The sequence below is a fragment of the Canis aureus genome, chromosome 13 (assembly GCF_053574225.1).
Source record: "Canis aureus isolate CA01 chromosome 13, VMU_Caureus_v.1.0, whole genome shotgun sequence".
Classification (NCBI taxonomy): Eukaryota; Metazoa; Chordata; class Mammalia; order Carnivora; family Canidae; genus Canis; species Canis aureus.
Genome location: NC_135623.1, coordinates 19,815,870 through 20,071,333, shown reverse-complemented (window position 1 = coordinate 20,071,333; position 255,464 = coordinate 19,815,870). Strand labels below are relative to the sequence as shown.

General features: G+C 47.4%; 5 protein-coding genes and 1 long non-coding RNA gene across 22 annotated transcripts; 3 read left to right on the top strand and 3 right to left on the bottom strand.

Annotated features, from left to right (window-relative positions):
- Positions 1–17,420: 17,420 nt before the first annotated feature.
- Positions 17,421–32,359, bottom strand: TAL1 (TAL bHLH transcription factor 1, erythroid differentiation factor). 8 transcript variants are annotated; one of them, XM_077845050.1, is made up of 6 exons: positions 32,145–32,359; positions 29,663–29,818; positions 28,323–29,111; positions 25,964–26,398; positions 24,711–24,805; positions 17,421–20,901 (listed from the first exon to the last, which is right to left on the bottom strand). In XM_077845050.1, exons 4-6 carry the CDS (start codon positions 26,395–26,397, stop codon positions 20,447–20,449), a joined length of 984 nt encoding a protein of 327 aa, XP_077701176.1. In that variant the 5' UTR covers position 26,398; positions 28,323–29,111; positions 29,663–29,818; positions 32,145–32,359; the 3' UTR covers positions 17,421–20,446. The 8 variants fall into 8 exon arrangements, with proteins under 8 accessions (XP_077701176.1, XP_077701179.1, XP_077701181.1 ...); XM_077845053.1 differs by having other exon boundaries at positions 28,323–29,081; XM_077845055.1 differs by having other exon boundaries at positions 28,323–29,028.
- A 15,171-nt stretch (positions 32,360–47,530) lies between these two features.
- Positions 47,531–107,192, bottom strand: STIL (STIL centriolar assembly protein). Of its 6 annotated transcripts, none has more exons than XM_077845046.1 (17): positions 106,891–107,192; positions 104,471–104,557; positions 100,840–100,947; positions 97,890–98,002; positions 97,406–97,593; positions 95,787–96,034; positions 92,514–92,597; positions 91,299–91,385; positions 88,375–88,525; positions 85,969–86,078; positions 80,773–80,875; positions 78,398–79,333; positions 75,909–76,074; positions 71,904–72,135; positions 60,218–60,431; positions 58,128–58,378; positions 47,531–49,038 (listed from the first exon to the last, which is right to left on the bottom strand). In XM_077845046.1, exons 2-17 carry the CDS (start codon positions 104,512–104,514, stop codon positions 48,252–48,254), a joined length of 3,822 nt encoding a protein of 1,273 aa, XP_077701172.1. In that variant the 5' UTR covers positions 104,515–104,557; positions 106,891–107,192; the 3' UTR covers positions 47,531–48,251. The 6 variants fall into 6 exon arrangements, with proteins under 6 accessions (XP_077701172.1, XP_077701169.1, XP_077701171.1 ...); XM_077845043.1 differs by having other exon boundaries at positions 80,761–80,875; positions 106,891–107,191; XM_077845045.1 differs by having other exon boundaries at positions 60,218–60,428; positions 80,761–80,875; positions 106,891–107,191.
- Positions 107,193–118,767: 11,575 nt separating this feature from the next.
- Positions 118,768–150,555, top strand: CMPK1 (cytidine/uridine monophosphate kinase 1). 2 transcript variants are annotated; one of them, XM_077845041.1, is made up of 6 exons: positions 118,768–119,016; positions 142,597–142,743; positions 146,512–146,664; positions 147,930–148,006; positions 148,252–148,348; positions 149,467–150,555. In XM_077845041.1, the coding sequence occupies exons 1-6, from the start codon at positions 118,846–118,848 to the stop codon at positions 149,506–149,508; spliced, it is 687 nt and encodes a 228-aa protein (XP_077701167.1). In that variant the 5' UTR covers positions 118,768–118,845; the 3' UTR covers positions 149,509–150,555. The 2 variants fall into 2 exon arrangements, with proteins under 2 accessions (XP_077701167.1, XP_077701168.1); XM_077845042.1 differs by lacking the exon at positions 118,768–119,016 and adding an exon at positions 141,089–141,173.
- Positions 150,556–173,340: 22,785 nt separating this feature from the next.
- On the bottom strand, positions 173,341–201,048 carry LOC144282004 (uncharacterized). 4 transcript variants are annotated; one of them, XR_013350385.1, is made up of 4 exons: positions 179,694–181,289; positions 179,351–179,437; positions 173,829–174,331; positions 173,341–173,664 (listed from the first exon to the last, which is right to left on the bottom strand). It is a non-coding gene; the product is annotated as an uncharacterized LOC144282004 (long non-coding RNA). The 4 variants fall into 4 exon arrangements; XR_013350383.1 differs by lacking the exon at positions 179,694–181,289 and adding an exon at positions 200,836–201,018 and having other exon boundaries at positions 173,341–174,331; XR_013350382.1 differs by having other exon boundaries at positions 173,341–174,331; positions 179,694–181,311.
- FOXE3 (forkhead box E3) lies at positions 181,400–182,359 on the top strand (the record flags this gene model as incomplete). The annotated part of the gene is made up of 1 exon (XM_077846588.1): positions 181,400–182,359. A coding segment is annotated over one exon (960 nt), but the record flags the coding sequence as incomplete, so codon positions are not given.
- A 288-nt stretch (positions 201,049–201,336) lies between the features above and the next one.
- Positions 201,337–204,387, top strand: FOXD2 (forkhead box D2). Its single transcript, XM_077845039.1, has one exon. It carries the CDS (start codon positions 201,719–201,721, stop codon positions 203,309–203,311), a length of 1,593 nt encoding a protein of 530 aa, XP_077701165.1. The 5' UTR covers positions 201,337–201,718; the 3' UTR covers positions 203,312–204,387.
- The last annotated feature ends 51,077 nt before the right edge of the window (positions 204,388–255,464 follow it).

Sequence of the window (255,464 nt, the reverse complement as noted above, 5' to 3'; positions counted from 1 at the left end):
GGCCAAGAGTCACACTGGGTGTCCCCCCCTCACCCCTCCCCAGGAGTACAGGAAGCCAGAGATGCGGAGAGTCTGACTCCACAGACACCAAGAAAGAAGGACCCAACATACTGGGTGAAGTCTCAGAGATGGAGGGTCCCCAAAAGCCAGGGCGTAAGCTGGAAGCTCCTCCACAGCCTCCTGGCCCAGAAGCCACCAAACTGCTGTTCACAGGACCTTGTGGGCCACCCCTTCTGTCACTGGATGGTTCTGTCAGTGGCAGCAGTCAGGTGTTCTGCCTCAGCCCTACTTCCTGGGCATGCACGATCTAGGGCAGGGCACCCCGCTATCATCCAAAGATGGGGATGATCCGGTGATCTAGGGGAGCTTGGCTTAGACTTGAGTGACACATACACATATGTCCTGTTCTCCCTCCCTAGCCCCAACCTGGTGTCCTCAGAATCTTCTGGCACAGTTTGGCTACAGTAGGCACCATTTGTGTTAATAAACAGCCAGTGAATCACTAATTGGAATGCAAGGAATGGGGTTGGATTTAATAAATGTCGGGATGCCTCCTTGGAGAGTTTTGAGCAGGGCAGCCACGTGGCAGGTCCGGATTTGAGAAAACACCTCTGCCCTCAGAATGGAGAGAGGGGAGGGGAGGAGCTGCAGAAAGGAAGGTCGGCAGAGGGGGGGGTCCCCCACAGCAGCCCCACACCCAGCGGCTTGGAGGCACTGGGCTGTGGCGATGCACCTGAGCCCCAGTTAGGAGGTGGGGTGCGGGGTGCACAAGATGTGGCTTCTGGACGCAGTGATGGGCCGGGAGTGGCTGCGGGGACAGGGAGGTGCTGAGGGTGATGCCCAGTGCCTCAGAAGGGACCGAAGCAGGTCTCAGAAGAGGTGGGGGGATGAAGAGCTACAGGCTCAGCCGTGTCGCGCTTTCGGACCCTCCAGAAGGAAACAGTGGAAAGGCGGCAGGATTCTGGGCCCGGAGTAAAGAGCTAGAGAGACGTGTGGTACAGCACTGGTAACTGAGGCCCAGGACTGTGTGGTCTCCCCAGGCTGTGTGTGGTGTGTGCGTGCTGTGTGCGTGCTGTGTGCGTAGTGTGCATGGCGTGAATGTGTGTGTGATGTGTATATGTATGTGTGTGCATGAGTGTGGTGTGTGATGCACGATGTGTGGTACACGTGTGGGTGGTACGTGTGGTGTATGTGTGGGGTGGGGGGGTGAGGGGAGGGCAAGAGGAGAGCAAGAGGAAGGATAGAATCCAGGGACCAGCACACAGTCCCAATCATAAGGGTCTTTAAAAAGGAAGAAGAACAACTTAGAGCAGGAGAAGGAACCTCAGAGGAGCGAGATGTCCCAGATACCCAGGAAGGAGACACCTAGAGCTGGGCAGGGGGGTCTCTGTTGTGACACACCCCCAGGGAATGCCCCCCAGAAGTAGCCCAGCCTCTCCCATCAGTCCCCAGGTACCATGTCCTGCCTCCCTCTCAAGAACCCAGGGAAGAACACTGACTCCTGCCGGCATGTTTTGGGGTGGGTGCTGGGGCAGGGGGATGAGCAGGAAGGACATCAGGTGACCGACAGGAGGAAAACACACCTCCCAGGTCAAAGTCCTAAGCTTTAGAGCAAAACAAGTTGTTCCGGAAAAAGGGAGTGTGGGTGGACACTTGGCTTTGAGGCTGCTCTCTGCTCTCCGGGCTTCCTCATCCAGCTGAGGGGTGTCACCTCCCCAGCTGCAGGGACATGGTCCTGGGTCCCCTTGGTAACGAGTTAGGCTCCCTGCTGGTCTCGTGTGGGCCCAAGATCCAGACTCAGGCCTCAGGAGCTCTGCAGGGCTGGACCCCGTGGCCTCATCTCTGAGCCGCTGCTCCATCAACACTCAGCTCCTCCCTCCTGGTGCCACTCTCCACCCTGAATCACCAAGACCCCCTGGGACAGGTCCCCGTTGTGTGGTCACCTTCCGAAAAGCCCAAGTGGACCTAGACCTCCCCAGGGGCCTTCCCCCAGCGCCACCCGGCCTGCCATTGCAGCAGTTGCCAGCAGGTGGCAGAGTGCAGCCCCAGCCCCAGCCAGGTGGGGAAGGCAGGAGGGGGCCAGCTTGGCCCTGAAGGTTCTGCAACTTCCCCTCCCTCCGGCCCCCCACTTCCGCCCCTTCCAGGGGTGGGTAGGAGGAAGAGGAGGTGGACACTGACATGTCAACAGGCCGCCACGCTGGGCCCCGTGCCCAGGCATGCTCAGGGCTGTGCTGCGGAGAAGTCACAGCCAGCCAAATTGTTATGGCAGGCATCCTGGAGGAGGCGGCTGGAAGAGAAAAGTTAGCTGAACTGGTGGACCAAGCAGGAAGACTGGGTGGCCCAGTCGGTTGAGTGTCTGCCTTCAGCTTAGGTCATGATCCCAGGGTCCTGGGATCGAGCCCCACATTGGGCTCCTCGCTTGGCAAGGAGTCTGCTTCTCCTCCCTCTCCCTCTGCCTGCTGCTCCCCCTGCTTGGTCTCTCTCTCTCTCTCTCTCTCTCTCTCTGTCAAATAAACAAATAAAATCTTTTTTTAAAAAAGAAAGAAAGACAGCTCCAAGAAGACATCCAGACAGAGAGAGGACAAGCAGGGAGACACATCGGAGAAGGGTGTTTAGGGCACAGAAACGAACAAGGAGTGGTGGAAGGGGAGGTGGGCGGGGTGATGGGGTGACTGGGTGACGGGCACCGAGGGGGGCACTTGACGGGATGAGCACTGGGTGTTATGCTATATGTTGGCAAATTGAACTCCAATAAAAAAATATACAAAAAAAAAGCTTCTTTCTCATTTTCATAGTATTTCATCTCATTAATGTCTTTGGTGCAAGCCTGAGAGCTCCAGGATACCTTGTTTTATTTAGTCAAGCAGCTCCGGCTTAAACCCTTTATGGGCTTCCCAGCAACTCTTAGATAACATGCAAACTTAGCGTGGGCTTGCAGATCCTACCAGCTGCCCTAAGCCCCTGTCCCGCCTCCTCTGGCCCCAGTGGCTCTTCTTTCTTCCTAAGAGCAGCCAAGCCCTTTCCCACATCAGGACCACTACGCTTCCCCTCCTATTGGCCTGGTGGGCTCTCACCCATCCTCCAAGTCATATCCTAAATGTCACTTTTCTCCAGGGAGCTTTCCTGGACTCCCCTTCTCTCCCATCTGAAGTCACTCTTCTGGGCTCCCCGCTCATGATCACAGGTGCCCCTACATACTGACCTGTGTGCTTACTCATTTAAGGCCTGTCTCCCAGAGAGAAGGCATTGTGTCCATGTTACCCCCGGGACACTAGTACTGAGCGCAGAACCTGAGCACACACCTCAAAATACTTTATGAACATAAATCTCAGTATCTCCAGTTCCTACCCCGGGCCTAGCAGAAGCTGCAGCTCCGGGAATGGTGAGTGAATAAAGCAAGTATTTTAGCTCCAGTCGGGTCCCTGTCTTTCTCTACCTTCTAGCCGTGAGGGCAGAGCCGGGGTCTGGTTCACCTCTGTCACCATTGCTCAGACAAGTTGGAGCTATCCAGCCTGGAATGAGAGTGTGCTCCTCGACCCTAGAGGTGTGCAAACAGGCCAAGAGCCAGATCACCCAACGGGAGCATCTACAAAAGGGCATCTGGCCTTCCAGTTCTGGAAGCCTGTGATTCCATGACTCTGCCAACACATGATGGTGGATATTTACTGGACATTTACATTTTAATCTGGTTCTGAGGATGTGGGCTGGTGGGGACTGTGAAAAGCGCCTCTTTTCTCAGACTCAGGACTGCATTTACCCAGCTCCCCTTCACTTAGTACTCCCTGCACAAGGGCCCCCGGGCAGAACTCAGGGGCTCAGGAACTTGCTCCGTTAACCTCTAACTAAAATTGGCCATTTTCTTTCATTAAAGAGTGAAGGCAAAGGGAGGGGGGGCACCTGGCTGGCTCAGTTGGTAGGACTCTTGATCACAAGATTGTAAGTTTGAGTTCCATGTTGGGTGTAAGGATTACTCAAAAATGAAAAAATCTTAAAAAAAAAAAAAAATGAAGGGCAGCCCAGGTGGCTCAGTGGTTTAGCACTTGCCTTCAGCCCAAGGTATGATCCTGGAGACCTGGGATCGAGTCCCACGTTGGGCTCCCAGCATGGAGCTTGTGTCTCTGCCTCTCTCTCTCTCTCTCTCTCTCTCTCTCTGTGCCTCTCATGAATAAACAAATAAAACCTTAAAAAAAAAATGAAGACAGCAAACCACAGTCCCTCTGTGTTATTTCCATAGCACCATATACCATTGGTGCAGACATCTGGGTACATCCCTATGCTCATCACTCTGGAAGGATAGCACTCATTGGGACTGTACTTCCACTAGATCTTATTATTTAATACATTAGAAAAATATACACAATTGCAAACACATAATTTTAAGATTACTATAATTACATTTCAATATAATTGGTTTCCTTCTATTTTACACATTTAAAACCACTGCTCTGGGCAGCGCCGGTGGCGCAGCAGTTTAGTGCCACCTGCAGCTCAGGGTGTGATCCTGGAGACCCGGGATCAAGTCCCATGTCGGGCTCCCTGCGTGGAGCCTGCTTCTCCCTCTGCCTGTGTCTCTGCCTCTTTGTATGTGTCTCTCTCTCATGAATAAATAAATAAAATCTTTAAAAAAAAAAAAAAACAAAACACTGCTCTGAGAATGGTGTCTAAGGGTTGCACCAGACCACCCCTGGGTTCCATGACACAAAGCAGCTTAAGAAGCCCTGACTCACCAGGAGCCTAGGGCGGGTCTCAAAGCAATGCCACACGATCTCAGGGTCAGATCTGGAGAAGGACTGGCACTCTGGACAGGGGCTTCCTGGGGCGCAGAGCTGTGGGCTACCATCAGATTGCATGGGTGCTCACCCCTGTACAGGGCCCCATGCCTGGGAGCTGGATGGGCCAAAGAGCACCAGCCCTGAGGCAGCCAAACCAAGGAATGTACTGGCTGTGGCTCCTGGGTCCTAGGAGACCCCACTGGGCCGGTGAGATTTATGACCAGGACCCCCCAGTTGGGGAAGATCAATCACCTCCTCCTGTTGCCTACTCACTCAGCCAAGAAACCAAAGGGCTGGCCCTGTGCCGAGAGCCCCGCCTGCCGGCAGAGGTCCCAAGGCCCAGTCCTCGCCCCACCCGGTGGTTCAGCACAGACCTGCTCCCCTGCCTACAGCACTGCTGCTCTAGGGCAGCAGCAATGGAACCAGGCTCCCCTGGCCTACACACTCATCCTGTATGGTGTGATCCTATTCCTCATTTTCCAGCTCAGGAAGCTGTGACTCACACAGGGACAGTCACTCCTTTTTTTTTTTTTTATTGAAGTTTGATTTACCAACATATAGTATAACACCCAGTGCTCATCCCATCAAGTGCCCTCCTCAGTGCCTATGGGGTAACTGGGTGACGGGCACTGGGGACAGCCACTCCTAATTGAAGTTCACACCGTAAGTTAAGAGGGGAGGGCTACACCCTAGGCATCCCTGCGCAGCCCTGGGCTCGGTCCCTTGGTTGAGCAACGATGCATTGGTCATTTTCCCACATAGCACCTGGCTTGCTTTCATTCAACATATTTAGTGTCTACCAGGGGCCTGGAAATACCATAGTGAACACGATAGGGCTTGCATCACACAATTACCTAGTTAATTATCTAATTACGTTTGACCCTTGAACAACATGGGTCCACTTGTACCTGGACTTTTTTCAGAAAATGCAGTACATCACTGTAAATGTATCTTATTCATGATTCATTATTTTCTTAATATTTTCTTTTCTCTAGCTTATGTTATTATATGACTACAGTATATGATACATGTACAAAAGAAGTGTATCAACTGTTCATGTTATCAGTAAGGCTTCTGGTCAACATTAGGCTATTAGTAGTTAAGTTTTGAGGGATGGTTTATATGGATTTTTGGCTGTGCCGGGGGTGGGGGCTCAGTGTCCCTAGCCCCTGTGTTGTTCAAGGGCCAGCTGTAACCTAGTTGTACCGAGTATGTTAAAGGAGATAGAAGAGTGCCAAGAGCTTATAAATGGGGATGCCCTCCACTGTCAGAAACCAAGAAAAGATAGCATTAAATCTAAATGTCACCCATTCATTTATTCTTCATTCAACAAATATTTATTGAATGCCTCCTATAGGCCAGGCACTCTTTGAGATGCCAGGGATCCAGCAATGAACAAAACAAAGTCAAGAACTGACTCCTCATGGAGCTTACATGCATTCTGGAAAGGAATGTAATCCAGGAAACAAATAAGTAGATAAAGAGGTCATACAGCCACATGGGAAAGAGAACCCAGGATCGGGAGGGTGGGGTGCTGGCAGCGAAGGGTGTGCTATTTCACAGAGACTCATCAGGGAAGACGCCTCTCGGAGGCGACATCTGAGCCGAGAGCTGAGGTGAGGAAGGAGGATGTTCCGCTGTCACAGAGCCGAGAATCTCAGGCACAGAGAGCAAACAGCAGGTGCAAACGTCCTGAAGCAGGAGCATGAGGGAATTGTCAGCATGGCTAATAAAGAAGCAGCTGCAGGAGGGGAGGTTTGAAAGCCTGCCTGAGAGCACCTCATCTGGAGCCTTGTAAGGACTCCAGACTTTAGGGACTTCAGTTCTGAATCAGGCTGAGCCAAGAAGCAAGGAGAGGGCTCTGAGCACAGAAGACATGATGCGGCCTCTGTGTTGAGGAAAGACCATGGGAAGCAGGAAGAGCGGGAGTGAGGAGACCCGGTCAGAAGGGCAGGGCTCCAGGCGGCTTGGCTCCAGGTAGCAGCCGTGGAATCAGGGATGCATGATTTGAATCCAGATATGTTCTAAGGGGAAAGCCAACATGATTTGGAATATGGGGGGAAAAGAGAAGCCAAGGGCGGTTTCAAAGCTTGGAGTCTGCTCAGCTACAATAGAGTCGGGGAAGGCTTGGCAGGGGCCGAATTGGTTTTGTCTGGAGAGGAGTATGTGAGTCAGGAGCTGGAGGTGTCAGGTCTAGGCTGGGAGCTGTCGGGGAGTGCTGGGGGGCTCCCCGGGACACAGGGACAGAGGATCTGAAGTGCCAGGCTGTCCAGGGGGGGAGAGCAGATGTGAAAGCCTGCAGAAGGAGGAGCTGTTGGGGGAGCAGCCGGGCAGGAGAGCAGAGGGTGGTCGGGAAAGGGGTCTTGTTGGCTTTGTGGGACCTGTTAAGAGGTTTGTTCTTTCCCTCACATGCCATTATGGTGTTTTGGGCAAGGACATGGCACGGGCAGGCTTGCACTTCGGTGAGGTGTCTCCAACCACAGCTGGAAGGGTGGTTAGACAGGCGGTGAGGGTGAGCCGGGGTGCATGTGGGAGGCGAGGGATCCAGGAGGCGGGGATAACGGTTAGAAGGGCCGTGGAGAGAAGTGGGAGGATGGGAGGACAGCTGAAGGAGCACAACTGGCTCGGTGCTAGAAGAGAGTGAAGAGGGAGAAGGCATGTAACAAACTCTCAGTGGGTGTTCTGTGAGTGCCCAGCCCTGCCCCAGGGGAACCCAAGGGTTAGGGATGAGACCAGCGGAGAGCACTGAGCCAAATGCTGGGTCCTAGTGCAGGCGGGCTGGGTTCCCGGCACCCAGGGGACCTCTCAGGATGCAGTTGATGTGCGGGAGACATCCGAGCTGGAAGTAGTGGCTTAGTTTATGGGTGGTGGCTGAGGCCTTGGAGGGACTGATGGGACTGGGTGAACAGTAAGGCTAGGAGCCAGCCCTAAGAAATGCCTATGCAGATGCACAGGGAGTGGATCTCCATCCCAAAAGGAAAATAAAGAAGGAACACATATCCCCTTCATATCACATATAATCAAAGTACCAGCATCAGGCATGCCCCCATATTTCAGGGCCTTTGGAGTCATGTAACTGATTTTATTTCACCCTGACTACAACTGTTTTCTTCTTTTGATACAAATTTTGCCATTAGTCCATTAAATATTTGGAGAGACTGAGATTTTCAGCCTGAAAAGGAGCATTCTCAGGAGTCTCTATCTCCAAATATCTGCAGGGCTGTCCTAGACCAGAGAAAAATTGTGCTCTGTGCCCTCTAAGCATGGAGCTGAGTATGTGGTCACAGAGGGGATCCCTGGCTGGCTCAGTGGTTTAGCGCCTGCCTTTGGCCCAGGGTGTGATCCTGGAGTCCTGGGATCAAGTCCTACGTCGGGCTCCCCGCATGGAGCCTGCTTCTCCCTCTGTCTCTGCCTCTGCCTCTCTCTCTCTCTCTCTCTCTCTCTCTCTCTGTCTCTTATGAATAAAATCTTTAAAGAAAAGAGTCACAGAGAGCCTGCATTTGGTTCACGGTGAGAAAGTCTTTCTTAAAGAATATCTAGGGATCCCTGGGTGGTTCAGCAGTTTGGCGCCTGCCTTTGGCCCAGGGCACCATCCTGGCGTCGGACTCCCAGCACGGAGCCTGCTTCTCCCTCGGCCTGTGTCTCTGCCTCTCTCTTTCTCTCTCTCTATGTCTATCATGAATAAATAAATAAATAAATCTTTAAAAAAAAAAAAGAATATCTAGTGATAGCAAAGAAGAGCCTGAATGGTGGTGAGGTCCCCATCACTAGAGGTATGCAAGTTGGAGCTGTGAGCTTGCAGAGAGCAGAGCACAGGAGGGGGCAGGGAGGGATGAATGGACTCAGTGCTGAAGTCTCCGGGGCCCAGGAGGAATGAGCTGAGGGTCAAGACCCTCACCCACCACTAGTTGAGTGAGCTGAGCAAGAGTCCCTCCCAGAGCCTCTGGTTCCCAGCAGTGCTGCACAGGATTGGTTGGAGGGTAATAAATGCATCTGAACACCTGGTAGCAGTAGGTACTTGAGGAATGCTAGGAGCACCCAGATCTAAACACGGCATCCAGTGTTTGAGCTGTACTGTGCTGTCCCAAACCAGTCCTTTTTCAGAACAGAAACCTCTGTAGGCGTGAGAGGCATGATGGGCACATTCCATTGGCTCCACGTTCACCACGTCTAACTCAGTGTGAAGAAGCCACACCCAAACCATCTGAACATTTCACATTTGGAGCTTTTGTCTGAAAGCCAGACTTTGACCTTCAAAATGAAAATGACTTTAAAAGTCTGGAGTTGCATGCAAAAGTTAAAACAAAAGCAATCATAATTTCATGGTTGGGAAAAAATAGATTTTATTTGAAAGAGAGAGATAGAGCACAAGCAGGGGGAGTGGTAGGCAGAGGGAGAGGGAGAAGCAGACTCCCTGCTGAGCAGGGACCCCCCCCCCCATGTGGGGCTCAATCCCAAGACCCCAGGATATTAACCTGAGCCAAAGGCAGACACTTAACAGACTGAGCCACCCAGGTGCCCCCAAAATAGATTTTTTTTTTAAGATTTTATGTTTAAGTAATCTCTACACTTGACATGGGCTTGAACTCACAATCCCAAATTCAATAGTCGCATGCTCTTCTGACTGAGCCAGTCAAGCGCCCCCCAAAATAGATTTTTTTTAAAGGAAGGAAATACAACAAAATGTTCATTGGTGACCTGGTCTGAGTGTGTGATTTTTGTTTTGTTTTATTTTATTTGCTTCTCTTTCTGCTCTTTCCAGAGTTTCTATAACAAAACAACAATAACAACAACAAAAAAAGTCTGTTGGAAGAGAAAAAAAAACTTGTAGTTTGAAAACAAACAAAATAAATCTGCATTAAAAGACAAAATTAAGTCACTTTTCCAAATTTTGACTAGTGCTCTCTATAGCCCAAAGTTAACCCAGAGTCTCTCTCTGCCAAAGAATCTTCTCTGGCGGGGCAGGGGCACGAGGCCTTTTCGGCAGAGCCCAGTCCGCCTATTTTCTGGCTAAAGGGAGGCTGTCCCCAATGGCTCTCCTAGAGAGGCCCCCAGGTGCCAGGACACAGAGGAAGCATCTGGGACTTTCCCTCCAGCTCAGGCCAGGAAGACCCATAACATCAACCCTACCACTTCCTGGAGGAATGCTTACTACGCCTGGGTGCCAGGGACTCAGCTTATCTAATCCTTACCATTTTTTTAAATAATAAATTTATCTTTTATTGGTGTTCAATTTGCCAACATATAGAGTAACACCCAGTGCTCATCCCATCAAGTGACCTCCTCAGTGCCCGCCACCCAGTCACCCCCCCCCCCCCCCCCCCGCCCACCTCCCGCCCACCTCCCCTTCCATCACCCCTAGTTCATTTCCCAGAGTTAGGAGTCTTCCATGTTCTGCCTCCCTTTCTGATATTTCCTACCCATTTCTTCTCCCTTCCCCTCTATTCCCTTTCACTATTATTTATATTCCCCACATGAATGAGAACATATAATGTTTGTCCTTCTCCGATTGACTTATTTCACTCAGCATAATAATCCTTACCATTGAGGTGAGTGCTAGATCCCCATTTTACCGTCAAGAAGACAGAGTTTCAGAGAAATTAAACTCAGAAAGTAAGTAGATCCAGAATTTGAATCCCCATTTACTTGATGCTCTCAAGTATTACATTATGCTTCCTCTTCACATTAAAAATAAATCAGTTATGGGTGCCTGGGTGGCTCAGTTACGTGGCTGCCTTCAGCTCCGATCATGATCTCCTGGTAAAGGTGAACACACCGGGGTACACCTGTCCTGGGCATGTGGGGGCCGGGAGGGGGCATCTCAGCCGTGTGGAGCTCAGAGGTGGGAAGGAGAGATGATGCATGCGGGACATTCGAGGAGCTCAACAGGCCCTCGAGGGGGGATGGAGGGCAGGGAACGGCACAGCATTTTTGGCTCCAGCCCAGAACTGGCATGAATTTTTAGGACACTCTCTGGACCACGCCTGTTACCTGCCCTTCCCTCCCCAAATCTGCCCACAGCCCCAGAGCACTGGAAGCCATCAAAGTGAGTGACAGCAAGCTAAGCACGGCCACTTGGGTCTGAGGAGGCCCCAGTCTCTCTCTGAGGACCCTCCAACAAGGACAAGTGCAGGACAAAAGCGGAGCCTCCCCCTCCCCGCCCGCCACTGCCTTCATTAGCATCATACAGAGAGCCTGCCAGCGGCTCCCGGCAACCGCACAGGCCAGCCAGGCTTTGGCTGGGCCCCAACCAAGCAGGCCCCTGAAGGGCCCTGTGGGCCACCCTGCCCCCCCAGAATAACCACGCCAGGCAACCACCCCGGTCCTGCCCGCCCCACCGCCCTGCCCCGCAGACCCTGCAGAGGCGGCCAGAAAGCCAAATGGAGGCGGGGAAGCAGACAAGCCCTGCGTGAAGACTCCTGGGGTCTTAGAGGCCTCGACCTGTGCCTGTTATTAGACTTGGGGTCAAATCCTAGCATCATAGACCAGGGCAGTCACAGCCTGTTGGTCCCTGGTTCAGACAGCTGCTCTAGAATGTGCCACTGCCAGACAACAGAGTGGCCGCTTCCCAGGACTTTAAGTCTCGAGCCTGCAGACAGGTAGCAGGCAGCAGAGCTCTGGGGTCCCAGGCGGTCCAGGGCGAGATTGCCTGGGGGCTTGGGGCTGGGAGTGCCTGTGTCTGTCTGGATCCCACCTATTCAGGGGTAATGGAGAGGGGCGTGAGAGTGATGGGGAAGCCTGATAGCACATTGAACATGCAGCTCCCGTGAGACTGCTGGCAAGAGGGGCGGAGCAGGAGGGAAGGAACCAGGGCCAGCCTGTGTGGGAACGGCCAGGGGGCAGAAGGCCCGGCCTCCTGAGATCCTGCAGAGCCTGGGACCCAGGAGCACTACAGGTCCCAGGCTGCTGTCGGTGAGCTGGGAAGGGCTGAGGACCCTGGGCTCCCAGGTCTCAGCTGGCTGAGCTGTCACCAGGCATGGGGTGGGAAAGAGTTTTCCACCCTGGTCCCATAGGTCCGCAGGGTCTCAGAAAGGCAGGCAGAGGTCTTTTGAGGGGCCTAGTTATGATGAGGGAGTGGGGGTTGCTGGGGGGGCGGGGAACGGACATTATCTTCAAACCACCATCTGCATCAGTGAGACTGAGTCAGGAGAGATCCTGTCTCCCCCATATCAGGGAACTCACAGAATAACATATGACCAAACCTCCCCTCCCACAATGTATGAGGGAGCCCCCCAATTTCCCCTTAGAATAGTCCCATCCTAAAGGCCCAGGACTAGGGGGTCAATACCCCCTAGTATTGACCTGTAGGGGGTGCCCGTCTGCAGGTGCAGGGATCCCAGCAGTATTCAGGGGGTCGCCTGCAGTGGGGTGAGTGAACTGGCTCCCCCAACAGCCAGAGTCAGAGTCCCAGCTGGGCTCTGTCTCAGCCACTTGACCCTGGCAAGTCATTTAACCGCATCTATAAGGTGGGAGCGACTGTGCTCCTGCATCGGGGCTGTCGGGAGGAGTGAGCGAGACAGCAGAGTCCGAAGCCCAGCCCTTTGGTATAAGCTGTGGACACTGACCCTCTCCCTCTGGCTCTAACTCTCTCTCTCTCAAATGAATAAAAATAAACAAACTGTGGACACTGAGCACAGGTGAGGCCAACCTTCAGTGATCACTTCCTCTTCCCGAGCTTCTCAGGTCTGGGGCTCTCTCTCTATGAAAATCTGCTTTTCCCTGAGAGTTTTGGCATTTTAACAGGTCTTAATTTAAGTTAATTCAAATTAAATAAACTTACAAATGCAGTCACTCTGTTGCACTGGGCACATTTCAAGTACTTGCCAGCTACATGTGCTCAGCAGCTCCGCCTTGGTCAGGGCAGATGTCGAACGTGTCCACCGTCACAGGAAGCTCTCCTGGACAGTGCTGGCCTAACGGCATGAGGCCGCTCTGGGCTCGGAGTTAGGAAATCTAGATCCTAGTTCCAGCTTAGCTCTAGTTTATGCTGTTTATTTTATTTAAAAAAAAAAAAGATTTGGGCAGCCTGGATGGCTCAGCGGTTTAGCACCACCTTCAGCCCAGGGCATGATCCTGGAGACTCAGGATCGAGTCCCACATCGGGCTCCCTGCATGGAGCCTGCTTCTCCCTCGGCCTGTGTCTCTGCCTCTCCCTCCGTGTCTCTCATGAATAAATAAATAAAATCTTTAAAAATAAATAAATAAAAATTAAAAAAAGATTTTATTTATTTATTCATGAGAGACACGGAGGGAGAGGCAGAGACACAGGCCGAGGGAGAAGCAGGCTCCATGCAGGGAGCCCGATCCCAGGACCCCGGGATCACAACCTGAGCTGATGGCAGATGCTCAACCCAAGGCCCCCTGGAGGCCTTAGTTCATGCTGTTTAAACAAGTCCCTGTTGCCTCTCAGAGCCCCAGGTCCTCCATCTGGGCCTATCCACCCTCCGTGGGAGGCAGAGCACAGTCCGTGCTGGATGGGGACCATCTGATGGATTCTATGACCCCAGGGCCTTGGATCAGGCCCGGGTGGAAACAGGTGAGTGGGTGATGCCCTGCTGATGTAGAGGCTGAGGGACCCACCTGCCCCCTCCCAAGCTCCAGCAGCTCCAGAAAATACTCTGGGGTCCAACGTTTGTCAGGCAAGCCTCCCTGTGTCTCAGCGTCTCAGCGTCTCAGCCCCTCATCTGCAGGTCAGCAGAGCCTGAGCCGGGGCCGGCCTTACTGGGGGGTATGTGGGGGGGTGCAGCATGTGTATCTCCCCAGGCTTACTCAGGCCTGGGGAGCCCGAAGACGCCCCGGACCAGGCACTCATCCCTCTCGACCAGGCAGGGCCCTGGGCGGAGGCAGCCTGGAGGAGGGCGGTCCGAGGGGAGGGAGGCGTAGCGGAGTCAGAAGTGCGCTATCAGCACCGTCCTCCCCACTTCCTCTCTTGAACGGATCACATCCTGTTATTGTGCGGACAGAGAAGGCCAGGAGCTGGGGAGGGAGGCAGGGTTCAGACCAGTGAGCAGGAGGGAAAGGAGGAGCCCGAGGGAATGTCAGGGGCGTCAGGTAGCTCGAGGCTGGGTGGGAGGAGCACTCCCCGAAGGGAGGATCAGCATCCCTGGAGCACCTCGCATCTGCCACTGAGCCAAGATGCCAAGATGCCTGGGCTCCGGCCAGGCTGTGCCTCCCTGCTCCCTGCAAAGGCACCGACTCACAGGAAGTGGCACCTTCTTCCAGAAGCCTTCCGCAGCCTCCTCCTCGGGCTCTCTTCAATTCAGTTTACTCTGGGTCTCCAGGGCCAGAGTGGAGTCTCCCAGGGCCCCGAGGCCTCTCTCTCCCAACACTTCCCTTTGGGTGGTGGTGCTCTGCATCTGCTCCCCTTTACCCAGCTGCACCGGCCCTGGCCCCCGGCCCCCAGCTGTCGCTGGCTCCCCAGCGGTGGCCAGCATGCCCCAGGACCCCAGGAGTCCCTGCTGCCGTGCAGATTACTATGCCCACTGCCCCCCGCCCCCGCCCTCTCTCCCTTCTGCCATTCCCAGGCTAGCACTACCCCAACCCCATTTCCAGCAATAATAGTGGCTCTTTCTATAAAACACAAGCACCTTACGTTAGATTATTTTGAAATCCCGTGACAGCTCTGGAAGGTGGGAGTTAGCATCTTCACTTCAGAGATTACAAAACCGAATGAAGCTCAGAAAGGGTAAGTGATTTACCCAAAGTCACACAGCAGTACAATCAGTGACAGTTTTGGAACTTAAGCCCAGGTAAGTCTGACCCCCAAGGCCAGGCTCTTCCTGCGGCCCGGCTGCCTTTGTTGCTCTTTCCCACCCACATCCGGGCCTCTCCCTCCCTGAACTGACACCACATCAACTGTCCTTCCTGCCTGTCCTCAAGCCGAGCCTGTTGCTCCAGGCAAGCCCTCCAGCGTCCGCACTGATCACTCTGGTCCCAGGGAAAAGGCTGGACGAGCCGAGCTGTCATCTTCCCCGCAGCGCAGCGCAGGCCTGTCTGCTCAAGGACACCAGCTACGTATTAGCTATTTCTTCTTCCCCTCTTGAAGGGCGGTGAGCACTGGCTCTGGACTCGGACCTGAATTCAAATTCTGAGTAACCTCGGTGAAACCCCCCATGGCCTCTCTAGGCTTCATTTCCTTCTACAGACAACAGAGAGGACGCCCTCGGTGACCCTGACTTACTCCGTCCCTACTCTGACTCCTGAGGGCCGGGCGTCCACTGCAGGACGCGGTGCCCCGCACCCATGCGCGTCCTCAGGTCGCTGGTCAGAGGTGCTTGCCCGGCTCACAGGCTTGTTGTGCAAGTAGAGAAGGGGGAGAGGACAGCACAGGAGGCAAGGCTGCCATGACGGCGTGGGCGGACAGCCTCCTGATCCTCATCAGCGCCACCTCACCCCACCCAGGGCCAGTACGATAACGGGGCTGCAGGGGCCCAGCCCAAGAAAGCTCACACCCTACCTCCCCACCAACAGAAGCAGCCAAAGGGGCAGAGCTGTCCATCCCTAACGAGGCCAGGACTGTGGTTTTAGGCTGTGGGGGGTCAGGGGAGGTGGGGATGACCCAGCCCCCTGCCACCCTCCCCATGCCCCCTCCCCATGCCCCCCTCCACCCTCTCCATGCCCCCCCTCTTCCCTGCTGGCCTCAACGCCGAGCTTGAGAGTTCCGTACATTATATTGAGAGGGTCCCGTGCTAGATCTGCCTTGGGGGCTGGAGGCCAAGAGACATCAGGCCTGGTCTGGCCCTGGAGGGGCTTGTGTTTGAGCGGGGAAATGGACGGGTGGACAAACATTAGCCAGCACTGAGGGAAGGGGGCCCCATGGCGTCAGGGCAGTCTTCCGGATGCTGGGGACAAGTAGCCAGATCGAAGGAAGATGGACGCAGATGACAGATGGATAGATACAAAAAGTGCAAAACTGGATGGTTACACACACACACACAGGCAGTGGGACAGAAAGGAGGGTATAACAGGAGCAGAGGGCAAAAAGGGCAGAAGGGCAAGAACACAGCCCCTCCCCCGAGGTGGGCACAGCACGTCCTGGGAGGCAGGAAGCCTCCTCCTGCCCGCCTGCCCCTGTCGTCACTATCATGGGGTGGATGGCCCTGGGAAGGCGCCTTTCCTCTTTCGGCCTCAGTCTGTCCACCTGGAGATGGGGACATTAGCCCACACGACCCCCAAGGGCCTGGCCCCCCTGGGCTGCCTCACAGCCTCTGCCTGTTGGCCACAGGGTCAGGTCGTCCCGACCTCTCCACAGGTGGACTGCCTTGCCTGCTCCTGGGAAGCGTCCTTCTGGAAATGGGTGCCCCTCCCTTCCTGTTCTTCTCCTCCCCTGATGCCGATGTGGTCTGAGCCATCAGTGACCGCTGCGTTGGGCTTGGCTAACCACTTCCTCAACCCGGAAACCCCTCTTACTGTAGCCTCTGAAATGTTACTGTCCTGTGCACAATCTCTCTCCCTCCCCACCCTCTCCACCCTCTCCACCCTCCCGGGGGACTAGGTCTCAGCACCCTATCTGCCCAAGGGCCTCCTTGTCCTGGGCCGGGGAGAAGCACACTCGGGAGGCTTCCAAAAGCCCGGGAGCATCCCTATAGGCCAGAGCAGGATTCCCAAGCTCTGCCAAGCTCTGGGCAGCCTAGCTATGGCTGGAAGCTTCCTAGGACAGAGGCAGCCAAGATCAAAGCCTGGCAAGATGAGCAAGGCTGACCCCAGAGGAACCAGGGTTATCCATGGGCCCCCCTTGAGTTCCCTTCTGGGCACATCTTTTTTCCCTAATACTAATCACCCTCTAATGTGCTGTATCCTTACTATACCAATGCCATAATCAACATATCTTCTATGCTCATGTGTGTCCATGTGTTTATGGTCTCCCTGCTAGAATTCAAGCAACACAAGAACAGGGATGTTGGTTTTCTCCACTGTTGGATCTCTAGTACCTAGAATAATACCTGGCCCATTGTAGGGACTCAAAAATGTTGTTGAATGGATGAAAGGACTGGCACTCTATTGGAAATGCTGACCTACTGAGGTCCCTGGAGTTCCAACAGTGCATATGCAGAGCACCAACCACCCCACAACCCCCCGCCCGCTGCCGCCACCCCAGAACCCAGAGCCCTTGGCTGTACTGGCATTCCCATTCCTAAGCCTCCATTCACTGACCACTACCCCCAAAGCCTCAGCCTGTCCCAGAGCCCTGTGTGAGACCTGCACCACCCCCAACCCTGAAGAGCCACACACCTAAGTGTGCAGCCTCCCTTTGAGTCACTGGGACACCTGGGATCCTCCTCTGCTGGGAGTAACTTGATCTGTCCTGAACCTATGATAAAAGCAACCACCCCGGCCGGCCGTGGGAGCTGAACCCGACACAGAGGGGACCGTCTGTGGGATGGCCCTGAGCCCAAACTGTGGGTGCAAAATGCTCAGAAGAGTCCCCTTCTGTGAGGCCGGGCAGAGGGAAAAGAATGGAACCCTGAGCGGGGGGGGGGGGGGGGGGGGGGGGGAGCCTCAAGGTATGGGGCAGGATCCCATCCTGAGAGGACAGCTGAGTCCTGGAGACCCCTCCATTTCAGGAGAGACAGACTCTTGCCAGGCCCTTCCTTTCACAATCCCAACTCCCAGGCGTGGCCATGCAAGATGCAAGGACAGAGTCCAGACCCCTCTGTAAAACTTTTATTTAGAAATCTTCCCAATATATCCTTATATATATATACACACACATCATCACCACAAGCGTTGTGTCGCTAAAGAGTCACGCCCACAGTGTTGGCCTCCGGGCTGTACAAAGGTCGAGGTACCTGGAGCGCTTACTCCTCTTCTGCAGAAAAATGCAGAGACCAATGCAACGCATCACATACAGTACAACAATGAAGGAAAGTGCTGGGCCCGCCCATAGGAACGATGCGCTATGTACACGGGCATGGGCGAGCCTTCGGCGGGGGGCCACGTACCATCGAAATCACAAGTACGACCAGACCACCCCCAAAGGCCGAGATAGTTGTCGGCTGACTACAGATGCTGGGCCCTTTGTTCTGTTCTCAGAAAAGGATAAAGGTTGTACCATCTTGTCGTTTGCCACCACCGATAAAAGCATATGAATTTTCCCGAAAAGATGGGAATCCCTCCAGTCCTCACAATCATCTCTGTTCTCCTCGCTTTTTTCCCCCTTTACATCCTTTCCTCTAGCACAGATATTATTCTCGGAATGTTGCCATTTCTTCATAGGTGATGAGGCGGAGGAAGAAGAAGGGTGTGCTGGGAGGGGTGGGGAGGTGGGTGCAAATGAAAATTCAAATTTTGGATCTTCTGTAGGTCTTATAAAGACATGAGGCTTTGCCCATCCCGACCCGGGCCCATTTGGGAAAGCTGTAATGTCTTACACATTTTGCCCATATCTTTTTCCATTCTCATTCCTGTGCCTTCCCTTGGAAGGAGACATAAATGAGGTCAATCTGGAGAAATGAGGACAATCAGGAAAACTCAAGCAAAAGAGGTTTGGAACCTAAATTACCCAAATGCTGCGCAGTCAGGCAGACTGGCCCACTGCCCAGGCCCTGGACTCAGGATGGGAAGCCCCACTGCAGGAATGATCCTGAGGGCAAAAGAGTTCTTTCTGATCTCAAAATGCTTCTGCTTTCATGATTCCACTTGGTCTATACCACTGCCCTAGGAGACAGGCCAAGCCAGGGTATTTCTGAAAAACTGACATTGAGAAGGTAACTTATCCACGTGATTCTGCATGTCTGAGAAAAGAGGAAGCCAGAAGCTTGAGTTCCCGGTAGAATGTGTGATCCATCTCCCAGCACCTCTCCATCCATCCATACTGTGGCCACTTTTCACTCCCAAGTCAAATTAATCCACCAGGAAGCAAACGCAGCCTTAGGACCCGGGACAGGTGCTCCATCTTTAGACAGATGGGATTCCTCACAGGAGCTTCCAAGTATTGCAAAGAAACCAGCCCTAATTTCATCAAGATATGATGTTGGGGGTCTGAAATGGACAGGGAGTCTGAGTGCTCCAAAGATTACCATGTTGCTCCCCTATTCATAAACTGGACCCCACAACTTAAGAGGGTGGGGAGGGAGCTGGCCTCATGCCCTCTCTGCATAGGGACTGTTTTCCCTCTAGCCTCAAAGACGAAGCCTCGTGAGAGGTGGCTGCGGTGACTTGAGGGTACGGGTATACAGGACTTGTGTGGAGTCTGTCTCATGGGCTTGGAACACACGTCACAGGCAGGCTTGGCCTTAAGGAAACCATGTCCCACCATCTGGATTGACACAGAGATCAACAAGGGGCAGTGGTCCACTCTACAAAAAAATTCTTCACTTTACAAAAGGACTTGCGGTAGTATTTCTTTAAAAGATGAAGGATAAGGGTTTGATTTACAAAAATTTCATGTACAACTTTTGGAGGGGGGCACTCCTATTGCAGTAAGCCAGCCTCCCATACACACCCTAGATGGCTGAAAGCTGTATAATTGAGGGGTGTCGAAGATTCTAAGTGAATGTGCATTTGTCTAGGTCTCAGCCAGGGCCTGGTCTCTGACGGGTTTTCCCACACCCTAGAAGTGGGGCTGGAGTCTGGGTCATATCAAGATCTAAAGATCCCACCAGTAACCGAAGTCAAGCAAAAACCCCAAATGCCAGGATTTCGTAGGACAGGGTTTGCACAAGGCTGGGATCAGACCAGACCCTCACCAAACAGACCCCGTGGAGCAGGAGAGGAGGACACGCAGACGGGGCTGCACATCCACTCCCGGCGCCAGCACACACCCAGCTGCACACTGGCATTTGCTCACCGCGTGAACAGTGATGGGGAGCTGAGAATACAGGCAGGAAGGTCTGAGACACCGTCAGGATTTGAACCCACAGCCCCAAACAGCTCTTGCTCAATTTCACTCTCATCATTTTCCCTCTCTCTGCCTTCACATGATGATGCCTGACAGGGCAGGCTCCCGGCTACACTCAGTCCCCACAAGGATTGGGAAGGCAAGTCTCAGTGGGGAGAAAGCAGAGCTTTGATCCCCGGGGCGAGTAGTAAGGGCTACTGGGTTTCTGACCCTCTGGCCCAGCTAGTCGAGAGCAGGCTGTCCACTGGCCATCTTCTTCCACCAAGCCCTGTAGAAGGCACCTCGAGGCTTGTGACTCTGCAGCAGCTGGCAAGCTAGGTGACCCAACATGGGCCTGGGCGAAGATGGGGCTCACCTAGAACTGGGCGGCTACTGGGTACCTACGTATTTGGACAGAGTGGCCACACTAGCCACACCAGCCAGCTTGGGAGGGGCTGAAGGCAAGGCAGAGGCTGCTGGATGCCCCAAGTGAGAGCTGACAACCCCAGGTCTCAGCAAAGACAGGGCCCCCAAGCTCCAAGCTGAAAGCCCTGCCAGTCGAGCTCCTTACTTACTTCAGAAGTCTTAGGGTTTGGGGGGAAGGGGAAGACCGTGCCGTCTTCATAAAAAGTACCTACCACTTTGCTCCATTTTTCTGTTTTCCCACTGAGGCAGGAAACAGGAAAGCCACCCCAGGGCCAGTTAGGGCTTCGCAAAGTTCAGACATCAAGGAAAGCTCATCAAGTCCACCGCTGGGCTTCAGAGCTGCCCCATCCTCACCCGACCTGCCCCGAAGCCCACAGTCCCAGCGGCCTGAGGGTGCCCTCCTGGCTGGTCCTGAGTGGCTCCGGCCCCATCACCGAGGACCCGCTCCATCAGCGGCTGGCAGCATGGCAGGGTGCAGGCTGCGCGCCGTGTGCTTGGGCGCCGGCTCTTCTGTGTAGCTGTCCGGGCTGGCCGCCCCGTCCAGCGAGCTGCCACAGCTGGAGTTGGGGGACAGCACGTCCTGCAGGAGGTCGTCGGGCGGCGCACCGCCCCCTCCCCCACCGCCCCCTCCGCCAGCCCCCACCACGGGGTCCTTGCCAGGCTTGGCCCGCTGGGTACCCTCCTCCTCCTGGTCATTGAGCAGCTTGGCCAGGAAGTTGATGTACTTCATGGCCAAGCGGAGGATCTCATTCTTGCTGAGCTTCTTGTCCGGGGGATGCGTGGGGATCAGCTTGCGGAGCTCGGCAAAGGCCCCGTTCACGTTCTGCTGCCGCCACCTTTCTCGGCTGTTGGTGAAAATGCGCCGCACTACTTTGGTGTGGGGACCTGGAAGTAGGAGGACGGGAGTTCAGAAAAATGAGATGGAGGTCCCCCAAGGCACCTTCTCCCATGGGGAAGAAGAGAAACCACCCATAGGGAGGCTTGGGAAACCTAGAAGGCCTTCTTGCCTTTTACTTAGACAACTCCTACTCAGCCTTTGAATCCCCGTTCCTCTGAGGATTCCCCTCGACCCTACCGGACCAACCTCACCAACTACCAGGCCCTCCAACCCCTGGATCTCCAATCACCTTTTTTCAAAAAAAAGATTTATCTATTTAAGAGAGAGACAGAGTGTGTGCGGGACGGGGGAAGAGAGTGTGCGCAGAGGGCGAAGGAGAGAGTGTCTTTCTTACAGACTCCGTGCTGAGCGTGGAGCCCAACGCTGGGCTCCGTCTCACCACCGTGAGATCACGACCGGAGCTGAAACCAACAGTCGGACGCTTAACCGACTGAGCCACCCAGGGGCCCCTCCATCACTTTTGATCATTACTGTATGTGTCTAATGCTCGTCTCCCTCGTGGGGCTGCGAGACATTTGAAGACCGGGACCATAGGTCATTCGTTCATTCATTCACTTGTGCCAAAAGCCATACAGCACTAGTGAGAAAGACAAACTCTGGAGCCAGACTTTCTGGATTGAATTCCTGAGTATAACTCACTAGATAGTGACTTCTGGCACGTTACTTAAACTCTCTGTGCTTCAGCTTCGTCATGTAAATTGGAGATAATACTAGTAACTAAAATACAAGACTGTCACATGGATCTAACGACTAACCCAGGTAAAGTCCTTAAGCCAATACCTGCCTGAGATTAAACATCCAATACACGTCAGCTATTATCACGCATCCATCAGTTTTTTACTAATCACCAGGCACTGTGCCAGGCACTAAAGACAGGGCCCCTGCCCTCACGGAGCATACATTTTAATGGTGATGACGGGTGAACAAGTAGCAAACAAATAAAAATGAACAGGAGGCTGAATGTAATAACAGATGGGGGAGAAGCCACCACATTTAGCTCAGGTGGCTGGGGATGGCACACTGGAGAAGGTGAAAGCTATAAGGTAAGACCTTAAGGCTGGTGAACAGCCAGCCAGGAAGGGAAGAGGGAACAGTATGTGCAAAGGCCCTGAGCTGGAAAATGGCTGAAGCCAACATACTAATTAGCATGGGTGTGATCAGAGTAGGTTGGCTCCAGACCCCACAGGTCTCTGCAGTAAGGGTGGGGACTGTTTTCTAAGGGTGATGGAAAACACAGAAGAGGCTGATCATGCTGGCAGGTGGGGGGAACGGAATACAGAGCAGCGGCGAGAGAGAAAAGGACCTACCCTGTGGCTCTCTCCCCAGGAGAGAAGCGGAGACAGGGGCCATGCAGAGGCACAGCCGGAGGCTCTAAGCAGGTGTCTGAGGGCTGCCTCGGGCTCTCCATGTCTACGTGCAATCTCCGGACTTGGCCAATATTTAGACTATATTCATATGCTAAGACTTGTGGGGTGGGGCAGCGGCAGACACCAGCATGCACAAACTGAGCACTATGGTGTTCAAAGCCCCGCACAATGTCCAAGCCTGACCTGGGATTCCCAAAGCCAGAGAAAACAGAAGAGGGCCCTGCTAGTGCTCCCAAGTTCCTGGGCTGAGGTGGCTGCTCCCCTCCCCACACCTCAGTGGGGGCTGGGCTCCCGAAAGCCACCAGGAAGCTCTGTGTCCTGAAGGAACTCCCAGTCCTGGGATATTTGTTTTCCCTCTTCGATAACCCCAACCCCAAGAACCAGACCTCAGAAAGGAGAAACTAGGACAGCGGAGAAGAGGTGAGGAGGGCTCAAGGCTGCACCTCGGACCCCCCGCTAAGGACACTGAGGCCAGGATGGCTCATCTGTGCCAGAGCTTCTTGCTTGATCCTCTTTCTCTCTCTTACTTGCACCTGTACACGTATACACGCATGCACACACATATACACACACACCTGAGATCCCTGAGAGGATCACTCACCCCTGGCCCCCCGTGCCTCTGAAAGCTGGCTCTCCAAGCCCCCATAGGGCCCAGCCCAGCTGACTCTTTGCCAAAGACCAGACCCAGGCTGGGAAAAACACAGCACACCTGCTGGCGGTCCTATCCTGGGCTGCTGCAGAGGAAATAACTCCATGTTCTCCGGCCTCCACGCCAGACAGAGGGGCATCCCTCAGCTGTGACATAAGGAGGACTGTCCCTGCCCAGGAGGACGCTGAGGGAGCTCCTGGGTGGGGAGGGGGCCTTACAACTGCTGTCCTAGTTACAGTTAGCAGAACCTATCCCCAGCCGAGCCCTAAAAACACTTTATCCCATTGGACTCTCAGCAACCTGTGAGGTTCCCCCCTTTACAAATGAGGAAAATAAGAACCAGAAAAGTTCAGCAGCAGGAATCCACACCAAGTTCCACTTCTTCAGACTCTTTGGTGAAATCTCTGGTTTCAAACCTCCATGGACATACGTACTCTGCATACCACACAACACATACCCTCCTCTTCACCTCTGTTTTTGTCTGTTCCTCTCTGGCACCTTCCCAGAGAACCATCCGCCTCTCTGCACCTTCCTCTTCCCTAGCCTGTCCATCCCTCTGCGGCCCTGTCTCTCTGCACCTACTCAGCATCCAGACATTTATGAGTAATGGCTTCCCTATACTTCTGCACTCCCCCCCAAACCCTCACCCCCCTGGCCCCTTCTCCTGCTTCCTCTCCTTTGTGCCTGATTCTCATTGCTTCTGCCCTCTGTGCAAAAGGCCTCTGCCCTGGAGAACTTCGGAGCAGGATCAGCCCCAAAGTTCCAGCAGTACTGACACCTCATCACCCTTCCCTCTTGGACCGACAGCTCATGCCCCAGGCTGCTCAGGGCTTATGAGGTCTGTTCCTTGTCCAGACTCCAAGCCCCCTCCCCTCCAGAACACTACAGAGGACTCCTCTCCAGAAGCTCCAGCTCAGTACACGTCCCTCCTACTGACCCCTTGATTAAATCCCAGTCTGGCCTCAAGGCCTTAGGTGGCCTTCCTACAGGAGCCCCAGGCCCCACACTGGCAGCTCCAGGGTTGGGCTCCTGGTCCCCGGCTCTGAAGAGCCTGCTCTCCTGCCCCCTGGTGTTGGGTCCCATCTCCTACATCAGGTCAACCCTGGGAAGAGGGACAGGATACTCCTAATTTCCCATCCATCCAACTCCTTCCCCAAGTTTAGCGCCCAAGACTACTCAGGTAGTTCACAGGAGTATTGGCGAGGGCCTTCTGGGGGACGCAGGGGAGGACGGCAGGGTAGGATCTATGATGTCAGGAAGGAAATGCCAGGTCTCAGCCCTGGGTATGGAACAGGGGCCAAGAGGGTCCCACAAAAAAGGGACCTGGGACACGGACCTTGACGGTGCAATTCCAGGCAGGGAGCAGACTCCAAAAAAGGCCTTGGGAGGAGGTACAAGAAATCCCTGAGGCTCGGTGCTCAGAGGCAGGGAGCACCATGTGTGCTGCCCTCCCCTGGGATTCTTGCACAGTGTACGAATGGGGACTAGAGCGCGGACGGACGCCAGCTGACCCTAGAGGTTTGCGCTAAATGCCACCCTGTGTCCTCACTGCCATGTTCCCTCTTCCCAGGACGGTGAGGATGGCCCCCAGCCCCACCCATGACTTGGCCTGGTCCCGGGGCAGTTGCAGGGCAAGGACTCCAGCAGACTCGGATTCCCAGGTAGCCCCACCCCCAACTATGTGAGCCGCCAAGGGAGTAGTCCCTGAAGATCCGGCCCCTGCTGGGGCTCTCGGACCAGCAGGAGGGGTGAGCACAAAGGAAGAGGCGGGGAGACTCACCGTCTGTAATCTCCATCTCATAAGGGGAGGGCCTCCTCTTCACTCGGTTGCTGGTGGCGAACATAGGGAAGGCATCTGGCTCCCCAAAGAACCCACTGTGGAAGGGAGTAAGCAGAGCACAAGCTCACACGCAGGTGGAGGGCGGCGGGCTCCTCAGCGATCCCGCGTGCTCTGGGCGTCCGCCCCACCCCGGGGAAACACAAGGGCCACCCTGCTCCCTTCACACCTGAGTCCGGGATAGAAGGAGCATCCCACACAGACAGCCACACACAGTCACAGAGTGCTCCCACTCTCTCCCCTTGGGGAGGCAAGCGAGGGGAGAAGGGGCCCCATGCCCACACACCGCTCCCCACCCTTCACAATCAGAAGTGAACACACAGAGCAAACCCAAAAACGAACACACATGCTCCCCAGGCAGACGTACTCCCCTTCCCAGACACAAGCACACAATCCACAGGCACCTCCCCTCCTGCACAGGTACTCACACAGGCAGCTGTGGCCTTCACACCTAACGACCTGCAGCCCTAGCACTTCACAGGACACACTGCCCCCCCCAGAGATCACCACACCTGCATCCCGCCCCATGGGGCCCGTGGACAGACAACAGAGAGTAAACCTGGCCTCACCACTGCTCACATGCCCCTCACTGCCCTCCCTGGGCTCTCCATAGCTTCTTCCTCCTCGGGGTCTCCCACTAGCTGCCCCCGTTGTCAACCCTTGCCTCACCTTCCGGTCTCCACCCTAAATCTACCCCTATCTCCCCACCATCTCAGTGGCCCCAGCAGGGAAATGGACACCTAAACTGGGAGGGGAGCGCAGGCCCCAGCCCGGAGACCACAGCCCCGGCCAGGGGCAGAGGGGCCCCAGAGGGGAGGAGGGATCCCCGCCCCACCGCCCCACCCGGGCCAGCAGTTCGGGGAGGGCGCCGTCTGCAACCACCCTCAGATCCCTTGCTCTCACCTGTCCGCTGAGGGCTGCGGCTTCCAGAAGGATTTCAGAGCAGCGAGCGCATTCAGACACATTCTCACCTGGGACTCCCACTCAGGCGACTCCCTTGGGTCCACACCCCACCCCAGCACACACACGCCCCAACACGCAGCCCGGCCCGCGCTCCCCAGGGCGGACCCTCCGGGTTCGCACACTGGCTCGCGCGCCCGCCCCACGGAGCCCCCGCGCACACGCACACCCGCCCCGGGGCTCGCAACGCCCCCTCCTCCTGCGCCCCCCCCCCCCCGTCGTCCCCCGGGCCTGACCTGCCGGGCGAGGCCAGCGGCTGGCCGAGGCTGTAGAGCAGCGCGCGGCCGGGGGCGGCGGGGGCCGCGAGCGCGGGCGGGCTCAGCTGCACCATGCGGCCGTCGCCGGGCAGCTCCGCGGGGGCCGAGGCGGGCGCGGGCCCCGGGGGCCGGCACAGCTCGGTGGTGGGCACCCGATGGCGCGCTTCGGCCGCCGCCGCCTCGCGGCCCTTCCCGTCCCGCGCGGCGCCGCCCCCGCCGGCAGGGCCGCCCCCCGGGCCTCCGCGCGCGCCCAGCTCGATGACCGGGGGCTCCGCGGGGGCCGCGCGGCTCGTCTCCTTGGCGACGCCGTTGAGCAGGACCAGGTGCGGGGGGGCCATGCGGGCCTCGGCCGCGTCCCGTCCCTCCGGCGGGGGGTCACTGCGGGCCGCCTCGCCCGGCGGCCGCTCCGTCATCCTGCGGGCAGACAGACAGACAAGCGGACGCCCGCTCCGACAGCCGCCCGCCCAGAGCGGTGCGCCGGGGGCCCAGCGGGATTCGCGCCCCGAGACGTGGAAGAGGCGCGCTTGGCGCCACGTGGACAGGCGGCCCGGCTGGGACAGCGCAGGGGTGCCTGCGAGACCCAGGGCCTGGGGGCACGGAGAACGACGGCAGAGACATTGGAAGAAGAGGAATAGAGCCAGCGAGAGAAAACAGAAGGGGGAAAAGGAGGAAGGAAATGTAGAAAGAGGCGAGAAAGAAAGATCATCCCGTCCCCCTGCTCCCGCTGCAGGGGAAGAGGAGGGAACAAACCCCCTGACCCTGTTCTTCCCGCCCCCCTTTAGGTTTTGGCGGGGAAACTGTGGCGCGGAGGTGGGGTGTTTTCCAACCTCTCTGGCTTCTCAACAAGTAGGGAACTCGGGGAAGGGAGGCTAGGAGGCCTGGGGTCCCCTGCGCCCCAGAGGGCGGGGACTGCCGCTCTCCCTTCCCACACCCCTGCAGGGGCTGCCTGTCCGCACTGAGCAAATCCACGTGTATTCTGTGCAGCTGCTGGGAACCCCAGGGGCCATTTACACCCACCTAGACCAGAGATGAGACACCAGGAAGGGAGGATGATCCTAGCACTAAGTCCTCCCCAACCACACATAGCACCCCCTTATGCTCAGCTGGACTCAGAAGTGAGATGGCGTCTGGAAGGGAGGCTTGGCTGAGTGGGTATGGAGCCCAGGCATTTGGAGGCCTCCTGAGGCCACCGGGGTCGAGGCTCCCACCCACCAGCAGGAAAAGGTATCATGAAGGCCCTTGAACTCTTCCATCCCCCTCTCCTGCCTGCATGATCTTCTGAGAAATGGGAGCAAGCAATACTTCATTGATGCACCTAAAAGCACGGTGCAAATGCTCAAGTAAACATTATTATTGGCAAGAAGACTGAGCCAGCGAGGGGACTGCCTTGCCCAAGGTCACATGAACCTATCTGCCACAGAGCCACAGAGCGGGACCAGAACTGTGATCTCACTCTGTCTGCACTATTCTCCTGTATACACTCTCCCATGGATATCCCTGGGGCTGGGGATACTCCTTCTCTCCACAATCATACACCAGGGTGACCCGTAGAGGCTCTAATCCCCACTAACACTCACTGGGGGTGAGGTTGGGTGGGGGGCTTCCATCATCCTGCTAAGATGTCAGTGGAGCCAGAGGCCCCAAAAGAACCAAAAAACCATGAGACTGGTCTGGAGCCTGGAGTTTAAGGGTGCTTGTGAGTTATTTTAATAAAGCACACACACACACACACACACACACACACACGAAGCCTATCAACTCGACAGGCTTCACCAGATGTTCAAAATAAGGCTTCTCCTCTCAGAATTAGATGATTGGGATATTTCGTAGCAGAAAATACACAAAAATCCAATTCAGCCCCAAGCAGAGTCCATCTAATTGCTCACGGGCAGCCATTCCGCCACTGCACGGCCCTGGACCTGGGCTGGCCTGGGAAATGTCCTCCCACCCCAGGAGAGAGATCTGACCCTCTGAAGCCTCTTTGGGGGCTCAGCAAAATTGCCACCAGACACACAAGGTGATGGAGAATGGCCATTTGGATTGCCCTGGGTCTGCCAGCAACGTGGGCTCACCAGGAAACGACCGAATTCCCCAAGACCTGGTGTACGTGAGCCGCCAAGACAGTGGGTCTACAAGGCTTCACTGGAAGGGAGTTTACGATTATGGCGGAAACAATAGATCCGTATCCACGGAATGGGACTGCCAAGCCACCGGCCACTAGAAACGCAGCCGAGGTATACCAGGCCAATCCTCCCCGGCTCCCCTGCAGCAGCGAGCTGCACCAGTAACACACCATCCTGTGGCAAAATATACAAGCCCCAATGTGCTGGTTCCCTACCTTACTGTCCCCACACACGGTTGTGTGCCCAGTGACACGTGCTGCAGCCCCAGCTTCTAACCAAGAACAAACAAACGGTGCACACTGCGATCACCAGACTGAGTTCAAGCTCTCCTTATGACACATTTATACCCTCTGATTAATTCCGAGGCTTCATGGAGGCGTAGATCCCCGAGGGGCAAGAGGAGCACATATTCCAGATGAGTTGACCCTGGCCCCAAATGCCCTCCCCAGCCGCCTATAAATATCTATATCTCTGAGGCTCCCTGTGAGAAACCTTTGATTGGTCCCCAGGGTCTGTGGCCAACCTCTCCCCGCCCATCCCCGGACCTTAGGAAAACCCGGCGGGCTGTTCAGCAACCAGGATCACCCAGGCGAGGGGGCCGTGCTCCAGAAAAAGCCAACAGAGGACTCGTAAGCACCTTTGGTTGTAGGGGACTAAACCCCATCACCTGGCTTGGGCTAAGATTACTGGAAAGAAAGCCCGAGTGATTTTTGTTTGTTCATTTGTTTTTATTTGGGGGAAGATGAAAGAGGGGGAAGAAGCTCTTGAACAGAATCACACTAGACTATTTGACCATTACAACTCCTCTTTGTGCGGCCCAGAACCAGCTCGCAGCCCCCAACACCGGATCCTCATCCCCTGTTGCCAGATGGCCGCAACACTTCCGTTTGTGTCTGAGCAAGACAAGGATCCCAGGAGCTCCTAGGGGGCAGGCACAGGGTCCGGGGCAGCTCCCCATTCCCGGCAGGGAAAATCTGTCATAGGAAAACAGCCTCCGCGGGTACCTAGGGTAAGAGCTAGCTAGCTCCCTATCCTTCATAATGCACCCACACCCGAACGACCCCCTGGGGGAGCCCCAAGCATGCACGAGAACCAAAATCACCCATGAAGAGAGCCACCCTCCCTGCCACTACGGGAGTGGAGGCTGTTGCAGCACAGCCCCACCCTAGGCCGGAGGCCCCGGCCAGGGCCCACCGGAGTTGGGACTGTGCTAGCCAGGATGGCCGGGCCTTCTTCCTGCCGGCGGCCCGGGCACACACAGCCTGCACCACCCGGATATAGCCGCCCCAAAGTTAGGAGGCTTGTGAAACACCCATGGAACCAGGACTGATGGGAGCGGCCTAGGGGACTAGGTCCAGCTACCTACGTGTTTTAACCCGAGATCGAAAAGGTAAAGGGCCCTGCTAGAAGCCACAGGGGCACGGATCCCAGATTCCCAGCTCTGGGTTTGTCCTCCCCTCACCCAATCCTCTGTCCTACACCTCCTCCACCCCAGGCCGGAACCCAAGGTCCTCCAGAACACTGTTTCCACCAATACTATTCCCCCAAAACTCACCTGGGGCATATTTAGAGAGACCGGCCCCTCTGAATAGGATCTCCACTCCGCCGGAGAGGGGCGGGAGACCAGGTCCAAGTTGTGGACGGGGGTCTCTGCTTTCCCCCTCTCTCGCTGACAGACCAGCAGCTAGGCCACGGTGTGGTCCTGGGCAGTCTGCCGCGCCCAAAGCCAGTTTCCAGGAAAGATGGGGGTGGAGAGAAAGAGGGAGGGCGAGAGGGAGGGAGAGAGAGAAATGGGGGTCAATGGCTGGGAATTACCTCCTGTCCTCGCCAACCAGCCCAGGGAACTGCGGAGGGCTTTCTGCCCCCACCCTGCAGGTGTTAGAGGCCTCCCCCCAAACCCCCTTAAAAAAGAACCCTACACCTGACCAATCAGAAATAACTATTTACTCCAACAACAACAACAACGAGCTCAGCACAGGCTGCCCGAACAATTTCGGGCCCTCTGACGGGACGTCTGGTTCAGCGTTGCCGGCTGGGTTTGTTTTCTAAGCACTGACGTGTCTATGCGGTTAGCTTGGGAACCCGGGTTGGGGGACAGCCGTGGCCACAAGGCCTAGCGTGAGCGGGTGGGGAAATGTGTGTTGGAAAAGGGGAATGTGGTTTCCAGACCCTGATCTGTGGGAAGAACCTCCGAGGCCCCGTTCTCTCCTTGCCCACCTTTTGCCCAAATCGAAACCAGAACCCAATTCCAAAGGGTACTTTCCCACAGGAATGGAGTCAACAGCAGGGATCGAAAAGAATGGGGTGGGGGGAGATACGTGATCTATGTAGGTCCCCTCTTTGCTTCCTACTAATAAAAGAAAGCAAGCAAGCCCCTGCCTTCCTTTCCACCATCCCCACACAATGATTTTCAATTTTTCAGTGTTCATTAGGGGAGAATTCTAATAATTCCTTGCAGCAATAAACAAGGCAAAGGGAGGGAGGGTAAAAATCCAATACTGCTTCCCAGTGTGTAGCGTAGTGAGATTTAGGTTGCTTCCCCCCCCCCCAAAAAAAGGGGTTTTGTTTAATTTGTTTTGCCTAAATTGTCCAGTTTAGGATTCCACATCGAAATCCTAGGTTAATTCCAAAGGACTCCCTTTAGAAGCCCCGGCTTTGGTGGAAATATAGGAATAATTCTTCCCTGCGGTTTCAGTCCAATGCGGGAGATTTTCTTTCTCCTCTTCTAATCCAGGTGGGGGGAGGGGTAGGAAGAAGGGCGAATCCACCCGTTCCCGCGTCTCAGGTCCCGGTTCATTTTTGCATTATGACACGGTCTCCGTGCCCGTCCCTCTCTCCATTTTCTCTCCCTACCCCAAACCCAGCAACTTAAAAAAAAAACAAAAAAAAACACAGAGCCGGGGTGGGTGGGGGGGACCGCGCTGCTTTGTTATCGTTTCAACGAAGCTCAAAGGGACAAGCCGCTCCGCTTCTCAACGATAACTTTAATTAAATAGAATGATGGTGGTGCTGCTGGTGATGATGGCGAGGGTGACATCAGTAGCCACAATAACTGGCAAAACAAAATCCCCTTTTCCCCCGCAGCGAGGGCAGCACGGACCCCATCGCTGCACAAAGCCCGGCCCCGGCCGCCGATGGACGGACGCCCGTCCCCCCGCAATGTCGCTCTCCCGGGGAGGGGACGGAAGAGCCTTCTCTGGACACCGCCGCAGGGCCCCCACCCGAGGCGCGATTTCCTCCCCCGGCCTCTCCCCGCAGACCCCGCGCAGGTACCCGCGAAACTGACCAGAGACGGACGAAGCCCGGGAGCGGCCGAGGGCCGAGGCGCGGCCCGGCGAGCGCTGCTCCGCTCCCAGCCGGGAAGAGCCCGCCTCCCGCCGGCCGAGCCTCAGGCGCCGGGGCCCCGAGCGGCCTGCGGACAGGGCGGCCGCCGGGCGGGCTCCGACTGCCCAGCCGAGCCGGCACCGGCTTCCGAATACATCATAATTTGGAATAAAATGTGAAATCCCTCTCCCCGCCCCCTCGCCGCCTCCTCACCTCGCGGCCCCAGCTCCCGCTCGCCCCCCCTCCACCCCCCGGCGATGTGCAAATGCGCTTCCAGAGGACGCAGGCCGCGGGCGCTCGGCCCCGCGCGGGCAGGACCACCCGCGGCGCAGCCCCGCGCGCGGGGAGCGGGGAGCGGGGCGCGGGGAGCGGGGCGCGGGGCGCTCACGGCCGGGCCCGCACGATGCCCCGCGCGACACGGCGGCGGCGGCCGCCCCCGGACTCGCGTCCACCGCGGTCGGCATCCCGCGCGCCCGGCACGACAGCCAGGCCACCCAAACGCAGGCGCAAAGGCCGCACAGCCCCACGCGCGGAGCCAGACCCCCGTCGAGGAGGCCAACAGGCACAGGCGTGCGCGGCGATGCGCACGGAGGGGCCCCAAGAGCCCAGGCCCGCGGCGCAGAGGGCGCGGACACCGTCCCACGCGGGCACACCACCGGCCTGGAGGGCCGCCTCGGGAGGGGTCGGGGCCGCCGGCTCGCACACGCACTCACAATCCCACCGCATGCACACAACCACCGGGAAGAAATGAACACCAACCACCGCCTCGCGCATTTCTGTATATTGCGTAAGGAAAAAGGGGAAGGAAGGAAGAGAGTCTCCGAGGCGGGAGGGGCGGCGGCGAGCGGAGGGCGTCCGCGCAAAGTGCCCCCCATCGAAGGGCCGGAGGGCGAAGGGGGGAAGGCCTCCCCGGAGGGGGGCGGGCGCCACGGCTGCGGAGGCTGCGGAGGCTGCGGAGGCTGCGGAGCCCGCGGGCCGCCTTCCCCCCGCAAAGGGCCGGAATGCTCACGTTTCGCCGCCACGGGGGCCGCGCGTGGCCTCGCTGCGGCCGGGTCCTGGGAGCCGAGCCCCCGCCCGCCCCCGCCCCCGCCCCCGCCCCGGGTCCGCGGGCGCCGCGCGCTAATCCCGCTCCCGCTCCCGGCCTCGTTAGCATGGGCCGAGGCGCGCCGGGGCCGCGTGCGCCGCTGAGATAAGGCGCAGCCGCGGGGCCGCTCGCCCCCGATAAGCGCCTCGGCCATTATGGGCCAAATGATTCATTTTAATTTGGCAATTTCACCGGAGGGAGCGGGGGGCTGGCTGCGCGGCGCCGGGAGCGGCTCCGGGGCGCGCCGCGGAGAGAGGGGGCGCGCGGGCCGGGGCGCGGCGAGCCCGGCCCCGTGGGACCCCGAGCGCCCCGGGAACCCGGGCACCCCGCGACCTCAGTCCCGCGGCCTCCTAGACACCTTCCTGCGGCGACGCTCATCCCAGAACTCCGTCCCTGCCCCTCCCGGCATTCCTTCTTTCTCCCGCGTCCTAGCCGCCCGCGCTCCGACGGGCAGTGCCTCGCCGCAGAGCTCCCCGGCCGCGCCCCTGCACCCCCGCCCTTCAGCCCGGCTCTCCTCCGCTCTGAAACGGGGCGCGCTGGCCTCCAGGGTCACGGACGGAGCTCGCCTCCGGGCCCCGTGGAGGGACAACTGGTGTCAGTGGAGCGGTTTAAGTGTCCCTTCTGCGGAGTTCCAGGCCCAGCCCGGAGCCGGGGAACGTCCCAACCCCCATTGTGTCCGAAACATTTTAATCCTGCTACAGAAACACCATTGGAAGCACAGTGCAAATACCAATTCCTTTCGTTCTCCTAACCAATCCTAGGAGGCTGGTGCTACTCCTACCCTCCACGGAGCGATGAGGAAACTGTGGCACAGAGACGCGGAGAAACTTTGCCTATGTGACGGATCGAGTGAGCGGGAAGCCTGGGTCAGAAGCAAATTTTAGGGGACGCCTGGGTGGCTCAGTAGTTGAGCATCTGCCTTCAGCTCTGGGCATGATCCCCCGGGGTCCGGAATTGAGTCCCCATCAGGCTCCCTGCAGGGAGCCTGCTTCTCCCTCTGCCTCTGCCTCTGCCTCTTTGTGTGTCTCTCATAAATAAATAAAATTTTTAAAAATATAAAAAATAAATAAATAAATAAAGCAACCAAATTTGGCATCAGAATCCTCTCTGGAGCCCAGTTAAAGAAGAAGGGCCACTAGAGCCCAGGGGAGGACAGATCTGGCCTCAACTCATTGCAGGGACCACGATCTTACTATGGGGTAGAAATCTGGGTTCAGTGAGGAATGTGAGCGACTGGGGCTCAGCCTATGGAGGGGACCTGCTTTCATTCTCTTACTGTGGAGTGGAAACAGCACAGGCTCAAATCTTGCAAGTCACCTGGCCCTGAATCTCCATTTCTTTGTCTGTAAAATGGGGAGATAATACCTACCTCACATATTTGTTGTGAGGATTAAATAAAATGATCTTTGAACGCCCGTGGTGAGGGGCCAGCGAGGCATAGTCTGGTGAGTGAGGGACTCTTGATGTCAGCTCACGTTGTGATGTCAGGGTTGTGAGATCCGAGCCCCCATGTCAGGCTCTGCGCTCAGTGTGGAGTCTGTTTGAGAGTCCCTCTCCCTCTGCCCCTCTCGCTCGTGCTTTCTCTCTCTAAAATAAATAATTTTTTTAAGGCTGTAGTGAGAACAATAATCTCTGGAACCTCAGTCAGCCCAGAAGGACGACATCATATGCACGCACATGGGAATTCTGGTTATTGTTATAGAGAAGGAAATTAAGGCACAGAGAGATGTGACTTGGCCAAAGCTCACAGGGACCCCAGGAAAGGCTGAGACCCAAACTCAAGTATCCAGTTCCCAGTCCACAAGTCTACCCACCATAGCAGGTGCTTGGTCCTTCCAGCAGCTCTGGTTTGGAGCCCCAAGAACTAAGGAAAAGCCCCTATCTGCCCCAGTCAAGGACTGAGCCCAGAGTGGGTCACAGTCTGGGTACTGGCCCCTCCTTGCCATCGGGATGACTGTGTGTGAAGATACAGCTAATTCAGTGCGGGCTGTTCCTTCTGTTCCCTTCTGCTCTCTGGTAGAAGCCAGGGTGCCCTGTGGATACGGATAATCTACAGAATTTCGTGGGAGAAGGGCCATCCATGTTCTGCAAAAAAAAAAAAAAAAGTTTAATTCTTGGACTTGCCACAAGGTGTCCCTTGGCCCAGCCACACCCGCCTTGGGCAGGGACCCCGAGGAGGGGCTTCTGGGGTCTGTTCAGCCCCATGGCTCCAGCCCTGCCTCACTCTCTATTATCAGATGGAACCCTCCCTTGTGCCCCAGCTGCCGCAGCTCCTTCTCTGCCTTACTGGCCTCCTCTTCTCACATCATTTCTCAAGCCTTAACCTTTTGGCCACTTCCTCCCTGAAGCCTCCCTGCAATGGGGTTGGCTTTCCTCTCTCCCTCCTCTGGTCCCCATGGCCTTCGCCTGGCAGCATCAGTTCACCGAAGGCTGGGGAGTCAGGGAGTCCTGTAATTCTGAGTTCCAGGCCTGGTGCCGCCACCCTCGGGCAAGTCAGCTCACCCTGCTGGGCTCCTCCTGCCAATAGGTGCCGGCCATTCTCACCAGGGAGCAAGGGAATGGTGCCTGGGCTGAGATCGAAGAGTGGGGTCTGAGGGCAGGGAGAAGAGTGAGCGATGAGAGCCTTCAGTGTGGGACGAGGGCTGAAGCACAAGGGCTTAGATGTCATGCAAGGGACAGAAGGGAGTCCAGCATGGTTGGAGCAAGCCTGTGGTCAATTGCAAGGATTTGGGGGAGGGGAAATCGTTTGTTTATTTGGTTTAAGGGTGGGCATAGGTCCCATATAGGGTCAGATTTGCATTTCTGGGAAGCTCTTTGGCTGCAAGGTGGAGGAGGAGTGCTCTGGGGTGGGAAGGAGACTGGTTCTGACACCACACACCGGTCCAGTCCGAGGGTGGACTCAGGCAGATGAAACCCTCACGTATTTGGGCTACAAAACTGGGTTTGGAAGAATATGGTTCGGGGGATGCGGGAGAATGAGAAATCCAGGGACCCTCCGGGTTGGGGTCTCTCCTCTGCCGGGATGGATGGTGCCGTCGTTCCTGGAGACGGGGTCCTGGGGGCCAAGGGGCCTGGGGAGGGATCTGCATTTGGTTTTGAATTCCCTGAGTCGAGGTGCCTGAGGCACCTGCAGGCTGTGGGGTGCTCTTAGGGCGCAGGGTGCCCCCAGCAGGCTGAAGGGACGCCCGTGGGGCCCGAGGCACAGGGCGGCCCGGGCGCGGCGCAGGTTGGGGAGGGGGCGCTCAGCATCCCCCGGGGCGCAAGGCTCCGGACTGTGACGGCCTGGCCGCCGTCCCGGACCTGTCCCCACCCCCAGCCTGGAGCGGGGCTCGTGACGTCTCCGCCCTCCCCCCTGCCCTGTTTCCGACGGTCGGTGGAAAAACGGAAACTGCGCACGGAGCGGGGCGCCGCCCGAAATAGCATCTGGTGCCGGGGGCAGCGCGGCCCGGCGTCCGGAGCGGGTGACGTGGCCGCCGCCCCGCCAGGAAATGCCGCCCCTCCTCCGCGGCGGCCGGGCCTGGGCCGCAGGAAGCCCCGAGCGCGGGGCCGCGGGGGGCAGCCGGGGAGAGCAGCCCCGCGGTCCCGGGCGCGCGCCGACCTGCCCCGCCTGCGTCCCGGCGCCTCCTCCGCGGGGACACGCGGGGCTCGATCCCGGGGCCTTCCTTTCAGTACGTTTCTGTGGGGGCCCAGTGGACCAGGTAGGGTCCGAAGCACCTCATAGCTACTAATTCAGTGAATTCTTGCAACAACCCGTGAGGGAGGGGCTACCGTTCCCCCGCTTTGTAGGTACAGGTAGCCAGCTGGGGCACGGGGGGCTGGAACCTTGCGGAGAACGCCCGGCTGTAAGCGCCGGAGGCAGGACGGGCCCAGGCCCTCGGGCTTGGGGCGATGCTGCGTCCAGGGCAGCCTGAGTTCCCTCCCTGCTGCCCCACTTGTCCGTTGTATGTCTCCAGGAAAATGGCTCAATCTCTGTATTTCACTTTCCTCGTGGGTAGAAGGGAGGCAGTCATTGTCTATGCATCACAGTGTCCTCGTCACAGGATTCTTTTTAGTGGTTAAAACTCCAACTTGGGGCCCCTGGGTGCCTCAGTGGTTGGGCGTCTGCCTTCAGCTCAGAGCCTGATCCCGGGATCCTGGGATCCAGTCCCACATCCAGCTCTCCCCCCCCCCCCCCATAGGGAGCCTGCTTCTCCCTCTGCCTGTGTCTCTGCCTCTCTCTGTATTTATTTACTCATAAATTACTCTTTATGAGTAAATAAATAAAAATCTTTTTTAAAAATTAAATTTAAAAAAACCCTCCAACTTGAAGAGGTGTCATGGTTTCCCCTTCCACTTCCCTGTGACCATTGTCTCCAGTTTGGTCTCCATCCCTGGCTCGGAAAGAACCCTCACCCTGCCAACGAGCAGGCCAGAGACAGAATTCCAAGCTGAAAAGTAGGGAGTCATCTCTGTGCTGCCAATCCCCAGCGCCGGAGTCACAGCTCTCAGGGACAGAAAGGGGGTCACTCTAATTCCACGCTTGGAGTGACCATCAGCATCACCTGGGAACTTGTTACAAAAGCAAATTCCCAGGCCCTACCACAGGCCTGATACATCAGAAACCCTGGGAGCGAGACCCAGAAGTCTGCCTTTCAACACGACATCCAGGTGATTCTGATGCTTCCCGAACTCTAAGAACCAGGCTCTGGTTTACAGCTGTCATCGGCAGGAAAGGCCACCATAAAATAATTGAATGTGTTAAGAAAGCACTGCCCTGGGATCCCTGGGTGGCTCAGCAGTTTAGCACCGCCTTGGCCCAGGGTGTGACCCTGGGTCCCGGGATCCAGTCCCCCGTCAGGCTCCCTGCATGGAGCCTGCTTCTCCCTCTGCCTGTGTCTCTGCCCCGCCCCCCTCTGTCTATCATGAATAAATAAATAAATAAATAAATAAATAAATAAATAAATAAATAAATTTTTTAAAAAAAGAAAGCACTGCGCTTCCTACTTTGAAGCTGTGTCCCTTTCCCTGACCCACACTTCTTACCAGAACAATCAGAAGACAAAGCTGCTCCCCAAACGATGGAATGTCCAGCGCCTTCACTCTGACCTCACAAGCAGACTTGCCCAGACAGCTGTGCCGCCAGTGGTTTTGCTCCTAGAGTTATCAGAAAAGGACAGAGCACGTGTGCCTTCCCCAGCCCTCTGGCTAGCAAATAGTTGCTGGTGGTCACTGAGGCCCTGGCCCTTGGGTCAGGTAAATACTTGGGGGAGAGACCCTCTGTGTCCTGAGCACCTGCTGTGCTTACCTGCACCATTCCTGCTTCTGCCTCTCCTTTGCCATGTCCTCTACAATAACCCCACCAGGCTGCTAGCGTGACCCCAACTTTGGGGATAAGGAAACAGGTTCAGTTCACCCAAGGTCGCTCAGCTGGTCAGCGCCCACATGTCCTTTTCATTCCTGCTAGCTGTGATGACGTAGTTGCTACCTTGAGAGAACTACTTCAAACTCATGCACACTGGAGAGCACTGTGATATGTCCCAGTTTAAAGCCCTTGTGACTGTAAAAAATAAAAACAAATAGCCAAAAATCTCATGCAAAGATGTCCAAATTTACATTAGGGAAATGTCAACTAACACTGCAATGAGATACCCATGACACACCAACTAAAATGGTTAAAACTTAAAAGATAGTAGGGCTACCCAGGTAGCTCAGTAGGTTAAGTGTCTGACTCTTGATTTCACCTCAGGTCATGATCTCAGGGTTGTGAGATCGAGCCCCATGACGGGCTCCACACTCTGTGTGAAGTCTACTTGAGATCTTCTCTCTAGGGCAACCTGGATGGCTCAGTGGTTGAGCGTCTGCCTTGGGCTCAGGTCATGATCCTGGGGTCCTGGGATCAGGGCCTGAATCAGGCTCCTTGCAGGGAGCCTGCTTCTCCCCATGCCTATGTCTCTGCCTCTCTCTCTCTGTGTCTCTCATGAATAAATAAAATCTTTAAAAAAAGAGAGAGAGATATCCTCTCTCTCTCTGCCTCTGCTCCTCCCCACTGCTCTCTCTCATGTGTGTGCTTTTTCTCTCAAATAAGTAAAATCTTAAAAAAAAAAAAAAAAAGACCAACAACAGCAAGTAATGATGAGAGTGTGGAGCAAGTGGAATTCTCATACGTTGAAGGAAAAGGCAAACATGGCTCAACCACCTTGAAGAACTCTTTGGCAGTTCCTTATAAGTATACAGTTTATAGCCATATACTTACTTGGGAGAATCAAAAAACATATATCCCCGGGAACTCTAGGACACAATATTCATAGAAGCTTTATTCATAACAGCTGAAAACCAGAAGCAATCCAAATGCCCATCCACAAGTGACTGGAGAAACCAATCGAGGTACATTCATGCAATAGAATCTATTCAGCAATAAAAAGGAACCCAAGTACCCATACACACAAGAATATGAAATAATCTGAAAAACATTCTGCTCAAAAACAAAACAAAACAAAACAAAACACCATTCTGCTCAGTGAAGGAGGACGGGCACAAGAGTATACTTGTGTATGATTCCATTTACAGAGAACCCTAGGAAAGCCTGAGCTAATCTGTAGGACAGTGTTCAGATCAGGGGTAGTGGCAGAGGAGAGATGACAGCAGAGAGGCATGAGAGAACCCTCTGGGGAATGAAAATACTCTATTTCTTGATTCGTGGTGCTGCTGATACGAACATATATGTGTCGAAAGTCAAAAATCCATAAGCTTCAAATGGCTGCATTTTATTGTGTATAAACCATGCCCCAGTAAAGTTGATCACAAACATTTTTGGGGGCCTGGCTTCGGTCTTACCCTGTCCAGGATGCCATCCCTGCTCGATTCTGCACTGATTCCCACCCCCCCACTCCCCGTCCTCAGTTACTTGCCCCAGGGCCCTCCCTGACAGCTCCCCCCACCCAAGTAGGGCCAGGCGCAGGAGCAGCAGGAGACATCTGAGGACAGGAGAGGAACTGGATTGATGGTGTTTGCAAAAGTGACAGACACATCTGCCAGGAAGTAGGGTCACTTCCTCTGACCCTGTTTCCCCGTCCCTAATAGGGATGGGGCAAGGGGACCACAGGATCTCTCTCCTGTTTATCTCTTATCATCTCTTTCACCCTGCCGTCTCTATCTCAAGCTCTCGCTCTCTGGGTCTGCTCTTCTTTCTGTCTCTGTCTTTAATCTGGCTCTCATCTTGGCCTCCTTCCTCTTTCGGGCTCTCCGCTCAGGCTCCCGGTGAGAACTCCACACCCCACAGGTACCCGTAGAAACTGTCTCCTCCTGGCAAGTCAGGCCTGATGGAGTCAGAGCTGGAGTGCCAGCTCGATGGGGCGATGGGGCGGCAGCAGGGGGAAGAGGGAGAGGGGGTGGAGGGAAGGGGGCATCTTTTAGAGACGCCATTAGGGACGCACAGAAGCCTACCAGGCTCTGTCACACAAGTGAGTCGCAGGGGAAAGCTATGGCAGGAGGCCGTCTCTCCTGCATGGCCCTGCGTGGCCCGGAGTCTGTGTGTCCAGCCCCGAGCCCACTCACAGGACAGCCTGATGGCCGGATGAGAACACGGGGCTCAAGGTCCTCCTCAACTACTTAGTAGTTGGTGGCCCTGAGCAAGTGACGATGCTTTTCCCTATCTCTGTTTCCTCATCTCTAAAGTGGGGGTAAATGTAACATGTGGCTCTCAGGGTTGCTGGAAACACTGTGAGACATATGTAAAATGCTTAGCACAGAGCCGAGCACAGTTTAATAAATAGAAGCTATAATTTTTACTCTGAGGCTCTGCTCCATACCGACAATACCCTGTGTTGAGGCCTAAGATGCTGAGAGAGACGCAGAAGCCAAAGGTCACAGTGCAGCTTCGTACATACAGGCTCTGCTAGAGAGGAGTATGCAAAATGCTGTGTGTGTGTGTGTGGTGGCTATTCTCCTTGGAAAGGGTCAGACTAGACTTTACAAAACTGGTGTCATCTCTCTTGGACTGTGAGTACCCGGGGCGGATGTGGGGAAGTGCAATAGCAAGTGCAAAGGCCCAGAGGTGGGAAGGGACAGGTACCTATGGGGACAGTGAGAAGCTCACTGTGACTGTCATTCAAGTTTCATGAAGGAGCTTTTTGGTCGATGAGGCAAGAATGGTGGGCCAGGTCTCTCCACAATGCATGCCCACCCAGCTTCACTCATTCCTTCATTCCACATTTGCTGAGTGTCTCGTCTGTGCCAGACAACACCGTCGGTGCAGGGATGACAGAGACATGTAGGACATAATCCCCTTGGATAGTATGCTCAGCGCTAGGTTAAGACATGGGGCCTCCTCCTCGTTCTATAACTAGAAGCTGTGGTGGGAGAGCAGTCATCCACCCTCTCTGGAACTCAGTTTCCTCATCCGTACAGTGGGCATGGCCCCTGCTTATCACAAAAAGAACAGTGATTCTGGACCCTGTGGGGGCTGCAGGGGATGTGAGAGGACTCAGAGCCCATCTGGGCCACCTGCCAGGAGTGGAGGCTTGTGCCTATGAGGCTCAGGAGAATGGAAAGGAGCCAAATGGAATCATATACATGATTTGAGGCCTTTGGCAGCACAAGTCTGGGTACTTTGCTTCTCCCAGTTGAGTCCCACCATGGTCTTGCTCCCCAGGACTGTGCACTGGGGCCCAGCTGCACAGGGACGCAGGAGGGTGGGGGGCAGCTGACCACAAGTAGATCTCCTCTAGGCAGATGGAGGGAGCTGAGGACTGTCCCAAGGCTGTCCTGGGACTTCCAGGAGAGAATTTCCCACCTCCAGCTTTTCCTCCTGGGTCCCTTCAGCATCCCTCCAACACGGTGCCAACCACATAGGCCAGGGGGATTGTGTACCCCAAGGAGCCCCTCAGAGACAGGGACCAGGTCTGACGTGTCATTGCCCCAGCATATCACAGAGACAGAATAGCAGCACCACAGTCGTATGTTGAAGGAAGAAGAGTAACAGGACTGGAGAAAGAAATCGAGGGAGAGGGACACCTCCCCGCAGGAACCTGGGCCATGAGCGCAGAGGAAGCCCAACTGGCCAGCCCCTGGCCCCAGAAACCAGCCGCTGAGAAGGTGCAAGTTCACCCTGCATGGCCCTCACTGGGGGAGAGAAATGGTTCTGCAGGTGCGCAAGCTGTGAGTTGTAGCCCCTTCCTGGGGCAGCCCAGGAAACGCAGGCCTTCCTGGGGTTGGGGCTCCTGGCCCCTGGTCTGCACAGGCAGTCTGCGCCGGGCGGGCGGGGAGGAGAGCACAGGTAGGGGGCTTCGAGAGAGCGCAGCGCCTCTCTGGGGTGATCCTGGGGGGTTGGGGCAGGCCACGCCTTGGGAGTGACAGCCACGGCCCACATACCTGCTGACCTTCCTTTTTTTTTTTTTTAAAGATTTATTTATTTATTCAGAGAGAGCGAAAGAGAGGCAGAGACACAGGCAGAGGGAGAAGCAGGCTCCATGCAGGGAGCCCGATGTAGGACTCGATCCTGGGTCTTCAGGATCACACCCCGCTGCGCCACTGGGGCTGCCCCACCTGCTGCCCTTCCAACCAGCGTCTACAACCTTGTATCATCACGGTAGGAACATGGGCTCTAGGGAACTCAAAACCATGCCTACTTCAGGCTCCTGCTGCTATGGAGGGGGGAGGAGAAAAAGAGGAAGGAAAGGCTAACATGGGCTCTGAAGCTAGACGGGCCTGAGTTCAAATTCTAACTTCACCCATGTCACCTTGGGCACACCCCTCTACCACTGAGTCTCCATGTCCTCTCAGGGACAATCCTGACATCATGCTCAAGAGCAATGGCCTTGGAGCCAGACTGCCCGGATTTGAATCCTTGTTCTTCCTATTGGCTGTGTGACCTTGGGGAAAGTGACTTAACCTCCCTGTTCCTAATTTCTAGCATCACCGGAGGGGATAATAAAAGTATCTGCCTCTTAACATTTGTTGTGAGGAGTAAGTTAACAAATGTAAAGGGCTTAGAACAGAGCAGGTGTGTTCACTAGACTCGTTACTTCACTGAGAATTATGCATGTTTGCAGGTGAAACTGCATGTTCTTGTGAGGGCCCAGTGAGGTTCTGAGCAGGGCTCGGATAGGTACAGATGAGTTGGACACTGCACACGTGTGCCCGGGCACGCCCAAGTGCATTTTCACAGCAGCAGTGAGCAGTGCCTTTTCTTCCTTTGTCATGCTCTCCAGCGTCTAGCACAAGGCCCCAGATGTGGCAGGGACGTTCGGTAGAACTTGCCCTGTGACTCTTCATTGGACGGGAGATCAAACGTGGTCCCTGACCTCCAGGAGTGCCCAGCCTCGGGTACGGATCACCAACACGCACGTTGGTTGTAATCAATCTGTAAAAGGACAAAAGAGGACCAGAGAGAGGGTTATGTAAAGTCAAAGGAGAAAAATGTCGCTTCCACAGCAGGATTCTGGGAAGGTTTCCGGCAGTTTGGGGAGGGGATGTGGGGCAGGGCAGGCTCTATGCTGTGTTGTGAAGGATCCACGCAGGGCTTTGAGCCCATGAGGGTTTGGAGGTGAAGGAAACCATGTGAGCAGAGCCAAGGCTGGGATGTGTGTGCATGCACGTGTGCAGACATTGTTTTTTTTTTTTTTTTTTCCTTTATGGTAGAAAGCAGAATAGGAAGGGCCTAGGTTATTGCTTGATACCTAACTTACTGACCCAGAAACCATGGCATATGATAAGTACGGTGTAGAGTCCTGAATTGTGGTCCCAGCCCTGTGCTTTCTAAGCTGTGTGACCTTGGGCAAGTCCCTTCTCTGGCCCTGATGTCCTCACTTGTACACTGAGGCCCAAGTGATTTCAGAGGGCCCTGCAGCTCTGATACCCTTGAATACCTGACGTCATCCTTTCTATTGTGTTTTTAATTAGTCCCTCTCATCCTCCAGGCCCCAGACGGCCCATGAAGAGGCAGGACATAGAGCTCTCCCAAATCCATCCTTTTCCTGGAGTTCAGCTTCTGACCAGGAAGTGGAAAACAGGATTTCCTCTGAGGATGCTCTCTGTGACCCAGACAGTTCCGGTGTGGGGAATGGAGAGGAGGAGATAGGGAACATCACCCACACTTCCAGACCCTAAAGCCCCTTTTTGTGGATCTGAGGTTTCCTTTCACGCTGGACTTTGAACTCCTTAAAAACAGGGACTGTGTAATTCAGAGCTGGAGAAAGACCTGTTGGTGCCCTGAGAACAGATGTCGCTCAACATTTTGGTGGGGAAAACTGAATTCTCTTTCTCTTTTTAAATTGTGAGGTATGTTAAGCATTATAAAAAGTAGGGAAATTTCCTTTTCCTCACCTGTGACTGTGGAAATCCTTTGAAATCCCCCAAGACCCAATTCCATTGCTGTTTGTTTCTTTTTTTAAGATTTTATTTATTTATTCATGAGAGACTCACAGAGAGAGGCAGAGACACAGCAAAGGGTTCCCCACGCAGGGAGCCCGACATGGGACTCGATCCAGGGGCTCCAGGATCACACCCTGAGCTGAAGGTGGCGCTAAACCGCTGAGCCACCCGGGCTGCCCTCATTGCTGTCTCTTGCAGAAGCCTCTCCCTCCTCTGGACTTGCAAACCACTCCTCACACCCTGTATTTCTGCCTCATTGTTTCATAATCACAGAATGCCAGCGACACACGCTAACCTTTCACCTCAAAAATTGGGAAACAAAAGCCTAGTGAGAAGAGGTGACTTGCCCGAAGTCACAGAATTTGGGGCAGAGCAACAAGAGGAACCCAATCATTGCTGATCCGGGAGGTGTTCTTTCTATTTGCATATTTTCTCCCTTTCTTCGGTTTTCTGACCCCAACTCCCTCCCCCAATGCTGTGCCTCTTCCCTCTTCATAACTCCTTGCTTCCCAACAAGCTGTTCTGTCATAAGTATTTTTCCCTTTCTCTTCCTTAGTCTTTCTGCAAGATTCTGGAAAAATCTAGAACATTCTCAGAATAACCTTCCTCTCGGCTCCTCTTAGTATACTCTCACATTATAGAGTTTTATTACGAGTGCTGGCCTCACTGTATTGCTGTGTGCAGGGCTCTCCTTGGTTAGACTGAGATCCTACAAGGGCAAGTTCGTCCTGTCAGTCCCCTTGTGCTCAGCATCTATCTGAGTGCCCAGCAGAGTCAATACTGAATACCTGCTGAATGATTAGGAGTGAACCAGGTGCTGGTGGGGAGAGGAAGCGTGGAGGACAGGACCTCATCTGGCCCAGATGCAATGGAAAAACACAAGGCTGAGGTCTGGAATTCCTCAGGCTTCAAAGAAGGTGTATTTCTCAGAGGCTTAGTAAGAGCTTGGGCTCTGGAATTACGCTTGAGCTCGCATCTCTGCTCACAACTTACTTGGGTAAATTATTTCCCTCAGGCTGTTCCCTCCTCTATGAGAATGACAACCACCAGTTCGGGTCAGCCAGGACGCTTAAGTGAACCGATACATGGGCAGCAGTCCGCATGGCACCCTTTGAACACAGGGGGAGTCCTAAAAAGATGGAGGCTCTCAGGATTATGCTTGTGTGGCTCCTCACAGTCTGGATCATTCCTTTGGACTCTTCATGTCTCACACTGTGGTACGACTGTTTCCAGGGTGTATCTGCTTTCCTTAGTCTTTACAGCTGGCAAAAGGCATGGTTTATGTCTAACATGTCTGCATCTACTTCTGCGCAGCTTAGTGCAGTAAGGGTAGGCCACAAGACAAGCGAGCAGAGAGATGAGGCAGCAAAGGGTTCAGAGGTTGAGGGGGGATGTTTGGTGGAAGTGGAGGTGCCTATTGGCCAGGACCTAGATGAATGGATTTGTTTCCCAGAAGCTGGGTAATGGAAGCTCCTTCGTTTCCTTATGCCATTGAGGTAGCATCCACGTATCTGTGAACGGAATGCTGTGGGACTGGACAAAAGAAAAAAATTCAGACAGGTATCACTTGAGAGGCAGTCATACCCAAAGTCTTTTAATCCAATTTTCCGAGTACTCACGCTTTGCCCAAAGATGCTTGAAAGCTACCATGGCAACGAATTTACCAAATAACTTCCCACAGAACATTTTTTATCTTTATTTTTTTTTTTAAGAGAGAGCTTGAGAGCAAGAGAATGCAGGCAGTGGAGAGGGAGAGAGAACCTCGAGCAGGCTCCATCCTCAGTGCAGAGCCCCACACCTTAAGATCACGACCTAGGGATCCCTGGGGGGCGCAGTGGTTTGGCGCCTGCCTTTGGCCCAGGGCGTGATCCTGGAGACCCGGGATCGAATCCCACGTGGGGCTCCCGGTGCATGGAGCCTGCTTCTGTCTCTGCCTCTCTCTCTCTCTCTCTCTCTTTCTCTGTCTCTGTGTGTGTGTGTGACTATCATAAATAAATAAAAATTAAAAAAAAAAAAAAAAAGATCACGACCTAAACTGAAATCAGGAGTCGGATGCTCAACCCACTGGGCCTCCAGGCGCCCTCACAGGAAAACATTCCTAGAAAACTTCCTGGAGGCTTCAGTGATGGTCCCTTTACTTTGGATATGCATTTAGTAGAAAGAGGTTTTGTTGACTTAATCTGCAGCCTAAGTTCAGTCTCCAGCGCTGCTTAAGCATCTTATCATAGGCCTTAAATTAGATGTAGTAATAGAAGGGATGGAGTTAAGATTTTGCCTAAAAAGCCTCCAGGTCAATTCTTCTTGTTCAGACAGAGCTTCTTGTGTGAAAATGACAGGGTTCCCAGTGACAACGGTACAGTTCGGGAGGCTGTCAGTGGATTCCCTAGTATTTTGTCTGGCTTTTCAATCACAGGCATCTTAGTGTGAGGCACTGTGGGCAAACGTTAACCAGAGCACACTTGAAGTGCCAGTGATGATTCTGTTTCTTAAAAGCTGACTCTATAATAAGTGGGCTTTTATGTTATTTATAATTAAAGTGTCAAATGCTGCCTATAGAAACAAAGGGAGACACAAACTCATCATTGCTGTTTCCATGTCTTACTCTTCACCAGTAAGAGCAACACTGCAGGAAGGAGACACAGGCAGAGACACAGCAAAGGTTTTTTTTTTTTTTTTTTTGAGTGGAGTACCTGGTTTATTTCTGATGCAGGAGAATCTTGGGACAGTGGCAGATTCTGGGCTGAGGGGGTGGGTGTCAGGAACGGAGCTAGAACTCCACCTTGCAGGCGGGGAAGGCCTCGTCCTGCATGGACACGGTGCTATTGCTGCCCAGCTGGGCATCATGTGGCCCTGGCTCCAGTGGGGAGCAGCAGAGAACCACCAGGGCACTGTACTTGGGCTTGCAAACTCTGAGCCGTTCTATCAGAAGGCCCTGGATGAGTTGGAAAGTATTTAGAGAGCTACAGTTCCTCTTCTTTCCAGCTTACATATCTGACTTGGATATAAGGCAATGACAGCCTCTATTAACTTCAGCAGAAGAGCTTTATCTATCAACTGAACGAGGACTTTTTCCATTTATATTTAGAAATAAAAATGTTAAACTTAATTTTTAGGAAGGTGGGAGGAAAAAAAAGCACACGGACAACCTGGATGGATCTCAAGAATCTTGTGCTTAGTGAAAACCAGTTTCAAAAAGTTTATACACTGTGATGCCATTCATATTAACATCCTCAAAATGACAACATTCCAGTGATGGAGAACAGACCACCGGTTGTCGGGGATCAGGGCTAGGGTGGGTGTATTTTAAAGGGTAGCACTAGGGAGTCTCTTTGTGGTGATGGAACAGTTCTGTATGTTGATTCTGGTGACAAATCTATAATAAGTGACAAAATTTCATAGTTATATACCAAAATGTAAATAAATGAGTGCACGTAAAAACTTGTGAAACCTGAAAGGTCTGTGGCTTAGTTACTAATACTGTGCCCAATGTCAATTTCTTGGTTTTGATCATTTGCTACTGTTATGTAAGATACTGTAACTGGGGGTCCCTGGGTAAAAGGGTATACCTGAACTCTGTTATTATTTTTGTAACTTTTTGGGAGTCAAAAAGTCTTTAAAAAAAAAAAAAAAAACAAGAGGAGAAGGATATGGTACAGAGGAAAACAGTAAATTTAGATATTTTTATTAAGTTCTATTAAAAAATATTAAGACACTTGAAACACTCAAAGTTTATAAGACACACTCATACTCAATAATTTTCTTATTTTGTGATAGCTAGTGCTATAACTTGAAAATGTTACATTAAATCAACCCACCGGACTGCAAAAGTTTTACTTCCACAGAATTTAACAAATATGCATCTTAACTGAGAACATAAACACTCATTGTATAACAGATCTTAAAGTTATTTTTAAAAGTAAAACTTTCCCCTTAAATTCAGTAAGGGTTGATTTAGGTAATTTAGTCAGGGTCATGATAAGTTTATTCTACGTTATTTCAGGATACTGGATAGATGCAGAGATGCAACGTGCTAGAAAAATTGAGTTATTTTTCACAATTTACAGTATAAAAGAGTGGTTCAGATTCAGAGTTGGATAGCACCTGTTTACCTGTATCTGTTGAAATAGCCTATCTCAGGATTCTTTTTTAAAAAGGTTATAGGGATGCTGAACAGCTCTATTTGAGCAGAGAACTTCGCCCTCCTACTAGCCCACCATTTCACAGACCATCAGGTCACTTGTTCAGCTCTTTGCCATCAGCTGCTACCAAGAAACAGATTGGCCCCTAGAATGCTTAGGCATCTCAAAACCACCAAAAGGCTCTGGCTTCCCTAAGTCTCTTCGAGAGTCACCCCATCCTCATAGCAGGAGGGTGGTGAATGGAAGGTTTAAAATAATTTTGGCAACTGTCTAAGCTGTTTTACATCTAAGAATGTGCCTACTGAATTCATACTGCTCATGTGCTTTAAAGTTTCAGGTTTCAAACTTTCGGGAAGAATTGGAGTGTCCTTTTCATTTTCTTTCTCAGGATGTTGTGTAAACTCTGCTTTTCCAGTTCGGAGGTTCACTACAGGACTTGGTTTAAAGTTTTTTAATAAGAAAGCTGGGTTTTCATTCAATTGCTGCATTCCTTTTGGCTGAACAACTTCATTTGTAATATTTCTCAATACTGGTGTATCTGTGTAGGTGCTCCCAGATTCACAGTTATAACGATTAACTATTTCACAGGCATTCCTAGAAGGTTCTTTCTGACAGTGAAGTTGTTCAGGTATGGATGTAAGGTTTTGATTCAATAAATGTTCACTCTTGCTATCTGTATTGTTTGGGGGCTCCTCTTCATCTTCACTGTTGTCACTGCTTTGTATGAGTCCATATCTCTTCATGTATTTTTTGGTTGCAAATGACATGTTGTTTGGTGAAATTAAACTAAGCCCCACGGTGCTTTTGTCTGTATTAATATGTAGAAAGCTAAAAGATGAGTCACAGTTATTTTGGTTTGATCGAGTGAGAGATAGTTGTGACAGCTGATTTTCATTTAAATATTTCAGAGCTATAGCATTTGCCTCCATACTCAAATCCACACCGCTGGGGCTTAAGCCACTCATGCCAACATTAGCAAATGACATGTAGTTTAATCCAGAAATCACGGCTTCGGGGCTGATGCATGCCAACACACTGAAAGACACAACGAAGTAGGCCATCATTTATCTTACTTTGAGTACTAAAACAGTGTTATTCTACATGTGTTCCATTCTATGAAAGTAACAAAAGGTCTTCAGCTTTAAGCTTCATGATATTTTTTCAGCTGAGTGCTCAAACATCTAAGTCTAAATAATCCAGATACATTCGAGAGATAAATACAACAAACTAGAAGGTAATCCATGATTCAAAGACTGAAAGTGGAACACAAACTAGTTTTCCTAGATTTATACATCAGTCATGGTTGTAAGAACAAATGTAACACCTCAAAACGTAAAAGCCATTCAGTTTTGGTAAAATAAAACAAAAATAAAATCAAACAAAAAACATTTACAAACTTTGGTGAGTAGCTCAGAATATTTAAAGTTGAAGAGATTCCATTTGTAAGGACTGAAAAACATCAACCAGTCTCTGGATATGGACTAGTATATCTCTGTATACATCCATTTTCTTTCATTAGATATAATCTTCAACTCACTTTTGATTGGTGTTATCTCATTAATAGTAACTAACTGACTTGCCTTATATTAGTATTATAAATACAATAACAGCTGCTCATTTTTATTGATGCCTTATTATATGCCAGGCACTCTGTGCTAAACATTCACTATCTCATTTAATCCTCACAGAAACCTTTCTCAGAGATGTCTCCCCTTTCAAATATTCCGACCTCATTCTCTACTCTCCAACACTTTACACTTGTATCATTTATTGGCAGTCCATATATTTAACCCACATTTCTTATTTATCATCTAACTCCCTCGTGAAAACCCATGAGGGCAGGGATTTTTAACTGCTCCTTTTCCCACATCAATATCCTCGGTGGCTGGAACAATGCCCGGTATAGAGTAGGCATTTATTAAATATTTACTGAACAAATCAAAGAAATAAGTACTATTATCTTCATCTTACATTTGAAAAAACTAAGGAATAGAGATTTTAACTGATTTTCCTAACCTGAAGAGGCAGGAGTTTAAAAACTGAGACCAGGTCTGCCTTACTCTCGAGCTCTACAACCACTGTTTCACTATACTATATTCAGCAACTTCTATTTTACTATCAGTTTTTCTGTCCCCTAAAAATTAGTCTTTTGTATACCATTTGTTGTGGTAAACATAATATTCTGGTCAAAAAATATGCTATGATTTTCCATATGACCCAATGAAGCTGTTTTTATTTTTTATTTATTTTTTTATGAAGCTGTTTTATATATGCCAGCCACTGCTTACATCCCTGCCACCCAAATAATGACCAGGTATTTTCATTCTGAGAAGCACCTGAAATTCTGAAGAAACTATTTCCAACCATTAATATTCTCGATATGAGAATGATGTCATCATCAAACAATGGAACAGTGTGCTCAATAATTCTGGTCTTAAAAACCACCTTGTAGGGACTCCTGGGTGGCTCAGTGGTTTAGTGCCTGCCTTTGGCCCAGGGCATGGTCCTGGAGTCCCAAGATCGAATCCCACATCGGGCTTCCTGCATGGAGCCTGCTTCTCCCCCTGCCTGTGTCTCTGCCTCTGTCTCTCATGAATACATAAATAAAATCTTAAAAGAAAAAAAACACCTTATAATTTTCCCTTAAACTTCTTGGTACTTACGGCTTTGGAGACTGTCTTAATATGATGGAAAGATACCAATTTATCTAGACATTATTATTTTATGAAATATTCATAGTGACATTATCTTCTGAATATAAAATATTTTTCTACTGTCTTTGCCTATTTCTTCAAAATTATAAGCAATTTACATATTAAATCAGAAGACCCATACACATTAAAATACATATAGGTATAATATCTCTAGAGGTAATATTAATGCAAATAATTTGAATATACAAAAACTTTTCTTTTAAGATTTATTTTATTATTTATGATAGACAGAGAGAGAGAGAGAGAGAGAGAGGCGGAGACCTAGGCAGAGGGAGAAGCAGGCTCCATGCCGGGAGCCCGATGTGGGACTCCATCCTGGGTCTCCAGGATCGCGCCCTGGGCCAAAGGCAGATGCCAAACCGTTGAGCCACCCAGGGATCCTAGATAAAAACTTCTAATTCAAAATGTTAAATATTTAGAAAAAGGTCTAATTTGAATTAGGTTTTCTTTTATAGATTAGCGAAAGATTCTATACAAATCCATAAACCAGTCAATATGAGTTTAGAAGGTTCTTCAAGTTTCATTGTGTAACATAGCTTGCAAATTTTAATTTGGGGTTAGGGGAACCAACATTACTTTGAAAACAAAACAAATCAATAATACTCAGAACCAATGCAGATAAACACTGAGGAATTAAAAATGAGAGGCAAAAGGAGGCCATTCCACTAATCAAATCCTAACAGCCTTGAGCACAAATATATTATAGTAGAACCTCATTATATAGGCAGTCACAAAAGGATGATGAGAATTCATTTATGTTTGTATATGAGAGTCACAGGCCAACAATTAAGGAAAGCTCAAAAATTATCCCAATTTACTTAAAGATGAAAACCAACCTTGACTTTATTGTCCTGTTTGAATCCCAATTAGTTACCTCCTACTTATCCTACCTAGGGTTTTCAGCTAATAAGTAGAAAAGAAGGAAACAAAGAGACTGCTTAAGATGTTTTGAATTTGAAAGGAATTGGAAATATGCCTATAGAGACTGTTGTCAAACACCAAAACCACAATCTCCATTTTCCCTACAATTTCTAGGATTGTGTAGGACCTTCTTCCATTGTTCTGCTGCCTTTGGATCCTTCTAACCTCTGTGGTGTTCTAAAACAGGAAAGCAGAAAGGAAATCTTCGGAGCATCTGGGTGGCTCAGTTGGTTAAGCATCTGCCTTCACCTCAGATCATGATTTCAGGGTCCTGGGATTGAGCCCTACATCAGGCTTTCCACTCAGCGGAAAGTCTGCTTCTTCCTCTTCTCCCTGTGCTCGTGTATGCTCTCAAATAAATAAAATATTTAAAAAGAAAAAAAAAAAAAAGAAGAAGAAATCTTCCTTCCCTTGTCTCAGCTACTCATCTGGTAGGAGGACCTGCTGCTCCTGAAGTTCAGAACTGGAACATGAAGTAAGTTTTCACATAGATACAATGACAAAGAATAAGTGGTTTAGAGAACTAGGGGAACGGTGTGGATTGTAAGAATTATACAGTACTTTCCTGGAATACTTAACTAATTTATAACACTATTTGTATAGGATAATGTACTTTAAATTCTAAACAACTGCCTTATATGTACTTTAAACATACCAATTATATTATACTCATGTGTTAAAAGATAACAATACAAGGCCATAAATACTGACAAATACTACAGAGGTGCTAAAAATAAATTACTCACTGTAAGTTTCAGGGATGACCCACATAGGTGAGATTTAACTAATTCAATTCAGCAAATGACTCAAGGAAGGCCCACCAAGTAGAAGCAAAGTAGAGTCAAAGATATATAAAACTTGCTGGAAAGGCTATCACAAGAACATGCTATAATCTATTAGGAACAAGATATTCTGTGTAAAAACATCAATATTCTGGTGAGAGGTCCAGGAAACCTTGACAAAGGAGGTACCATCTGAGTTCACCTCTGAAGGATAGATAAGAGGATGTGGCAGGCAGAAAGGTGAAAAAGAGTATCCTAGGTAAAAGTAACAACAAAGAACCTTGCAATACCAATGTTGAGTTAACTGGAAGCTGTTAGAGAATGAGAGATTATACTAAAGAAAAGTTAAGTTTAAGACAAACTGTGAAACAATGTGAATTAATTAGGTAGGCTTTAGATGGTCTTATGTTTGGAGTGTTCTCTTAGCTTAAGATTAATGACAGACAAAATTTGACTTCTGTGTTAGAAAGTTAGGGTGTAGTTTCATTTTTAAGCCTTTAAAAAAGCTGATTTTAGAGGGAGAGGGGCAGAAGGAGAGGGAGAAAGTTTCAAGCAGACTCCACACTGAGTATGGTGACTGACAGAGGGCTTCATCTCATGACCCTAAAAGATCATGACCTGAGCCAAAACCAAGAGTCGGACGCTTAACCAACTGTGCCACTCAGGTGCCCCAGCTTCATTTTTAATCATAATTATATGTAGAACCTATTACCAATCGAAAAAATATAAATTAAGAATAGTTTAAGATGTTTTGGTCTAAATTAGCACACATCTTGTAAAAGGAAGATTTTAGGGGTACCTGGGTGGCTCAGTTGGGCATCCAATTCTTGGTTTTGGCTCAGGATCATGAGACTGAGCCCTTATCAAGCTCCACACTAAGCACAGAGTCTGCCTATCTCTCTCCCTCCTCCTCTACCCCTTGCCTCAAAAAAAAAAAAAAAAAAAAAATCTTAGGGCAATTTTAATATGGGGTAATTATAATACAATATGAAAATATTGCTAATGTTAGCTACCTCTCCCATGTGCTTCTACAACAAATTGTATCCAGTTTTTCAAAGGAGGCAACAGAATATACTATAGTTGACTATCTGTGTTTCTCCACTACACTATGAGCTCTGTGAAGGCAAAGACGTCTTCAGCAGGTTATCCTGTATGCCACGATGTCTCTCAGAGTTGGTTCAAATTAGAAGCTCAATACATATTTACTGAAGTAAAATGAGTGAAAAGTACTGGTGAAATAGACATATAGCTGGTAAGACCGTAAAACTTAACTCTTTCCAAAAGCAATGTAGCAACAGCTTTAAATTTTTCCTACTCTTTTGACTTAGTCTTCCCATTTCTGAGACTCTATGGAAATAATACTAAAACTAAAAAACTGCAATCTTGGTAAAAGATGTTCATGTCGCTCAATAGAGGATGCGCCTGGCTGGCTCAGTTGGTTAAGCGTCTGCCTTTGGCTTAGGTCATGATCCCAGGCTCCTGGGACTGAGCCCCCATATTGGGCTCCCTGCTCAGTGGAGAGTCTGCTTCTCCCTCTGCTCATGCTCTCTCGCTCTCTCTCTCAAATAAAATAAAAAATACATATTAAAAAAAAGTAATTTTAGAAGAAGAATAAAAGGAAAAACAAAAATAGTTTTAATAATAAATGAGTTTGATTGGTATGAATATGGGTTTTTCCTACATTTTACAAAGTTTGTATTACTTTGACAATGAAAACAAATAGCAAACTCTTATTTCCAAAGCTCTATAATATTTTATATAATTTATACCATATAATAAAACTTAAAAATTATTTTTCAAATGAAGATATAGCTATGGTACTATGAGGTTTTTGCCAGCCTACCCCTCTATGGAAATTAATTAATTACTTAATTTAACAGATTGCTTTGAAACAAAAACAATTTTTTTCATATTGGCTTTCACTTCCTTGGAAGATTATCTTATATGAAGTTAAAATCCTATCCATAAATGTGTATCTATGAGTTTTTTAACTCGTGTAACCAAATTTTTATAATGGGTATATAGACTACAATATTAAAATGCTTAAATCTTTAAAAAAAAAAAAAAAAGGAGGGGGTGCTTGAGTGACTCAGTTGGTTAAGTATCTGCTGTTGGCTCAGATACTTAACAGCATACTTAATCAGGTCATGATTCCAGGGTCCTGGGATTGAGCCCCCATATTGGGCTCCCCGCTGAGCAGGGAGCTTCTCCCCTTCCCCCCACTTGTGCTCTTTTGCTATCTCTTTCTATCAAGTAAATAAATAAAATCTTTAAAAATAAATAAAATGCTTAAAGAAACATTTTTAAAATTGTATATATAGTAAAACTGCACTGTTTCTTAAAAAGCTAATTTTGGGGGGATAAGTTCAGATGACATTTTTTCATTTTCTAAAACACCAAACTTGAGCATGTATATTTTTCTTTTTTTATTTTTTTTTTATTTTTTTTTTATTTTATTTTTTATATATTTTTCATAGTATAAATTTATAATGTAAATCATTATTTAAATAAAGAACAGAATAATCTTGATTAAAACAATGACTACCCCACACTGATAAATCAAAAACTTTACTTCCCATTTCATTCTAAAGAATCTAAAAAAAAACAATCAAGTTCATTATACACTGGTAATTTATTAATTCCTATGTGTCACTGTAAACACATTAAAATTGGGTAACCACTCTGAAGAAATAATTAGCCAGAAACTAGCCCCTGCCCCCACAAAGGCACTACACCAAAACACAGTGTTCCACACAGATAGCAGGGTGATTTGTATATTCAACAGACATTATGTAGCCTTTATCTCACAGCATTGAGTTAAAACCTTCAAAAATGCTAGCCTAACTCTCTTACACTGTTGATAGGAACTGTTTTGGTGGGCAATGGCAGCAACTACTAAAACTTTAAATGCGCATATCCTTTGATCCTGACTACTTCTAAGAATTTATCCTACAAAGATACTTGTACATGTTCCTGTAGAATGATGTTTACCTAGCATTGTCTGAGATGAGAAATAAGAGATTCAGCCTAGAAGTCCATTAGGAGAGGACACGTTCCCTATCTTATAGTACATGGGTACAACAGAATATTATGCAGCTGTTTAAATGCATGAGGAAGAACTGTATACACCTATAAAGAAAAATATCTAAGACATAATGTTAAGTAAACAAAATGAAACAAGAACAAATTATATCTGAACATGCATGGAACATTTCTACAGAATACAAAACAAGAGAAGTAACCTTAAAAAAAAAAAGGAAAGAAAAAAAAAAAGAAGTAACCTTATGGGGGTCAGATTGAGGAATTGGGAAGTGGAAGCTTTTACATTTTATCTGATATTGTTGTGTGTTATTTAATACTTTCTTAAATCATGAGACAGTATTACCTTTGCAACTAGAAAACAATAAAAATAATTAACAGAAAACACGCTAACCTTAATAATATAATTTTCAGATTTTATCCTTTTTAAAAACAAGCATATGCTAAAGTCATCTTTGATGAAGACAATTCTGAATAGAAGAACGTGGCCAATTTTAACTGGTAAGCAATAAGTAAGTGTTGTATGACTATACAGTTCAAAATATATTCCTAAGGAATGTTTTTGCCATTTAGATGACACAACTGCATAACCAAACATCCAATAGCTGATGTAGACCCTATCACCTCCAAGAAGACCTTCCAGACCCCACAAATGAGTAAGAGCATTCTTTCTCCAAAACTCCCAGAGTATTTTGTTGGATTGTTACCCAAGAGATAGTATCTCTTATGTATATAAAACCCACTGAGTACAGATGATCTCTTAGTCATCACACACGTAGTAGGCCCTGAATAAATGATGAATCAACTGAATTGAGTGGTAAGCTTATAGTTTTCCTCATGAGCTTGCTGTAAGACATCTAAAATTTTTTCATCTTTTTTTTTTAAGATTTTATTTATTTATTCATGAGAGACACACACAGAGAGAGAGGCAGAGACCCAGGCAGAGGGAGAAGCAGGCCCTATGCAGGGAGCCTGATGTGGGACTCGATCCCCCAGTCTCCAGGATCACACCCCAGGCCAAAGGCAGTTGCTAAACTGCTGAGCCACCCAGGGATCCCTTTTTCATCTTTTCAAACAACTGTTATACAACTATATGGTCAACTAATCTTTGACAAAGCAGGAAAGATTATCCAGTGGGAAAAAGTCTCTTTAACAAAGAGTGTTGGAAAAACTGGATAGCAACACGTGGAAGAATGAAACTGGACCACTTTCTTACACAAAAAATAAATTCAAGAAGGATGAAAGATCTTTATGTGAGACAGGAAATCATCAAAATCCTAGAGGAGAACACAGGCAGGAACCTCTGTGACCTCAGTCATAGCAACTTCTTACTAGACGTGTCACCATAGGCAAGGGAAACAAAAGCAAAAATGAACTACTAGGACTTCATCAAGATAAAAAGCTTCTGCACAGCAAAGGAAACAATCAACAAAACTAAAAGGCAGCCTACAGAATGGGAGAAGATATTTGCAGATGACTTAACTGATAAAGGGTTAGCATCCAAAATCTGCAAACTTACCAAATTCAACACCCAAAAACCAAATAACCCACTTAAAAAATGGGCAAAAGACATGAATAGACACTTTTCTAAAGAAAGACATCCAGATGGCCAACAGACACAAGAAAAGATGCTAAATGTTACTCATCATCAGGGAACTACAAATCAAGACCACGATGAGATACCACCTCACACCTGTCAGAATGCCTAACGTTAACAACACAAGAAACAAGAGGTATACTGTTGGTGGGAATGCAAACTGGTGCAGCCACTCCAGAGAACAGTATGGAGGTTCCTCAAAATGTTAAAAACAGAACTACTCCGGGAGCAAGCAATTACACTACTAGGTATTTACCCAAAGGATGCAAAAATACAGATTTGAAAGGGTACATGCATTCCAATGTTTATGGCAGCATTATCAACAACAGCCACGCTATGGAGAGAGCCCAAATGTCCATCAACTGATGAACGGATAAAGAAGATGTGGTGTGCGCACACACACACACACTGGAATATTACTCAGCCATCAAAAAGAATGAAATAAAAAAAAAGAATGAAATCTTGCCATTTGCAACAATGTGGATGGAGCTGGAATGTACTATACTAAGTGAAATGAATCAGAGAAAGACAAATATCACATGATTTCACTCATCTGTGGAATTTAAGAAAGAAAACAGATATGGGAGGGGGATAAAGAGGGAAACAAATCATAAGAAAATCTAAAAGAAAGGAGAGGAAGCAGGGTTGATGGAGGGAAGTGGGTAGGGGACTGGGCTAGAAGGGTAATGGGTATCAAGGATGGCATTTTTTTTTTTTTTGGTTTTGTTTTGTAAGATTTTATTTATTTATTCATGAGAGAGAGAGAGAGAGAGAGAGAGAGAGGCAGAGACATAGGCAGAGGAGAAGCAGCTCCCTGTGGGGAGCCTGATGTGGGGACTCAATCCCAGGACCCCAGGAATCATGATCTGAGCCAAAGGCAGATGCTCAACCACTGAGCCACCCATGGAACCCCTCAGGACGGCATTTGTTACAATGAGCACTGGGTATTGTTTGTAAGTGATAACCACTTACTCTGGAATTCTACTCCAAAAACCAATATTGCACTGTATGTTAATTAACTAGAATTTAAATAAAAATTTGGAAGTAAGTAACAAAATAAATTTTAGTTACCTGGCGTGATCCACTTTATGTGCATTTTTATTCACTTTAGTGGGAGAATCTATTTTTACTCCAAGGCTTCTTAGCTGTTTAAGGGTTGCATTAAGAACACAATCTTTGTCTACCAGACCTGAATCACATTTTTTCTTCTTTGTATGGTAAACATTTTGTGTTCTGGTGCATTCATGGCTGATAATAACTGCTTTGGTAGATGGCTGCTCAGTTTCTTTGGAGGAGTTATTCAGTAGGTGGTTCACTTGACTCTGACAAAAAGAAAAAAGACCTATTTGAAAAACCATTGTTAACAATCTTAAGAAACAAAATGTAAATAGCATAAGTAAAGCCAGGGAAAAGCAAAATAATATCTAGCCAAATACCACAAAGAATCAAGTATATTTGGAAGGTTTTTTTTATAGGGTTTTTATAAAGGAAACCCATCTTAACGAATGATTTTATCAGACCCTAGAGGAAATTTAGAATGTTTGCTGAGAATTTGTTCATTTTAAAACCAACAGATTTAAAACTATGAGTAATATTTCAAGTGTTTTCCAGGGCTTATGTAACTATTTATAAATTAGATCTTTATGTTATTTTCAGAATTTGACTCCTCTCTTTTCTCCCTCTGAATGAGAATGACCTGTGATACTATCTCTGCCTTCTTGACATTAGAACGTATTTCATGCCGAGGGCACAGCTGCCAGTACCAGTATAGAACCCAGTAGGCAAATAACAACTATGTATTCACTGATGAACATCAAGGCCCTATGAAGTATGGAGAAATCAAATATTCCCAAGTCTACAGTTTGGATGGAAGTGACAGCCAGGGTCATTCAACCTTCAAGTCTCAGTCTACATTCTAATTTTTTTTTTAAGATTTTATTTATTTATTTATTTATTTATTTATTTATTTGGGAGAGAGAGAGAGAGAGAAAGAGGCAGAGACAGGCAGAGGGAGAAGCAGGCTCCATGTAGGAGCCCGATGTGGGACTCAATCTCGGGTCTCCAGGATCAGGCCCTGGGCTGAAGGCAGCGCCAAACCGCTGAGCCACCTGGGCTGCCCTCTACATTCTAATTTTTCCAAGATGACCAGATGACTATTTCTTCCAACTGGAATTATTCCTTTTTATTACATGCTGCCTTTGCTTCTTAGACTATCCTATAATTGTTTGTTACTGGTATCTATGTGCTATTTCCCCTAGGTTCTCAAGAGCAGAGACTATCATCTTTATATTATTCACTTTACTTAGTTCATTTTTTTTTTAAAGATTTATTTATTTGAGAGAGAGAGCACAAAGTGGAGGAGGGGCAGAGGGGAGGCAGAGAGAGAGAATCCTCAAGCAGATTCCTGGCTGAGTGCAGAACCCGCTTCACGGCTTGATCTCATGACCTCTGAGATCACAACCTGAGCTGAAAACAAGAGTCAGATGCTTAACAGACTAAGCCACCCACGCAGCCCTTTTTACTCAGTTCACTTTCTTAGACTAAGCTAAGTATTCAATAAAAATCTGCTTAACCTGAATGCAACAAATATTGCCATAAATATTCTCCTACATTCCAATTTTCAAACTTCCTGCAAACTGTTCCTTGATTTTTCTGGTACTAACTTTACTTTGGTTTGTTTGTGTTAAGTTTTTTTTTTTTTTTTTTTTGAGAGAGAGAGAGAGAGAGAGAGAAAAAACACACAAGTGGGGAGAGGGCAGAGAGAGAGGGAGAGAGAATCTTAAGCAGGCTCCATGCTCAGCATGAAGCCTGACTCAGGGCTGGATCTCACAACCCTGAGGTCATGACCTAAGCTGAAATCTCAAGAGTCAGATGTTTAACCGACTGAGCCATCCATGCACCCTAACTTTACTTTGAATTTGGCTTAATATTAACACTACTATTTTTAAAATAAGGGTTTTTTCCCCCTCGTGGCTAAGAATTTGGTAACCGGTATGCTTATAGGTTATCATCATTATGAAAAGCTAAAAGAAACAAATTATACATCATATATTTGGGGGAAAAAAAGGTCCCAATCAGTTTAAGGATAGGAGAGGCTTAACTAGTCTCCCCTAAACTAAATAATCATCTAAGAAAAGATGAAATAGGTTACATTTTCTTACCAATAAATCCTGGTATATCTTCTGATTGTCTGGTGGTTGATGAGGCAAGGGATGCATTACTTGCTCAATTTTTGGTTCCCCTGATGTTACAGAGTTGTCACTGGCACCCTCTGTTGGTCCACTCTGTAAACAGATGCTTACATCCTCTGCCAGCATGGAATTTGGAAAGAACACAGGTGCATCAGGTTCTTTTTTCACAGCTGGAGAAGAGCTGCTTGAAAGAATATAAATAATGTGTCAGTATCAAGATACTTTCAACATATATTTGAGATGTAGTAACTTTGAAATAAAGAGTAACACTCAAACAGCATTCTGGTTTGTATTTTCAGTTCTCATCTTGATAAACTGCACATAAACCAGATAATAACACCTTTTAAAGTCATGTTATTTATATTTAGACCACTTCTTTTGATAGCTGGCAAACAACCTATTGATTTCTCCTGAACTTGATGCAAGTATCTAAAAATTTTAAATATACTATTTCTTTACTGAAGTTTTAAGATATACTTAAGATCCCTGCAAATGAGAGTTCATAAGCTGACATTTATAATCACGTTACATATTTGGTAGTATTTCTTTCCTTCTTTATGCTTTTATATATTCTTCAAATTTTATACAATGAGCCATTTATTACTTTCAAACTTAGCACGTAAATACATAGTTTTAAATTTACTATGGAAAGTGATATTTAAAAACATCTGGTACAGGAATAATCTGTCATTATTATAGAGAAAGTAATATTAAACATTTCATTTATTTATTCATGAGAGACAGAGAGAGAGATAGGCAGAGACACAGGCAGGGGAAGAAGCAGGATCCTTGCAGGGGATCCCAGGATCAAGACCCGAGCAGAAGGCAGATGCTCAACCACTGAGCCACCCAGGTGCCCCTGGAGGCTGCTTTTTAAAACCTAACATTATATGTCATTAGTTCATTTCACTAAATATTCTTAAAAAACAAGTCTTAGGGATGCCTGGGTGACTTGGCATTTGGGCATCTGCCTTCAGCTCAGGTCATGATCCCAGGATCCGGATCGAGTACCACATCGGGCTCCCTGCAGGGAGCCTGCTTCTCCCTCTGCCTGTGTCTCTGCCTCTTTCTCTCTCAGTCTGTGTCTCTCATGAATAAATAAATAAATCTTAAAAAAACAAAAACAAGTTTTAATTGTTACATAGCATTTCATTTCATAGGTATAATTTTTCTATCCACACATCTTTAAAACTCAGCTAATTTCCAATTTTCCCCATATAGCTTAATTTTTGTCTTTTTTTAGAGGGGCTGAGGGGCAGAAAGAGAATCTTAAGTAGGCTTCCATGCTCAGTGCGGAGACTGACACGGGGCTCGATCTCATAACTCTGACATCAAAACCTGAGCCAAAGTTAAGAGTCGAACACTTAACCAACTTGAGCCACCCAGGTGCCCCATGATATTGCTTAATTTTAACTTGATATGAAGTGCCAAGTACTCATTTGGTATATGATAAGCTCAGTAAATTATTAACTGAAATGAGTATTTGTAAAATACCAGTTAAGATATAATTCTAGGAAAAAAATCAAATTTGACCACATAAAATAAAAAATTTTACATGGCAAAAAACATGAAAGTCAAAAGACAACTGACAAACCGGAAGAGAATATTCACAACATATACTACAAAGAGCTAACATCTCTAACATATAAGAACACCTGAAAATTGGAGGGTGAAGGACCTAAGACTCTAGTAGAAAAATAGTGCGAGGGCAGCCTGGGTGGCTCAGCGGTTTAGCACCGCCTTCGGCCCGGAGCGTAATCCTGGAGACCAGGGACCGAGTCCCACGTCGGGCTCCCTGCATGGAGCCTGCTTTTCCCTCTGCCTGTGTCTCTGCCTCTCTCTCTCTCTCTCTGTGTCTCTCATGAATGAATAGATAAAAATTTTCTTAAAAAAAGAAAAAAGTACGAGACATAAACTAACAATGCACAAAGATATTAAAATAACTCTCAACGTGAGAAATGATCCAACTTATTCATAATTTTTAAAATGAAATGAAAACACCACCAACATACCATTTATCACCTATCAGACTGGCAAAAAACTTTTTAAATATGGCAATATAGGGCAGCCCAGGTGGCTCAGCGGTTTGGCGCTGCCTTCAGCCCAGGGCCTGATCCTGGAGACCCGAGATCGAGTCCCACATCGGGCTCACTGCATGGAGCCTGCTTCTCCCTCTGCCTGTCTCTGCCTCTCTCTCTCTCTCTCTCTCTCTCTCTTCCTCCCTCTCTCTCTCCTCCATGTCTCTCATTAATAAATAAATAAAATCTTAAAAAAAATATGGCAATATATTTTGTTGGCACAGCTGTGGGAAAACAGGTAATCTCATCCATTGCTGCTGAGAATGCAAACTGGTACAACCTTCTATAGGGAAACTTGCTAATATTTAACAAAATTATGTATACACCTAACCTTGGATACAAAAATCCCATTTCTAAAACTCTTCAAAAAAAAAATATGCCACCAGGTAATCACTCTAGCAATGCTTGTAATTGAAAAATGCTGGAAACAGTCTAAATATTCATAAGCAGGAAAAGTATTTATTAACCTATGGCATAGCCACATTGTGGATTATTATACAGCCATATAAAGATCTCTAGGACTCATTTGGAGTAATTTCTGGTACACACTGTTAAGGGAAAAGAGAAAAGTTCAAAAAAATACCTACGGCATGCTACCTTTCTATGCTTCATATAAGAAAAAAGTATCATAAGATAATACAGATACATATGCTCACTTGTGCAAAAGAAATACAAGAAAGGTAACCCAGTAACTAGAGAGATTGATTATCTAAAGGAGATGGTTGGGGGATCCCTGGGTGGCGCAGGGGTTTGGCGTCTGCCTTTGGCCCAGGATGCGATCCTGGAGACCCAGGATTGAAACCCACGTCGGGCTCCCGGTGCATGGAGCCTGCTTCTCCCTCTGCCTATGTCTCTGCCTCTCTCTCTCTCTGTGTGACTATCATAAATAAATAAAAATTTAAAAAAATTTAAAAATAAAAAATAAAAAAAAATAAAGGAGATGGTTGGGAAAGGGAGAGGAAAAAGGGGAATTTGGGAATAAGGTGTCAAGAATGAGAAGGGAACAATACTTCTTTGAGTATATACCTTTTTATCTAACTTGGTCTGTTAAAACCACAGTAATGTTTCAGATACCTAAAGAACAAATAAAATCAGCCAGAATATGGAGGGACCCTCAAGTGGAATACAAGCAGTAACAAATCAACCTAACAGTATTACAAACAAATAACATAACCTAGGAAATGTGAAAGAAATGTGAAAGAAAGGAAATGTGAAATGTGAAAGAAAGGAAATGTGAAAGAAAATAACCTACCTGAAATAACTATGGAGAAAGGTATTTTCATTGGATATTGTAAGGCTAAAGATAAAAAGAATTATAAACAATATACATACTCTAATTAGATCCATTTCAGAATTCTTAGCAATTCTGAAATTATTGTATGTGTACACTAGAATTGTACAAATAACTATAGTGTACATGAAAGTCTGGTTTCTCACTCTTGGGGAAAGAGGTATAAATAAGAAAAAGGGCTGTGTTGGGTTGGAATAAGAGGATGGTATGAAGTCAAGGATTTTCAAATATAGATATACATGTAAAAATAAGTAAGAATGTGTGTGTATATCCAACTAGGAGGGCCTAGAAGCACAGATACAAAGTAGCAATGACATACCTATTGCTCAGATCTTAGCTTCTCTCTGATACCATTGCTCTTGGTTTCTGTAGGTTGGGGCAGGGAAAGTACAAGATGAGCCTGGAACATCTTGTGGTGCCAAAAAATAAGAACATGCTTGAAAAAGAATGAGGGTTTTTCCAAAGGAAGCAGAAGCCAACCTAAAGAGCTCCCAAAGACCAAAACTAGAACAATTTAAGCAAATAATAGTTTGAATTATAACTCATAGAATAAAAGAAATGTCCAGGAGTCTACACCAACATAAATAAATGAATACATAAACAGAGGAGAAGGTAAACAGCTTTTCCTTACAGAAGAAATCTAATTTACAAATGTAGAAGGAATGAGGAAAATAAAAAATCATCAGGAGGCAAATACTATGGTAATCATTGCTACAGGCATATCTATAGATGGATGCAAAAATCAGAGGGAGAAAGCTCAAGAAGAGAATATTTACACAGTCTCAAGTATCTTTCTGAAAGCATTTATTAACTACAAGGGGAAAATTTTTAACTTTAGTAATAAAAACTAGCAGGTGTCATCTGAGAGCTGTGAGTTCAAAGTTAATAATGTGATTTCACGTAACCCACTGATAGAATGCACTGAGAGGGGAGGGCTATACCACCTCTTTGTGGTATCTTAACAAAAATGCAAAACTTCAATTTAATTATCAGAGAAAGTATCAGACAAACCTAAATTAAGACATAGTCTACAAAATAACTGACTCATCAAAAGTGTTAAAGTCATGAAAGACAAGAAAAGACTGAGGATCTGTCACAGATTGGACTAATAAGATATAACTAATGAACCAATGTAGAATCCTATACTGGTTCCTGGAACAGAAAAGGACATTATTGGAAAAACTGGTACAATTAGAATTTGCAGTTTAATATAATATTGTACCAATGTTAATTTCCTGGTTTTGATCATTTTACTATGGTTATACATGGTGTTAACATTAGTGAAAAAACTCTATATTTTTCTAACTTTTCTGTAAATCTAAAATTTCAAAATAAAAATGCTTAATAAAGCAAGATATAATTTTAGATTGAGTTTCTTTTTCTCAAATAAAATTTGATAAAGAAGTCTGAAATCCTGAAGGAAAACAACAAAAATATAATGCACAAATATTTTAACAAAGATTATTACTTGGTATCTCAGACACAAAGACACACTGTTCTTAAAATCCGGAAGAAGCTCTCCAAGTCACCATCTCTTCCTTAAGATGAAATTGCATTTAAACCAGTAAAGAGGGATCCCTGGGTGGCGCAGCGGTTTGGCGCCTGCCTTTGGCCCAGGGCGCGATCCTGGAGATCCGGGATCAAATCCCACGTCAGGCTCCCGGTGCATGGAGCCTGCTTCTCCCTCTGCCTGTGTCTCTGCCTCTCTCTCTCTCACTGTGTGCCTATCATGAATAAATAACAATTAAAAAAAAAATTAAATAAAAATAAACCAGTAAAGACCCAGTGAATTTATCTGACTCAAAAGAACTTCAGTGAAATTATGTTGTATAATTTCATTTAGTATCCAAATTTGGTATACTTAATTAAATGCTAAGAACTGGGGGATCCCTAGGTGGCTCAGCTGTTTGGCGCCTGCCTTTGGCCCAGGGTGTGATCCTGGAGTCCCGGGATTGAGTTCCACATCAGGCTCCCGGCATGGAGCCTGCTTCTCTCCCTGCCTGTGTCTCTGCCTCTCTCTCCCCCCTCTCTATCATGAATAAATAAAATCTTTTTTAAAAATTAAATAAAAAATAAAGAATAAAGTCTTAAAAAAAATAAATACCAAGAATTGAATCTTAAAAAAAATATTTTTTTGAGTGTAGTTGACACACAATGTTTTATCAGTTTCAGGTATAACCAAGAAATAAATTTTATACACAGAGAAAAGTACCTGTTTAAAAAACTTAAGTGGAAGAAATATTTCCAAATTATGTGTCTGATGAGGGGTTAATATCTAAAATACATGAAGAACTCCAACTTAATAACAAAAAATTGAATAACCTAATTAAAATGGGCAAAGGACATTCTCTCCGAAGATGATATAAAATGTCAAGCAGGTATATGAACATCATCAGTAATCATGAAAGAAAAATGCAAATCAAAAATGAACTATCACCTCATACCCGTTAAAACTGCTACTGTAAGAAACCCCAGAAAATAAGTGTTGGCAAACAAAAGTCCTTGCATTGTTGGTGGGACTGTAAAATGATTGCACCTACTATGGAAAAACAGTATGGAGTAAAATATAAAAAATATTTTATAAACTTTATTTTATAAAGTAAAAACAGTATGGAAGTTCCTCAAAATATTAAAAGCACAACTACCTTGTGATCCAGCAATCCCACTTCTGGGTATATATCCAAGAGGATCGAAAGCAGGGGCTCACAAAGATACTTCCACACCCATATTCACAGCAGCATTATTCACAATAGCCAACAGGCAGAAGTAACCTGAATGTCCATTGATGGATGGATAAACAAAATGTAGTATATACATATTCACACGGAATATTATTCAGTTTTAGAAAGGAAATCCTGTCACATGCTACAACATGGATGAATACCTTGAGACCATTATACTAAGTGAAATAAAGCAATCATAAAAAGACAGATACTGTACGATTCCGCTTACACGAAATATCTAGTCAAATTCAGAGAAACAGAGTAGAATAATGATTACCAGGGGCTGGGGGAGGAGGTTGGGGGAAGAAAAAGGGGAGTTATTCTTTAATGGGTATAGAGTTTCAGATTTACATGATGAAAAAAGTCTAAAGATCTGTTTTTCAACAATGTAAATGTACGTAACACTACCAAACTATACCTAAATATCAGTAAGATGGTAAATTTTAGGTTATGTATTTTTTATCAAAACAATGAAAATGGGATCCCTGGGTGGCGCAGCGGTTTGGCGCCTGCCTTTGGCCCAGGGCACGATCCTGAAGACCCGGGATCGAATCCCATGTCGGGCTCCCGGTGCATGGAGCCTGCTTCTCCCTCTGCCTGTGTCTCTGCCTCTCTCTCTCTCTCTGTGACTATCATAAATAAATAAAAATTTAATAAAAAATTTTAAAAAACAATGAAATAAACAAAAACCTTAAATGATTTATTAAAACAAACACAATTCCTTATTCTGCCAACCAAAGCGCTCCAAAATTTGGTAGTCAATTTGGCTTTTCAGCCAATTTCTTACAATACCCCATTTTACTTTATATTCTAAACAAACTGGATTACTAATAATACTCTGAATTCAGTCCATATATTTTCAGTACACAATGCAGTAGTTCTCAATCTTGGTAGCACAATAATATCACTTGTAAAGTTTAAAAAAAAAAAAAAAAAACCATTTGGATCTCAACCTTCAGAGATGCTGAAATGGTGAAGGGCCTGAATATCTCAAATGCCAAGGACTTGAGGATTAACTGCTCTATTGCATCTAAATTGGCACAACTGTCAAACTACCCACCCTCGAGGGGTCATTATATTTTATTTTATTTAAATATTTCACTTATTTATTGGGGAAGCGAGGGGAGAGAGAGAGAAATCAGGGGGGTGGGGCAGAAGGAGAGGGAGAAAGAGAAGCAGACTCCCCTCTGGGCAAGGAGCTCAACACAGGGCTCACACAGGGCTTGATCCCAGGACCCTGAAATCATGACCTGACCCAAGGGCAGATGCTCAACCAAATGAGCCACTTAGACGCCCCTCGAGGGGTCATTTTAAAAGTCTGCTTCCTCTAAAACTCTAACTGTATATGTTCTCTTGCTTCTTTTAACCCCCATTAGCACTTCCTTTTATCTCTTATGTCACATATACTCTCATTTATAACACAGTTATCTGTGTGTTCATCATGTTTTGTGTAAAATTTTTAATCTTTCTCGGCTTTGATTTCCTCATCTATGAAAAGGGAAAAAAGGGACTCCTGGGTGGCTCAGTGGTTGAGTGTCTGCCTTCGGCTCAGGTCGTGATCCTGGGGTCCTGGGATCCAGTCCCTCACTGGGCTCCCTCTGGGGAGGCTGCTTCCCCCTCTGCCTATGTCTCTGCCTCTGTCTCTCATGAATAAATACATAAAATCTTAAAAAAAAAAAAAAAAAAGAAAGAAAAGGGAAAAATGATATCCATTTCCCTGGCTTAAAAAAATGTGACAGGATCAAGGGAGATACAAAGCGCCTAGCATAGTACCAGAAACTAGTGAATCATAATTGTTAGTTTTCTTCATCTCTTGTTGCTTTCCCCTTGTTCCCCAAACATCAAATTGAACTTTTATCTTCAGCCATGTTAACTAATACCAATGAAAACACCAAACTCTCAAACAGAAGAAGAAATCTAGTCTTTATAGAGATTTTGATGGCTTTTTGGAAAATTACTTGTACTGAGCAGGTTTTATCATCCAAACATTTGCAAAGCACTTTGTTTTTAAGTAGAATCTGTGTCAGTTACTGAGTTTGCCTTACTCCAACTTTAGCTAGATGATAACAATAATTAGATACAAAGGCACTGTTCTAAATGCTTTACATATATTAAATTATTTAACCCTTACAAGAATCCTGAGATAGGTACTTTTATTATCTCCATTTATAGATGAGAAAACCAAGTCATCCATAAATTACGAAACCTGGCCACAGTACTGTGATTCAAATCCAGGCAGTCTGACACCAGAGCTTATCATCTTAATCATAATCACTCATCTATACTGCATTTTCAAGAATTTTAAAATATCTGTTTTGGCATTTAACTTAGTAAGCAAAAACAAAGGAAAAATAAAAGAACCAAAACATTAAAGATTTTAACCTCAAAAGATTTAAGATTAAAACATTTTACTTTATCTTTTTTTTTTTTTTTAAAGATCTTAATTCTTAAATAATCTCTATACCAATGTGGGAGTTGAATTTACAACCCCAAGATTAAGAGTCACATGCTTTACTGACTGAGCCAGCCAGGGACCCCAAAACAACATTTTAAAAGATGATTCTAATATGACAAGTATTAGTAGGTATGTCCAAAGTATGACTTCTAAAGAAAATAAAATTATTTCAAATGAAAGTTTCTGTAAATAACACATACCACTGTTCTTCACTGGGAAAAAGCTTCCAGTTACCAATTATGCTTCAAGGCAAATAAATTTATCCCTCACAGAATGCTTTGACATCAGAAAGAGAAAGATCCAGGAAGACATCCAAGGGGGACAGGGAACCCAGGTGGTTAGTTGCCATGTATGAACACTTAGCAGTGGGAAGCACAGCATGAATCAGACCACATATTTGGGAAGAATCCTATAGAAGCACCAAAACCACCACAGACACAATGAAATCAGTATTTAATCCAAATCAATATATTATGCTGAAAATCAGATTTACATCTAGTTATATGCTGGAATCAATAGAGCTGATTAGCTGCCCTGCGAAAGCAATGAACTACATTCTACCAATTAACTCAGATAGGTTTCTCAAGTTAAAAACCACAACGGAGTGAAGATATTTAAGTTCTGACTTAGAACCTATTTCTAGGGGAAAACCCCTATAATTCAAAAAAAAAAAAAAAGTCTACAGTTTACAGAAGTCAATGAGAATAAATAAGGATAGCAATAGCTAGTTCCTCCTTGATCTCAGCTGTTTTTAAGTATTTAAAATTTATTTAGGTAATCTCTACACCCAATGTGGGGCTCAAATGCACAACTCTGAGATCAAGAGTAACATGCTCTTTTGACTGAACCAACCAGGCACCCTTGTTCTCACTTTATATTATTACAAACAAAATATGGACTTATTCTGGGGCTCAACTTAAATTGTTCTTCCTATCACTGAACTCATACAAAATAGGTAACATGGGGAACAATACACTAGGTCAAGTTCTAAGGATACAGGAAATTATTATGATCCTTGTCCTACAGAAATTCAATCTAATAGGGGAGACATATTTACAAACCTTTTTAAATACACTCTGGTACATACAATGAGAATTTAAGTTATATGAAATATACTATACCGGGCAAAGGAGATAAATGTTTCTAGTTTTCTGGAGGAACATGTTATTGTTTTACTCATTATGATAATCAGAATAATTTAAAATGACAAATATTAGAGGATAAAAAGGAATAGAAAAGCATCCATGCTCATGGACTAGAAGAACAAACATTGTTAAAATGTCTATACCACCCAAAGCAATTAATGTATTTAATGCAATCCCCATCAAAACACCATCAGTAAAAAAAAAAAACAACAACACCATCAGTATTTTTCACAGAGCTAGAACAATCCCAAAATTTGTATGGAACCACAACAGACCCCAAATAGCCAAAGCAATTCTCAAAAAGAAAAACAAAACTGGAAGCATCATGATGTTCTCAGAGCTGGCTCCTCCTTGTTATTCTAATCACTGCTCAAATTGTTAACTCCTCAGGGAAGGCTTCCTTTACCACCACCTACTTAATATAGTCCTCACTTCCATGCTACCATCCTAGGTACACTCCACTTGACCACTCTGGTTTATTTTCTTCAGAACTGTTGTTGTCATTATGTGAAATTAAATTATTTGTTAATAATATGTTTACCTCTCCAAGTCATGGAAATTCTAAGAAGTTAGCAGTTTTTTCTAACCTACTGCTCAATCTCTAGGGCCTAGTTCTGTGACAGCACTTATCAGAAGCTCAAAGATAGTTAAAATTGTTTCCTAATATCCTGAAGATCCAAATTACTTTGAGATCCTTGTTTAATAAAGTAAAACAAAACAAAACAAAACAAAACAAAAACCAATCTTCATGGGCACCTGGGTGGCTTAGTCGGTTGAGCGTCTGCCTTTGGCTCAGGTCATGATCCCAGAGTCCTGGGATTGAGTCCTGCATCAGGCTCCCTGCTCAGTGAGGAGCCTGCTCCTCTGCCCCCACCCCTCTTCCTGCTCATGCACAAGCTTTCTCTCTCACACACAAAAAAATAAGTATCTTAAAAAAAAAAAAAAAAAAAAAACTTAAAAAAATTCCTGAAAAATTTTAAACACAGAAGAGGATAGATAGTATAACAACCATTATACACAGACTTAAAGATTACCTATTCACAGGGCACCTGGGTGGCTCAGCTGGTTGAGTGGCTGACTCTTGACTTTAGCTCAGGTCATGATTTCACAGTCCTGGGATCGAGCCCCGTGTCAGGTTCCAAGCTGAGCATGGAGTCTGCTTGAGGTTCTCTCTCTCCTTCTCTCTCTGCTCCAAGCCCCCACCCTCCACAAACATATTCTCTCTCTAAATGAATAAATCTTAAAAAAAAAAAAACAAAAAACCCTACTTACAATGAACCTTATTCTAATTATACCTCTAGCCATTTACTCTCCCCCAGGTTGGTTTTTTTTTTCTTTTTTTCCTCACCCAGTTATTATTATTTTTTAAAGATTTATTTATTTATTTATGACAGACACACATAGAGAGAGACAGAGAGAGAGAGACAGGCAGAGACACAGGCAGAGGGACATGGGAGCCCGACATGGGACTCGATCCTGGGCCCCTGGATCGAGCCCTGGGCCAGAGGCACGTGCTAAACCGCTGAGCCACCCAGGGATCCCCCTCACCAAGTTATTTTGAAGTAAATCTCAGATAACACTTCATATGTAAATATTCAGGCTATATTTTTCAAAAATAAATTATTATATATAATTGCAATATGCAGAATCTTTAAAAATTTATAAATTTCAGGGCCCCATCTCCATCTGAGACCTAATTATCAGAATCTCTACAGTGAGGCCTAAGTATATATATTTCTGAAATTTTCTTCAGATGTTCTGATTCAGCTACACTGTAAACACTTCTGATGACTGACATCTGGGAATAGTTATAGAGGGGCCAGAATTGTCAATTTCCTAAGAACCCTATCAGGAAAGACACTACTGAAAATACAATTTATAAAACAAATAGTTTGAGTTAAAACACCAAAAAGATTAGAATTTAAAAAGAAAAAAAAGGAGATGAATGTTCAAAGACACCTTACTTGGATACAGAAAGTGATTGATTAAATTCCTCTTCCACAGCAATGTTGCTTTCTTCAAAGCTGGGAATATCAACTGCTTTTAATGAAGACGTGCTACATGGAGGACTTGTGACCTCATTATTAACATCAACAGAAAAATTCATGTCCTCACTGGAAATCTTGGTATCATCTTGCCTTAGCTGAGATTCAGGCTCTTGATTATCACCTGCTCCATTCCAAAACAAGCTGGCACCTGGAGGTTAAATGATTAACCAGATACTGAAACAAATATTCTACTATAAAAATAATCTTCTGCAAACCTCTAAGACTAACTGTATTATTTTAACACAATTACCTAGAAATGTTTTCAGATTATATCTTCTCAGAAATGCCATAAAGAGTAAGGTGAAAAGATGGAAAATTGGTGTACAAAGGTGGGGGGGGGTGTGCTTGGGTGGCTTAGTTGGTTAAGTGTCTGACTCTTGATTTCAGCCCAGATTAGATGGCTCTCAGGGCTGTGAGTTCAAGCATGTTGGGGTCCACACTGTGTGTGGAGCCTACTTAAAAAGGTAAAAACAGGGATCCCTGGGTGGCTCAGCAGTTTAGCGCCTGCCTCTGGCCCAGGGCGCTATCCTGGAGTCCCAGGATCGAGTCCTGCGTCGGGCTCCTGGCCTGGAGCCTGCTTCTCCCTCCTCCTGTGTCCCTGCCTCTCTCTCTCTCTTTGTGTCTATCATGAATAAATCAATAAATAAATCTTTTAAAAAATTTGACAAAAAATAATAATAATAAAAAAAATAAAAAGGTAAAAACAAAAAACCACCTGGGATACAAAGGGAAAGGAGATATTCTGGGCCCTGTCTCTTCAAGAAGTATGGCTCTCAAATGACATGCTACACATAAGAAGGTTCTGAATACGATTTGGGGTGTATGTGTATGTGCAGATAACTGCTGTTCTGAAAGACAAGGGAAAATATATAAAATACCAGTTGCTAGGCTCTCTGATTTCTATCCTTAAATACAATATTTATGAGAATATTTAGAGACATACCAGACTTATGTAATATCAGGCAAGTATTTAAAAATCAGATGTTTGGGGACCCTGGGTGGCTCAGTTGGTTAAGTGTCCAACTCTTGGTTTTGGCTCAGGTCATGATGTTGGGGTCATGAGATTGAGCCCCATTACAGGCACTGTACTCAGTGAGAAGTCTGCTTAAGACTCTCTCCTTATGCCCCACCCCCAACCAATCACATTCACACACGTTCTTTTTCAATTAAATATTTTTTAAATTAAAAAAAAATTTTTTAAAGATTTCATTCATTTATTCATGAGAGACACAGAGGGGGGTGCGCAGAGAGACAGGCAGAGGCAGAAGCAGGCTCCATGCAGGGAGCCTGACATGGGACTCGATCCCGGGTCTCCAGGATCAGGCCCTGGGCTGAAGGTGGCGCTAAACCATTGAGCCACCCGGGCTCCCCCAAATTTTTAAAAAATTTTAAAAAAGATTTTATTATTTGAGAGAGAGTGTGTGTGTGAGAGAGAGAGAGCAGGAGGAGGAGGTAGAGGGAGAAGCAGGCTTCCCATTGAGCATGGAATTTGATGCGGGACTCAATCTCAGGACCCTAGGATCATGACCTGAGCTAAGGCAGACGTTTAACCAGCTGAGCCACCCAGGTGCCCTCAAATAAATAAATAAATCTTAAAAGAAAAAACAATTATGAAAAATTTATGTAAGTATTGCTATTTTTCTGGAATATTTACTAATATATACCTTCAGAAAATTAATCATCATTGTAGAATAAACATGCTTTTAAAAGCCATTTAGTTCTAATAATTATTAATAATGCTTTTTTCTGCATATAAGTAATAACTACCCCAGGTCATCCACGCTGAATACCTGAAGTTTCAAGACAGTTTCACAATATCAGCTTAACCATGTAAATGACTTCATTCAATTATCTTTTATTCAGCACACATTATGATTTAGGAATCATGTTAGTGAATGAGATACAATAGTGGAATAAGGCAGTGTTCCGGATCCCAAAAGTTTACAGTCTAGTACAGATAGAGATACAGATACAGATGAGAGGCAGCTATAATACAGTAAAAGTACAGAGTTTTCTAGTAGGATACTACACTTTTTGGTATGTTTGGTACCTATGTTTGATTAGCTCACAATACCCACCAACTCCTTGTCCACCATCCCTCTACAACACACACACACACACTTTCTTTGGTAACTGTCACCCGTCCCTGCAATTAACAAAGGTGAGACTCCGGCAGTTATGTCCCTATTACATGCTTCTCAATCCCCTTACCATTGAACCAGGGATAGAACTCTAATCCAAGCTAGGTCATTCAGGTTCTCTGCAATTTGAAATAAGACTGAAGGACAGTAACCTGGTTTGTGTACATGGCTAAAACTGTATAACACATATACTTTGGAGCTTTAGGTGAGCTAGAAAAAACTGGGTAAAACAGCCATGTAGACTAGGCTGGATAGTCTTAATGGTATTCCAGTTTCTAGTTCTAGTCTTTTCCTGAAGTCCAGCCCATTCTTGGCCTTGGTTTTCATGAAACATCCTCCTATCCTTCCAGTAAATTCTTCTTCCTTGCTTAAATTATTATTATTATTTTTTTGCTTAAATTATTTCAAAGTGGTTTATATTACTTGCAGCCAAAGAATCTTGCCTAATACTCAGTAATGTCTGACTTATAAATGTACATGAGTTTCTTCCTCCACTCTCCCTCCTTGCTCCCCTCTACATGGACAGTTAACAAATGGGTTCAGAGATAGAATATAGAAATCTGTCTTCCTTCCTTTTCTCCCTCTCAAATCTTCATCTGTTACTTTTTCAAGTCTTAGGTCACCAAACCATCTTCATTCCTCAAATGTTTGAGTATCACCATCTTCATTTCCCAAAGCAGCTCAAATTCAACAGATTACTTAGAGTGAACTCCATCCTCTCTCTTTTGCTTCTCTAACATGCCTTCCCTAGGTCATCTAAGCTGAAAATCCTGGAGTAACTTTTATTTTCATTTTAAATACACTTTTAATATTAGAATAATTCTAGATTCATAGAGAAGATAAAGTTCCCGTATACTCCTCACCAGTTTGCCCTGATGTTAACACCTTACATTATCATGGCACATTTTTCAAAATCAAGAAACCAATATTGGTACATTAAAATTAACTAAATCTCCAGACTTTATTTAGATTTCACTGATTTTTCCACTAATGTTCTTTCTTTTTTCTGTTTCAGGATCCAAACCAGGGTATTATATCACATTTAGTAACTGTAGAATCCTACCTCTTCCAATCACCACATCCAATTAGTTATCAAAACCTATCACCCTACACAACTCTTTCTCTTCATTCCTACCATCATCATCCTATGTACTAGGCATCTTGCTAGGTCTTGGTGACATTCTTGAAGACATTTTTAAAGATCTCATGGTCTGGTAGTGAACAAACATGTAAACAAATATAGGTCATTTACATTATTAATTGATTTTTCAAAAAGGCCTTCAATGTTGTTTATCAAATAAAAGAGACGATATAATAAGCGCTCTCCATAGGCAGGACCACACTGGACGATTCAGAGCCCTGCTTTCTCACTGCACCCCTGCTATTTTCTCTACCCACCCTGTTCTACCTTCTCTCTACTTCATCGACTAAAACCCTACATACCCTTCAATGCCCAGAATTAGTAATAATGCACGGATGAAACAAACCTTCCCTGATCCCACAAGACACAGATGACTTTTCTTATAAGAATTGGGTTCAGTCCAGGAAAGTAGTAAAAATATGTATTATATGTCGGGTGGACTCACATTTGTTTTCAGATACAGTTCTTGTTCACAAAAAGTAAAGTTACACGAAGACTTAAGTGATACTCTCTTCACCTTGGCTTTGGTTCTGTTTGTACCACACACCAATTTAATGTATAAATTTTAAAGTGATATGAAAAGCAGTTAAAAAAAAAAAAAATTCCTTACAAATAATAAAAAAAAAAAAAAGACATTACCTGTGCTCACAGCAATGCTTACACTTTTTCTCATGTGCAAGCCAGGGGAAGACTGTGCTTCCATGGAAACCAGATCCATTTGTCTTGCAGCTTGCACTGTGTCTTCAACAGAGGTTGTCTTAGGGAAACAGGGCTGCAGAGACTGTGCTTCCAATAAACGCTGAATCTGTATTAATTAAAAACATATTTTAAACTGGTAGTGAAGTAATCAACCAAATTGTTAGTGGAGTTTAAAAATGAATTACTAAGTGCCCCAGTTATAAATAACTGACTTTTAACTCTATCTTCTCATAATTCAGTTAGATCATACCATAAAACTATTCAATGCAGAAATCACTATCCTTCATTATTAAGAAGCACTTAAGTAGGTGAAGTGTAAGTTTTATCTTTTTTTAAAGTAAACTCTATGCCAAACGTGGGGTTTGAATGTAGAACTCTGAGATCAAGAGTTGCATGTTCTACTGACTGAGCCAGCCAGGTAAGTGCCCCATGGCCAAGTGTAAATTTAAAAATGAAAACATAAAGGTATTTAAACTGGCATTCATAAATTGACACTTGTGTAAAAAAAAAAGTCTGAATGTTAACACTTCAAATCAGTATTTCATTCCTATTCCACTTATAAGTCAAAAGTAAGATAAGAATTATATTCTAACTCCTTACCAAATTGTGAACATTTTTTATATAAGGTTCTTCTTATAAAGGTTAATCAGAATAGCCCATGTTTGGCCATGCTAAAACTGGAATTATTAACAATAGTAGCAAACACTTACTTACTGAGTGCTTCCTGTTTATAAGACACTATGGTAAGAGCCTTTATGTTTGCTTATCACAATCCACCCCATGAAGAATGTACTACTATTAAACACACTTTACAGAGAAGAAAACTTGAGAAATTATAAATGAAGTTATTTGGCCAACTCATGTAACTAACAAGTAACAAAGCTGAGGTTCAAACACCAAACAGTTCCCTGTTCCTTTTAAAACTAAAATGTAACTTACATACCATAAAACTCATCCCCTTAAAGTGTACAAGTCAGTGGTTTTTAGCAAAGCCACCAAAAAGTTTGTAACCATCACCACCATCTAATTCTAGGACATTTTCAACAATCCGCTGAAAAAACCTTACCCATTAGTGGGGACTCACTATTGCCCACACCCATTCCCTGGCAACCACAAATCTACTTTCTGTCTCCACAGATTTGCCTATTCCAGACATTTTACATAAATGAAACCACACAGTACGTGGCCTTGTATCTTGCTTCTTTCACTTAAGCATAACATTTTCAAAGTTCATCCGTGTTGTTGTATCTATCAGTACTTTATAGTTGAATAATATCCCATTGTGTGGATGTTGTGTTTACCCATTCATCAGTTGATGGACACTGGACTGTTTTCATTTTTGGCTATTATAGATAATGTTGGTATGAACATTTGTGTATAGGTTTTTTGTTTTTTTTTAAGATTTTATTTATTTATGCATGAGAGACATATACAGGCAGAAGGAGAAGCAGGCAGAGGGAGAAGCAGGCTCCATGCAGGGAGCCTGATGTGGGACTCGATCCCTGTCTCCAGGATCCCACCCTGGGCTGAAGGCGGCACTAAACCACTGAGCCACCGGGGGCTGCCCTGTGTATAGGTTTTTATGTGAGCATATTTTTTTCTTTTTCTTGTGTATACACTTAGGACTGGAAGAGCCTCCCTTTTTAAACACTATGATTTTCTATTTCCCTATAAATTATACTATTGTGTTCAATTTGTCTCATTAATTTCAGCAAACTAATTTTATTAATATACAAAAATATAAATTATCAATAAATTATTAAGATCAGTAGAAATATAACCTGCATTACTAATACAAAATAGCATATATAGAGTGGTTTATGTGGATTTTGGTGTCATGAGGACATAAGTTTAAATCCTACTCTGCTACCTTTGGTTGTATACCAAGGTTTAGTACACTACACAGACTTTTCATTTGAGGCCGACAAATCAAAGACAAAGGTAGTTATGTTGTAGATTAGGATATGTACAAGACAGAGAAGAGAAGGTTTGCTTTCCAGTCCCAGCTCTACTCCTAACTAGCAATGTGTCATTGGGTAAATTATTTTCTCTGTCTAATCGTCTTTTTACTTATCTGTGAAACAACAGGAACCAGAATTCAGTTTCCAAGGTTCCTTCCAGTTTTGATATTCTACAATTTTACTCCATAAAATGTAATTACTGAAGAATTGCCAGTTATTTTTTAGAAACCATATTAAAACCAAGAATTTAAAAGAACTAAAAAAGTGGGGATCCCTGGGTGGCTCAGTGTTTTAGCGCCTGCCTTTGGCCCAGGGCACGATCCTGGAGCCCCAGGATCGAGTCCCACGTTGGGCTCCCGGCATGGAGCCTGCTTCTCCCTCCTCCTGTGTCTCTGCCTCTCTCTCTATCATAAATAAATAAATCTAAAAAAAAAAAAAAAAAAAAAAGAACTAAAAAAGCTCGCAAACCTGTGCCTGAAGCAGTCTCAGCTGTCTGTCTTGTTCTGTGAGGAACCTATAAGCATCTGGAGACAGTCCCATCATTCCATTATCTGACCCAGTCTTGGGTGTGTGCATGCATACTGCACAAGGTGATGGGTTACAGGAGTCCACATGCGAAGGTAGTCTTGCCACAGGTGATGGTTCTACAATGCTGTGGGGAGAACAAGTACTCGTGTTTCCCTGAGGTCTCAAGGCTATAGGACTACTTGAAGAACAGAATGCATTAGGGTACAGTGCTGGACATCCACCTGGGTGAAATAATGAATGCTTGTGAAGGGCTTCAGACTGGAGGTCTTGAACAGACCCTACTGTATTCATTCCTTGCCAAGAATTTATTGGACTATACTGCATGCAGCCATGATGCTGACAACAACCACAAACATTTGTAGGACAGTAAGACGGTGGTGATGGAGTAGGTATCTGAAGTTCCATTGGTCTTCCTGAATTATGGGATGAAAAAACAAAATTGTGTGGTTGAGACCATGAGGCAAGAGAAGACTGCTTGGAATTCAACACGGAGGATCTTACAGGATATTCTTCTTTGTGTACATCTGTATCAAGAGACGGCCTATTAATGGAAGATGGCTTAACACTGTTCCTGATGTGGGAGTTCCCATTCTTACAGGTAGATGGCTGCCTTACTCTGCCATGTTTCAAAGGAACAGTGCTCTGGGTTAATTGATTTGGTTGCCCTCTCAAGGAAAGCTCTCCAGCTTTGGCTTCTAGGCTGCATTTGTCATCGTAAAGCTGGGGTTGCAATGGCTCCAAGTGTTCAGAGTGGTTAATCAACAAAGGATTTTCACTATTCATCATTTCCAATGGCTTAGGCAGAGGATTAGATTCTATGAAATTGCCATCCAACACAAGCGAAAGTTCAGGAACTGATGGTTGGATCTTAGGAACCTATAAACGGGAAAGAAATGAAAGAGGAAAAGTATTTTTTAGTATGTTGCACTTTCTTCAAACTAATATTTTCCAAATTATATCCAATTACTTATTAAAAAGTACTTATTCTTTAGACAGTTGACATATATTTTCTAGGCACCTTCTACATGCTAGCACTAGGAATACAGTTGTGAGTAAAATAAACAAGGTCCTTGTCCTTACAAACTTACTTAACAATGGAATTCCTTTTATTGGAACACTGATTAATGTTGCTTATATAACATAGCACAATATGGGAAACTGTTTTAAAATAGACTTTTTAAAAATAAAAAAAAAAAAAATAAAAAAATGAATAAATAAATAAATAAATAAATAAATAAATAAATAAATAAATAAAATAGACTTTTTTAACCCTCTCTCTGCAAAAAACTTATCACTGGCAGAATGCTCCAATAGATCTTGTAACAAATAATGTTGCTGCATTTTAAGTAACAAAAGACCTGATAAGTATTTTAATAATTCTTATACTAAGTGAAAGTATTCACTGTTATTCTTTTTACTGATAGTGATTAGGAGTTGGAAGAGAACAGAAAAAAGTAAACTAAATATTCACTATGGTGAATTTGGTTACAATTTGTTATTCATTTTTAAAAATCTTTCCCATTCCTTTTTCTTCTAATAAGTAATTGGTCCAATTAAGGCACAACAGTTCCACAATAAACTACTGGTTGCCTGCAGTCAAAAAATTATGACAGAGATTACTGCAATCTCCAAAATCAAGTTTGTTTTCTCAGATTTGGTGATAAGAATCAATGTGAAGTTCTAGTGATAGTATAGAATGTTGAGTCTATATGGGTTAATAGCACCATGTTCTGAAACCAAATCTTCTGAACTACTATTTTTACTGAATTCCAAACCTCCTGAATCCCAGCTTTACTACTTACTAGTTGTTTAATACTGGGTAGGCAACTTAACCAATCTGTGCCTCAGTTTTCTCTGGAAGTATAATTACATGTACTTACTAGAATATGTACACATATATATATACATTATTACATACACAACATAATAACTACATGTACCTGTGAGAAATAACTATATCTGTGTATACAGATAATAGCCACACAGATGTATAGCTAGACAGATCGTCGAATAAAACTTAAATAAGCTTGAGGTAATATTATTGAATAACATGAAAAGATTTTAAGTTTTTTTTTTTTTTTAAGATTTATTTATTTATTCATGAGAGACACAGAGAGAGGCAGAGACATAGGCAGAGGGAGAAGAAGCAGGCTCTATGCAGGAAGCCCGATGTGGGACTACACTTTAGGTCCCAGGGATCACAACCTGAGTCAAATGCAGACGCTCAACCACTGAGCCACCCAGGTGTCCCAGATTTTAGGTTTATAAACACATAGGTGGGTTCTTCACAAGATCAATAATACCTTCTGACTCACAGGATGAGGACTAGGAATTGGTCTTGGAGAAAAATCTTCATCTTCAACACCAGAGTCATGATCATTTATTGGCATTTTTCCTGGAGATAACTTTTGGGAAGACCTAAAGAATAGAGGGGAGTAAAGAAAAGTCTTCAGTAATCTGTTTATTTTTTTTTAAGATTTTATTTATTTATTCATGAGAATACACAGAAAGGAGAGAGAGAGACAGGCAGAGACACAGGCAGAGGGATAAGCAGGCTCCATGCAGGGAGCCGGACATGGGACTCGATCCCAGGTGGTCTCCAGGATCACGCCCCAGGCTGAAGGTGGCGCCAAACCGCTGAGCCACCTGGGCTGCTCTATTTGTGTATTTGTTCTTTCTTTTTGAAACTGAATAAAGTCCTTTTTTTTTTTAAAGATTTTATTTATTTATTCATAGAGACACAGAGAGAGAGAGAGAGAGGCAGAGACACAGGCAGAGGGAGAAGCAGGCTCCATGCAGGGAGCCTGACGTGGGACTCAATCCCAGGTCTCCAGGATCACACCCCAGGCTGCAGGCGGTGCTAAACTGCTGCGCCATGGAGGCTACCCTGAATAAAGTCCTTTAATAATCCCCAGTAGCATCTGGATCATTTAATTTAGTATCTGACAACCATAGATTATTTTGTTTTTCGGGCTAGTGTTAGTGGCCTAGAAAAGCTGGTCCAGTCAGATTCATGCATAATAAACTACCTCCCTTTGCCTGATCATGGGAAGTTTAACTCAGTTTTCCTTAAAGTTGCAAAATACCAATAGTTACCAAGCTATTTTCTAATTAACCACTTTGAGGAATGTAGTTATAAATACCGCATAGTGCTCGCCAAAAAAAACTTATAAACTGGTGATAAATCTGTACACTTATTGCATTAAACACTGTGTTAAAAAGGGAACTCAATAAGAAACTGTTACATTTTCCTGTACACTTACATCTCTGATGGGACATTAACTGAGGTCCCTCCTCCTACCAAGTCAGTTGTAGTCATTGCATCACAGGGGCCTACCCCAACGGAACACAACAAACCTTGAGTGCTGGTAATGAGTTTCAAAAGGCAAATTTAGAGTTTAAGACTAAAATCTGGAAGACTATACACATCAGGTTTTTTTTTGCATCCTAGATAAAGTTTCAACAGGATGAGTTCAGGAAAGAGAAAAGCCAGAAGGAAATTAAGAGTTAAGACAATGATGGACTCCCTCAGAAAGGGTCCTATATCCTGGCAGGGAGCACAACAGAAATGCCCAGGTAGATGTGAAGGTCGGACAGCAGGGGAGAACTTTGCCCTAAACCCTGGTGGGCTGAGAAGCACTCAGGTCCTTCAGTGCTGAGGTGCTTCAATGAAACAATCAGAACGTCTGCATGGTGCGTTTAAGCAGCAGGGTCTACAAAGTTCTCCCCTAGCACCCAAGAGTAACATGGAGAATATTATGATACCTACTGTGCCTCAGTACAGCATGGACATGACAGAGATCCAAGGACCTGACTAGAGTAAGGAAATCACAGTGGAGGCCTGCACAAACCTACTGCCAAAGACCAGATGTAAAAGAAAATACCAGAGCAGATGGCAACTTAGCTGCATGATAATCATGTCATCCCACATCATTACTCTTGGCATAGCATTAATTCCTCCAAATTACATATAACTTCACAGAAAAGTGGATAAAGAGACCTTGAATTGACTGAAATTTGGTTTCTATAACCAATTGGACAGTCAAATTAGAAATTAAATTAAATTACTTTTAAAAAGAAAAAAAGTTACATTTTTTGAACCTGAGTTTGTGGTAAAGAATTAGTATATTTTTAAAAAGATTTTATTTATTTATTTGAGAAAGAGAGGAAGAGAGCACAAGTAGGGGGTAGGAGTGGAGGAAGAGGGAGAAGCAGATTTCCCTGCTGCACAGGGAACCCGACTCGGAGCTCAATCCCTAGGACCCTGGGATCATGACTTGAAGGCAGATGCTTAACTGACTGACACACCCAGGTGCCCCAAGAATTAATATTTGCTACATACCTACTTATGATAACACACATATCAACACCCACATAAAATTTCTGACATTGAGCAATAAAATTCATTTCTGAGCTTTTGTAGTACCAAAAGCAAAAAGAAAAAACTTTATGTTGTATAATTATAAGATCAGTTCTTTAGGTAAGACAAAAATTTTACTAAAATCTAAAAGTGACTGTTACTAAAGTTTTGATCAGAGTTGAAAGTTGGCAGTTTTCAAAAATAACGCTAAAGAAATTATGTGTCTCCTTAATCTGGCTTTTTAAATATTCAATGAAATCTTGAATAAAGACTTAAAAAGACACCAAAGGTATTCCTGAAAAAGCTGTAAGAATATAGTTTTCCAGTAACCTAATGTATTTCAAGGATAACTTAAAACGCCCAAAGATGGAGACAGTATAACTCAGGTATTTTTCTAATCCTCTCAGAACCTGTGGCTATGTTTATTGTAAAAGGGAGTTTGCAGATGTGATTAAGTTAAAGATCTTGATATGTGGAGATTATCCTAGATTATCCAGGCAGGCTCAATGTAATCACAAGGGCCCTTATAAAATGGAGGCAAAAGGGTCAGAGTCAGAGAAGGAGATGTGAAGATAGAAGCAGAAGTCAGAAGCTAGCTTTGAAGAGAGAGTGAGGGGCCACCAGAAAAAGAATGCACATGGCCTCTAAAAGCTAGAAAAGGGAATAAAATGGATTCTCTACTAAAGCTTCCAGAAGGAATGCAGCCCTATCATCACTTTGATTTTAGCCTCAAATACCATTTCAGACTTCTGACCTCCAAAACTGAAAGGCAATAAATTTGTATTATTTTTAAGTCAACAAGTTTGTGGTAATTTGTTAGAGCAGCAACAAGAAACTACTTCTGATTCAGTCATAATTCCCACTTTACAGATGGAAGAATAATGTTCAGAACTAGGATTTGAATGTTGTGACCTGTATAAATAGTTGGTATAGTTGGCATTTGTTTTATTTTAAAATTGTACCATAAGTTCCATCTATACAATCAAGTGTTATGGACAGATGAATGAATGCTATGAAAAAAGTCAAGCCATTTTCTCAATAATGGCAATAATCTACAATGAACCTATACCTTCTGTTTCCCATGAAAGATATTAAACAAGCAATATTAAAGGGGTCCAAAGACAGGTTAAGGTTATAGTCAAAAAGTTGTGAAAAGGACAAATTAACTACTAGGGTAAGTCAAAATAACAATAGTTTTATTGTTGTTTTATTGTCAGGACACCTGACTAGCTCAGTAGAGGATATGACTCTTGATCTCAGGGTTCTGAGTTTGATCCCCAAATTTGGGGGCAGAGTTTACTATGAAAACAATACTTTCAGACCTACAGCATCAAAGAACAAACCAGGATTCCAAAATAACTTTCAAATGAGGATACCAAATATTTGGCAAATTACTAACTTAAATTAATGGACCTCTCCAATCATATGGAGAACAATCAACACCTCATCACTGGAATATAAATTCCATGAGGGAAGAAATCTGTCTGCCACTGTTTTTATTTTATTTTTTTAAAGATTTTTATTTATTCATGAGAGACACAAAAGAGAGGCAGAGACACAGGCAGAGGGAAAAGTAGGCTCCCCACGGGGAGCCTGATGCGGGACTCAATCCCAGGACGCCAGGATCACGACCTGAGCCAAAGGCAGACACTCTCAACCACTGAGCCACCCGGGTGCCCTGCAAGTGTTTTTAATACCACCATATTCCCAGCTTTTAGCACACCACCTGCCATACAGAAGAATGAGAAAGCATGAAGGGTTAATTTTATGTGTCAACTTGGCTAGGCCATGATAACCAGATATTTGGTCAATCATTATTCTAGATATTTCTGTGAAGGTTTTTTTTTTTTGAGGGCATCAGGGAAAGAGGAGGGACAGAGGGAGGGAAAAAGAATCTTAGGCAGGCTCTATAAACAGTGTGGAGCCCTACGCAGTGCTCAATCTCACAACCCTGAGACCATGACCTGAGCCAAAATCAAGAGTTGGGACACTTAACTGACTAAACCACTCAGGAGTCTCTCTGTGAAGGTATTTTTAGATGAGATTAACGTTAAAATCAGCAGACTACCGAGTAAAGCAAATTATCCTCCACAATGTGGATGGGCCTTATCTAGTCACTGAAGGCCTTAATAGAACATACAAAGCAAGAAGAGGAAATTCAGCTAGCAGACCACTTTTGGACTCTAACTGAAACTTTTCTCAGCCTCCACAATTGCACAAGCCAATTTCATAAAACAAATCTTTCCCCCTCTCTCTCTCCATCCTGCTGTTTTTGTTTCTCTGGAGAACCCTAATACAAAGGAACATGTTTTTTTACCAGAAAAGGTTTATCAGACCCAAAACGCCACAGCCATTATTTAATTAATATTCCCCAAGCGTATTTCATTTTTTAGGTAGAGAAATTACATCTTACAGTAGTTTCTCTGATAGACCCAGGTTTAAAACTATACGGAAGAGAAGAACAAACAGAAGGCAAACTAACAAAAACAGGATGCTTCTTCCTAAGCAAGATGATTTCTTGACACTTTTCCCCCCATGTAATAAAGCAACTCAAATGACAACCATATTTAAGTTGTCACTTCATTAAAATTATCATCCAACATCTGAGTATGAAGTAATGCATTTAAAGCAAGGACATTTTATCATATCTAAGATACACAATCAGTTTCATCAGATTGGGGAGTTACTTTAATTACTCATCAACAACTAGTGGATATAATTTTAAAAGTACATATTATAACAAAAATTTATTTATTTATTTATTTGTTTGTTTATTCATAAATAAAGATTTTATTTATTTATTCATGAGAGACACACACAGAGAGAGGCAGAGAGACAGGCAGAAGGAGAAGCAGGCTCCATGCAGGGAGCCCGACATGGGACTTGATTCCAGGTCTCCAGGATCACGCCCTGGACTGAAGGAGGTGCTAAACTGCTGAGCCACCCAGGCTGCCCTCTTTTATCTTTTTAAAAAAATATTTTACTTATTTATTTGAAAGAGAGAGAGCGCACACAGAGGGAGAGGGAGAAGCAGACTCCCTGCTGAGCAGGGAGCCTGATATGGGGCCTGATTCCAGAACCCTAGGATCATGACCTGAGCCAAAGGCAGACACTTAACCAATTGAACCACCCAGGCACCCCCATCTTTTACCTTTTAGTTGAAATATTCTTAGAAACCTTGTTGAAAAACTCTGTTTCTGCATTTTGACTTTCAGCAGTCAGTTCAAAATGGAGTGAATTCGTGTCAGAAGGTTCAACATTCTGAAATAAAGTAGGCTGTACTTTGAGAGCTGACTTAAGCAAAAACACCAGTGAATTCTATTTAGCTGAAAAGTAGCTAGCTCTGAAACACTAGAAGGAGGAGACTTATTTCTATTACAGTACCCTTTTTAAAAAAATTATTTTTAAAATTGAGATACAACTGCCATTATCACATTACATTAGTTTCAGGTGTGCAACATAATGATTCTATATTTGTATATAATGCAAAATGCTTATCACAATAAGTCTAGTTAACATCTATCACCATACAGTTACAATTCTTTCTCCTTCTGTTGAGAACTTTTAAGATCTACTGCCTTAGCAACTCTCAAAGACAAGTTATTAATCATACCATGCTACACATTACATCCTCATGTCTTATAACTGTTCGGACCTTTTGACTCCCTTCACCCATTCTGGCCATCCTCAACCTTCTACCAATCTGTTTTCTGTATCTATGAGTTCAGATTTCACCCATAAGTAAGATCATATGGTAGTCGGCCTTCTTTGACTTCTTTTACTTAGCACTTCAAGGTCCAACCATGTTGTCACAAATGACAGGATTTCTTCTTTTTTATGACTGAATAACATTCCACTGTATGTATGTATATGTGTGTATATATATATAATATGATATATAATATCATATATGTATGTGTATATATAATCAATCTATCTGTCTATCTATCTATCTATCTATCTATCTCACACTTTCTTTATCCAGTCACCCATCGGTGGATATTTAGGTTGCCTCTATGTCTTGGCTAACAGTGCTGCAGTCAACATGCGGGTGCAAAGGTCTTTTCAAGTCTGTGTTTTTGTTTCCTTTGGATAAAAATCCAGAAGTGGAACTGCTTAAAAATATGTTAGTTCTACTTTTTTGAAACCTTTTTTAACTGTCCATTCCCCTGCCATACAAATGAAAGTGAAAACTTAATTATCTCTATTATGTAACTCACTCGATAACCAGGGATTCAGTGAAGAAATGAACTGTGAACTGAGAATGTGATCTAAAGAATAATATATGTTTCTAAAATGGAAATGTATTAGACTTCAATTAAGAGAATTATATTTATAATTAATTAAATACAAAAACTTGATTCAAAAACTGATATTGCCTATAAATGTAATTCAAGAAGACACAAAATAGGAGCTGAGTGAAAACAAATGATTATTTAGAAGTATTCAATATTTTTGTATAAAATACACAATTTTTTTTTAAAGTTTTATTTCTTTAAGCTCTACATCCAACATGTGGCTTGAACTCATGACTCCAAGATCAAGGGGTTTTTTTTTGTTTTGTTTTGTTTTGTTTTTTAATTTTTATTTATTTGTGATAGTCACAGAGAGAGAGAGAGAATGAGGCAGAGACACAGGCAGAGGGAGAAGCAGGCTCCATGCACCGGGAGCCCGACGTGGGATTCGATCCCGGGTCTCCAGGATCGCGCCCTGGGCCAAAGTCAGGCGCCAAACCGCTGCGCCACCCAGGGATCCCAAGATCAAGAGTTATATGCTTTTCTTAAGAATATAAATTTTTTTATTCTTAGTCTGAGACATAGGACAATCAATCATTTTACTGAAAAGCAGTCTGAATGTTTTTACATAATGACACTTAGGGTTTCAAAGATCTACTTTTTCTGTGACCATCACTTATGTACTTTTACGTGTTTTATGAGATACAGCAACAATCTATTCTGATTCCTGGGATCAGACATAAACACTGACTTTCATCTGAGAAACCATTTGTTATACCTACATATTTAAAAAATAACAGGGTAAATAAAATACTAAGATTACAAATCAACTCTCAATATCATAAAATGATACCAATATATAAATTTTTGATACTCTTCAAAGGCTTTAGAACAACATGGGTAAATTATTCTGAAAAGCTCTGATCCTGTATTATAATTTGGTTCTGCAGACATGATCTGAAATTTATAAAATATTAACCATAAATGAATAAAGTTAATATTCAATAATAATTATAAATATGGGACACCTGGGTGGCTCAGTGGTTGAGTGTGTGCCTTTGGCTCAGGGCATGATCCCAGGTTTCCGGGATCGAGTCCTGCATCGGGCTACCCGCAGGAGCCTGCTTCTCCCTCTGCCTGTGTCTCTGCCTCTCTCTGTGTCTCTCATGAATAAATAAATAAAATATTAAAATAATAATAATAATAATTATAAACAAATCTAATAGTTTGAGTAACTATGTTAAAGGGTAAAGACCATTGTGTTTAAACTGCCAACATGACCCTAAACAATCATTAATGTGCCAGGTAATCAAATCACTTACTTTGAAAAGATGTAATGTTTCCTTGCTGGTTAGTAGCTGGAACTGAAGGTCAGACGACCTGCCATCACAGGGGAGGCATTCATAAAATTCAGGATCCTTATGTGTCACAGAATAGAGAACTATAATGAAATTTCCAGATTCTGAAAAAACCCTGGACAAAAAAAAATGCCATTTAATTAAAAATTTCTAATAATAAGAATATATTCTAACAACTCTACATGAATCTCTCAATCTAGTTAATAAACTACCTAAGCAGTCTAACTTTGGGAAGAAAACTGGGGAGTAGGACGCCTGGGTGGCTCAGTCAGTTCAATGTCTGACTTTGGCTCAGGTTGTGATCTCCAGATCCTGGGACTAGGCCCATATCGCACTCTGTGCCTGGCGAGGGGTCTGCTTGTCCCTCTCCCTCTGCATGACATGTGCATCCCCCACCCTCACCCCGGCCATGTGTTTGGTCTGTCTCAAATGAATAAAGTCTTAAAGAAAAAACTAGGAAGCAAATTTGTGCTTACTTTTTAGTGTTACTGATTTTTTATTTTTAAAATATATTTTATTATGAAATACATATTCCTTGTAAAAACTTCAAGCAAAATAGATATATAAAACAAAATGAAAATCACCTCACTCTCTGGTTTAGCGTACACATCTCTGTAATTTTCTCCTCAGCATACAAAAACATTTTTCACAATCTAACAAAAATGAGGCCATACCATACATACTATAGTTGACTCTTGAGCAACGAGTTTGACCTGTGTAAGTCCACTTACACATGAATTTTGTCAAATACAGCACAGTAGTATAAATGTATTTAGTCTTCTGTATAATTTTAATATTTTTTTCTCCATCTTGTTTTATTGTAGAATACTTATAATACTGTGAGAATATTTAAAGTATATAATGCATATAACATATAAAATATGTGTTAACTAGATTATCTATAAAGCTTTTGGTCAACAGTAGGCTATTAGTATAAGTTTTTAGGGAATTAAGTTATATCCAGTAGTTTTTGTGTTTTTTTAAGTAAATTCTATGCCCAACATGGGGCTTGAACTTATGACTCAGAGATCATGAGTCACATGCTCTACTGACTGAGCCAGCTGACACCTCATATGCAGATTTTTTACTGAGCACCCCACCTACATTGTTTCAAGGGCAACTGTTTTAGTGATTGCTATTTTTTATTTGACTATCTTGAATTTCTTCCCATGTCACTATTTTATATCATGTCTTAGACTTTTTTTTTAAAAGATTTTATTTATTTATTCATGAGAGATACACAGAGAGAGAGAGAGAGAGAGAGAGAGAGAGGCAGAGACACAGGCAGAGGGAGAAGCAGGCTCCATGCAGGGAGTCCGACGTGGGACTTGATCCCGGATCTCCAGTATCACACCCTGGGCCGAAGGCGGTACTAAACCACTGAGCCACCCGGGCTGCCCATGCCTTATACTTCTTTACTCATTTTAAGTGACTACATAATATTATCATTTATAGATGACATTATTCACCTAGACTTCTAAAAGTACGTATTTTAATTATTTACAATATTTCACTATTAATAACACAGATAAAAACATTCATTTTATTATTCATTGCATGTCTTACCAATTATTTGTAAAGTCATCAAGAATCCCTAAAATACATACTAAAATTAATTAAAAGATATCCTTTCTTTTAAAAGTTCACATCAGGCCACTTCACTTTTACAGAAGACCTCTGTTAGAACCTGTTTTCAGTAACTGAGAGAAATGTGAAGAGGATTTTTGCTTCTACAAAAAAAAGCAAAATCAAAAATAATGTTCAGCATTTGTTTTGCATGAGCCATTATAGAGGTAAATGTGCACCAAAAGCAAGAGTAGCCCTGTCAGGCTCCTTCCTCAGGAACTACACTCAGCATCAAGTAGCCTTGGCTTTGTACTGTGTCTGTGAGTACTGTTTGAGCTAAGAGACAAATGGTGGTGGCATCACATACAAAATAACAATTAAATGAGGAGTTGAGGTAAGAAAGTTCCCTTGTGGGCAGCATGGTGGCTCAGCGGTTTAGCACTGCTTTCAGCCCAGGGCATGATCCTGGAGACCCAGGGTCGAGTCCCACGTCGGGCTCCCTGCGTGGAGCCTGCTTCTCCCTCTGCCTGCGTCTCTGCCTCTCTCTGTGTGTCTCTCGTGAATAAATAAATAAAATCTTAAAAAAAAAAGAAAGTTCCTTTGTTTGTTCCAATGCTTGTGCTTCAGTTCCAGAAAGAAAATTAAATCTCATCTCAAATATTTATTACAGTACTAGCATTAGCACTGTGTAACTTAATAAAACACGCATAAGGCAACAAACTCAAATTCATTTTTAATCAGTTCACTGAAAATTAATCTCTTTATAAAATCAGATGCTACAGTAGATGATCCCTAGGGTTTATTCACCACATGAAAAAAGTGTATCTTCTGTGTTACAGTACTGTGGTTAGGCAAATGAATTCCTTCACATTTCCAAGTATACTACAACCTCACCTTTGTCTGGTTTTATTCCAGACAATTTTTATTCCAAGTTTTATTCCATCAGTAAAAGATCTTACAAATCTTAATGTAAGATTTGTTTTTCTTAGTGCACTTAATCTTCTGGTCTATATAAGTATTATAAATGGCTAAAGCACTGTATGAATTTTATTTTATTATTTATCTTTAAAAGATTTTATTTATTCATGAGAAACACAGAGAGAGAGAGGCACAAACACAGGCAGAGAGAGAGGGAGAAGCAGGCTCCAGGCAGGGAGCCCGACATGGGATTCGATCCCGGGTCTCCAGGATCACGCCCTGGGCTGAAGGTGGCGCTAAACCGCTGAGCCACCTGGGCTGCCCCACACCGTATGAATTTTAAACCAGACATGTTCAGGAAAACATGAACAGGGGAGAAGATTAAAATACAAAATATCACTTGCCTTTCTTGAATAGAAGGACTGAACATGTATCGTAAGCAGCAAGCCCATACCTGAGGACTATATATATGTATAATTCCAGACAGCCAACTAAAAGAAAAAAATACAAATTAAAAGCTATAGTCACTTACAAATTAACACTTAATGTGCTTTACATTCTTAAAGTAATACGGGAGAGATTCTTGATATTTACCAGCGATACATTAAGCAGCTCATAAATAAGAAATCTATGAACACCAGACCATGCTAATAATTAAAAGGAATATAGATATATAGATACAGTCAGAGCTTTCTCTCTGCCCTCTTCCACCTGAGAGGACAAGAAAATGGTGGGACACAAAATGGTTAACAACAGAGATGAAAGAAGGAATCAATTAGAATCATCTAGCCTGGACTAAGAAAAATGTGCTAAATTAGGGGAGAATGAAGTTAGGAGCCTAAAACTATAGAGTTATTGAGAGGATTAAATGTCGTAACATATATATGTAGCCCAAATCACCCAAGGCTCTTAATAGGCATTCACTTGATATAATCCATAGCTAATACCAAGACCATAGGAAACAGACTGTAAGATTTTGTGGTCTGCAGAATATTTGTGCATTCTCATTATTTAACTTTGCATATAGCACCAAACCCCTCTATTCTATTATTCAAACTCTTCAAGGTCCCCCTCAAGTTTGCCTTCTTTAAGGAAACGTCCCTATCATCTCTGTAATGAAGACTAGTAACACTCACTGTCTATATATTGCTCATTTCATAATAAATCACATACTTCCTGATTATTTTTTTATTTGTGAATATACGCATATTTTATTGCTTCACCTTTATTAAAAACTCCTTGGAAAATTTTTAAGCCCAACACAGTACCAAATACAGTACTATGCATAGGGTAAACACACAATAAATACTCAACATAAAATTTCTGACTGAATAATCTATCTAAATGTCCTTAACCACGAACTCTAATGAGAAAGGCATTAACACTAAAGGAAATTTCCATAAAACTGCTTGGCAGTATATTTTAAAGTGTTATTCTGAGCCCTGGCTTCTTCAAGGTCCCTTAAAGACAGGGGGTAGTGATGGAGGTTGAAGAAACAGGGCTCTAAGGTTTCAATTTCAGCAAAAAGAACTCAACGTTGTATGTTTTATTTATGCTTATTACATACATTTGAATACATATGTGGCTGGAAAGGTTTTCATACATAATACAATACTTACATCCCCACTAACGGTAGAGAACAAACCTTGGGATCCGATTCCAGCAAAAGTAACAATTTGCGTGTTTCGTCCATAGTAAGATATCTAAACAGAAGACATTCGTGTAAAAAACAATTAAAAGAGTATGTCCTTTTTACCTAAAAGAGATAATCTGAGTGCTTGAAGAAGCTTATTTTAAGCAGAGAAGATGATTCAAATAAATGTTTTCTCTCATACACACGCACACAAAGAAAACTTCAATATGTAAAAAACGAATCCAGTAAGAGGAAGGAATTGAAGAGATTTAATATCTTAAAATTTCTATTAAAATGGCCATTGAAGATCACACCACTTTTTTAAAAGTTTTGCTCTAAAAGTAGCCACTTATTTTAATCAGGAATATTAAAATCAAGGCTATTTCAGATTCAAATAGATTTCCAGGGAGAAGTGAATTTCCTGTTACTAAAAGTGTTCAAGCATCCAGGTGATCTGAGAAGACTGCAACAGATGTGACTTTTCACTAACGAAACTGAATTATGTGAGGTATATTCAACTTTCCATGCACTATATTTCTCCAACCACTATCAAAGAATGTTGTAACCATTATGACCCCAAAATTCACTTTTTCCTAAAAGGAAACTATACCACATTTAAACTTTGTTATTATATTTATTATTGACAGTGGCTTTTTTTTAAAGTTTATTTTATTTTTTAAAGTAATCTCTATACCTAGTATGGGGCTTGAACTCAAGACCCTGAGGTAAAGAGTCATATGCTCCATTGACTAAGCCAGCCGGGCACCCCCATTACTGATAGTAAATTTTAAGAATATGAATGACCATAGAATCGTCAAGAGTTGGGGTGTGTGAGTGGCTCAGTCAGAGTTGGGGTGTGTGAGCGGCTCAGTCAGTTAAGTGTCAGACTCTTGATGTCAGCCCAAGTTATAATCTCACGGTTGTGAGGTTGAGCTCCTTATCAGCACTAGGCATGGGGCATGCTTAAGATTCTTTCTCTCCCTCTCCCTCTGCCCTTCACACTACCATCCCCCAGTCCCAGTACTTTCACTCTCTCTCTTTGGGGAGAAAAAAAAAAAAAAAAAAGTTAATTTCATCATTATGGCTTTAAAACACAAAAATAAAAAGGATACTATCAGTAACATAAAGTCTTGATAGTACCACTGAGGATATATTTTATTGCTATAATAGCCCTAAAACACAAAAATAATGAATTTATCAGGCCATGTGACAAGATGAGTAAGCCTGAGTTGGCAGGGAGATTTATGGATCAATGACACTTAGGGTTGCCTGGCTGGCTCAATAATAGAGCATGCGACTCTTGAGCTCAGGGTTGTGGGTTCAAGACCACGCTGGGTGTAGAGATTACTTAAAATAATATCTTAGGGAAATAATGACACTGGGGCATCTGGTTGGCTCAGTCAGAAAAGCATGCCACTCCTGATCTCAGGGTTATGAATTCAAGTCCCATACTGGGTATGGAGATTATTTAAAAAAAAAAAAAAAAAAAAAAAGTTATTTTTTTTACACCTGCTTTGAAAGCTCTTTTGCCTTGACCATCTAATAAAATCTCATTCTTTAAAAGAACTTTCTATGATTTTCCCAGGCAATCGGGACACACCTTCCTGCTTTCCCTGCACTGAATATGAACCCCCATTATGTTTATCTGCATGTTTACATATTAATATACTTAATGGACAAAAAATAAGGTTTCTAAGCTACTTAATTCCAGTGTCTAACACAATACCTATTCCATAACGGATCCTAAAAAATATCAGGGTACTGCACCTGGGTGGCTCATTTGGTTAAGCGTCTACCTTTAGCTCAGGTCATGATCCTGGGGCCCTGGGATGGAGCCCCATACCAGGCTCCCTGCTCTGCAGGGAGCCTCCTTCTCCCTCTCTCTGCCTCTCCCCCAACTTGTGCTATCTCTTGTTCACTCTCTACCTCAAATAAAAAGTAAAAAATCTTAAAAAAAAAAAAAACTAAATCTTAAAAAAAATACTAAATAAATGAATGTAGTCAAGGAAAAGGACAAATGTCACAAATTAAATAATTCTAGGTAAGAAGGGGCAAAGAAAATAGGCGATTAGATAGAATTCTGAACATCCTGGGTTACCAGCATGCCAAGGGGTCAAAGAAAGACAAATTCATGCTTCACTAGTGGATGGGCATAGGTTTAAGAAAAACAAATTAATTTTTTAGTTAATTTTAACAAAAATTCCCATGTCCCAACTGAGAAGGACTTTATTACCCCCAAGAGAATTAAATGTTTCAGTTAATTCAAACACTTGATTTCTATCACCTTTGGCTATATCACAATAATGGAACATACCCTTTGACCTTTGTACCACTCCAACCAGAAGGGTGCTCTGGTCGGCACGTGGGACTCAAAAATAGGACTTTTCTTGCCATTCCCGGGACCCTGTAAAAAGTAAACCCTCTTTTTCTTTTCCTCCTTTCAAAAGGCATTTTTAGAGAATTGGACCTGGAGCTGAGTGTATCTTGGCAAACATTTTCAGCTCCAGAGACCTAACAGGAACTAGGGTGGAGTCAGGGAAAGGAAACCAGAAGTGAATTGCTTAGACTTTAAAGCAGAGGGTGCTTACATTGTCTAACCTAGGTTCGTAGACAATAGATAAAGAAAGTGGATGAGGATTCAGGGAAGTAGTCCTGCTGAGGGTCAGAAAGCATGCAATTTGGCTTATATTTCCTAAGAAACTAAGAGTGGTGATAGAAAGCTGGAGAGGATGCTGTTCCAACTATGTGGGGAAACTCCACCCTCAAGTGGTTGATAATTTGGTAAGCAAGATTCTACAAATTTTTATTTAGTTATCTCCTTTCTCTGTCTGCAATGCTCATTATTCACAATTAAAACTGCAAGTAACAAATTTTTCAGCCCCTGTTAGGCTTATAGTCAGATTATAGTTTAAAAAAAAAAAAAAAAAAAAGGCAAGACAAAAAGACGACAACCCAAACCTAGGCAAAAAAAAAAAAACAAAGAACAAGTAACAGGTTAATTTCTTCTACTTTCAAATCGCAAAATACAACCAATTACTAATATAAATTTTAATATTAATTTTTCTTGGAGTAATAGGCACAACTCTGAACTATATGAGGCAAAATTTAACAACTTCATTTTTTCCCTTCCTTGGTTATTTATCTAGCCACCATAGATCTCTGACTTGTCAACTGAATGCACAAACATTTCATATGATGTGGGTACCATGAAAATATACTGATATAACCAATATTTAAAATTACTTTATCTCTTACTTACCCATATTTATAGGTACCTTGAACTTGAGAAATATTCAAATTACTGCTCAAATTTCTTGCCAGAGCTGTTGGAATAACGGGGATAGGCTTCACAGGTGTGCACTTAAAGGTATTTGCCAGAGTTACTGCTGCCCAGTGCAAATCCAAATCCACAATGTCCAAACTTTCCCTGGAAGTGATATGAACTCTTAGGGAAAGCAGCTTACCACAATCCAAGGAATCTTTGCTACATACATGGTGCTGCAGAGCCTGAGGAATCAATATTACACAATTATTTTAAAACTTTGAAATTTGTCCATATTTATAAATGTTTGATCTCATACTGGTACATATATACATATGTATACCTTCAACTGACAAAATTAAATAATTTCTGATTTGCAATATTTCAATTCTCTCATTTCTTCCATGTGACCAAAAAGTTACATGAATACTTATGTCAAAGCAAGTCAAGATTTACTGAACCAAACTCTATCACACATTGCCAACTTAAATGCCCCAGCAGCATCTCAAATTCTTTTTTTTTTTAGGATTTTATTTATTTTTTTCATGAGAGATATAGAGAGAGGCAAAGACATAGGCAGAGGGAGAAGCAGGCACCCTGTGGGGAGCCTGATGCAGGATTTGATCCCAAGACCCGAGGATCAGGACCTGAGCCAAAGGCAAACACTCAACCACTGAGCCACCCAGGTGCTCCAGCATTTCAAATTCTTATGAGAGAATATCACTTCCAATTAACATTTAAGACATGAAAAAAAGGATGTAAACTACCTCTGACTCAACTCAGAAAATCTAAAGTCCATTCTTTTTTTTTTTTCCCATTCTTCTTTATTACTATTATTATTGTTTTTTAAAGATTTTGTTCATTTAAAAGAGAGAGCAAGCATGAGAGGTGGGTGGCAAAGGGAGAGGAAGTAGATCCCCCCCCCCCCCCCCATTGAGCAGGGAGCTGACTTAGGGCTTGATCCCAGGACCCTGGATCACAACCTGAGCCAAAGGCAGACACTCAACCAACTGAACCACCCAGGTACCCCTAATTATTTTCTTATTACCCCAAATTGTCAAGTCAGTTCTTCTTGCATAGTTGCTCATGCCCACTGTGTCCTTCCTAGACATTGTCCTTCAGGCTAATACACCTTCTCTTACACCTGACTACTGACATGGCCTACCTACTCTCTCTGACTTTAGTCAGGCTGCCCTATCAGATTAACTATCTTTGATTTAATAGTATTTCCTCTTTTCAAAAACTTTCAATAACTCTACATAGCCCATATGACAAAGTTCAAATTCCTTAGATTGGCAGACAGGGGTCTCTACAATCTGACCAAACTAATAATCCATTCTGATTGCCCACAAATGCAGCAAAAAACTACACCCTTAACATCACCCTGAGCACATCTTCTACTTTGTTATCTTGTTCATACTGCCTCCCTTTCTGGAATGCTACTCATACTACCTCCCTAGAATTTCTGCCTTCAGAAACCATATTTAATTGTATTTTAGCAACAATCATTCAATCAGAAATTATTAGGTATACTTGTAAAATATGGGTTTATTGAAATACAACATAGTACACATAATTTGATACTTGTGTTCAATTAAAAAGTCAAAAAATCTCACCTTAAAAGCTGAACTGAAGTCATCTGCATCATGAGCTATTATTTCTTTTGAACAAAGTCCCTGAGTATGAATTTTGCATGGAATCACAAAGTCCCCAGGAAGAGAAGCAGTAGGGGTTCTTTCTAAGCTTTCAGGTACTTCTCTACCAGGATCAAAACGATCTACTGTCAATGTCATACTTTCTTCATCTGGAGAACAAAAATAGCAGTTATTATATAGCATGACAAGCAAGCCTACAATTATAGCAAAGCATTTTGTTAATACTAATGGTACGCTAAGCTCTTATTTTAAAAAATGGTTTGCATATATATTCTTCCACCTGACCAGACTGTGAAGTCTCTGGTGGGTAGTATCAAGTTTTACTTACCTTTATAACCTTGGCATCTTGCAAAGAAAAATAGCACAAAGAAAATCACAATAATTGGCTGAATTCGATACATAAATTCTATTATAGTTACAAAAAAATTTTTTTTAAGTATATTACCTTCATCTACTATGAGAGAACCAAGTAAAAAGCATGGCAGGCTTTTTTTATTCTGCTTAGCATGACGACAAGCAAGTCGGATGGTCTTTTCAGTTACCACAAGCTTTGGATTTCTGGGAAAAAAAAAAAAAGTCTTATATGAATGTGGTGGATCGGACATCCTAAAAAACCCTCCTGCCATGAAATGCTGCCTAAAATATAACACACATCTTTAACATGTACAGAAAAATCACTGTTGACAAATCCTAGGGTCAAAGATGGGCAGAGGTAAGAGTGGCTAGGGAGAGCTGCCTGGAAACCAGAATTGCAGTAAGTAGACACTGAAGATACAGTTATTGTCTGAGCATTTGCTTAATTTAATGAACCAGAGCAAGGATCAAGAAACTGTGAGGCCAGCCTCCTGTCTTTATAAACAAAGTCTGACTGACATACTAAATCTGTTTGTTTACATATGGTTTATGGTCTTCAGATACTATAGTATTATTGAATGTACAATATATAAAAATATGATTAAAATGTGTAAAGATATATAAAAGGGACTCTAAAATATAAGCAAGGAAATACATACTATCAAAAAAGATGAGGCATATTTGAAAAAGAACCACAAAGAACTTGCAGAAATAAAAATATAATCAATTAAAAGCTCAATATAATGAACTAGGAATAGGTATGTAAATTTTTATTATCCTATAAACACTGCACATATATTATAAACAATGTTTCATATATATGGAATACTTCCACATTTAAAAAAACCTAAACAAATAGGTTACACAGCAACTAAGTACACATAAAGAGAAAATTACCAGAGTTGAAAAAAATTACATTGTAGCACAAAAAGATACAATAGAAAATATAAAAAAGGTCAGACATTGAGAAAAAAATGAACAAGTCTAAGAAATATTTAATTGAACTTCCACAAGACTGTTTTTTTTTTTTTTTAAAGATTTTATGAATTTGAGAGCGAGAAAAAACATGAGTGGAAAGAGAGAGAAGCAGACTGTGTGCTGAGCAGGGAGCCTGACACAGGACTCGATCTAAGGACCCTGAGATCAGGACCTGGGCCAAAGGCAGACACTTAACCAACTAAGCCACACAGACACCCTCACAAGACTATTTTTTTATTAGTGACACTATCCTTCTCTGCCAACTGGTTTAGAACTTCAGTACTTTTTGACTTGTAGCTCTCCTTTAGTTCAATGGAATCCATCATCAAATGCTATAAGCTATTCAAAATATCTTGTTTCATTCTTTCCTTTTTTTTTTTTTTTTTTAAGATTTTGTTTATTCATGAGACATAATACAAAGAGAGGCAGAAACATAGGCAGAGGGAGGAGTAGCAGGCTCTATGCAGGGAGCCCAATGTGGGATTTGATCCCAGAACTCTGGGATCGTGCCCTGAGCCCAAGGCAGATGCTCAACCACTGAGCCACCCAGGTGTCCCTCATTCTTTCCTTTTGATCTCAATACTGCTACATTGCTCTACAAACCCTTGTAATAGCTACCATTTATTGAATACTTCCTGTTTTAGGCACTGTGCCAATTGCTGCTTTACAGAGTCTGTCTCATTTAATCCTTACAAGAGTGCTATGAAACAGGTATCACTATTCCATTTTCTGAATAAAGAAACTGATCCTTGCCTACTTTACTGAGATTGCATAAATAAGAAGTGGTAGAATCAGGATTTGACCCTCCAGGCAGTCTGACTCCAGTTATAGCACCTTAAACAAACCAGTAGGACATAAACCTATGTTGCTTAGATTACAGAAAACCATCTCACAGCTAGGCTAACTCCAGGCTCTCCCCACCATGACCCATCCTTCTTAGAATTCTGCTTTCAAAAGCTCCCTTATAATATAAATAATAGTGAAAGGGAATATAAGGGAAGGGGGAAGAAATGTGTGGGAAATATCAGAAAGGGAGACAGAACGTAAAGACTCCTAACTCTGGGAAACGAACTAGGGGTGGTGGAAGGGGAGGAGGGCGGGGGGTGGGAGTGAATGGGTGACGGGCACTGGGTGTTATTCTGTATGTTAGTAAATTGAACACCAATAATAAAAAAAACAAAAAACAAAAAAAAACAAAAGCTCCCTTATATACAAAATCTCAAGTCAGCAAGTCTCTATTTTCTATTTCTTCAAACCCAAGTTGTAATATCTTTCCTTCAAGATCCTACCCACAACCTATGTTATATTCCTTCTAACATGATCTATCCACTCAAAATCAGTTCAATCTTCTCAGTGTTCTACAAAGAGAGCATGCTAAAGCATGATGAAAACCCTTTTGGTTTTTATCGTATTTTGTCTCTTGAATTCCCATAATACTTATAACTTTAGATTTGCAGAACACTTTGTGAAATTAAGATTACTTCTCAAAAGCACAAGTAATAGGGGCACCTGGGTGGCTCAGTGGTTGAGTGTCTCTGCCTTTGGCTCAGGTCATGATTCTGGGGTCCTGGGATCCAGTTCCACATCATGCTGCCCACAGGAAGTCTCCTTCTCCCTCTGCCTATGTCTCTGCCTCTCTCTCTCTCTCTGTGTCTCTCACGAATAAATAAATAAAATATTTTTTTAATTTATTTATTTATGATAGACACACACAGAGAGAGAGAGAGAGAGAGAGGCAGAGACACAGGAGGAGGGAGAAGCAGGCTCCATGCCGGGAGCCCAACGTGGGACTCCATCCCGGGACTCCAGGATCGCGCCCTGGGCCAAAGGCAGGCGCTAAACTGCTGAGCCACCCAGGGATTCCAAATAAATACAATCTTTAAAAACCAAAAAACACAAAAGATTTAAGAATCAGCAAAAGGGATAGTTTGTTTGAAGGGAGATTCTGAATGGAAAAGGTTAAAAAAAAAAAAAGGAATTAGTCATAGTAATCAACTTTGCCTTACATATCATTTTGACTCCTGTTTCTACAAGTTTGATTTGAAAAGAGAAACATCTTATACCTGTAGTAATTGAGATGTAAGTAGATGAAATCTCCAACTGGCATTGGGTTCCAAAGTGCACATTTTGATGGAGGAAAATAGAAAGGTATCATCTTGCTTGAAGGAAACCTTTAAAAAATGTTTTAAATCACAGAGACAAGCAAACTTAGCAGAAATTTTATAAGAAATGGTTTAACATTAAATGATGAGGCTTTTCAAATACTTATGTTAATTTTAAGAGCTTTATATATATATATATATTTTTTTTTTAAGATTTTATTTATTTATTCATGAGAGACACAAAGAGTAGCAGAGACACAGGCAGAGGGAGAATCAGGCTCCCAGAGGGGAGCCCAATGGGGGACTCAATCCCAGATCCCAAGCTCATGCCCTGAGCCAAAGGCGGACGCTCAACTGCCGAGCCAGCCAAGCGTCCCTAAAAATATTTTGAAGAAGAAAAAAAAAAGAAAAGAAAAATCCTTATAACTTTACTATCAAGAAAATAAGTACTCAGGGACGGACGCCTGGGTGGCTTAGTAGTTGAGCATCTGCCTTTGGCTCAGGTCGTGATCCTAGAGCCCTGCGATGGAGTCCCACATCGGGCTCCCTGCAGGGAGACTGCTTCTCCCTCTGCCTGTGTCTCTGCCTCTCTATGTCTCTCATAGATAAATAAAATCTTAAAAATATATATAAAAATAACTTAAAAAAAAAAAAAAAGAAGCACTCAAAATGTAGGTATAGCTTTTTCTTGTCCCTTTTTCCCTATGCATACATAAATTTATATACACACATTTTTTTAAATGAAGCGGGAAGGATGCCTGGCTGGCCCAATTGCTAGAGCATGTGACTCTTGATCTCAAGGTAATGAGTTCAAGCCCCATGTTGGGCATGGAGCCTACTTAAAAATCTAAAAAAAAAAATTTTTTTTTGAAGAAAGAAAACTAAATAAAGAAAAAAGAAATAGGAGTATCAATCCTATAAAATCATTAAATAACAGAAATAACTATAAACCATGAATTTACATTTAAATTTAAAACTAAAATTCTGTTCTTCTGAACTAATTTCTAGACAATATCTAATAAAATTATGGAAAGCACAAAAACTTAATACAGTCTATTTTTCAGTGTTTCCAATATTGGTATCTTGGGTCCTACTACTTCAGTTGAATTATTACTGAAGCATCAAAAGGACAGCAACATAAACAAGTCCTTAGCGAAGATCCTAGAGACAGTATATAGCAAGTTTCAATCTTAAATCATACAAAGCACCATCACAAAGTTTTTTATTTTACATAAGTGAGTAACATGAGAAAACCACAGTAAGAAAAAAACAATGGAGCGAAAGGACTGAGGGGAAGATATCAGCCTAAGTTCCCAGGTAATTAAAGCAAGAAAGCTCTGGCAGTGAGCTACCTACACCCAGTGTATTTGCATGGTCATAGACTATTAAGTAGGTGAACTGAAAGAATATTCATCATATCACATATTAAGAATACCTTGTTCTAGATCTTACGTTCACGGATCACCTAGTGAAGCTTCTCAACTACAAGACTAGCCCCAGTTTACTGATCACCCAATATGTACCAGGCATCTCAGTAGGCATTTTACATACACAATATTTCTCACTAAAACTGTTCCAGAAACACTTTTATCATCCATTTTATAGATAACAAACTATAACTTTCCTAACTTTATACAATTAAGCAGCAAAGCTGGGATCTGAATCTAAGTGTCTGATTTCAAAGATTATATTTCTAGAAGCTAAACGGTATAGTGCTTTAGAACCTGGGTTCAAATTCTGATTCCATCATTACTCCCAGCTGTGTGTCTAATTTGAGCTCATAATATCTATAAGAAGGATTTTTAGTCTCCCTTTTTTGAAATGAGGACATGGTCTGAGATTGAGAAATCTGTTCAAGGTCACAAAGCAAGTAAGGAACAAACTCAGTTTATCTACATTTCTGTATCTAACGTATTTATCACGTATTTATCAATTGGTGAGAGGCCGTATGATGTAGTGGGTAAAACAAAATGTCTGGAAGTTAATTGTTTAGATCTGAAAACTCATTTCAAGATTTGCTAGCTATGTGACCTCGCTCACATTATTTAATGTCTCTGTGCCTCAGTTTCCTCATCTGCTAAACAGGATAATACCTGTATCTCCTGTAGTTATAATGAATATTAAATGAGTCAACACATGTAAAGGGTTTGAAGTAGAAATCACATAAGGTTTAAATCCTGGCTATACCACTTACCAACTATGTAACTTTGGGTTGGTTAATCTCTCTACACTATAGTTTCCTCGTTTAAAAAAAAAAGAATGGGGGATAATAATAGTACTTACACCTTATAGTTTGTTATGAGGATTAAATAAGAATAATGCATGGCACATAACAAGATTTCTTTAAATGCTATTAGCCCTTTTCTTAACCTAAGGTATACAGTAGACTTTAGAGGCAGGGGAAACACAAACATCTTGAAATGTGATAGAAACTTTTACATGCATGTATAACTGTTTTGTCTTAGGGAAGGAGATTCATGCAATCAGATATTCAAAGGGGTCTGCAACTCCTAAATAATTCAGAACTGTTGCTCTCTGGCCCAGAGATTATTGAAAATGAAAAAAAAAAAACCAACACCCCCCCCCCAAAAAAAAAAAAAAAAAAAAACGAGAGATCATTAAATAAGTAAAAACTAGAGTTGAATGTATCAGGAATAATCAATTTATTATATAAGTATATTCTTACCTAGAATGTGTAATTAATTTGACCCCCCCCAAAAAATAATAATTTGACCCTAAAAATAAAACTAAAAAGAGACTGTACTGAGTTGTTGCAAACACAAGTTTTTTCAAAGAACAGAAGTTGACAAATTTTCAAAGAATAAGAGGTGGCAGGAGGATAAAACAGAAGGGCCAAAATTAAGCAAAAGGAATATGATAGCCTCTTTTGGTCAGGTTTCCCATTGTCTTCATCAAAAACATCTGGCACAAAAAAAAAAAGTACAGAGAATGAAGGTAACTCGTGGATATAATTATAGTTTAGAAGAAAACAACATTCACACGACAGCATTAACTGTCCCTTCCCAGAGGGAAAAAAAGAAGAATAAATCATCTAAATAGCCAAATAACATAAACCAATCTGTCTTGTCCCCAGAGTACTGACAGACTGAGAAAATTAGGAGACAGGTGGTATGCTCCTCCTTCCTCTTCCACACAAATGGGAAAAGGCTTAGGGACATTTAAAAAAACTTAGTATATCCAGTGTGAAATTTTTCCATTCAAGGATTAGGGTTTAGACAAGGGAAGGAACCCAACCATTTTCTTACTTGTTTAGGATGTAAATAAATATGTATGTGATTTTTTTAGCCTCAAGGGGTCAGGTTCCATTTCCCATCGATAAAGATGCTCTGTGAAACCAAAAAAGGGAAAGTGGGAATGAAACTAATATTTACCAAGTGCCTACTATGTGCCAGATCCTTACTTTAGTAATCTTATTTAATCCTTCACAATAATCTTGTTATACAGACATTACCATGCCCCATTTACAGATAAGGAAACTGAGGCTTAGAGAAGTTTTCTTCTTCTATTCCAACCTATCTTCCCAAGTTAGGAAAAGTAGTGAAAAAAACATTTTGTAAAAATATTTCTATACCTGGTATTTATCTGGTGCCCTGCAAGAGAATATGTAGGCTCCATGATAGTTGGTGAATTTTGTATTCAATTTCAAATGCTTAGTATCCTAAAAAAAAAGTAAAGAGAATGTTATCAATGAGTGATAAAAAACAAAAAATAAGAAACATGATTTAACGGCATATTAATAGTACAGGCAAAATTAGGTTACTTTTATGAAGTGTCTTCATCTATAGTAAAATAAAACACTTGTGTATTCTGATTGTTTTTCATACTTTATAGTCATTCTGCCTATAAATTAATGTTAATATTTATTTTAGGCAGCAGGTGGTATTTAATATATGAAATTTTGAACAAAAGCCTCATAATATTCAGAAAACCACAAAATAGTACACAGGAACAACTTGAACTAGGTATTTATTGAATCTGTATGAGGTTAACAAACTTTAAGTCTTGTGGAGATGGAAGACAAATACTGCATCCCCACAAACTGATATGTTTCCTGCAAAATCAGTGGAGTTTTTTTGGCTGCACATGCCCTCTCTGGGTACTTTTCATCCACTCCCATTGCCTCCATACCCATTTATACATAGCCAACTCTCAGTTTCCACCTCTCTCCTCAGTTACAAACCTGTATTTCTAGCTGTACTATTCACTAGATATCTCCAACTAAATATTATCAAAGCAAAATACAGAGTGCATAGTCCTTTATGGTTCAGTACTTCCTATACTCTTTTATTAGGTCTTTTATTAGGAGTTCTTTAAGCTGTGTACATTCTACTTCAATTCTAGCAAGAAGGAATTGTCTGAAGCAAGATAAGGGAGGAAAGAGTTACTGATGCAGATGCAGAAGTCTTTTCAGATAAAGCCAGAGGCTGAAATTATGGACTAGAACAAAATCTTATTTAAAGAGCCACCTGGGAAAAAAAAAAAAAAAAAAAATTAAAGAGCCACCTGGGTGGCTCAGAGGTTGAGTGTCTGCCTTCAGCTCAGGTTGTGAATCTGAGGTCCTGGGATTGAGTCATGGGCTCCCGGTGCATGGAGCCTGCTTCTCCCTCTGCCTATGTCTCTGCTTCTCTCTCTCTCTCTGTGTCTCTCATGAATTAGTAAATTAAAATCTTAAAAAAATAAATAAATAAAGTGCTCTTGTAAGGCTACAACGTCCCTCTTGGACTTCATGCATTGCCCATGGACTGAAGGCTTCTTTTTTTTTTTTTTTTAATTTATTCATGATAGTCACAGAGAGAGAGAGAGATGCAGAGACACAGGCTGAAGGAGAAGCAGGCTCCATGCACCGAGAGCCCGACGTGGGGCTCGATCCAGGGCCTCCAGGATTGCGCCCTGGGCCAAAGGCAGGAGCCAAACCGCTGCGCCACCCAGGGATCCCGGACTGAAGGCTTTAAACTTGAATACCGTCTGCATCACTTGGGTGTCACCGATAACAGTATTCAGATGGATGACTTTAATTCTAGGAAATATATAAAATGCCATTTTTCTTCATTAAACGGAAGAGCCTTAAAACTCCACATCTGTCTCTTTTTCCTTTATGTATTAGGGTAAAAAGGTAATGTTGATTTTTTCTCATTTTAAAACAATACACGAGTTTATTCTGACAGCATCACACAAGCCATGAAAGCCGCCGAACCAAAGCCATATGCCACTATACCTAGCAAGACATACTCTCCTCAGGTGATGGCATCATGGTTCATCAAACTGAAACTCCAAGTTATCCTTACCTCTCCTTCCTCCCTCCCTGTTTTCCTATATAAATTCGGCTTATCTCCTCTACCTTAGTTTCTGACTTCATCAATTCTCACTAGATTTACTGAAAAGTCCCCAGACTGCTCCCAGGGGAGTATCTGTGCATCTCGGACCAAATTATTCCCCCTGCTTAAAAACCGGATGGCTCTTCTTTATTTTTTTTTTTAAGATTTTATTTATTTACTCATGAGAGACAGAGAGAGAGAGAGGCAGAGACCCAGGCAGAGGGAGAAGCAGGCTCCCTGCAAGCAGCCCGACACGGACTGGCTCCCGGGACCCCGGGGTCACGCCCCGGGAGGAAGGCAGGCGCTCCATCGCTGAGCCCCGGGCACCCCGGCTCCTTTGCCTGCAGAGCAGAGCGCCCCGGCAGCCTGGCCCCATCGTACCGCGCCAACCTCCTCCTCTATCCACTCATCCCACCCCCCGAGCACCTGCAGCCTCTGCACAGGCCACCCCTGAAGCTGGAATGCCCTCGCAAAGCCCCGTGGCCCTTCACCGCCCGCGCTCACACCGCGCTGTTTGCACGTTACTCCCCGGAGCCCACCGACGTCCCACGTTCACCGACCGCCTCCACCCCGCAGCCGCCGGGCCCGACGGGAGGACGCAGGGCTCCAGCCGACAAACCTTCGCAGTAAAAACACCTTTACGTGGCACGCAATGGACTGCAAGCCTCTCACTCACCTGAGGACAAGCGGTTCCAGGAACTCCAAGTCCTCCTGACTTACTTTTCCACTAGCTCCCCTTCACGGTACCGGCCGCAGGCTCCGGGAGGGCGGAACCCGCCGCCGCGCCGCAGGCCGCCCGCCGTCCTCCGAGCTCCGCCGCCGCCACCCTCCGGGAGCACTCGGGACACAAAGCCCCAGTCGCCGCCACCTCCGCCCCGCGGGGCCTGTTTGTTGGGCCGGAACAGAGGTCGGCTCCAAGCAGCGCCTCCGTCCCCGCCGCCCCGCCTCCGGGACGTTGGGGTCGCGGGAACCGAGGCGGCAAACACCGGCTCGCGAAAACGAAGCCCGCGCCGCGCCTACTGATTGGTCAGAAGTCCCACCCGTCAGGGGCGGGGGCGGGGGCGGGGGCGGGGCCAGAGGCCACACGCACGGTCGCCGCGACGTGCTGCGACACCAGCCAATCAGCACTCCGCATCCATCCGCGCTCGTCCAATCCCAAGCCCCATAGGAGAACCGAGTGCGCCGCCGGCTCCCCAGAATCAGGATCGAGAGGATTTAAACACTTCACTGCGGGCAACGGTTAAGTTCCGGGGATGGGCGGACCTTGCGCACGCGCAGTGAAAAGCCCAGTGCGGTAGATGCGGGGTGGCAGGGGAGCCGGAAGTGCTTGCTGTCTCCATTGTCGCCGGCTGGCTTTTATTTAAGTAGAGAATAGAGGGAAATTACGTTTCTTCTAGTTTCTTTAACTAAAGAGTCCTAGGCAGCCTGGGTGGCTCGGCGGTTTAGCGCCTGCCTTCACGCCCAGGTCGTGATCCCGGGGTCATGGGATTGAGTCCCACGTCGGGATCCCTGCAAGGAGCCTGCTCCTCCCTCTGCCTGTGTCTCTGCCTCTCTCCCCCCGCCCCCCCGTGTCTCTCATGGATAAATAAAATCTTTAAAAATAAATAAATAAATAAATAAATAAATAAATAAATAAATAAATAAATACACTAACCAAGAGATATATGTTTTATAGAATGTCCCTCTCTGCTTTCCTGAAAAAAATTCCTGGAATCTAGGGCACACGTTTTACGAGAAATGATGAATTCCCCAGCTGGGATGTGAGAGTAGGAAGAGCCCCAGACAGTAATGCATTTTTGACAAAGTGTTGGCCATCCCCATAGGGAGCTGTGGAGCAAAGATTGCCCATTAGAGGAGTCCCACATTAGGCAGAAATGGCTAGAATCCTTGCTGTGCTCAATCATTTCCTGGGGGGCTTCTCAGAAAAAGCAAGCACCAAGGTAAGGCACATACTGAAGGCCACAGCAAGAGGCTATTAGCCAAGTGTACAATTGCAGCTGATTGGAATGTTCTTTCAGGAGAAAGAGCTAAGTGACACGCCTCAATGGCTGTCATGAGTTACATTGAGTGCAAAGGCCCTGGAGTGGGAGCTTTATGTGGGAGCAGTATGTCCTTAGCAGAATGAATGAGGAGAAGAATACTAAGAGTTAGAGGTGCCTAGGTGGCTCAGTGGTTGAGCATCTGACTTTGGCTTAGGGCATGATCCCGGTCTTGGGATGGAGTCCCACATAAGGCTTCCTGTGAGGAGTCTGCTCCTCCCTCTGCCTATGTCTCTGCCTCTCTCTCTGTCTCTCGTGAATAAATAAATAAAATATATTTTTTTTAAGTGTTAAAGGAGGAAGGATGCCTGGGTGGCTCACTGGTTGAGTGTCTGTCTTTGGCTCAGGTGGTCCTGAAGTCCTGGGATCAAGTGCCGCATCAGGTTCCCCACAGGGAGCCTGATTCTCCCTCTGCCTATGTCTCTGCCTCGGTGTGTGTGTGTCTCATGGATAAATAAGTAAAATCTCGGGGGAAAAAAAAAAGGAGATGAAAGAGGAGGTGCTGGTAGACCTTAAAGCTTTAGAGGCCATGATAAGGATTTGACTGCACTTTTGAGTTAGATATGAAGCCACTAGAATATTGTACTCTATTTCATTCTATTTATTCGTTTTAAAGTAGGCTCCACACCCAATGTGGGACTTGAACTCAAAACCCTGAGATTAATAGTCACATGCTCTACCTATTGACCCAGCCAGGTGCTGCAACCACTGGAATATTTTAAATAGGGGGCTGACATGATCTGATTTTAGGTTTTAGAAGGACTACTATGGTTGCTACTTTGAGAATAAACTGTAGGGGAAAGGAGAAGCAAGGAGACCAGTTAGAAAACTACTGCAATGACCTAGGAGAGACATTCATAGTAGCTTGAACCAGACCTGTAGCAATAGAAGTGGTGAGAGGTGGTTGGATACTGGAGATATATATTAAGATTTTATTTATTCATTCATGAGAGACACAGAGAGAGGCAGAGATATAGGCAGAGGGAGAAACTGGCTCCTTACAGGGAGCCCAATGTGGAACTCAGTCCCAGGACCCTGGGATCATGCCCTGAGCCGAAGGCAAATGCTCAACCACTGAGTCACCCAGGTGTCCCTATATATACTTTTTTGAGAGAGAGAGAAAGAGCATGTGCATGCATGGGGGGGGGGGGGGGCGGGGTGGAGGTGGGGATGAGAGAGAGGAAGAAGGAGAGAGAGAACCTTAAGCAAGCTCCACTGACACGGGGCTTGATCTTATGATCTGGAGATCATGACCTGAGCCAAAATCAAGAGTCAGGCCCTTAATTGACTGAATCACCTAGGCACCTCTAGATTTTCTTAGTTTTTAACCTAGTGTCATTTTTCTGTTCCATGATTTCATCTATGATGCTACATTACATTTAGTTTTCATCTCTCTTTGGGCTCCTCATGGCTAGTTTCTCAGACTTTCCTTGTTTTTGATAACCTTGACAGTCTTGAGTACAGGCCAGGTATTTTATAGGATTTCCCACTATTAGAATTTGTCCACTATTTTTCCCAGGATAAGACTAGGTCTATAGGGATGCCTGGATCACATATATATAAACTATGGACTTTAATTAATAATAATTAATTAAATTAATAATAATGTACCAATATTGGTTACTTAATTGTAACAAATGTACCATATTAAATATAAGATGTTAATAATGGGGAGAAACTATGTGGGGGGTATTTTTTTTAAGATTTATTTATTTATGATAGACATAGAGAGAGAGACAGAGGCAGAGACACAGGCAGAGGGAGAAGCAGGCTTCATGCCGGGAGCCCGACGGGGGACTCGATCCCGGGACTCCAGGGTCGGGCCCTGGGCCAAAGGCAGGCACTAAACCACTGAGCCACCCAGGGATCCTCTATGTGGGAGGGGTTATATGAGAACTCTGTAGTATGCTCTTAGCTTTTCTGTAAATATAAAAGTGTTCTAAAAAATAAAGTCTACTAAAAAGAAAAAAGGGAGGGGCAAGAGGAGAGTTGAAACATTAACTTTTGAGCAATAACAATAAAATGTCTTCTTTTTGATTAATAAGAACTCAAATACAGTAAAACTTCAGGTAAACATTTTATTACCACTGAACTTCTTTTTTTTTTTTTTAAGATTTTATGTGTGTATTCATGAGAGACACACAGAGAGAGAGGCAGGGACACAGGCAGAGGGAGAAGCAGGCTCCGTGCAGGGAGCCTGATGTGGGACTTGATCTCGGGACTCCAGGATCACGCCCTGGGCTGAAGGCAGGAGCTAAACCACTGAGCCACCCGGGGATCCCCTACCACTGGACTTCTAAGCAGGATATACATTTAACAATATGCATAACATAGATACTTTTCAAGTTAAACGAAGAGGAAAGTAATTACTGAATTCATCTTAGGATTGAAATGACTCAGCCTCTTATTGAGGAGAACTTAGAGGTGCCTAAAGGGCCTTCTTCCCTAGATATTGAGAAAACATTTTTAACTATGTTATAATGTAATAAGTACTGGCTTTAGGATTGGGCCTCAATTCTGCCATTTAATCTCTCTACATTATCATAGAAAAGAGTTAATGAGTGTGAAATTTAATTAAAATTAATTAAAAGAGTACCCATAAATTATTATTTGTCCAAGTGTATTGACAATTGACAGTGTTAATAAATGAGCAACACATTCAGAGATTAAGGGAGTTGATTTATTAAATTAGAGAATAAGCTTAGTGAAATAAAACCTATAAATGCCATACCAAGGACCTTCTACACACTAAGCTTTGTGCTTAATGGACTGGAAGGGTATGACAAACATAGAACCAGGAAGGCACAATTTTAAAAGTGGGGTAATAACAGGTAATTATCCAAAGCAAACATGAATTACTTTTAGACTGTGGGCAGTTTAAATAGACTGAATATATACTACTGTACTGATCTATTCTTTGATCCTCATTTTTTAAAATTTATGTCATTTCAGGACACTATGAAATTGCTCTGGTTATGGGTCTTTACAGAGAAAAGCTACTGGCCTTATTTTTCAGACTTGCAAGTGCTTTAGTTTGCTTCACAGAGAATCATTTCTAGTATGTCATACTTTGAAAAACTGTATGAGTTTGTTGCACAAACACTGCTATAACAAGAAAAAAATTGTAAAAGCTAAAGTTCACCTAAAATGCTAAACCTTAACACATCACTTGTTCTCATTTTTCCTTATTCCCTTCCAGTTCCGGTCCACATGACATAGTCTTTATGATAACGCTGGGTAAATGTTCGGTGTTATAAACCCTGGTGTGCCTGCTAGTAGGCTGGATGAAGGAATTAAAGCGGTATTGTTATCAGCAGGAACAAGGAAGTTGGAATTAGTTATGAGTTTTGTTACTCCAAATACCAATTTTTCCTTTCTCTATTTACACTTCTGAGCTAAGCTAGACTACTGCTCTTTAAAACAGCTACAGCTTTGCTTTTAAGGAACATCATATTTTTAAAGGGGACTGTTAATCTGTCAATTTGTATAAAATTCCTTTGAGACTCTTAAACCTCTTGGGAGAGGTAAAAACAACAATTTACGTGTCAAGTCAACTTATTTTACTTTTCTTCCCCTATAATCTCTATACTCAGTATAAATCTTGAACTAATGACCCTGAGATCAAGAGTCATATGCTCTGCCCAACTAAGCCAGCCAGGTGCCCCATATTTTACTTATTTTTTTAAACCTTGGATTGTTTGGAATGAAGACAGGAATGATGAAATAACACATACAGATACATTCTCTAAGAGTATTTGCTTGACTGAGTTAATGTACCATCATCCTGATTTTGCAGGCAAGAAAACTACAGGTGTAACCAACCTACCTGTGCTTACAGAGTTAATAGCAAAGACGCTAAGACCTGTCAAAGACAATCTCCCTTCCCTGTTCAGCCTGCTTTTCTGCAGCATAGACCTGATGGAGTTCAGCTGACACACCTCCAAGAGGTTAGGCATATTGCCTGTGATCAGATTTGCCACGTCAGGTTTTTAAAGACCATATTTCTTTTAACAAATGTTCTTAGAATATTTGATAAGAGGTCCTTTGATAAAAGAGGAAATCGAATATGCAAATATGCAAATCTAAGTAATAGAAATCTTCATTTTAGAAACTCCATTAAGTATCAGGTGATATAATGTACTAAGCATCCTTCCAGGAAACAGATCACAAAATAATAGATGGTTACAAAGGCCTGAATGTAAAGCATATGGCCTGCCACCCCCCTCCTTTGCTACCATATGCCGTGTCTTTGCTTCATCACCCAGACTGATTTTAGAAACTGGTTCCTAAGTATATCAGGAAAAGTATTTTTGTAATTACAGGGAAGTAGCTGCCAAAGACCACCATAGGATAAAACTTGAGTGGCAGCAACCAAAGTAGTCTAAATCTTCCAAGGACCTTGGAGTACCCTTAAGAGAGTGAATCATACTGCTACAAGTAATAAGTTGTAATGCTGTATAAAGAGTAATCAGACATAGTCTCTTCCCTCTAGAAGTTCTAAATCTAGTGTGGAGATACACAATATACCACAGTGGTGGTTATGTGTATAGAAGAAGAAAAAAGGGGCACCTAACCCAGTCTTGCAAGTTTGGACAGAGCTTCCTGAAGGAGGTAAACTCTGAGCTGAATCCTGAAAAATGAATGGCACATACCAGCAAAGAGGTATGTATGTTCAAGAATGGAAAAATGAAAATATAGGAACAGATGATCTATCCCTAAAGGGTAATTATGATAAATAGGGCAGATAAGTGACAAGGCTCTGCTTTTTAAGCTCCTATAAAGTTCACTAGGAACATAGCTATACCCTGGAAATAATATGCATGCACTGAATACATGCCCCAAAGACCTAAGGTACTTGATGATAAATAAACATATGGGTAGGAGTGGGTTTTGAGGAGAGCTCTTGTTATATGTCTTCCTGAGATCAGTCTTCTCATCTATAATAGAACTAATTTTGGGCACCTGGGTGACTTAGTGGTTGAGCATCTGTCTTTGGCTCAGGTCATGATCCTGGGGTCCTGGGATCAAGTCCTGCATCAGGCTCCCCAAGGAAGCCTGCTTCTCCCTCTGCCTATGTCTCTGCTTCTCTCTGTGTGTGTCTCTCATGAATAAATAAATAAATAATCTTTTTAAAAAACAGAACTAACTTTGCAGGACTTTTGTGAATATGGAACTTTTTTATCTTATAAGGGGTCTGAATTGTAGAGAAAGAATGCAGATTTAAAGCCATATAACACCAAGTTTGAATTTGACTTTATCTACTGTCTGTGTGGTCTTGAACAAAGTACTTCCATTTCCTGGCTGTTTCTCCATCTGCAAAATGACAGTACTAATGTCACAGTGTTATGAGGATTCTATAAGGCAAGGCTAATGTATAACCAACACAACTGGTAAGACCGTATTGGTGGTTAAAATAATTAATTATTTTCATATTAGTTAGTTTATAGCTACTCCACTGAGCACTTTGAGTGCCCTCCACCCTTCTCCTGGGACCCCAAGTACTTCTTTATGATCCAGCAATTAGAAAGATGATGCCTGGCATAGCAAATCTTGGCAAGGAAATCTACAGATATTCTGATTGTACTGATTATTAAAAAGTTTGAATATCTAAAAATTAGATAATGTAAGTGAAATGCCTGGTACTTAGTGGATATTCAATATATGTTCATCAAAATTATGAAATCAATCTATGGGTTTATTCTTTTTTAAAAGATTTTATTTATTCATGAGAGACAGAGAAAGAGGGAGGCAGAGGGAGAGGCAGGCTCCCCGCAGAGCAGGGAACCTGATGTGGGGCTCAATCCCAGGACCCTGGGATCACAACCTGAGCCGAAGGCAGACACTCAACCGACTGAGCTACTCAGGCACCCTAATCTATGGGTTTAGATGGGAAATGGCTCTCTACTGGGTGACATCCATTTATTCAATATATATTTATTAAGGCATACTATTTTTGAAGGTCTGGTTGTTTGCATCTAGGTGGAATTCCTTCTTTTCTCTGCTACCTCCAAGGAGTAGAAGCACTGATCTAAGGTTAAGAAAAAAAAGCAAATTCTTTGAGTACAAATTAGGAGCAAGGCGCTAAGAGTTTGACCCTTCACTGTGGACAAGTAGAGGGGTTAAATGTTAAAGCATCCGAGTATCATGGTGTCTTTTATGAATGCTTGGCTTGGGCCCATGGGAGTGCCTGGTCCGATGACATAGGTGTTTTGGAAAAACTCCATGTTTATCCTCTTTCTACTGAGCACTATTCACACTGAACACTCCAGGTCACCAATGAGGGGCAAGGAGAGGAGGGGAGAAGAGAGGGCGGGGTTCCCACATTAAGCATTTCATGTTGCAAGCCGTTAAGTTTTGGGGTTGGTTTGTTATGTAGCAATAGATAACCAGTACAGGCCCAAAGAGCTAACAAATAATAAATTTTTCTTTGGCCTAACCTTGTTCTTCCTGGAAATAACTCCCTGGAAAACCCTTGGCAGAGATGGATATATGGGTTTCACTTTTTGGTATATATTCACAACAGTATTTTCCTTAGTTGCCTAGCATGGTTGGCACAAAGAGCTGCACAAGGTACGAGACCGTAAGTACTCAATGTAAGGTGGTCATAGTTCTCCAGGGAGACTTAGAAAGGTCCCTGCATCTTGCTATATGTACGTATACAATGAGATTTGGGATTCAAACTCCTGTGTGGATTCCTTATTCTGGTGAACTCTACCAAGGGAGCAAGAAAGACTACTTTTTTGTTTATGCCCTAAGGTCTTCACTGACAGCATGTGAATAGCTTTCTAATCCTCTTTTCCACAGCTCCCATATCCTGAACATCTTTTAACTCTAATTGCCAGAAGAGATACAGAAAATAGTTGAGAGAACATGCACAAAGGAAAAGAAGGCACATCTGCTTCAATATGGCCTTTTTTGTACTCCTACAGCTTCTTAGTATTATGACCAACTGTTCTTTTTTTCAGCTGATTGGTGCCCCAGCTCCTCCTTCCCAGGGGTCCAGGGGGCTCAATAAACAAGCACACACACACACACACAAAAAAAAAAAAAAAGAAAAAAGAAAAAGAAAAAGAAAAAAGAAATATTGTGAAGGAATACAAGTAAGTTACTAATCATAATATTTTTCGAGCTGTGATGACCTGAGATATTCTATTCCCTCCTCCATGATGGGAAGGAAAAGGTAGAAATTATGGAAAGGAAGGAAGTAGTAACTGAAGGGAGAAGGGATAAGACAGGCAAAGAAAGAGAACAAGGCAGGGAGAAGGACAGAAAAAGAGAACTAGATGAGGAGAATGGGAGGAAGTGAGAAATGGGAGAAGGGGAGGAGAGATAGGAATAAGTTTAAAAAGGGAGAGGAGGGAGGGAGAGAAGGAAGGATGAGATGGAGAGGAGACTAGAAATACTGGGTGAGGGGGAGGAAAGGAGTAGTAGAGGGGAAAGAGACTAGGGGTAGCCAGACAGAGGCTATATCTCCCTCTTCCCCTCCTGTTTGCTATCATGTACCAACCTTCTTGTCACTTCAACAACTTTGTTCCTCTTTCATAGTTTGTCTCTGGACCCTAATGCGATGATGTAAACTTCTTGGATGAAAATCCAACACCCTGGCCACTCAGTTCCAACTACAGGGCATGCTCTTGCCTCAGTCTTCTACTCCCATAGTCTCATCCAGCTTGGGTTCATCCTGGATCTCAACATCATCAGAAACTTATAGTCTCTGAAATCTTAATTCCAAATATCCCACCCAGAGTACTGGCATCTGTACTGCCAGTTTACTTGCTCAAATACCCCACTGCAGTCATTCTTCAACACCGATGCTTCTGGGACGCCTGGGTGGCTCAGTGGTTAAGTGTTTGCCTTCGGCTCAGGGTCCCGGGGTCCCAGGATCGAGTCCCACATCGGGGTCCCTGTGGGGAGCCTGTTTCTCCCTCTGTGTCTCTACTTCTCAGTGTCTCTCATGAATAAATAAAATCTTAAAAAAAAAACAAACAAACAAACCCAAAACATGGATGCTTCGAATACCTTGGCCCCCTTCCTGGCTCTCCTCTACATCCCCACAATCAGGCCTCATATGCCATCATTTGCTATTTTTTTAAAGATTTTATTTATTTATTCATGACAGACACAAAGAGAGAGAGAGAGAGAGAGAGGCAGAGACACAGGCAGAAGGAGAAGCAGGCTCCATGCAGAGAGACTGATGTGGGACTCGATCCTGGGTCTCCAGGATCAGGCCCTGGGCCGAAGGCGGCACTAAACCGCTGAGCCACCCGGGCTGCCCCATCATTTGCTTTTTTATATATATATTTTTTTAAGATTTTAAAAAATATATCTATTAATGAGAAAGAGAGAGGCAGAGACACAGGCAGAGGGAGAAGCAGGCTCCATGCAGGGAGCCCAAAAGGGACTCCATCCCAGGTCTCTAGGATCATGCCCTGGGCTTAAGCCAATGCTAAACTGCTAAGCCACCTGGGCTGCCCAATATGGTTTTGATTCCATATATATCCTAACAAACATTCTTGTGCAAACTCCATCTTGGTCCTCTCTCCCTCTGTTGTACTTGTTTGGTAAACACCCAACCCTGGATGGCCTCAAGAATTTGTCTTCTCTCTGCCTGCACCTGAACAAATACCTTCAGTGATTTAAAGCCGTGATCTAAAACACCAAGTGAGCTCTTAATATTGCTCACAAGTCCTACTGACTAGTTATCTTGAGAAAACTAATTTTTCCATTCTTAAAAGATGGAAAAATGAAAAAAAAAATTGTATCTTCTCTCTCCTCAAACATCCTACCTCAAAATCTTTACCCTTAATTGATGTTGCCTTTTCTTTACTGAGAAAGTACAATTTTCAGACAGGAACTCTACCTTCACACTTTCCTGCAATGGTGCCCTTCTTGCAACTCCTATTGCAAATTAATGTCTTTGTCTCTTACTTTTTAAAAAAATATACGTTTTTAAAGATTTATCCATCCACTTGAGAGAGAGAGAGAGAGAGAGGAGAGAAGTGCGTGCATGGGATGTGTGTGTGTGCCGGGTGAGGGAGAGAATCTCAAGCAGCCACCCCGGTAAGCACAGGGCAGGGAGGGGGCCTGAATTCCACCGACATGGGCCAAAATCAAGAGCTGGAAGCTTAACCAACTGAGCTATGCAGGTGCCCCTAACTCTTAAAACCTCTTAAGTCATCTCAGGTCCTCCTTTTGCCCCTTTGAGTTTTCTTCTCAGGGGGTTACCTGTCTCCCTTTCTATCATCACATCATCCCGGGGAGCTTAAGTACAAGCCCAGCACAGCACTAGCCAACAGAACTTAGTGCAGTGGGTATGTTCTCTCTGTGCGACGTCCAATACAGTTGCCACTACCGCACGTGCCCATCGAGCACTTGAAATGCGGTTGGTGTAGGGATCCTTGGGTGGCTCAGCGGTTAAAGCGTCTGCCTTCAGCCCAGGGCGTGATCCTGGAGTCCCATGTCGAGTCCCATGTCGAGTCCCACGTCGGGCTCCCTGCATGGAGCCTGCTTCTCCCTCTGCCTGTGTCTCTGCCCTTCCCCTCCCCATGAATAAATAAATAATCTTAAAAAAAAAAAAAAAGAAATGTGGTTGGTGTGACGGAAGCACTTAGCTTTTATTTGTATTTAAAGAGATTTTCCTCACGTGCAGAGCAATGGAGTTATAGTTAAGGGGCTTCTCACCGTAATTAGAACATAATCCCAACTCCTTTCCACACCCAAAGGGCCTGTACCACCAGCCTGGGCCTTCCTCTCCCACACTCCGTTCTCTGCCTCATTCATTCCCACAGCTCTGCTCTCTCTGACCTTTCCCAACACAAGCCGGCTTAGTTTTTTTTTTTTTTAAGATTTTATTTATTTATTCATGACAGAGAGAGAGAGAGAGAGCCAGACGTGGGACTCGATCCCGGGTCTCCAGGATCAGGCCCTGGGCTGAAGGTGGCGCCAAACCGCTGGGCCACCCGGGCTGCCCCGGTTTAGGGTTTTTGCATATGCATTTCTTTTTGTGGGACACGCTACCCTGCTCTTGCTCTTTCCAAGCCCTATGTCTTGGCTTAAAGGTCACCTCTGCAGAGGCTCTCTCGGACTGCGCGCGCCCAATGACATCCATCCCTCCTTATTCTTCCGCTTTTTTCCTGCAACGCCTGTACGGCTATTTCTTCCCTCCTTGTCTGTCATCCACCCCTTCCAGGTTGGCCTGTCCAGCGCGGCGGCCCACCCCCGTCCCGCGCAGACACTAGGCTCTCTCTCCCGCGCGCCGCGCCGCAGACTCGGGCTCAGGCCCGCCGCGGACGGCGCCCCACGCAGCATCCGCACACCCGCCGCCCGGCCAGCGGGGATGAAGGGCCGGCGGGGCGGGGACGGGGGGAGGGGGGGGGCGCGAGCCCGTACAGGAGCGCCCGAGCGCAGGCGCGGAGCGCGCAGCGGAAGCCCCGCCCCTTCCGGCCGCGGCGCGGACGCCTCAGCAGCCACGGCGGCGGGGCGGCGGCGGGCGCCAACTGGGCCCGCCCCCTTGCCCCCGCCCCGCCCCGCCCCGCGCCGCCGCCGGCCGGGCCGCTGTCAGCTCTCCTCGGCGTCGGGCGGAGACGCGGTGTATGGTGAGCCGCTGCGGCCGCAGGCTGCTGCACGTCCTGGGCCTTAGCTTCCCCCTGCTGACCCGCCCGCCGCTTTTCCTCTGCCCTCGCCGCCTCATGAAACCGCTGGTCGTGTTCGTCCTCGGCGGTCCTGGCGCCGGCAAGGGGACCCAGTGCGCCCGCATCGTCGAGGTGAGGCCCGGGCAGCTGGCGCGCTCCCTGGGCTTGACCGGACGCCGGGTCGGCCCGTCCCGCCGCGCCGGGCGGTCCGCGCCCCCGGGAGCCCCGGTCTCCGCGGACTACGAGTCCCGGCGACCCTTGCGGCGCCCGCGTGGCGGTGGTCGAGGGTCCTGAGGCGCGCGGCCTGTCGGGACTCGTAGTCCACGTCCCCCCGCCTCGGGGGCGCCCAGAACGGAGGGGGACCGCTTGGGGTCGCTTTGTTCCCGCGCCCCTTTTTCCTTACAATTTGGGGACCAAGTTCGTCTGGAGAGTGGGCTGGGAAGGGGATCCGGGAGGATCAGCCTCCGGGCCCCGCCGCCCCCGGCGCGCCGAGGTCCGCGTGTGGCTGGTGGGAGGTGGGTGCGGGCAGCGGGAGCGCGGGCGGGGTAGGTCAGAGGCGGCGTGCGCTCGCGGCTGTCCGGCGGCGGGGCCGGCTCCTCCCCTCCGCCCCTGCCCGCGCGCCCTCTGCGAAGCCCGGTGTCAGTCCTGGGAGGAACCCCGGGGACGCGGCGATGTGCCCGCGGCGCTGTGCTGGCCCCGGCCGTGGCCGCAGCAGCTCCGAGGCGCAGCCGGGATTCCTGCGGTGGAAAAGCCGAGCCGCGGGGTAGGAGTTCAGGCTGCAGCCTCCCGCCCGGCTCCGGCCCCGCTCCGGCCCCGCTCCGCCCGCCGCCGAGCCCCCTCCTCCCTCCGACTCCCCTTTGCGCTCTCGACCCTAAGGCTGTGCACCAGATTTAAGCTCAGCGTAAAATACCTCCCAGCGCTAAGATTGCGTACTTTCTTTGTTGTCGCTTCACGACGTGTTAGGGTTACCGGTTCAATTCTGTTATTTTTCAAACAGATAAACGTGCTTAGCCGCAGTGACACTGAGGAGAAAGGCTTTATTGGCGAATCCGGGGAATGAAATTGGAGGTAAAGGAAAACAGAGGATATCTAGAAACGAGTGGTCCTGTAGAACACCCAGACAACCCGTGTGACACTCGGTGACCACACAAGGTGTGACCCAGAACTTCTAAAATAATGCCCTCTTCCGTTCCAGGACGTGGCTTACAGCGTTACCTTCGGGCTTTCACTCCTCTCCTGTGTTCATACAATCCATCCCTGTCCTATATTTTATTCTCTAAAGAACGTCCAAAGAAAGTCAAATGGTAGCATCTACTTCATCGCTATTTTACAGATGTCTTTATAGTTATTGGTCATTTTTAGGAATAAAAGTGGAGCTAAATCGACCAAAAAAAATACAAATATTTTTCTTATTTTTATTGGTTCTTTTAACTTTTTAAGACAAGTGGCAATCGGATGATTTCAGGTTTGTCTGCTTTTAATATATGAAATACATGTATATGGTATGATAGGGGAAGGAGAAAAGATTTCAGAGTCAAACAGACATGGGTTTAAATCCTCACTCTGCTGTTTACTATTTTTTTTGTTTTGTTTTGGTTTTTAAGATTTTATTTATTTTTGAGTAATCGGTACACTCAATCTGGAGCTTGAACTCACAACCTGGAGATCAAGAGTGGCAAGGTCTACAGACTGAGCAAGCCAGGCAACCCCCCATTTACTGTTTTAGTCCCAGAGAAGTTGTTACATTTAGCTGGCTTCCTCTGTGAAAAGAGAGAAATAATACCTATCTACTATGGTATTTGTGAATATTAAATAAGGTCAGATATCTGGCACACATAGATGCAGACTTTTTTTCTCCATTTTAGACTTCCTGTTCTTAATTTTTGACATTGGTTATTTATACTTTGAAGCTGTATTACTTTAAAAATTGGTTTGTGACTGCTATATTTGAATGCATTTAAATATTTTGTCTCTGAATCATGACCTGGTTTTAAATATCTACATCTAAACTAATAATACTCAAATTACTCCACTGCTTTAAAAATAATCTACACATTCTGTAGCTAGTATTCTTTACTCTGTTCAGTAATGGCTGATAATGTTTTAAGTCTGTTAATTACCAACTAGAAGACTTCCATGATTAAATGTTTCATAATGTATTATTCTTTAATATTTTGGCAATTATATGAGCTTAAATTGTTTTAAATTGTCATCTTCTTTCATGAAAATAGTTGCTCTTGATTCCAATTGCCATAAACAAGTTGATTTAGACAAATTCAAAATAGTTTATAATTTAGCAATTGCTACCTCCTCGCTGACTAAACAATGGAATGTCTATGAATGTTAAGTCAGAGGGTTCCCTGCCCCATGAGTCTTTTGTATTTTGACTCAATATTTTATTTCATAGGCAAATATAAACTGAATCCTAAACAATTGTAATTTTGGGGACTAAGTTTTTTTCTGTACAGAAAAAGTTCTATAAGTCAAGTTTAAATTTCCTGTCTATCATGCCAGCGCTAATTTAGCTCACAGAGTACCTGAAATGTGGCTGAAATACAATTTGGGGAGATGGGGAATTACACTGATTTCCAACTCAGCCTGCCAGAAGTACCTATTTGGGCCTGGCTATAGAATCTGAGAATATCTGGCCCTCCTATGTCCTGGGGCATTGCAGTTAGTGATGAGGGTATAATGGGAGGGAAGCTGGTTTGTATGTCTGTATGTACTTACTATCTCTTTTCTCCCTTCCATCTCTTCCCTCCGTCCCTCCCTTCCTTGAGGTGAGTTACCTCTGCTACTTACTCTCCTAGACCTTAAGGAAGAAAAGGCAAATCTGATATAGTATCTTCTGCAAGTGTTCTGAACTGGGAAGGGAGGATTTGAGGGAGATTTGGGGTTTGACTTCGCCCTTTTGTTTGTATTGGTCCTCAGTTTTATTTTCTGATTAATGGCTTCTAAATCTGTGGCCTCTTGTACTCCATTTGTCTTTGAAAATTAGCCGTTTTCTAAATTAGTGCAATCCTTTCATTAGTTAAGTGCTTAGAGTCATTGTGGAATAACTTGTTACTAAAAAATCAAGATGGAGAATCTGTGTCATTTTTTTAATTTCTAAAATTAAGCTTTATTTATAATGTTTTGGCCCAAGAAAAATTTTGGTGCCATAACCTAATTTGTCTTTCAAAATAACCACAATTTTGCATGTGTTAGCTGGAAGGATACTTAAACCTCCTCCTTTTTTAAAGATTTGCATACATAAACAATCTATGCTAAAGCTTATCTCCATGCCAAATTACTTTCTTCAGAACCCCAAAAGCATTCTTGTCATTTTGTGTCATAACTCTCTCCAGGGCCTATATAGGTAACCCATACTTCGTATGGTCTTCCTACCTACCGTGCTTAGAAATGTTGGGATAGTATTAACTTTAAGCATGTAGAAATAAGAAAGTTGATTGTATTTACCTTTGTGTTTCCAGTGCTGAACATTGTGCCTGGCACATATTAAGGGCTCAATAAGTATTTTTTGAGTCAGTAGTTTTAGAGGACCCTGGTTTGTCCTAAGATGTAAAAAGTTTTAAAGTTTGGTCCCCAGGGGGCGCCCAAGTAGCAGTTAGCTCTCCCAATTTCAGGACGGAAACGTTTGAATGAGACTCAGCTGTCATACTCAGATTTCTTTTTTTTTTTTCTTTATTTATTTATGAGAAATATACACAGAGAGAGAGAGAGGCAGAGGCAGAGGCACAGGCAGAGGGAGAAGCAGGCTCCATGCAGGGAGCCCCACGTGGGACTTGATCCTGCATCTCCAGGATCACGCCCTGGGCTGAAGGTGGTGCTAAACCGCTGAGCCACCTGGGCTGCCCCATACTCAGATTTCTTATTTCTTTTGCTTACTCTCACTGAATAAAAGGTATGGTTGTGAAAATCTGCTGAGTGTTCTAAAACCAAGCTCCTGATTGCAAATCCCTAAAGCAGATTATGGTTCTTAGAAGAAATTAGATAGGAAGATCCACTGAACCTTGTTTAATTAGGTCTTTCTCTCCTTTTGGTGGAATAGGATAGAGTAAGAAATAGGTTGGTTTTATATATATATATATATATATATATAATAGAAAGTTTAAATTATCTGTAGGAGAGGTAGTCCACAGAATTCCCGACTCTTCTGAAGTACCACCTTTTTATTAAAGCTGATTGTAACAGAATTTTTTTTTTTTTTTTTTGGTTAAGAACTTGTAGGAGGGGAGAATATACTGAGATATTACTATCATTACTTTTGAAAGCTTGCTCCTTTTATGTACTTGGTTGGGAAAAGCTAAATCACCTCTAATTCTGATGTTATTCATATTAGCTGTCTAATTTTAATTGCTTCCCCATCTCTTTCTCAATATTCTTAGACATAAAAATGCCAGTGTATATGTTTTTTTCACCTCCAGATGGGATTCTTCTATTTTCTACTGAATATATCATGGATATCTTTTCATGTCTTTACATATATATTTAATTTATTCTATTAGTTGCTGTGAATATTCCATAATATTCATATTCATATTCTATAGCATAGGTGTACCATTCCCCATTGATGGACATTCAGGATAGTCTTCAGGAATTGTTTTAATATTGCAAACAGTACTTTAAAAAACTTCCTTGTAAATATGACATTGCATATGGATACTTTTTTTGTAAGTTAATTCCTAAAAGTAGGATTGCTGAGTCAGAGGATATGCATATTTTTATTTTAATTGATAATTAATTGTCAATACTTTTCAAAAACATTATGCTTATTAGATTTCTATCAGCAGTGTATGGTTCCTTATTAGCACAGGATGGTTATCAGTCACTTTAATTTTTGCAAATTTGTAAATCTCCTTTCTAAAGCTTTTCTGAGTAAATTCCTCATTTTTTTCAGTAAGTATATAAAAGTAAAAAGGCATAATTTTAAAGATTTCCTTTTACTTGTCATTTATTTAGTTTTTTGAGAGCTAGGGATTGTGATTGTTGCTGAGATGAATAAGGCACAGATCCTACTGTTGAAACCTTACAGTTAGTATGGGGGCAAGGAAGTTAATTGGTGACTACTATAGAACAAAGTGGTAAGTCCTGTGTTACAAATGTACTAACTATACCATTTAAATTTTAGTCTAGTGGGTCAAGGAGGTCTTCCCCAGGTAGATGATATGTCTGAAATCAATTTTGAAGGACAGTAGGCAAGAAGCTGGGAGATGTGGGGGAGAGAATACTTAAAGCAGAGTTACCCTTGAATAGGGCAATTGGAGGTTTCATTTCTGAGAAAAGCCTAAGGAGAGTAAACCTATATGAGATTGACCCAGAAAACACTTCCTGAATACAGACTGTGTGATGTATCTGTATATAGGGATATAGGCTTCTAGGGGCTTTCAATTTATGGAGATAGACACACACTTAATAGAATTTTATGAGAAAAGATATTTAAAAGTTTTACAAATATTAAAGTTTAACATTACATTGCTTTAACACTGTTTATCTTTTAGTTTGCTTTCTGAACTATATTGTAATGTCTCCAAGGGTGGGGACCTGTCTTTTACTCCTCCTGCCTGGTGTTTAAAATGCTTGCTCATCTTGGGGGATCCCTGGGTGTCTCAGTGGTTTGGTGCCTGCCTTTGGCCCAGGGTGCGATCCTGGAGTCCCGGGATCGAGTCCCGCGTCGGGCTTGGAGCCTGCTTCTCCCTCTGCCTGTATCTCTGCCTCTCTCTCTCTCTCTCTCTCTATGTCTATCACGAATAAATAAAAATCTTAAAAAAAAATGCTTGCTCATCTTTCAGATCTTAGTTTCATACAGAGATTCCCAAACATTCTCAGTTCATGGTGCCCTTAGTGTCTCAGTAATTTTTTCACAACTACCGTAGTCCAAAAGAAATATCTTAAGTTCTATTTGTTAAGTAATTAGATCTGAACAATACTTAGGTATAGTGAAACAACTTGTGATCTTTGTCCACATTTCCTGACTTAAATAGCTCCCAAAAACCCTTGGAATTTCCTAAGTGTTGAGAGTTACAAAAGTGTTCCTTGTTAGGTTAATGAGGTGGGGTTTGGACCCTGCCTAAGGAAGGGGGATGTTTGGTTGTGAGGTAAACCCACCATGTGATCTGGGGGTTGGAACTTTCAGTCTCACCTTTTCCCCTTACCTCCAGGGAGGACAGTGAGCCTGGATGTTTTAATCAGTTGCCAGTAGCCAGTGATTTAATCAATCATTATTATGTAATGAAGCTTCCAAAAAAAAAAATGGAGGACAGGGTTCAGAGAGCTTCTGCGTCGGTGAACACGTGGAGATTTAGGGGGAGACACTTGCATGGAGTGGGCATGGAAGCTCTGTGCCTTTGGCTGTTCCTGAGTTACATCCTATTTACAATAAACCAGTGATCTAGTTAGTAAAATGTTTCTCTGAGTTCTGAGCCATTCTAGCAACTTAAACCCAAAGGGGGTCGTGGGGCCCTCTGATTTATAGCCAGTTGGTCAGAAGTGCAGGCAATACCTTTGACTTGGGACTGGTCTCTGAAGTGGTGGTGGTGAGGGGGCAGTCTTGTAGGACTGAACCTTTAACCTGTGTAAGCTGGCAATATCTTCTGGGTAGATACTGTCAGAATTGAGTTGAATTCTCAGACACTGCTGGTGTTAGAGAATTATTTGCTTTGTGAGGGAATCTGTCCCTCAAGTTAGAATTGGGTCCGGGAACCCCAGAGACTATGTGAATGGGTGGAGAACCTTGAATTTCTGATTTACTTTCATATTTTTAGTGCCCAGCAGGATATCTGGCATAAAAAGATGCTCAGTAAACATGTAAGTAGATTTTGAAGCCATTTAGACCTGGGTGCCTGCCCCTTGGTGAGTTACTTAAATTTTTGCTTTTTAGTTCTACTGAGAATTTGGGATATTAATCTACTTTTCATGGTGTTTATGAGGATTAACCAAAAGAACATATGTAATAAAATGTCTGGCAGAGTGCCTAATACATATTATTTGTGTAAGTTAGCACCCCCCCCCCTTTGCCTACTCTATGCTTATTATCCTTAAATAGTCATGAAGGAAATGCTTAGAGCAGTGAGTCTAAGTAGCCACACTTTGGGTGCATTTTGGTACAAGTAGCTACATTCTTAGTCATTAAACTGAAGAAAAATTGAAAGGATATGAATTAATGTTGAAGAGTCATACCTGTGTATTGTCTATTAGGCAATATGTAGTGTTCAGATTCTATAGTGAGACTGCCTGGGTTTGAATTTCATCCTAATACCTACTGTGTGTGTGTGTGTGTGTGTGTGTGTGTGACCTCAGCCAACTCATTTAATCTCTGCTTAAATTTCCTCATCTGTAAAATGGGAATAATAAAATATAGGAGTGTTGTATAGATTAAATGAGCTAATATATGTAAAGTTCTGAGAGCAGTATCAGACATGTGGTAAACTATATATAAATGTTAGCCTTTTTTTTTAAGGGTTTATTTATTTAATTGAGAGAGTGAGAGCATGAAGTGGGGGAGGAGAGGGAGAAGCAGACTCCCCACTGAGCAGGGAGCCCTATGCAGGGTTTAGTCCCAGGACCATGAGAAGTTGCTCTAATAGTGGGACTTTTAGATCAGGTAAGAGGAGAAGGGTGGACGTGGGGGGATGACTGTCTTATTCTTCATATCATGTTGGCTTGATCACACTGACTTGTTAACCTTAAAGCCAATACTTTTAGCCCAATTGCCTATGAAAACGTATCTGCTCTAACATTTCTATTACTTTAACTTGACAAATCAAGAACATTTTTACAGGCTAAACATGTGATAAGAGCACTTAGAATTTAATAGAGAACAGGTATGAGTGAACATATTGTTTGCCAACAATTTTATGCTGCCTGGTAAATACAACTAACAAAACATTATTACTGGGGATCCCTGGGTGGCGCAGTGGTTTGGCGCCTGCCTTTGGCCCAGGGCGCGATCCTGGAGACCCGGGATCGAATCCCATGTCGGGCTCCCGTGCATGGAGCCTGCTTCTCCCTCTGCCTGTGTCTCTGCCTCTCTCTTTGCTCTCTCTGAATGAATAAATAAGTAAATCTTAAAAAAAAAAAAAAAGGTATGTGTAAACTTGCATACCTGGCATAAAAACTATAGAGATATGAAAATCAAGGGATCCCTGGGTGGCGCAGCAGTTTGGCGTCTGCCTTTGGCCCAGGGCGCGATCCTGGAGACCCGGGATCGAATCCCATGTGGGGCTCTCGGTGCATGGAGCCTGCTTCTCCCTCTGCCTGTGTCTCTGCCTCTCTCTCTCTCTCTCTCTCTCTGTATGACTATCATAAATAAATTAAAAAAAAATAAAAAAAAAAAACATTATTACTTTGGTAAAGGAAAAAGCATGAGTTGCTACCTACCATTCTCAGAAACTTTCACTTTGAGGGACTGGGTCCTATGAATCATGTTCCATGCCTGGTTTCCATCAGTCTTCTCCAGAAGACCCATAAGTTGGTTTTATTCATCATTAGGATGTATCTTTATCAACAAACAATTAAATATGCTTAACTTGGGGCTACGCAAAAGACTGCTGCCCTGCCTACTTTCTCTTTGGAATTTCTGTGATGTATTCATCACTGGTATGTGCTGTTGGAAAGTATTATGTTTAATTTAAAGGATAAGATACACGTTTATAATTATGTATGGTTTGTTTATTTATCTATTTTTTAGATTTTATTTACTTATTCATGAGGGACACAGAGAGAGAGGCAGAGACATAGGCAGAGGGAGAAGTAGGCTCCCTGCTGGGAGCATGAGGTGGGGGGGAGACACTCAATCCCTGTATCACGCTCTGAGTCGAAGGCAGATGCTCAACCACTGAGTCACCTAGGCATCCCAATTATGTATGGTTTAAGTAGATAACATAAATTAGTATTTTCTTGGTGTCTACGGGGAATAGAGACAGCCCAGATGTTTTGATTATGTAATTGGGAATTGACTTAATGGCTGATTTAGGTTTTTAAATAGTAGAATATTTTATTTCCTACTTACTTAGTAATTATTAGATGAGGCAAGTGGAAATGGTAACAATCTCAGAAGTGGTGGTGGTCTCAAAGGCAAGAGTGAAACAAGGATGGTCAAAATCTGACTGAATGGTAGTTAGGTCAAATATGCCTGGCTCTTTGTGTATGGATAAAGTTCTCTTCATCCATATGGTAGGATACAACCAAATGATAAAGTATATCAAGTTGGAGTTTCCTATTTATTTATTTATTTATTTATTTATTTATTTAATTTTTTATTTATTTATTTTTTTTTTGGAGTTTCCTTTTTAATTTCTACCAGCAGATTCTATTATTTAAAGGCAATAAGTAGCTTGATGGCAAAAGACTGTCTCTCTGTGTCTGTCACTGAGGAATTGCCCCAGATGCCCACTGTGGATTAATAGTCAGGAGACTTGGGTTCAGGTGCTTTTTTTCCTCTCCACTAACTGGCAAGGCAGTTTATCTCAATGTTCTCTTTTGTAAAAGGAGATGGATAGAAGTAGGTGGTCTTGCCAACCCTGAAACAAATATGTATCCCAAGACTTTAGTGATCCATGTGTAGTCACACTCAGAGGTAAATTAACCAGTCCCTCTGAATAGGTATACCTTCTGTGCCGTTTGTGTTGTATGAATTATGAGCACCAAGCAATTGTGTTTAATAAATTCCCATGTATTTTATGTTTACATAGATCTTTAGGCTGATAACAAAGAATGTATAAGGTGGGAAAAGAAATAGCTTTCTGAAATAGAATTGTGTATGTATGTATTTTTAAAATTACAAATATGTAAGAAATGGGATATTAGGACCAACTTTCTTACAAGAAAGCATGGAATTAGAAAGCATCTAGACTTTGGAGTCAGACATTGGTTTTAATCTCTGTCTACCACCTACAGTTATTTTCACTAACTTCTATGATTCTGTATGCCGACCTCACTGAGTTGTTAGGAAGGTGAAATGAGATGATGCTTCTATAACATTTGGCTGAGTACGTGACACTTATTTTAGAAAAGATCTATAAGAAAGAAATAAAAAAATAATTTGGATAAAAATAGTTTTGGAAAGCATTATATTCTTTGTTTGCTATAACATAGGAAGTGATTGCTCACTGATCAGTTTATAAATTTTAGAAAATCTAGTATGGTATTTTAGAGTCTATGGAATATGAAAGATCTTTCTACTTAGAGAAAATATTTGGAGTTAGTTTACATTTAGAATTCCTAGAAAGGGTGGTGGATTTAAGGAAGTTTATAGTATAAATGCTATTTATATTGAAAATAGATTATTAGATGCCAAATGGAGCTAATGACCTAATGATGGGTTAAGTGTCGAGCTAATGCTGTATATATATATATATATGTGTGTGTGTGTGTGTGTGTGTGTATGTGTATATATATATACACATACACACACACACACACACACACACACACACACCTTAACGGTCCTGTTATTAAAGATGTGCATGCTTTTTATTTTGGTTACTTTTTTATTATGCAAGTAGTATAGACACATTACACAAAATTTAGAAAATATAGATACATAAAAAGAAGAGTATAGGGGCGCCTGGATGGCTCACTCAGGCATCTGACCGCCTCAGGTCGTGATCTCAGGGTCCTGGGCTGATCTCAGGGTCCTTGAGCTTCCCACGCAGGGGGCAATCTGCCTGTCTCCCCTCCCCCTTCCCTTCCTTCCTGCTTGTGCTCTCTCTCCTCTCTCTCTCTCAAATAAATAAAATCTTTAAAAGGAAAAAAGTATAAAAATTACCAATAATCTTACCATCCAGAGAAAGCTACCATCAATCAGTATTTTGGGGCATACATATTCTTCCGGACATCTTTTTTTTAGTAGGCTCGTGCTATTATAAGTGAAAACAGGTTTCCTGCTTTTTTCACTTATAATATTATAAACATATTACCATATTAATAAATATACTTTTACCATGTAATCTATTTAATAATATACCATGTAGATTAGATACATTACATAATTTTTTTTTTGATACATTACATAATTAATTCATTCCCTGTTGTGGAAATTTTGTTATTTGTGATTTTTCAGAAATTGTATTGTTTCTTCAAAAAATAACTTCATTGAAATGTAATTCACCTACCAAACAATTCACCCATTTGAAATGTATAATTCAGTGGCTTTGGGATATTACATTGTTAATTTTTTAAAATTGTGGTAAAATACAACTAAGATTTCTCATTTTAACCAGCTTAAATGTACAGTTGAGCAGTGTTAATCGCATTCACCATGTTGTACAGCCATCACCACTTTTCTAAAACTTATTTGATATAGAAACAGAAACTGTGCCATTTAGCGTTAAGTCCCTATTCCTCTCTTTTTCAGTCCCTGGTAACCTCTGATCTACTTTCTCCCTTAATGAATTTGCCTATTTTGTATTCTTCATACAAGTGGAATCACAATATTTGTCTTGTTGTGTTTGGCTTATTTCACTTTAGCATACTGTTTTCAAGGTTTGTACACATTAGCATGTCAGTACTGTATTCCTTTTTATGGCTGACTGATGTTTCATAGTTTGTACATATCACATTTTGTTTCTCATCTGTTGTGGGACAAGGGTTGCTTCTCTACCTTTTGGCTATTGTGAATCATACTGCAATGAACATTGACATACAAGCATCTATTTGAGTCTCTGTTTTGAATTCTTTTGGGTGTGTAGCTAGGAATGTAATTGCTGGGTCCTATGATAATTCTGTTTAACTTGTTGAGGAACTGCCAAACTTTTCCGCAGTGGCTATACCGTTTTTACATTCCCATCGGCAATGCATAAGGGTTCCAATTTCTTCACATCCTTACCAACACTTAATTATTTTTGGTTTGTTTAATTATAACCATCCTAGTACTGTGAAGTGGTATCTCATTGTGGCTTTGATCTGCATTTCTCTCATGACTAGCATGAACATCTTTCATGGACTTGTTGATCACTTGTATATCTTTGAAGAGATGTCTATTCAAGTCCCTGACCCATTTTTTAATTGAGTTATCTTTTTGTTGTTCAGTTATAGGAGTTCTTTATTCTAGATATTAAGCCTTTGTCAGATAGATTATGTGCACACATGTTATATTTAACCTTTTGAGGAACTGCTTGACTTTCTCATAGTGGCCGCACCACTTTACCTTCCTACCTTCAGGGTATAAGGGTTCTAATTTCTTGATGTACTGGCCAACACTTCTTATCTGTTTTTTTTTCTTTCTTTTTTTTAAATAGCTATTCCAGTGGGCGTGAAGTGGTATCTTACTATGATTTTGATTTGTATTTCCCTGGTGACTAGTGATGTTGAGCAACTTTCCCACTTTCAAGCTTTCAAGCTTACTGGTCACTTGAATATCTTTGGAAAAATGTGTATTTGGATCCTTTGTCCTTTGATGTTATGTTTTTTCTTTCTTTTTTTCCTAGAATATTGCATTTTAAAAATTACCTTTTTGTATTGGGTTATCTTTTTTATTATTGAGTTATAAAGTTGTTTACATATTTTAGATACAAATCCTTTATCCAGCTATATGATTTGCAAATATTTTCTCCCATCCTGTGGGTTGTCTTCTCATTTTTTTGATAGTATCCTTGGAAGCACAGTAGTTCTTAATTTTGATGAGGCCTTACGACTTGCACATTAGGCTTTCTATTGCCTATGATGCAGAGATTAAAAAACTGATAAGTTTTAAAAAGAGGGTAACTGGTAAGTATATATCTTACACCTGTAACTGAGAGTAGAGGGTGGAGGAGAGAGAGGAGGAGAGAGAGTGGTGGATGGAAAGAAAGAGTGAGAGTAACAGATTCTTAACTACTTTCTTGACTGATTGTAAGGCATAGTTGATGCCACGGTAAGTCAGACTACTGGGCTGGGTGAGAGAAGTTGCCCATTTTGCAGAATGGTTTCCAGCATTCTTCCTGTTGTATAGTCATGGCAGGAAAGAAAATTTGCCATAAAATTTCCCATACATTTACCACTTTTTCCTGTATATGAAGAAATGAAGCTCTAATCAAGAACTGGGAGTCCCTTATATTTTGCTCTACATTATAGAAATGGGTATAGTTCTCTGTGGCCAACATTGAATTCCAGGCTGGGCTAGGATTTGATTTTGATGGCTGTGCTATCAAAAATGTGTATTCTTAGACTGACTTTGATTGATTGTTGATGCACAATGTTATATTAGTTTCAGGTATACATAGTGATTCAGGATCTCTGAAGGTTATGCTATGCTTATGGCAAGTGTAGCTACCATCTGTCACTATATGATGCCATTACATTATTATTGACACATTTCCCTATATTGTATCTTCTGTTTTCATACCTTATTCATTCCATAACTAGAAGCCTGTATCCCCCACTTCCCATCACCCATTTTGCTCATCCCCCATCCCTCTGGCAAGCATCAGTTTATTCTCTGTATTTGAAGATCTGATTCTGCTTTTTGTTTATTCATTCGTTTTGTGGACTTTAATTTTAAATTGAGCAAAATGTAATGAAACTAAATTTTATACACCCCAAATTTAAAAATATGTACTATCTTTTACAGCCAAATAAATAATGGTTTTGCTCACACTTTCTTCTATTTGTACAGGTTGGTGGACTAAAATGAAGATGATTCTTTGTTAAAGTTAAGCAAGATTAATTATGTCAGAAAATGCAATTGAAAGAGGTTGCTTGGCACAGTAAAGTTCTGAAAGTGCTCCAAAGGGTTATTCTGTAGACTAGAGGTAGTACAAGTATATTGTCTTTGCCATGAAGGTGTCATTTCCAGAACAACTTGCTTATAATTTTGAATTCTAGTTTCTAAAGTGGGGCTTCATTGAAATATGTTTCCTTTTAAACCTTTGCTGCTGTGCCTTTTGGATTCTCTCAACTGAGTGTTGTCTCTAAATTTCCATCTGTTTCTAGGCTATAAAACTGGACTGTTTTCTGTCTCCTTCTATAACTCTTGACTTCATGCCCATGTAGTATGTTTTTGTGTTGCTATATTATACTTTTGTTTCTCTTTTGTTTAAGAAATGGATCACTTTCCAGAGAAAGTTTTATTCAGACATTTGAATTGGTTTTTGCTATCCTCTACAATGATTTAGTTTTAAATTTTAAAAGTTTTTGATTGTACAGGTACTGTTTCCCTTTCTTCTTGAAATTACATGTTTTTTTATATAGGGATTTTATCCTTAATGTGAGGCTATTTTGAATTTCATCTTGCTGTTTTCTTAGGATTTTATATATACATATGTATACACATATATATGTACATTTTCTTTTTAGATTTTTATTTCTAAGTAATCTCTACCCAACATGGAGCTCGAATTTATAACCCCGAGATCAGGAGTTCCATGCTCCACCAACTGAGCTAGCCAGACACCCAAGGATTTTATATTAATAAAACATTTAAATGAATATTAATTTTTCTTTGTGGTATTTGCCATTAGAGATGTGTGGATAGTATACATGCTTTAGATAAAAGCATATAAAATTAAAACTTTAAAAAGTTAATATGTATGTGTGTACATTATAAAAGATTCAAACATTTTGAAAGTACATAAAGTAAAAGTGAAAGTTCTCCTTAACTTCAGGGTACTCCTTATATAATCACTTATTAATTTTTGTATGTGTGCCTTTCTGGTCCTTATTTTTTTAAAAATGTAAATTCCATGCCCAACCTGGGGCTTGAACTCACGATTCTGAGATCATGAGTAGCTCACTCTATCAACTGAGCCAGCCAAACAACCCTCTGGTCCTTTTTTGACGTGTCTATACACAGATATAATGCATGTGCACATATGTGCATACATGTTGCCTATTTTGTGACTTGTATTTTTTTGTTTAGCAGTGTATCTTGGATAGCTTTCCATATAGATAGTCTACTTCATTTGTAATAAATACAATGATCTGTGTAGCCACTTGTATTTTGGTGAACATTTCTATTTTGTTTACAAATGATGCTGCTGTGAACATTCATATACAGAACGTCTGTGTGTATGTGTGACTGTTTCAGTAGTACAGCTCTTACAGACGGAAGTACTGAGCCAGAGGATGTGCAAACTTAAATTCTGATAGATTCTGCTACATTGCCCTTTAAAAACGCTGAACCAATTCACACTCCCACAAAGTATGAGGATGCCGGTTTTTCCTCACCTGCACCTCCATTCTTGCCATAGCCAGATAGAGCAGTCTTTTTTTTTATTTTACCAATCTGATGAATAGAAAATGGAATCACATTGTTTTAATTTGCATTTTCATGATTACCAGTGAAATTGAGCATCTGTTCTTTACTTCTTTTCTGTCAATTGTTTATTTTTATCCTTTGTCCATTTCTGTATTGAAGTTTTTTTATTTGTTAGTATGATCTCTTTATGTACAGTCTGTATTACCCCCTTTCACCTTTGTATGGTTAAGAACATTTTCTTCTAGGCCCTTGTTATTTGATTATATTTATGATATCTTTCTTTGTTCTGAGGTTTTTATTATTTATGTGGTCAAACATAAATCTTAGCTGACTTGGTTCTTTTTTTTATTTTTATTTTTTAAAAGATTTTATTTATTTATTCTTGAGAGACAGAGAGAGGCAGAGACATAGGCAGAGGGAGAAGGAGGTTCCCTGTGGAGAGCCTGATGTGGGACTCAATCCCAGGACCCTGGGATCACTACCCGAGCCAGAGATGCAATAGTGGTGCACATTATTTTTCTCTAATACTGTCATAGGGTTTTTGTTTTAGTTTTACATATAGTTTGATGTAGGAATCTGATTTAATTTTTTCCCAGGTGGGTAACTAGTTGCACAAGTATCATTTAATAGATAATCTTTTCCTCTTTGATTTTTAATTTCATTTAAATTTATTTAAACTTTTTTTTTTTTTTTTTTAAGTAATCTCTATGCCCAATGTGGTGCTCAAACTCACGACCGTAAGATCAAGTTGTATGCTCTACTGACTGAGCCAGCCAGGTACTCCTCTTACTGATTTTTAAATGCTAAGTCTATTACTTATTGAGTTCCCATTTACACTTGGGTCTGTTTCTGGACTGTTGACTTTCATTGTTCTGTTTGCCTATTTTTATACTAGTGTCCTACTGTTTTAATTATTATAATTTTATAATATTTAATGCCACATGGTAAGACAAGTTCCCACTTCTAGTTGTTAAAATTATTTTCAGGTTTGGCCATTCTCCTTTCACATTTATACTGTCTGATAGGGATCCCTGGATGGCGCAGCGGTTTAGCGCCTGCCTTTGGCCCAGGGCGCGATCCTGGAGACCCGGGATTGGGTCCCACGTCGGGCTCCCGGTGCATGGAGCCTGCTTCTCCCTCTGCCTGTGTCTCTGCCTCTCTCTCTCTCTCTCTCTATCATAAAATATATATATATATATATACATATATATATACACACACACACACACAGATAAACTTGAGAATCAGTTCATTAATTAAAAAATTAATTCCAATTGAATTTTGATTGAAGTTGCAATAAATTCAGATTAACTTGTGGAATTTTAAAATATTTACAGTATTGCATCTTTCTATTCAGGAACACGGACAGAATGCCTTCTTTTTACTTATTTTTTAAAAATATTTATTTTTTTAAGTAAACTCTGCCCATTGTGGGGCTTGAGCTTATGACCCCGCGATCAAGAATCATACTCCCTTCCGGTTGAGTCAGCCAGATGCCAGTGTTTTTTTTTTTTATGATAGTGGTTTTAAGGATTTCTAATTTCTTTATATAATTTTTGTACGTTAGTCTTAGGTATAATCCTAAATTTGTTTTTATTGCTGTTTTGAATAAGACCTTTTAAAATGTATATTTTCTAATTAGTCATTGCTAGTTGATTGGTAAGATATTGATCTATTTGTTTATAAGCAAGATAAATTCCTGTTGGTTCTCATAAATTTTTAAATGTATTCAAATACATCTCTGATGCCAATTTTTGGAGCCTCTGCCTTTGAGACTATTTGCATAGTGGGTTGGATTGTCATTTGTTATACTATACTTGCTCTGTAGTTATTTATTGACTTTGCTCCTTTCTTGTGTACATTTGTATGCTGTTGAGCCGGTTTGGTAGATCTTTTCCTTAATTGGTATGTAATTTGTAGGTTAGCCGCTGATTATTTTGGCCTTTGCTTCAGGAATAACCTGAATATGTTTGTCTAGCTTCTCCCTGAAGTTAGCAGGTCTCATAGTAGGTCTTAAATCCAGCAGTATAGACCATGTTTTTAGAAGTATGTTCTTAAGGAGTTGCCTCTAGTTGTAATAGCTAATATCGATACTTTGCTGTAGCTGATGCATAGTATAGATATTATTTCTGATAGTATAGATATTAATTCTGTTTATAAATGAAGAAGCTGAGATCTAAGAAAGGTAACATAAATTTTCCAGTGTCACACAGGGTTGTGAACAGAGTTCAGTTTTAAGACTTGATCCCTTAACTTTTACAAACGTTCAGTTTTCTGAGGATGTGATTTCATGCAAGGTTCTGTGTTCTTGTGGTTCTTGCTGAATTCTATTTCTCTAAGTGTATTTCTCCGTTAGTTCGATAATTTTGCAGATACTTAAAATGCTATGCTTGTATACATTACTGAATTCAGAATTTGGTATCCTTTGCGCATTTTACTCAAGAGTTGATTCGTAAATCCAAATACATGCTAGCTGTTACAGAGAACCTGAGCTATTAAAATGTTGTGGCTCTTTTGTGATGAGGCTTTTTACAAATTGTAGTCTCAAGCATTTTTGTCTCTTAGGGTGACTTTGTTATTTTTGGTATTCTTTAGGTAAATGATATTCTGATTTTAATGTTACTTGCTTTTTAAAAAATAAGAAACAAGTACAACTAGGTCTGCTTACTATTTTAAAAACCTCTCTTTTCTAAGGTGAAATAGAGGCAAGGGCTCTTTATCTGAGTGGTTTGATACATGTCCTCCAAGTGTTCTCACAGGAAATGAATTAACTGAACTCTAGGCTCTTAGGCCACCTGCAACAATACTTGGGTTGTAGTGATATGAGTGTGTAGCTTGTAGGCCTTACAGTGTACGAACTGATCATTCAATTAACAAGATCAGAGAATGTTTCCTAACATTAACAAGACCTCTGTGCCTGTCCATTAATGTTGGAAGTTTTCAAATTATGCTTCTGAGCTTCTGGAATCTCAAGAGGTTTCTGGGCCTAGTCTTCATCTTTGACCATTTTCCATTCCTTTCTAATGTAAGGAGTACAGATTGATTAAGAATGAGTGAGATGAATTAAAAGAGAAATACTGGAAATGACCAACTGGAATGAAGTTGAAGTGTGAAAATTCCAATTTACAGTTGCTATAAGGGCCATTTGGTATGTAAATCAGGTACTCACATCCTCCGTTATCTGAGAGCCTTCTGCAAACTGTTGGAGGAATATACAGGATTACACAAGTGGGCAGAGAGTATTGGGTGGTTTCTAACTCACCTTTGCTTTGTTTTATTTATTGTTCTTTTTGCCCCACCTCTGAAGAATCAGCTTCTTCCCCAAGCAGATGGTGCTGGTAAAGACTGAATTCCTTAAGAAAAGTTAATGCAAGTATAAAGAATTGCCTTATTATTTAATAGTAGGCTCTGGTCACTTTCTATATGTAGGTCACTGTTACATCCTGTTTACCTCTCCTGAAATGCTACCTGGCACTTCATAGATACTCCCTAATGTCTAAATGTAAATAAATAAATATTTATGGATTCAGAATAAATTCCAAGTATTGCCTGAATTTAGGTTTTCTTATATGAAGAGCAAAACATTGAGGAAAATGTTTAATGTTATAATTGTGTGCAGTTGAATGGATTATATCCCTCTTCTTTTCAAAATATAAATTTTTTTTTCAAAATATAAATTTTTAAAATATCACTCTTTAATTAGAAAAAAGCACATTTCATGTTAATTTAAAATCTGTCTGCTAAAGCTTTTTGCTTAAGAAAAGGTTTAGCTCTGTTGTAACTTCCATAGCTTATAGTTAATATGTAGATTTGCAATTAAATAGGCATGGTGAAATGTAGTGCATATATTTGAAAATACAGTGAGAACAAACTAAAAATGAGATCGGAAATCCACTAAGCAACTTAAGTTAGCTATTACACTCAACTTTTCTCACACTGGATAATCTTTTGTTTTTCTTTTAATACTGATCTTTCTTTAATGCTGATTATAGAAAATACCCTTTTTCAAACTTCCTGTGGATGAAACTGGAGGGAACCTTAAATATTTGACCAGTTTTCAGCATCTGAGCACCGTGTAGTGGTTTTTACCTTCAAAATAATGTAAGTTCCCGAAGACTGGTGGATTCTGTTCTTGGAAGGTCCTTACCAGACATCTCATTTAGAGTAATTGGAAAAAGTTCTATTGGAAATGCCTTTGAAGTGAATGGTAGGCTTTTATAAAATGTTGCTGGGAGGCTGTAGACTCTAAAGCTGTTGTTTGCAACAAGCACCAGACTGGTGAATCTGGATGACTCTGGATAGTCCTTGCAGCATTTCTGGGTATTCTGTTGGCGCATTGTTGACAGTATATAACCAAAATTTAGATTTTAGGGTTCATTAATCTTTAGGGAATGCAAAATAAACTTAGTCTTAAATGCTTCATAGATACATCCACTATTTTAAAGGACATTCAATAATTTTAATGCACACAGTTGCATTAAAAATCTATTTATACTTAATATATCTGCTATGTGTCCTTTCTTATGAAGCTCAGAAGCAGCCCCATATACTTTCTAATTGCCACACTAACTAGAGGAGGTATCCAGCAGCTGGATCTCTACTCGCTTCCAAGGACTTGCCATTTATGCATCATTTTTACCTTGAACTCTTTTATGAGGTTGTTGTTTTGTTTTTGGTTGTTTTTATTGATTTTGTTCACATAGAACCACATTACTTAAATTAAGAAAGAAGGAAAGACGATTGCTGATAAGTGAGAGAAGTCCCATCAAGATGACTAGAGATTTAATACTATAAAATAGTCAACATTTGCCTAGTTGTAGTAAAAATCGAGTGCCATTCTATCCTTATTGAGAACATGGTGCTTTTTTTCTCCCTCCAGATTTTAGTATGTGGTTTATAAAAATTGATTGAGTTGTTTTTCAGTTTCTCAACGGAGAAAATGAAAGTAAAAAGCTCAGACCATTACTCTAAATGAATTTTTATACATTTGTCACTTGAAAACTATTTTTAGTTGAATGGTAGCTTGTAATTGTATTTATTGTAGTTTATAGTATTTATAACCTGCTGTGGTTTTGAATGTTGCTCTTAAGATCGCAGTTAGTGACCCACTAGGTTTTAATTGCTAGGAAATTTCAGAGAATGTGAAAAAGTTTTGGTTAAGCCTGGGGAATAGCCATTCTTGCTTTCCTCAAAATTGGCATCAGTGACTATTTAATGACAACAGAATGCTTTAAAAACATGCTGCCTAAAGTCTAGCTGTTATTAAAATACCATAATAGCTAGTGTGTAAGTAATAGTTGCTTTTTTGTTGTAGAAACTCTGTGGTAAGAGGAAAGCTTCAGCAAAATCCTTAAAAATATAGTATAAAAAAGCAGTAAATAGAGGATTTTTAAAAATGGGATATGGATGAGAAAGAGGAAGACACATGTTTAGATCTGACATGGTTACAGTTATTTAAATTCCTTGTTTCCTTTGACTTTGCAGTTAAGGTTGTTTTCTTTCTTTTTGACAAACTGTGTGCAATTATTTTTTAAAATATCATTTGTATACCTCTACAGTTTACAACTAGTGTCTCTTTTAAAAAAGTGATATGCCAAAACCCATTTTAATGCAATATAAAGCTTGGAAATTTGAGCACTTCAATGTCAGGAAACCAACACCGTATGTACTAATTTCTAAATTACTAGCTGGGCTTCTAAATGTATGTTGTTCATGCAGCAGAGGCAATTCGTACAGAGCAGTCTGTGTGGTTGGTGCTTCACTAAGCATTTGCCATTGTTTAGTACTGTTTGTCTTTACATTTATTCAATATTACCATATGCTATAATCTCTAGACCAGATGAGAACATCCAGCAAGCATAGACTTCCAAGCAGGAAACAAAATAAGTTGTAGGAAATGGAGCTGCTATAAAATTTTATGGACACTAGTTGCAAAATGCTTTTTGAAAATTGTAGTAGTAAGTGGGAGAGTGGGTCACGCCTCATTTTTTATAGTCTTTTCTACACCCATCTTTCAGAAGTTTCCTTATGCTTGGTGATCAAAGTAGGCATTTAAAAATGGTGTGGTGTGGAAATAATTTTAGAATAACAGTTTAAATAATTAAACATTTTGTATTCCATTTTCTGTAAGCGATGGGAGGGTTTTTTTTTTTTTAAGACTATTTCAACAACTAAATCCACTTTTGATTATTCTAATGGAAGGGGCTATATGACTAAGAGACACAAGTGACACTGTAATTTTGTTTATTCTCATCCAACTTTATGCCCAGTTTTAGTCAGCAAGTAAACTATTTAGAGTTTGTTTTCCTTTGCTGACTACCTTACTGCTAGCTTACTTTTAGCTAACGATGTTTAGAAATAGAAAAAGGGGTAAGGAATATATGCCTTCTGCATCTAAAAAAAGAAGACTCACCATAATCTGGGTAATTGAGAATTTTTATGAACTGTGCAATTGAAACATTCTACTTTAAAAGGGAGATGGGAATGTGGGCTTCCTCAAATCTTAATGTTGAAATTAAAGATAAATTTAAGATATTAAATATTTATTATATACCTAAATATGAATGAGATAAACCCATTTAGGAAGTTTTTAAAATTTGGGGTGAAATGATTGTTGTAACTGAAAATTGAATATAGTTCTGAGTGCACTGATATTTGAGAATAAAAGTGTATTTTTTAAAATATTAAGTGTTTTTTTATTTACTTATTTATTAAAAAAATTTTTTAAAGATTTTATTTGAGAGAGAGTATACTAGCAAGTGGGGAGAGGGGCAAAGTGAGAGGGAGAAGCAGACTCCCCACTGAGCATGGAGCTCCACTTGGCGGGGTAGTCTTGCAACTTTGAGATCATGACGAGGTGAAATCAGGAGTCCTTGGCTTACCTGACTGAGACACCCAGGCACCCCAGAAACGTTTTAAAAATAGATTTTATAGTTCTTTTGATAAATGGAATGTGTATGTTCATGATGAGGAAAAAGCTTTTCATTATTCAGAATTATTTCTTAGATCTGCATTGTTTTCTCATTCTAGTCATGGGAAAATGGCAGCGCAACACTACAGCATCTTATCTGACTTAGTCAGCTATTACCCTATACCCCGACCTAATGCATCATTTGTAAGTCCTACATAATAATGATCATCACAATCATAATAATATACTACTCACCTTTCATAGGCTATTCATATCTATTATTTCATTTAAGCCCTTTGATTGGTCTTTCCATGAAAACCATTAAAGTGAGTGTATATTCGTGTGTGTGTGTGTGTGTGTGTGTATAGTATAAAAACGGTATATATACATATAATATAAAAAATGCTTCTTGGTTGTTTAAGATAAGTATCATCATAATGGCAAAGAGGTAGTTGAGGACTTCTACTATGTGTCAGGCTCTTTGGTAGGAAACTTACACACGTTATCTCATTTAGTCATCACCACTAACTTTTATAAAATAGGTCTCTGTATTCCTATTTTATGATGAGACCTCTAGTTGCAACTAGAGGAAGAGAAGATGGACTTTTAAGAGGGGTAAGGAAGGTACTGGTCTAGGTAGAGAGACAGTGATACTTGAAAACGCTATTTGGTTATGTGACCACTCTCCAGAAAGTGGTCAGGAAAGTTAATTTATTTTTTTAAGATTTTATTTATTTATTCATGAAAGACAGAGAGAGAGAGAGAGAGAGAGGCAGAGACACAGGTAGAGGGAGAAGTAGGCTCCATGCAGGGAGCCTGACGTGAGACTCTATCCTGGCACTCCAGGATCACGCCCTGGGCCAAAGGCAGGCGCTAAACCGCTGAGCCACCCAGGGATCCCAGGAAAGTTAATTTTGTGGAGGAGGTTGGACTTGTGCTATTTACTGAGAAAGGGAACAAACCAGAAAAGGGTTAGTATAAGTGCTGATGAGTTTAGTTAGGATGTCTTAAGTTTAGGGAAGGGAAGCAGAGATCTTACAGAAGGTAGGTATAACCAACAGTGGTAAGATTTTTTTCCCCCCTGAATTGTATAGTTTTTTGTTAGGCATTTCTCTAGACATTATTAATGACATTTAAGTTTTGATTGTGTTTATGAAGGATTATAATGAAATGTTTATGCCTTGAATAGTTACATAAATTTTGGGATGATTTCATGGTATGTTACTGTTATAGCTACCATGTCCTACCAGGTTGAGTATGTTTTTTAAGCAAACTTGATTATATGAAATCTCAATTTTTAAAATTATTTTTTAAATATATAAGCAAAGCTTGTTTATTGTAGAAAAATTAGACTAGAAATTAACATGAAGGAAAAAATTGATAGTCCTACTACTGGATTTCATTATTATTTTTAAAATTTATTTATTAGAGAGAGAGCAAGGTGGGGGAGGAGCAGAAGGAGAGGGACAAGCAGACTCCAGACTTAGTGCACATCCAGATGCATGGCTCAATCCAAGATTATGATCTGAGCCAAAATCAAGAGCTGGATGCTCAACTGACTGAGTCACCCAGGTGCCCCTGAGTTGAATATATTCTGATTTTTCCTCCTATGTGTTGTTCCTTTCAGAAATATGGCTACACACACCTTTCTGCAGGAGAACTTCTTCGTGATGAAAGGAAGAACCCAGCTTCACAGTATGGTGAACTCATTGAAAAGTACATTAAAGATGGAAAGATTGTGCCAGTTGAGATAACCATCAGTTTGTTAAAGAGGGTAAGGAGTGTGAATGCCAGCCAATTTAAACCAGCATGGAAATGAGAAACTAATTCTATCTTTTCTTTTTCTTTTTTTAAAATTCTACCTTTTCTTTGAGTAATGGAAAAAAATGAGAGTAATAAATTTCTTGCTTGTGGTAGGTGGTCATGCTTTTTGGGAATAGCACTACTGGACATTCTACTTTTACCTGGGAAGAAATTAGACAGTAGCAAGCATTCTCTACCTTGATCTAGGATCAGCTAGCTCAACTTCACATCTACGTACGTGTCCTCAACTCTTCCCCAGTGTGCAGTGTCTCACTTGCATTTCTATTCTTCCTTTTTCTTTTCCTTCCTCCTTCTCCTCCTCCCCCTCACTTTTCCCTTTTCTGTTTTCTTGTAAGCTGTAAGCTTTCTTTCTTCCCTCCCTCCTTTCCTTCCTCTCTTCCCTTTCTCCCTTTTTCCCATGACCCTGCTATTGTTGCTGTTTTCTCAATTTTGATGTTTCCTTTTGTGGTGAATATGTCACCATCTTCAGTATGAAATATGGAGATCAACAGCTAGCAAATTTAAATATGTCTCATCTTAAAAACAGATATCTTGCATGTACATGGTAACTCTCCACTATAGATTTCCAAGACTAGACATTAACAGGTATTTTGACATATAAGAAACAGTAAAGGAGAAATGCAGGAGTGAAAACAGCCAAGAAATAGTTGAAACCTAGTGGAAAAGAGATACATATGAGCACCTGGATGGAATCACAGAAACTTGAGGTGGAAGAGTGGCTCATTTACACACATTCTTACCTTTTGTTTCAGAGATTGGAATAACCTGCTTCCATTTCAGAATATATCCTCTCTCCCTATTCTCTGGATTAAATGCCTTGTCTCCACTTTATCACTCAGTATTGTGAAAAAGTGGTCACATTTTACTTTTTCACGTTCTGCTCTTCAGCCCTCTGTGGTCAGGTTCTACTTCCATCTTCATTGAAACTATTCTTGCTATTGTTAGCAGTGATCTTCCTTATCAAATCTAGGGGATATTTTTCATTATTTTTCTCTTTTTTAAAAAAGAATTTATTTGTTAGAGAGAGCCAGGAGTAGGGGAGGGAGAAGCAGACTCCCCACTGAGCAGGGAGCCCAATATAGGGCTCGGTCCCAGGACCTCAGGATCATGACTTGAGCTGAAGGCAGACACTTAATGGACTCAGCCACTCTCACACCCCTTTGGTCATTTTTCTTATAGTACTTAACTTTATTCACTGTCTTTTTGAAACTTCTTTGTTCTCTGTGACACTGTTTTTCTTGATTCTTTCCTATTTCAATGGCTATTGTTTTTTACATCTCCTTGCAAGTTTCCTAAACCATGATGTTCTCAGGGTTTTATCCATAGTCCTCTTCTCCTTTTATGTATTTCATGCTGGATGGTTTTAGCCATGTCCAAGGCTTTCATTATACTAATAAATGCTAAAATCTATAGCTCTAGACACAACTTTTTTTCTGAACTCCAGACCGATTAGATATCCATCTGAATATTTGGCAACTGTCTCAGTGTATCAGTGTATCATCTAAAATGTAATCACCCGGGCAGTCTGGGTGGCTCAGCAGTTTAGTGCCGCCTTCAGCCCAGGGCCTGATCCTGGAGACCTGGGATCGAGTCCCACGTCGGGCTATCTGAATGGAGCCTGCTTTTCCCTCTGCCTGTCTGTCTCTCTCTCTCTCTTGAATAAGTAAATAAAAATTTAAAAAATTAAATAAAAAAATGAAATGAAATGTAATCACCCTTTATCTCCTTTCCTGGTTAATGGTTCTACCATTTGTGCCCAAATCTGAAATCTCGGAGCCAGCCATCTTGTATTTTCCACTTCTTCAATTTCCCAAATTCAGTGAACAAACCTTTCAATTATCTTCCTCTTAACTGTCTTTGATATAGTCTTTTTTTTTCTCCTTTACCACTGTCACCTTAGTTCAGATCCTCTTTTCCTTACCTTGACCATCACTAGAGCCTCCTCATGAATCTTTTTGCCTTTAATCCATGCTTACCCCTTCTAATTCATCCTTCATGTTGCAATCAGGGTGATTTTTTTTTTTTTTTTTAGAGCTAGAGAGTGAGTGTGAGCAGGGGAGTGGGGCAGAGCAGGAGGGAGAGAGAGAATCTCAAGCAGACTGCAGAGCCCATCACAAAGCCTGTCACACGGCTCCATCTCACAAACCTGAGATCACGACCTGAGCTGAAATCCAGAGTCCATGCTCAACAGACTGAGCCACCCAAGCACCCTAGTCAGGGTGATTTTTTTCCAGAAGGTGATATAAGCATATTTGCTTAAAATTCCTTAGCAATCCTTTGTTGCTTCCAGAATAAAGAGCAGTTCCTTAGTGTGGTGTAATAAGTTCTTCATTAATCTTACCCCTACCTACTTTCTAGTCCTATCTTTCACCACTCTGTGTGTGTCTTAATATTCAGTTTTCTCAGCTTACTTCAGATTCATTAAAATTGTTATGCTTTCTCATTTCTGAGCCTTTATATATCCAGTTTACATCATCTGGAGTACCTTGACTCCCATCTGCTTGCCACTTTGCTATTTAGGACTTAGCTCCACTGCCATTTCTCTGATAAAGCTCTCTTGGGCAGTTTCCCTGGTAATTTGTGCTTTATTTTGTTGTCTTATCATTGCATCTTTTCCTATGTCCTCATAGAACTTAGCACATTTACTTACATGTAATTGTTACCTGCTGAACCGTGAGCCTCCCAAGAGCCATGTTACTGTTCATGTTCCCTGGTAATTAGGCCTTGAATAAATGTATGTTGAGTGAGTAGCACACCTCTTCAGATATCTTCCTCTGTCATAATCAGGGTAGAAATGCTGTAGCAGGGGCTCAGAAATATTCTGTGAAAGTTTTGTATTACTAGAGGATATTGGAGAAGCAAATGCTGGGATAAAGCCAACTCTTAGATAAAGGAATTAGAGGACCTGACAGCCTTTGTTCTTCGTGAGAAACAAGGAGCAGTTTGAGCACTGAGGGGACTGGATGTTGATGTGCTTTGGAATAGAGGTTGCTCCAGAATTGGTCAGAGTTCTGCATCAGTGCATACCCCATGGTGGCTGGCAGTGGTGAAGATTTGGAAACTAGGGACCTGCACCTCCCATTCACATATTTCAACATTCCGGTCTCAGACTTTGGCTAGGAATGGTGAAGCATGCTACTCTTGCTGTCTTCCTTGCTTGTATTCTTTCCTCTGCTACCTGTGTTTTGGGGTAGCCAGTGGCATTTAAAATTTAATTAGCTTCAGTCAAAAATGTATTAACTTTTATGCTAATAATTAATGCTTGCAGTCTCTTTATATTTGTCCAAAGCTTTGTGCAATTGGACTTGAATTATTGCGGAGAATCTGAATGCCTGCAGAAGCAGCATACTTCTTCCTATAGCAAAATGATTTGGGAGGGGAGAGGGGAAGGCAAGATGGGGTCTCTAGTAGCTGGAGCAAAGGTACTGGTTAATGCTTATTTTTTTTTCTTTCTGCTATTCATAACTTTGTGAATGTATATGTGAAAGTAATAAATGCTTACTGTAAAAAATTTAGAAACTGCAGAAAAAAACATTGTATGTGTATGTATATGTATATTGGATTATTTCCTTTAAGTCTTTTTTCTTCTATGCGCCCTCCACTCTTTACTGATGATTTAAGGAATAATAATAATAACAAAATACTTATATCTCCCTCACCCGGCTTAAGAAATTGGATTTCGTTAATGTGTTGAACCTGAATCTTCCTTTTCTTTTAGGAAATGGATCAGACAATGGCTGCCAATGCTCAGAAGAATAAATTCTTGATTGATGGGTTTCCAAGAAATCAAGACAACCTTCAAGGTTGGAATAAGACCATGGATGGGAAAGCAGATGTGTCTTTTGTTCTGTTTTTTGACTGTAATAATGAGGTAATGAAAACCTTTATCTGCTCATGGTCTTTAAGCAACTGATGGTCACTATTAGAGAAAAACAAAGTGACTTTTATATTTACATTTTATATTGGCAACAATATTACTTGAACTGGCAAATTGGATGGATGGAACAGCACTATCTTGAGGCTGCACTACTAAAAACTATTTGGCATCAACAATCTTGTGGGCCTAAAATTTGCTTTATTTTCAAAATAACAAGTATTTGTTTTTTTAAAGGCTTTATTTATTCATGAGAGACAGAGAGAGAGGCAGAGACATAGGTTCAGGGAGAAGAAGGCTCCCTGCGGGGAGAAAAAAGTTTGAAGAGATTACAAAGAACCCGACATTAAAACTAAAAAAGAAACATGTAAGATAGCTTGGTTGGTTTGGGAAAAAAAAGTTTAATTTTTCTTCTAAGAGTGAAATGATCTTGAGAAAAGCAGGAAAGCCTTTTTTCTTCCTGGTACTTCTAATAACATACCCAGACATACCTTTAAATAACTAAATGAATTTCTCAGAATCATTTAATTAGAAGGCCTGACTGTTTGACAGCTGTAATATAACTTCATTAAATTAATGCCAACAGCCTGAAAGAATAAGAATCTAAAGTACTGCCTTGAAGGAAGTTGGCTATTCTTGGGTTGAATTGCAAATGTGCCTCTGGTGGAGAGACTTACTGCAGCCTTTGAGTTGTTTTAAAATGTAACTCTTTTTCCAACTCCCAAAAATATGTTTTCACTTATTCTTCAAAGTTAACTTTAGAATGTTACCGCAGCTTTATAACTAAGGAATGTTTATTCACGATTAACAAGGGATACTTTATTCAAATGCAAATATGTTGACTCTTAAATATTTGGATATTTATGGAATTATCAAAAAGTAAGCAAAATGGAACAAAGTTTGAGGCATGTAATTCATACCTAATAAGTTAATAATATATCCTAGATGGAAGCATACACATACAGATCTTCTTTTTATTGCGGTTTTAAAAAAAAGTACACAGGAAAAACTGAGTCATGAATGAATTCTTATTATGCTCTGTACTTATTTAACCTAGTTTATATAAATTGAACCACATGTTTAAATTTAAAAGGACTTTGCATGTTGATTAATGAATTAGACAAATTAGTTTTAATGTCGGGTTCTTTGTAATCTCTTCAAACTTTTTTCTCTTTTCAGGTTAAAAGAATGGCAAATGTGAACAGCAAATTCACATCTTTTTTTTTTTTTGTAACGACTGTTTTATTTATTTCTCTTTTTAGATCTGTATTGAACGATGTCTTGAGAGGGGAAAGAGCAGTGGTAGAAGTGATGACAACAGAGAGAGCTTGGAAAAGAGGTACTTTGCAGAATTTACACATTGCCACCTCAGACTCAGTTTGGAACTTGAGGAGCAGATTAAATACCTGCCTCAATTTGCCCAGAAAAAAAAAATGGGATGCTTAAATATGTAAAATGTCTGGTCTAAGAAGATGATAAGGGAGTCGGTTGGGTTGGATCTGGGTTGTGCTCTGAGCAGTCCTATAACCTGGGGAAGAATGAGGGAGTACTTAGAATCTTGAGCATTATTTGCTGCTTTTGCAGAATTCAGACCTATCTTCAATCAACAAAGCCAATTATTGACTTATATGAAGAAATGGGGAAAGTCAAGAAAATAGATGCCTCTAAGTCTGTTGACGAGGTGAGTATCCCTAGCTTGCCTTAAAAGTCAAGTAAAAATGTGATTTAGTGGGGGCGGTGGGGTAGGTAGGCAGGAGACAAAGAGAAATGGCAGATTAGTTTGTTTGCTTTTAAAGACCCCGGAGACAAAATGGAAAATGAGATTTTTTTTCTCCATTTTGAATAACATCTAAAATAGATTTTACAACTTGAGACTTGTTCTTCACAAGAAGTGGATGGTTTATTAATTCCAAACCTCTTTTTTCAAGCACTGGAAAATTGGCATTTTGAGAACTGTGATTTGGACCATGTTCATTTTTAAAAATATCTAATGTGAATGGGGCCCCTCAAGGGCCCCAGGCTGCTTCCAACTTATCATCACAGAGCACAGAGCTCCAGGGGAGTAGGTCTTCCAGACCTAGCTCTTCTCACCTCCTCCAAAAATCCATAATTTCTAAACTGCTATGCAAGCCCTCAGTGCCCAGCAGCTTTTTCTGGTGTCTCTTAATCCAACTCCTCTCGCCTTGACTCCCTGAGTCTTTCTTTCTGGACCTTTCTTGTTTATCACATAATTCTAGGTTTATTTTTTTATTTTTTTTATTTTTTTAAGATTTTATGTATTTATTTGAGAGAGATAGTGAGCATGAGCAGGGGAGAAAGAGAGAGGGACAGGGAGAAGCAGACTCTTGCTGAGCAGGGAGTGACCCCAAGACTCTAGGATCATGATCTGAGCTGAGGGCAGATGTTTAACCAACTGAGCCCCAGTTCTATTGGTTTTTTATCCATTACTCCTTCCCATAGAGGTGAGGTGATACATCAGGGAACTTAGTGCTTTAGAATCAAAAGTAGAAAAATAAGCTACTTCAGTTTACATTTTATCAAATAATTGCTACTGATCAAGAAGTTTGTTTTGTCCTGAAACCACTAATAAAATTGAATGTATGTTGTTCACAATTATGTATTTATGATATTATATGCCATTGTGTAAAGTAAAACAGATAAAACCAAGGAATTACAGTATTTTTTTAATGATACATCTTGAAAATTTATTTAAAAAATTGACCTTTTAGCAGGAACTTAGCCATATAGTGTTTTAATAATACCTGCTTTTAAAATTACTATTATTTTTGTCCTTTACAGGTTTTTGATGAAGTTGTGAAGATTTTTGACAAAGAAGGCTAACTCTAAACCTGAAAGGAAACTCAAAATCATGCTTGAATATTGCTTTGATAGCTGCTATTACAACCCCTTTTTAAGGCAATTTTAATCTTTCATAATTACATCTCAATTAATGGCTGGAAAGAATATAGTAAGACAAATTAAATTTTTTATCTTAGATTTTTTTGGTTATAGGAGTAGAGAGTAAATTCGGGTCTAATTTTATCTTAGCTATGGTGCTCACCAAACAAAGAAGGATATCAGCTAGTTCTTTGTTTTTACTCAAAAAGCATATCCCTTTTATAGTTTGTGCCTTCTGTGAGCAAAACTTTTTAGTATGTGTGTATATCCCTTTAATAATTACAACATGTTAGGATTAGGGATTCCCCACTTCCTCGTTTTCTTGCAGGTTTTAAATTTCCAACCTGTTAAGTGAATTTGTGGACCAAATTCCAAAGGAACTTTTTGTGTAGTCAGTTCTTGCAAAATGTGTTTGGTAAACAAACTCATAAAAAGAATTCCTAGAAGTGTTTTAGTATTTATCAAATAACTGACCATTTCCTACAGAAAAGTAAGAAAACTTAGGCTTTGCTTTATTACAACTTATACAAAGTTGTGTGACAGGGCATCTTCTTTGCTTCCAGGGATTGGGTTGGGGTCACTGGGGGTTCAGAGCCTGGCAGAGTTGTCAGCTTTATTCTGACATAAGTCTGAGGGTAAGAGGCAAGGATCACATCTAATGACATGTGTTCCTATGCTCTATTATATAGTGTTATTAATGATTAAACTGATCTTAACAGAATTCCTAGCAGTGGAACCTTGAAGTGCATGTATTAGGTTTATGGTAAATGATTTGGTTAGCATTTTAGTAACACTTCATTCAGAGTGTTTTTGTTTGTTTTTTAGACTAAATGTAGGGTTGGTATGAAGTAAAAAACAACTAGTGGTTAATTTCCCATTCGTGTTTTATTTTCTTGAATCCTTTTTTTTTTTCAGTTATTTGTTAAAGGAGATTTAAAAATCATTGCACTTTGGTCAGAAAAATAATAAATATATCTTATAAATGTTTGATTTCCTTCTTGGCTACTTTTATTTAGTATATTCTTTTTAGGCATCATGTTGAAGCATTGAAAGGCACAGAATTAAAAAAAAAAAAAAAAAAAGGTTATAGAGTCCAAAGGAATTTTCCCTTAAATCCATTCTTCCTTTAAAAAAATCTCTGAGAAATTTGTTTTCCCCTTTCTTATCTTTTTCTGCCATTACTAATGCAGAGTGATTTCCAAGGTTCTTAATGTGAAATTTATTAAAATGTTTCTCATTTTTAGCACTTATGCTATTTGGTATACAGGATTAAGTCAGGTAAGGAATTTTGTCTTTGTGTAATTAGATTTTATATTTAAAGTCTTTGGGAATAGGAGCACCTGGCTGGCTCAGTGGTAGAGCATGCGTGATTCTTGATCTTACGGTCCTGAGTGCAAGCTCTACTTTGGACATAGCGTTTACTTTAAAAAAAAAAAAAAAAAAAAAAAAAAAAAAGTAGTAGTATAAGGTCATTGGGAATAGTGAAGGCAATTTATGGTTGTTTTACATTATAATAGGTTTATTTCTTTGTGTATTATGAAATTATTAATGATACATTTTTCAACATACTTGCCATTAGGAAACAAAGGATCTGTAAGTAATCTAAAATATTAGCACCAAAATTTGTATTGAGATTATTTTGGTTTCTTGGAAGGGATTGTAATGAATTCTTTTCTAGTGATTTAGTCCATACAGTACAGAGGGACTTTGCTGGTGGTTTAATCAAACAACTGCAGTGTGAAGCAAAAGTAAAGACTAAGGGTTTTTTTTTTTAATTTTTAATTTTTAATTTATTTTTTATTTTTTTTTAAGACTAAGGTTTTGAGAATATTCCTACTCAAATAAATGAAGAAATTAATCAGATGGAATCTATTTATATTGATACTCAGAAGACTGCTGAGACTAGATGCTTTGCTTTCTTTCATCACACATCCTTCTGTGGCATTTGAGAACAGAAACCAAGAAACAATAATTACTAAATTATGAGCCTTTGCTTGTTTGCTTTTGAGTAGAAAAACATGTTGGCAGTAGTGAGTTTAGGATTTGACTGAGTTACCTTTGACTTCGTTAGGTTGGTCATTCCATTTCAAGAAGTTTTTAACTTTTATGAAAGACCCCTGTGGAAGCCTTGCTTTTAAAAAAAATCAATATTATTTCCATTCAGTGATGTTGGATGTATATGAATTATTTGGTAAATAATCCCAATAAATTCTGTGCCGTGGCCTTTACTGTTTCAGATTTCTGTTCTCTCTCAAGCATATTGAAAGACCGAGAAGTATCATATATTTCACGTGTGGGTTTACAGCAAAAGCAGAGTTCAGGATATAGGAGAATTTTCTGCTCTGGTATTATGTTTGCACATCTTGAATTAAGTAGAAAGCACGACTTTAATCCCATTTCTTTAAGAAGTAATTTGGATTTAGGCACAAGTATAGCGTATTTCATTACCTACCTACATCATCAATTGCTTGTCTCTGTGACGGGGAGGTTGGCAGTGGGCAGTATCTCAGGATGCAGGGTTTTGGGGGCTTGTGGCTTTGTCATTTAATTTGAGTGGTTGCCTGACATTCCAGTGATCTCTGGAGACAATTTCAGTGGCTGAAAGTATTGGCCAAAGTGGGTCAGCATTTTTTCCCTGGAGGTTTGGTCCTTCATCTTCAAACACATACTAATTGCACTAGCCATGGTGCTACAGATATATTCTCTGCCTTCCAAGAGTTTTCTACCTGAAACTGATACCCTGATATGGGTAGACCTTCAGATGTTCTCTGTTGGCTAATAATCATTATTATATAGCTATTTCACTTCTTCCTAGCCTACCTTCATACTTCGGCTAAATTAAGTACTCCTTAATTCTAGGCTTTTTTTTTTTTTTTTCCTAATGAAAGCAAGATAGCTTATTTATTGTGTACCAAGGAAAAAAAGGTAAAAATGGTCCTAATTACCTATCCCTCTATTTCTGTTTCTTCACCCCTGACTGTAGTATGAGTAAGCTTTTCTTGGATCCAGGTATGCTTTCCTTGGAATGAGTGTGGTTATTGTGATTGTGGTATTAATTCTGGGTCTCAGTTATGTTCTGCAGGTCACCAGCTTACCTGTCCTAGGGCGAGGTAAAGGATGAAGTTGAATTTCTGGCTATCACCCTATACCCTTGGTCAGCCATACCAGCTCCAAGCTATCACCAGGACTCAGATTTTTATGGGGGTCTCTGCTATTTCTGCTTATTAGAGCAGAACCTGGTTTTCTTGAGGCCTTCTTCAGAGAGGCTTTTCTTTCATGATTTTGTCCTCCTAAGACTGAGGCATGAAAGAAGAGGGTTTAATGATTTTGTCCTATTTAGAATGGGTGAGATAAGGGTCATAAATCAACATTTCTTTAAGTGATGCTCTTCAGCCAAAGAAAATTTTTTATTTATGATATATTTTGAAGTACTTTACGCAGCTTCCTAATGCTGGCCTTTGATGCTCTAACCAACCAGAGGAAAAGCATCTGCAGAGGTAGGTTACCACATCGCAACTGTAACGGTAGATAATCCAGACAGACTTTAAAAAGTGTCTTCTGCACAGTAGAATTGAGCAGTTAAGCAGCATTCTGCAAAGATAGCAGATGCATTCTCATTTGGTTGAGCAACCACATTTAAAAAGAGAAAGTAAAATTCAAAAAACATGCATGTGAGCTTTGGGAATATTCATATTTTACCCTTTAGGAGGCTTTCTGGAAAAAATGTACTCTCAGTAGCTGCTGCTTCTATGAAATTAAGGGGGAAAAATTGCTATAGTGGACTCAATATAGACTTCCAAGAAAATCCCTGAATTGGCTGAGATTCCTTGCCAGTTTGTAAATGCTTGCAGCTCTCTAAGGACTCTGGGTGGAACTGGCCGTCTCACAACCACCTGGCTCCAAGGGCTTCCAGAACCAGAGGAAAAAGACATTGAATTGGTTCAGCAGTTAGTACTTTAAAGCACAAAGCTGTTGTACATGGCTCACTGTAGGTTGTTCATTAGTTTTATAGAGAAATAGTTTCACAAGTGGCTCTTAAGTAGCTGCCAGAATTTGGTCAGGGTATCTATGATTGAAAGCAAGGCTGCATCAAAATAGCCTTGTCAAAGTGGAAACCCTTCTTTTTAATTACCAGGTAGTGTACAAGAGTCACTACCATTATCCTATTCTGAACTAGGGTAGTGATTAAGATAGACATATTATTTACATTATTTGGGGGGAAAATGCTGAAGTTTAGTGGTTAACTTTCATGTTGGGTCAAAATCTTCTTACATCAAAATGACCAGTTTAAAACAGCTGCATCAAAATCCCCCTGGCATCAAATACTATGTCAGAATGTCCATGTCATATCCAGTATCAAACATGATTGAGCAGAGACTCTTCCTCTGTTTAGGGGCCTTTACTTAGGTCTGGATAAGTGCTCCTTAGGGAAGGAAGGTGTGCTACTGGACTTGAGGCTGCTGCTCCTGTGTGCTAATGGAAGATTCAGAAATGGGATGAGATGAGGACAGGGAGAGTGAAACCATTTGTATAGAGAAGCAGGAGTAGGTTCAGTCCAGTTCTCCATCCATAATAGCCTATAATACGATTTATTCTAGCCATAATCATTCCTACTAAACACCGTTTCCTAATCTAAAGTCCAAAGTTTTCATGATCCATAGGCCACATTTCCACTACTCTCTAAGAGTATTTTGTTGATGAAAATGGGTTTCAGGAATGTGATTCCTTTGATACCATCTATCTTCATTTATCCTTAACTTATGGTTTGAGTAATTTTGTGGATATTTATGAGTTTAGCTTGTGTTTATGACTTAAAGTAGCTGTTTAATTTATGGTCATCAGCTAAATCATTGTTAGGACAATACACAGACTGTGGCCACTTGGTCAGATAACAGCTAGATTCACACTGTTATCACACTGTTAGGAGGCATTATTACAGTTCGTAATCACATTCATGAAAGGATCTGCCATCTTAATTGAGCTAACATCATGTTAACAAGCTACATTTCAGAGATGCTAACCTGTGACTGAGATCAGAGTTTGTTACAGGAAATCTATATCTTCCTTGGGTAATATGCCTGTCATCAGACCAGGAGATGACGAGAGCACTAAATGATGACGTTACAAAAACTTGGTTGGCCATTCATTCAAAATATGTTTGAGACAGATTAATTAGGGATACCATAATCAGTTATACACAGTTCCTGCTCTCAACAAACTCACCAGTTAAGCTCAAGTCTAGTGGTTTCTTAACTGTATTGTGTTTTGCATAGTGTTTTAATGACCGCACACTTTTACCTCTGTGATCTCATTTTGTTTTCCAAATCATGTAGGTTGGGATGGCAGTTTTCCTGTTTCATGAATTATTAAACTGAAGCCCAAGGAATCCAAGTCAATTGCCCAACAATCTATAGTTAGATAGTTGTAAGTCTGGAATTGGACTCCAGACCTTTGGCTCTTACCAGATCTGCCTCCTGTCTTTCTGGTAGCCTGTACTTCCTCATCACTAGCTCGTTACCTTGTTTATTTTCCCTATTGCACAGATCTGCAATTTGTGAGGTTACTTTGTTTACTTATTGTTGACCTCCCATGCTAGATTATAAGTGTCAGGAGAACAAAAATGTCTCTTTTCATCTCTGTTTCCCAGTGTCTGCACATGGTAGGCTCTCAATAAATATTTCTTTAAAAAAAAAAATGAAGAGAGAAATTATTCTTTAAAAGAGTATGTATGGGCAGCCCTGGTGGCGCAGCGGTTTAGCGCCGCCTGCAGCCCAGGGCATGATCCTGGAGTCCTGGGATCGAGTCCCACGTCAGGCTCTCTGCATGGAGCCTGCTTCTCCCTCTGCCTGTGTCTCTGCCTCTCTCTCTCTCTGCATCTCTATGAATAAATAAATAAAATCTTAAGAAAAAAAATTAAAAAAAGAGTATGTATGTATGTATGTATTTATTTATTGAAGAAAGATCATGGAGAAGCAGAGGCCAGCTCACCACTGAGCAGAGAGCCCGACCCAGGGCTCAATCCCAGGACCCTGAGATCACTTATGACTTGAGCCAAAGGCAGACATTTAATCAACTGAGCCACCCAGGCACCCCTCTGCTGTCATTCCTAACAAAAACTTAGGTAAAGTCATATTTTGTGATGTTTCAGAGCCACTTCTATTTAATAGAATTTCATTCAATAAGTGGAATATTTATTGAATGTCTTTTAAACCTTAAAAAAAAAAAGAAACCAAACAGTGCCTCAGGCATCACTCCCAGAAATTTTAATTTCATTTTAAAGGCTCCCCAGGTGATTCTGAATCAGTGGTTCTCAAACTTTCAGGTGCATCAGAATCATTTGGAAGGCTTATTAAACCCAGTTTGTGGGGCCCACCCCAGAGCTGCTGGTTCACTAGATCTGGGTATGACCCAAGAATTTGTGTTTCTTAAGAAGTTCAGGCGATACTGGTGCTTTGAGAACCACTATACTAAACAGTGACTAAGGCTGATATTGGAACTCCCAGTCTTGTATCTTTGGGCAAGGGACCAAGCAAGTCTTCTTGGTATTTATTCCCAGTGCCTAACAGAGTAAGTACTCTGTGCTGGATAAATGACAAATTGATAACAACCCTAATGAGAACTCACAAACAGTTGCCTAGTCTGCCATCCCTGAAGCCCCCTGAGGGGGTGGAGGGAAAGAGTAGGGAGAAGGACTAGAAGAAGATCACAAATGTTCTCTCCTGAAGAAGTTGTCAGATGGGTACAAACTTGATATGATAGGGTGGCTTTTAGCTCACCAGCTGCCACTGTCATAAAAGGTGAGGAGAGCCCTGGGGGCCACTGTCACTGTCCAGACTTCTGAAGGGAGATGTAGTAGTTGTGTTCAGTGTGGGCTTGAGGGCACAGCTAGGACCGTGGAAGCAAGAGAAGACCTTTTAAAGTTAGAGCTGCCCAGCAGTGAATTGGGATAGAGGACATGAGTTCTCCATCACTGGAGGTGTGCAAGCAGCCTGGATGCCTACTCAGCAGGATGTTTTAGAATCTTCCAGCCCTTAGGTTCAATGGTTTGTGGACCATACTGTTCAAGTTGTAGCTATCTAAATCTGAGGTCCACCTGGAATCCCAGCCATATTCTTTGGGCTCTCTTGAAACCCAGCATGCAAAACAGCTTCCTGTTAATAGGAGCAGGGAGGAAAGGCTGAGGAACATCATGGGAGCCTGTGCCTTCCCACAGGGACCCAGATACTGAGAAATTTCTTTAAGCTTCTGTTTCTGCCTCCCGGGTCCCCTCCCCAAGCCTGGAATAGGTGCTCAACAAAGTTTGTTGGTGGTAATACCGCTGGTGGTGAGGAGGTGCCTGTTTTGAATCAGAGGAGAGGAATAGCACTAGCAAAAGCATGACAGGATGAGTGAAGGGTGGGGTCCATATACCAAACAATGGGAGATAGGAACATAAAGACATAAAGACAAGGTGGGGAAATGTAATGGACAAACCATAAAGGCAGGTAAAAGAATGTGGACTTATCTGTGTCTGTTTAGCCGAGTCCAGACTAGAATGCTGGGCAACTGCCTAGCTAGATGAGGCTGTTTGACAAAAGCTTCTCAGATTTTGGAGGCTGCTCTACTCCTTACCCCCTCCTCTTTTTCTCCTCTTTCTCCTCCTTGCTGTGAGCTGTCCCTTGAGTTCTGTTCTGAACCCTAATGGTTTTTCCATCTCACTAGGGACAGTTTGCAAACCCTCCCTGGCTTGGCCTGGGTTAGGGCTGGGCCCAGGGCCGGCCTGCCTGAGCTGGGGAGAGGAGGCGCCTCCTAGCAATAAGCAACCCACAGAATTGTGTCTGTTATTTAAGAAAAGTTTCTGGGTTTTCGGCTAATTGCAAAAATACATAATGGATGCTTTTCGCATCTGCTAGTTATTCTGGAACAGGCCTGCATCCAAGAGCAAACTTTAAACAAACAATAAGATTATGGAGCTTAACTATTTCAATGTGTAACAGAAAACAAAGCCAAGGCCCAAAAAGTTACATTAACACACATCCATGCAGACACAAGCAATTGTACCAACAGATACAAATACATACCAACATACAGATGCACCTTCTGGCTACAGTGCTCACAATGCCTGCACAATAGCACGTAGTACATACATGCACACACAACCTGCACATGTGCCCATCACCAGCACCAGTACACGGACACACAGATACACATGCTTAAATTCATAGACACGTGTACACCTACCCAGTTAGGCAACACAGACACACAACCCCACACACAAATGCATTCACACAAATCATTTTTATTGCAACAAGTGGTTCTCTTGTGCGGGTGAGTGGGCCCTTCTGGTCCTCAGGTTGAGTGAAACAGTCGGGCACTGGCTCTGCCTGGTTGGCATCGGGTGTAGTTGTTCAGTGTGGCCGCCAGGGGGCACCCGTCACCCATCCTGCATCCACTTGCCCTTGGTTCCGCCAGCCTGTCAATTGCTTCTGTCCCAGGAGCCTGCCCCTTCCTGATCCAGCTCCCTGCACAGAGCTGGGAGTCTCCTTATTTCCAACCTCAACCTTCTAGGATCCACTGTACTCATTCTCACCTTTTCCCTCTCCCAAACCACTGAAACAGTCACAGCTCCTCCTGTCTCCTCCCTCCTAGCTGAACAAACATATTTCAGAGCCCCCTGTCCCGTCCTGAGACCGTGGCTTGGGAACTGGATCTGTCAGGTCTTAATCATAATGTGACCTCTCCCAAAAGCTTCTCCCCCTGGAGCAGCTGTCAAAATCCCATCTCTTTTTCAGAGCCTGAGATAGCATCTCCCAGGGCAGGATTGCCCGAGTTAACAATGCATGTTAAAATAACTGAATGAGTTCATGCCCAACTCAACAACTTCCCCACTAGCCCTACCTGAGAGGTCTTCCACCCCCAGCACCTGCCTCCCGACTTTTTTCCCCCTCAGTGTGTCTATAAAACAAATCCTGGGGGATCCCTGGGTGGCGCAGCGGTTTGGCGCCTGCCTTTGGCCTAGGGTGCGATCCTGGAGAACTGGGATCGAATCCCACGTCGGGCTCCCGGTGCATGGAGCCTGCTTCTCCCTCTGCCTGTGTCTCTGCCTCTCTCTCTCTGTGACTATCATAAAAAAAAAAAAAAAAAAATCCTGGCTTCAACACATAAGCTAGGGTAGAAAGGCCCTGGTATGTCATGAAGTCTGTCTTTTTCAGCATCCCTGACAGGTAACTACCCTAGCGACAGATTGCTCACCACTCCCTAAGCAGTTGTCCCCACTGGGCGGCTCAGACTTCTAGGAAGTTTCTCTATGTTCCTTCTCCATAAACATTCCCAGAGCTCCGTCTTCATGACAGGGTCTGCGGCAGGCCTAGATTTCTTCTCTTTCACAAGCTAATAGTCTGGAAAGCACAGCCTGAGATCTGCATTAGTGCAGCAAGTACGAAGTGCAGGGGAGGATGTGGTGAACTTTCCAGAGGAGTGAGGCAGGGAGTCCGGGAGTCCGAGGGACTGAGAGCTGAACAGAGACAGTGAATAGAACAATAGTTATTGAACGCTTACTGTGTTTGCGACTGCTGCTCCTCAGAGGAACAGTTCTGACCCAGGTCAGCCTGCCTGCAGTCTGACAGTTTAACCACTAGGCCAAACATCTCTTACAACAGGAGTTTGGGGGCAGACATGCCAGGCGTATTAGTTTTCTATTTCTGTGTAACGAATCATTACAAACTTGGTGACTTTAAACAACCACGTGTTACCTAACAGTTCAGAAGTCTGGGTTCTCTGCTCACAGTATCACAAAGCCGAAATCAAGAAACCAGCTGGGCTGGGCTCTCATCTGGAGGCTGGGAGAAAGAGAATCTACTTCCAAGCTTATCCATACTGTTGGTAGAACCCAGTTCCTTGCAGTTGTAAGACTGAGGCACCCATTTCCTTGTTGACTGTTGGTCATGGGGTGCTCTTGGCACTAGAGGCGGGGCTCAGGTCTCTTGCCCCTTCCATTTTCCAGACAACAAAGGCAGATGGAATCTTCCTCATGCTACACATCTCTGACTTTCTCTTCGGTCTCCAGCTAGACAGTCATGTCTTTTATGCTTTGTTTATAAATGCATCCAAAAATTTAGAAACTAATAAAATTCTTTTTTGTATAATTGTGTTAGTATCATTCACTGCAGAGCTGGTGGTTACTAGACGGCATTTTATTTCATGCACAACTTTTTCTTCTACTATTTCCTTACTGCCTTTATTTCTCTCTCATGTTTATCCAGTCTCTCATTCAGCCTCCCCTTCCCCCTCGACACCTCTCCTTTCAGGGCCCACTGCTCTCCCACTCGAATCTCATCTGCGAGTGTCTAAACCTGCTGGTCACTAACTAGTCAGCCTGAATTCCTCTCATCATAGCTTCTGCACGGGGGCTAGTCTTTTCTGGAACATATCTTTTTTCTTCCATGGCTTATTTCCATGGGTTGGAGGGTTGTCTGGAGAAAACGCTCCAAGTAATTAACTAAGGAAGGGTGCATGGGACATAAATACTCTGACTCCAGTATGGCTCCATATGTCTTTATTCTAGTCTAGTGATTGATAGTTTAGCCTATATAGAGTTCTAGATTGAGAACTCTGCTTGGCCTGCATTTGGAAGCATTTCTCTGCTGACTGCTAGCATCCTGTGTTCCTGCTGAGAATTCTGAAGTCATTCTCATTCCTTTGTGATCTTTTTTTCTTTATTTTCATTTTTCTCCCCTCTGAAAGCTTTTAGATCCTCTCTCTCTCTCTCTCTCTCTCTCTCTCTCTCTTTTTTTTTTTAGATCTTCTCTTTAATCCCTGTGTTCAGAAGTGTCCAGATACTGTACCTGAGTGTGGGTCACCTTGTCATTCATTTTGGGGGCACATACTGAACTCTTTTAATATGGAGATTTTATGAACTTGGTTTATGGGAAATTTTCTTATGTAACTTTTAAATAATTCCTCTTCTCCATTTGTATCTGTGCTAGAATTCCTGTTAGTTGGATTTTTAACTTCTTGGATTGATGCTTTAAGTAGTTTATATTTTCTCTCATATTTTCCTTTTTAAAAAAAGTTTATTGGGCAGCCCGGGTGGCTCAGCAGTTTAGCGCCACCTTCAGCCCAGGGTGTGGTCCTGGGGACCCAGGATCGAATCCCACATCAGGTTCCTTGCATGGAGCCTCCTTCTCCCTCTGCCTGTGTCTGTGCCTCTCTCTCTCTCTTTCTGTGTCTCTCATGAATAAATAAAATCTTTTTAAAGTTTATTTTTCTTAGTAATCTCTACACTCGATGTGGGGCTCAAACTCAACCCTGTGATCGAGTTGCATGCTCCTCCAACTGAGCCAGCTAGGAACCCCATTCTCTCATATTTTCTACCTCCTTATCTTTTTATTTCACTTTCTGAAACTCTTCCTTAGCTTGAAAACATTCTATTTCTGTTACATATATTTTTATACTATATATACATTATATATAATTTATTTACATATTATATAAATTATATAATTAATATACACATATAAAATTATATAGTTAATATATATGTAATATAAATATATAATAAATATATATATATTTAACCCAAGAGCTCTGTTTGGTTCTTTTTTCTTTATATTATCCAGTTTTTATTTTATGGACACCGTACCCCCCTGAATCCCTGTGGGGGTATTAATAGAGTGTAAACTTTTTCTAGATCTCTGTTCCTTGCATCATTTCCATTTCCTCTGGGGTCACTTTATTTGTTTGCCTTAGGTTCAGTTTGGAGGCTTTCCTCAAATATGTGGTAATCTTTGGGTGTCCATTCGCATTTAAGAATGAAGAGCTAGGGACGCCTGGGTGGCTAGTGGTTGGGCATCTGCCTTCGGCTCAGGTCGTGATCCCAGAGACCCGGGATCGAGTCCCACATCGGGCTCCCTGCAGGGAGCCTGCTTCTCCCTCTGCCTGTGTCTCTCACGAATAAATAAATAAAATCTTAATTTAAAAAATAAGAATGGGATCCCTGGGTGGCGCAGCGGTTTGGCGCCTGCCTTTGGCCCAGGGCGCGATCCTGGAGACCCGGGATCGAGTCCCACATCGGGCTCCCGGTGCATGGAGCCTGCTTCTCCCTCTGCCTGTACCTCTCCCTCTCTCTCTCTCTCTCTCTCTCTCTCTCTCTATCATAAAGAAATAAAAATTTAAAAAAAATAAAAATAAATAAAAAATAAAAAATAAGAATGAAGAACTAAAGAGCTTGCTGATTAGCTGGCATGCGCCAGTTGACAAGGCGATCAGTTAGTCATGACAGCAGAGGACTTCCTCCCCCATCCCCTCCCCGCTACCAGGGAACATTAGATTTCTCCAGAAACTGCCTGCTCCCACCTGAAGAGTAGACTGCCCTCCTGGTGTTCTGTGCCCAGGTGTGGGGAGGCACTGTCCAGTCTGCAGATTCTCCTTTCATCCGCTGATTTGAGCTCTGTGTCTGCTGGTTGCACCAAGGAAAACCGCCTCTTTCCTTGGCTGTATCTTCTCTGCATGCCCCGTGCCAAGGCTTTCTCTGCCCTCCTGCATCAGTTACACTCTTCCATCTGCTCTCTTTGTCCTGAAATTTGTTGTAGCATCTCCCCTGCTGATGGTACCTCACTCATTATTTTTATTGTTGTGGGTTTACATCCTTATTTCTTTTTGTTTTTAATTTTTATTTATTTATGGTAGTCGCATTTATGTAGTCGAATCCTGGAGGGCTCCACCTGCAGGATCCCTGCAGACAAGGTCTGACCAACCCTCCTGGTGTGCCCTGCACTAAAGGGCTTCTCAGGATGTGAGATTTTCAATGCTAACACTGGAAAGTCCTGGGCAAACTAGGGCAAACTGGTCACCCTACCTGTGAAAGATTGTTGCCCATCCCAACCTCAGATTTCCATAGAAGAAGGTTTGGGGCCTTAGACTGTTTTGAGTGATTGTTCAGGGGTCTCGACCAGGCTCCTCTCACCAGCCTGTGAGATAGGCTACTTTCACCTCTTTCCCATCACTGAGCTGTACAGGACAATCCAGCTTCTCCCGGGGCAGAAGTCCCCCACCCTTGGTCTCGCTCACAGCACCTTCAGCTCTGCTTTTGCCCCTGGAGATGGAAGGGGCACATCTAGGGGCAGTTATGTCCCCCACAAAATGCTTTCCTGACACTTCTCAGTGGTCTCAACAGCAACATTGGATCAACACAAAACCAACTGGGTTAGTTTTTTTGCCTCTTAATAATTTGATAAGATAGTCATGATAAATAATATTTTAAAATCACTTCCTATGCGGAACACCTGGGTGGCTCAGTGGTTGAGTGTCTGCCTTTGGCTCAGGTTGTGATCCCAGGGTCCTGGGATCGAGTCCCGTGTCAGGCTCCCCACGGGGAGCCTGCTTCTCCCTCTGTCTATGCCTCTGCCTCTCTCTGTGTGTCTCTCATGAATAAATAAGTAAAATCTTAAAAAAAATCACTTCCTATGCATCAGGTCTCATGCTAAGCTCTTACTATATGTATCATCTCACTGAATTCTCAGAAGGGCCTTGGAGGCAAATATTATTATTCCTATTTTATAAATGAGAAAGTTGAAGCTCAGAGAGTTGCTCAGTCACACAGCTAGTAGTAATTGCAGAAATAGAACTCAAATCTAGGAGTATTTGATACCAAAGTGTAAGAACTTGAGATGGTCTTGAAATGTGCAGTTTAAGTCCCACCTTCTCCAGGAAGTCTTCCCTGATCATGTTTGCCTCCTGCTCCAAATTTGGACAGAAAATCCAACTCACAATGGCTTAAACTTTTAGGACATTGCTTGTTTACTTGAGAAGTCCAGAAAGGTTAGTCCCAGGACCAGTGCAGTGGCTTAGAGGTAACAAGGACCATGACTCATTCCAGCTTATCACATCATGTGGGTAGAGTAGATTGCATTTTCCAAAGATGAACAGAACAATATTTCCCATGCCACCTGCTCTTCTGCAATATCATGTTGCCATTCCTTCTCCTAGATATACAGTCTAATTCTCTTCCTCTTTAATAAGAGCGGGCCTTAGTAATTAGCTTAACCAATAGAATGTACTGGAAATGACATTTTATTTTTTTTAAGATTTTTATTTATTTATTCATGAGCGACACAGAGTGAGAGGCAGAGAAAGAAGCAGGCTCCACACAGGGAGCCCAATATGGGACTCGATCCCAGGACTCTAGGATCATGCCCTGGGCCGAAGGCAGGTGCTCAACTGCTGAGCCACCCAGGCGTCCCTGGAAATGACATTTTGAACTTCCAAGGTTACATCATGAGTCTTGCAGCATAGGTCTGGGCCTCTTAAAATGATTAGTGCTGGGCAGCCCTGGTGGCGCAGCGGTTTAGCGCCGCCTGCAGCCCGGGGAGTGATCCTGGAGACCCTGGATCCAGTCCCACGTCGGGCTCCCTGCATGGAGCCTGCTTCTCCCTCTGCCTGTGTCTCTGCCTCTCATTCTCTCTCTGTGTCTCTATAAATTAATAAATAAAATCTTTAAAAAAATGATTAGTGCTTGAACACTTGCCCTTGGAAATCAGCGGCCATGCTGTGGGACACCGAGCCATATGGAGAATTCCTGTGCAGGTGTCCTGGTCAGGAGCCCAAGCTGAGCTCCCAGTGGGCATCCAGCATCAGCGGCCAGCTATGCGAGTGAGCCATCTAGGACATGCAGCCCCATTGAGCCTTAAGATGATTCCTGCCCCCACCTCTATCAGACTGCAACCAAAGTCCTCAAGTATGAACCATGTAGTTGAGTCCAGTCAACATACAGAATGGTGAAAGAGAATAAATTGTTCCTTTAAGACACTGAATTTTGGGGGTGATTTTTTTACCTAGTAATAGGTGACCGGAACAGCTGGCTTTCTTCTTCAAATGTGTTGTCTCAAGTTACAAGATGGTTGCCTCAGCAGCTAGCATCACTACAAACCACCAAAGGTAAAAGCAGAAGTGAGGGAGTACGTGTGGAACAAAGGTTTTCTTCTTGAGTTACTTCAAGGAGGAAGAAAATCTATCCGGAAATCCAGCAGCAAAATCCCCCACATCTCTCATTGGCCAGCACTAGGTCACGCAGTCTCTCCTAGCCATCAGGGAGGTAATGCACGGCCTCCTTAGTGGGAGGCAAAGGAAAAGGAGGTCGGAAATGACCACTGGGTGGACACCAACAGTGTCTGCTGTATTGTTGACACTATGGTTGTTCAAGGAGAAAGAGGAAAAGAAGGTGGAAGAAAGTGACCCTCCACTAAGGAAGGAGCCATCACTGCTCCCTTCCAGAAGCAAAGCTGCCAGTGGGAACAGGTTTACTGAAAACTCCTTCTTTAGATGGCAAGTATGGTGCAATGGTTAGTCTTTCTCTGGAAGGCAGAACCTAGCTCTATTGCTTGCTAGTGGTGCAATAGTGGTGGATTGGTTCCCTGTTCTGTGCCTCAGTTTCCTCATCTATACAATGGAAGGACGCCCTCCAACTCCTTCAGGCTAGGAGAAGCCAGGACAGACGAGAAGGGCCGGATGCTTCCCCCGTCTGTGAAGGCTATGTGCTGCCCAAGTCAAGCTCCGAAGAGCCAGCCTCTTAGCCACAGATGTTGGGATTTGCCAAACAAACCCTAATCACTTAATGAGAAACGAAAATGGTGCCTGGTTCCTCCACTTAATTGCCCCTTTGAAAACAACACACGGGAGATTTATAGTAATCACCATAATCGCCTCATAAAAACCCGAGAATTTAAAGACTGACATGCCTCATTTCTGGGAGGAATTAGAGGCAAAAATTAAGGCAAGGAATTCCTGGCCTGCCTTGGCCTTGGCTCCCTGGAATCCAGGACTCTGCCCACAGAGGGCCTGCCACTCTGGACAGCCTCCTGGCCCCAGCCAAGTACCACTCCAAATGCTCTGCTGCCAGTGTCTCCTGCGGGCTGGAGGCCAGGCCTCCTCCATCACCTGCCCCAGCCAGGGCAGGTACCAGACTTTCCAAGGGGGCTCGACATCCCTGAGGGTCTGCTGAGGCCCAGTAGTAGGAGACAGGAACCTTACTGCGCCCACTTGTGCCATCTGAGCTGCAGGACGGATGGGGGGGACACAGGCAGTCCCTTGCCCATGGAAGGCCACAGCTCATCGTTCTCCTGAGGTCAGCGGCGCTTGAGCTGCACATCTCCCACAACGAGGTATTATAACCTCGCAGGACATGTACTAAGATGCCCTGCCAGGTCTGCTCAGGAGACATTCGTTCCCTTCCGCATCTTCCTAACTGGATTCAGAAGCACTGAGCTCAAGGCCAGAAGTGTCCTCTGGTTTTGCCTCTCCAGCTTCTCCCCTCGAGAGCAGCTCTTTCTTCCTTCTCACTCTCCTTTGCTCATTCATTCAAAAATCCCTATTAAATCTCCAAAGTGAAAAAAAAAAAAAAAAAACTAAAGTGCATTGAAACTATCTCTTGTTACCACAATAGCCAGAGTGACATCAAACCCAAGTCAGATCAACTTCTCTGTCACTCTCTAGTGACTTCCCAACACAAAGGGAAGGGGAAGCCCTCAGGGTGCCCTGCACAGCTCGCATGCCCTGCCCCTTGGCTCACTCTGCTCCAGTCTTGCTGGCTTTCTTGCTGTTGTTTCTGGAAAATGCCAGGGACTCTCTTACCTCAGCACTTTTGTATGTGCTGTTCCCACTGTCTGGAATGCCCTTCCCTCATATATCCAAATAGCTCCCTTTCTTACCTCTTTCCAGGCCCTTCCTGCCCTCCCTTCATACAATCACACCCCTACTCTTTCTATTATGCCCTCCCCCTTTATTTCTGTCCATCATGCTTAATACCTCCTAAGACTTAAAACACTGTAAGAGGTATAAGAGGGCAAGCCCCAGTGGCGCAGGGGTTTAGCGCCACCTGCAGCCTGGGGTGCGATCCTGGAGTCCCGGGATCGAGTCCCACATCGGGCTCCCTGCATGGAGCCTGCTTCTCCCTCTGCCTGTGTCTCTGCCTCTGTGTGTGTGTGTCTCTATAAATAAATAAAATCTTTAAAAAAAAAACACTGGGGGAATCCCTGGGTGGCGCAGCGGTTTGGCGCCTGCCTTTGGCCCCGGGCGCGATCCTGGAGACCCGGGATCGAATCCCACGTCGGGCTCCCGGTGCATGGAGCCTGCTTCTCCCTCTGCCTGTGTCTCTGCCCCCCTCTCTCTCTCTCTCTGTGTGACTATCATGAATAAATAAAAATTAAAAAAAAAAACACTGTAAGATTTGCCAATTGTCTGTCTATGCTTGGAGGTAAGTTCCAAAAGGCAGGGGTATTTGTCATTTTTTTCCCCACCATTGAATACCAAACACCTAGCACAGTGGCTGTCACAGAGTGGGTGCTCAATAGATATCTGAGTAAACAGATGGGCGAAGGCAGTGACAAAGATAAAGCCCCTACTGTTGTGGGACTTACAGTCCAATGGCGGAGGCAGACATTAGACACCTAGTCAACCTCAGGACTAAATGCTAGGAGAGAAAGGGCAGCTGTGACAGGATGATCTGACTGTGGTCCATGGGGGGCCAGCCTGAGGAGAGCAGTTTTTGAGAGAGCCGGACAAGTAGGGGGCTGAAAGTTTGGGGCCATGGAGCTCTGGGAAGACAAGGTGCTGCTTCTACACCCTCTAAAGGCAATGGGACTCCATGATGAGAGGGTGGCCATCTGCCAGCTGAGTTCAAGTCCCCACGGGGCCACTTTTCAGCCCTCACTGCGGGGCAAGCCATCTCAACACCCAGGGACTTGTTTCCTTACCTATAAGATGGAGAAGGGGTAACTAGCTCCCAGGCTTTCTGGGAGGAAAAGTTGAAATATGTATCAGAGGTGGAACCTGTAGATCCTCAGAAAGCTCTCGCTCATTTTCTGCTCATTTCTTTTTGCCAAAAGCCGGTTTCCTCATACGGCTGTGCCAATCTGTCTCCTGGCCCCTCATGAGACTCAGGGTACACCAAATCAGCCTGGTTATAAAACTACAGGTTAACAAAGATTAACCAGATCTTTTTGGAGCATCATTTGACAGAAGATTAGACTGGTGTCTACTGTACCCCGGGCCCTTCTGGGCACCAGACCAAACTGGGTGGGCTTTGGAGTTTTTGAGTCCGTCAGCTTCCAGGCCTGATGCCTATGGCCCATAGGACCATGTGACTAGAATGAAGACTAGGGGCCAGGGGGTGGCCGACACAGCTGGGCCTGTATGCTGCCAACTGCTTTGCTCTCGGGGGAGCCCTCCTTGACTCACAGCCTAGAGTTCCCCGCAGGTACCCGTGCATGCCCATACCCGTGCAGTAGACTGCATATCCACACACCGCTCCCAACTCCACAGCTCCCTCTGGGTGAAGGACTCCCGCCCCTCAAACCTCACCCACTCTCCTGATTGGTAAGTCAGGGAGGGAGGCCGGTAAGGACGCAGCAAACACATCACTTCTTCTGTGCTTAGTATGGACCGTGGAAATGTACAGGTATTTAGCAAATTTTTTCCCCACTTTGGGCCAGCCTCAGCATTGGGCAAGAGAGAAGCCATGAATCCGATCTGAGTTCCTGGCCTCAGGTCTCACATTCTAGTGGGGACAACAGATGCTTGCACAGGTCAGTATTATACAGTCTACACAGTAGAGGGTCCACGTGGGAATCCACAGGAAGAGAGGCTGGGTTTCACTTTGGGGTTTGGGGGAGGGTGACAGGAAAGGCTGTCAGGATACGATGGCCTTTGAGTTGCGCCGAGATTGGATGAAGGGCTCCTCGGCCAGCAGAACTGCAGAACCAGAGGCACAAATGAGGGACAGGGCAGGAAATGGTGAACTGTCTGATGTCAAGCTAGACAGAGCACCTCAGTGGGTGGGGTGGGGGGGCTGGGGCAGGGGGATATAATTGCTGTCACTGCAGAGGGTCTTGTTTGGTTTATAACCAGGCCTGAGAAACCTTCCCAGGGCTTAATGCTCCCCAACCCCTCCCTATACCCACCCAACATGTTGGATGGATTGGATAGCTCCTGGGGACCAGAAGACCACCATGTTTCTTGTTTGCTACTTGACCTCCCTGCTTTGTCGCACATTCAACTCCTTCAAACCAGCCTCCCTTGCATCACCTCAGGTGCTTGGAAGCATTCCACCTCTTCTCTCCCTGCTTACTCAAATCTCTTCCTGCAAGAACAGAGGAGTCCTGCTTGCTCCAGGGACACCCTCCTGCCCACTCCAGCCGGCTATGGCCTTCTTGGACCACCAAAGGTGACTGAGGTAACTCTGCACTTTCATGCAATGATCCCCTTTCCAGTAAATGCTTTGCTACATGCTGTATTAGGATGCTATTTTTACAACAAGAAATCCACTCAAGTCAGTTTAAACAAAGAAAGGGGAATTGATTACAAGGCACTTGGAATCTCAAGCAACCTAATGCAGGGAGGGACTTGACCGAGTGATCCGGGGGTGGCTTATCTCCCTTCTTCTGTCTCCACCTTTGTTCTGTTCTCTTCCCAGGCTGGCCTTCTCTGCCCTCCATCAGATGGGGCAACATGAGTGCTCACAGCACCTGATGTTCTGGCCACATGAAAAGAATCTCCAAATTCCCAAAAGAAGGTGATTGGCCCAACTGAAGCAGGTGTCCCAGTGTGGCCCAGTGGGCCTTGGAAAGGGGAATGGGGTCACAGCCTACTAACGTGGCTGCCCGGCTATTCCTCTGAGTGTGATTCCCCATAGTCATGGGGATCGGGGGCTGGGCTGTTCTGACAGAAGAACATGGTCACGAGCAGAGCAGACACCCCAGAGATGTCCATTACGTATCTATAACGTTGTGATTAAATGCTCATGACTATCCTACTCACCTACTCTGTGACTTCATGCTACTCCTTCCCCTCTTGGGCTGTGGTTACACTGTACACAGAGGAGGGGGAGGACTGAGAATTCTGCTGGGCTCCTAAACTCTCTGCGACTTTGGGCCAATGACTTACCCTCTCTGAACCTCTGCTTTCTCACCTGGGAGTAAGATGGGAGCAATGATATCCACCTCACAGAGTCCATTGTAAGACAGTACACATGAGCATGTGTGTGGGCTGGGTGCTGAGATGCTCCAGTAATGCTAGTGACGCTATAGATTTTTAATAATTAATTAATCAAAATATTTTATTTATTTATTCATGAGAGACACAAAGAGAGGCGGAGACATAGGCAGAGGGAGAAGCAGACTCCCTGTGGGGAGACCCTGATGCAGGACATCCCAGAACCCCAGGATCATGCCCTGAGCCAAAGGCTCAACCACTAAGCCACCCAGGCATCCCCTTACCATCATTTATAAGCCAGTATACCTTCCTCATTTCTTTTTTTTCCCCTCATTTTTCTTTTCTTTTTTTTTTTTAAGATTTTATTTATTTATTCATGAGAGACCCACAGAGAGAGGCAGACATTAGGCAGAGGGAGAAACAGGCTCCATGCAGGGAGCCCGACGTGGGACTCGATCCCAGGACTCCAGGATCATGCCCTGGGCCGAAGGCAGGTGCTAAACTGCTGAGCTGCCCAGGCGTCCCTTTCCCTTTCCATTTTTTGAGCCGCCCAGGCGTCCCTTTCCTTTGCATTTTTCTTAAGTTGGTTTGAGTTGGTATCCTGTCACTTGCAAGCAGTGACTCCTGGTAATACCTCTCCCTCCCTGCGTAAGCCTCAGAATCCTTACCTATGAAACCCTGGGGCTGCAGCCTGTCCCTTCATGTCTGATGCTCTGTTACTGCATTCATCAATTTTGTCCTTTCATCCATGAGCAGTCAGTCAGCATCTACACGGCATCTGTTCTGTCCCTGGCCCCGTGTTGGATGCCTCCTTAGAGGAATAACTCACACCAAGACGCACAGAGTCAGGAGGGAGCTGTGCAGGCCTTCAGTACTGAGTGTGGTAATGGCTGTGATGGAGGGAAGCATAGGAGCTGTAGGAAAGTCAGAGAAGGAGCCTGGGGCCATTTGGAATGCTTGCGGGAGGAGGTGGCATGAGCTGAGTTTTTCAGATGGGGGTGGGAGCTGGGAAAGGAGAAAGGGCCTTTCCGGCAGAAGCAGCTAACTCTGTACAGGCCCAAAGGAGAATGAGGGAAAGTAGTAGCCCGGGGCTGGACAGAAGGGTCACAGGAGATGGATTTATTTGTATTTTCCACCCCTGTAACTTCTGCGGGGAGGAAAAAACAATAACAAAACCTCTGGTTTTTTTTTTAAGCTCAGAAAATCCCCAGGGTGGAGTCCCGAACAGGGATGAAAAGAAGTGACTCTTGACCACAGCAAAGCACTGGAGCAAATGATCCTTTCCCTAGGGGGCTGCCTCACTGGTCCTTGGCCCCTCGGGAGGCCGTGCTCGCAGTTGCATCCAGAGGCTGCTCCTAAGGCTGTTGGACCTGTCTAAAAATAGGAAGGCAGGGAGCCTAACACCAAGCAGACGGCAGAAGAGCAGCCCTGGGAGGAGCGCAAACATCTCCCCTCCTGGGAAACATACTCATTACATTCTGAGCAAAGGCGGTTCACAATGCATCCTGGAGAAAATATGCACTTATTGCCCCAAACATGCCAAAGCTCAACTAATGACTGCACGCCTGCTCCAAAGGCATAAACTATTCCAGATGCTACTTCTTGCCTCCGGGAGAGCCCTTCTTTCTTCCAGCCTGAGGTTCCGGACTCTTCCTTGGGGTCTAGTCTTTTGGAAGACATCGGGTCAGCTGAGGGTCTTGGGGTAGGTGATCACCTCTCTTGGCCTTATAGGGGTATTCTATAGGATCTTTGCCTTCATAGACCATTGTGGAGACTAGGTCTACCCGCCTGATGGGGGGGTGGTGGGGAGAAGGGTGCCAGGTGGGAAGCCAGGAGCCAGTGCTCTAGGTGATCTGGGTGGGGCAGGGGGGTAGGGGGGCAGGGGGATTCTGAACTTGAGTGTGTGTTCAGCTTCTGTATCTATCACGTGGCAATGAGTCTGCAGGGAAGCAGCACTTACGTTGAAAACTCAAAGTGCCAAACATACTCAGGGTTTGCTAGGCTGGATGGCATTGCAGCTTGGGCCCGTTTTTTATATTTAAACTTTATTCCCCCCAAATTTTCTTTCAGTGTCTGCCTAATGTTTCAAGGACCCAAGCTTACTGTAGGGTATCAGGTTCAATTTTCCCCCTATTATAAATAACACAGTGATGACCATCCTTGAACATGCATCATGGAGCACATCCCTCTGGATGAATTCCTGGCAGGGGAATCACTGAACTGAATAGTATGAACTATAGTATTACAGCTCAGGAGAAAGCATGGAAGGTCAGGCGTGATGCACAGAACTGCTGTGTTAGAGACGTTATGTAAGGCTCTGTCCTCATGCTGGGCACACACACACACACACACACACACACACACGGGGCTCTGTGAGTGGGAGCTAAGTGGCTACAGAGAAAGCACAGGTAAATGCCTGCTCCTCCTCTCCCTAGAAGCCCTCCTTCCCTGAGGTCTCCCAACAGCCACAAAAGAACATGTCAGTCTTGTCTGAGCTTTATTATTTCAATCACTGGAGACTTGCCATATGGTGGGCTCGTGAATGTTTAACAGCTGACTCTGGGTGGTGGTTGGGGTGGGGGGATGGTTAGGTTCTGATTTGTGGCATTTGCCCATTTCTGTGGTGTAAAACCTTCTGTTGTGGCCAATTTCAAACTGCCAACACGTCATGGAAAGCAGAGCTGGGGTGAGATGCACCTAATGCCACAGGCTGATCGGAGCTCACTTGTCTTTCCATCTGCCCATGGCTCCCTCTGGTCCCTCATCTTCCTCCTCCCCATTCACCACCGTCCCCCAGGCTCAACCAACTGAATATTTTGTGGGGAGGTGGATGTTGCTGAAGAATAAGAACATCCTCTGGGAGAATTCTCTAAAGGAGAAACTGAGGCTCAAGGGGGTCCAGATGACTGCCCCAGGTCACCCAGCTAGATGACCTTCCACTGGGTGTCATTCCCTGCTCACTGCTTGGGACACTTCTCAGATGGGAGCCCATGCTTCCTACTGTGGAAATACACTCATCCTCCTCCCCCTCCTCTTTGGGGACTCCTGTGCCCAGATCCACAAGAGCATGGGTCCCAGCCCTTGCCCTCCAGGAGCTGAGAGCCAAGTGGGGAGGCAGACACATGTGTGCGTTTTACACCAGGCAGAGGGGTGAGTGCCCTGTAGGAGCTCCTCTGTTCAGCATCTGCAGTCTGGGCTTCCACGCTTCTCTCCCGGCAGCAGAACTTGTTGAGGACTTCTCTTGCTCCTTCCCTGGGGAACCCGTTTTTTTTCCCCAGTATCTACTCTTTCATGTAGCAACTCGTTTCATGGGCAAGTGAGCCATCCCCAGTTCTGGGAGTAGGTAAGTTCTGATCAGTCTTGGTCAAACCTGTAATTTATTCCTCCCTGCCACAGATTGTTTAGGGATGGGAAGTGATCCACTTCTGGCCAATGAGAGCTGAGGAGACACGGGGTGGGAGCAAGGGGCTGTGCAAAAAAAGAGACAGACAACCTCTCTTCTTCTGGATGCCTGCAACTCAGTGTTCTGGGTGTTGTGATTATTTTGTCGCCAGCCTGAAGATGAAGCCTACCCATGAGGGACAGCAGAGCCCAGAGAATCACAGAAAAGGGGAGCCAGAGTGCTAACTGCATCCTCCTTCTGACCTTCTTGTTAGGAAGAAAATATATTTCCTTCCAGCTTAAATCACTTTGAGTTGATGTTTTCTGTTACTTGAGGCCAAAAGCATCCTAAATGATGAAATACTTCCAGTCCATCATCTACATGCAAATGCAGTGGTTGTTATACAACAGGGATCGTATCACATCACTTCCTTTTTTCTTTTTTTAAATATTTTATTCATTTATTTGAAGAGAGAGAGACAGAGGAGGCATAAACAGGACAAGAGGCAGAGGGAGAAACAGGCTCCCCACTGAGCAGGGAGCCCAATGCAGGGGTAGATGGGGGCTTGATGTGGGGCTCAATCCTGGGACTCCAGGATAATGACCTGAGCCAAAGGCAGCCACTGAACCCAGGCACCCAATCACATCATTTCCTGATTCCAGTCCTTCATTGGCTTCTTTAGGGAGTCTGACCAAATCTCTGTTCACTGTGTCCTCTCTTTGCCTCATGCCTACTCACCTCCCAGACGTCAGCCCCTGCGAGGAGAGCACTGGGTTGTCATCATTGTCTCCTGGTGCCTGGCATAGAGCCCACCACAAGGCAGGTGCTTAATAAACACTTGAATAAGTGCAGAGGAGCTGGGGGTGGGGGCAGGGGGACCAGTCAGGGTCCTAGGCTTCATTTCTGGCTTTGCACTGACCTGTTCTGGGACTTTTGGTGCATCTCTCCTCTGGACCTTAATATCCAAAAGTGTAGAGAAGGCATACTGTGGACTAAAGCAATAGTTTAAGAATTGGGATTCAAAATACCTCTCAGTGCCTCTATATAATAGCGATTATGCTTTCAGAATCCACTGATGCAAAGCTTTAAAATGCAGGTGTCACGGCAGCATCAAAGTCCGTTTGGAAAGCCTTCATACTTGTGTGTGACACATGGTCTGTCCTCTTTACAGACAGCACTGTGTGCCACGCGGTTTCCAGATGCCTTCCTTGAGCGAGGGGGCCTGCAGGCTGGGAACACTGGCCTGGACCATCACAGAGCTCCTCGGGCACTGGGGGCTTGTGTGTCTGGCATGGGCCATACAGTTGTACCTCTCACTCAGGGTCACATGGCAATTATGGTGAATTCAGACTCACTCTTCTCCCGTCTGGGCTCCTTTGGCTCAGCCAGCCTGGCCGACAGCACCGGTCCCCTTCGGTGTCTCTGGAAATGAGAAGCAGGGAGGCCTGTGAGCCCTGAGATCGCCTAGGGTGGGGGGACAAGGTCGAAGGCAGAACACAGAACGCTGACAGCCTGAAATGACAGGGGACATACTTCAGATGCCGGGGGGCGTGGTTTAGGAGCGGCTGGAATTACACCCTCAGGGCTGAGCCAACATTGTCTGAGTCTCAGCCTGAACCAAGTCGGGACCCTGCAGAGGCAGGGACCGCGTGGGGGGTCTGGGGCTAGGGCTGCAGAGCTGAGCAGAGAGGCGGTGGAGGCGGGAGGCAGATCCCTAGCTGGAAACCAGGCACGGGGATCTTTTGCCTTTCCAGACACGTGTGTCATTTGTTTGTTTGTTCATTCATCATTCATTCGTTCAGCCAGGGACTCAGTCCCTCACCAGTGCTCACCGGGCTGTGCGGCCTGCAGCCTGGCACAGGGTCCGAGGAGGAGCTGGGCACAGACCGAGGGAGACACAGAGCGTGGGCTCCGGTCTCTCTGGGTGGGGTCGGGCCAGTGGCCCTTCTGCCTGGGGAAGGGAGACAGAGGGGAAACAGGGGACTGTGTTCCAGCGAGTAAAGCGGTTATCTGTGTGAACGGTACTCGAGAGACAAGGAGTACACCCATCCACGGGCTGGGCAGAGGGAGCCTCAGAGGGAAGGATGGGATGTCCTGCTTATAAAGATCTTAGGAGGGATCCCTGGGTGGCGCAGCGGTTTGGCGCCTGCCTTTGGCCCAGGGCGCGATCCTGGAGACGCGGGATCGAATCCCACATCGGGCCCCCGGTGCATGGAGCCTGCTTCTCCCTCTGCCTGTGTCTCTGCCTCTCTCTCTCTCTCTGTGACTATCATGAAGAAAGAAAGAAAGAAAGGAAAGAAAGAAAGAAAGAAAGAAAGAAAGAAAGAAAGAAAGAAAGAAAGAAAGAAAGAAAGAAAGAAAGAAAGAAAGAAAGAAAATCTTAAAAAAAAATTATATAATAAAGATCTTAGGAGGGGATCCCTGGGGGGCTCAGCGGTTTGGCGCCTGCCTTTGGCCCAGGGCGCGATCCTGGAGTCCCAGGATCGAGTCCCGCGTCGTGCTCCCGCCATGGAGCCTGCTTCTCCCTCTGCCTGTGTCTCTTCCTCTCTCTCTGTGTCTATCATATAAATCAATCAATCTTTTTTTTTATTTTTTTTATTTTTATTTATTTATGATAGTCACACAGAGAGAGAGAGAGAGGCAGAGACACAGGCAGAGGGAGAAGCAGGCTCCATGCAGGGAGCCCGATGCGGGATTCGATCCCGGGTCTCCAGGATCGCGCCCTGGGCCAAAGGCAGGCGCCAAACTGCTGTGCCACCCAGGGATCCCTCAATCAATCAATCTTAAAAAAAAAAATAAAGATCTTAGGAGACGGAGGGGCTGGCTAGAAAAATAAAGGGGTCTGTATTTGTATCTAAAGCTGGCCAAGGGCAGCCCTGGTGGCTCAGCGGTTTAGCGCCACCTTCAGTGCAGGATGTGATCCCGGAGACCCGGGATCGAGTCCCATGTCAGGCTCCCGGCATGGAGCCTGCTTCTCCCTCTGCCTGTGTTTCTACTTCTCTCTCTCTTTCTCTCTCTGAAGAAATAAATAAAATCTTAAAAAAAAAAATAAAGCTGGCCAAGTGGGCTGTGCTCCTTTCCGTTAGCAAAGGCTCAGAGTGGAGAGGACCTGGCACTGGGCTGAAAGCGGCTCTGGATAGAATGTGTGTGCATCGAGGGGAGCAGGCAGGGGGGCTGGTAAGGCAGCGGGGCGCGGACTCCCGAGGGCAGCGAGGGGGGGAGGGGCTGAAGATGCTGCAGAGGGGGCATCGCGCTAGCTGCTGAGTAGAGGTGGAATCAGAGGGGGAGGTTGGGAGAGCAGCCGGAAGGCTACTGGGCACAGTGAGAACTGGTATTGGCCTGAACGACGACCAGGACGGAGGGACGAGAGCAGAGCACGGATCTGAGAGAGGTTTCTGAGAACTGACGGGTCTGGGTGAGTGGAGGTGGTCGGAGGAGGAGACGGAGGGGCGCACAGGGATGGACGGGATGATGGCCAATTCCTGCACCGTGTGGCAGTGACGTTTAAGCCTCTGAGACGGATGGCTGGAGGGTCCCTCTCCGTCCTGGTCTAGAGCGAATGGGAACGAGGAGAACGATGCTCCCCCAGAGCCAGAGCCTTGGTTCATACCTCACTGTCAGCTCAGCGTCCCCCCTGGTGTCAGCCCCCAGCCTCTTCCCTCTGTAGTCTCTGCAGTCACACTGATCTCAACAAGGGATCTGACTGTGTCACTTCTCTGCTGAAAAACTTTCAAGCGCTACCTGTTGTCTCGAAAGATCTGAGCTCCTTAGACTGGCAAATAACGTCATCTACACTCTGACCCCGTCTACCTTTTCTGTCTCCATCCCTTGGCACCTTCTATTAGCCACAGTGAGCAATAACAGTAACAGCAACAACCACAAACAACAGCCGACATACAACATGGGGGCAGTGTCCTAAGGATGCTACATATATTTGCTCATGCAGTTCTCGATAGAAAAATATGGCAGGTCTTGGACTTCCCAGAGTGGGCCACATCCTCTTGCCTTCCGATCTCTGTACCTTCAGTTCGCTTGTTCCGGTACTCAGCTGTCCTTCCAGCCAAGCAGTACACATCTATGGACCATTAGCTTATGCCAGGGATCCCAGGGTGAGGGAGACGTGTACCTGCCCTCAGTGCGTACAGTCTAGTGTGGGAGACACATCCACGGAGAGTCGATAGGGTAAGTGCAGTGACAGGACGGGTGCACAGAATGAGCCCTACTCCAGCCAGGGGCCTGCCAATCTGGGCTGCTGGAGCTCTGCCCCCTCCAGGAAGCTTCCCTGGCTTTGCCAACCTGGGTGAGGTCCCCCTTCTGTGCCCCTACTGTCCCTTCTAGGCCCACATCACACAGCGACCACCGTGCACAGGGAGCACACGTGAAGGCAGAGAGCACTCTGACTCAGCAGCCACCCAGCACCCGAGGCCGCCTGGACACAGACCCCTGGGATTCACTGAATAGAAGTGCTTGAAGGTTGAAGAATCACAGACGGGCCTCCTCCTCTTGGGTTGTTCTCTGCTGCTCTCCCCAGAGTCAGGCCTGACTTGGGTTGTTCTCTGCTGCTCTCCCCAGAGTCAGGCCTGACTTTTTTCCCTTTCCCGAGCCTTGGCTCGGGCCCCTGGCCCAGAGGGCACCCCACAGGGGTCAGGCTGGGGCTGCTGCCTTCAGTAACTAGTTCAGGAGCAGCCTAGCTAGAAAAGGCCACACCAGGATGGAGGCCCAAATACCCCTAGCCAGGCTGAAAGCCCTTGTCCCAGGCTCCGGAGGAGAAGGAGCAGTATTCTGGGCAGCTCTAGCCTTGGGGGGAAGAGGGAAGAGGCCCTGTGGCAGCCCTCAGAATCCTGGGGTGGTTGGGGTCGGGGGGTGTCCCTGAGAGCTTCTTTGGTCCCTGAGCCCCTCTGCACCCTCTGGGCTATGGGATCCGTGGCAGCTGTGATGAAGGGCTTAAGGAATAAATGACCTTAGAGTGGTCTCTAGGGGTATTTGAGGAATATTCCAGGAAGTCTTTCGAGGCCTGGTGACAGCTGAGGCTGGCCCCTTGGACTCTCGCTGGCTTAGCATAGCTCTTCCTCTCCAGAGCTCTGGAGTGGCAATCATGGGCCCTCCTTGAGGGGCTGCGACTCTCAGGGCAAGGACCTGAAAGGACTCTCCGAGTGGCTAGGAAGGCCTGGCCCCCACCCTCTGCTCCTTGCCTCGAAGCCCATCTTGGCTCTCCATGTCTCTGTAGGGGTGGGGCTGGGGGCAGGGAGCCTTGGGGGCTGATGCTAACAGCTTTGGACAGGGTGGGAATTTCCATTCCTATCTAGGGAGCCATCGAAGCTGTGTGCCCTGACCTGGGCCTTTGGCCTCCAAAGGGCAGTGGGAAGGCCGGCCCCAGGGCCAATCCCTGGCCATTAATCCCTCCTGCCAGCCTGAATATCCACCCAGCGTGGTCAGACAAAGGACTGCCCAGCCCAGCCACTGTGTTCCTCCCGCCCCAGGGGCTCCACTCAGACGCTGGGCTGCCTGGAATCCAGGCCCATGAGAAAGGGGCCGCCTTCACTGGCCATCTTATGCCCGGATGCTCAGCCGCATCCCGTCCGGCCCAGGGCCTGTGAAAAGAGGGCCCAGCCACGCTGAAAACACGGATTAGCCCTTGGGCCACCCCCTGACACCGGCCTGCTCGGCTCCGGGAAGCAGGCCCAATGGAGGGGGCCAGGCAGGCACAGAGAACTGGAAAAGTCTGGGTTCTCACCCCTTTGGCCCCATTCCCTGCCCCCACCCTCCCCAGGATTAGCCTAGCCAAGTGCACATTCAGTATCATTTATTGAACATATACTATGTCCCAGGCTCTACACATGGATTGGCAAAGTGAAGGTACAAGAAAATTGCAGTCAGCCGTGGGAGGTAATAAGAGCCACTCTCCATACCCTGAGCCCCACAGCAAAGCTGTAGGTGTGAGACAGAGGCTGTGGTAGGGCCTCAGAGGGCCTCCAACCCCAAGTCTGAGAAAGACTGTGGCTCTGGTTCTGTGCCTGAGTCCAGCTGCAGGATTCTGTTGCACCTGGTTGAGAATATGTGGGCTCTGAAATCAGTTGTTGGGCTGCCGCTCTCCCTCCCTTCCTGGCTTAATACTGGAAATGCCAACTGGGGAGCAGGAAAAAAAATCCCCTGTCACTAAGTGCCATTGGGGGCCAGGGACCTTTCATACGTGATCTCATCTGAGTCTTGTTAACACTATGGACAGGGCTCATTATTGCTCCCATTTGGCAGGTGAGGAAACTGAAGCTCCAATGAGCAACTGGCCTGTGCTGGGCCAGTAGAACACAGCGTGGACAGGGCACAGAGGGGGTAACTGGCATACCAGGCTGATCCTCACGGTGGAAGGGTTGAGGGGTCATCTCTCGGTCGCTGAGCGTCACCTCCCCCTTCCCCTCTGCTTCTACAGCCCTGTCTGCCTACCTCTCTCATAGTTGTAAATGTGTGTCCATCTCCCCAGCAGATCAAGAGTCTCTTCATCTCCGTCTTCCCTGAGCGTTGGCAGAGGGCCTGGCGTGGAAGTACTCAGTGAGTGACGTGGGCTGAACTGAGGCCAGGAGACCGAAGGAGGGGTGGACTGAGGGTCCCGGGGCACCGACAGGACTCGCAGGTCCTGGGATGGAGGGAGTGATGGGGGAAGGAGGAGCCCAAGATGAGGGTCATTGTTTCTGTGCTGGGTGGCGAGGGGCAAGGGCCCACTTGCTGATATGGGGTTGGGAGCGCACTGGGTTGAGGCTGATGTCCAGTGGACGCTGGATATGCTGACCTGGAGGTCAGGAGCGGTCCGGCATCAGCTCTGTAGCCAAAGTTATTGAGACCTGGATGACTTCAGCGTCATGGTGCTAGTGCTCCGGACTCGGGTTAATTTTAGCCCTGCTACCTACTAGCTGTGCAAAGTTGGGTAGGTCCCTTGGCCTCCCCAAGCCCTAGTTTCCCTCTCTGCGAAACAGAGATTGTAACAGCGCCGACCTCACAAAGTGTTTGCACTGAAGTGAGGTAATGAGTGTGATGCGTTTGCCACCAATGAAACACTCAGTAATGGTGGCTGTCACATTATGGAGCTGGAGAGTGGGGGCCTTGAGTTTCCCCTCTGGATCTGGAAGCCCTAGGCCACAGGCCTGCTTAGCTAGCTTTGGATATTTGTACCCCACTGCTCCCACATCAGGGCCAACTGGGATGAGGCATCTAGAGCCCCAATTTAGGAAGGCCCTGGCTCTCAGGTGCCAGTCCTGCACTTGCACCACTCCGAGGGTGAGTGCCCCCTTAAATTTAGGCCGTGGGCACTTTGCTTGCCTCACCTACCCCAGCCCTGCTCCCTTGATCTTGCCTGTCCCCCAAGACCAGCCTCTTTAAGGCAAGCCTTTTTCACCCTTTGGTTCCCTTCCAGCGACAGCTGGCTCTCCTGTCACCTTGGAGAGATTTCCTGAAATAAGCTCAGGGAGACGTGACCTCTAGATGGTGGTGGTAGGTGGTATTTCCCAGAGTGAGTTTTTAATAAAAAACTGCTAAGACACCTCCACCTCCACCCCCGTGGGATGTGAGTGGCATTTCTGGGTCAGTAAGCAGTTTTGTCAGACTTTTGGGCTGTGGAAGCACTTGGGGGCTCTCTCTGACCCAGCAACTGGTCCTTGGAACTTTGGGTTGTGTAGGCCTGTGTTTTGTGCATCTCCACAGTGTGTATGCTGGGGGCGGGGGTGGGGGGGAGAGAGAGAGTGTGTGTGCAATGAAAGGGGAGCCCTTTCTCTAGAACAGAAGGGGCACGGAGAGGAGGCAGCTGAAAGGCAACTGCAAGTTACAGAGTTTCTGGAGGCCCTGGATTTTAAAGCAGCCAGTCCCGTGGTTCTCAAATAGGCCAGTTGGATCACTTTTTAGGGTTCTGTTTTTTCAAAAGATGCTTCCAAATGGCTTGGGCAGGACAGGGTTGAGTGGGAGATAACAGAGAGAGGAGCTGGCGACCCTGAGCCACCAGACATCCTCTCCTGAGACAGAGCTGGCCTTCCGGCTCTGCCATTCCTCCTACCCTACCCTCTTAATGTCCAAGACCAGCATGGTGTCAGGACCACCCCCTCCCCAAAGCCTGGCAGGGTGGTCCTGGGTGGCTCTCATCTGTGCCCCAGCTGGGGTGGGGAGGGCCTGGGGGAGGCTAGGAGAGAGTGACGGAGGGGACAGGACCGGAGGAGCATAATGGGGTGGGGGCCCCAAAGAGTACACAGCGGCGTGGGCGGATTTGTGATTAGCACTGACCCAAACAGGAGGGGTTGCGGGGGAGGCGGCAGGGTGGGGAGGGGATGAGGCCGGGTCTGGAAGGACTGAGGGAGAGGCCGAGGGAGGGGCGACGTGTAGGTGGCGCGGGCTGTGCGCCTGGTTAGTGGGGGCGCCGGGGAAGCGGGGGGCGGGGCGGGGCGGCGGCCGCGGCCATAAAGGCGGACCCGAGCGGCGCGGGAGGGAGGGCGGCCGTCCGGGGGACCGAGGGGGACCGAGGCCGGGCGCAGCGCCATGGAGCCGCCCGCCGCTTTCCCGGGCTTCCCGGCCCTGCCCTCGGTGGCGCCGTCGGGGCCGCCGCCGTCGCCGCTGGCCGGGGCCGAGCCGGGGCCGGAGCCCGCGGGCGCGGGGGCGGGGGCGGGCGCGGGCGCGGGGGCGCGCGGGGAGCCGGTGCCCGGCCCGGGGCGGCGGCGGCGGCGGCCCCTGCAGCGCGGGAAGCCGCCCTACTCGTACATCGCGCTCATCGCCATGGCCCTGGCGCACGCCCCGGGCCGCCGCCTCACGCTGGCCGCCATCTACCGCTTCATCACCGAGCGCTTCGCCTTCTACCGCGACAGCCCGCGCAAGTGGCAGAACAGCATCCGCCACAACCTGACGCTCAACGACTGCTTCGTCAAGGTCCCCCGCGAGCCGGGCAACCCGGGCAAGGGCAACTACTGGACGCTGGACCCCGCGGCCGCCGACATGTTCGACAACGGCAGCTTCCTGCGGCGCCGCAAGCGCTTCAAGCGCGCCGACCCGCCCGCGCCCGCGCCCGCCGCCGGCCCGCCGCCCTGCCCCTGCCCCTGCCCCTGCGCGCCCCCGCCCGCGCCCGCGCCCCCGCCGCCCGCGCCCCCGCCCCCGCCCCCGCCCCCGCCCGCGCGCCTCTTCAGCGTCGACAGCCTGGTGAGCCTGCCGCCCGAGCTGGCGGGCCTGGGCGCCCCCGAGCCGCCCTGCTGCGCCGCGCCCGACGCCGCCTTCCCGCCCTGCGCGGCCGCCGCCTCCCCGCCGCTCTACCCGCCGGGCCCCGAGCGCCTGGGGCTGCCCGCGCCGCGCCCCGGCCCCGGCCCGCTGCCTGCCGAGCCCCTGCTGGCGCTGGCCGGGCCCGCCGCCGCGCTCGGCCCGCTCGGCCCCGGGGACGCCTACCTGAGGCAGCCGGCCTACGCGCCCGGGCTCGAGCGCTACCTGTGAGCCCCGCGCGCACCTGCCGCCCCGGCCGCTCCGCCCGCCCCGCGCGCACCTGCCTGCCGCCTACGCGCCCGGGCTCGAGCGCACCTGCCGCCCTGGCCCGCCCCGCCCGCTCCGCCCCCCGCGCACCTGCCGCTCCGCGCGCACCTGCCGCCTACGCGCCCGGGCTCGAGCGCTACCTGTGAGCTCTGCGGCCGCCCGCCCCGCGCGCACCTTTCGCCCCCGTGCACACCTGCGGCGCCCCGCCCCCCGCGCACCTGCCGCTCCGCCCCCCGCGCACCGGTCGCCCCGCGCACCTGCCGCCTACGCGCCCGGGCTCGAGCGCTACCTGTGAGCTCTGCGGCCGCCCGCCCCGCGCGCACCTTTCGCCCCCGTGCACACCTGCGGCGCCCCGCCCCCCGCGCACCTGCCGCTCCGCCCCCGGCGCACCGGTCGCCCCGCGCGCACCTGCCGCCTACGCGCCCGGGCTCGAGCGCTACCTGTGAGCCCCGCGGCCGCCCGCCCCGCGCGCACCTTTCGCCCCCGTGCACACCTGCGGCGCCCCGCCCCCCGCGCACCTGCCGCTCCGCCCCCCGCGCACCGGTCGCCCCGCGCGCACCTGCCGCCTACGCGCCCGGGCTCGAGCGCTACCTGTGAGCCCCGCGGCCGCCCGCCCCGCGCGCACCGGCCACCCCCGCGCGCACCTGCCGCCTATGCGCCGGGGCTGGTGCGCTACCTGTGAGCTCTGCGGCCGCCCGCCCCGCACGCACCGGCCACCCCGCGCGCACCTGCCGCCCCGCCCCGCGCGCACCTGCCGCCTACACGCCCGGGCTCGAGCGCTACCTGTGAGCTCTGCGGCCGCCCGCCCCGCGCGCACCTTTCGCCCCGTGCACACCTGCCGCCCCGCCCCGCGCGCACCTGCCGCCTACGCGCCCAGGCTCGAGCGCTACCTGTGAGCTCCGCGGCCGCCCGCCCCGCACGCACCGGCCACCCCGCGCGCACCTGCCGCCTATGCGCCGGGGCTGGAGCGCTACCTGTGAGCTCTGCGGCAGCCCGCCCCGCGCGCTCCCGCCTCCTGTGAGGCCCCCCGGGAGGGCCCCCCCCCGCGCACCGTCTCGGCCCCGCCGCCCGCGGGCTCCCTCCCGCCCCAGCTTCTGGTGAGCCCCCCGCCCTTCGGAAGCCAGACCTTCGCTCCCCAGCCGCCGCCCCGCCCGGCTCCTAACTTCGTCCGCCTTCTCTCTGTGTGTTTTCACCACACGTTAGAGGTCAGACTCCCGGGTTCCCGACTCCCTGGCTGCCTTCCCTCCGTTTCCCCCCAAGTTCGCCACCACCCCCACCTTCCTTACTGGGAGAGCGCGCCGCTTCCGCACGGACACGCCTGGCTGCGCCCTTCCAGCCCCGGAGGACGGGTCTTCGAGATCTCCGAGACCAGCGGTACCAGGGGCGCCTGACTGAAGTCGGGGCTAGCGGCCTGCCCCACCATCTGGAAAACGTAGGACTTATTGGGTCATTATTTTTTTAATTAAAGCCGGTTTGATTAAAAAGAAACAAGAAACTTTCCTCTGGGCTCCGTGTGCTGGCTGGTGACTTGGGGAGTGGTCTGGGGAGACGGGATGGGTGCGGTGCAGGCTCTCGGGTTGCCAGGGGGTGAGCCCCTTGTCAACTATCAGGCAGAGAGGTTCACGGAGTAGGACTAGGATGTGATTAAGCCACAGCTGTGCACATAGTGGGCCTAGTAAAATGCCACCACCTGCTGCATCCCGGAGCCACAGAGATGAGACGGCGTGTGAACAGGATTGTATCTGGCTAGAGGTTTGCTGTGTGAGATTGTTCCCAGCTCCCATGGATAAGGGAGCACTGACCACTCCTCTGACAAGTACTTAGTGAACTATCAGGCACTTCTGGATGGGTGGGGACGAGACATGACCAATCAGTCCTCAGAGAAATGAGATAAGGGCTCTAGAGCTTTATATTCAAACTGTGGCCTACAGACCTCCAGCATCACCCTGGAGCTTGTTAGAGGTGCACAATCTCTGACTGCATCTCAGGCCCGCCCAGTCATCAGATTCTGCATTTTAAAGGCGTTGCCAGGTGCTCAGTATGCACAGTACTCTGAAAGAAAGGCTTTGGCTTTGGAAAGCCAAGGCTGGGGGCTCAATTTAAAAGGCTAAAGCTCCCTGCTTGAAGGAAGGGGTGCCATGAACCACACGTTTCCCCACTGGACTTCTGGAGCTGGACTCTGCATCCTCATCCACGCCCCATTGTATCCACCTTGCTAGATCTGAGCTGAGGCAGAGGGACCCTGAGCCGCTTACTGACTGTCCCCAGCACCACGGACAGGGCAGCACCAAAGAGAGACTCCGAGGGTGCAGCTCTAGGGGGTTGGCCTTTGACCCTGTCCTGCTCCCTAGTGCTGACCTAAATGCTAAGCATCAGGCTCTTCCAAGCTCTCCTACCTCAGGACTGCCAATCTAGTGGGGCCTGGATTGGGTGTCAGGGAAGGGGATCGTGTGTCTTGAGTCCAGGGTGAACGTGATTTCCATGTTGGATGTTGGATGTACCTAGAGCACCTCTATTGGTTACAAGAATTTAAAGTTCTTTAGTGGTGCTGGAGGGTGAGGGTGGAGACTCAGCAGCTTAGAGCAGAGAAAGAGCAGGAAATGTGAGAAGGCAGGGAAGGGCCTCTTTGGTGGTACAACACTGGGTACAGTCTGGTATGAAATGCCCTGAGGAGATACCCTCCTGCAGCGCTTAACCCCTCTGAGCAAGAGTCAGAGCTAACTTGCCTGAAGCGTAGCAGCCCTTCATTTAATATGCTGACTGACCGACTCTCTGGTGTCTAATGTTGGGCCTGACTTACTGACTAATGACTGGGTTGACAGTCCTTTGGCACCTTCTTGGTCTTTCCCACGTGCAGTCCCTGCAGTGACTTGCAAAAGAGGCAAAAGAGATGGAGGTAGAGGCTATTTCCCCACTTACCGGATGAGAATTGCCCCTCTTGGAGCCCAAGAGGCAGCAAATATCCAGCTTGTCTGTCCTTCCTTCCTTCCTTCCTTCCTTTCCTTTCTTTCTTTTCTTTTTCTATCCTTTCTTTCTTTCTTTCTTTCTTTCTTTCTTTCTTTCTTTCTTTCTTTCTTTCTTCTTTTTCTTTCATTTATTTTACTCTTTAAAAAAAAAGACTTCATTCATGAAAGAGAGAGAGAGAGGCAGAAACACAGGCAGAGGGAGAAGCAGGCTCCATGCAGGGAGCCTGATGTGGGACTCGATCCCGGGACTCCAGGATCATGCCCTGGGCCAAAGGCAGGCGCCAAACCACTGAGCCACCCAGGGCTCCCAAGCTTGTCTGTTTTCTAAGAAGTAGAGCACCACAAACATCAAAATGTAAACTTCCTTCCGTTACACATAGTGTTACAGCCCCTCCTCCTGCCTCAGAGCACCTCGTGGTAAAATCCTTCCAAACCCAAGCACTTTCCAGGGCAGGGGAGAACCCTTCTCAGGCTGTTGAAGCCAGAAAGCACCTTGTGAGCTCTGATTTCCATTCTTGCCACAGCCCTGCAGATCTCTGACCCTGGGATCTTGGAACTCTGAGGACCAGGCGGGAAATGTCTGTACAGAAACAGTAGAAAGGTCACTGCCGAACTGGAAAATCAGACTTTATTTTTTTAAAAAAGAATTTATTTATTCATGAGAGACACCAAAAGAGAGGCAGAGACAGAGGGAGAAGCAGGCTGAGAGGAGCCTGATGTGGGACTCGATCCCAGGATCCTGGGATCATGCCCTGAGCCAAAGGCAGACACTGAGCCACCCTGGTGACCTGAGACTATTTTTTTAAATACCTCTTGAATCTTCCTTTATTCAACAGCATCAAGCGCTTGCTATGCACCGGGCCCCGTGCTAGTAGCCTCCTAGGCCAATGCAGAATCAGATTGGAGACTGTTGATGCCCTCAGAGGATATGCTCTATGTCAGAGTGCCCTAAGAATTTTGATATTTTGGTAGACCAAAATTTAGGGGGAAATTTTGCGCATCTGAAATTAAGATGATGATTTTAGTATGGGAAGCTAAATGTACACTTTGACAATGAAATTTTTAGGTCAAAGCTGTACCTTTGTAGACTTATTTCCGGGGGGGTTGAGGAAGAGGGGACTGAGACATGGTTATATGGATTGAGTATGCACGGTGTATGGGAAGGCTGGGAAGGTGGCTCAGAGTTATGGAAATGAGGGGGGTGCATGTTTTTGCAGGAAGATTAAGGCAGGTGACAGTTCTGAGTTCCTTATGGGAATGTATAGGTGAGCTGAGGGGGCTGCCCCCAGACTTAAGGGAACTTGGAACACTGGAAGGATGGCTCTGGGCCCAGAATGGTGCTGAGCTGCTTAGAAGGTCTGTCAGACCCAGTTCAAGAAAGTGGCTACCATCACCCCGCCACAGGGAAAATTGAGTACATAGGAAAGTGACATCCTTGGAAGGCACACAGGTAAGCAGATCAACAGAGAGGCTGCTTTGGGCAATTTTTCAGGCCTGTGGGCTTCACTTGGGAAGGCAGAGGAAAAAATTCACAACATAGAAAAACCCTTTACTATTAGGGACGAGGTTGGTTTTAAGCCCATGAGAAGTACCTCTCTGGGAGATGAGGTTGGGGAGGATTTTGCAAGATACAGGCTACAGTGTCTTCTTTTAAACAGAAAAATTCTGTGGACTCCCAGCATTGACCTTAACTTTTTGTTATAATGTCATTTAGTATGTGCAGGCACAAAATCCTTATATCTCTTATGTAACTGTAAAACAAAAATTTATTCACAAATTCAATTCAAATAGACCTACAAAATAAAAATTCATATTCATAACATTAATCAAATGTAAAAGAAGATATAATTTTGCTGAAACTAAATAAATCACTTGCCCCATAAATGTGGCCTTGCCTGCTCCATCACAGGTCTTTTGGATTTGGTGCCTTGAGCTGTGATGACTAAATTCATCCACCATTGTTTTCCTCTTTTTCCCCCAATGCAGGGCTTGAACTCATGACTCTGAGATTAAGACCTGAGCTGACAAACATTCTATGGTTTCATTCATACAGGGAATATAAAAAATAGTGAAAGGGATTAAAGGGGAAAGGAGAGAAAATGAGTGGGAAATATCAGAGAGGGAGAAAGAACATGAGAGACTCCTAACTCTGGGAAATGAACAAGGGGTGGTGGAAAGGGAGGTGGGCGGGGAGACGGGGTGACTGGGTGACGGGCACTGAGGGGGCACTTGACAGGATGAGCACTGGGTGTTATGCTATATGTTGGCAAATCGAACTCCAAAAAATAATAATAATAATACAAAAAAAAGAAAAAAAAAGACCTGAGCTGAGATCAAGAGTTGGATGCTTAACAAAGTCACCCAGATGCCTTCCTACTGTTTTCTTTTCAATGAAGTGCAAGTATTCCTTCACATGGCAGGCCATGCCACCAACTGGCCCCAATACAGCATTTACTTATAAAGTCTACATTGTTTTTTGCTTTATCTCAAGATTAAAGTACTACTTGACAATATGTAAACGAAGACTCTAAATATCAGGCCTCTGATACTTATATCAGGAGGTCATGTAAGTGGTTCATTATATGCTTATATGAATGTGTTTAAGATCACTATTTTTTAATTAAATGATTTCTTATCATTAAAAAAATTTTTAATTTAAATTCAATTAATTAACATATAATGTATGATTGGTTTCAGAGGTAGAGGTTAGTGATTCATCAGTCTTATACAACCCCCAGGGCTCATTACATCACTTGCCTTCCTTAACATCCATCACTCAATTACCCTATCCCCCCACCCACCTTCCCCTCCAGCAACCCTCAGTTTGTTTCCTATGATTAAGAGTCTCTTATGGGTTGTCTCCCTCTCTGGGACAGGGATCTTTTATTTTTTTTTAATTTTTTCCCTCTCTTCACCTATGCTCTTCTGTTTTGTTTCGTAAATTCCACATGGGTGAGATCATATGGTAATTGTCTTTCACTAATTGAGTGATTTCACTTAGCATAATATCCTCTAGTTCCACCTACCTCATTGCAAATGGCAAGATTTCATTTTTTTTGATGGGGCTGAGTAATATTCCATTATATATGTGTGTGTGTGTGTGTGTGTGTGTGTGTGTATATATATATATATATATATATATATATATATATATATACCACATAAGATCACTATTGAAATGAAAACACAACATTCAAAAATGTTCATAAATTCCTACATGTATAAGAATATGTTCCTGGACCACATTTTGAATGTAGCCCTTGAAAATTTAAAAATGCTTATCTTTCAGGTTAGAGGAAAATTGAAACTACAGACTATAAATTAATAAAGGTGAGAATAGTACATATTAAAATCCATAGGATGTAGTCAAAGCTGTGCTCAGAGGAAATTTCATAGCCCTAAGCATGCTATTAGAGGAGATCTGGGAGACCAATGCAAAGGCTACTGCAGTATCCAGGCAGTGAAGGACGGTAGCTTGGTGGAGGTAGCAGTGGCAATGGTAGAAAATAGGTATACAAAGGTACAGAAACAATTAGCCATTGGCTAAAATCTTCCTATTTCACAGAGGTTACAAAGTTTTGCACATAATCATAGCCTTGTGTCAACTCTGAAAGCTAGGGGCGGTCCTTCGATTGGTAGACAACCTGGTCTGGCTTGACTGAGTTAAGGAGTGACTAATCTTGGTAGACCCATAGTACAGAAGAAACAGAAAACACTGTCAGAAACTGTTCCTCCATTGCTCCCAGCAGAGAGCACTTAGGCTAACTGATTTTGCCTGTGAATTCCACCAAACTATAAAGAAACCTTTTTTTTCCTAATTATATAAATTTTTCCAGAACACAGAAGAAATGGAAGTCATTCCAATTCTATCTACTTAATTACATTTTCTTTTTAAAAAGATTTTATTTATTCATGAGAGACGCACAGAGAGAGGCAGAGACAGGCAGAGGGAGAAGCAGATTCCCTGCGAGGAGCCCGATGTGGGACTTGATCCCAGGACCCCTGGATCACGCCCTGAGCCAAACCACTGAGCCACCCAGGTGTCCCTTAATTATGTTTTCAAAGCCTGATAAGGGATGAGAATGCAAAATATAGCCATTCTCACATATGAAAGCAGATTCAAAGTTCCTCGATGAAATAGCAAGTTGAACCTAGTAGTGTATTACAGAAAAGGCATAATCCAGTACAGTTTATTCCTGGAATGCAGGGTGACATTATTAGAATTATCAGCTCCCACTTACAGGATATGAAATTGGGGCTCATAAAGATTAAGTGACTCACTCAGGTCAAGTTGCAAAGTCGCTGACTCAGAACTTGACTCTTGGTACACGTGACTTCAAAGTCCTCTGCCCCTGAGGAAGAGGAAGTGAAACTTGCCTCAAAAGCCCCCCAAAATTCCATCCCCCCTCCCCCCACAGTCCTGATCTTGAAAGGTCACCTTCCAAGCCAGGTGACAAGTTTTCAGTTCCTCTTTCTTTCCGTCTTCTACTTCCTCTGCTTCTGGACTCCCCCACTCAAACCCGGTTCCCCCCACTCCCCTCCTCTCTCCTCCTCCCCTCACCAATTTTGTGGAGACAAGAGCGCCACCTGTTGGCCACTCTGTAGGTACCTGCCGGGAATCCACTTGGATGCTATTTTGAGCTGGGAGTGGCTTCTGTTGCTGCAAGTCACTTGCTCCAGGGAGGAACCCAGCTGCTTGGTGTGGGAGAGGAAAACTGGCCCTCACCACCTCGCCTGTCAAGTGCTCCCAATGTCCTGTGGTCCCCCATCCTTCTTGGCAGCCCTTGGCAGCTGCCCCATTGTAGGGAGGCTTGGAATGGGGTAGGCAGTCCCAGCTGCCAAGAATTGGTCTATTCTGTGAGAGGGAAATAGAGAAAACCTGCTGGGCTGAGGTCTGGAAATCCGAGGTCTGGTCAAGCACTCAGGCAACCCTTTCCTTTTTCTTTCTTAGCATTTCCCACCACTTGCCAAGCTCTGGGATTGTGTATTCCTCCCCAGCTGAGGACTCCAATGAATCCAACACGGTCCTGCTCGGAGAAGTCATATACAGGTGGATGGCAATGTAGTATGCAGAGTGCTAACAGGATGAGGGGGCTCACAGGTCACCAATTCAAGCCTCTGCTCTGAGCTCAGCCTCAGTCTCTTCTGAAAGAGGGAAGATGTGCCTTGCCCCCTCTGCCAGGGTGATATGGCTTTTGTAACTGCTAAAGCCATTGTGATGGTGGGTGAGGCTCTTCTACCCTGTGTCCCTTATTGGGCAGCCTCGCTAGGGCTGGACACCCTGGGGTTTGGCGGGGCTTGAGGTTCCAGGGGTGGAGGAGAATGAGAGACCAGAGGCTTGCACCCTGCTCAAGGGATAGGCAGGTCCCACCTGTAGCACCAGACTGGCTCCCTGACTGGGGCAGGGCCTGGGCTTGGTGGGATTCACAAGGAAGGCTTCCTGGAGGAGATGAGCTGGCTTGGCGTTTTGTTTTAAAGATTTTATTTATTTATTCATGAGACAGAGAGAGAGAGAGAGAGAGAGAGAGATAGAGAGAGAGAGAGAGAGGCAGAGACACAGGCAGAGGGAGAAGCAGGCTCCCTGCAGGAAGCCTGATGTGGGACTCCAACCTGGGACCCCGGGATTACACCCTGAGCCGAAGGCAGACACTCAACTGATGAGCCACCCAGGGATCCCTGGTTTGAGGTTTTGAAGGAAAGGAGAAAAAAAAAAAAAAAAGAAAGGAGAAGGCCTGTTATTCCAGTTTCTATGAATCTCCATTTCCTGCGTCCCACTCCCTGTCCAGCCTGGCAAAGTCGGGCTACCTTCAAAGCAATGTAGGTGGGACCAAGACAGGAGGCAGAGACAGGGACGGGAAGAGAAGAGCGAAAGGGTAAGGTAGAAAGGCTGAGGTCCTAGCTGGCAGGCTCGCCTCCTTCCCCACCTGATGGGCGACAGGCCAGCCACAGGCACGGGCTGGATGGGGCTTGTATGTCCCTCCCTTGTATGTATAGCCACCAGCCATATTTTCAGGTTGGAGCCCACAGAAAGTGTTGAGCACATAGTTACAGTTTTTATTACTCATATGTTCAACCTACACAGCCTTATTCATCCAGATGATTCCACTGTTTGCTTTAAACTATTTATTCAGGGACGCCTAGGTGGCCCAGTGGTTAAGCGTCTGCCTTTGGCTCAGGGCATGATCCTAGGGTCTGGGATCGAGTCCCACATCGGGCTCCCGGCAGGGAGCCTGCTTCTCCCTCTACCTGTCTCTCTCTCTCTCATTAATAAATAAATTCTTTATTAAAAAACCTATTTATTCAACTGTTGAATAGGCTATAAATTTACTCAGCTTTAAAATGATCAAAAAGTATCAGTGGAAGGTCTCTCTTCTATTTTTGTTCCTATTTCTCTAACAGATGTTTTTTATTCATCTTCCTAGATATTTTTGTTGCACATGCAAACCAAAACAAATATACATTATTTTCTCCTTTAAAAAAAACACAATTGGAAGCATAAAGTGTACACTGTTAGGTATCTTGAATTTTTTCACGTCTCGGGCTCTTTCCAGATCAATATATAGAGAACTTCTTTATTCTATTTTACACAGCATACTATTTCCTCGTGTACATGTGCCATTATTTGCTTAATCAACCCCGTCACTGGACATTTACACCGTTTCCAACCTTTCAGCATTCCAAAAGCAGCTGCAATGAAAGCTCGCACATGTTCCACGTGTGCAGATGTATCTACAGGAGAAGTTCTGGAAGTGCATTTCTGCACAATCCTTGTCAGGACACCAAGTTCCCTGTGGCCACACTGGCTCTTTTGGCAGCTGTCTAGTTTTATTTCTCAAAGGGACCCTTGGTGACTGTGAACAGAATTCTACTTTCTCAAACCTCACTGCCCTCTCCCCCGTGACCTTCCCATCAGAACCTCTCCTGAGGGCCTTTCACCAGATGGTTTGGCTTCTGGATCTGGGAAGCCTGGGCACTTGCCACCTCCACCCTGCATGGGGTCTGTGCCCTGGTGATCAGTCTGTCCAGAGTGATGGCTCCTTCTCCTGTCTAGTTCCCAAACTCTGGGCATCAGTGGCAGGTACAGGAAGCTTGCTCTTTAGATAGACCTCCACTGTTGAGACTTCCTGTCAAAAGCTGCCGTCTCCCCTTCTCTGCCATCCCTCATCCCCAATTGTGACTTCCTTCTGATCATAGGGTCATAAGATCTGCTACTCTCTGGTGTGGATCTCCCATGTCATTGGGAGTGGCCCCAGCTTTGTGGGAGGAAATGGATGAAGGAAGATTCAGCAACAGGCCACCCCCGGCCCCATCCCCCCATGAGATGCACTCCTGTGACTAAAGCAGAGCCAGATCCACTTTGTAAAACAAGGCCCTCAAGTAGCCTGGGATGTTTGGGTTGGCCCAGAACTGTGGTGTCAGGTCATGTAGCAGATGGCACCACTCTGGCTGACTGAGACCAGGATGAGCAGGAGCCTGGGCAGGTCAGGGCCATGCAGAAACATGCTTATTATTATTGGTGTGAATGGCACTCACATTTGGAATTGTAGGTAGGGCACAGTAGTTAAGAGCCCTGATTCTTGAGCCAGACTGTTCAAAATAGGGGATGCACTTCTTACAAATCAGATTAAGGAAGTGGAGGACCTGGGAGGGGCAGAGGTAGGGATGGGAGGAGATCTCAGGCTCCACTGCTCCTCTCCAGTGGTAAGAACAAACCAGGGGGAGGTGCATTCTGCTGGCAAGCTGGAGCAGGCATCTTCAAAAGTGTCAAGGTTGGGGCACCTGGGTGGCTCCATTGGTTGAGTGTCTGCCTTCAGCTCAGGTCATGGTCTCAGGATCCTGGGATCCAGCCCTGTGTCAGATTCCCTACTCAGCAGGGAGTCTGCTTTTCTCTCTTCTGTACTCTTTGTGTCTCAAATAGATAAATAAATAAAATATTTTTTTTAAATGTCAAGGTTGGAGAGGCCAGCAAAGATCCCCACTGAGTCATCCTGACCCATAGTTGGCTCCACCTAGAGTACTAGACATCAGGAGTCTCTGTGAGGTGCCAGGCTAGGAAATTTCCTTGGTGTCTGTCTCCAACCCGACTATCTGGATCACAAACAAGGAAACTGAGGCTTAGAAAGGTAATTTGTTTGAGACTAATACGGGGTGGGGGCATAATCTGAACCCACCTCTAAGTCCTATAGTCCATCTGCCTTAACCTAGATGTCTCTGAGATTCCTATCCAGTGATTACCCAGCCTCAGCTCACACATTTCCAGTGATGGGGAGCTCACTACCATCAGTGTAGCTTATCACATCTCTGAGGGACAGCTCTATTGGAAGGCTTTCCTTCCATTGAGTTACAGATGTTGTGTCCTGACAACCTTCAGGCTTTTGCCTTGGTCTCTGTGCTCCAGATCAGCCCTGTGGAGATTTGAAGATGGGGTCTCTGTCAACCCTGAGCTCTTTATTCTTCAGGCCAATGACCCTAGACTGGTCCTTTGTGTCTACAGGACATCTTTCCATCCCCTCCTGTATTAATTCGGGTTCAGTTCAGTTGTGAGTAACAGACTACTCCACCCCGACCCCCACCATCACCCCCACCCCCGCCAAAGAAAATTCCAGAGCAGTGGCTTAACCAATACTGAAATAAGTCTGTGCAGGCAGTTCAGGGTGGTATGGCACCTCAAAGGTTTTAGGGACCCAGGTCCTTGCTGTTTATGAAAGTCAACTCAAACTAGCAGAACTTCATTACATCTAGCTTAAGAAAGGGGAGGATATCTTTAGAATATCTGGAAAGTCTAAGGGTTCTAGGTTCAGGCAGAGCCAGGGGATGCAGCACGGTTGTTAAGCGCCTGCTCTCTCTCTTGGCTGTTTCCCTCCATGCATGGGTTTCAATGTCAAACAGCATTCTCCATGTGATCTTCTGATCCAGGAGAAGCACCTCGCACCTCTCCTGAAGTCCCAGAGTCCATATATCAAATCTTGTAGAAGGAGTGACTGGCTTGGCTTAGGTCACTTGCCTACACCAATCACTGGGCCTTGGATTTGCAATGCTATAGTTGAGCATGCTGGGGTGCCATGCTGGGTGTCTACTCTTGGAAGTAAGTGTGAGGGACACAGAGATTGGACAGTCCCATCAGGAGCCTGTGGACTAGGCGAGAGAAGTCTTACCCACCAGAGAGATGGGATACCCCAAAACCGTAAACATGTTCCATTCATCATGCTAAGGAGAGTGAATTTTGTCTTATAAGCAATGGGGAGTCCCTGGAAGATTTTGCTGGGATTTGGCTGGTTTGATTGGTCACAACCTTTTTAAGAGAAGGAAACTGAGGCAGAGAACACAAGGGAGAAATCCAGTGAATGCTGGGGTCAGGGACCATGGGAAGACTCTCTCTCATAGGGGGACATGTTCTTCTCTCTCCCTTCAGGGATGGGGACCAATGGGGGAGAAACAGTGTCTGTTCCCAAAGGACACGTATTTCCGCTGATGTAAGCTGTCTGGGGAGTCCCGACAAGAGGGAGAAATATGTCACATCGTTCATTCATTCCTATCTCCACATGTCTGTCACTCACTGAATACCTAACTCTGTGTTGGGTTTTGCTGCTGGCAGGAGGCAGAATGTCTGATAATGATGAGAAACCTTTAATGAGCCATCTCTCAGTTTCAGGCCCTGGGCTGAGTGCTTTATATGCATTATCTCATTTAATCCTCATGAGAACTCCATGAGGTAGGTACTCTGGAGAGGAGGCCAAATGAGGATAAATAATGAATGCTGTCAAGGAGTTCACAGTCTACACAGGTGATAGCCTAGAAGATAAATGATGACAATGGAGGGAGTTGTGTTTGGGGGGGCACATAGGCAGAAGCCCCTCACAGGCGGGCCAATGAGAGGTGTTGTGGGGGAGGCATGTCATAAAGCTTGACATTTGAAGTGGGCAGAGGATTAGGAGGGCTGAGCCAGGCCCAGAGTGAGCATGGGCAACGGTACAGAGGTGAGAAAGGGAAAAAGGTTGTGAGTTGAGTGCAGTGGCTGGAGGTGAGGCTGGGCCAGAAGGCAGGGGCCAGGCTGCCCGGTAACCTGTGTAGACAATCATAGGATTCCCTGAAAGCAAAGCAGCTGGTGGGGGGGTCCTCCTGCTGCTCTGAGGCCTCAGCAGCACCCCTTGGGTGTGTATTAGCAGGGGTCTCTTAGCCCCTGTCCCAGGGCAAAGGGGACGGCGGTATTTGCCTGAATTGAGGTTGTGTCCAGCCTCCAGCCCACGCACCTCCTGATGTAAGGCATGTAGCCAGCCCCTGAAATTTGGAGTCCTTCACAGTCGCTAGATCTGGGCTGGGGTTGAGGAAAGGAAGAGTCTGACTTTTTGGGGCAGCTTTGCCCTCTCTTCTTTCCTTCCTGCCACACCCTGTAACAGCGAACCCCTACCCCAATCCTCCCCTGTATGTCCCCTCTCCTACCTCTAAACTCCACCAACCAGGCCTCGCCACTCAAAAGGAGCTCTTCTCCACATCCACGTGAAATGGAGAGGGCTCTGGGCTTGGGAAATGAGAAGTTAGAGATCTAGTTCTGCCTCTGCGATCACTCTGCTTGTGTGACCTTGGGCAAGTCAGCCCTTCCTCTGGGCTTCCTCCTCTGGGAAACAGACTTTGAAAACCTACAGTCCAATTTGGGGATAAATGACTTCAGTCTCTTACTTACTGCAGGGAAAAGAAAAACAGCACACGCAGTATGCAATGCAAAGGGTGGGTGGAGTGTATGGATTAACAGTCTCCTGGAGAAGGGGAGGCAGGAAGCAGGTCGGCTGTGCAGCGTGGGGCGCTGGTGCTGTTGTCCAAGGTTCAGGCTTTCAGTTTGAGGAGCTCAGAGCAGGAAGAGGGCAAGATGCCTGGGCTCTCGAGAAGCCTTATTTCTGGAGGAGGCAGGATTTGAAGCAAGAGTGCGGGTTGGGAAAGGAAGCAAGCATGCGCCAAGAGGAGTCCGGAGGTTCTGGGGCGCCGGGCGACTTTGCCAAGGGGCGGGTGGAGAAGGCCCTGTGGTCCTAGCCCGGGTCGTCCCGCTCCTGGCTGGCTGCGTGGCCGCGCCGCTCCTCCAGAGGTCGCTGCTCTCCAGGAATCCGTCACCAGCGTCTCCCGGGCAGGGCCGGGCCGCCCTCTGGTCCCCTCGCTCGGCTTCTGCGCGGCTCCGCAGGGCTCCGGCGGGGGTCAGGCACGCGGCACTGCTTCCCTCACCACGCAGGGCCCTACGGTCTCCCCAGCTCCCCCGCCTGGGGCTCCGAAAGGCTAAATGCCACGGCGTGCATGTGTGCGTCGGTTACCGGGTTCGGACGGCTGCGCCGCCTCCCTCCCCCTGTCGGCCCCACTCCGGGGCGGCGGAGGGGCGGCGGGGGCCGAGGTCCCGCTCTCCGGCGCCGGGCGCAGCTGGAGCGCACAGGGCCGCGCTACCGCCCGGGGCCCTCCCCGCGCCGCGCCCTCTGCGCTCCCCGCCCCAGTCCCGAACCCACGCGCACGCGGCCCCGCGCCCTCGCACAGCCTCCAGCCGTCGGCGGCATGCGGCGGGCCTCCTCTGGGCGGAGCGGCGGGTCCGGATGGCGAGGCGTCCAGGGCGGTCCCCGCACTCGGGACCGGCGCGGGTCGGACACACGGCGCCACCGCCTCCGCCTCCGCCTCCGCAGGGACCGACCCTCGGACGAAAAGCCCAGGACGCACTTCGACTCTGGGAGGGCTCGCAGCCCCGAGGCTGGCGGCACACTTGGAAAGGGCGCCCTCTCCCCTGCGCCCAAGCTGCGCCTCTCCCGGCGAGGGGAGCCTGTCGCCCCTGGGTCGCGGCGAGGCCAGGCCCCGGGGTGGTGGTGGCTGCGGAGCCGCACCGTCCTCACCCTCGCCTGGGCCCGCAACCCTCTCCCCGCGAACCAGAGCCGACGGCTCCGCAGCTCGCCCGGGCTCACCGGGGCGCGGGCCGGGGCCATCCCGGGCTCAAGCGAACCCCCCACCACGCGGTCCCAGGATAGGGCAGCTGGGGGGCGACTGTGGCCAGGCGTGGGGAAGGGGAGAAGTCCAGGGCGTGGCGGTGTGGGGAACAGCTCAGAGGCGCTGGGGGCAGGCGGGGCGAAGGCGCCGGGGCAGCTCCCGGTCTCTGCGCGTGCGGCGGATCCGCGCGTCCACACTGACTGGGGCCCCGCTCCTGGGCGTGCGCGGGGGAGCACCGCCGCCGCAGGGCTCCCGACCCGGGGTCTCCGCCCCCTCCCCCCGGGCCCAGGGATCGGTCCGCAACGGGCGGAGAGCTGGGTGCGAAAAGGATCTGGAGACGTCCCGGCTTTGGCCCAGCAACTGTCGTGCCCGGAGCGGCAGGCGGACGGAGGGACGGAGGGACGGAGGGACGGAGGGACGGGGCGGCCGCGCGGGCCTCGCCGCCGTCGCTGAGGCTGGCCACGGTGTGGGAATGAAATCAGAGCAGCGCTCGAGCGCGCGGTGCCCCCTGCCCGGCTCCGGGCCGCCCGCGTCGCCGCCTCTTGGAGCTCCGCGCCGCGCTTCGCCACTTTCGCGACTGATGTCATTACATTCTCCAAACCCCCCCCCCCCCCCCCCCGGTAGCTCTCCCCTTTCTCCTTGTGGAGAACAGCACGTCTACAGCGACCGCGAGAGGGCAAGGCAGGAACCACAAAGACAGGGGCACCGCTGATGGCCCGCAACACGTCGCAGTACACACGCAACTTCCTGCTGTCCGAACATTTGGGGGCGGATCCCCTCCCAAAGGCGCCCGGCAAAGCCGCCTTCCAGTTGTTTCTTGGCTGCTTCAGGGAGGTGACCAAATAGGAAGGCAGAGGAAGGAGGAAGCCACATTCTCCAGGTGACACTGTAACCAAGACCCACAGAGCCTGTTGTCTCCTGCTTCCTGGGAGGCTGCCCGAGTGGGGGCTGAAGCACAGGATTTCCCTGGAGGGAAGTGACAGTCACCCAGATAGCAAATGTGCCCGGGAGGCTTGGAAGAGGCTGAGCCCACAGGTGAGAAAGGATGGTGCCAGGGCAGAAAACGAAATGCCTTGCAAATGTCCTGATTAACCTTCTCCCAGCACTCAGTTCACCTCCTCCTGGCTTTGGTCAAGACAACTTGGCCCTTCTAGATTACATTAAAACCTTGGGAGGGATGAGAGGTTCCCAGAAACACTTCTCCCCAGGCAAGAGTGGAGCTTGGTCAGGGGCTAAGCAGAGTTATTTGGATCAGTAAAGGAGTTCTGGCCTGAGAGTTTTGACACCTGGGTCCAGCCCAACCCTGGGAGTAGGGTGAGGGGCTTCAAAAGCCTGGCCAGGTCACATGATCTCCAGAGCCTGTTTGCACCCCTGTAAAAGTGCATGTATGTTTGAGGGGTCTGGTGGTTCCTTGGGATCATGTTCTACCCCCACATTGCAGAACAAGGGCTAGGGGCCTGTGTCCCTTTTCCCCAACCTGTGTCCCCTTGCCAGGGAGCGTGCAGCAGAGCCAGGCAGAGGCACAGCCGGCAGCTGCAGCCAGTCTTACCCCGGAGCTGGGCAGGTGCCTGGGGAACCTGAGAGTGCTTCCAAGGAAGGAAGTTACTGGTTCATGCCTGCCATTTTACAAATGAAGACACTCATTTGCAGCAAGATGAGGCCAATGTTGATTTTCCCCTCCATCTTCTCAGCTACTAGCGGAGAAGAGCCAGGCTGGAGCTGACGTGTGGTAGACAGTATGGGGGATCTGTGAGTGTGAGAAAGATCTCCATGAAGTAACACACAAGCTGGGGTAAGTGTAGGGTTGCCAGATAAAATAAATCTGCTAAATCTAGCAACCCTAGGTATGTGAATTTATTGAACTCATGCAAAAAACTTCTTTCCAAAGCCCACCCCCCTACTTTTTTTTTCTGGAGGGCCTCATCACCTGGAAAATTCTAACCCCCTCAGGGCCACTACCCCTGCCTAATTCCAGTCCATGGTTTGAGAACTGGACCTCTCTTCTTCCGGAGGACAGTCTGTTTATGCACTCTGCATACCAGGTGGATTCCCTTGGTCTGAGGAGCGTATGTAGGGGGAACAGAGGACTTTCTCTCCCAGGATAGGCGCAGCCAGACCTGCCTCCACTCCCCTCTGCTCTTAGCCAAGATGGCTTGAGAGGATGGAGACCTCTTTCATGAAGGTTAAGAGATAAGCACCTGGCCCTGCTCTACCTGGTAGGAGTCTAGGTGAGTCCCTTCCCCACTCTGGGCCTCTTGCCCCACCAGTGGAATGGGAAAGTTAGATTTACACTAAATTATTCCATAGATTGGAAATTGCTAGATGAAAGAGATAACGTATCCATCCTGACATTAACCCTGCTGAATTACAGCTTGCAGGAGCTGTGCATGCCCTCCCACCCTGCTCCCAGCACTATCCACAGGGGATCTGACCCAGCACAGTGACCAGAGGGGGTTCGATAGCCCAGGAGGGGTAACCTAGTGGAGGGCTTGACCCAGGCTTGAGATCCAGGTGGGAGACTACACCACCCACACCCACTTTCTCTCTCCCCAGGAGTCTGCAAAGTGCTCTCCAAACCCTCTTTCTAGGTAGCCTGGAGTGACGGAGCTACATTACGTATTAGTCATGAGGTGGGTTGTTTTTAAATCTCATTTTCATAGAGGAAGAAACAATTACAGAGTTTAAGAAATTTATCCAAGACGACAGACCTCGAAATAGGGCCAGGACCAGAATCCCCGAAGCCTAATTTTTCAGGGTCCCTGATCTTAACTACTAGGCAAAGCAGGAAACTGAGGCTAGGTAGGGAAGCAGCTTGCTGACTGTCATACCGCCCGGGCAAAGCTGAGGGCAGCTGGGGGCTCAGGCCTCGCGCGCCGAGCTCTGACCACTGCGCGGCGCTGGCGGGGCAGCCGCCCATCCATCGGCTCCGTTCTCGCCCAAGGCCCACGACCGGTGCCCTCACCCGGTCGCCCCTCGGGGTTGGGGCGGGCCCCGTCTAAGCTGGAGCTACTGGTTGCTGGGTTCCTGGCCGGGGGCGGCGGGGGGGGGGGATCCAACGGGCTGGTAAGAAGAAGGGCACCGGGGCAACCTCGTGTGCACAGGCTCCCGAGAGCCCAGGCAACGCTGGCCTGGGGCTGAGGTCGGGGTCACTGGGGAAGGGGTCTGTAGGGTCCTGCTGCGGGTCTGCTGAGCCCACAAGTCCGCCAGAAAGGGGGCGACTAGGGGGAGGGATGCAGCGAGGGATTCTGCACCCACGAAGAGACGCCCGGACCAACGCAGGGTTTCCAGAGGAGCCGGAGGCAGAGATTGACCGAAGGCCGGAGGCCCAGAGGCACGGAGCCCAAGACAAACGGCCACCCGGCCGGCAAGGGCGGAGGGCAGGCCCCGTCGGAGCGCGGGAGGCGGCCGCGCGCCCCGAATGCGGCGGAAACGCCGCACGGAAGCTTCGGGGAGAGGGCGGCGGCCCCGGGTCTCCCCGCGCGGGGCCGGGGCGTCGGGAAGGAGCGGCGCAGCGGGGTCGCTCACCTCTCCGAGGCCGGGCGGAGGGCGTCGGGCTTGCCGGTCGCGATCACTCCGGCGCGTCTCCCCGGGGCCGGAAGCCGCTGGGGATCCGGCGGGCCCGCTCCGGCGGCGCAGGTCCCGGCGTCTCGGCTCCCGCGCGCGCTCCGACCGCGCTTCGGCCTCGGGGCCCCGGCGCCGCCGCGGGAGGCGGGAGGCCGGAGGCGGGAGGCGGGAGGCGGGAGGCGGAGGGCGGGAGGCGGAGGGCGAGGGCGGGGCGGGGGCCGCTTCTCCGGCCCGCGCGGACCCGAACACCCGGGCTGAGCGCACGGGCTCCGGGCGGCGGCTCCCGGGCGCGGAGCGTCGGCGGGACCTGCGGGAAGGCGAGGACCCGCCTCCGGCCACCCGAGCCAGCTCCCGCGGCGGCGGCCGAGTGTTCCCGCCGGGCCCCTCCGCCGAGGCCGTCCGCCCGCCCCCTCCCGCCCCGCCCCGCCCCGCCCCGCCCCGCTCGGGAGCTCCGCCCCGGCTTCGCGCTCTTCCGCCTTAGGCAGCGGCGAGGCGGGGAGGGACTGGCTCCCCTGCCCCCGTCCCGGGGGCGCTGGGGGCCGGGAGCGGCCGGGTCCGGGGGAAGCCTCACGTCCTCCCGCCCGCGCCCCCGCTGCAGGCGCCCCGCTCGGGCTCCCGGGGCGGCGGAGGGGCGGCCGCTGGGCTGCTCCCCGAGAGGCGAGAGCGGCGAGCTGGGCCGCGAGGGGGCGCTGCGGAGCCGGGGGACACCCCTCCCTGCCCGCCTCAGTCCCCCGCCCCCTCCCCGCCCGCGCGCAAAACACACTCGCCCCAGAGGCAGCGCGGCGGAGCCCGAGCCGCGGCCGGAGCGGAGCCGGAGAGCGGCGGCGGCGGCGGCGGCGGCACCATGACCCTGGGCAGCTGCTGCTGCGAGATCATGTCCTCCGAGAGCTCCCCGGCCGCGCTGTCCGAGGCCGACGCAGACATAGACGTGGTGGGCGGCGGCGGCGGCGGCGGCGGCGGCGGCGGGGGGGAGCTCCCTGCCCGCTCCGGGCCCCGCGCCCCCCGGGACGTGCTCCCGCTCGGCCCCGAGCCGCCTCCCGAGGAGGCCGAGGCGGACGCCGCCGAGGACGAGGAGGAGTCCGGCGGCTGCTCGGACGGCGAGCCCCGCGCTCTAGCGCCCCGGGGGGCGGCGGCCGCGGCGGGAAGCCCCGGGCCAGGCGCTGCGGCGGCGGCGGCGGCGGCGGCGGCGGCGGCCCGGGGCGCGGCGGGGCCGGGGCCGGGGCCGGGGCCGCCGTCGGGGGGCGCGGCGGCGCGGAGCCCGCTGGTGAAGCCGCCCTACTCGTACATCGCGCTCATCACCATGGCCATCCTGCAGAGCCCCAAGAAGCGGCTGACGCTGAGCGAGATCTGCGAGTTCATCAGCGGCCGCTTCCCCTACTACCGGGAGAAGTTCCCCGCCTGGCAGAACAGCATCCGCCACAACCTCTCGCTCAACGACTGCTTCGTCAAGATCCCCCGCGAGCCGGGCAACCCGGGCAAGGGCAACTACTGGACGCTGGACCCCGAGTCGGCCGACATGTTCGACAACGGCAGCTTCCTGCGGCGCCGCAAGCGCTTCAAGCGGCAGCCGCTGCCGCCGCCGCACCCGCACCCGCACCCGCACCCGGAGCTGCTGCTGCGCGGCGGGGCCGCGGCGGCGGGGGACGCGGGCGCCTTCCTGCCGGGCTTCGCCGCCTACGGCGCCTACGGCTACGGCTACGGCTTGGCGCTCCCGGCCTACGGCGCGCCTCCGCCCGGCCCGGCCCCGCACGCGCACCCGCACCCGCACCCGCACGCGCACGCCTTCGCTTTCGCCGCCGCCGCCGCCGCCGCCGCGCCCTGCCAGCTGTCCGTGCCCCCGGGCCGCGCCGCCGCCCCTCCGCCCGGACCCCCGACGGCCTCGGTGTTCGCGGGCGCGGCGTCCGGCCCGGCCCCCGCCCCCGCCCCCGCCCCCGCCCCGGGCGCAGCGTCCGGCCCCGGGCCCGCGGGCCTGCCCGCCTTCCTGGGCGCCGAGCTGGGCTGCGCCAAGGCCTTCTACCCCGCGTCGCTGAGCCCCCCCGCGGCCGGCACCGCCGCCGGCCTGCCCGCCGCCCTCCTGCGCCAGGGCCTCAAGACGGACGCGGGCGGCGGGGCGGGCGGCGGGGGCGCGGGGGCCGGCCAGAGGCCCTCCTTCTCCATAGACCACATCATGGGCCACGGCGGCGGCGGCGGCGGCGGCGGCGGCGGCGGCGGCGGCGCGGCCCCCCCGGGCGGGGGCGGGGGCGAGGGCTCCCCGGGGTCGCCTTTCGCGGCGCCGGCGGGCCCCGGGGGGCAAGCGCAGGTCCTGGCCATGCTGACTGCCCCGGCCCTGGCCCCGGTGGCCGGCCACCTCCGCCTCTCGCACCCCGGGGACGCGCTCCTGTCCTCGGGGCCCCCGTTCGCCAGCAAAGTCGCCGGCCTCAGCGGCTGCCACTTCTGACCGCGTCGAGCCCAGGCCCGGCGAGGCCCGCGCGCCCGCCTCCGCCTCCGCCTCCGCCTCCGCCTCCCCGGGCGCCCCGCGGCCCCAGCGGAACTCAGGGAGTCTATTTATGAGGAGTCTCCAGACCTTGGGCCGGCGCGGTGACTTGGCACTTCGGGCTCCGGAGCTTGCTTGGGCCGCCGCGGGCTCCGTGGCGCAGGGAGAGGCCCGGGCCTACGCGAGGCAGCCGCCGGCCCGCTCCCGCTCGGACCTGAGCAGCACGCGGGGCGGGGGGCGCCCTCCCGCCCGCCCAGCCTCTGCGCCCCTGCCCCTCGGGGGCCGGAGGACGCCCGCCCGGAGAGGCCCCGGCCCGCGGATTCCGCCAGAAACCCCGACTGCGCCGACAGCTCTCTCCTCCTGCCTCTCCCTCGCTCCTTCCTCAGCCTCGAGGCTCCGCTTGTTCAACAGGATAATTTAAAGATACCTATTATCCGCCTTGTGCTTAAAAGAAAATTCCCATTTGTTTTTTTTCTTGCCGCCCTTCAAGGAAGTTCGTTTTCGCTGAAGCCTAAAGCAGTGTCTACACAGGCGAAGTCGAAGGGAGAGGTTAAGTGAGGGGGTCTCCACAATCCCTGCGGAAACCCCGGATCCCACTACACTGAGGAACATCCTCCCTCTGTTGTATTGGGGTGCTTTTGAAGGAACTTTCCCCCTTTCCCATGGCCGGCTGGGTCCAGCCATCCAGGGCCAGCGGCCCTCTCCGCGCTCTGCTCTGTCCCAGGCCCTGGGATATTTATTGTAGCTAAAAGCAATGAGGTTGGGGTGGGGAGAGGAGGGTCCGGGTCAAGGACTGGAGAGGTGGGGGTGGGGTGGGCGAGGGCACATCCTGTGGCAGGGGGTCCTGTAATTACGTGTAAATATCTGTACAGCGGGCCGCTGTGTGCGTTCTCTGTCCACTGTGTGTGCATTGATTTAGACTTCACTTCGAGGAGACTCTGTGAAATCGTCTGATGGTTTGTGTGGAAGAAAAGAAAAATCTGGCTCCCCCTCCCCATTCCCATCGGTGTCAGTTGAATAAATGTATGTGAACTCCGGCAGTCACCAGCTCTGTCTGCTTGCCTGCACTCCCCTTTCCCCGTCGGGGCTCTCCCAGACACCCGACTCCCGGGTAGAGCGGGAGTGGGGAAGGGCCCTGGGCAGCCCGGACAGGTAAAGGAGGGCCTGGGCTTTCTGGATATGTGGGATATTGTGGCCTGGGCCTTTGGCTCTTCATGGGGCCAGGACTCTGGGAAGCCTGTGACCCCGTAGCACTTTCATTTTCGCTCTGGTCCTAAATGTCTGCCTGGGGTTCTACGGAGAGGTTTTGTTTCAAATGCACCTGGGGATTCAGATCTTCTAGTTTGGACTTTAGCGTGGCCTAGGCTTACCTGGGTGCCCAGGGCTCATGGGCACTCTACCTGTTAAGTACAGTTTGAGTGAATGTGTCTCTGGATGCATATTCTGTATGCCTCTGTGTGCAGAGGTTTTCATGGAGCTTGTGGTTCCTATTTGTGTTTCTGAGGGTCGTCACGTATTCTTTTTGTCCTTCTTTGGGCTGGGGCGGTAAGTTGTATTTTGGGATATCTGTATTTTTATTTCTTTGTGTGTTCACGAATGTGTCCATGTCTGTGATTGTTACTTTTTGTTCTGGGTTCTTAAGAGGAGAGAGATCTCTCATTAGCCACCGTAGAGCCTTTTTTTTTTGGATCCTCCTCCCTCCTGCTGCTGTGGACAGGGCATAACGAACAGCTTGAACGGGGGTGGCGGGGGACTGTGAAACCCCTCTCTCCTCCAGCCTGAGAGGGTCAGAAGCATACTACGAGCCAAAGGAGAGAGGCAGTGCAGTCCTTCTCTGTTAAGGCAAACCTTCCCAACCTTTGAGCCACGCTCACAGCCGGAACCTACTGCCAGGGTGCAAAACCATCGGGAGTCATGGCTGGAGCCATCCATAAGCTCGTGGAGTGTGTCTGGGCTTGCTGCCCGTGCCAGGGATTTCAGCTGGCCAGACTCGAAAGCATGTGGGGCAAGAGGGGATGCTTTGGGTGGAACAAAGATGGTTACTTAGCTCTTTTTCTCTGTACGTTCAACTGAGGACATAGGAGAGAAGGAGAAGTGTGGAGGTGCAGAGCCAGGCAGTTCAGCCATCACGGAAAATAGACACATGCTGAGGAAAGAGGAAGACAGGGTCAGGGAACCAGCTCCGGAGAACTTGAGAGGGTCAGGCAGGGAGAAACTCCACAGGCCTCCTTAGCCAGGTTCCCAGGCATTAACAACTGCTGGAAAGGAGGAGGGAGGTAGAGGACAGAGTGCCCCTAAGGGAGGAGGGTCAGGATCAGGATCAGCGGAGGGAGAAGGCACCAGGGCTGAGGAACTGTGGTTGGAACTCCCAGGTCTCTCCTCTGTTTCCCCAACACGGGAGAGACAAGGTCGGAAGTGCAGACGGTCAGTGCAGCCCCTCTGCGGAGGTGGGGTGCCCTCTCCTCCCTCTCCTTGAGGGACTGTGGGAGGGTGGGGAGGTCGAATGCAGTGGGCCACCTTCCCATGATCTTCTCAAACAAGCCACCAGAAGTAAGGTTACAGTCAGTGGCAGGACGGGAAATGCCTGCTGATACTGGGATGATGGCTCTGGCAGGCAGCTTGGTGGACTTCCGTTGCCGAGCTGGATTTCATTTCTTTTCATTTGAGGAGGTTTGAACATGACCGTGTGTGTTTGCCCTCAATAAAGCATTTTGTAGCTTACATGATCTCATTTACCATGAATATGTCACTCCCAGATGCTAGGTTGGAGCTTCAAGTAAAAGATTTATCAGTTGGCCTTTCCTCTTTAGAAAACTTAGTCAGCCAGAATGCCTATCTGATGGCGGACAGACACGCGACCTACTGCCTCAGTCGCTACTTCCAGGAGAAGCAGGAGATCCAGTCCCCTCAGTGTGTTTTTATGAAAGTAAATGTGTGTAAATTCATCGGAGCGTGTTGCTTGTATCTATATGTCTATCGGAGGGTCCATATCAGGAAGAGGCAGAAACGAGAGGATTAGGGGAGAATGAGATGCACCCTTCCAGGGGCTTCTAAGAAGCTCGAGATCCCAGACCCATGCCTCAGATCCCGGTTTCCCCATGGGTCAAGAAAGGCCAGATCTGGCTCAGATTATGGCTGAGGACTGGGGGCCAGAAAGAAGCCACAGATGCCCAACTGGCCTTGGAAAGTACCAGAAAAAGAATTGCTGTGAGAGCCGCACTACTGAAGGCAGGGGAAATGGGAGCGTGTCTAGAATTGGAGACTCCTTTAGGTTGTGTGCGCCCAGAACCTGTAAATTAGGAACTGGTAAGGACCCACCTGGGAATAGGACCCGGCGGTAGGGAAGAGCAAGAAGGATGAGGGGATTGCGGATTTGTTGGTAGAGCCTTGTGTTTGTTTTTACCCGCCCACTCCCCCAGACCAGAGAGACCCCCTAAGCGGCTCTTTCCCACCCTGTGGGTGCAAAGGGTGGGTGTTCAGTGTAAGGCGGCTTACTTAGGAGACCAGCTCGCTGGGAGGAGACACAGGCCATCCCATCTGGAGCAGCTTCTGTGGGTTCCCTTCCTTTCTGGGTGGAGACAGCTGAGCCTCTACCCGCCCCCCCTCCCAAGAGGCCCCAACAATCGGTGACAATAAGAAAATATCCAGGGCACACCTTCATCTCTTGAGGTGAGAAAAAAAAAAAAAAAAAAAAAGCTAAGAAATCGGCCTGGGGTTCAGAGAGTGCTGTTGAGAGCGGGCAGTTTAAAGGGAAGAAAATTGGCGAATTTCACTGGTCAATTTCACTTCATTTCGTTCAATTTCGTTCAATTTCATTCCTTTTCATCCGGCGCCGGGAGGCCCGAGGCCACAAGGAGGGGGAGGGGTCTTTCCGGACAGAATTTTACCCCATCTTGCAGATTTACTTTCTATGGCTGAGAACAGCCTTGATTCTCAAACTTTTGACACACGCCTTTCAGCCAGGGCTAAGGGCAGGCATTTTTATTTTATTTTATTGAAGGGCGTTTGATTTGGGTGATCGAGGCACATCGGTGAACCTCTCCCTACTTCTCTCTTGCAGCCCAATTAAAGTGGTTAATTCTTTTCACCGCCGATCCCTCCCCATCTTTCTTTTCTCCAGGGGCTCCCCGGACCACCCAGGAGCCGAGTGGAGGTGGGGGCGGACACTTCCCCTCCATATCCAATTTGTTCTCGCCACAGCGGGCGCGTCTTCGTGGTTACAAAGCGCTTTTCCCCTGATGACTTTTTTCCCCTTTTCAAAAACACTTCTCCCTCTCTCCCCTTCAACTAGCGACCCTCCCCAGGCCCACCCCTCCTCCCTCTGCGCTCGGGTTTATTTAAACTTCGCCTCCTCCAGAGCCGCCGTAGCGCGCACTTAATGAAGTTGAAGGCTCGGTGCGCCCGGGTGAAGAGGGTTTGGAATCCGTTGAAAGGGGCGTTTTTGTGACACTGATTGGGGCGGGGGTGGGGGCGGTCGCGGACCAGACAATGACCGATCAGGCGGGTTTTCCTTCGCATAGGGTCAGGCGAATAAAGGCGCCGACGCTGTTTAAACGAGGGACCCTGCAAGAGAAAGGGAGAAAGGGTTTTGAGTGTGGAGCGTGCCTCGTAGGATTTCGAGCCGTTGGAACTGGCAGCTCGCATAGGGTCTTTACGGACCGGATTCGGAATGAATTTAATTCCGACCCCGCGCACCCGGCCAAAGAGAAGAGAGGCGAGTGTGGGTTTGTGCCTAGATTATTACGATGCGGGGTTCCCAAGGTTGTCCAGGCTGAGGACTGGGGAGGTGTCCAGGAGGACCGACCGGCAGGACGGGACCAGCTCCCGCTTGCCCTCGGGGCGGGCGCCCGGAGCTTCCTGGAGAGGCGGGGAAGGAGAACTTGAGGTGGGCTCAGGTCACACCGGATAATTCGGCCTCCTGGGCTTTTCCGTCTATCAGGGTGTTTTGAGAGCAAAACAAATGTGACTTGGGATTTCGCAGGAAGATGGTTCTGTTGTGCAAGGCCGGACGGACGCGTACCGACCGCGAGCTGCAGGGAGGACAGGCGTCCCCAGCTCCAGTCTCCGCGGCGAATTTTTCCGCGAGCGCGTGGGCGCGGCGCGGGGCGGAGCGGGCGCCGCCTCCTTTCCCAGCCGGGAGCCGGGCGCCGGGAGCCGGGAGCCGGGAGCCGGGAGCCGCGCGGGAGGCCCGGACGCCTCGGACGGCGGCGAGGCCAGGCGGCTTCCCGGTGCCGGGCCCGGGGCGCGGTGGGCGCCGGCGCCCTGGGTGCCCCCCGCGGGGCTCCGCGCCCCGCTCTCCGCCGAGCGCTGCTGCCTTTTCGCTGCACACGGACTCGGAGCGGAAGCTGCCCGCGGTCTGCGCCTTCGCTTTGCTCCCGGCGGCGGGGCCTACGCGGGCCCCTGGGCGCCTCCTCGCCGCAGCCGTGCTCCTGGAGGGGGTCGGCGGCTCCGCGGCTTCTCCTGCGCCCCGGCTGTGGGGAGGCGCGCGGCCGCGGAGATGCGCAGGGCTGCCGCTGCAGGGGTCCCGCGCGGGCCGCCGCAGGAAGCCGGGCCTGGGGGTCGGGCTCCGACTCCCCGGCGTTGGAAAATCTCCTTGGACTGCTCTCCCCGCCGGGGCATTTCTGTCTAGGCAGGGAGACGCATTGCGGTCGGACGGCTTTGAGGACTGGGGAACAATATGTTTGAATCCGTCTCTCTGATTCGGTCCTTTCCTAAAAATCACCACTGTCTTGAAAAGCATATTTCAAGTGAGCTGTGTAGACGCTGCCAAATAGTGTGAGTGTGTGGAGGGGCGGGGAGGGGGGGGGGCCGCTGAGGGTGCAGGAGCGGGGCTTCCTGTCGCGTTCATTCCCGCTGCTTGCGGAGCGCCCTCGCGGCGCCCGCCTTTCCCCTCCGGCAGGTGTCGGTGCTGCTGGGCAGGACTCCTGGACCCGGATGCCCTACCCCATTCGGATGCAGGTGTGTCGGTCCCCGCTGGGTGTGGGGAGATCCCCACCCCCCTGCAGCCCACTTTGGTGCCTCCCTGCCGCCAGGGTCACCTCTTCTCCCGGGCCCTGTGGGTTCCTGTCTGAAGCTCAGGGTTCTGTGCAGAGGTTTCCATCTTTCTGGGCCAGTTTTGGCCTCCTCAAGAGCCACCCCATCAGAGGGCAGCCGGTGAGGTTATCGCTTCAATTAGCCTCAGAGCCAGGCGGCAGGAGCCGCTTTCTGTGCTGGAGCCGAAGGGACCAGGCCTCCATCGCACCGCGGACCAATTGCGAGTCCCGGAGTGGATCCAATCCCTGTACGAGGAGTCGGATCCCGGGGCTTGCAGGGCTGGCTTCTCCCCAGCTCCCAACGTCCCGGTGGCGCTGGCCAGTCACGCTTTGTGGAGCCGCAGTTAAGGGGGAGGATGGAGGACCATTCTGAGTGTCCTTTTGCAGACCCATGGATCTTCGGTGCAGCAATGCGAGGGCAGATGCGCTGCTAGGCCACTTGGGTTCCGATGAGCTCCAGGCAGCAGCAGCCCTGGCTTCTGATCCGCGTGCCCTGCACCTGCGGCCCTCCTCCTCTGTGGATCACCTGAAGATTGTGAGGCCAGCCTCAGGGCTTAGTCTGTGTCCAGGAACAGTTTTCCCGCCTGAGGAGTTACCTGGTAAGGATCAAACACAAGCAAGTTTAATCGCCCCCCAGTCCTGGAGATCTTTTTCCTCTCTGGCTTCTTCCTTCTTTCCACAAATATTTGTTGAGCGCCTAGTGTGTGCTAGGCATTGTGCCAGAGATACAAGCAGCGAACATCTGCCTAGCATCATTACTCTCCATCAAACTTAGGTAGTTGAGAACCAAAGGAAAGGCAAAACAAGTGATTATCACCATATTTGAGGTTAAAAAAAAAAGTTTGGTGTTTTAAGAGTTAAGGATTGCAAGATTTCTACTTTACGATGATGGTTCCAGGTATCACAGCCCAGGGGTGTGTATGTGCTCTTTGGATATCTGGGGTCTGTGACTGTGTATATGTTTGTGTATGAGAGAGGACCTGAACATAGCCGTGTGTGTGGGTGACCGTGCTTAGGAATATTTGTGACTCTGCGCTACCACGGATATTTGTGACTGTAGCAGTGCGAGTCCAAGAATGTGGACCTCCCTCCTTGGGTGGCGGAAGCAGACGCTGGTGGGTGTGGAGGACTGAGGTGCAAGGGTTAGGAATGGGTCTCTGCACGGGTGTGTAGAGGAAGAGGCTTGAGTTTTAAGCCTCTTGACCAATATTCTTCTAGCAAAGACAAGGGCTGTCCATCTTCTCCCTACTTCCTTCCTCACTGCAGACAAGTCTGGGAATGCAGAGTACCCAGGGAGGGTGGTGGGGGGGGGGCACAGCTACTTGACCAACAGTGGAGCAGGCTGGTCTTCTGAAGCTCCTGCCTCCTCCCTTTCTTGCTGTTGTCTAGCCCTCTGAGCCTGCCTCCAGTTCAGGATGGCTCCGTTGTCTGGCCTCCGACCTGCTCTCATGCCAGGTGCTCCTCTCATGTGAGGCACTAGGTGGTCCTGGGGAACTCCGGAGCCTACCCTTCCATTCCCGGGAAACTATCCTCCTGCAGCTATGGGGTGGGTGTGATTTGTGGAGCCAGAAACCCCGAGTCTGCAAGGTTTCCAAGGCTAACAGAGCTGATGGGCAAACAGGTCTGGGGGGTGGGTAAGGGTAGGAATTGCCTAAAGTTGCTCAGCAGGATGCTGGTGTAAAGTCGGAGCCTGCAGCCTCCATGCACCAGCATTGATAACTGACACATTAGGCTAGAGATTGTGAGAAAACTGAAAATCTAGCATCTCCCCTTACACTCTGGGGAAACTCAAGTGTTGTCTGGGCTGTGAATCTTCTGAATCTTCCTTCCTTTCCAGAGACAGAGTGTGAGCATCTTCAAGGTCAAGTTGTGGGAGAGCAGTCAATTATCCAGATAAATCGGGGCATGAAATCTGTTGCCCTAAAGTGAACAAGGCACAGGCAGCAGCTGGGAGTAGTGGGGATGAGCAGCAGCGTGCTTTCCACCATGTTCTGGGGTCCTTGGGGGTAGGCAGCTTAGTGGAAGGCTGGGGACCCAAGCTTGGCTGCGGGGAAGGAGTTTGGGGGACGGTTGGTCAGAGTTTTCTAGTCAATCACTCTTTCCCTTCAGTTTTCCCTCCTTCCCTTACTTCGGAGGTGAGTCTGTTGTTGAATCTGTCAGCCAGTGGGCCCACCTGGCTCCTCCGAGCCTTGCTTCCCCTCCCCTATTGGCCTCTAAACCTTTCAGGCCATGGTGAATACACGAAGGAAATCGGGGCGCGTGGGAAATCGCAACCGCTGCACATGTGCTAGGCATGCAGCAGTAAGGATTCAGAGTTATACTTACCCTGAAAGGTGACGGAGATCAGATCCCTCTTTCCTCTTCCTTCTTGGTCTCTATTTTAGAACCTACCCTGAAGACGATTATTTAATACTGCCGGTTGAGAAGGGGAGGAGGAGAGAGGATTCGTGATCCTAGCCAGGGTGCTGACTCTTGTGATGTTGGGCCAGCAGTTCTCACCCTCATTGAGCCTCAGTTTCTCTGTCTGAGAAGTGGAGCAGGACTACATTAGCCTGGACTCAACTTCTGAGTCTGAGGTCAGTGGCTCCTCCCAGCTCCTCCCTCTAGTTTGCTGGATTTCTCCCCCCTCCTTCAGCTCTCCCTCTGTAGCGAGGGTACAGGATGGGGCACTGCTAGCCTGCTACAGGTTATGTGGGGACAGGGGGACTCCGGGGACACAGGCTAGGTGGCTCCCTCGGTGCTTCCACTACATGGGGCAGGGAAGGATCCCCCTTTCTGGATGTGAGGGGCTTCCACCCAAGACTGGGATTTCTCCTCCTTGGCAGGGCCAGAGAGAGGTGGCCAGGTGTCCGTGGATGCCTTGGTTCCTCTGTTCTGTACAAACTTGGCTCCTTTGTGGGACACAGTGTGGGTGGATGTGAAGGTGAGTTCCCACCTGGCAGCCCACTGAGCTCTCAGCCCCGGCCGACGTATGCCTGCCCTGGCACTGGGGCGGGGTGGCATGGAGTAGAAGGCTGGCCCAAAAATGTGAAAGGGAGCCACCCCCCACCTCCTTTGACTCTTATCCCTGTTCACCCTGGCCCCCCTTCCCTTGGGAAACCCTGGGGGAGTGTTCCAGTGTTTAGGAGGAGGCAAGAGAGACAGGGCATGTCACAGGAGCTGGACAGCTGGACACCCCTGTACAGGGGTGGTGGTGCAGGGAAAACAGTCCTAAAGCCAGAGTCGGGGGAGGGGGCTGTGGCTCTGCCCCCAGTGCCCCGTGCAAGGTCCAAATGGAGAACTTCAGATTTTGTGAGATTGTAGTGAAAGCACCCGAAGCCTGGGAGGTGTCTGGGGGATCGGCTGGCTGCTCGCGGAGACACATCCGCAGAGTGGGTGCCGGCAGACCGAGATCTAGAGGACCGGGCAGGGCCAGGCGGAAGGGCTGGGCTCCGTGGTCGCCTCCCCTGGAGCCGGGCGGCCTGGGGCTGGTCTCCCCTGCACTTGCGTCCAGGAGTCTTGCTCTCGGATGCGCTCGCGCACCCACCTGCATTCTGGGAGCACAGAGAGCCCCAAAGAACACTGCTGGGAACATTCAGATGCAGAAGCTCCTGAAAGGCGAAGCCCGGGAACAAGTCCGCCAGGCTCCCTGCTGGAGGGCGAGAGGCGGGAGGTTCCAGAAACCCTCCCGACGCGGATCCCGAGCGCCGGCGGGGCCCTGCCACCTGGGGGCGCCGCTGCCCCCCGAGTACCCGAGCGCCGGGCGCTGACCGCCCTGACCTCGCCCCGCCCGCCCTGACCCTCCCTTAGCGCCTGGTTCTGCAAACGCCCGGGCTGAGCGCCGAGCGGCCCGGGGCTGGAAGGGACTAGAAGGGATGATGACCCCGCGGGGCGCGCCGACCCTGCGCCCCGGGCAGGATCCTCACCGCCCGCGATGTCGCACCAGCCGGTGCGCGGGGCCAAGCCTGCTGCGGCTGCTGAGGCTTACCTGCCCCCTTGATCCGTCGCCAGAACAGGGCCTCGCCCCCACGCCCACCGCTGCTACCCCCCCCCCCCCGCCCTTTAGGCCAGTTCTGGGACCTCCGTTGGAGGAGAAAGCCCTGCGGGTTTTGCAGTCTTGGGACAAGGAGTGTACAAGGCCGAGAAGGTGGCTGTGGGTGGGGAAGGAGGGTTCCCAAAGGGGACTGATTCTGAGGGGCCAGGGCCATGCCTTTCTGCGCCTGTGTACCCGGCCTGTAACAGGCCTGGCTGCACCCCACCACCTGCATATACACTGGCCCCTCTGTCTTGGGGCAACTCCACCCTCCTTGGGCCCGGTGTCCTCGTGTCCGTGTCCTCCTGGGGAATGAAATGAGCTCATCACCAGGCAGCCCTCATCGCTGGCATGTCCTTCCGCATGTACCCGGCAGCCTCAGTTCATTTCAGGAGTCTTTTATGACCACTTTGCGCCTGGCCTCAGCCTTGTGCTGGGGATCCAGTAGTGCTGACTAAAACAGATGTTGTTCCTGGCCTCAGGGTGGTGGTGATCTAGAGGAGTAGAGGAAGAAACACAGATGTGTCTCTGATTAAAAGTGGAATATAGGTTCTGAGGGAACAACAGCTGGGGCTTTGGCTGAGAAGAGCTGAAGAATGTACCTGGAAGGTGAATCGCTCCCCAACTCTGCTAGGCTGGAACCTGTTGGGACAGTAACTGACACCCAGAGCTCCATCCTGTTCAGCTCAGACTCCGGGTAGAGCTCTGACCATTGGAATTGCCAGTCTTGGCAGCTCAGGGAGTCAGGGTTCCCGGCCATCGTCCATCCCCAGAGAGCTCCTTGACCACCGCCAGGTGGGGTTCACCCTGCATTCTGACACCCTGGGCATCTTTAGGCTTTTTTTCTTCTCCCCAGGTGTGGAAGCCAGGCTGGCTTTGGGATATGAGATCCCTTCAACTCGGAGATCTCTTTACCTAGCATGGCATCTGGTGCAATAAATAACTTCATTAAAAGAATGATTCTAGGAGTCTCGGAGTCTACCCTTTGATGAGCCCAAGAGCCCAAGAGCCAACAGATTCTCTGTTTCATGCATCTGGTTGTCCCTTCTGCCCCTTTCTATTTGGTTCACTCTTAACTCAGGTGTCACCTCCTTCCAGAAGAAGCCTTCCCTCTTTTCTCCCTATTCCCCATGCCTGGGCTTACATCCTGTCCTCTGGGCTCCTACCCAGAGGAGCTTTTAAAGAATGTACTGTGGTGTATCATTTTCTGCTCCCTGCTCCACCTCCCACACCAGACTGGGAGCTCCTTGAAGGCAGGATTTGAATCTAATGCATCACACAGTTGCCAGCACATAGCAGAAGGCCTGGCACATGAGTAAATGAAGCAACCGTGGGTCTGGAAGTGGTCCTAAAGTATGTCACGTTGCCAGAGACAAGCCGAGTTAGTATTCAGAAGTCTGGTCCTTAATATTAGAGCACAATGGTACAGGGGCAAGGTCTGGGGGCCCTGAGCCCCCGTGTAGTGAGATAGCCTGAAGGGAAGGAGGGGCCTTTACTCAAGGCTGGTTCATCTCCATTCCAAAAGACCCCTGGGCTCTTCAGCCCCCTCTCCTGCCATCCCCACTCTCCCACAGAGCACATCTGTAGAGGAAGCAGGGCTGGGCTTCCAGAGCGGCCCAGAGATGAGTGCTCCCAACCCAAGGGCAGAGGCTCCAAATGCTCCTTGGGAGTGGGACCAGTGGGGAGAGGGGGGTATGGGGAGAGGGAGTGGCTTTCTGGGGTGTGGACAAAGAGCTGACTCAGCTGGGACCCCCCACCCCCACCCCATGGGTATCTTTCTATGGGGTTGGAGAGGACTCAGCTTGTTTTTAACTCCTTCCTGACTTCTAGGCTCATCTGACTACCCAAATGTCGGGAGACCTAGAGGAGAAGAGGTTTTGGTGTAAAATCCATATTGGGCAGAAATCATCTCTGAGAAGGGAACTTGCAGCCCCAGTGTGGGAAAGCACTAGCTCTTCACACCCCTCTCCCACCACCGCCATCGCATATATTCCTTGAACATGTGTACTCTGTGTGGACCTGGACCAGGCTGTGGGACTAGAGATGAATCAGACTGACCACTCACCTGCCTCCCATGCAGCAAATATTTCCTGGTCCTACTGAGGCTGGGCATCCCTGCCTGGACTCACTGTAGGGCTGGGGTGTAGGTTGAGGAAAAGGGAGGGAATTTATGCAACTGCCTACCCCTCAGGGGAGCTCACAGTCTGGTTCTTGGTGCTTCAAGTCAGGTCCAGTAAGTTCTGTGAGGGGAGAGGAGGCCCAGCAGACTTTCTGGAGGAAGTGGCATTTGAGATGGGCCTTACAGGTTTGGGAGAATTTCAATAGTGGAAGGTTGGGTGTGAGGGAAAGGCATCCTGGAAATTCCATCCTTTGTGAGCAGGGGCATTTCAGAGAGCTAAGGGTGAGTCCACAGTGACCTTAAACTGAGAGGTGGGTCCTACTGCTGTGGTCACAAGGATTCCCCTTTGTAGTCTAAGTGTCCTCAAAGTCTTAGTAGTCTTGGTAGTTTGACAAATCAAGAAGTTTTTATTTATCCATCTCGTAATCCAAGTGCAGGTGGTGGTAGTGGGTGGGGGATACTTTGTTCTATACAGTCATTCGAGACCCAGGATCTTCTATCTAGGGGCTCCATCATTTTCCAAGTGAGGGCTCCCCATCTTTTTGTGCCATGGATCCCCTTGGGGAGATTGTTGAAGCCCATGGACCCCTAAGATTAAGGATTTGTCAATGCATAACATCCAGTTCACAGGACTACAGAAGAAACCAATTTTATTGAAGTTTGAGTATCAAAATATTCAAAATATTTTTTACGTTTTGTGATAGAATTGTGTAATAAAACAATAGAATCAGGTTTTTTTCTTAAAGATTTTATTTATTCTTGAGAGAAAGAGAGAGAGAGAGAGAGAGGCAGAGACACAGGCAGAGGGAGAAGCAGGCTCCATGCAGGGAGCCCGATGTGGGACTCGATCCCAGGTCTCCAGAATCATGCCCCGGGCCGAAGGCAGGCACTAAACCGCTGAGCACCCAGGGATCCCCTAGAATCAGTTTTTGATACAATAATAGCAACAGGAGCACCTGGGTGGCTCAGTCAGTTAAGCATCTGCCTTGGGCTCAGGTCATGATTCCAAGGTCCTGGGATGGAGCCCCGCATCCCTCTCCCCACTCAGTGGGGAGTCTGCTTCTCCCTCCCCCTCTGCCTCTCCCTCTGCTTGTGCTCTCTCTCACTCTCTCTCAAATATAATTTTAAAAAAGCGACAGAAGTTAAATTTGAAAAAATAGCAACAGGGTTAACGGTACAATTTCAAAATGTTCTTAGCATAAATGACTTTTTGATATTTCTGTAACAACCTAACACGATGTATAAAAATACCTGCAATTTCTGTGGGTGGCAAAATTACAGGTACAGGGAATAGTACTATGGTATTTGGCCTCCCTTCATAATTGAATAAAATGCTGAATTTTAGCTCAGAGGTATGTCAAAATAAAGATAAAGAGGTAGGCCAAAAGGCTCACTGGGGAAGGCAAGACAGGGAAGAATGAGGGAGGGAGGGAGGAAAGGATGTCTGAGTCTGAGGCATGAAAATACTGAGCCCACAGGGGACCCAAGCTGTGCTGAGAGCTTCAGTGACCGGAGCTCTTGCAGTGCGAGCCAGGTGAGGACTCAGGACCGGGGTCACTCCTCCAGCTTTCACAGGCCACTAAGCTGCTGTCAGTCCTCAAGGACACCTTCCGGGAGCTGAGCAGGGGGACAGTGAGCACACCTCCCTCAGCCAACCCTGCAGCAGGACCCGACTGAGTCCCAGGGAGAAGCAGGAAGGGGGGCAGGGGATGGAAAAAAAGGGAGCAGAGGGCGGGCCCCATGGTGTCAGAGATGGGAGTTCAAGTCCTATTGCGACTTACAGTGCAACCCCGCGACAGCCATGAGACTTCTCTGAGTCTCACTGGAATACAGATGCTGTAGGTGCCCATCTCAAGGCCCTATGAGGACTAAATAAGACGGTGGAGGTGGAAAGACTTTCTAGAGAGGTCTATGAGTCTCCTCACTTTTCAAGATTGCCAGCAAGAAGGCACCTGGGTGGCTCAGTCAGCTAAGCATCTGCCTTCGGCTCAGGTCATGGTCCCAGGGTCCTGGGATGGAGCCCCACATCCCTCTCCCTGCTCAGGGGGGAGTCTGTTCCTTCTTCTCCTGCTGCCTTCCCCCCCCCGCCCCCGCCCTCGCCCCTGCTCAGGTTTGCTGGCTTTCTCTCAAATAAGTAACTAAAATCTTTAAAAATAAAATTTTAGGGCAGCCTGGGTGGCTCAGCGGTTTGGCACCTGCCTTTGGCCCAGGGCTGATCCTGGAGACCCGGGATCGAGTCCCACGTCGGGCTCCCTGCATGGAGCCTGCTTCTCCCTCTGCCTATGTCTCTGCCTCTCTCTCTCTCTGTCTCTCATAAATAAATAAATAAATAAATAAATAAATAAATAAATAAATTTTAAAAATTAAAAAAAAAATAAAAATAGAAATTTAAAAAAGATTGCCAGTAGGGAAGAAGTCACAGGACCTGGGATGGAGATGACTGAGCAGTTACCTGCCAAAGTGGAGATTTTATTTTACCACTTATATATGCCTCTATGTCCTGATTGATCCCACAGAGGATTGAGGTGGCTGAAAGGGGGAAACTCCCTGACAGACCGACTGTAGGACAGATGGGTGGATAGAGGAATGAAGACAGAAGCAGGAAGAGGGCAAGAGACCTCCAGGAGAAAGAAAAGTCAGCCGCTCAATTCAACATTTACTTATTAAGCATCTGCTATGTTTACTTTCAGGTGATTTTACCCAGGGATAGAAGTGTGGCAAATGTGGTCCCTTTCCTTGCTCCTTTCCTCTTGTGCACAGCTCGGGACTGTTCCCCAGAGTCCTTTGCAGTTGGGTGGAGCCACCTGGCTGGGTTCTGGCCAAGGAAAGTGGTCAAAAGTGGTATCTGCCACCTGCAGACCTGGCCCTTTAAAAAAAATCTCCCCCAGAATTTTCCCGTCTCTCTCCTCCTCTGAGTTTAGAAGCTCCAAGCTGAGGACCTAGAACTGGGGTCCACAGCCCACAGGGGGGTCAATGCTAGAATCTGGTATGTGGAAGTTCCATAAATTGGGGTGGGAAAAATTGTATCTTTATTTTGACACACCTCTGAACTGAAATTCAGCATTTTATTCAATTATGAAGGGAGGCCAAAAACCATAGTACTATTCCCTGTACCTGTAATTTTGCCACCCATAGAAATTGCAGGTATTTTTATACATCGTGTTAGGTTGTTACAGAAATATCAAAAAGTCATTTATGCTAAGAACATTTTGAAATTGTATCGTTAACCCCGTTGCTATTTTTTCAAATTTAACTTATGTTGCTTTTTAAAAATTTTATTTATTTGAGAGAGAGTGAGAGAGAGCACAAGCAGAGGGAGAGGCAGAGGGGGAGGGAGAAGCAGACTCCCCACTGAGTGGGGAGAGGGATGCGGGGCTCCATCCCAGGACCCTGGAATCATGACCTGAGCCCAAGGCAGATGCTTAACTGACTGAGCCACCCAGGTGCCCCTGTTGCTATTATTATATCAAAAACTGATTCTAGGGGATCCCTGGGTGCTCAGCGGTTTAGTGCCTGCCTTCGGCCCGGGGCATGATTCTGGAGACCTGGAATCGAGTTCCACATCGGGCTCCCTGCATGGAGCCTGCTTCTCGCTCTGCCTGTGTCTCTGCCTCTCTCTCTCTTTCTCTCATGAATAAATAAAATCTTTAAGAAAAAAACCTGATTCTATTGTTTTATCACACAATTCTATCACAAAACATAAAAAGTATTTTGAATATTTTGATACTTGAACTTCAATATAATTGGTTTCTTCTGTAGTCCTGTGAACTGGATGTTATGCATTGACAAATCCTTAATCTTTGGGGTCCATGGGCTTTAATAGTCTGCCCAGGGGGATCCATGGCACAAAAAGATGGGGAGCTCTCACTTGGAAAATGATGGAGCCCCTAGATAGAAGGTCCTCGGTTAGCTCAGGCCCACTGTGTCGTCTACACCCATGGGGTCTCGTAGGCGCCCTTCCCTCAGAACCTCCAGGGAAGGGCCTACGGCTGACGTCTGTCCACATAGACCCGATGACCCAGAGGGCCTCAGAGGGGCTGGAAACCTGTGTCCTCCTTAGACCCTCCATGGGTCAGTTTCCGCTGCTTTGGGCCATCTCCTTGGTGATTATGGATGAGCACACGTTCCCCAGGGCTGATGGGCCTCAGTTTCTTCCTCTGCCCTCAGGGCCCTCACCCCCTCTCCTGGCCCTGCCTTGTCCCCTGCTCCTTGCCTCTTTCAGAACCTCTCCCCACAGACACATTGCCGCATTCACGGAGGGTGGCATGGAGATCTGGTTTCGATGAGGTGTCTGCTCTGGGCTGGTAAAGCAGAGGACAGCCCCACGCTGCAAAGACTCCCTGGGGACAGGGCCAGCAACAGAGCCAAAGTGCGGGGTCTGCTTTATACAAACAGACACATAGAGGCAGACGTGCTAGTGTGAGAGCACAAGCACCCCTGCGCTCCTGCCCTACTCCACGGCACACACAGGCACCAGCACACGGATGTGGAGTCGAGGATTCAGGTACAGGCACCGGGATGACCATTTTTAAACATACACAGAGAGAACAGCGAATTTCCCTAGACCCCGATCACTTAGCGAAACAATGATCAGATTCAGGTACATCCTGGTGGCAGTTGCATTTAGCACAAGCAAGTGAAGCTATATATTCAGTATTTTTCTGGTTCCACTAATGCAGAGTTGAGTACGTGGATAGTTTTCCCATAAATAATCACGTGGGGAGAACATATTTTGTGGGACTATATGTATGGCATAGGCGTGACGAGCAGCTGCTCCCGTGTGTGTGCTACTTTACACGGAACACCCTCAGCTGTTACCTTTGCCGCGTCTCGGGTGTGCATGACAGGAGGTGTGTGAACGGGGTGGGCCGGAGTCTGCTGCGCATCGTGTGTGTTGGGGGGTGTCCTCCACGGTGAACGCAGACCATCTCGTGAGAGGAGTTGTCTGTGTGCGATGGCATATTTGGCATGTGTGCACATGTGTGCACGCCTGGGGCCAGCAGGAGAGGTGTGCAAGCGTCCCGAGCAGCCGAGAGGCGGCCAGCTTGGCTCTTGGGAGAGACACTCATGTATGAAGAGCTCGGCGCTCAAAAGCGGCTGGTTAACAGCTTGAGCATCAAATTATAGCCCACGTGGCCAGAGGTGGCAGCGGTCGCTGGTTGCTGTAAATACTTCACTGCAATTGACAACAGCTTGTGGAGGGCTAAGTGAGATGGGGGGGGGCGGCGGGGGGGGCCGCCTCCGGGGGACCCTGTGGCCCGCAGGCCTGTCTCTGCTGGAGGGAGTGCTGCTGGGGAGGGGGCTCTGGGATGGGGGGTTTGGGGCTACGCAGGTTCTCCTACTCCACCATTTACAGCTGGGTCACCTTGGGCAACAATGGCTCACCTACTCTGTGCCTCAGTTTCTCTATCTGAGAAAACAAAACAAAACCCCAGCCAATGGAGATCATAACACCCTGTGAGATCTTTGTGAGAATCATAGGAACTTCTTTCACCTGGAAGCACTTGTCATACAGGCATTAGCTTTTATTGCCTTGTGCAGGATAATGCACGGGCATTAGCACAGTGCCTCTCACCCAGGAAGCCCTCAGTAAATGTTAGCGCGTGTTGTTAGCCTATTGCTATTGTCTGCATAAGCCTGGGCCCATAGCTGTAGATGCCACAGCCCTTCCAAATAGCACGGAAGAAAGGCTTCCCAGAGGGCAGCCGGTGGGTCTTTGTGGGTTTTCAGAGGAGATGTTTTTAGTCTCCAGTCCTTTAGAGAATCCTGCTGGACAGGATCTGAGAGAGTCTGCCCAGGGAGCTCTCTCCGTAGACCCGCCTGCCTTCATTAGTGCCTTGGCTGCTGCGTTCTTGAAAAGTCCTGTGTAAATGGGTTTCTGCAAACTCAATCCCGTTTAAAATGCGCTGGCAGGGCTGAGGGCTTAAAGGGACCCTGTGGTGAATTCTTTTGTAAAGCATAGAATTTCCTGGATGTATCTCTTTTGTAAAGTACTTATCTTTATAAAGTAGTCATAGTCAGGATTTCTTGAGTGCCTACTATGTGCTGAATACTCACCATCTATTATTTAATTATAGCTTCATGAAAGCCTGTGTGTGTGTGTGTGTGTGTGTGTGTGTGTATGGGGAGCAATAGCCTCATTTTCCAAAAGAAGAAACATATGCACAGAGAGTTCCACACACTTACCCACAGTCACACAGCCAGAGCGTGGAGGAGCTGGGATGGGAACTCCGTCGGACTCCTCTGAAAGCTCCGGAGTTTGCTGTGTGCCTTCTGCTCATGCCCTCCCCTTGTCCCCTCCTTCTCTGCCTTCCTTCCCTCTTTTTTCTGCAGCCACACAAGAGTCTTTATTCTGCATAGACTACAAAGAGGGTAGTTCTAAGCCTGATATAATCAGTGTCCTAAACCACAAAGACTTCAACAGTATTTAAAAAGCAGAAGCAGTAGCTGTAACCAACCTCTGAATTTGGGGGGAACACTTGCTAAGAGCTTTTTCTTAAGAACATTTTCAAACATATGTAGAAATAGAGAGGACAGTACAACAAACCCCATCTACACTCACCTTTAGATTAGGCAGCCATCAAGACTTCATCTAGTCTCTCTCTCTCTCTCTTTTTTTTTTTTTTTTTGAGATCCTGTTTGAATTTTGGGAGAAAGGGATGGATGCATTACCTGCGCTGGTATTCTGATCACCCATCAAGCTATGTACACCCTTGCAGGTGCTTGTTTTTATTCAAAAGAACTGGCTATATCATCACATATTGTAAGCAATTTTCCTGCATTTCTATGGAAAGTTATCGTAAGATCCTTCTAGGTCTTGCGATTGCATTGCTTTTATTATTGGCATCCTCCAGGACCATGTTCAATGTTTCCTGTTTAAGCCACTGGAGGAAGGAGGTTCCCAGCTAGATGGAAGGGACCAAGTTCCCCAGCAATCCATCTTCCATGGCTCAAGACGTTGGATGGTCACCAGACTGTTTGCTTTCTTTTGTGAGGATGCAGTGAATCTCTCTGTTCCTCCTCCTCAAATCAGTAATTGTGATAATAATTAATAATAATAACTGTGAGCTTCTACAGCTTCCCATTCCCCAGAAGGACCTCTTTCTTAATGCTCCGCGAGTAGTCCCATTTATCTTTCAGTTATTGGCTTTTGTGTTTTGATTCACCCATGAAAAGTCCTGTCTGTGATGACAGCACCCTGGGCAGGTGCTTGGCTGACAACAGCAGGAGGGAGTCCTTCCGTCCTAGAGGAAGCCTTGGCTTCCAGGCGTCTTCTGCTTCTCCAAGACATCTAGACCTTTGGTCACAGGTCTGTTGGATGATTCTTGAGCACTGTCTGCCTGCAGATATGGGTGTGGAGGGTTCCAAACATAAGTCTACGGAGGGAGGTGAGTCCTCGGACCACGAGACCTGTCCTTCCGATGTGAAAATCGCTAGTGCCCTGCCACCCGGGCCAGTGGCTTCTAAAGCAACGGGCTGAGTAGGGCAGGTCATCCTCAGCGTGGCAGATGGCTGCCCAGCTCACCTCCCTGCAGCTGCCTGGGTGGTCATCTTGTGGGATTGTCCTGGGAGAGGATGGTGGGCTGGCAGCAACACGACACCGCTGCTTCCCTCAGCCGCAGAGTCTTCTCTACTTCCTACCAGCTCACATGCCCATCCGTTCTGTTTGGAACATGGCTGGGTAGTAACCTCCCTCCTGAGGAGCTATCACCCCAGGGAAATTGAACAGTTTCTTCAAGAATTTTGAGGCGTGAGGATTGCATCTTGGACTCCATTTTCATTATCTTTGTGAGATCCTGTCCTCTCCTCAGTGCTTATCATAATTCCAGAATTTGATTTAGCTTTCTCCTCCTTTTACTCTAGAATGAACACTTCCTTACCCTGATTTGGCCTTTTCCCCACCGAGTTTACCTTGTCCTACCAAATTATCTTTGAACAATAGTTGTTAATGAAAAAATTTTCCTTGTTCCAATTCTGGAACACTTTTGGGGGCAGGAAATAGCAGCATGATTCTTGCTGGTTGAAGCTGTGTCTGTTCACCACATGGTGTTTTGTCTGTTAAGCAACCCATGCACAAATTATTAAAAAGATATCAAAAAACTACCCAAGATAATAATTTTGGGGCTCCTGGGTAGCTCAGCAGTTGAGTGTCTGCTTTTGGCTCAGTGATCCCGGGGTCCTGAGATTAAGTCCCGCATTGGGCTCCCCATGGGAGAAGCCCTGCTTCTCCCTCTGCCTGTGTCTCTGCCTCTCTCTCTAGGTTTCTCATAAATAAATAAATAAAATCTTTAAAAAATTTTTTGAGCAAAAATTAAAAATAATCCAACTTTAACTGTAAGAATGACACTACTCAGCACAGACTTGTAGATCTGTGCAGTTAACAGTGAGACATTTAAGGCTTGACCTTAATGCAGTGTTGCACACTACAACATCAGAGAGGCCCTGTAAGCATCATGGCTCCACCAGTGTGCTTCCAAACCTTGCTATGACACGGTCATAGAATATGTAGAACAGCACGGTCTCCGTATGGCCCACTGAGGTAAGTGGAAGGAGGTAGTAGTCAGAGCCCCCAAGGCTGTGGGAATCAGGGATTGCATCCACTGTGTAAGTGCCGTGATGAGACCCAGAACAGGGCTGCCCATGGAGAGGGCCCACTGGAACTAGGCTGGAGGGCGGGGAGTAAATGTGTCTGGACGGGGGATTCTGGAAGGTTCCCCAGAGGAACTGGATATTGGCTGATAACCTGAAAGATCCAAGAGACTGTTATAAATGGAGATGGTGGTGGAAGGGAGAGCCTGGCATTATTGAGAGCTGCTGGGCCGTGTGGGTGGCCCCCTGGGCACAGGGGGTGTGAGCAGACCAGAACAGGGACGCTGCCCACCATTCACAACTGTGCAGTTGCTTATTTCTTTTCTAAATTTTTTAAAAAAATTTTATTTATTTATGATAGTCACAGAGAGAGAGAGAGAGAGAGAGGCAGAGACACAGGCAGAGGGAGAAGCAGGCTCCATGCACCGGGAGCCCGATGTGGGACTCGATCCCGGGTCTCCAGGATCGCGCCCTGGGCCAAAGGCAGGCGCCAAACGCTGCGCCACCCAGGGATCCCTGCTTATTTATTTTAAAGATTTTATTTATTTTAGGGAGAGACAGGGAGTGAAAGTGCAAGTGGGGTGAGGGGCAGAGGGAGAAGGAGAGAGAATTTTAAGCACACTCCATGCTGAGCACAGGGCCCCACACGGGGCTCCATCTCGTGACCCTGAGATCATGACCTGAGCTGAGATCAAGAGTTGGACACTTAACTGACCGAGCCCCCCAGGCGCCCCCTGTGCAATTGCTTCTTAATGACCCTTTTGAGGGCAGCGAACCCAGCTGCCTTCCTCCTCTGGGTAGGCCCAGCGCTGCAGCACATAGTGGGTACCAGCCAGGCCTGACGAGTGCTTGTCCCCGGCGGGGTCTGGAAGGATGGTAGATTTGGATGCGGGGAGAGGGGAAGGGAGGGCCGTCCTGGAGGGGAAGCTGTGTGGGCAAAGGCACGGAGGTAGGAAAGCATGAAACATGTGTTGAGATCAATGAGGAGCCTGGTTTGTCTGGAAAAAAGGGTCCGTGCCAGGGAGTTGTGGGCGATGAGGTTGGAAGGTGGGCAGGAATGCTACATTTTCCAGGTTGGGTTTGAGGCCACGACAGTAATTCCCTGCAGAAGGGCAGGGGAAGGGAGTGGGCAGCCGAGGGCTTTGCTGTGTGGTGCTCGGCGGGGCCGGGTGGGGGGGCGGCTGTGGCCACCTCCTTGACTCTCCGTCCAGCCCCTCGTCTCTTCTGGTGTTATGTAAGCAGAGTCGAGGAGAGGGCCAAAAATGTCATTTTTTTTTCTATGGGCAGACACACACGCACACACACACGTACACACACGTGCACACACACACACGCGCATCAGTCCTAAGAATGATTTTGTTTTCCATTTGTCAAGAGCCAGAAAAGGGCTGAAGGTATAAAGTTCAGAACTGGCAGGGCCGGAGGGCCGACCGGAGAAGGAATGAGGATCTTTAAGTTTCCTAAGCTGTGGCGAGAGCTGGGAAGAGAAGAGAGTTTCCATGGAGCGTCCGGTGGCCTGTGGAAGGCTGCGTGGAGATTCTGGAGGAGGGGGTGCTCTCTCCCAGGCCGTGGCTGTGCGGGGGGTGGGTGTCTGCGCCCCTCAAACTCTTCGTGGGGCCTGGGGAGATGAGGCCTGGCGTGCCGGGGCTGGAAGCCACACTGCCCGGGTTCAAGTTCTGACTCCACGGCCTGCCAGCCCTGTGACCTGGAGCAAGCGATTGAGACTCTGGTGCCTCCCTTTGTCCAGAGAGCAGGAGTACCGCCGTCCACCTCCCAGGGCTAGGGCAGTGACACCAGGTCATACTTAGAACATGTGGGGGCACCTGGTGGCTCAGCGGTTGAGCACCCGCCTTGGGCCCATGGCGTGATCCTGGAGACCCGGGATCGAGTCCCGCGTCAGGCTCCCTGCATGGAGCCTGCTTCTCTCTCCTCCTGTGTCTCTGCCTCTCTCTCTCTGTCTCTCATGAATAAATAAATAAAATATAAAAAAAAGAACAATGCATGTGGTAAGTGCTCAATAAGTGTCATTATGATTGTCCTTTTCTTGATTTTTATTATTGTTTTTTTAATGATTGTTCTTATCAAGACAGAGGGGAGTCAGAGAAGAGAGGGATGTGATGCGCTTACTTACACACGCTCAGGCACAGCTGGGATCACAATGGTTGCCCTGAGGCAGTAAGAAAAGACTAAATTGGGATCCTTGGGTGGCTCAGCTTTTTAGTACCTGCCTTCAGCCCGGGATGTGATCCCGGGGTCCTAGGATCCAGTCCCCCATCAGGTTCCCTGCATGGAGCCTACTCCTCCTTTTGCCTGTGTCTCTGCCTCTCTTTTGAATAAATAAATAAAATCTTAAAAAAAAAAAGAAAAGACTAAATCACTTTCCATCTGTCTTGATGAAGAGGTCAGGGAGGAGTGTCATCTTTCTAGAGAACAATTTCCAAGAATGATCCAAAAATGTTTAAAAAGTTGATACTGAAATTTATAGTGATTCAGACGTCCGGGCAGCTGGGTGAATGCGCTTACCCAAGGTCTGAGATGGCTGAGGTTTCACTGTACATCTATTTAGATATGTGGCATTTGGTACATATGAAGATTAAAAATTGAACATAAGCAGTGTCCACACCAGGAAGATGTCACACAAAAGTGTGTTGGTGGGTGCCTGAGTGGCTGGGCATCTGCCTTTGGCTCAGGGCATGATCTTGGGTACAGGGATCGAGTCCCGTATCAGGCTCCCCCTGAAGAGCCTGCTTCCCCTTCTGTCTGTGTCTCTGGCTCTCGTGAATAAATAAATAACATTTAAAAAACAAAACCAAACTCAAAAAGTGTATTTGTGCTGTCACGTGAGGACCACTGGTGCTGGCAGGGCCGGTAGCTGGCTACCTGCATCACGGCCACTGACCTAGTGTTCGTAGGTCTCACTTTGCTCGCCTGTGAAAGAGGACGAGAGTCCACACTCAGGGGTGATGACCGGGACAGTAATGATAGTTCCCATGAAGTAGGCACAGCACGAAGTGCCCCTGTCGAATTCTGAGATGCTAAACATCTCTCAATTCCTGAGAAGAAATTTTTTTTCAGACCTTAGTTTTCTGACCTTATTAAAGAAGTAATTCTTATTCGCTGTAAAAACATTAAAAACGACCTCAAGCAGAGAGAAGACCATGAAAAATCAGCTTCATGTCATATACCCTTACCTCTAACAGGCATATAGTGGGTGACAATTTGTGTCTCGCTTCATCCTCATCAGAGCACTGATGGGGTAGGCAGGCCGGGGGTTATTTATTAGATTTGGTTTATATGCAAAGAAATCAAGGCCCAGAGAGGCTCCTGACTTGACTGAGGTCACACAGCTCGTCTTGTTTCTTCTGGATGGAGGAGACCTGTCTCCCTTCCAGTTGGGCCGGGGGCCTGGGGGTGTGGGCAGTGGGGCATCTGGCTGGAAGCCTGGGGAAGAGGCTCCAGGGGGGCCCGTCGTGTGGGGGAAGCCTCCCCCTTCAGCGCTGGCGTGGTCCCGGTCACCCCTCACCAGCTCACCCTCCCCTCCGAAAGCTCCAGGGATGGGAAGACTTTCAGGTAGGTGGGGTGGATAGAAGGAGGGGACAGGGGCAGCTCCCTCAGGTGGCAGGAACGGCAGGAACAAAAGTACCGACAGGGTGACCTCAGGATCGGTTGGCCCCTCACTGAATGTATGACGTCGCCACTCTACGTGCCCTCAGCCTCCCCTACCTTCCCCACCAAACGGCTCCTCCTCCGAGGTGCTTGTCTCCGCAAAAGGCACCGTTCTTCAACTAAGCTTAGGGGCACCCTCCTCCGGGAAGCCCCCCAGCATACTGCCGGGGCCCTGGTTGCCTCAGCCTCACCTGGACCGGCCCCCTCTCAGGTGTGTGCCCGTGTCCTCGCTTGTCCTGTCACACACCCTTGTCAACCACTTACTCTGTCCTCCTACCCTCCACCTGGCCCGAAGGGTCCCTGGTGTCAGACCTTTGCTGTCACTGACTGGCTGGGGACTGCAGCCACGCCGTGGGCCACACGGACGACCACCACCCCCGGATTCTCCAGGACGACGCCCCTGATGTGGTTCCCTCTGTCGTCAGGCTGTCCCTTGGAGCTGGACGCAGCCGAGCCTGCTGGATTTCACTTGGGGAACTCCTGTCCCTATGGCTGTACAGCCCCCAGCTGAGGTGGTTCTCGGTGACAAACCCGAGCTTCACAGCTTTGAGAAAGTTCGATGAAACAAAATGAATAGGCAGGCTTTTTTTGCAAACGTGGGAGTTGCCTTCAGAGATGACCCTTCATCATCACAGCTGTCATGAACAGGGTCCCTACAGCTCCCTCAAGGTGAAAAATTGTCTTCCCTGCCAATCCTAGGAGTTCCTAGGAGTTCCTAGGTCCTTCTAGATGGGTAGGCTCCTCCCCCACCCCCAGGCCACCCGTGCACCTGCGTGGCCTGCCTCCCTCCCTCCCTCCCTCCCTCCCTCCCTCCCTTCCTTCCCTCCTTTCCTCCACCATCTATGCTTGTCTATCCACCAGCAACCAGCCTTTCACCAATTTAGTTCACCCAATATTTATAAAGGTGATATGTTAGATAACGGATCGAACTTTCCTTCGTCTGTCCATCCATTCATCCATCCATCAACTCATCCTTTAGCAGTTCCTTTCCATATCATTTCTGCCCCTCAGCCACCCCATTTCTCCCGGTCGCCTCCCCAGTACCCCAGCCTTCCAATTTAGAAGTGTCCCTTGGAAGCTGCAGGTAGCTTCTTACAAAGTATCTGCCACCTTTTTCAGCTCAGAGGGTTTTTTCTGGACTCTGCAGGTCTGTCCCTCCACTGGATGCCTCCTTGGTCTGCTTTGCCTTCCCGAGGTTCAGTCTTATTGTCTGCTTCTCGAATTCTCCCTCCGCCTGGCCTTTGTGTGTTTTATCCACACCGTGCCTTGTCTCGGATCATCTCTGCCTGGAGTGCTCCTCCCTGCGCCCTCGGCTGCTGGTGACCTTCTGTGTGTCCTTCAGGACACTCAGTTCGAACGACACTCTTTCGTGACATTGTCTTTTCCACGTCTCTCCACATTACCTTTCCCTCTGAATTAATGGTCCCCTTCTCTGTGCTCCCGCAACAATCTGTATGTCTCCCTAACACAGCGCTCGCCTCTCTGAATTTTAATTAATTGCTCGCTTGTCTGTCTCGCTGGCTGGAGGGAGCTTGCTTAGCCCGCGCTGCATTCCTGGCACCTGGCACAAAGCATCTTCTGTCTGCCTGTCATCTCGCCACCTAGCCTTCCCTGCTCAGCTGTGTATCCCTTAGCTCTCATTTGCTGCTGAGCGATCATTCAGCATCTCTCTCTCTCCTGTCTGTGTGTCTGTCTTCGCCACCACCATCATCTGCCTATCCATCTGTCTCATCTGTGGAATGACAAATGAAATCCTGCTGTGGGCGGGCAGCTTCGGTCGGTCTCCATCTACCTATGCACATCCCACTCTTCCCCGAAAGCTCTGCGCAAGTACTTGCTGCGTGGAATCTTTCTTGAGTTGGCTGTCCCAGCCAGGATTCCCACTCCTTGGGCTAATTTCTGCTGATTTGCTGAAGGGGCAGTGGAGAGGGCCGTGGGAAGAGGAGGCATGTGGAGACTGGCGGGCACCTCTCCGTCCTCCCTCCTCTCCTTGGGCACTGTCCTAGCCCTGTGTCCCCATACAGGACCCTGGCCAGCGGAGCCTGCTGGATCCTTGGGAAGCCAGCCCCCCAACGCATGCCCCCTGGACAGGCTAAGGGAGGAGCCTTCAGAGGGGCTGGGCCAAGGCTGGCATCTTCCAGGACAGGAGGGCCCCAGGGAACTCCCCAGAGAAGGCTCAGGCTAAGGGACTTATGTAAATCAGAAGCAAATTGAATGCAAATATTATGCAAATACACATGTGGTTCTCCTGATTGCTTCTTTCAGTGGGAGGGGGCCCTTGGCGAGCCTTTTGCCTGGGTCACTGGGAACAGGGTGAGTGGGGGCTCTCCCTCCCTCCCACTCCCCTCCCCTCTCCTCTGTCCCACAAGGCCACTTCTCTCTGTGACGACAGCTATAGCCGCTGCTTCTGGAGTGAGTGTGGGGCTAGGGTTTCCTATCACCCTCTCCTTAGAGGGGGGCTGGCTTGCATCTCCCCTTGTCAGACTGGGGCCTCCCTGAGGGAAGCATGGGCAGGAATGCCGGGGGGATGGGGTTGGCCTAATCTCTTGGTTTACAGCTAAGGGATCCTTCTCCGTGGCTGTCTCAGCAGCCCCAGTTTCAGGCCAGGGAAGGATCTCGAGCTTGTCATAGGGGCTGGCTGTGGAAGCAAGGTGAGGGGCAGGGAGCTGGGCCGGGAGGAATGTCCCTGTCCTTAGGGAGAACAGGATGGATTGAGTATCTGAGAGAACAGGAGTCATTCTGGCCACACACAAAGTCAAAGTCTGTTTTTAAGGTTTGGAGAATATATTACAGTAAAGAAGAATGGAGGGAAATGGGGTTTCCAATCATGACTTTTTAATAAAGAGATTAAAAATTGGTCACTTCCTGATGGTCAGTGGTTCACTGGGGTGAGGGCAGCTGGAGTTTACCTCTAGTACTCCACTCATCATTCATTCATTCATTCATTCATTCAAGATCTTATTGAATACTGGGTCTGGCACAGTATTTTTTTTTTTACACCTTTGCTAGGTGTCACATATCACTTTTTTTTTTTTTTTTTACAGATTTTATTTATTAGTGGGAGACACAGAGAGAGGCAGAGACAGAGACAGAGACAGAGGCTCCCTCTGGGGAGTCCAATGTGGGACTTGATCCCAGGACCCCAGGATCACAACTGAGCCAAAGGCAGACGCTCAACCACTGAGTCACCTGGGTGTCACACACTTTATCAATCTTGACTCTACTCTCCAATTCTATTAAAGCAACCTGATTCCTATATACATGGCACCACACCTGACACATAGAGCCCATGGGGCATTTTTTGACTCAACATACGAACTCACTGAACTCACTTCATATTTTCCTTATCTTGCTCTGAAAATGTTTAGCTCAGTTTGGCCGACCTTTTCCCACAAGCGCTGGGGAGACAGTGAGCAGACCCGAGGTAGGACGCACTGTCAGAAAAGGGACAGACGTTGTGCTCAGTCAGAGGCCGCCCTGGGCTCTGCCGAAGCAGGTGACAGGAGCACCCTGGGGGTCGGGATGGTCTCCTGTAGGAGGTGGCCCTGAGCTGCATCTCAAGAGGTGTAGCGGGTTATCCACGTGAGAAGGGAGAGGCATTCCTGGCCTAGGGCTCAGCATGTGGAGGGGCAGAAAGGTGGCAGCGAAGAATGGGGGAGTCACCGAACAGTTGTCATTAGGGCACGAAGCATGATGGGGTCGTCAGGAGGTGCAGAGGGGCCATGGCTCCTGCAGGCCACAGAAGTGAAGTGGCCTTATCTCGTTCTGCAGAGCTGTCGGAGGGGGGGAACCAAAACACTGGGCAGCAGAGAGATCTGGTCAGACTGGGGTTGTAGCCAGGCCCCTTGCTGTCGAGGGGAGGGTGCCCTGGAGAGCCGGGGCTGATGGGAGCCTGTGGTCGGTGCCTGGATGGGAACAGGTGGATTCGGTGAGCTTGCTGGAATTTGAATGGACACGACTCAGGGACCCACTGGGTCACCTAAGGGAGAGGAAGGAGCTGGGAGAGAGCCGGTTTCAGGGGGTGGGTGATTGGCGGGGCAGCTGGGACACCCTGAGGAGGCACACGATATGTTCGGGGCTCATGTGCTGAACTGGAGGTGTTTGTGGGATAGCCGGGGGGTGGGGAGGCCTCTCATCTGGGCCTCTCCTGGCCAGAGACGGAGATTCAGAAGGGGGCAGGACACCACAGAGCTGCGCACTGGGGTTGTCTGAGGCAGTGGGCCTTGGGAATGGGCTCATTCCTACTCGTCTTGACCCTCTGTCTTCTGGAACCTTTCAGGGGCTTCTGGTTATGGGAGCTGCAGCCTTACCTGTGGAATCCTGTCCCTTTATATTCCACCATCCCTATAGCTCGTACTCCCAGGGAAGAGGGAAGCCCAGGGAAGGAGGCAGAATGAATCTTCAACTTCTTGGTTGGGAGTTTATAGCAGAATTCTGTTTTGTTTATTCCACCAAAAAGAAAGAAAAGAAAGAAAGAAAGAAAAAGAAAAAGAAAAAGAAAAATGATTGTTTTCCCTGAGGGGGGAAAAGCTCAAGTCATTTCCATAAAAATGTCCACCTCCTCCCGGAGCCGGAGAGCAGGCTCCTTGGCACAGCCTGGCTCGTGGTCCGTGGTCCGAGTGTAAATGAGTCAGTCCCCACTGGCCCCCTCCATAAGCCAGGGCATGTCTTTAATTAAGGGGACAATTGCTTTGGCTCAGGGTCTTGGGGTTTCCAGCCAACATGCCCACCCCCAGTAGATCCACGATGTCCTTTTCTCAGCCTGGCTCAGAGTGAGGCCTCTTTCCTTTTCGTACCAATAGGGACAGGAAGTGGGCAAACTGGAATGAGGGATGGGGAGGAACCACCTTCTACCATCACGTCCGGCCATTAGTGACTGTTTCTCTAGGAATCTGGGGCTGACAAGAGCAGAGTCATGCTGCACCACAGCCCTTGACGTCTCTATCATTCAGTTCTAGAAAGGTGCAGGGGCCAAGCCCTCAATATACAGGGGCCCAAGGAGGGAAGGTTCTTCTGAAGGTGACGTAGAAAGCCAGTGACGGAACTCCGATGTTAGAACTCAGATCTTTTTTTTTTTTTAATTTAAAGATTTTATTTATTTATTCATGAGAAACAGAGAGAGAGAGGCAGAGACCCAGGCAGAGGGAGAATCAGGTTCCATGCAGGGAGCCCGATGCGGGACTCGATCTTGGGTGTCCAGGATCACGTCCTGGGCTGAAGGCGGCGCTAAACTGCTGAGCCACCCGGGCTGCCCAGAACTCAGATCTTGTGTTGAGTTTTGTTCTCTGGCTTCTTTGTCCAGTGGGCATCCATCTGAGGAACAAATGGGTGATGAGAATGTGCAAGCCTGGGCCTCCTGACTTCCCTGCAGTTGTGGTCACACCTGCAGGGTCGTTCCTTTCACCCTTTTTCCAAACTGGGCTGCTTGTGTAGACAGAGCCTCCATCTGTTGTTTGGTATTGCTAGTTATCCTGCTCCCTGGAAGCAGAGGCCTAGAAACTTTGTCATCCATAAAGGCCACTAGTGTTGGAGCTGCTGTGTTGGAGTTCCAGGTGGCCCCCAAGTCGGGAAGGGATTCTGAGGCTGAGGGGATGGCTGTGAGGTCTGAGCACAGGATGGAGGGGAGGGCTGGGCATTTTCTGGGCCTGCTGGCTCCCAGATTGTCCCTGGAAAAGAGGAGCAGGGCCCAGACCCCCAGGATCCGTGGGGCAAGGGGAAGCCTGAGAGGCCTGGAACACTCCTCGAGATGCTGAACCTCCTCCCTCTCAGTCCCCAAAGACAGCTGAAAGCTGGGGCCATGGGCCTGCTGGGTGCAGGGAGGGGTGTGGCCCCACATATCTGCTTTCCTGCAGCTGAGACAAGCCCAGAGTCCCTTCTAAAGGGTAACAGATGGACAACGGTGAGGGCCCCAGAAAGCAGCGATAAGGCCCCGTATCACGAGCATGGTCTGAGGCCCATGGGGTTTGAGTAGCAGCAGGACTTGGTAGGAAAGTGGGTCCTGAGGCTGCTGGACCTCCCACACATCAGGGAGGGCTCCTTCCACAGCCTTGGGACCCCGGCGCCTTGGCCCCTGGGCATGTGCCTCCTCCCAGGTGTTTTCTTCCAGGGACGTCCTGCATACTGTACAGTAGGAGGTGGGTCTGGGTCAGAGTAGGCATAGTGGGCTGGATTGTTGGGAATGCCATGTGCGTGTGCGTGTGCGTGTGTGTGTGTGTGTGTGTGAGTGTGATGGCAGACAGATCTCACCTCTCAGCCTCTCCAATATTGTGTACACAATTAAGGTTAAGGGGATAATAAGATCTGGGGCTAGGCTACCCAGCTTCAAATCCTGGCTCTGCCACTTACCAGCTGTGTAATCTTGGGCAGGTCACTCCACTTCTCTGTGGCTCAGTTTCCTCATCAGTGACATGGGGATGACCTGCCTTAGAGGGTCATTGTGAGGACTGAATTCACCAGAACTCTGGCGTCCAGGAAGAGTCTAATAAATGCTCATTCTCATTTGCACTATTTTGTACAGTACTTCCTGTTGGTTGATCTTATGTGTCTCAGGCCTGGGTGAGCGGCAGCTCGCTGTTTTCACTGCATTTCAGAGGAGGCCTGGGTGTGGGGACAGAGCAAATCAAGGCTAATGCAGCCAGGCAGACCTGGGTTCAAAGCCACATACAAGGCATGTGACCTTGGTGAAGTGACCTCACATCTCCGCGCCTCAGTTTTCCCATCTGTGAAACGGGGAAAAATCTTATCTCATGGAGAAATTGTGAGAAATAGGTGAGAGAACACATGGAAGCTCCTGGCTTGCCAGTGGCCACGCGGTAGCCTCTCAGTGGTTAATGTGGTTTTGTTCCTTTTTGCTGTTCAGAACGGCCATGACAAAATAGAATTTTCACTAAACCTGTTTTTCTTTCACTGCCACTGTCTGGGTGGCAGTGATAATCACACCAGTAATAGCCATACTCCCAGTTTGGCGGTGTATTGGTGGCACACTGGTCATACACATCATCCCCTGTCTCTACCATCATGTGTGAGGGCAGGTTGTGAAGTATGTGACCTCATTACCCTCACTTTATTTTTTTAAAGATTTTATTTTTTTTGGCAGAGAGAGAGAGAGAGAGCAAGCGCACAAGCGGAGGGAGCAGCAGGCAGAGGGAGAGAGACAAGCAGGCTCCCCATTGAGTGGGTCCCAGGGCCCTGGGATCCTGACCTGAGCTGAAGGCAGACGTTTAACCGACTGCGCCCCCCAGGCGCCCCCATTACCCTCACTTTAAAGAGGAGGAAGCTGAACCTCAGACAGGGCATGGGGCAGGTTCTGCAGAGGTAGACCTTCTCCAGTCAAGCAGAGGCCAGGCTCACCTCGCTCTGGGGGGCCCTTGTGCTTATGCAAATGGATGAGCGCTAATCGCTTTGCTAATAGGAAACACGCAGGAAGATAGGATCTGCAGCAAAGCGGAAAGGCCCTCCTGAAAAGCCGAGCTGGGAGAGGCCCTAGGAAACCCCGGGAGGAAGATAAGGCGCTGCCCTGGGAACTTGCAGCACCGTGTGGGGGCGGGGGCGGTGAGGCCAAGGGAGGCTGGGCCGCGCAGGGCGAGCTCAGTGCTTTGGGCCTGGAGCAGCGGGGAGAGCAGACCCCCGCAGGCTGAGCCAGGCCTGCTTGCCAGGCAGCCGAGCGCAGAATTCCGGAACACCTCCTGTTTGCTTTGCCCTGGGGGGTCTGGGTGCCACATTCTCCTAGGAGAAGAATTGAGTGTAGGAGCACCCGGGCTCTAGAGCCGGATTGCCTGGGCTCAAATGCGGTTCCTGCCGCTTATTTGCTGTGTGATCTCGTGCAAGTTGCTCAACCTCTCTGTGCTGCAGTTTCCTCATCTGTAAACTGGGGATGTTATATCTTAGGAAGGATGTTGCAGTAAGGATGAAGTACATTAACCCACATCGAAGAGCAGCTGAGACGTAACAAGTACTGGGTAAGTGATGGATGTTGTTGTTATATATTTATTATTATTTTAGAAAGGTAATAAAATTTCACCAAGTCCTTCCCTTGCTTGAACTCATTTCTTTTCTTTTTTCTTTTTTTAAAAGATTTTATTTATTTATTCATGAGAGAGAGAGAGAGAGAGAGAGAGAGAATGGGAGAGACACAGGCAGAAGGAGAAGCAGGCTCCTCCAGGGAGCCTGATGTGAGACTCATCCCAGGTCTCCAGGATCAGGCCCTGGGCTGAAGGCGAGGCTAAACCGCTGAACCACCAGAGCTGCCCTTGAACTCTTTTCCATAGTGTCCCCCTGCCCTCAAGCTCAAGAGCATTCTCTGGGCTGTGCCCTACATCTGGCCCCTGCTCATGCTCCGGCTTTGTCACTCCCTGATCCACTACCCTTTGGTCGCCCAAATGACCTGTGTTTTCCTGAACATAGTCTTACCCCTGGGCCTTTGCACATGTGGTTTCCTTGGCTTGGAGTTCCCCCTTCCTAAGGGTGTACCCTGCCCCCCACCATGTGTTTGGCTCTTACCAAGGAAACTTGATTCCTGACACCCATCACATTTTGATGCCCACGCCTGGGTCTTCATGGCCTCCTGTGTCCCACTGTGCAAAGCCCTTCCTACCATGTTGTGATTGTTCAGGATTATTGTCCCTGCTGGGCTGCGTGGCCTCTCTATGCCCACTGTGCAGACCAAGTCCTGACCCAGAGGAGGCTTAACAACTAATATATAACAAATAATATTATAATATAGTAATTGAGATGGGAGCACGGACAAGCACACCTGTCTGACCTCAGGTCCTGTGAACTTCTACAGAAGAGCTAAGACAATCTGAGGACACGGAAATTTGATAGGCAGGGAAGAGTGGTGGTTATCAGAATAGGCTCTTCAGGCCAACAGATTGGGGTTAGAATCATGGCCCAACTACTTTCGAGCTGTGTGACTAAGGGCAAATTGTGGAGTCTGCCAAAATTTCAGTTTCTTCCTTGGTGAGTAGGAATAATAATAGACATTTGGGCATGAAATGAAATAATGGTGTCAAGTGCTTTAAACCATGTCTGGCACATCGCAAAGGCCATTACCTGGTAACCTCTTCTTTGCCAGCACCATGATCCGTCCTGAAGCTGCCCACCACATGTGCTGCCTTTACAGCACCACCCCTGGCCTGGAGGCCATGGCCAGAGGAACAAACTGCTTCCAGAGATAGAAAATCATCTCTGCTGGGATCCCTGGGTGGCGTAGCGGTTTGGCGCCTGCCTTCGGCCCAGGGCACGATCCTGGAGACCCGGGATCGAATCCCACGTCGGGCTCCCGGTGCATGGAGCCTGCTTCTCCCTCTGCCTGTGTCTCTGCCTCTCTCTCTCTCTGTGACTATCATAAATAAATAAAAGAAAAAAATATTAAAAAAAAAAAAAAAGAAAATCATCTCTGAAAAAAAAGAAAAGAAAAAGAAGATCATCTCTGGGCACTGCCTCTCACGCTGTCAGCGAGGAGAAGCCACCTGGAAATTCAGTGCAGACAGGAGCAGCTGGGTGATGAGACAGCTAGCTGTCTCCCTGTAGGAAAGACCCAACTGTTTCCAGAGATCTCTTCCAGCGTTTGGATTCTGAGGCTTGGTCCCATGGCTTCCAAAATGTTGTCTTTCTCTGTCTACTGTGTGATTAAAGCCACCTTGTGTGCAGATGAGTGCTGGCATTCAGTCATTCTGTGCTGGAGCTGGAGATACTAAGTTGATGCTGGGGCCCTGTCCTCCAAAAGCTCACAGTCTGGAAGGGCAGACAGAGATGTGAGCAGGGATGTCGAGAGCCAGGGCCAGGGATAGTGAAGGGGTGGGGGGCTATGGTAGCACCAGCTCAGGTACCTGATGCCCCCGAGCCCCCTCCCTGCATCAGAAGCCAGCTAAGGGGTGTGGAGTGCTGTCCGGTGCTTACAAGAGCCCTGCGGGTAGCAGGAGCCTTCTACTCATTTGAATTCATTTCCCGTTGCTGCTGTAACAACAAACAGGTTCCTTTGGTAATCCCCAAATTTAGTGGCTTAAACAACACCAAATTGTTGTTATTGTTAAAGTTCTGGAGTCAGGAGTCCAACACCAGGTTTGTTGGACAGAGGTCGAGGCGTTGGCAGGGCTGGTGCTCGCTGGACACCGTGAGGGCAGAGGCTGCCTGCATTTCTGTGCTGGCGCTGGCCTCCCTCCAGTCTCTGCTCCTGGCACCACGTCTCCTCCTCTGAGCGTCCTGCCTCCCTCTTCTAGGGATCCTTGGGGCCACACTGGGCCCACCCAGATAATCCAGGATAGTCTCCCCACCTCAGAATCCTTAAATTAATCACACCTACAAAGTCCCTTTTACCACATAAAGTGACTTATTCACAGGTTCCAGGGATTAGGATGTGGACAGGAACATCTTCATGGGGGGCATCTTTCAGCCCCCCAGACAGGTGTCACAGATGAGACAACTAGGGGTTATGGAGGTGACGGGATTTGCCTAGATCCTTCAGCCAGTAACTGGCAGGTCCCTCACTCCCTGGTGTCAGGCCTCAGGCTCTTAATCTCAAAACAAGAAGTTGCCTGGTGGTGATGAACCTAGAGCCAGGTTTTGAAGAAGGCATCAGAGTTAGGAGGCGTGTCAGGGAGAGGAAGGATGTGTGCCAGAGCATCGGGGTGAAAATAAATGTGGCACAGGTGTGTTTCGGGGCGGGGCCCTTGGTGGGAATGGGGGGGGAGAGATGGGGACAGGTCGCCCCAGCTGAGCATCTGCAGTTGTGTCTGAAAGACAGGAAGGACCGCTGGGGTGGGGGCTCCTCCCCTCTCGGAACCCCCTCCCCTGTCTGAATTTCCAGGTCGGAGAAGTGGTGGGCCAGCTCCTCTGCTGTGAGCAGGGGTCTGCCTTCACGGGCCCACCGGCCCCTGGCCACCGCCCCGGCCCCTGCTGCCTGTCCTGTCCCCTGGGCCCCTGGGCAGCCCCGAGGGCTGGAGGAACTGCCCCTCCCCCACATCCAGGACAGCGACGGTGTCCAAATATCTGTTGAAATAATGCTCTCCGGGTGCTGGGCCTCCCTCCCGCACATTCCTGGGCGAGCCTGCCTGTTTGGCTTGCTCGGACAAATATTGACTTTCTCTGTCCTTCTCACTCTGGGTCTGTTTAAAAGGCATCAATCTTTGCCGGGGTGTGAGCTCCCTCTCCGTAACCTGTGGCCTCTGAGGTCCTGTCCGGGCAGGGAGCGGTGGGGAGGGGCTCGCAGGCCCCAGGGACACCCCTTTCTCGCTTGGCTGCATGGAGGGAGGCATTTAGTGGAAGGCTGGTGCCGGTCAGGTGCCTGGCGGCCTAGCGGTTCCATCTGTCCTGCGTGTAGGACATGTACGACGGCGGCCGGGGCCTGTTGGCGAGGCTGCGACCCCGCTCACGCCTGTCCCCAGGCTCCACCAGGCCGGAGGGAGGAGAGTCCCACGATCCTCTGGCCCCAACCCTGTGGGTTCTGCTTCCCCACGTGCATTCCGGGCGCTGGCTCCTCAGCCTCCCGCCTACCGGGCCCAGCACCACATCTTGGTCTTGCTCCGGGTCCTTAAATCAACCTCCTAACTGGTCTCTGCTCCTGCTCCGCGCCTGTCCCCTCACTCTGGCCTCAACCCTGGAGCCCAAATGATCCATGAACATGGCTGTCAGATCCGATCGTGCCATTGGGCGTCCCCAGCCCCCCACCCTGGGCCTCCCTGGCCCCGAGGTCCTGCGGCCTCACCCCCCACCCTCCGCCCGCACAGGGCTACTGCTCTTGCCAGGCCGGCTTCCTGGTGGCGCTCAGGCCCGGACGCCCAGCACCCGCCTGGGCGGCTCCCCCGGGGTCTGGCACTCCCACCCCACCCCCACCCCCACCCCTTGGTTGGTTTTGCCCCAAGGTGACCTTTTCAGCGCCCCGCGTGTCCCCGATTCCCCGCGCTCGCGGCCCACGGCGGGCCCCAGCCCCGCGGCCCGCGCTTCTCCCGGGTTGTAGGAGGCCCGGCTCTCCCGGGCAGGCCCGTCTGTCTGTCCTGCCGCAGCCACGCGTCTGGCCCCAGAACAGCGCTGGCACCGCAAAGGGCCGAGGAGCCCGTGCCCTGCGCTGGGCAGGTGGCAGGCGTGGGCGGTGGCTGGCACGGGTCCCCGCTCCCTCACTGTGCTCCCAGCAGCCGCCCTGGGGGGCACGGCTAACCGCCCCTCTTTCACACATGGGGAAACCGAGGCGCCAAGTGGGGTTGGGTCAGTCCAGCCCGAGTGCTTTCCTGGGCCACCACCGGCCGCGGCGGGGGCAGCTGCTGTGCAAGCCCATGGACCCCCCCACCCCATCCCCACCTGGCCGCTCCACCTGTCACGGGGCACAAACCGGCAGGTCCTGCTTGGTCATCTCATCCGGGGCATTTGGCCAGGCCTCTTTTCCTCTTCAGCTCCTCCCTGCCCCCCAGCCAGCTCTTCCGACCTCTCTGTGTCTCTGTGTCTCTATCTCGCTGTCTCTCCCAGAAGCACTGCTCTCACCCTTCTGCCCTGGGAGTCGCCCTTAGACCCCCTTGCCCTCCACTCCCTTGCTCAGAGCTCCAGGATCCCTCCTGCGGGGCTGTCATAGCTCAGGGACTCTGCCACCACTCACTCCCCTCCGCCCTCAATGACAGTTGCCCCCTCACCTCCCCCCCCAATCCTAGCAGCACCCCCTTGCTTTTGGGATGCCTTCTCCTGTTTTCTCAGTCTAGCCCAACCTCCCACCTCTATTTTATTCTGAGAAATTTTGAAGAACAGAGAAGTAAGAACCATCAGCCAACCTCCTTTGACCTTTCCTGTGGATTCATGGCCAGCCCATCAAGGTATCCTCTCTCCTTCCCCCCCCCCCCCCCCCCCCCCCCGCGCCCTCCTCTCCCCTCCCATTTGTGAGTAAATAACAACCCTCACCCCTCAGACTTTAGTATATAACTTTTTTTTTTTTAAAACGAATGCTCTGAATCTTTTTTTTTTTTTTTTTAAGATTTTATTTGTTTATTCATGAGAGACACAGAGAGACAGAGGCAGAGACACAGGCAGAGGGAGAAGCAGACTCCATGCAGGGAGCCCAATGTGGGACTCAATCCCAGGACCCCAGGATCACACCCTGGGCCGAAGGCAGTCGCTCAACTGCTGAGCCACCCAGGCGTCCCTAGTTTATAACTCTTTTAAAAAGGACATTCTCTTACATGACCGCAATATAATTATTGCCCTGGAATTTTAACCTTGATACTATACTATTATCTAATACTTAGCCCACATTCACATTTTCCCAATTTTCTAAATGATGTCCTCCAGAACATTTTATTTTAGTTGTCATGTCTCTTCAGCCTCCTTTAATCTAGAATAGTTTCCCAGCCTTCTTTTTTGTCATCTCTCACGACACTGATATTTTTTCAGAAGTCTACATGGATTATTTAGTGAGATGTCCCCTGCTTTGGATTTGTCAGTGTGATTAGAATCATAATTCTGGTTAGAATCAGAATAACTATTTTTGGCAGAGTTACTTCCATCCCTGCCCCCAGCCTCTGCCTCTTTCTTTCTGGATCATCCCCTCCGCACTGCTGCCCCGGCCTTTGCCCTCGACCTTGCCAAATCCTGCCAGTGCTTCTCCATCCATCTCCAGCCCCAGCTCCAGCCCCACCTACCAGGTCAGCAAGAAGTTCTGCTCTGGCACTGAGGAATGGCGTGGGGGCAGTGGGGAGGCCACCCTGCCCTGTCCACTAAGAAGACGAGGGGACCAGGGACTCTTTCCTTGGAGAGGCTCAGGAAGTGATGGCTTGTTCCTCAGTTTTAGCAGCAGAAACTTCTGTTCAAACACATGGCAAAGCAATGAAGACTGGTCCTGCTGTTATTGAAGGAGGCATGTGTGTGCATTCTTGTGTGTGCATGTGTGTGTGCATGCCTGTGTACACATATAGCTATGTTTACACATATAGCTATGTTCTTGGGCTTGAGTTCTGAAGCTCCAGCCACGCAGGGTCCCTCTCCGCTCCAGAATGCCCCCCGGAGATTTTTACAGCGCCTTTGGGGTCCCTCCAATACAAGGAAACTGAATCCCAGGAACATCCATGAGATTTACTGTGTGTTGACCCTGGTGCTAGGCTCCAGGAGGAGGGATTGAAGGTGGTATAAACACACTGGCTTTGGAGTCAGGTAGCTCTGCTCTCCAATCCCTGCCCTGTTTCATTCTGGCTGTGTGGTCCGGGGCAAGTTGCTCAGCCTCTTTAAGCCTTGGCTTCCTAACCTGTAAAGTGGGCATAATAATAAGTCTCTTGTGAGGTTGAAATGCAGAAATGTCCTTGCAGGCCTGGTGCATCATAGGTGGATGCCTCCAAGAGGAGAGAGGAGAGCTGGAGGAGGTTCCTTGGGCTGGGATGCAGAGCCCCCCCCACCCCAACCCGCACCGCCCCCCTGGCAGGTTGAGGAACTTATTGTCAGAACAGTTGTTTCTGATCCACAGAAGACTTGTTGCTTTTGCTTCCAAGCCTGTCATTCTGTGGTGGGTAATCAAGTGGGGCTTTGATGGTAGATGCAGTGGATTAGGGCTGGGGGAGCTTCCAGGCCCAGCTCTTGGCAATGACTTTGGCAGGAGGGACTGTGAATGCTGAGGGAGGGAGCAGGGAAAAGGGGGCCCTAATTCACATCAGCTTCTGCCTTGGACCTTACCACCCTGTATCTGGAGACCACACTAACTTGTCCAGATGTGAGAGAGGATTGGTCCCATGGCTCAGCAACTAAGCAGTCTGAGCTCTAGTCCTGGCTGAACCACTGACTCTGTGAACCAGGGTGTTGCTACCTGGCCCCCAGAATGTTTTTCACATCTGTGTGTGTGTGTGTGTGTGTGTGTGTGTGTATGTGTGTGTGTGTGTGTGGTGTACTGAATTGATTTATTAATTCATCAATATTAGTTGAGCACCTCCTAGATATTGGGTCCTGGAAATAGTGATGAACAAGAGATAAGGTTCCAGTTCTCACAGAACTTACGTTCTTTTTTTTTTTTCTTTTAAAGATTTATTTATTTATTTGAGGGGAAAGGAGATCATGGCGAGGTGGGGGGTGGGGGTGGGAGTAGGGGGTGGCATAGAGGGAGAGAGAGAATCTCAGGCAGACTCCTCGCCGAGTGTGGGGTAGGGCTCAATCTCACAACCCTGAGATCATGACCTGATCCCAAGTCAAGAGTCACACAGTTAACCAACTGAGCCACCCAGGTGCCCCCACAACTTACATTCCAGTGGGAGAGAGAAACAAATAAGTACAGGTGACCCTGGGAACAACACGGGTGTGAACTGCACGGATCCACTTACATGTGGATTTTTTTCCATTAACACAGTACGGTACTGTAAATGTATTTTATCTTCCTTATGATTTTCTTAATAACATTTTTTTCTCTAGCTGTGTAAGAATATAGTATATAAAGGTGGGGGATGGAGTGACTGGATGACGGGCACTGAAGAGGGCACTCAATGGGATGAGCGCTGGGTGTTATACTAAATCTTGGCAAATTGAATTTAAATAAAATATTAAAATAATTCTACTTCAGTCTATACAAAAAAAGAATGCAGTGTGTAATACATATAACATACAAAATATGTCTTAATCGACTGTGTTATTGGTAAGACTTCTGGTCAATAGTAGGCTATTGGTTAAATTCTTGGGGGGTGGTCAAAACTTATACTGAGACTTTTGACTACAGACGTGGGGAGGGGGTGTCAGCACCCCCACCCTCTAGGTTGTTCAAGGATCAGCTGTAACTAGAACTGTGATGACTGCCACACGGGAGAGGTGCAGAGTGCTCTAGCAGTGACCAGTGGTGGTGGGGGAGAGTCAGGGAAACCGTCCCTGAAGAAGTTACATCTATGCAGGGCCTGGAGGCTCTATGAGAACTGGTTATGCAAAGGGAAGGAAGGAGTGTGGTGGTAAGAGCAGGAGAGAGCTCCAGGTAGGAGAGAGTATGTATAAAGGTCCTGAGGCACAAAGGCCACAAATGATCGACAAGGACTGTCTCAGTTTTGCCACCTGAGAGTGCTTGACACACACCCTCTGTGTCTTATTTGATTCACAGGAAATGGCTCTCACAGTCTAAAGGATGCTCAGACCTCACTTTCCTTTCCTCTGTTTTCTGTGGCCCCCTAAGGGGAAAGGGGGTAGGAAGGAAGCAGGAGAAGGGAAATCACATCTTCCCTGCAAGCCTCTCCAAAACATGGCTTGTATCTTGGGCTCTGTCTCCCATTTCCTCACTCCCATAATGACAGATGACAACTGGGATTTTCTTATTTCTTAATTTTTCTCCTCTTCCTTTGGGTCTTTCCCCCTGCTTCCTATCAATGTCTGTTGGGAGGAGAAAAGCTTATTTGCTTATTTTGTTATCTGTATAAACGGACTCATTTTCAGTGCAGGTGACCCAAATGAGGGGTGTGTGTGTGTATGAGTGTGTGTTTTCCATGAAGTCATGGCCTCCACAAAATCCCAGGGAAATCGTACCCAGTTCTGAGAGCTGACAGGGGGACCCCAGCAAAGGCTGGGGGGTAGGAACAAGTCTGGGTGGTGGTGGTCATAGTTGGGAGGCTGTGGGTTGGAAAACCCAGCTATGGGGCTGGCATGTGGATGACAAGAGAAAGGGGGTGAGAAGGGGCTCTCCAATCCTGGGAGACCCCCTTGGCCAGACATGGCTATGATTTTGCTCAGGGCTCAGCTGGGAGAGGAGCAGGGTGCTGTCTTGGGTTGCCCGGTTACCAGGTGCTGCTGCTGGTGCCTTAGGGGAAATTGCTCCAGCAGACCCCTGGGGAGGGGGCTGCCGCCTGAAGCCCTACTATGTGCCGTACGAGGTCAAGAAGGCTGAGTGCACACTGCAGCTGTGTCCCCCTGAGCCTGGGGCTGCAAGCAGACAACAGTTAGGGGGTTCATGGGGAGGCTGGCGAGCAGAGAGGAGTCTGTGCACACGCAGCCTGTAACTATCTGCCAAGGTCTGTGGAAAGAGGATCAGGGTTGGGGATGGCCTACAGGTCTGGATTTGGGGACCTCCAAGGACCTTGTTTGAAATGGATGTCTGAAAAAGTTGTCAGAATGGTTTGAGGTTGAGGAGCTGGAGGACTTGGCCTCTACAAGCCTGGTGGGAGGCAGCCCTCCAAGGGCTGTGGCCAGTTTCAGAGCGCATTGTGGAGAGGATGAGTGACTCTTCCCCTAGACTGCCTCAGTCTGTGGTCTGATGGCGGTGGCATTATTTCAGCACTTTGCAGGTCTGGGCCGCCCAACTCAGCCCGGATCCATTCAGGTCAGTAACTTAACCCAGCTCGAACCTGAACTCCACCCCACTCTGCTCAAGGCACCTTGACTCCATATGACCTACCTTGACACGACTCAGACACTCAGCACAAACTCCTTTCTACGCAACCCAGCGGAGCCCTGTTGGATCCACTCTGGACAATCCATCCCAACCTCCAAACTGAAGTCTTGGCTCAATCCTACTCCACATCTATTCAACTAGTATCTTGACTCAGCACAGAACAGTTTTTTCAGCACACAGTACGCTTTCAACGTACCTCAACTCCCCGCATCCCCACTCAGCGCAACCAGATTTAAATAAACACAACTGGGGTACCTGGATGGCTCAAGGGTTGAGTGTCTGCCTTTGGCTCAGGGTGTGATCCCGGGGTCCTGGGATTGAGCCCCACATTGGACTCCCCACAGGGAGCCTGCTTCTCCCTCTGCCTGTGTCTCTGCCTCTCTCTCTGTCTCTCATGAATAGATAAATAAAAATCTTTAAAAAAAGATCAACACAACCCAACCTCATTCAGCCCAACATAACTCAGTTTACCTTAGCTCAGCTTGGTTCAATTTTAAATCCAGTCCGACCAATGTAGGTTACCCCAGCCCGGTCCAAAACAATTTAGTCCATCTTGAATCAACCCAATTTGACTCAATTAGGCTCAACTAAAGTTTTCTAGATTTGATTTCATTTATCTCAGCCCTTTAGTAACATTCCTTAGAATATGAACTCCAGGAGGGCAGAGATTTTGTATGTTTTAGTCACGGATGCATTCCAAATATATAAAAGTAGTGACGACAAATAAAGCAGGGTGCTGGTGGCCATTAAGAAACGTGGAGGTCACAGAAAGCCTCTCTAGGAGGTGATACGTGGGCAGAAGCTGAACAAAGAAAGAAGACCTGTGGTTATCTGGGGCAAGTGTTTTTCGGAACAGGGTACAGCAAGTACAGGGGCCTTAGGGCAGGAGTACTAGGTATATTCACGGGAGGGGAGGTCCAGCGCAGCTAATGCAGTGTGAGACCCAGAGACTTGTTTAAAGTCCGTCTCTCCTGCTCATCTGTTAGCTTGGAGAGGGTCGGGACTGTCTTGCCCAGGGCCGCATTCCCTGCTTCTGGCACATGCCGGCACATCGTGAGCGCTTAGAAACAATTTTTTGAATGAATGGATTTAACTGAGCAAGGCAAATGGTTTAGCTCTGATTAGCACATTTAACTCAATGTACTTTAATTCAGCTCAACTTGGCAAGACTCCTCCTGGATCTTGTAACCTCTGCAGTCATACAAACCGAGGAAAGAAGATTCTCTGAACTTTCCTAAGCCTCATGAGTGAACTCACTCAGGGGGGGATGTCAGCATCTGCCTGGCCGCTCTGGTGAGTGTGGTGGGGGTTGGTGGGTTATGAGCGTGGAGGGGCTTTGTGGACAAGAAGGCACGAGGGCCTCCTGTCCGTGGAGCTGAGTAACGGGGAGGGAGGGCAGGCAGCTGATGGCTGCGGTCCTGCGTGCCCACAACGTTCCACAGATCTGTGCTTCTGGGACAGGATCTCAGACCCAGATCTGAGCAAGTCCCTCTGCAGCTTGAGGCCCCGAGACACAGAAGACACAGTTCAAAGTTCCCTTCTGGTTAGCAGAGCAGGGCAGCCTTCTGTCCCCTTGCTGGCTGACCTGCAGGCTCTCCTGTCCCCTTGCTGGCTGACCTGCAGGCTCTCCCGTCCCCTTGCTGGCTGACCTGCGGGCTCTCCCGTCCCCTTGCTGGCTGACCTGCAGGCTCTCCTGTCCCCTTCCTCGCTGACCTGTAGGCTCTCCCGTCCCCTTGCTCGCTGACCTGTAGGCTCTCCTGTCCCCTTGCTGGCTGACCTGCAGGCTCTCCCGTCCCCTTGCTGGCTGACCTGCAGGCTCTCCCGTCCCCTTGCTGGCTGACCTGCAAGCTCTCCCGTCCCCTTGCTGGCTGACCTGCAGGCTCTCCTGTCCCCTTCCTCGCTGACCTGTAGGCTCTCCCGTCCCCTTGCTCGCTGACCTGCAGTCTCTCCCGTCCCCTTGCTGGCTGACCTGCAGGCTCTCCTGTCCCCTTGCTGGCTGACCTGCAGGCTCTCCTGTCCCCTTCCTCGCTGACCTGTAGGCTCTCCCGTCCCCTTGCTCGCTGACCTGTAGGCTCTCCTGTCCCCTTGCTGGCTGACCCGCAGGCTCTCCTGTCCCCTTCCTCGCTGACCCACAGGCTCTCCCATCCCCTTGCTCACTCACCTGCAGGCTCTCCCGTCCCCTTGCTGGCTGACCTATAGGCTCTCCTGTCCCCTTGCTCGCTGACCTGCAGGCTCTCCCGTCCCCTTGCTGGCTCACCTGCAGGCTCTCCTGTCCCCTCGCTCACTCACCTGCAGGCTCTCCTGTGTCTCCTCCCACAGGCCTCTCTCCCTCCGGGTCTCTGCGCCTCTGCTTCTCTCTGCCCTAGACCCCGATTCCTTTTTTGTTTCTTTTCCCTTCTCTTAATTTCAGGTGGGGAAAGCAAGTGTGTTAACAGCCCTTCTCCGCCTGGCCGGCCATCATTCTCGTCTTTCCTGCAAGGCCCAGCTCTTGTTTTGTTGTCCCGCTGCTCTCCCTACAGCTTCGTGGCCAGTTCTTCCTCCCACGTTGCCCTTTCCTATATGTCCCCACTCTAATGTGTTTGGTGTATGACTTTGGAAATGCACGTTTCTTTGAAAAAATATATGGTGTTGTTTTCTTTGTGTATGTTTTCAATTTATATAAATGGTATTTTGCTTTAGAGCACCTTCTGTTTCTTATTTTTTTCCACTTAACACATGTTTTTAAGATCTCTCCATGTCATTGTGTGTCCCTCTGGAGTCTAGTCCGTCGCCTCTAACCGTGCGGCTGGAGCGCATGCACACTTTTCTGCCCCGTGACCCCTGGCTCCTCAGGAGAGGCCTGCTGAACATCCTTGTAGCTCTCCCTCCCTCAGGGGCACGGCAGGAGTTTCTTTGTGCTGCACACCGGGGGTGGGGGTGGGGGGGAGCATTGCCCGGAGGGCTCGTATCTGGATTTAACGTCCCTTAGCGCTGCCTGATTGTACCTGAGGAGAGCACGAGGGGTCACCCGAAGTCTCTGCCAGCATTTGGGATTATTCAACTTTTACATTTAAGTCTGCTTGGTGGAAGGTGGCATCTCCAAGTCTTGATTCACGTGTCTCTGATTATTGGTGGGGTTAGGCGTCCATCCTACACCCTTGGCCCTTTGGCTTTCAGCCTCCCCTGCAGATTGCAGGGCCCTGGTGGGTGGCATCTCGGGCTGACTCGCCTCTGTGTCTCTGGTGCCTGGCCCAGGGCCTGGTCCAGCGAATGGCTGGGGGGCGGGTGATGACTGGCCGACCAAGCCAGGTCTGTGCTGTGGTTTTGAAGGGGAGAGAGGTCATCCTGGGGTGGGGGGCAGTGCGAGCCAGGCAGAGGGCTGGGGCTTTTATCGCTGGAAAGAGGAGGGAGAAGCAGAGAGACTGTGAAGCTAGGTTTGGAGTTGGTTGGCTGAGCCCTAGGCTCCAGACCCAGCTGGAAAGTTCCCTGACTCGTTCATCTGCTGTCTCTCGCTGGGAGGCCAACTGAGGCCGGTCAGCCTAGGCTGAGGGAGCCCATGTAGCAGGGTCTGGGGGGCGGGGGGCGACTGGTGCCTCTCACACCTGCTCCTTATTCCTTTTCTCAGTACTCCGATCGCTGAGCCGCTCTTACCCAATTCCATTACAGTCCTCACTTTCTCTTGCCTCGACGGTAGCCCAGGTGCCTCTCCCTAACTCCCTCTTCACCTTCCTGCAGGGATTGTTGGTGGGACCCAGCTTCAGGCTAGTGGTGCGCTGAGAGCCCCGACAGCCCCTTGCAGCTGCAACCGTGGCCACCCCACTGGGAGCACTGGCCCAGTGGCTCCACCGGGAGCACTGGCTTGGCCACCCCAGAGGAAACGCTGGCCTGTCCACCCCACCGGGAGCATTGGCTCGGCTGCCCCAGAGGGATCACTGGCTCGGCGGCCCCACTGGGAGCACCGGCCTGTCCATCCCACCTGGAGCACTGGCTTGGCCACCTCAGAGGGAGCACCGGCCTGGCCACCCCGCCAGGAGCACTGACTCGGCCTCCTCAGAGGGAGCATCGGCTCGGCGGGCCCACCGGGAGCACTGGCTCAGCACAGCCCACCGCCCTGCCTGTGGCTGAGGTAATTCTGCACCCGAGTCTGCTCCGTTCTCTCCGGAGCCCTTCTTTTCCTTCCACGTGGTTTGGCAGAGGCTGAAAGGCAGAAGATTATAGGCATGCAGTACAACCCCACAAACCAGCGTGAAACCCCATGGTTGTCTTTTTCCACCCTCTGCCTCTACTTAGTTTTTCCTTTCTCTGAGGAACTGGGTTCCCAACATCTCCTCCTTCCCCGGGATCAATCAGTTGGCGGGGTGCTGTGGGAAGGAAATTTGCATTCAATCATGCCCATGGCAACCATCGTAAGCCGGGCCTATGTTCCTGTCCTGAAGCCCAGACTCCGTTCTGTTTAAAAGGCTTGGGGTTTACAAAACTAAGTGAACTAGAACCTGACTTTTAATAGCACATTTGAACAGCATTTAAGGAGGTTTGAAGACAGAACTCTAAAGTGGCTTTTCTTCAAGGACTATTATTAATCATAGGAATCATCCTAGCAGTCCTCATTTTCCCAGCATGTTCCATGAGTCCAAACAACTTCACATTAGTCATCCCCTTCGACCCCCTTCGCGCTCCGGGGATGACAGCAGGGCCAGCGTCGTCTTCCTTGCAGCTTCGGAACTGTGTTCCTCAAACACAAATGTGCATACAGATCACCTGGTGGCCTCGTCACACGACGGAGCCCCATCCCCCGGTCTGGGGTTGGCCTGGGTTCTGCATGTCTGACAAGATCCCAGGTGAATGCTGATGCTGCAGTTTCACGGGCCACGCCGAGTCATGAGCATGAGTAGCTCAAACAGATAAACGATGGCAGAGCTTGACCTTATTCCTTTCTGCCTCCTTCCTGTTTGTTTTTTTTTTTAATTTTTATTTATTTATGATAGTCACACAAAGAGAGAGAGAGAGAGGCAGAGACACAGGCAGAGGGAGAAGCAGGCTCCATGCAGGGAGCCCGATGTGGGACTCGATCCCGGGTCTCCAGGATCGCGCCCTGGGCCAAAGGCAGGCGCTAAACTGTTGCGCCACCCAGGGTTCCCCTCCTTCCTGTTTTTCTTTCTTCTTTTGACAAACACCAGCCGAGGGCTTACTTGGCGCTGGCTGTGGTTCTGGGTGCAGGAACGGGTGGCGGTAAGAACGCGGAGCAGCAGGCACAGGCACGGCCCGTCAGATCATCAGGTCCCCAGCCTCGCATTGGGCCTAGTTATGGGTTAGTGATGCACAGGTTAGTGATGCACGGAGGCAGGTCCCGAGGGTCTCGGGGATGAGTGCGGGCAGCTGAGGAGTTCGGGGTTTTCAGGGGGCTCGGTGCAAAAGCCTCTCAATATCCACTCCCAGATATAGATGAGCCCTGGGCTATTATACAAGAGAAGAATCAGGGAGGGCATCTGGCCCTGATGAACTCACCACGCAGCGCAGCACAGGCGTGAATCCAGGGGCTGGTGGAACACGGTGGCTGTGCCTACAAACTCTGCGAGGGCAGGCCGTGGCCTACATCTGTCCCCTTTGCTCTCCATGTTGTAGCCCCAGTCCTTGGGCAGTGGATGTCCCGCTGCACGGTGGACATTGCAGACATTGCTTTGTGGCGGGAGGGGGGTGATGAATGACCTGACGGGACACTGTGGGTGCAGATGAGGGAGTGAGCGGTTCTACTCAGGGTGCAGTGAGGTGGGGGGAGTTGTCAGGGCAGGCTCCTCAGAGGGGGTGAGACTGCATCCAGCTCTTAAAGATCTGTGGGTGTCTGCAAGGCAAGGTGAAGGGTGGGCAGAGCTGGGGTGCAGGCCCCTGCGGAAACCTCTGCCGCTGTCTTGGTGCAAGGGGCTGGCTGTTCCGTCCCTGATTCAGAATGCCGGCCCTCCCCTGAGGCTCTCCTCTTCTCCAGGGTACCTGGGCTGTTTGGGGGTTCTCCCAGCAACCCAGGAAGTCCTCCCTTCAGGAGGTGGAGGGGCCCCTCCGGGAGAGGACTCCAGCCTGCTTGGGCCCAGTGAGGGACCTCCCTGCTGTTGGCTGCTGGGGCCTCCGAGATGAACCACACAGCCCTCCAGGAACCCCCGGCAAGCGCTCCTCACCGTACTCTCCTCTTGCTTTCTCTCTCTCTCTCTCTGTCCCCCTTTACATATTTAATAATACTATTTAGATAATCATATAATGATATTTTAATAAAGAGGTGTTCACAGCTTCCTTTGGCTTTGGGAACCGAGCAGCTGACTTAACCCCCCACTTCATAAATGTGAAGACTGAGGCTTTTCGAGGGAGGGAGTATTTGACAAAGAATCTAAGGGAGAATAAGAACTTAGACTGTGGACTCTGATTCTGAGTCCAGTGGACCTGAGTAAGAGACAACCTTTTAATCAATCAATGAGTCAGTCAATAGACAAATATTTATGGACTGTCCACTGTGCACCCAGGCACTGTTCTAGGCTTTGGGGGGGACTCATCCGTGAACAACAGAGACAGAGTGTCTGCCCTTGCGGACTTTCTCTCTAGTGGTGGGAGACAGACATCTGACATAGAATACAGTATGGCAGATGATGACCCCATGGACCAAAATAAAGCTGGGAAAGGAGGTGGGGCATGCCAAGGGGTTCTGTTTACAATTTTAAGTTGGAGAAGTTAGGGACTGCTTTCCTGAGGACATTACTTTAAAAAATATTTTATTTATTTATTTGAAAGAGAGAGAGAGAGTGCATGAGCAGGGGGGAGGGGTAGAGGATGAGAGAGAAGCAGATTCCTCGCCCAACAGGAGGCTCGATCCCAGGATCCCGGGCTCAAGACCTGAGCCAAAGGCAGACAGTTAACCAACTGAGTCACCAGGGCACCCTGAGATCAGGTGTTTCAATGAAGACCGGAGGAAGAACGGTCCAGGGAGAGAGAAGCGCAAAGGTCCTGGGGTCAGTGTCCCCTTGCTCAAGGGCTCTGGAGCTCCTTTTGAGGTGAGCCTGCTTCTCAGTCCTGTAGGGACAAGGCTCTTTTCTCATCTGCTCTCTCCCCACGGGGCTCCTGGCCTGCAGCTCTGTTAAGCCAGGGCCCTAGAGCCCCTACAGCTGCTGGAGTGGGTGGTCATAAGCCCAGAGGCGGTGACAGGCCACCGAGGCTGGGATGCCCACTCTCCTGCTGCCCTGGGACGTGTCTCTTGAGCAGCAGCGGTCGTATTGAAAGGTTGATCTCCCCATTAGAAGGGATTTGTCAGCACGAGCCGGGGCTTAGCGGCCTAAGCCGTGGGTCTGAAGGCTCAGACAGGTTCAGGGCCTGGAGGAGCTGACTCAGGCCTGGCTGCCCTGCGCATCCGGGAAAGGCCAGCAGCTGAGGCCGCCGGGGTCAGGGTCGGGAGGCATTGCTCGGGGTCTCTAGGGGCGCCGCCCGAGCCGCTGGGTTCCTGGTCTCCCTCTGGGACCTGGGACAGCCTGGGTGCCGGGGCGCATGCTGGCCGCCGTGTCCCGCCCGCCCTCCTGCTCGGGGCCGTGCGCACCCCAGCCCCCACCTGCCGCATACTGCTGCCCTGCCCATGTCCTAGACAGCTCTCCGGCCCACACGGTCAGCCGGGCCGTCGCCCCTCCAGGGCCACCCCTGGCTCAGGCACCGGTCCACACGCTCTCGCGGCTCCCGCCAAGGCCACCGACTCCCGTTTGGCTCCTTCCAGGACACACTCAGGCCCTGCCCGGGGCTGCTTCCTCTGGGCGAAATGCTCCGCTCTGCCCGCTGTGTGCCGTTCTCCAGGGGTCTCTGGGCACGTCGTGTCCCCGGCAAGCCTTCCTTGTCTCCTTGTCCAGTCTCGTCCCTCTGGCGGGCACTCCCGTGGCGCCCACAACCCCTAGGTGGCCTGCCATTAGCTGCCTACCTGGGTCCTGACGCTCAGTGCGTGGCCTCCCTGCGGAGCGCTGAGGCCCACCTGGGCAAGGCCTGGGTCCACCTGGTCCTGGCTGTGTCCCCAGCGCAGCACCTGCACACGGTGGGGCCCAGGAGATGCTGGGTAACGATTTTCCCTCGGTCTCAGTGTTCCCCTCACACCGCAGGACTCAATCCCAGGACCCCAGGATCACGCCCTGAGCCAAAGGCAGATGCTCAACTGCTGAGCCACTCAGGCATCCCCCACTGGGACTCTTGACCGAAGCTCCACACACACAAGGACCAAGGCCTCTCCTTCAGAGCCCTCCCTGGAAGTGATAGGCTGAGGGCCCGGCACCCACAAGGGCACCCAGTCACACTGAGGGTGTGGCCTGCTGTCCTCATTGCTCCTGGCTGCTGGGAGGTGAACCCCTCCATTCCTCACCACCTCTGCTTGGACCACCTGAGTGCAGCTTCTCATCCAGCAGATCCTACGAGCAAGTCTGATTGTGGAACGCAGAAATAGTAGAAACAGCAAGAGATCTGGAGTCAGACAGCTCTAGACTAAAATCCTATTTCTGCTTGGTTGAACCATATGCAATTTTCATTTCTAGGCCAAAAGCTATTGACTATCAATGGTTGCATGTGGCTCAATTTTTAAAAAAGATTTTATTTATTTATTCATGAGAGACACAGAGAGACAGAGACAGAGGCAGAGGCAGAAGCAGGATCCCTGCGGGGAGCCCAATGCAGGCTTCGATCCTGGGGCCCCAGGATCACGCCCTGAGTCAAAGGCAGAGGCTCAACCGCTGAGCTGCCCAGGCGTCCCTTATGTGGCTCGGTTTGATGTGTACTCCCAGGCAGCTGGCCTGATCTCTTTTAGACTTAATCTCTTCATCTGTGAAATGGGAGGAGAGCTCTATTTACAGAGTTGGGGAGAGAGAAAGTGAGGCTGTATGGAAAACCTTGAGTCCTGGAGCCAATTTTGAATCCTGGATCCAACCAACCATTGTATTGGGGTTCCTAATTGCAAACAACAGAGTCCATTATAGCTGATGTAAGCAGAGAAGAAATTTATTACAGGATGTTGGCCAGCTCACAGAAATTCTGGAGGGCCCCAGGAAGGAGGCCTGACTAAACCACGAAGGAGTTTTTAGTGAAAACACCGCTGTCCCATCACTCAGTCCCTATGGTATTCAGAGATGGATGCCAGAGTCTCCGTCACTGCTGTGCCCGAAGAGATGGATGCCTCTGCCACTGACCTGGCCGCCCCCTCCCCCACCCCTGTGACCTCCTCCTGAACCCAGGTGTCACATAGGTATATTTGATTGATGACGCCTGGGTCACATATCTGAAGATGAGGCGTTTCTGGCTTCTGCCTGGAGAACGTTGGACTCATGATGTAAGAAGCAATGCAGATGTGAGGAGGGCACTTGACCATGACAGTTCTATGCTACAGCTTCCCACTAGCTATGTGACCTTGGGCAAGTCCTTTATTTTCTGTGAGCCTCATTTTTCTCATCTGCAAAATGGGGATAATGGCAGGATCTATTTCATAGAGTTGTGGGGATTCAATGCATTGATTAGTGGAAAACCCTTAGAAGAGAACCTGGCATATGGTAAACTCTAAATAGATACTAGCTGAATTATTATGATATCATTATTAATGGATTTGAGACCTCTTGGCACAAAGCCAAGCACAGAGAAGATGCTCTGTAGATGTTTGTTGAATGAGAGTCCTGGGGTGAGATGTTAGCCTCCAGAATTTCTCTCGGGCAGCCCGGACGACTGTTGATGGGCAGGGCCAGTGCAGCCTGTACCAGCTGATTGTTAACTTTTCAGGAATTTCATGAGCAGGGAAATACCACATTGGTAGCTTGACATCTGCCATGGTGGGAGAATTTACACCACAGCAATTGGCAAAGGCCGCAAATCAAGACTCCCTTCTTGCTAGAATCAACAACTTCACACGGTGACACATTTACGGCACACCATAGGCTAGGGTAGGTCCACGGGTACGAAGTATATAAAGTGCCCGGCAATGTGTCATCTTTCTTGGTCCTTTTGCATATGGTCCTTTTCCCAGCCAGCAAGTTCTTAGCAGCAACTTAATTTCCCAATGTCAGGACATATAGATGAGACCCTGGGTTTGCGGCTTGTTCGTGTTTCCCTGAGTGGCTACCTCTTTTGCACTGATGAGTTCCTGCTGGACAGTGAGTCCCCCGGGGGTGGCGTCAGCACAGAGCCCGAAGTCTGGCACACGGCGCTTCGGGAGGCAATCATACACGGCCAAGTGGACGAGGTCTCTGGAACTGGAGCCCTTTCCTCTCCCCATACTGCCTGACAGCGTCTTACTCTCCTTTCCTGATTACCCTCAGAAAGAAGTCACCGCTGCCATGTGGATCATATAAGAAAGGAGTGTGGTGGAGGTTGGGGAGGGGGGAGGGCCACTCCAATGTTGGTGAACCTCGGAGGGGGGT

Coding starts and splice junctions, on each gene's coding strand:
- TAL1 (XM_077845050.1), bottom strand. CDS start 26,397: ATGACGGAGCGGCCGCCGGGCGAGGCGGCCCGCAGTGACCCCCCGCCG. Junction 24,806..25,963: donor CCGCTGGCCTCGCCCGGCAG/GTCAGGCCCGGG, acceptor TCCCTTCCACAG/TGGGTTCTTTGGGGAGCCAG. Junction 20,902..24,710: donor TGAGATGGAGATTACAGACG/GTGAGTCTCCCC, acceptor TCCTACTTCCAG/GTCCCCACACCAAAGTAGTG.
- STIL (XM_077845043.1), bottom strand. CDS start 104,514: ATGGAGCCTACATATTCTCTTGCAGGGCACCAGATAAATACCAG. Junction 91,386..92,513: donor TCTCTACCGTTAGTGGGGAT/GTAAGTATTGTA, acceptor TTTTTCTTTTAG/TTGGCTGTCTGGAATTATAC. Junction 76,075..78,397: donor TGAGACTGCTTCAGGCACAG/GTTTGCGAGCTT, acceptor TAATTAATACAG/ATTCAGCGTTTATTGGAAGC.
- CMPK1 (XM_077845041.1), top strand. CDS start 118,846: ATGGTGAGCCGCTGCGGCCGCAGGCTGCTGCACGTCCTGGGCCTTAGC. Junction 142,744..146,511: donor CCATCAGTTTGTTAAAGAGG/GTAAGGAGTGTG, acceptor CTTTTCTTTTAG/GAAATGGATCAGACAATGGC. Junction 148,007..148,251: donor AGAGAGAGCTTGGAAAAGAG/GTACTTTGCAGA, acceptor CTGCTTTTGCAG/AATTCAGACCTATCTTCAAT.
- FOXD2 (XM_077845039.1), top strand. CDS start 201,719: ATGACCCTGGGCAGCTGCTGCTGCGAGATCATGTCCTCCGAGAGCTCC.